General features: G+C 46.4%; 7 protein-coding genes and 1 long non-coding RNA gene across 32 annotated transcripts; 4 read left to right on the top strand and 4 right to left on the bottom strand.

Annotated features, from left to right (window-relative positions):
- Positions 1–7,762: 7,762 nt before the first annotated feature.
- Positions 7,763–26,655, bottom strand: LOC140844009 (uncharacterized). The gene is made up of 4 exons (XR_012122070.1): positions 26,543–26,655; positions 22,143–22,323; positions 10,310–13,158; positions 7,763–8,407 (listed from the first exon to the last, which is right to left on the bottom strand). It is a non-coding gene; the product is annotated as an uncharacterized lncRNA (long non-coding RNA).
- Positions 26,656–38,748: 12,093 nt separating this feature from the next.
- On the top strand, positions 38,749–44,386 carry TMEM106C (transmembrane protein 106C). Its single transcript, XM_073214874.1, is given in 12 exon segments — positions 38,749–39,337; positions 39,596–39,815; positions 40,711–40,774; positions 41,230–41,246; positions 41,249–41,385; positions 41,474–41,602; positions 41,764–41,775; positions 42,052–42,088; positions 42,091–42,100; positions 42,542–42,595; positions 43,381–43,387; positions 43,686–44,386. Coding segments are annotated over 11 exon segments (744 nt in total). The 5' UTR covers positions 38,749–39,337; positions 39,596–39,631; the 3' UTR covers positions 43,779–44,386.
- Positions 44,387–46,868: 2,482 nt separating this feature from the next.
- COL2A1 (collagen type II alpha 1 chain) lies at positions 46,869–77,496 on the bottom strand. 2 transcript variants are annotated; one of them, XM_017652717.3, is made up of 54 exons: positions 77,073–77,496; positions 72,836–73,045; positions 71,362–71,378; positions 71,125–71,157; positions 70,990–71,022; positions 70,839–70,892; positions 70,589–70,690; positions 69,553–69,630; positions 68,880–68,924; positions 68,727–68,780; positions 68,298–68,351; positions 67,507–67,560; positions 67,079–67,132; positions 66,899–66,952; positions 66,567–66,611; positions 65,991–66,044; positions 63,436–63,480; positions 62,918–62,971; positions 61,335–61,433; positions 61,007–61,051; positions 60,815–60,913; positions 60,604–60,657; positions 60,139–60,246; positions 59,729–59,782; positions 59,549–59,647; positions 59,385–59,438; positions 58,882–58,980; positions 58,469–58,522; positions 58,055–58,108; positions 57,686–57,739; positions 57,428–57,481; positions 57,149–57,193; positions 56,896–56,994; positions 56,570–56,677; positions 56,227–56,280; positions 55,869–55,922; positions 55,458–55,511; positions 55,029–55,082; positions 54,631–54,738; positions 53,994–54,047; positions 53,487–53,540; positions 52,580–52,741; positions 52,251–52,358; positions 51,906–52,013; positions 51,510–51,563; positions 51,247–51,354; positions 50,973–51,026; positions 50,711–50,818; positions 50,348–50,401; positions 49,808–49,915; positions 49,174–49,462; positions 48,549–48,736; positions 47,981–48,223; positions 46,869–47,448 (listed from the first exon to the last, which is right to left on the bottom strand). In XM_017652717.3, exons 1-54 carry the CDS (start codon positions 77,155–77,157, stop codon positions 47,302–47,304), a joined length of 4,467 nt encoding a protein of 1,488 aa, XP_017508206.2. In that variant the 5' UTR covers positions 77,158–77,496; the 3' UTR covers positions 46,869–47,301. The 2 variants fall into 2 exon arrangements, with proteins under 2 accessions (XP_017508206.2, XP_073070974.1); XM_073214873.1 differs by lacking the exon at positions 72,836–73,045.
- Positions 77,497–109,720: 32,224 nt separating this feature from the next.
- SENP1 (SUMO specific peptidase 1) lies at positions 109,721–173,593 on the bottom strand. 12 transcript variants are annotated; one of them, XM_073214866.1, is made up of 20 exons: positions 173,254–173,339; positions 169,560–169,625; positions 168,460–168,519; positions 163,418–163,465; positions 161,893–162,023; positions 160,763–160,847; positions 154,890–155,046; positions 151,020–151,191; positions 148,599–148,702; positions 148,230–148,516; positions 147,048–147,102; positions 143,239–143,277; positions 142,307–142,391; positions 141,915–142,070; positions 140,931–141,062; positions 118,191–118,394; positions 117,282–117,361; positions 116,246–116,330; positions 115,600–115,695; positions 109,722–114,691 (listed from the first exon to the last, which is right to left on the bottom strand). In XM_073214866.1, exons 4-20 carry the CDS (start codon positions 163,419–163,421, stop codon positions 114,629–114,631), a joined length of 1,935 nt encoding a protein of 644 aa, XP_073070967.1. In that variant the 5' UTR covers positions 163,422–163,465; positions 168,460–168,519; positions 169,560–169,625; positions 173,254–173,339; the 3' UTR covers positions 109,722–114,628. The 12 variants fall into 12 exon arrangements, with proteins under 12 accessions (XP_036865182.1, XP_073070971.1, XP_036865180.1 ...); XM_037009255.2 differs by lacking the exon at positions 168,460–168,519 and having other exon boundaries at positions 172,688–173,593; XM_037009268.2 differs by lacking the exon at positions 168,460–168,519 and having other exon boundaries at positions 173,254–173,341.
- A 936-nt stretch (positions 173,594–174,529) lies between these two features.
- On the top strand, positions 174,530–211,576 carry PFKM (phosphofructokinase, muscle). 3 transcript variants are annotated; one of them, XM_017669881.2, is made up of 24 exons: positions 174,530–174,620; positions 175,241–175,363; positions 191,672–191,764; positions 197,829–197,902; positions 198,637–198,714; positions 200,094–200,283; positions 200,693–200,858; positions 201,607–201,651; positions 202,095–202,203; positions 202,318–202,413; positions 202,649–202,741; positions 203,356–203,481; positions 204,622–204,686; positions 205,135–205,198; positions 205,930–206,079; positions 206,491–206,561; positions 206,955–207,042; positions 207,118–207,270; positions 207,733–207,897; positions 208,887–208,948; positions 209,174–209,285; positions 210,540–210,639; positions 210,718–210,823; positions 211,048–211,576. In XM_017669881.2, the coding sequence occupies exons 1-24, from the start codon at positions 174,539–174,541 to the stop codon at positions 211,190–211,192; spliced, it is 2,556 nt and encodes an 851-aa protein (XP_017525370.2). In that variant the 5' UTR covers positions 174,530–174,538; the 3' UTR covers positions 211,193–211,576. The 3 variants fall into 3 exon arrangements, with proteins under 3 accessions (XP_017525370.2, XP_017525371.2, XP_017525372.2); XM_017669882.3 differs by lacking the exons at positions 174,530–174,620; positions 175,241–175,363 and adding an exon at positions 188,369–188,588; XM_017669883.3 differs by lacking the exons at positions 174,530–174,620; positions 175,241–175,363 and adding an exon at positions 191,525–191,554.
- A 1,035-nt stretch (positions 211,577–212,611) lies between these two features.
- On the bottom strand, positions 212,612–220,529 carry ASB8 (ankyrin repeat and SOCS box containing 8). Of its 4 annotated transcripts, none has more exons than XM_017669885.3 (4): positions 220,390–220,529; positions 217,770–217,929; positions 216,270–216,374; positions 212,612–214,482 (listed from the first exon to the last, which is right to left on the bottom strand). In XM_017669885.3, exons 2-4 carry the CDS (start codon positions 217,896–217,898, stop codon positions 213,850–213,852), a joined length of 867 nt encoding a protein of 288 aa, XP_017525374.1. In that variant the 5' UTR covers positions 217,899–217,929; positions 220,390–220,529; the 3' UTR covers positions 212,612–213,849. The 4 variants fall into 4 exon arrangements, with proteins under 4 accessions (XP_017525374.1, XP_017525373.1, XP_036865232.1 ...); XM_017669884.3 differs by having other exon boundaries at positions 217,770–217,933; positions 220,390–220,525; XM_037009337.2 differs by lacking the exon at positions 220,390–220,529 and adding an exon at positions 219,475–220,366 and having other exon boundaries at positions 217,770–217,933.
- Positions 220,530–221,087: 558 nt separating this feature from the next.
- CCDC184 (coiled-coil domain containing 184) lies at positions 221,088–278,367 on the top strand. 8 transcript variants are annotated; one of them, XM_073214871.1, is made up of 5 exons: positions 221,088–221,220; positions 223,436–223,534; positions 226,642–226,744; positions 244,754–244,832; positions 245,297–247,681. In XM_073214871.1, the coding sequence occupies exons 4-5, from the start codon at positions 244,771–244,773 to the stop codon at positions 246,453–246,455; spliced, it is 1,221 nt and encodes a 406-aa protein (XP_073070972.1). In that variant the 5' UTR covers positions 221,088–221,220; positions 223,436–223,534; positions 226,642–226,744; positions 244,754–244,770; the 3' UTR covers positions 246,456–247,681. The 8 variants fall into 8 exon arrangements, 5 of the variants coding, with proteins under 5 accessions (XP_073070972.1, XP_036865209.1, XP_036865204.1 ...); XM_037009314.2 differs by having other exon boundaries at positions 221,169–222,440; XM_037009309.2 differs by having other exon boundaries at positions 221,169–222,717.
- On the top strand, positions 268,763–271,397 carry OR10AD1 (olfactory receptor family 10 subfamily AD member 1). Its single transcript, XM_073214165.1, is given in 6 exon segments — positions 268,763–269,093; positions 269,096–269,366; positions 269,369–269,419; positions 269,422–269,665; positions 269,667–269,932; positions 269,935–271,397. Coding segments are annotated over 6 exon segments (1,083 nt in total). The 5' UTR covers positions 268,763–268,886; the 3' UTR covers positions 269,979–271,397.
- Positions 278,368–285,114: the final 6,747 nt, after the last annotated feature.

The raw sequence follows: 285,114 nt of genomic DNA, 5'->3' as shown, positions 1-285,114 counted from the left end.
AAAAGTCGCCGTAGAAAATTTGGGCCAAAAGCTGCCCTGTTTCCTGGCTGTGTACTGGGCAGTGCTCTAGATGCTGGAGGAGAGATGAAAAAGACATGGCGCCTCCCTTACAGCCCACTGTCCAGTGGGAGATTATAAATAAATAGTTGTTACGACGTAATGTTCTATAATAGAGATGCTCACAAAGCCAGGGGCACTCCAGCTTCCCCCAGCAGGTGGTGGCTCCCTTTAGGCCGGGGAGGAAACCATGGCTCAGAGGGACAAGCTGGACGGTTGGGAAGTTGAGGCACAGAGAGGTTAAGTGGTTTGCCCAACTTTACACAGCTGTTCAGTGAGGTACTGGGGCCCAACAAGGCTGCTGTGCAGTAGCTTCTGAAACATTTCGGTCCAGTTACGCTAGGCTGTATGATAACCGGCTCCTCTCCGACTCCCAACTATTGGATCAAGAAAAATGGACAGAGGTGAAACGAAGGAGAACCCTTCAAATAAAGTTTGTTAAGCACCAAAACAGTTCTTTAAGGGAATATCTTGGGAACTTTCTAGGAAGGACACAAACTGTTTGATTGAACTTGGGAATCAGATGAAAGGAAGTACCCCTTTGGGGACCCTGCCAGTGATGGATAGAATCTCTGCTTGTAATGAAAGAAAAAGAATCCCACCGAGGAAACTAGCAGTGACTCTCATGGGAAGAAAGGTATGAGAGGACATCTCTAGCAACCAACATTTTAGGACATTGAGAAGTCTCATGAGCCTCTGGAAGAGGTTGGTCATTTAGAAGTCACTTTTGTAATAATTGACCAGACAGGTGAACCTGGCATTCTTGAAAATAAGCCTTATCAGACAGTGATAGATGACTGCTACGTATTCCATCTTAGCTGACTGTTAGTCTCTTTTCTCAGCTCTTCATTTGATCTTCATCATGACCTTGTGAGGTAGTCAGAGTAGCAATACTCCCCATTTTACAATGACCACCTGGGGAGTGGCAGAGCCACTCTGGTGGCTTCAGTGTGCATATTCCGCTGTTTGTGCTGCCTCTTTAATTCATACACACACACACACATCCATGGGCTTTTCACCTGTTGGAACACCATCCCGAGAATCCAGGCTTGGAGACCTCAGAATCTTTGGGCTCAGCAGATTTGCAGGACCACAGATGTCATCATAGTCTTTAGCATGCTGTCTTCGGTCCCGTCACTGTGTCCCTAACCCAAGTTCTTCTATCTTCCTCCAGTTCCTGAACTGCTCTCTTTCATCTGTCTCTCTAGACCCTGTCCTTTCAGGTCCTGTGTGTCACATCAGGTCTCTTCCAACATCTCCAGGCCAAAATGACTGTCAGTTCTCTTGTATTTGTAGCATGTATTGTCTGTATTGCACGATTTATCACCATCCAAGAAGGAGCCATCTTGTTATATAGCAAAGATGGACTTTTTCACTTTACCTTTATTCTTAGAAGTGTTATTTTGTGAAAGTAGAAAACCAGAGTACATGAGATTCATTTCTCCCAGTTTCACTGTAATCACTAATTGTCTCCTTATCCTGCTTCTCCCAAGCCAGGGACTAGGAAGGGAGATCACTTGCTTTTCTCTTGATATTGATGACAGGCAGCATTCCTGCACTACAAAATTAATTGCTTTAAATGATTCCTCCTTGACTGCTATTTGACACATCTACCAGAACTTTCACAGAAAACACTAGTTTTCTTTCTTTTCCCCCAAGTTAACATTTCTGATATTCTCTTCTCTCCCTGGGAGTGGTGGTGGTCCTTATAGGATGTCGACATTGTGTTTTTCTGTTTTGCATTCACCTCTCAAAAATTACATGGGAATATCTACTAGGCACTGGCTATGTACAAGATCCCATGCCGTAGGGCTATAAACTCAGCGGCCTGCAAAGAAACAAGAGCCCTTCCAAGTGGGACCTGCCTGGGAGGAAAGATGCCAAGGTGCCAGGCTGAGGCCGCCCTGTGCACTTCATTTCACAGATCTGGGGATAGGGGCAGAGCCTGGCCTCTCGGCCTCTCCAGCAGGCTCAGGATGCCTGTGGTGGCCTGTGTGGGGCTGCAGCCTATCCTCAGCTCCCTTCTTTCCTTCTTACATTTCTTCCTTCTTCCTGTCTTTTGGGAGACTAGCCTGGCTTACGCAGGGCCCTCTCAGAACCCCACAGTGGTTCCATGGTGGCTCCAGGGCTTTCGAGGACTCTGCCTCCACAAGGCCACATGGTCAGGGGCAGATCGTGGAGGCAGCACGTATCCACACAGTGTTTGCCTTTGTAGCCTTACCCAACTGTTGTCTTACCATGCTCTTTTATTTTCCAGCTTTCGGGGCGTCTTTCAGCTTCAGGAAGCTTTCATGGCCATCTCAAAACTCCTGATTTCTCCAGAACACGACAGCTCTGGAGGGGCTGAGTGCAGTGCCATGAGAAGCAAATGTCCCCAGTCTCAGTCTGCCCTAGAAAGAGCAGGGTGCAGGTGGTTAGGCAATCCAAATCTGTCTGGCTCCAGGGCTCCATCCCTGGGGCTTTTGGCACTTGTCTTTCCCACCTGCTCCCACATCCTCAAGCCCTAGGCTGCCAGCCTGCTGGCCTGCAGACAGTGTCTGCTGGCATGGTAAAGCAGAGCCTGGAGGCCAGACAAAGGAAGATGGAGACTTCCACCTGAACCTCCAAGCAGAGGCAACTCCAGAGCAGTCCCAGACTCCCAGCTATTTGCTGGGCTCCTATCCAAACCCCAGCAGATAATGATAACTCTTCAAGCCCTAACCCCAACCAGAGGAATCAATGGAGTAAACTAGAGGCTCAGGGTCCTTTCCTATCTATGTTTGTCTGGCTGTAACTTTGCAACACCTACAGTCGCTCTAGTAGGAATTTTTATTTTACTCCTCTGGGAAAGAGTGTCCTGTGGGAGAGCCTAGTGAGGGAGGTAAGTGGAGGCTCTGCAGCATAGGAGGAGGTGCCCTGGGGGCAGGTGAAAGTGTAGTAAGTGTCCATTGCTGCCGAAGGGGTCAGTAGGGAAAAGCTGACTCTTCTTGAAAGAAGCCCCCCCTTCCCCGGAGAGAAGTCTCCAGGGAAGGAGATGAGGCAATGATCTGTTCATCATGCCAGTGAGCCCCACAGCCTCATCCTGGGCAGGCCTTCCTCTGTCTCCAGAAAAATGGGAAGGACATTCCGTAAGCAGCCCAGGAATACATTAAACAACTCTCCCCTGGGGCCCCAACTCCAGAAAGATGTGGCTATTGAGAACTCTTCTCTTTTGCCTTTGGCCTCTGGCCTGGGACAAGCACTACCCGTTGCATGGATGCCTCTTTGTTACACTGCCTCATTGTCCTATGCCATTAAAGATGTTGCCATTGTTAAAACTGTTGTTTCTGGTATTTACCTCCACTTTCAGTAGGGTTTACTCTGGATTAAATTATAGTGGAGTCGTGTTGCTTTGTATAGTCCACATGTCCTACAGCCTGGAAGTGGTCTCTAAATGTTTTTGGTCGTAAAAACCTATTGGCAAAAATAAAGTTGCCATTTCCGTATATGAATATAGTTTTTAAAGTTCTTTCATCACTCAGATCTCAAGTCACATTACATGTTAGGGTGAGATTCATCAACATTTACTGACTCCCCTGATACTCCTTCACACTCACATACCTCATCCAACACGCCTGCCATGTGACTGATGGGAGGACCAGTGAGGTGCTGCTGTCAATCTGTATATTAAACATATTAAAGGTTAATTTTTAGAAGATAAAAAAGGAAGCCTTTAAGACTGTCCTGTACTCAACCATGTAGCACACCTTCCCTTGGAGACCTCTGCTCTAGAGAACAGAGACTAGGATTCAGGCCCAGAGGGTTCAGCAAGTTCAGGTGACCCCTCCAAGTTTATGATTGGTTGAGCTGCAAAACAGGGACTAAAAGCTGAGGCTACTGCCTTGAAATCCTGGTTGTGCGCTTTACATCATCCTGTGCCGCCTCTTCCCTCTACTACACAGAGAAATGGAAGGACACTGTGTAGTGTGAGAGAGCATCTCTGGAAGGCTGTGACGCTAAATTCTGTGATCCACTTGGCTTATTTAAGCAGTGCCTGAGGCAAGATTCAGGTAAAATTCATAATGTTCTGTGTCTGGGACCACAGGCCCCCAGCCACCTTATATCAGAGAGGCAAATAGCACAGGCTCTCCCTGCAGTGGCTACCAGCAAGCGGGTGCTGGCCACTTGTGGGTAATTTGGAGGAGGAGAGTAGCCCTTACATACTCAGGTTGGCCACCTAATGATCTTCCTTCTACCCACATTCTCAAGGAATGTTGTTGCTCAGTTGGGGTTCCTGGAACCTGGAAATGAGGGGTGCCCAGCTTGACTGACCTCTGAGAGGCAGCTTCCAAGCCCAGAAAGAACGCAGTGAAGAGGCCCAGACCATCGGGGGTCTCCTTTCCTACTTTACAGGCCTCACCTCAGTGGGACGCGTTACCTCTAACCCTCCTCCTCCCTACCCATCTCCTCTGTCCAGACAAGCCAAGTACTCTGTAGAGCTTTCTTCCCTGCCATCCCTCAGCTCCCCAGTTTACCTCACATACGTCTGTACCTTATTCAGCACCAAGCTGCTCATCTCTCAAGAGGTGGAGAGTTTAGGACCCTCCAGAGCTGATGGTCAGTGAGTCTGTGACTTGGACCTGCCCAGGTAGGAGAAGAATATCCCAGTTGCCAACACTGCCCACATTGTCCCTGCCTTTCCCTCCAGTGAAACCTGAAACATGGGTGAGGATGGGTTGAAAGAGAACATTTAAGCAAATAGTTCAGGTGCCCAGTCATGAAAACAGCTACTGGGTCCTCACAGGGGTGAGATGGAGGCTCTGAGTAGGATGCAGAACCCGCAGCAGTGAATTACAGCAGCTGAGTCTGTGTTCTGTGAATCTGAAGTTGTTTGGTATCCCAGTTCTCTGTCCTCTGTTTCTCTTCCCAGGAAACTTATGCTTGATCTTGACAGGAATTAGAAGCTGAATCCCAAAGGCAAACATCAAAAACTCCACTGGTGCTTCAAGGAGATGATGGAAGTAAGTCAACCACTCCTGCCATCCTGTGCTGGAACTCTAGAAAGGCACGCATCTCACATCACCTTCCCTTCCCCCATCTCCTTTCTCCATCCCATAAGCTTAAACTTTGGACTGGTCTGTTGTGACAGTGCAATCTGGCCTGATAGACTGATTTGGTGCCTACTTCCTTGTCAAGGCCTGAACGTGAGGAGACACAATTTCTTCTTTGTGATCAGTAATAGTCTCCCTTCTAATCATTCGTTATCTTACTAGCATTAGACTATCCGTTGACATTCGATCTGCAATAATTAAGGATTTATTGCCATGTTTCTTTCTCTCAAGCAGCACACACCCTTTAAGTAGAGACATTTGAGGACAAGCATTGTTGGAACAGAACTGATGAAGAACTGTGTCTGTCAAGGTTGGTTGCCTTCATCTCAGTCCCAGCCTTGAAGGAGGTGTTTCATTCCTAACAGTGCAATGGATCGGGTACCTTGAATGGCCTTCTCAATTGAAATGGCAATTTTAACAACAACAATTTTAATTAAACAACATTTAATCTTAAATGTGTCACCAAGCTGGTACAAAACAAATCTGCAGAACTCAGAATAAAGTGGAAGTAGGAACACAGGTTGATAAGCAAGGACCAAAGCTGGTCTTCACCCCGAGAGTGTCTTTAGAGCCCTGGGGACCTTGAGCTTTCACCTGATGGCTTTGCAGGGCATGGGGACCCATGAGAGATACAGCCAAGGGATTACCCTATATAAAGTTGGGCCCTTTCTAAGTGTAAGGAGAATGAGAAATAAACCTCCACATAGAAGGGGACAGCAAGGAAACTGGCCTGGGAATTCTGAAGTCCCCTCAGAATTCACAACCAGAAGCCAGTGCTTATCTGGGTTTACAGTCCAAATTCATATGTTATCCAAAAAGTCAAGCAGAAAACATAAAGTGGTCCTTGTTTGGTACTGCTCAGATAAAACTGGCTGAATCAAATGTAAGTCCTCTCTGCAGGAACTCATCCTCACCCCAGTACTCAAAGACTTGCCAGAGGTGAAATTTCAAGGAAAACTACAGCTAACAGTCACAAAACACATGTAAATAAAGCACATTGAGTGAGAATCAGCAGAAATAGACCCATAAAGGCTTCAAATGTTTAAATTTTTAATCTTAATTCTTTATAACTAAGTTTAATAGGTTTAAATAAAAGAGAAGCTAAAAAAATGTGAGAAGGGAATAAGAGCCTCTAAGTAACTAATTAGTCTTGGAAGAGAACCAAAAACAATTTCTAGAAATAAAAAAATGGTAAGTGTTGAATCTTAAAACTCACTGGATAGAGTAAATAACCAGAGACATGCCTGAGGAAGCTAGAAGCTAGAGATGAAAAAGTCATCTGGAATGTAGATAGGAAATATAAAGACATGGCGAATATGAAAGATTAAGAGACATAAAGGGGAAAGAAAATTGAATTGTGCCTAATTATAGAGTTCTAGAGTAAAATAGAACAACCAAGAAGAGATAATAATTCAAAGTGACAATGGCTTTTTCCAGATCTGTGGAGAACTTCTGGAAGCCCAGTGAAGGTCAATGAAAGTCCAGGGAAAGGAAATCCCTGGGCAAAATGCCTCTAAAAACCGAAATCAGTCAAAGGGAGAAATAAAGTTTAAAATCCATTTATTGCTTACAAACTGCAGTCCGGGGCCTTCTCTCTTTCTAGCTCCAGCAGAAGCAAAACCAGCCCCCCACCTCTAGGGTACAGATAAGCCCTCCTTGCCCAGGTAATTACCCACTGATATGGAGATGAACTTCTTTCTCTCCACCCCTGAGGAAAGAGGCAAATGCACTAAAGCCATACTTCTTTCCACCTCTGAACGCCTATTGATATGCAGCTGTACTAAAGCCAGGTGAGATATTCTGGAAATGTTACGATTTTACCCACAGTGAAGAAGATAAATAAAAAGAAATTCATATCTAGGAACATCATAGGAAACTGAAAAAAACAAAGAAAAACCAAAAAAAAAAGAGGAGACTGTGAAAACTGCCAAGGAGAAAGGTCACCTACAAAGGCATGATGATTAATTAGACTTGAGGCTGACTTCTGAACAGTAAAAATGGGACCAGCGGACGAGATAGATCATTATTTTCAAGGTGCTGAAAGACAGTGACTGTGGGCCTAGAATTTCATATCCAGTGTAACTATCTTTCAATCATGAGGGAAACAAATGTATTTCCCAATAAAACTGAGAGCATTTACAACCAACAGATCCTCACTGAAAGAATTCTCAAGGATTTATTTAAGCAGCAGATAAATGATCTTAGATTGGCCATCTGACATACAGGAGGGAATGGTGAATAAAGAGATTGGTAAATACCTAGGTAAATCCTAACAAACACTAACTGTTTAAATGGTCCTTATAATGCTTAATTTATGTGTGATGGCTGGAACTGAAACAGTGGGTAATAAAACATCTAGGCTGGGTAGGGGGTGATTACAGTCAAAATGTTTGAAGATCTTTGTACTGTTCAGGAGAAAGAAGCAGAAATTGATTAATTATAGACTTTATTAAGATAAGAATGAATGTAAAAATTAACAAGGATAACCAATAAAAATAGATGTACAATGGAAAACTTCAAACAAGAGGAATAGAAGAAGTCAAGATAGGTATATTTAAAGAAATGGATACAAAAATCAAGACAAAGCACTTAACAAGGTAGTAGCAATAAATCAAAATATGTAAATAGCCACAATAAATTATAATTAAATAAACGTCCCAGTAAAGGATACAAAGGTTGATTGGATTTTAAAAATTCAGTTATATGCTATTAAGAGTCAATTAATCAGGAAGCTAAAATAATTCTAAATTTGTATGCATTAATAACATAGCCTCAAAAATAAGAACAAAATGACAGGACAATAAGAAAACAATAAATCCCCTATCAAAGTGGGAGATTTTAATATAGCTCTCAAGAAGGGATGGATTAAAGAAAAAAGAAATCAGTGAGGATAGAGAAGACACTTAACAAACATTATCTAATAGTCACTGAAAGAACATTGTACACATCAATTAGATAATAAATATTGTTTTCAAGCACTACATAGAATGTCTATATAAATTGGCCACCTTAGACCATAAATCTGGTCTCAACAACTTTAAAGGATGACTTTCATCAGACTGTATTCTTTGACCATAACTGAAATAAAATAGAAATAATATCAGATAGGACAGGCTAGATCATGCTGTGGTACTAACATCGAAACGTAACTAGCTTGACATATTACGTTTTGCTCAGGGTACAGAATGTCCTCCAGAACATCTGCCTGCTGTGTGCGGCTCAGTGTTCCTGACCACTCTGCTCTGGCGACCCCTGCATCTCAACGTGAGATTCTCCAGTTCCTGAGGAAAGAGAGAGAGTGGGGGGATTGCATGCTGCTTTCTTACGTGCTGCTGCTCACATTTCTTTGACCAAAGCGAGTCACTGGGCTGTGCTTAAGGTCAGGGGTGGGTGAAGTGTGATCCTCCCATAGGTCCAGAAGGGAGGGAAACTGGAGATACTGATGGAACACAGTAATCACTAACAAAAGGTTCATGAAAAAATGCTCCCAACTGGGTATTTTATAGTACATTTCTGAAGAATAAAGTATAATGTAAAGAGAAAATACTTAGAACTTAATAACAATACTATGTATCTAAACTTCTAGATGCAACTAAAATAGTGCTTAGAGGGAAATATATAATATTAACATTTACTTAGCACGTACTATGTGGCAGCCATTGTCTTATGTGTGCTACATATTTACTCATGTAATTCTCAAAACAGCCTGTGAGGCAGGTATAAATGAGTGAACTGAAACATAGAGAAGTGAAATGAAGTCTCACAGGAAGCAAGTGGCAGAGCCAGGAATCAGACTCAGCCAGTCTGGCTTCAGAGTCCATGTGTTATAGTGGCAAATGCCTACATTAGAAAAATTTTAAAGTTCAGAATTACTGTTCTAAGCATCTTATTTACCAAGTAAGTAGAAGGAAGCAAAAAGACCCCTAAAGAAAGATAAGAAAAGAAAAAATAGAGTAGAAATTAAATTGAAAAGAAAACATAAGTGAGAAAAGATCAACAAAGTCAAAAGTCAGTTCTTTGAAACAACCATATAGACAAATCTTCAGCAAGATTAATCAAGACAAAGAGAAAGAAGGTGCAGAGAATATTAGGAGTCAAAAGGGGGTCTAACTAGATGCTGTAGAAATTAAACAGTTGAGAAAACCTTATAAACACCTTTATGCCAATAAATTTGACTTTCTAGAAGAAACGGATAAATCCCAAATTACTTTCTTTTTACCTGAATATTGTTATTTGCTTTGCAAGCTAAGTTCTTACTCATGGTAAAAGTATTTCTTGTTAACTTTCCTAGTCTCTGAAACAGTCTTTTCCCCAAACTTCTTATGTACCTGCTGTTGCCTCTGCCGCCTTGGCATCAGTTAGATTCCAGGAAGCTGACCTGACATGTCCCCAGGCAGAGGCAGGGCCTGTGGTTCTCAAGCGACTGGAACATTCTACAGTAGTTCGCAGTCATTCCCAGTAATTCCTTGCAGTGCCACATTCTTCTGCTTGTCTTGAGGTTCTTTCTGATTTCTGAATTTCCCTTTTACAGGTTCATCCACTTTTTCATTCCTCAAGGAGAATAAGGAATAACTAGCCTTTATCTTTAACTCTATGATAATAGCTCAAAACTCCCTATCCCTCTTGCTCTCCTCTTTTCTGCAAAGAAGATTGTAATTTATTTGTTCTTCCCTCCTCTCTATTTGTCACTCAGTCCTACTGATTTCATAACTTTTTAGGTTGTAATTAAAAAGCCTGCATTCAAGAAGCATTGGCATTAAAATAGTTAAAACTTACAAAAACAATAATTTACATAAATAACCTTTTATAAACTTTTAAAATAACCTTTGACAACCAGGGCATGTTTTATCATTAAAGTACAAACCAAAAGAGGAAAGAAAAGAAAATGGTCTCACATTTGTTAATTAGAGCTTTATCCCATTAGGATGAATTCCTGCTAGGACATCACACCTCCAAAAGGACGCAGGCATTCTGAGAGGGATAATGCTTTGGGCCAGGTTTTGCAAACTATGATCCACAGAATCTAGTTCTATGGGACGTTAGTAGATATTTCTACACCAAAAAATTTCTTTTAAAAAGCTTTATGATCAAAGAAGGTTGGGAAATACTGGTTAAGGTCAGCACCTTGCTGTAGATGACAAGATCCTGAACGAGCTGCCCACATCCCACCTCCCAGAGCTCACCTTGCAGTGTGCCTTGTTTCTCGTCCAGGTGCACCTGCCTCCCATTGGCCAGCCCCCAAAAATGCCACAGCTCCCTCCAGCTTGAGCGCTTCTGCATCTGCTAGGCCCTCTGCCAAGGTGCTCTCCCCACGTCTCCACGAAGCTGGCTTCTTCTGGCCCTTCAGGCCCTGGTTTATGTGTCATGTCCTCAGAGAGGGTCTTCCCAGATTGTGTCCCCCTACAACCACCATCTCGTTGCTTTTCACAACAGTCTTTAACAGTTCCACTTGTACGTTAACTGCTCCCCTGATTAATGTGAAAGGCTATATCTGTCCTATTACTCATGTAGCTCTGAGGCCTAGAACAACACCTGGTGCACTGTAGAAATTCAATGGAATGGTGTAAGTAGATTTCTTAGACACTGGACTTCTCAGAGACTTTCATGAATGAATCTGTTGGAACTCTTCAAGTAGGAGACATAGAGGGCTGGGTTTTCCAAACCTAAGTGCTCCCTGGAGCTTCTAGTAGAAAGCTTTCTCATTGTTCACACTTTTAGAGACACTGCTTGAAGTTTTTGTTTTAACTGAAGTATAACTGACATAATACTATGTTAGTTTCAGGTATACAACATAGTGATTCAACAAGTGTCGTTACCACCTGTCACCATGCAAAGTTCTTACAACATTACTGATGATATGCCCTATGGGGTACTGTTCATCCCATGCCTTACCTATTTATTTTATACTTTGTGGTGTATATCTACCTCTTTATCTCTCTTCTCTCTTCCTTAGGTTTTATAAAAGACTTTATACCTAACTGAATTTTAGATTCTGTCTGAGAACTAGTTCAGAGGATTGGAGCATCAAGATGATTCATGGAGCTATAAATAGAATGAAGGTGTATAGAAAATGGGACTGAGGATGAAAAAGATACCAGAGGTAATAAATGGAGACCTTTGCCCCAGGTTGACTCCAGCATCTAGACCATCATCTTGGAAAGGTCCGGCTCAGTGCAGTGTTGGACTCCCTTGCTTCTGCTGAAGCTTTATTTATAAACCAAAAGGTTGCAAAAAACACAGGGTTACACACACACAGCATGCCAACTTCAATAAATGCTCCAAATTACACTCTAACAGGTACATTAAAATGTAACTAGCAAGGATGTTATTTTGTAATGAGTAAGGATTCCTGCCTCTCCAACATTAACATTGTTCCTCATTTGAACGTCTTAGTAATTGCCTTCCTGCTGCTTCTCAAGGGCTAAAGGGCAGACTGAGAAAACGCCAAGGAGATGGTTTTGTCACTTTCCATCTTCTAGGGAGAAAATATTGGAATGTCCTTGAAAGTGTCTTTCTGAACTTCTTGACTGCTTTCATCTGGGTCAGACAGTGAGCTGGGAAATGTGTTGGGGAAGAAGAGAGGAAGCTGCTCTCTGGGAGAATCAAAATAACAGCTCATCTTTGTCTTGGATGAACTGTAAACAGGTTCAGTACTTTAATTTGCTAGAAAAATGGTTTTGCTAAATGCTTCAAAATTGGCTTAGTAGTTCAGAGGAGAGAAAATTATCTTTAAGGAAATTAGACCCCAATTAAATCATGTACTAGCTGTAGAAGTATGATTGAGCTTAAAATGCAGGCATCATAACTTCCTTTTCTGGAAGGAGTTATAAGAAAATGCCAACAGGGACAACCTTTGGAGAGAAGAACTTGGTCGGGGGCGAGGGATGTGTCCGGGGAGATTTCTACTCTCCGTCTTTCTGTTCCACTTGGGTTTTTTACCATAGACATGTATTACATTTATTATTTTTTTAATGCCAATGCATGAAAAGGATGCATTTCCTTGATGGGGTCGCCTCTTTCCACCCTGGCACCTGGGTCTGGGGCGGGAAGAAGAGGAAGCTGTAAACATGTGAGCAGAACAGTAAGGACCACTGGGAAAGCACGCAGGAGGGCTCGGGGCCTGGCTGAGCTGGGCGTTCGGAGCTGGCCTGCCTTACCTGAGGTGGGCTGCAAGCCATGCCTCATTACTAACAAAAGAGAAGGGCTGTATTAATGGAATCACTGCCTCCACCCCTCACTTGGTGGGGATACAAGCAAGAAATCTGGTAATCTGTCATTGAAATGTATGGGTTTCCACTCTCTTGCCTGTTTCCTATCTGTCTGAACTGGGAAAATGCCCTCACCTCTCAGACTTGTCCTCTGTGGACTGTCCTCTTGGTCCCTGTCCTATAAGAGTGAGAATAATCCCTGGGCTTATACAGTTTAGGGCAAACTTCTTGAATTGGTTCTTTTGATGAATAGATCATGCACTTTGCTAGGGAACCAAAGTATAAGATATTAATTCCTGCCCTCTGGGGGTAGTAAACAAGTATTGAGTCTGAAACTTTTCCAAATTGAGTCTGAAGAAGAAGGAAGAGAAAGAAGAAAAGGAAAAGGAGGAGGAAGAAGAGGAAGCTTACAAAGAACAATGTAGTAGCCCTGAAATGTTTTACTTCTTTATGGAAATGTGATCCTTAAAGCCCGGTGACCTTGCAGGCACTTGTCAGTATGTCCTTACAGTCTCTACCTAGTCCTTCTTTCCTTCCTTCCTGTCTTTCAACAAATATGTACTGAGCACCTCCTAAGCGGTCGGCATTGGTCCAACAGAACATACAAAGATGAGCAAGATGTGCGTCCTCTTCTCAAACCGCTCATTAGTATGATGTGATAAGAAGTTGAAGGAGGGTCACTGCAGTGAGTCGGGAGAGCGGCTTGCTGAGAGTGAAGAGACCAGGAATGCTCTGCAGACGCAGTGACATCTGCACTCATGCGAGAAGTTGTGTTGAGCAGAATTTGAAGATGTCCCCGTGGCCTTCACCTCCTGGCGTTACTCCTGTGAATGTGTGGCAGAAGGGAAATTACCCATGTGAGCCTAATCTAATCACATGAGTTCTTTCAAAGCAGAGGCTTTTATCTAGCTGGTGGTGGAAGAATAAGAGGGGTCTGAAGCTTGAGAAGGGGTGATAGGCCATTGTGCTTCAAAGATGGAGGACCCACAGGAGAAGGAAGGTGGGTGGCCTGAGGAGCTGAGAGAGACCCCCCACCGCTGACAGGGACATTGGTCCTGCAGCCACAGGAAAACGATTGCTGCCAAAAGGCTGGATTACCCAGGAAGGAGATTCCCCCCAGGAACCTCCAGATAAAAGCCTGCCCTGGCCAGCAACTTGATTTTGGCATCGTAAGACCCTAAACAGAAAACCCAGGGAAGCCACCTGGTCTTCTGACCTACGTAACAGTGAGATCATAACTGGGTGTTGTTTGAAGCCACTCTATCTGTGATACTTATTACACAGCAACAGACATCTGCAAAGGAAGGGTTTTCTATTCAGAGGGAAAAGCATGAGCACACGATGTTAGAGAGCTCAGACACCTGGCGGGGAGCAAGGAGCTTGGAAACCTGGGGTACGTGAGTGCACGACAAGTAGCATGGGAAGCCCGCAAAGCTGAGCCTGAGCCAGACTGGAGAGTCACTGCATTTTATGCTTGCCAAGGAGTTCAGGCTTTATTCTTGAGCATCACGTTCTGCCTTCTCTTTCCTCCCAGCAGCCGCATCATTTTCTGCCCAGTGCTGAGGTAGAGGGCTCTGCTGATTTTCAAGTTTGTCCTTACATTAGTATCTGTTTTCACTAACTAAAAGAAATCCAAGGAGGATTTTCACTTTTATGACAAAAAGGCAAAAAGCAAGAATAGTGCTCTAAGTTTGTTTTGCAGCAAGCTGTGGAAGAGGCAGCGGCACCCCAAGAGGAAAGAGCGGGACCACCGGGCTCCCCCCTGCCCCCAGCACCAAGCTGCCGGAGCTCTGCGCTTCATTTCGACTTACTGTGATTCCACTAGCAAAATGTGTCATAAAGCATCAGAAAAGCCTAAGAAGGGGTATTTTGGGGGTCTGGGAATGATCAGAATTTTTTCCATATGAATTAATGTTAATTGTTTCTTCGTTTTATGCCATTTCAGCTTCCTTTTCATTGGAACATTCTGATTTCAGATAGCAAGGGAAACCTGCATTTTTCTTACTTGACTAATGTCTGGAATGTCCACAGTTTTTATGCTTCTGTCTTCCCTTTCTCCTGTTTAATAACCACCTGCTCTTTACTCTCAGCCCCTTCAGGTAGGAGGATGCTCAAGGGCCCTGCCTGACAATGTGATGGGAAGAAGATACAGCTGTGTGGTCACCGCCTTGACAACATCCTTCTGCCCAAGCCACCAACAGCTGCCAGCAGGCCCTTATGAAGGATCAGCCTCTGGGGGCACAGCACAGAGCAGAGAAGAATGGAGATGGATCAGGGAGAGGTTGGAGTGAGGAGCAGAGAGCAGCCAGTGCTAAGGGAACTAGGACGCTCATGGCCTTGCCCTAACGTCGACCTCACCCTGACCTGGGTGATGTATGCACTCAGTCATGACCACGTGAACCTGGGCCCCTCACTGCAGCTATCCTCTTGTTGATAGGGCCCAGAGGAGGAAAGGGGGGAAGATCTTATAACCACTAAGCTCACCTCTTGTCCTCCCGTGCATGCACCCCCCATGAGTGCAGTCACCTCCCATAACAGGAGAAGGTCTGGGGGAATGAACATAGGGGTATCAGATGTCACCGTGGGAGCTCCTAGCCCAAGGACATTAGGGGCTTCCCAGAGACCGCAGCCTAAACGATTTAGGGTCTACATACTCAAGAGTGGTGGGAAACCATGCTTAGAGCTGTGGGCTGGACCCACGACTATTTCTTCCAGGGCTGCAACGCTGTGTTTTGGAGGGAGAGGGGCGAAAAAGAGACTGCACGGGGGAAGGATGTGGTTAAGTTCTTTAAGAGCACAGCTTGTTATCTTCTGGGTCAAGAAAATTATAGGGTATTGATAAATTTACTAGAACAGCAAGAATCACACTAATTTTTTCAGCTTTAAATAAGGACATTCTTTTCCCAAAATATCCTCCTTGGGCTTAGAATGATCCTAGAAAAGTTTCTGACCAACTAGAAACTTAAAATTAATTCTGGTGAAGAGCCGGTCAGCACATTAGGACAGATGGAGACTTTGAGACACCCGAATCCCACCCTACATGCCACCAGGCTTCCTTGCCCACTTTGGACGACCCCCTGCTCCCTTCAACATTCGGCTCAGCTCGCCTCTGGCCTGCCCCCACCGCTGCTCCCTCCCCCAGGCTCACCGAGGCAAGCTTCTCTGCCCCTGTGGGCTGCAAGCACCAGGTGAGCTATTGTGGGGAGCGCAAGGCAGACTGAAGCCCAGATGAGGGGCCAGGGAAGGCATCAGGCACAATGGCAGCGTCTCTCCCTCCCTGTGTGGCCTGGCTTACAGCTCTGCGTCCAGACACCAGGCCCTTTCCCTCAACCTCAAGCAGCTGGTCAGGGCAATTCTTCCCAGGGACACAGCCTGTTTACCCTACCCCATGGCCTAAACTCCCTCTTGAGCCCAGAGAAAGCCCCCACAGCAGAGGTCTAGCCCCAAATGTGCACAATCAGGCCCTCTTCCCTGAGTCCCCAGACACAGGGAAAGGAGACCAAGAACGGGGTGGGAGACCTGGGTCACTGTGGCCAGTGGGGAGGGTGGAAGCTGGGCCCAGGGCCACACTGCCCTGTGGCATCTGCAGCTTGCCTGTGACCGCAGGCGAGACAAACACACACACAGGCGTCACAGCACCAGCCTACCAGGCCCTCTGTGGCTCTCTAGGGACTCCGGAGCCCATGAGCTTGGCAGGAAGCTCTCACCAGACTCTATGTCCATGATGTGCAGGCTGGAAACATGGGGCTGAGGGCTGGGGGCTGGGGGCTGGGGGCTGGGCAGGGATGGCAGCCATCATCAGATTCTCCCTGGTTTGATGTCCAAAGACAAACTAAGGGTCAGACGTGAGTTGGTCTTTATTAGCTTCACTATAAGCAAGAGAAACCCAGTGCCAGCAAGTGACCCAGTGTTAGGGTTTCTGAGCACCCTCAGCAACTCCACCTCCACCCTAACCCGCGACTTAGACCCACAGGCTCCCCGGCGGCACGTGCCGCCTTCTGGAGGCCCCAGACAGGGGTGCTTCCCATCAGCAAGCTACCTTGCAATTTCCTGAATGTGCTTTGTTAGGCTTGCCCCCCCCCAACCCTCCCCCCACACACCCTAGCTCAATTACACACCTCACCTGCCATGGTGGTAATCAGTAATCGAGCCAATTATGCTAACTGCCATGCAGGGAGGAAGGGACCCACCCACACACCACTGCTGAGATGCTTTCTTCCAGAGCTCTGAGTGGGGCAGCCCGGGTGCTCTGGGAACTTGGTGTACCCTCTGCTCCCTGTGGCTCCCCTCCCCACCCCACCAGAGGAGGTAGGGCTCAAGGCAAGTGAAGGGTTGGCAGAGAGGGCTTCCCCGGCTCCAAGATGCTATAAACACTGGGTCTGTCTCAGCCAAGTGCCACACAGTGGTGATACCTGCACGGAGTCCACAGAAAGATGGGGGCTTGTGTTGAGCCACTGAGACACACACTAACCTACCCTGGGGACTGCTGCCCCAGCTCAGTGTTCTTGCAGCCCTGCTCCCAGGGCCAAGAATGCTGTCTTTATCAAGTTCTGTCCATCCTGATGCTACATGGCTTGGTTATATCCGGGCCTGCTTGAGGATGAACCAAAGTGAAGGAAGTTACCATGTGGACATAGGCCCCCCCCCCCCGTGCCTGCTGTAGGTGAGAGGCCAAAGAGCGCACCAGGATCAGCCCATGTGGAAGCTTTGATCTTTGAGCTTAATCAGCAGAAGGTGTTGTATAGATATGCCCGCCCACACAGGTTCCGCCTTTCATCTCATTCTAGAGTACTGAAAGCTTGGGTGATTTAGAAATTGTTCCAGTGTATCATTTTGGATCATTGATTTGTGTGAATGTATGTTTTTGAAGGGGTTGTTTGGTTCCTAAGCATAGGTTGTAGTTTCTGAGAACCCTCTTGCTACCCAGAAAACCTGACCCTTCCGTTGTTTCCCCCAGAAGGAGAGCTCTCAGGCACCCCCAGCAGGGTCTCTGATGAGCTGGTCTTCAGAGCTTACCCGTTCACTGAAGGCTGTAGTGGCCATGGCCCTGATACTCACAGCGTCCCCTTCATCACGCCCACCCCCAGGGTCTGGGATCCCCATCTCCTTAGGTCCCTCACCTCACCTGGCACCTAATCTCTAAGAAAACCCCCGTTTGCTGGGCTAGAAAATAGTGCGGCACATGAAAAGGTTACGTGCTCTTTGCTCACAAGGTCTCTTGGCCTCCCTGGACTTGGGCACACGGGACCCCCTGCAGATGCCTGATGTGCCGCATTCGCCCTTGCCTCCTACCTTTCGGGGCTTTCCCCAGACCACAGACACACAACCTCCACAGTCTGTAATATCTAAGCTACTAGGGTGGGACTTTCAGAAATGATGTCACCTCCCCACTCAAGCTCAGCTTAGCCTTTTGAGGTCTAACCTGCGGTTGGATGGGGAGAGAACCTGGGCGCTCCAAGCCCAGCTGTGTTGTGAGCAGGAAACGTGGGACTCTCAACTGAGTAAATATGAGAACTTCCCCCACACCTACTCCCAAACATCAGAGCAAAGTTCTCCCTAGCCAGTTTCTGCTGGAGCCAGCAAAGGAATCTGTGGGCACACTTGCATGTGGTGTGTGTGTGTGCGCATGCAAATACATGCCTGTGCATGCAAGGAGAGAAGGCTGTGGAGGGAACTACTGGATAGGAGCAAGCGGAGGGAGGCACAGGGAGAGGAAGACTGAGGAAGGTCCAGGTCCAGGAGGACAGAGCCCAGGAGAGCAGAAGGCTTGGCGTGATCTTGTAGGTGCCCGTGGGGCTCACTGTGCTGAGACTGTTTGTATGTCCCTCCTGCTTGCTGAAGGAAATGGACACCCTAAGTAAACTACCCTTCTGTGGATTGGTGAGCCAAGCAGTGGGCGGCAGAGATTCACAGGGCAGATCCAGGGCTAATAGGTGCAGGTAGCAATGAGAATTCCTGTGCCTAAAATGGGAAATAATGGTAAAATAAGAGCAGGTAAGGTAAGCTCCAGGGCCAGGCCTCAGGACAACTGTGAGAGGAATTTATTCATTTTCCTGGGAATGGCAATGTCATCCTCAGTTCCTCTGCATACCTCCTGCTTAAAACCCAGGGATACTAAAAAAGTATGCATGTATAATACTAATAGATATAGTGTATCAGCTAAAGGACAGAAACTCTCAGATTGGATATTTAAAAGTAAGTCTATATTTTGTTCATGATTCATAACAACACTAAAATGTTGAAAGTGAAGTGATAGAAAAAGAAAGTTGGTGCAGCAATATTTATATCAGCAATAATGATATTATTAAAAATGACCATCAAATAAACTTTAAAGCAAGAAAAAAACACAAACATTACAGTGATAAAGGATCAATACTAGAAGACACTATCCAGGAAGACAGAGCAATGACTAAATGTTCATGCACTTAGAAAACGGTCTTGAAACACATGAAGCAAAACTGATAGGATTATGAAGAGAAATGAACAAAGCCACAGTTAGAGTGGAGATTTCCACTGATTTTTTTTTCAGAAACTCAAAGCTTAAGAAGTCAAAAATTGAATAGGAACGTAATCATAAACCATTAAAATAGGACTTACTACTAAGTCTTGATCTAAAGGACATATAAAATCTTGCACTCCAAAACTGGAAAATACACATTCTTTTCAAGAACAAGTGATAAAATTTTTACAAAAATAGACCACAAAGTATTAGAAAAGACCAAAAAATATTTTTAGATGTCCTGTGACTACATGAAGTAAAATTAAAATTCAATGAAAAATATTTTTATTTGGCAAACTTTCAGTGCTCTCCCAAATAATTTATACGTCAAAGAAAAATTATAGTTACGAAAACTGTAAACAAATAATAATGACAACAACACACAGAAAAATTTGTGGATACACTGAAGAAGTCTATATTGAAAACATATAGTTTAAGGTACACTGATAATAAAATAACAATGAATGTTAATTAGCTACGTTATATTCAATTTAAAAAACCAAGCAGACATTCAAAGAAATTAGAAACAGAAATAAAAGCAAAAATTAATGCACCAGGACACAAACTCAAAAGCTGGTTTCTGAGAAGATGATTAAACCTGACATATTTACAAAGAAAAAGAAAATAGCAATATTTGTCTTGGAAGAAAAAAAGAAAGGAAGGAAGGAGGGAGAAGGAAAGGGGCAGAAGCAAAACAAAACAGGTTTAGTGCAACTAAAAGTAGTGCAGATAAGTTAACTGCTTAAGGGTATGTCAACACCTCCCTGTTTCCAGCCGGCCTCACAGGGCCGGTGTCTTAGTTATCTTTGTATCTTCAAAGTCTGGCAGCCTGGTACATGATAGATATTCAGTGGGTCTGTTGCACAAAGTCAAATCCACTTCTGAGCAGGTAGTGCCTGGCCCCGGAATTAGTGCAGAGTCCATGAACAGTTCTCAGCAGAGTATGGTATGTCATTATTTGTTCCTAATGTTAAATAAAGCTCTGATGTTTAGGGACACTGTGTTTTGAAAAAATAATAATCAGAGCAAATCAAGGTTAGCCTCCTCCCTTATTATTCGTTACTATCCTTCTCCCTTATTTGGATGTGATTGGCCTAAATATGAGACAAAAGGGTGGAGTTATAGCTGGGGTTGGGGGAAGGAGGGCAGGAGAGCTACACACTGCCCAGGGCATCCGGGGGAGACTGAGTCCCACTTGTGGGCACCCACTGCTAAGATCCTGGGGGACGGGAGCTGGTTGGTGATGACAGCTGTGCCCAGGCGTCTGTGGGGCTCAGTAACCTGGATCTGCTGGGGTTTCACATTAATCTACGACATTGAAGGAGCTGGTCTCAGCTTCCACAAACACCCAAGTAGGGAAAGAGCATCAGGAACATGCATGTCAAGGCTGGACTGTTTCTGGTTGGAAATGGAAAAAGGCAAAGCATACAGAAGCAGGACACTGAAGTCCAGGACTTCAGAGCTAGTAAGAGGCCTCCTAAACCCTTCCCCAAATGCTACCCTGCCCAGGCACTGAAACTGAACTATTTCCGTGTGATTTCTAACCATCTTTGTCCCCTGAAGAACTGCCACCCCTCGGCTTTATCAGCCATTGCTACCTATGTAAGTTTGAGTGCCAGATGCCTTCCTGATGTGAGGTTTGATGGGGCAGTTGGTGGAGTGAGCCAAGGGCAGGAGGGCAGGAAGCACTGGCTGCCTGCAGGAAAAACAGGGAGTTAAAACTGCCTAGTGCAGAGTTCCACCCAGGGCCAGCCCTGAGTGGGTGGTGCACTAAAGGGAAAGCCCACAAACTGGGATCTGGATGCCCCAGCACAGTTGGAAACCGTGGGGCCTCTCTGGATCACGGCCAGGAGCACAAGCTGACCAACAATCAGAGGGTGAAGGGAGACACACAGGACATCCGTCCGCCGGGAACAGCTTCCAGGGAACAGCCTCACATGAGTGCGGGGGATAAAGGCAAGGATGCAGGCAGCTATCACTCCAATCAGCAGCACCTGAGAGCCTTTGGCGGTAAAGTTGGGCAGCCCCAAACAATAATAACAGACATTTTTCCAGTACTTTACAACGTAGATAGGGCTTTCAAATGTGTTATCTCCTGTAGCCTCACAACATCCTCTGGGAGTATGTGTTTATGTTGCAAAAGAGGAATCTGAGGCTCAGCAAAGATAAGAAACTGTGGACAGACCTGGAACTTCTCACTCCAGACCCTGTATGTCTTATGCCTTTGCTTCTGGAAGTGTGGTCCACAGCATTGGCCCCTGCCGGGAGCTTGTTAGAAATAGGAATTTCAAACCCAGATACAGTGAGTCAGAATCTGCATTTTAACAAGATCCCCAAGAAATTCACATTAAAATCTAAGTAGTACTATTTCCACCATATCGGACCATTCCTCACATATGTCTGATGATCTACTCGCCTTACACACTCCTGGTGCATGTCAGTATTTCAGAGTCAGAAGGAACATCTCAGAAGCACGTGTACCTGCTCCGTCGCAGTGAGATGATGGCACTAACGACTGTGTAAAAGATAAAAGACGGTCCCTAGCAAAATGAGGAGGACCCAGATCTCTCTTGATTCAAAAGGCTTCTATTATACCTGCCCTCTATTTCTTTGTTTTTTAATTTCCATTTTTCATGTTTTTTATTTGGGGTTCTGTTTTAAAAGCAGGCTTTCTTTGCCCATTAGGTGCACCTTAGGCAAATAGTAAACATCATGGTATTTTTCGAGCACACACCGATAAAGATAGAAAACAATAACAAGCATAGAAGCAACACTGGCATTTTCTTTGTTTAGGGTGTCCCACTTTTTCAGTGTTTTGTACTCATGGTTCAGTCACATGGTAGGTTACTAGAGAAAACCAGCCTGGTATGAAAGATGGGTCCTGGATAATCTGGGATGATCCTCAGGCTAGTTGCAAATATATATTAGATGTAATAACACATGGAGAGATACACTTAGTAACAATGTGTGGAGAGACATCTATGTGTGTAAGGGTGCAGGCCGCCCTAAAACTTGTGTCTGCCCAGCACAAGCACAGGACTTTGGCAATTTTCTAGTTAATTGCTAAGTGTAGATGGCCAAACCAGATAATTCAGGCCAGTGGTAGATTTTTGCATCTAAATATTCTGGTTTGGCTGTCTTCTTTTATAAAGTTAGCCTCATACTTCCAAATCACTGCCTCATTCACACTTTATCACAAGGAAAGAAGTGCTCATGCAAGTGTGAGCACACTTACTTTAATATGAGCATTTATATGTGACTCAGCTTGGGTCATTCTGTTCGAGATGAGAAAATAACTCAAACATTTACCCCACAGGTGGCAGGAAATCCAAGGAACTTCCCAATATCTCTAGCAGTGTTTGCGGTGGGAATGGAGTTGGCTTTATGTCTTCTACACATATACCTGTCCCGGAGCCCCTGCATCACTTCCAGCTGTAAGTCCCTGCTTTTGTGGAATTTTCTTGCCTCCTGTGAACATTTCCATTCTCACCTGCATTGAATCAAACATCTAAGTCAGTCCATTTTCCATGATTCCTCCACAACACTAATAGAGGTCAGTGGATGCAGTAGATCTGCCCTGTAGATGTGAATGTGACTGAGGGGCAGTTCTTGCCACACAATAGATTCTATCATAGTTTTGATTACTAGAGTCTTTGTCCTCCAAAGTCCTCCAGCTATTTCCTGTCCCCACATTTCAACCACGGGGAATTGTCTTCCACCTGGGCTCAGGTCTCCCACCATGCTCCTTCCTCAACCAAACCCCTTCTAAGCTCACAGCCCTCACCCACAAATTTTCTGTTTCAGTCCAAGCCCATCCCATTCAAGGACGGCCTTCCACAACCCAAATGGCCCATATGCCAATTGTCCAATAGAGGACCCAAGGATGACTGTGGACCTCCCTGGACAGCTGGACGGCACCCAGGGCTACTGTGTGTGTGAATGTACGTGCACGGGTGAGAGAACGTGTGTGTGCAGGTGTGTGTATGACTGAGCGTGTGCTCGCATACATAGGAGGCAGACCTAGGAATTAGACCAAATGTGATTAGGAAATATGTGGACTGTAGTGTTCCCAATGTTGGGAAATCCCACATGTCAGTCAGTCCCATGAATCCCTTCAAGGAGAAGAACTCATCCCTCCTGGAGGGTCTCCAAGCAAGGAATGTGAGCCCAGCTGTAGCCCCAGAGTTAGAGGGGATGGAGTCCCTCAGTGTAGGAAGGGGTGCGTGGGCTGGCATTTCAGCAGCCACTTTTCTCACACTGCTTTAGTTCCCTGGGGCTCAGAAGCACATGGGGACTGGGTCACTAGACAACATTTGTCTAATGTCACTGGGGGCAGCTGGTGAATCCCAGATGCCAGGGGATGTGTGCTGGTGGCCGGCCCTACCCTGCAGGCAGCTCCTGGTCTGGGTGTAAAGAAGCTGTTGGGATGTTGATGATGGCCCCTTGTTGCAGGCAGGCATAGTCTACAAGAACCCTCCACTGGATCATGGCTGCCTGCTCCACCAGCCCCGGCTCGGACTGCTGAGACCTTCTAAGACGGATGAGTTCTTCTCCAAAAAATCAGAAAACCAAGTTTGTGTGTGTGTGTCCAGCTCCATTGTTCACTTGCTGTGTGGCTTTGCTGCATCACAGAATTACCTGTCTATGAATTACCTTGTGGGGATGGTGAGAGTATTAAATAAGATAAAGCAAGGAAGACCCAGCCCTGTATCTAGGGAGTGGGTGGTGGTGCTGGCTTTCCTTTAGGGTCCAGATCATGCTGTCCAGTGATAGGGACAAGTCCTACCACTCCTTGGGCTCCCACTACCTAGCCCAGCATCCTGCATGCCCTAGGGTATCCAGTAAGGCTTGCTGATACAAACAAAAGCTGGAGACCAGTGAGAAGGTCACAGAGAAGGAAGGTCTTACAGGTTCTGCCTGTGGCCTTAGAAGCACAAGGACCTGGATCCCCATAGCCACCTAGGACCAGCCCCCCCAGTGCCCCTGCATCTCAGTAGTCAGTGTCTCAGAGTTTCCTCATCACGTCACCCTGTGGTGCTGCACACCAGTGGACAGCCGAGCTCGGCTCTTGCCTGATTAGGTGTCCGGCAGACCCCACTGGCTCTGCATATGTCCCACAGCCCCATCAGGCTCTGACCCCACTTCCCCTGTCCCCATCACCTGGTTGCCAAATAAAACACAGGATGCCAAATAAAATTTTAATTTCAGGCAAACTTGTACTGAAAAATGATTTGTTGTTTATCTGAAATTTGAATTTAACTGGGTGTCCTGCATTTCTATTTGCTAAATCTGGCAACCCTTCCCAGGGTCTCCTCCTACTGACAGGCCCCCCCTTCCTCCACCCTTTTTTCCAGCCCCCCAGAACCTAACTGACCTTAGTAGCTGAGGCCAATCATTCAGCAATCTCTCACTGCATGTGGACCAAGCACTAAGCTCTCTACTAAGCACTGGGGTACAGTGGTAAAAACGCCATTGTCTCTCCTCACAGCACTTACCTAATAAAATGAACAACAAAAGTACAAGCAAGTGAACAAATACAAGAAATGATTCCAGTGTATGAACATAAACTAGATAGAGAGTAAAGGAGGAGGGCTGGTGCGGGCAGGGCACAGCCTCTCTTAGGAGACGACACGCAGGCTGCCCCAAAGGCTGAGAGAGGGGCTGGCTGTGGGGGCAGATTCTAGGCCCTGGGGAGAAAGAACTCTGACCACTGGGAAGTGAAAAAGGACCCAAGTGCCTGGCCAGTGGGAAGGGCATAAGATGAATCTGGGGAGGTCAGAAAAGTCCAGTCACTTAAGGCCCTACAGGCCATGGCGGCCTTCTGAGCACACACATACAGGCACATTGAGGCTTGTGGCAAACGGGTGCAACCATCCAAATGAGGATTCTCAATGCTTCACCTAGATGGAGATGGCAGAGGCTCCAGCTGGAGCAGACAGACCAGCCACAAGACCACCACAGAGTTCAGGCAAGAGGGGGTGGTAGCTCAGAACAAAACGGGTGGTAGTGGCAGTTGAGAGAAATAGAATTAGAAGCACACTTTAGAAGTGGGATTTGCTGACTTGCTGATCAGCCAGGGATGAAAGGTGGGGAGGTGTCGAGGACCACGTCACTGGCAGCCAGGAAGGTGGAGCTACAGGCAAGACTGGGTACGGAGGTGAGGGTACAGGGCTCTCACTGGACAGGCCATGGCCGAAACATTGCCTGAGAAACCTCAAATAGAAACGCCAAGTGAGAACTGCTCCTGGAAGTCAGCTCAAGGAGGAGAGATAGGCAGAGCCAGAAACTTGGGCTCGCCCCCCACGGGTGGTGTCCACAGCCCTGAGGGCACAGAGGCAGAGGCCCAGCATCAGGTTCAGGGCACCGGCATTAAGGTCACTTTGGAGAACACGCCGGAGGCCTGAGGAGGAGCCTCCCATGGGGCAGGGAGAAAACCAGTAGGGACTGTGTAGTGAAACCCAGAGAGGGGAGGGCATCAGGGTGGGGGCCAGCTGAGTTCAAGCTGCTGAGACAGGGGATTAATGAGGCTGAGAAGTCGTCACTGGGTTTGGCAAATTTCACACCAACAGGTGTGGTGAAGTGGATGGTGGGGTAGAGGCAGCAGGCATCCCCCACTCCTGGGAGGAGCACAGCTGTGAAACGGCAGAGCTATGCAGCTGTGCCGAAGGGTCATGGTCTCAGAGATAGAACATGTTCATGTGTGATGGGAATGTTCCAGAAGGAAGCCAGAGGTTGGTTCCAGAAGGTGCCAAGGAGAGAGGGGCAAACCCTCCGTCAGTTGCCCCTGCCTCCCCCAGTAGAGATGAGGGTGACCCTGCTCTCGGACCTGGGCCCAGGCACCATGCCCTCCCCAGCTGGATGAAGGGCAAGCGCCAAGTCCTGGGGTCAGAGGAAGCCTTCAGGGGAGGGCTTGCCTTGCTCTGGAAATAGAAAACTGACACTGGTAACTGAGTAACCCCCGGAGGTGGGGCAAAGGCTGGCAGAGTCTGAAGGAACAGAAATAACCTGTCCCGCTTGGGCAGCGAGGCGGATCGGATGTGGGGGCGGGGAGGCCTGACGTGTGGCCCCTCAGCCCCCAGCACCCTTCCCCAGCCTGCAGGGGCAAGCACCGTTCTTCTCCGGCTTGTTTTGGCCCTGCCAGGAGCTACAGTTCCTGGCAGACAGAGCACTGTTCAATAAAGGTCATGCACTCAGCACCCAGGCCCGCGAGCTGCTTCTCTCTGCCCCATAGCCACTGCCTGCTCTGGACTCCAGGCATGCACACTTCCCAGACAGACAGACAGACAGGGCAAAGCCCCCCTGAGCCCCAGGCAGGCAGGGAAAGACCTGCACACATTCCAGAGAGGCTGCTCTACCTCAGCCCCACTGGCCTGTCTCTGGCCACTCCAGATGGCCAAGTCTTAGCCCACCATCCACCCCTTCAGGAGGCAGGCCTTAACCATGCCAGCGTCTCTCAGCTGCCCCTGTGCTGGGGTCTACGAGCTTGTGCCACACATAGCTGCATGCCAGCTGGGTTAGCCCCTCAGAGGGGCGCTGACCTCATCACAGGACCTGCCAACTGATTGCATGATGGGCTCGGTTTGAGTGCAGAAGCTGCTGGATGAAGATATGGGCCATCTCCTTTTTGGCTTCAACACCCCTGTTTTCTGTAACCTTAGGGCAAGGGCTCCACGTCTCTCTCTGTATCACCTCTCACTCCCCAGGCTCACCTGTAAGATTGTAGGAAGCAAGAGTCACATCTCATCCTCAGACAACGCTGGGAGATGGCGTGAGACCGAGGGGTGAAACCCAGCTCTGGTTCCGCCCCAGGCCTGCACCCTGCCCCACAGCACACCTTCTCGGAGGAGACCAGGGCTTTGGGGACAGAAAGTGCTGAGCTCCAGAGAAGGGGGTTGGGCCCCTCTCTCCTGAGGAGGAAGGGAAGGTGAGGATCACTGACCTGAGAAGTCTCCAGGAATTCTGGCCACTGTTGGGGGAGGGGAAGGATAGCAGAGGCAGGCAAGGTTCAGGGGGACGGAAGCAGCCTGGCAAAGGTGCTTCCTTACCACAACGTCTGATTGGATCCCTGCTAAACAGCCCCACTGGACCTGTGCTGAGGAATGAGCAGGGCTGGGAACGGCTTGCTGCCAGGACATTAAAGGAATCAGAGGTGTTCACAGCAAGGGAACCACAGCCCTGGACAACTGGGGGGAGGGTTCCAGGCCAGGGGAGAAGTTGACCGGGAAGGACACCAAGGCAGCGCCCGTCCAGACCCCCTCTTCCTCCTGGCACCAAGTGCAGCCTGTTCACAGGCAAACTGTGAGTGTGAGTGAGACAGAAGTGGCTGTGTTTGATCCTGGAAGCACCAAGTTCTGTGTCCCCACCGCCCCTGCCCCTCTGCCCCCAACACCTCCCTCCCAAGTTGATGGGAACAAAGTGGCCACAAGTTCCCAGTTGTAAAAATCAGGGAGGAGCAATCAAGAACAAAGATCAAGGCTTTGGATTTTCCACGACACTTGTGCAGGGGTGGGGGCACCATGCCTGTCTGGCACAGTTCCCACCACCATGCCCTCTGGGAAGCAGGAAGCTGCCATCTGCACATGAGGCAGTGCCAGCCTCACCGCCAGCATGGCGTTCTCTCTTGGGGCCGCCTTGGCAGGAGGAGAGATCACCATTGTGCAGGCGGCTGACTGCATGGAGCCTCCTAATCTCTGGGTGCCTTAAACCCCAGTTTCTCCCAGCTCTCTGAGATCAGACAGTCTCAAAGGCCAGGAGGCTCGCCCAGCAGCCTGGCACAGAGGTCAAGGGTCAGGAGCAGAAGGGGAAGGAGACCAGAGACAGAGGGACAGAGACAGGAAAGGAGGAGTGGGGGATCCGCTTGCAGGAGGTCAAAGGGCAGCTGGGACTGGGCTGCCTCCCGTGCCCTGGCATCTCACCCCCTCCACTTCTGGGCAACAGGGGGATCTAGGACACAGAGGGGACAGAAGGGCTCACCCAGTGAAGCACGTGATGGCCTGGCTGTCCAGTGGAGTAAAGAAAAGGGAAACAAATCCATAGCATACTGTGAAAATGACCAAGGTACAGTGCGTGAAAAAAGGAGGTGAAAAACAATATGTAGATTCTGATATTCTTTTGCTAAAAATAATTAAACCTAAAACTGCTACATTTGGGTATGTGTATCTAAATAACTGTGCATTTGAATGTGCTTAGAAAGGAGTACAGAAGGCTAAAAGCCAAATTGTTAAAAGAACTTATGTCTGGGATCATTTGGATTAGAATTAGAGAAGTGGAGAGGCCTTTTTATTTTAATTTTTTATAATAAACATGTTTCATAATAGGCATAATTTTGTAATCAAAGGAAAAAAGATGAGTGTGAGGGAGATGGCTCAGGACGATCCAAGTGCACAGAGAATTGGGCACACACAGGCATGACAGGCATGTGCACACACACACACACCATGCACACCTGGCCCACCAAGGAGGGCACAACCAGTAAACCTGGCAAGAGTTGGGCACACACCTGGCTCAGGCCCAGCCCCACAGTCCCAACTCCCTGGGCACGTGTTAGGCATGGCCGGAAGCTCTCTAGCCATCATCCCATCCCAGATCAGCTGCAGCTCTTCTTGCCTCCCAGCCTCCAATTGCTCTCCTCTGGACCGCGGTTGTTTCCTGCCAAGTACTCATACGCAGGATGAGAGAGGCAGGAGAATCAACAGAGGGCAGGGGAGCACCGGCCTGGCCATGCAGATAGCCCCCCTCTTCTTTGGGGCACTGGGGCATTGGTCTCCCACACCAGGGTTGCCCCAAGTTTGCCCCAGGGTTTCCTGTGGACTCTGGCGTGACTAAGGAATCACCCTGAGCATCCGTCAGTCCAAATATGATCCTGTTTCTGCTGCTTACTGATTGAGTGGCCTTGCACTAGTTATTCAACTGTTCTAAGCCTCAGTTTCCTCATCTGTTAAGTGGGAAAAATGAGGCTATTGTGAAACTCCAAGATAATATTATCTAAGAGACTAAGCACTTTGGAAGACAGACAAGGAAACGATGATCACAAATGCCAGTACACTGGCTCCCCCCAGGGTAGAGGGACGGAGCTGTGATCAGGAAGGACACAGGGACATCTGGCATGCTGACCATTCCAGTTCTTGAGCTGAGCTCTGGAAACATGGGTGTATGATACAATATTATTCATTAAACTGTACATTTAAAATATGTATGTTGTTTCACAATAAGAAAAAAAAGCTTGGAAAGTTTCATGTTAAGTATAAACATGAAATAATATTAGGAAATACAAATTCCTACCTCATACAAATTCCCATTCTCTGAGAAGCTTTGGACTCTAAATTTTACAGGAGTCTGAGTTAGCTGGGTGGCAAGGGTCAGCTAAACAAGTAGAGGTTTCAGTTGTAATTCTCTACTAGGCCCATGTTGTTCTCTGTGCCAGGGAGGCCTTAGACAGCTGTCAATCTACTCAAACCGGAGCATGCCCTTCCCTGAGGCCCCTCCCCTGGAGATGCTGAGAACTGCGGGCACCGCTTCCCACCCAGACCTTCTGGCTGGTGTGATCCTCAGGCCTGCAAAGCTCCCTGAGCCCAACACCTCCTGTCCGCATCCACCGACTGCCTCTGTCTCTCAGGAGCAAGGCCCCTTCTGTGGCCTTCAGGCCCATGATGTCCCTGCCGCACTGCCCTCCGAGCCTGTCCTCCCACTGCTGGCTCCGCCAGACTGCCAGGGACTCTGCCGCCCACAACTCCCAGGGCCCCATGGCCCGGTCTGCATGAGGGCATCACCTCTTCCTGGGTTTGGAGTCCAGTGCAGGAGTCCTTGGGAGAACCAGCTGTGGAGGGCACCTAGTACTAGGCCCCAGCACCACCCTCACAAGGCTGCCCTCAGGGCTGAGCCCACCCTACCATCAGAGGCCACAGGCATTTTCGGTTGACTGGTGACTGTCAACTCCCACATCTGACTTGAGCCCCGTTTCTTTCTGACTTGGCTTCTGTTAGACTAAGATTCAGTTTCTCTCCTGCCCCTGATTTTCTGTGGCTCTCTGTCTCTGCAATCCTTCTCAGCCAGCAAAGGAACAGCACTAACCTTCCCTCTGCTCATGGGGGGCCCGTGGGCCTCTGACCCACTCCAGAGGTGTCCCCAGCACAGGCCCCACCCCAGCGGGGGAGGTGACTGAGGCAAGATTTTTGAGAAGAGCCTGAAGCCCTCAGTGGCAGTAGAGCTGAAAGGGAGGGGGAAGACGATGAAACCTGGAGTACAGGAGGGTGGCACTTCCTCTCAGGAAGCACAGGATGTTGTCACCAGTGAGGAGCACCTGGGGGCGGGCGCTGTGTGCATAGTCACACAAGAGCTGAGATGGGAGCTGACCTACGGAGGAAAGCAGGTCTGGGGTGAGGTAAGGTAGGCTCTGCCGGTGTGCTCTCCTCCGCACCGCACCGCAGTCCTGCCCGCTGCAGAACTCACTCTTTCCCCTCTGTTTTCCTTGCACCTTCAGAATTCATGGGGACATAAAGTGAAAGCCAGTGCAAGAGGGGCTTCTGAGGGGCAGAGGGTGCTCCGCCTCAGCCTGGGAGGCTGCCAGAGTGTCCCCTCCCCACCCCAGCCACCTGCCGGCCTCCCAGTCCAGGCAGTGATCCGGAGACCAAGCTCCAGGCCGTTCAGACAAGCTTCCTTTCACACACGTATTCATTATTCCTTCCCCACCCCCAACCCCTTCCCTACCAGCTGCTTAAAATATTTTTCAAACAGAAGAATCCAGCCACAGCTGGAAACCAACCCCAAAGTTAGTCCAGAACGTGGGAGCTGCCAGGGAAAATTGCCGGGCCAGGCAGGGCTGTGGGAGGAAGGGCCTCAGCCACGGAGACAGCCCTGCTCTGCAGGGGCCCAGGAGGGACAGGAGACAAGGGGAGAGGGCACTTGGATCCTGTTGTCCTTCCACAAACAATAGGCGAGGACTTGCTGTGACCAGGCCTTGTGCTGGGACCATGGGGGACACAGATTGCCTTAAATGAAGAGACAGACACTCGGCTCCAGGAGCCACAGGCTCAACAAGGAGATGAGGCAGACAGGAACATTCTGATGCTAGCGGCACACACTCACAGAGGGTCCCTCTGTCCGAGGTCCTGGCCTTCACTTTACATGCCTTAACTCACAGAAAGCCCCATCAGCCCCATAAGAAAGGTGCTGTTGCTACCTCATCTTACAGAGGGAGAAACTGAGGCACACAGAAATTAAATTTTCATATCATCCAACTGGTAAATGGTGGAGTCAGGCTGTGGGCCCAGGGAGTCCAGAATCCATGCTCTCAGCTTCTATGCTGTGCCACTTTTTTTTTTTTGAGAGGGCATCTCTCATATTTATTGATCAAATGGTTGTTAACAACAATAAAGTTCAGTATAGGGGGGTCAATGCTCAATGTACAATCATTAATCCATCTCAAGCCTAACTCTCGTCAGTCTCCAATCTTCTGAAGCATAATGAACAAGTTCTTACATGGTGAACGAATTCTTACATAGTGAATAAATTCTTACATGGTGAACAGTACAAGGGCATTCATCACAGAAACTTTCGGTTTTGATCACGCATTATGAACTATAAACAATCAGGTCAAATATTATGCTGTGCCACTTTTATGCCATCATGCAAGCAGCAAGGCAAAACCCTCAGAATAAGTATAAACAAATTAACAGAGTATTCAAAGAGAGAGATGGTCCTTGGCAGATGGCCAAATCAAGGAGGGCTTCATGGAGGAAGCAACATAAGCACTGTTTCTGAAACAACAGTGGAGCTTTTGAGCTTATGCTCAGTGGCAGGACAGAGATATTTGCAGAGAAAGCTGAGGCAGAAGCAGAGGCAGAAACAGGACCAAGAGGCCCAGCTCCCATTGTGTGTTCCCACCACTCATGCAGTTGTCCTCGCAGCAGCCTAGTGCCCAGAGGGAAGGCTGTGCAACCAGCCCAGGCCCAGCCACGACGGACAGAGATTCAGCATCAGGCGTCATCCCTCCAGCACCCTCGGCAGCTTCTCGCCTCCATCTGACACCTCCCTACAAGCTCAGTTCTCTCATTCTTACTGTTGGGACTGGTTTCCTTACAAATCTGTTCACAAGGATGGGTGAAAGACAAAAGCCATAACACTCTAAAAGCTCTCTGTACCACAAATGTTTGGTGGCATCTAATTTAGACAAAAATCTCCAGCCATCTTGGTTGGGAAGGATGGCCCAGGAGGACGGCCACACCACGCTGTGGCCTAATGACCCCAGGGAGAGGCTTCCCTGGGCCTACTGACAGACTGTCATCATGTAGTGACTGCCGTTTACTGAACGCTTACTACCTGACAGGCGCTAGTCTAAGGTGCTCCTGGAATAACTAATTCCATCATTTGACAATGTTACATATGAGGAAACTGAAGCATAGAAGGGGTTACGAATGGTGTCCAAGTTCACACAGGTAGGTGAAGGGCTAAGTCAGGATTCCCAAGCAGGCAGCCTGACTCCAGCAGCTACCAGAAGGACATGGGTGCAGGGCTTCTGTCAGGGGCTCCTGAGGGCAGGGACTGGACAACTGGGTTCACCTTGACTGGCATGGAGTGTAGTGTGGAGACAAGGCTGTGAGTTCTAAGGAGTTGCTAGTACCCAGGCATTTCTGCAAACTACCTCCCCACAGGCCCATGATGTGAGGGCTCTGAGCCCTTCCGCATCTCTGGACCAATTCCCGTCCCATCATAGGCTGCAGCTGTGAGCACCTACCTGTCCCAGGTGGGCCTCACTGGGAGCTGGCGCCTTCCTGTCCTACCAGGCCAAGCCAGGCCTGGGCAGTCCAGGCCACTCCAGTCCCAGCTGCCTCCCACAACCCTCTGCGAAGGGGAGCTGCCCCAGACCTCTGCAGGCCCTAAGGCTGAGCCCCTGGGAGAGGAGGACTTCCCTCCCGAGGCCCTGACTCCCAGGCCGCTTGCGCCCCCTGGCGGTGGGGAAGGAGCTGTGCCCAGGCCCGCGCTGCCCTGAGTCCGGCCTCCCTCCCTGTCACCCCGCTGCCCTCTCTCCTCTTGCCTCTAGCCATTCATCCTGACTACACACCCACGAGCACATGTCACAACATGGGGACAAAGACTACGTCCGTGACCGCGACGCTGTTCTTGCCCCAAGGGCTCCCTGTTCACTCACTCAAGAGAAACTCCTCTTTGCCAGGCTAAGCTCTCGGCCCCAGGGATACCACCCCCGCTCTCAGGGAGTCGGCCCGGCTCACAGGCAATCACACAAAGCGGCGATAGGCGTGAGGACAGCCGCAGTGACAAAGGGGGAGCGGGCGCAGGGGCGGCAGGACGCGGGGCTTCCGGGCCCCGGGGCTGGGCTCCACGGCTGTGCAGGCCCGCTCTGCGCGCACGGGACCGGTGCGCAGCGGGTGGGGCAGAGCGCAGGGAACCGCTGCGCACAGAGGGCAGGAGGAGTGCGTACCCGAAGCACCGGTGGCTGGGCTCCGGGAGTGTGGGTGGCAGGAAGACAGCAGGAGCCTGTGAGGGCTACCGGAGGTTTGAGAACAGTATGACATGACCACATTTGCACTTTAGAAAAGGAACTGGAGACTGGACTGCTAGACTGGTGGAGTGCCGATGAAGGGCAGGAAGCGCCAGTAGCTAAGAGGTGCTGTGGACTTTATTCCAGCCAGGGACTCTGGGCAGGCCATGCTACTTCCCGGAGCCACAGGATGCCTCACATTGGGTGGGGGTGTTGATACGCAGCCCGCAGGGTTAAGAGGACTAAATGAGATAATGTGCAGGAAGTGCTGCTACAGTGCCTGACACATCAGAGGCACTCAGTAAGTGGTCATCTTTTTAAAGCCAGAAAGCCTACTTAGCAGGTGTTGCCATTGTGCAGGCAAAAGCTTTGGAGGGCCTGGCTTCAGCCTCTGACTGTGGGTGGAGAGAAGACACCAAGAGCAATCTCAGCCCACTTTGGGGATGCCGTAGAGTTTGGATTGTTTTCCTAAAACCCTCCTGGGGTTCCTCTCTGCCTTGTCTTCAGGCTCTGCCCTGTGCCTCTCTTGCTCTGTCACCCTCCCACAGTTCTTTTTTTGCCTGCTGTGTACAGGGTGCTTCTTGTTTGGTGCTCGACACTCATCCATTTGCCTCGCTAGGTCTTGGGCAAGGGCTGCTTGGGGTAGAGGCTTTGCTGGCTGAGGCATCACGTCCTGAGCAGCAGCAGACAGTTTAATGGCAGTTTCCGGTGACAATTGGATGTGGTTCTGTTTGGCCCCCAGGTTTGTCCCAATGGTGGCACAGGGCGTGAGAAAGGCAGTGCCAGGGGAAGCTGACCAGGAAGGTGGCTGACTGCTACCTGGGTTTCATCAAACACTTTGGAGTGAAAATCCAGCAAGGCCACCCCTAGCCTGCTCCTCAGGCAGGCTCCCCAAATTCCTCAGCCTGGGCAGCTTCCTCCCACACCTGCCCCATGGTGGCAGCTCCTAACACAATTCAGGAGGTGATTCAGAACTTCTAGGTGGGGGTTCTTAGGGGCAGCAATTCCTGGAGGGGATGGAGGGCTATAGGTTTCCATTACACACGTGTGGCACACTGATGCAGCTCAGAGCACGCACTCGCCTGAGGCTGCCAGCAGTGGAGGGACTTCTGGCAATCATTAAGTACCAAGGTCCCCACAACCATCACATCCACCCTGGAGACAGCTGTTCACTATGTTCAGGGGCCAGGAATTAGTCTCCTTCATCTCCAAGTCCCTCTACAAGAGAGTCTGGGTCAAGTGTTCATTTAAAAATGTTAGTTTGTGTTTCGGTTTTCCCTGTATTTCTGTCCCCCCTTGCAAGGAGATGACAGCCCTTTGGGTTTCTTTGATTTCTGTGCGGTAAAAACATTTAACAGATTGCTTTAAGACAGCCCCCTGATGTGTCTTCCATTGGTGGCTCAGCTCACTGGAGAGACCACACAGGCATTCCTGAGGTGCCACTGAGGAAAGGAGACCAGGAGAGCAGGCAGAGGTGGAACCTGTGCCAGGTGAGGAAGGGGGCTGAGGGGGTGGGCCTGCTAGTAGGGCTGTGAGGATGTGAGCCCTGTGCCTGGCATCACCCTGGGGAATGGCTGCACTCAGCCCTGGGCACCCATTCTGCCAGCCTGGGTGAATATTCCTGGGTGCCAGGAAAGCAGTGATCTCATGATCTCACCCAAATCAGGGGCCTGTGGAGAGTTAGACAGGGAGGAGAGTGTGGCACGGTGGGCTGAGCCTAAGAGGCTCTTCCTTCTCCAGCTTCCAGGCTCTCAGAAGCCGGTTTCTTGGGCTCTTGGGTGACTCTGGGGAAGCGCAAGGCAGGCAGCTTCAGTAACCATGGAGCCTGCATCCTACTGGCCAGTCAGGGTGGGGCTGGGCTGGAGGTAGGTTGGTTTCCTTTAAAAAAAAAATAGGACAACCTTTGTCCTCCTGGATTTATGTAGGAAGAGTCATACCTCTTACTGCAGTCAGCACACAGTACACTTGATTGGCTGCTCCAGGGTACATCCTCAAGCCAGGTGAACAGGAGTCCCACAATCAGCCTTTTCTATGCCCCTCAGTGAAGGCATTGAGGAGGCTTGGCCTTGCAGACCACCTTGACTGACTATGGCTTCAGAAGACCCCTTTACCTGGTTGTGGTGGATTGTCAGTTCCTTGAACCCACAAGCCCCCGAATCCCTCTGTCTCCCCATCACAGTAGTCTGAGTGGAGCTCCCTGCTGCCAGCTGCCGAGGGTGTAGCGTATAGGTGCAGCCCTTCACCTAGATCCCTTTTGTATATAAGCACCTTCTGTCCCACTCCTCTTTCTAGAACAGGTCTGTAAACTTTCTTCCTGTGACCCTTCTCCATAACAAATAAAAAGAGGCAGTCCTTGGGAGCAGAAAATCATGCCCCAGTTCTGACCTTACTGCCATGGCCAGGGTCAACAGCTTCCCGTGTTTCGGTGTGAAATGGGAATGACAGCGCCTTCACCTCACAGGACGTACAGGTGATGGCAAAATGATCTCTTGCTCTAAGAGATTCTTAAATGCAAGGGACCATCTTCTACCCTTCCCTTTAAAGAACTGAACCTGGAGCCTCAGAGGGTGGGACTGTTTCCTCCTTATCTGGACAACACACGGGTCAGAGCTTGCACACTGAGATCTCTGATTCACGTTGGAATAAACGCAAAGCCATGAAATTAAAAGGTCTGTCTGCCCCTTAAGTCCACCTGTGAACCACAGTGGCTGCAGCAGTGGGTATAAGATCTGGCTCGGCCTCTAACTCCCCAAGCTCTAGCAAGTCTCTCAGTCTCTTTGGAAAGTATATGGAACAAGGAAACAACAGTTTTGGTTCTGGGACTGATTCTTTTACTCGGTATCATTTATCTTTAAGCAAGTTTTCCCAACTGAGGAATAAATAAAGGGGGCGGGATGAAGACACACTTCCCACTCTAAATCCTCGGTCTCCTGTCATTGCAGAGAGAGGGTGACACAGTCCTACACACACCCCTGTACAATCCTGTCCCTGTGCAGAGCCCGGCAGAGCTGGTCCCTGACCTCCCTCTGTCCCTTAGGGCCTTTCAAGACAGCAGCCCTTCAGGCCCCTACCTCCCTCAGCCTCAGGGACCAGGGGAACACAGCACAGAGGCTGGGAGTACAGGGGTCCCCTACTGGAACCCCCTCTGCCCTGGACCACCCAGAGAGTCTCAGTGAACTCATGCCTGCAGTGACCTCACTGCTCACAACCAGGATGGTGAGACCCACCCCGCAGCCAGCACAGGTGAGAAGTGATGGGTGTCTCCTCAGGAATGTGCTGCCCAATTAAAACTGCCTCCCAGACAGCCCAGGTGGATGCCGGGACTGCTCCCCCAGGCAGTGCTGGCCAGCCTTCAGGCTTTGATCGGCAGCCATTTATGAGGGCTTCACGGCACCAAGCGTCCATCTGGGTGCTGGGGACACTGGAGAGCACGGCATGTTTCAGACACACTTTCAGAAGTGCATTGTCAGAAAGCCTCCAAGGTTCTGCAGGCGCTCTTTACGTCCCCACCAACCCAAAGCCCTGCTTTTCTCTCCACAGTCCCAGCCCTCAGCCGGTTCCTTTTCTCTCCAAAGCATCCACAGTGCTCAATCTTCCTCTGGCTGCCTTTTCCTGTTAGGCTGGTATGAATCAGGCCATTGCCTTCCCACCTTCCCGGATTCTAGGACAGCCTGGACAACCCTCTATGTGTCCACCTGTAGTGTGGATAATAAGGCTTATCTGTCCTTGGCAGGATTCTGGCAAAGTGAGCAACATGCATGAGACTGAAGGACGGGTTCACTCGCCAGACTGCCCAGGTGAAGTCCCTGTCAGAGCGGATCCTCAGACACAATAGCCAGATTTGGAAGATAAGCCTCAGGCGCCTGGCAAGGTACCTCCCTGTGTCTCAGGGTTTCTGCCTTAAGAGCAGATATTAGAAGATAGAAACCTGGGTGTGGCCTGCATGGTGTGTTGTAGATAAAGCAGTCAGAGAATGTTTATGTCAAAATTCAGGCTTTCCCCTTAACTGGTTCTGTGTCTGTATCTTTTAGGATTGCATCCACTATGAAGACACCCCCCCCAAAAAAAACCTCCACAATTTTGGGGGGTGGTTATTTTTCTCATGCAATGAGAAGTCATAAGATTGGCAGTCCAGAGCCTGAATGTGGTTCCATATGCCACCAGGGACCCAGGCTCCTTTATTCTTCTCTGCAGCCTTACTTAGCAGGCACTTATTGCCTCACGGTCCTAAGATAGCTGCCCCATCTCCAACATTAAGTCTAAATTCCAAACAGGAAGAAGGTCAAAGGAACAGCTGAAGTCTCTGTACCTTTTTAAGGAGCTTTCCTGGAAGTCCCTCACAACCTCTGCTTACATCTCATTGACTCAAATTATGTCACATGGCCAGAAAGGCTGGGAAATATGTTTTTAATTGAATATACTGCTGCCCCCAACAAAATTAGATTTCCATAAACAAGAAATATAAACTGGATTAGAACTTGAAAGAGAGAGAGGTGAAGACCAAATTTCAGGGAGGAGTATAGGCAGAGGTAGATAAAGAGGTGCATAGCCCGTTGTTACTTCTGACAAAGATTCTTTGCCTGACCAAACTTTAGTTGGCTCCTGAACCTTCTCCCAGGTCCCTCTGTGCCCTTATTAAAAAATCCAGTTTTGGCGAGAATTGCCCTAAGTCAATTTAGCAAGAACCCTCCCTATCTGATTGGGGTCCTTGATCTCCACACCCAGGTGATATCCAAGCACCTGGGCCTGTCTTCAGCCAAAATCCTGTTAGGCTGGTTTAGCCAGCATTCTCCTTACCCCAGTTTCCTCTTTGTCCTTTTCCATCCACTGCCCTCCCACCCTGCTCCTACTTGCCTCTGCTGCGTTTGGAATTGAGCCCAATCCAATCTCTCGCCCCCACTGCACGGCTCCACTGCAGCAGCCCCCACACTCAACTGCTACGGCACTCTTCAGTAAAGTCCGCTTCATCAGCAAGTCATTCGGTATTTTTTAACACTTACTCTAAAGGAAGGCTCCGTGGGCTGACTGTGGCCAGCAGGTGGGCAGGTGGCTAGATGGCAGCAGGACATCTGCCTTCGGATGGCAGAGGCCTCAGAGGTCAGCAGCCTCATTCCCGCTGCCAAGAGGAACCTCATTCACCCAGTTCTCAATCTGTCCTCTCCCCCCGTTATCTTAAGTAAGTTCACCTGCCTAACGTCTGCTCTCGCTTCCTTCCTCTGCAGGCTAAACTCAGCCTGGCAGCCCGTGCAAGGAACCCCGTCCTCGAAAGCGTCCTCTAATCCCTGCGCGGGCTCTGAGTGCGGGTGACCGGCGGAGGGACCTAAGGCGGGAGGAGCGCAGGTGTGCGTCTTCTGCTGCTTCCTACCATCGTCAGCTCTACACCGGCCGTGTTCAAAGGACAGTTGAGAATGACTGTGGCCCCCGGCAGCTCCTTCCTCCCGGCCCCACAGAGACTTTCAGCTCCGGAATGTGACGTGAGCCTTTCCCAGCGTCTCTGGGCAACGGCGGACAGCAGCCTGTTTCTCGGCCCCTCCCGCCGGAGGCCGTGCAGATCGCGGCCCGCCAGACCCTCTTCCGGTCGCGCTCAGTCGGCGCCGACCGCCAGCCGCGAGGAGCGCCCGCGCCCACGCACGCAGGCACCGCCCCCCAGCGCCTTCCTTTCGGCGCGTGCGCACCGAGTGCTTGCCGCTCGGCGCAGCGAAGAGGCAGATAACATCACCTGAAGCGAGCCGGTGGCGGCGTTGCGTCCGAGAGGGGAATTTCCTGGAAGCCCGCGCCCTGCAGTTCCGGGGCCTCGGCGTTGTTTCTCGCCTGGGGAGTCAGGGGGACTCGGAGCGTCGCTTTTTGCCAGGGGGCGTGACCTGAGCACGCCTCCCGGGCTGCGGATGGAGCGGGTTGGGAATCTTTAAGGCCTGTTACTGATTCGGCGCCCGGTGTTGGTCCAGGAAGGCTTGTCCGAGGACAGCTCAGGCCAGATAGTGGACAGGAAGTGGCGACGCAGGGCCAGGTGGGAGCCGGGGGTCCCAGACACCTGGCGCTGAGGAGCTGGGCAGGCGGGCGGATGCGCGGGTTCCTGGGCTGTATGGAGGAGGTGGGAGCGCCTGGGGAGCACTGCTACAAAATGACAGCCCTCCTGGAAATTGTGCAGATGTTTGGGATCACACTGAGGACGGAAATTTAGTCATTTTTGTGTTTTCACTTTTCTCATCGAAAAACGCAGTTTCTTCTCACTGTGGCCACTAACATGGACTCACTTGCCTCTTAGCATTCTAGGACACGATGCGGGTGGCACATCCCGACCATGGAGTCCCAGCATTCCACCTCTGCTCCTACCCCTTCCTTCAAGAGGAAGAAAGAAGAAGACAGGGAGGACTGGCTGGCTGACCTGGAGCAGGAAGAAGCCGTTGTTCAGTTCCCGTACATGGAGTTCACTCGTAAAGATAGCATCACCTGTCCCTGCCAAGCGACAGGCTACATTCTGACCGGTGAGAATTTTTGGTGATCATGAGAAGGATAATTCCCCAACCAGAATCACAGAGTACCTGCAGGGCTTCTGTCCGATCTCCCAGACAGCTTTTCTTCTGGGCATGTGTACCATGGTCCCAGACTGGGCCCTGAAGAGGAGCCAGCTCAGCTGATGCATAAACTTGGGCAGGGTTCTCAACTTCTCTCGGTCTCCTTATATTTGAAAGCCTTTATTTTCTTCATTTCCACTCTTTCGTTCTTTGTTTCCTTGGTTTGGAACATTCTCTTTGCTGGGTATTGTGGGGTTTGTTGACAGGCCCTTTTCTCTATTGCTCTCACTCAGTCTGGCACAGCTTTGCGGGGAACCATTTTGGGGAACTTATTTTCATGGAAGTAGGTAGTGAATCATTGACAGCCTAAGATCTGGAAGATATGTCAAGTGGGGAGAGGAAAATCAATGCTCAGGAGTGGCGCCTGGGTTAGATCATCTGTCACTAAGCTGGCCCTCTGGAAGGTCTGAGCAGTTTAGATGGAGAGTCACAGAAATTTACAGCTCATACAAACATCTGTGCCAAAGCCTTTCTATTGCAGATGAGAGGCAGTGGCCTGGAGAGGTGATGACTTCCCCAAGGCCATTCAGCAGCTCAAGGCCATACATTAGGGCAGACAAGCGCCTAGATTTCTCACCTTCCATGTCACACTCAGGGATCACATTGGCAGTGCTAATAGGTGTTTTGTAATTTGTGGCACTCTCAATACATGTACTTCTTGTTAATTAGACCCAAAGTGCAAAGTTGGTATCTTAGAAATGTATAATTTCAGACAAGTATATGCTGTGGCTAATCTTTGATGTGAAGGAACTACTGCCAACACATGAATTTATTTTACCAAACTCGCTGTTTGGTTCTTTTCTAGAACAAGTAAATGAGTTGGCAGCTTTCATCTCCCACAGCGATCAGAGATTGCAGCCTCAGAGAGTGTGAGTTACCTGTCTCTCTCCTATTAATACCTACATCTAACCCTAGTCCCTCTTAATATGTGTGAGTGCCAGTTAACTTTTTGAAAATTTTTATAAGTTCTGGTAAATTCCCTGTTTCCTTTAATACTGTTTGCTCAAGCAGAAAAGTTCTGCCCCCATCACTGTCTGGGGAAGGAAACTGGAAACTAGAAATATTCTGAGGGCCAGGTGAAGGAATTGAATTTGAAGGAATTGGAGAAGAAGTAAGGAAATGTTTCTGCCCACCCACCCCCTCTCTTCCCTTTCCAGATTGCAAACAGCATTCAGTGGGTTTTAAAAGGCTTCCCCTCCCCTCTGGGGTTCCTGGCATTTTGTACTTTCCTTCCCCTCTTACCTCATTCCTGGTTTTGCATTTAATCTTGACTGGATGTTGATAGCTGACCGCCTGGGTGGGTCATGTGCTGTGTCATTTGCAGTAAGCAGTATGTCCTCCTGTCCTGCTGTGTCTCCCGGCATCTGGTTTGGTGGTCTTCTTCCTTTTCCCACTTTCGGTCCTGGTGGGTGATGATGGTATCAAAGTGGTGAAAGTCACATTTAATAAGCAGGACTCCCTTTTAATCCTCACAATCACAGTAAGTCTTAAGCCTCCCTTCCTGGTGTGCCCCTGCATGCCTTGGGCCTGAGACACTTACGCCCATTTCCTCACTTGCACGGATGCAGGCCACCCTGAAAATAAGGAACTCCAACTTCTACCCTGTTGCAGTGACCAGCCTGTCCAGCCAGGTTCAGTACATGAGCACAGTGGTTGGTGCCTATGTGGCAGCTAACATCTCCCTCATTCCACCCGGAGTGAGCAACTGGTATGCTGTTCTTTTGGCCCCTTGCCCCATAGGCCTAAGGGAAGAGCAGGGCTGTGGGAATGCTTTAGTCTCATTACCTTCCTTTTCTTTTCCTAATTTCCACTTGTAGGAATTGGTTAATGAGGAAGATCTGACAAGCTCTGTAATTAGGAAAAGCAGCTAGCATTGAAGTATTAGGTAAACAAAAGAATTTGTAAGAGAAGACAATTTGCTACAAATCAAGAAGAGGTAGTTTTATAGCCTGAGGTCCATTGGCCTCTCAAAAGGGAAGAGGTTAGAAGCATTTGTTAAAGGCTGATGATCTTTATTGGGGACAATCTTGGGGAAATATTTTGCATGTGACAGAAGAATGCTCCCAGGTCTTTGGATTGCGAATAACAGAACTATTCTGTGTTAAGTCTGCTTGGCCACAGACTAACTTTGGTCTCTTGTTTTCAGGTGACTTTTACTGTGAAGGCTGAGATGGGTGGACCATTTTTTATGTGTAGTGAGGACAGTGTTCTCTCTGTGTGTCTCTACTGGATGATAGGGACTTAGACTTGTACTCAGTTGCTTGCAGCTGGTCCTGCCTTAAGTCCCAGTCTTTTGCCTGTGGGTTCCCCAGCTTGGGCTGGCTTGAGGCTTATTTGGAGGTTGTATTGTTTGAAATGCAACTGAAGTGCTGGAATTTCCAAAAGAGAACAGTAAGCTACTAGAAACATTTCCAAGCTCCAGTACTAACAGTGGGTTGGAAAAAAACAAAAGGTATCATGCAGGTGGCTGGAAGGACACTGTGGGTCTGGGAATGCGCAAGCCCTGAGGGTGAGTGAGGATGAGGAAGTGCCGGCAAAGGGCTGGCTGCTCCCCAGTTTGACAATATAATTCAGCACTCTTCTGTTGAATCTCTTTTTTTAACCAAACTGGTGTTTCCATATTTGCTGTTTGGTAGCTTCTTCTGTATGTCACCCAGTATCCTGGTGCACAACGTAATGATCTTCATGCGGTGCATCACTCTTCCCCTGTCCCTGTGGCCTTTGTGTTTGAGCCTGACTCAGCCACATGAGCTCTCCATCTGGGCTCGGGAGATCCTGTGACCACCCAGGACAGAGGCCTCCAACCGAAGAGGGGACACCTGATGCCTGCACAGGCACGGTCACAGTAGACCTCTAGTGTCCTACAGACGCCAGGTCCAAATCCGCTTTACAGACCACCAGATTCACAGTAGTAAAATGTCTCTCCGTGAAGTGGGGTCTAGTTTGGTGATCCCTTTAGACTCCTGGTGAGACTAATAAAGGACAGAAAAGCAATTTTTAAGGTGTAAGTACTGGGCATTCAGCCAGACTTACTGTCTGTCCACCCAGATTACCACATGTCACAGACCTGTAAGGTTATTCCTAGAACCACGACTGTTCGCAAACTCTGCTGCAGACATTTGAAGTATGAGGGCTAGAGCAGGGTTTCTCGGCCTTGGCACTGTTGCCATTTTGGGTGAGTCAGGCCTTTGTTGTGGGGGCTGTTCTGTGCACTGCGGGATGCTCAACAGCACCCCTGCCCTCACCCCTCTTGATTCCAGTAACCCCACCTACTCCTACCCTCAATTGTAACAACCCTGAATGTCTCCAGACATTGCCAAAAGTCTCCCATGGGGTGGCATTGTCCCCAGTTGAGAAGGTCCCCTCATGGCACAGCATCTCTGTGGATGTGGAAAGATCCTCTGGCCTCTTGGTTATGTAACCATGAAGATAAGCCGCTGGGACCAGTGGATAAGCTTGAGTAGTCAGGTTTCAGAACCTCAGCTGAGGTCATCCCAGCTCCTTCCCCAGCACTGGCGGCCTTGGGAAGCCCTAACAGCAATAGGTGGTGGCAGGGGGTTTGTATTAATTTTGGTCCCCATTCCCATAGCTTGATTTTCAATGTTTGCTTAATGATTTTTGCACTCTGAATCTTCATACCAAGGATAAATTTCATGACTGTTTGGCTGATATTGACCATGGATATTGTTACCTGAGCTTATAAGAAATTTGGGCTAATTTTCTTATTTCATCTCAAAAACAGAATTAATTCTTCTTGATTTCTTTTCCTTAGAACTTCAGTTGAAGATACCTTACGTTGGCTGCATGACCCAGAGTTCCTTGGAGACAAACCATTATGTGGACTGTGATGGAGCCAATTCCACAGCTGTTTAAAAGCTACTCTGGGTTCTTCCACAGCAGCACCTGTATGAAGAGACACATCTGTTCCCAGGGCCTGAGCTCCATACCTACCCCAGAGAGTAGACGTAGAGAGAAATTGGCTCTGTCAGTTCCCAGCAAACATGCTCCCATGGCTTGGAAGAAAACTCTGTAGCACTTTTCTCAATTATGTTTCTCAGAAGCAGCATAATCCCTGCCTAGTGCCTAACCTATGCCCAGCAAATAGCAGGCACTCAAAGAAGGTGTGAATTTAGTACTGACCTTTTTCAGCTGTTCTCAGGGCCTTATAAACTGAAATCACACCATGTTCTAGGTGATCAGACTGTGACGTGATGTGGAGGGAGGCCTATCAACGCAGCTGCACAGAAGAGGCAGCAGGGAGAGGTGTTCGAATGCATAACAAGAAGGCACAGACCTCAACGTGACGTTTCTCATCTGCTCCCAAATGCGCAGGAATTTTAAAAAACAAAAACAACCCTTTTCCCTGTAGAAAGTTAATGGTTGTTTTTACCAAAAGTCTATGTAGGTGTTGATTTACCCTTCATCCATTGGCTGGAACATGGATCTGGAATTTGGTAGAAAATAAACCTGATGTTGACTTATCTGTGTCTCCTCTGACTGCCTGGACCCCAGAGTAACAGAGTAGTCGCCAGCTCAGTGGGTCCGCACAGGATGGGAAGGGAAGAGAAGGTGCCCTGGTTGTTTTGCGCCCTGGACCTCCTGTCACAGGAAGCGGCCTCTGGGGTGACAGGCTGCCCTGTTGTGCTTACAGAGGGCAGTGTTGGAAGAGTAGAGTAGAGACGCCTGAGAGGTGAGAAGCCACTTCCCCCACCCACTGGCGGCAGTGCTGATCTAGAGGACCTGATTTGAGGCTGAAAGTTTCTTGAACCCTGCGCACTCCATCAGCCACCAGGAGTGGGCTAAAGCCCCACGATGATGGGGAATCTAGTTGGGAAGCTTGAGTGGTCAGGCTTCAGAACTCAGCTGAGGTCGTCCCAGCTCCTTGCCCAGCACTAGTGGCTTCGGGAAGCCCTAACAGCAATTGGTGGCAGGGGTCTGTATTTGTTTTGGCCCCATTTCCATAGCTTGATGTTCAATGTTTGCTTAATGACTTCTGCAGTCTGAATTCAAGGGAAAATTTCAAGACTTTGGCTGATACTGACAGTGACTGAGTAACCTGAAAGTGGAGCTGCTTGCCCTACTGGGTCCTTTAACGCTGCGTGTACACGGCAGGGACACCTGCTGTGTGCCGATGATAGATGTCACCACTTGTGAGGAAGCAGATGTACAGTTTCTGAGAATGTTGCCAAAACACATGAAGATCTTCACATCGCTGTGTTTTATCTTCAGTTTTCCCATTTTCCAAGTAGTCTCTCATATTTTCCATGTAACTTTGAAAAAGCTGTTTTGGTACTTAAGGTTTGAATCATTTTTGTGACCATGTGCCTTAGTGGCATTTCTTGTTCTTGATATTACCCTTAAATCCAGCTATCATATTAAAATAAAGCACTTACAGTTTTTAAATATACGGAACATAAATAGGCATGAGAATAATGCTATGAATTCTTTATATTCTTGGCATCCCAAACTATACTTTAGGATGTCCTGCATAGTTTTATCCCACTGTCAATCCTTAAAGGCATAGGATTTACTCAGCAACACCAGAATTTCTGATGCATTTTGTCCAGAGTCATAGCTAGAAGTTTAAAATGCTATCATAAGCTTTTGATATTTGCCTGCCCCATAGAGGCCACCGTTTACCTTCATGTCTATTCTGCTACCCTAGTTTCCCCAAAGCAGGATACCCAAGATCTCTGGGTCAGCTGTCCTTCCTAGGGATTCTAGCTCCAAATGCGAGACAAATTATTTAAAAGAATCAGCCTATTTGTAAAGACTGTGCATGAATCTAATTGCCCAAATATTTTCTCTGAGCAAAGTAATCCTTACTCTCTGCCTTTTTAAGTAAGATTCTTCATCCCCTCCACTCAACTCCTAACTTTCTCTGTGTTGCTTTGCTTGTGTAGAAGAGGAGACTATTTCAGAAGTTCTGTGATTTGCACAGGATCCAGGAACTTGAGTAAGTCTCCTAGTTGAAGCTTGGACACTTCTGTAGAGGTGAAGAAGAGAGGAAAATTGATCTGGCCAAGCCTCCAAGCGAGGTGGGCCACTCCATCCTGCTGTCAGGAATTCACCTGAGGTTATTCTCACTGGAGAGACTTCCCACCTTCCCTGGGGCACCAGGGATCACAGGAGTTGGTAATGAACCTGGCCATTCCCACCTTCCCCTTGAGGCCAGGTTGGGACAAAGGAGCCTTGGCAAGCGAAACAGCACTGGTGCGGGCAGGCACAGGTCTTTCTGCTCCCTGGGCCTCTGCCTTGAGCCCTTCCTTCTTGATCTCTCCTTGGCTCTCTGCGCAGCAGTTGTCTATTTCTGGGTCTCACTAGGAACTCAGGAAGGGGATGGGCAGCCCAGGATCACCTTAACATCCTGGTATAAATGGGGAGTCTGTGTTAGCTTTAAGTGCAGACCCAGGAAGTGAATAATGGGTCAGAGAGAAGGGGCAGGAAAGGAATAAGAGGTGGGGTTAAGCAGTCAACACTTCCACCTCTTCTTGAGCTAGAAATCTTGGAGACACAATGAACTAGATCACCAAGATTGTCCGACTGTGCACTTACCACAGGACCCCACAGACCCGTTCTCCTCCCTCTGCCCCATCTTCCCCACCCTGCCTTGAAGCAGCTCCCATCTCCCAAGTGGCAGCCTGCACATTGTCCATCCCCAAGCCCCAAGTGCATCTCCCACACACTAGTGTGCCCTGGGGCGTGTTCTGTGTTCACTCCCAACAGGGCCGTTCCTCTCTCCTGCCTCCCTTCCGAACCCTTGGGCTGTGGTGCCAGGTCACTCCTGGGGTTCCACGCACGGCCAAGGTTTGTGACAAGGGGCAAGTTTGTGTTTATAAGAGGTTGCTAAACAGGGCAGTGTGGCTTCAGTGTCTTCCAGAAGGCCTAAGGACGGCCACTTGGTTGTGCCCATGGAATCGGGATTAATGGAAAATAAAGAACACAGCACAGGTTGTCGATATGTACTTTCCAATAATTTTTTTGTTTTTAATATCAGTTGATGTTTTAAAAAATACAGAGGTGTTTGACACCGAATAGCACCATTGTATGGGACACACACGTTCCTATGCCCAGCTCCTGAAGGGGCTCTTCTTGCTGGGCTCGGGGGCAGTCACTCGGGGGCGTTTGACTCACACCAGTTAGTTTCCTGCCTCTGCTTTGACCCAAAGGTCTTATAGGAAGACAATAAATAAATAGAACACCGAGATTTTATTTTGCAGTCTGCCCGGTTCAGGTCTCTTGGAAAGAGAGGGAAGAAAAGTCCAAACTGTGAGTGGGATATATGGACATCAGGTTGGGTCAGCCATTCAGTGCAGAGTCCTAGAGTGACTGGGGTTGGAAAGCACTTAGGTCCTTTGGGTTTGCAAATGGATGGTGTTGTTTCAGGTTTGGGTTTTTACAAGAAGCAGGCAGGCCCTATGTCCACACCAAATTCCTGCTCAGGCCCTCCTATGTCCATAGGTGCGATGTCAATGATGGGGAGACGTGAGGTCTTCTGTGACCGGTATTCGATCATAGTCTTGCCCCACTTACCGGTGTGTTTCTAGGGGAGAAAGAGAGGAGACCTTTATTCAGTGGATGACTTGCAATCCAGGGTCAGCTGCTCAAGACCCCAAAACTGAGCATCATACAACACAAAGTGAAAAATACACTTGAGGGTCCCCAGGCCTCCTCTGGGCTTTCCAAAGCCTGTCCGCCTCAGCTCCTGTCTTTTGTGGCCAGGCCTCCTCTACCCTGCCCTTCTCCTCCTTCCCTGCTCCCCACAATGAGCTCCCCACTTGGGAGCCTCCGCTCGCAGGCAGGCCCATACCCATCACATGAGCACTGCTGCAGGAGCACTAGACACTGGGCAGGGTCCCATGTCCCTGAGCCCAGGGGCAGAGAAGATGATGTGCACCTCAGCCTCTCCTGTCACTCTGCCTGTCTTCCCCACGTAACCCTCACACTCACACCTCTGAGGGTCCCATCACTTTAAGACCATGACACCTGCTGTGGACCAACCCTCTGCTACTCCAGCCTGAGCCCCAGGTCCCAGGCACTGCCATCCCCCTGGCAGCTCCAGCTGGCTGACTCACCGTGCAGCCATCCTTCAGCACAGTATACGTGAACCTGCTGTTGCCCTCAGCCCGAATCTCCACATCGTTGGAGCCCTGGATGAGCAGGGCCTTCCTGAGGTTGCCAGCTGTTTCGTCCAGGTAGGCAATGCTGTTCTTGCAGTGGTAGGTGATGTTCTGGGAGCCCTCGGTGGACAGCAAGCGGAGGAAGGTCATCTGGATGTTGGCAGTGTTGGGGGCCAGACTGTCATCTCCATAGCTGAACTGTTAGGGCAGAGAGCAGGGTGTGAGGCCCGGGGGTGGCATTCAGTGGGAATCAGGGGCTGCCAACTGTCTGGAATGCAGAGAAGCTGATGGGGGCCAGAGATGCAGGTCACTGGAAGGATGATTTTGCTTCCGGGGCACAAAGCAAGACTTCAAGCCTCTTCCTCCACCTCTAGATGGGAAAAAGTACTATTCCTCCTTTTTCTTTCCTCTTAAGCTCCAAAGAAAACTGGTGAGAATGCGGGCAAGATGCTAAAGACTTCCAGGGAGAATGAAGAGAAAGATTTTGAGGCTCCACCTCTGCCTAGAGCAGACAGGAACTCACGTGGAAGCCACCATTGATGGTCTCTCCAAACCAGATGTGTCTCTTGTCCTTGGTCTTGCTGCTCCACCAGTTCTTCTTGGGCACATTCGCCGGGTTGGGGTGGACACAGGTCTCGCCCGTCTCCATGTTGCAGAACACCTTCATGGCGTCCAAGGTGCAGCCCTGGTTGGGGTCGATCCAGTAATCTCCTGCAGGTGGGAGAGGTTACAGCCGTCAGGGCACAGACATACTCCGGACGGAGAACCAGGCCTGCCTGGGAGAGAATGAAAGGCCTGGGGGATGCCTGAGGGGTGCAGTGTGTGAGGGCCTCATGTGGCCCCAGGGAGGAGAGATGAAGGGATCCCAAGCTAAGGAGATGGGGGTGAGAAAAGTCAGTGCTAGGCAGGGGTGCCAGCGAAGGGCAGGAGCGGCTCCTGCCTGGCAGATGGACGCCACCTTGAAATCACTTCCGCCATGTGGCCATACAGCACAGGAGCCAGAGCTGCAGTTTCTCTGCTGTGAGGAGAGCAGCCCTCCACCAGAACCTTCTAGGCCTGATCTGCTCTGCCCTAAGAGGTGTCTCCTTCCCTTAGAGGGTGGGCTGACTTCCTACTCTCCGGGGCAGGGGTCCTGCCCTCCAGCTCACCGCTCTTCCATCCGGGGTGGCAGAGTTTCAGGTCCCGGCAGGTGCGAGCAGGATTCTTGCGGGAGCCCTCCGGGCTGCGGATGCTCTCAATCTGGTTGTTGAGGGACTTGAGAGTGGCGTCCACCTCGACATCGTGCTGTCTCAGGCCGCCAGCCGCCTCATCAGCCCGCATATACTGCAGGGGGTCGGGGCCCTTCTCTCTCTGGCCTAGGCCAGCAAAGGCGGACATGTCGATGCCAGGGCCAGGGGGACCTGGAGGGCCAGGGGGGCCAGGATTTCCAGGAGGACCCTGTAGCCAGAAACAGAGGAATCAGCCAGGAACTGTGGAGAGATGCACTTCCTGTGTCCATCCCCACCTTCTAGAATGTGCTAGAGTGTCTTCTTCCCAGTCCCCTGGGCAGGAGAGGGTAAGAGGGCCAGCACCAAGAAAACCATAGCACTGTCCCATTAGCACCTCTCCTCTGCTTCCCAACACCAGTCAGGGACCCTCTGACCCCTGAGGGAGATTCCAGAATAAAAGATGCCATCACCATTAGCTGCAGGCTATGCCCCCAAAGGACCCTTGGCACCTGAGAGCTCAGGCCTCACAGATGCCGGGAGCCCCAGGCAGCAGGGAAGGGGCCAGGACACTCACAGCCGGACCAGTTTCGCCTGAACGTCCACGGGGCCCGGGAGGTCCAATGGGACCAGGGATTCCATTAGCACCATCTTTGCCAGAGGGACCGACGGGGCCGGGAGGACCCTGCAGCCAGGAGAGAGGATGGCAATGAAAGAAGAGCCATGGCCAGGGGGCGGGGCCTGGGAGCCGCTGGGGCTGCTCCAGGACGTCCTGCCAGCACTCTCTGCTCTGCTCCCAGTGCTTTGCATTTCTGTCATCGAGCCCAGACTGGTCTCTCTATGGCCAAGAACCATTGGGAAGGCTTCCTGACTCCTACCATCCTGCACCCCTCTTTGTACAGTCACATTCCAAGGGAGCTGACAGTTGAGAGCAGCTCTCGTGTTCGTTCTGCCTGTGATCTCAGGTGCCCTTCTGCCCCCACTCACCCCGAGCCAGGCTGCTGAGTGAGAACCCTTGAACCCAGGGCTTCCCTAGAAGCTGGCTTCCCACCCCACGAGAACACCTGGCTGGCACCCTGGGCCCAGCCCTGAGGAAGGCTCACTCCGTCTCACTTACTCTAGGACCAGAAGGACCAGCAGGACCAGAAGCACCTTGGTCTCCAGAAGGACCCTGTGCAGAAGGAAGAGGCAGAGGTCAGAGGTCAGCACAGACAGGGTCCCTTCTTCCAGGATGGGGAGCCTTCTTGAGGGTCCATCTATCTGTGTATTTACCTATGTACCTACCCACCCTCCTAACTATCAGGAGTTGGAGAAGCAGATTCAGGTCCCTCCCGCATTCCCTTTCCACTTGCTCCTCCTCCAACCCAAGGAAGTCCTGAAAATCCCCTAGGTGACCCCAAAGTGTCTTAGTGGCATGAGAGGCACAAGTGGGCTCTGAACAGTGGGGGCCCCGGGGAGCCAGGCACAGACAGCAACTCACAGGGGGGCCAGGCAGACCCTGCAGACCAGTGAAGCCGCGGTGTCCTTTCAGTCCCCTCTCACCAGCCTCTCCAGCTTCCCCTTTGTCACCTCGGGGGCCTTGAGGGCCCTGGGAATGAGACAGACACAGTTTGGGGCGGGTTGGGCTGGGGTAGGAGCCCTCTGCTGGCCTCAGGGGAGCCAACGAGTCCCAGGATCTGCAGGGCCCCTCTCACCCCCCAAGCCTGCTGCTGGGCACCCACCCAGAACTTTGAGATACTCACTGCAATTCCCCGGGCTCCAGCTGGTCCTGAGGGACCCATGGGGCCTTGTGCACCCTATGAGGCAGAGAACAGGGGCCGTGTCAGAGCAGAGCCAGGGATGGCCCTCCTCTGCCTCTGCCCCAGGCTGGCCACGGCGGCTGCTGCTCCCACAGCCAGGAAAGCCTGCGCTCGGCACACCTCCAGGGCCTGAGGAGGAGGGGAGGTCAGGGGAGAGCCCCCCGCTCACTCAGCCACCCTCCTGCACTGCCGCTCTGACTGAGTGAAGGAGACTCACAGCCTCTCCTCGGTCTCCCTGCTTGCCAGTTGGGCCAGCGGGGCCAGGAGAGCCGGGGGGCCCGGGAGCTCCGGGAGCCCCCAGGGCACCAGTCTCGCCACGATCACCCTGTCAGGAGAGAGGACTCAGGATCAGAGAAGAACGTTCCAGACAGGCAAGGAGAGATGATTCTTCCAGACTGACAGAGGACTCAGACCCAGCCTCGCCCCCGACAAGATACCCTCGTCCCTGCCCACTGCACGTAGGGGCATGCGGATGCTCACCTTGACTCCAGCTGCGCCATCTCTGCCAGGGGGGCCATCAGCGCCAGGGCTTCCCTGGGCAAAGGGAGACAAGAGGCCATCAGAGCTGCCACTGCCTGTTGCCCACGGCTCGCCCGCCCTGTCCTCAGAAGCCCCAGGCTCGCTCCTTCCTCTGGACCAAGGTTTTAGAGCCAGAGCTTTCCCACCCAGCTTCCTGCTGCCCTCGTCCCTGTGCACCCTGCTCTTGGCCTCTGCACCCTTCTCTCTCCCATCGCGACCTTCCCATGGCACCCAGGCACTGAGGCTGATCAAGCCCACCACACTCTCATCTCCTTCTCTGGGCACTGGGACATGGCCTGGTGGCCCTGCACTCCTCTCCCTAGTAAGAGCCACCCCACGGCGGGTCCCACCACTCACCTCTCGTCCAGATTCACCAGCAGGACCGGTCAGGCCAGGAGGACCCACGGGGCCAGGGGGACCTCGGTCTCCAGATGAACCAGGAGCTCCCTGCTTGCCAGGCTCGCCCTGGAGGGACGACAGGGACGATGAGTGTGCACTCGAGGTGGCCCCCGCCAGGGCCCTGCTGCACCTCTTCAGGAAAAGGGCTGACCAAGGGGACAGCCCCAGGGGGCTGAGTGGGCAGGAGCCTCAGGAGGGGTCCTGCTTCTGCAGAGGCCAGGCCAGCACAATGGGAGCACTGAGGCACCTCTGGCAGGAGCAGGCAGGGCCCGGCCCCTAGAAGAGGTGGCATCTCTCACTCACTGATGGGCCGGGCAAGCCGGGGAATCCTCTCTCACCACGTTGCCCAGGCAGACCAACGATGCCCCTCTGACCAGCCAGACCCTGGGGACCCGGAGGACCGTCGGGACCCTGAGATGGAAGAGGTGGGAGATAAGCATGAGAGGGATGACGGTAGCCCAGTGGCCCACACCGCCCGGAGTCACCCTGCAGGGACCAGTGCCCTTCCTGCCCATGCATGCTTCTCTCTGCAGCATCCTTGCCCCAGGTCCGGCAGCCCCGCAGCCCCCGCACCCACCCACGTGGGCTCTGTGAGATCGAAAGCCTCTCAGAGCTCAACCCCAGGGACTCACAGAGGGACCATCATCTCCAGGCTCTCCCTTCTCGCCAGGGGGTCCAGCAGGACCTTGGAGGCCAGGGTCACCCGCTCGGCCAGCAGGGCCACTGTCTCCCCGAGCACCTTTGGGACCATCTTTTCCAGAAGGACCAGGGGGACCGGGGGGCCCAGGGTTTCCCTAGAAAGAACAAATGAAAAAGTGACAACTCAGCAACCCCTTCCCCATCCAGGCTGCCAAAGCCCCTGTGGCCCAGGGACAGCAGTTTCCCCCTGGGGGCTTCTTCCCCACCAAGGGCAGCTTGACTGCCCGCTCCCACCCCCAGTCTGCCTCTCCCATCCTCTGCCATGTGAGAGCTCTGGGCAGCCGGCCTGGCTTTTCCAGCCCATGCACACTTTGCTTTCACTGATCCAGCTGGAATCCCTCCTGCCTCCTTCCCTCCCGTCTCCCTCCCACTGGTCCTCAAGGAAGAGCTCAAACCTGCCTGTTCTGACCCCTCAAGCCTCTGCACTTGGTGATGTTGCTAAGCAACTTTGATCATCTCTCCTCCCTCCAGAGCAAATCCCTTTAGGGTGGGACGCATGACTTGCACAAGGTTGGTGCTCTAGAAATGTGTCCCTCGTGAAGGAAGCCATGCCAACTCTGTCCTGCCCACCGACCAGAAATCTGAGGGCTTGAGCCCAAGCCAGCAAGGAAGACTGCCTTTGCCTACAGGAGGGTCGCAGCCCCTGCTCCCAGCCATCTACACAGAGAACAGGTCCTTAGGTCAACTAACTACCCATCCCAGGGTAGGAGTGGGCACCAAGGGGCAAAGGCCAGCTTGGGCTCTCTGGAGCCCTGTTGAGGCCTGGGCCAGACTCTTGGGCCCCTGCCTGTGCCTCCCACACCAGGACTGAGGTAGGAACCAGCCAGAGATGTCACTTACATTGGAGCCTGGGGGTCCGACACGGCCAGCAGCTCCAGGGAACCCGGTGGCTCCCTATGTAAGGAGAAAAGAGCCTCTGAGTATCTCGGCCTCAGAGTTCCAAGAATCAAAGGTCCAGAGGCTGGTGTGGAAGGGGTAGAGGGGAGCTAGAGACGGAGAGGGCCCTGTGGGGTCTGGCCGTCATCAGAAGCTGCAGCTTCTCTGCCCTCAGCTCCTGCCGTGAGCTTTCAGAGCCTCAGCATGCTGAGCAGAGTGCCAGGCCTAGGGCCCAGAGCTGCCGGGATCGCTGTACACCCACAGAGAGGAGCACCCTCCTCCCACCTGGCTGTAGGATGGGCTCAGGCGGTGGGTAAGAGCCAAGCTGACAAACAAGGCATTGGGGTGAATCCCAGACCACACAGTGACCAGGCCTCCTGTGCGAGGCTGGGAGGGGGGCGTCAGAGAAGCTGCCCCCCCACAGTACCCTCCACCCCTCCTGGGGACAGTGGGAATGGGAGCCTCACTCACCGGGGGACCTTGAGCACCTCGCGCTCCTTTAGGACCAGTCACACCAGTAGGACCCTGGGGAGAAAGGAGGGAAACAGGCTTGGTTGCTAGCGGGTGGGCTTCTGGGCCAAGAGCCTGTCTGAACCCCAGTAAGAGACTCCCAAGGGTTAGATTTTCGAAGATGCATCTTTCGTGGCACTAAAATCCCAGCCTGGAGAAGCCATCACAGGCAGGCACCCAGGCCAACAGGACACTCGCATTCTAGATCTCAGGGAGAAACCTGCCAGGCAGCCATGGAACCAGTCCAAGGTACCCCTGCCCCTCTCCAAGAGACTGGCTGCTTGCCCTGGGGTGTCTGTCCTCAGGGAGACACAGCCTGCACTCTGTGTCCGACCCCCAGCCCCCAGCACACCACGCACTCCAGACTGTGAAGGCCAGCCTAGCTGTTTGGGCCTTTATCCCTGGGTACAAATCCCTCCTCCCTGCAGCCTCTCCCTCCTGGGCAGCGGCAGGCCCCAGTCTGCTAGGCAGAGGACCCACACCCAGGTGCAGCAGCCCCGGGCTTCCTGGCTATCCTCTGCCTGTCCAGACCCCTCACCCTGCACCCAGCCATCCCCACCCCATGGGAACAGGTCCTGGGGGAGCTTGGTGCACCCACCTGGGGCCCAGGAGAACCAGAGGGGCCCTGAGGGCCGGGAGCGCCGGCGTCACCCTTCTGGCCAGCCTCTCCTTGCTCACCCTTGGCACCTGGTTGGCCATCAGCACCCTGTCCGGGGAAGGGAGAAGCAGGTGAGTGAGGGACAAGCCAAATAACTCAAGGTTCTTTTAAGAGGGCAGAGGCTCTTGAGTGTGTGCATGTGTCTGCCCTGGGCCTGACTGCTGGGTCTAAGAATTGTTAGGTGGGTGTGGAAACCTGGAATGAGAGAAGGGAGAGGCCATTTCTCTCATCTTTAAAGTCTGGAAGGCTGTCCCCGAAGGTTGGAAGGTGCCCTCAGGTGCCAGGTATCTGCTGGCCTGAGCAGAGAGGGTGGGGGATGGGTGGACAGGGCTACTCACGGGAGGACCTGCGAATCCTGCGGGCCCGGAGGGTCCAGTCTCTCCACGCTCGCCCTGTGAGAAAAAGCCCAGGAGAGGTAAGGCCCAGGCCTGCCTGCCTCTGCCCCTCTGGCCTGACCCTCGCCCAGTGACCCCAGAGAGGTGTCCCAAGGTTGCCCATGGAGCTCCATAGGAGATGAAGGGAAGCAGGCCAGAAAGCCTTTCTTGGCCAGAGGATCTGGTTGTCCACAGGTCCCTAACCCTGACCCCGACCCTGGCCACATCATGGGGGTGAGATGCCTCCTCCCTTCCTTTCTCATCTCTTCTCCCACCCCCAGACCCAAAGGGCAGGCAGAGAGCCAGTGCCAGGGCCTGCAGGGCCAGGCTGAGCAGCAAAGCAGCTCGCATGCTCCCAGGGATCTGGGGAAGGAGTGGGGGGCAGATACTCACTGGGGCGCCACGAGCACCAGCAGTTCCTGCAGGTCCAGGAGGCCCGACTTCTCCCTAAGGTGGGGAAGGGAGGCAAGAGCCATGAATGGGGTGAGGTGTGTGGGCCTCCGAGAACAAAGTGCGTTCAGGAAGCCCTGACAGCAGATGGGAGCTCCGGGCACCCCAGGGGCCGGCCTTCCCCTTGCTGCCCCAGTCCACACCTGCACCTTCACCCCCGCCCCCAGCCGCTCCTCTGACAGGGCACACAGTCAGTGACTTTGCTTCACCCTGCAGCCCCCAGTGGGTGTGTGTGGGGGGGGTGACAATTCTTGAGCCAGGAGGAGGAACAACAGGAATAATAACTTTATCAGGAAGTGAGGAGGAGGCTGGGTGGGGGAGGTGAGGCAGAGAGGAAAGGAAGCCACGACTTACCTTCTCGCCATTGGCACCGGCTGGGCCAGGAGGACCAATGGGCCCAGTCAGACCCTGAGGAAGGAGAAGGTGGAGGTGAGGGAGGCAGGGAGAGCTGGCTGGGGGTCTGGGGACCCCGCACCCGGTGTGCCTTGGCCCCTGGAACCCTCCCATGAGCCCCAGAACTCCCTCTCACCCTGGGACCCCCAGTTCTGACAGGGAAGTCCCTGAGGTCGCTCAGCCGGAACAGCAGAGACAGGACCAGGGCCACACTCACACATTGCCCCTCTCTCCCCAGAGCGCAGGGCTGGAGACCCACGGGTCCCCCCATCGGCCCCCATCCCAATCCCCACAGAGCCTGCAGCCGGCATTCACTTACTCGCCCGCCATCCTTCCCTGGCGCTCCCTCAGGGCCTTTCTCACCAATATCACCCTGTGGGATAGAGGAAACGGGCCACCTCAGGGGGCCACCCCAAGACCCCATTTGCCAAGCTCAGCCTCACCCTGGCCGGGGCTCCAGGCAGAGCTCAGACCCCAGCCGAGCAGTTTTTACTGTGGTCTCAGGGCGTGACAAGGAGTAATGGAAGATGGAGGTAAACCTCACTAAAGACAGAGAGCTTTGCAGGGGCTCTCCAAGTTCCTCAAGAGGGTAACTGGGACCCTCAGCCCCGGGGGCTGCAGGGAGGCGTGCCTGTGGGGGAGGCTGTCCACCTGGTACTTACCCTGTCGCCCTTGGGCCCTGCGATACCAGCTGCTCCCCTCTCACCAGGCATCCCCTGCAGACCTGGGGGGCCCTGAGCCCCAGGGGGGCCAGCTGGGCCAGACGCACCCTGCAGGGAGGAAGGGTGTCCGTGTGGGCAGGTATGTCCGGAGACCGCAGACCTTCCTTTCCTTTTCTTGCTGCTGTCTCCCTCTGCCCAGACCTCCTTCCTGTCTTCCGCTCCTCCTGTCCTCATCGCCCCTAGGCCCCTGTGCTTCCCCTTCCTCCCTCAGCAGGGCCTCCTGGGCCAGCTCAGGGGCACCTGCTGGCAGCACCAGCCTCACTTACTTTGGGACCGTCAGTGCCAGGAGTGCCAGGGAGGCCGCGGGCACCCTGGAGGCCTTGGGAGCCTGGAGACCCACGTTCGCCTGGGAACCCTCGTTCACCCTGCGGCAGACACACCAGGAGGAGATCAGGCAAGAGGCAGGGTGGGGAGGTGGGGGAACAGTGGGGCCCCAGGCCCCAGGCAGGCTGTGCCGGGAGGCACAGAGAGAGGGACAGCTCTGTGGAGACCACCAGGAACGGCCAACAGGACACTCACCCTGGGGCCCACGAGGCCAGGGGTGCCAGCTTCACCCGGAATGCCCTGGAGAACAAAAGACATGTGAGAGAGTGGAGGCTTTGACATCCTGGAGCCCTGCCTGAGCGCCTCCCACGGGGGCCTGAGCGCACACTCATCCGTGCAGACGGGACGTGGGTCCCAGACACTCCCCGGGCTCACAGGGCCCAGCCCCTCAGGCCCTCCTGCCTTTGCCTCATGGGGGTGAGAAGAGATCCTCCCATCTAAACATGTCACAGGTTCAAAGAGCCCCATACTCACCTGGTCACCTGGTTTTCCACCTTCACCTGGGGGACCAGGAGGGCCAGGAAGTCCCTAAAAGTCAAAGCAACATTTTTAGCAAAGGAGTGGGTTGGCTACCCCACCCTACAGAGAGGCCTGGCACAGGGCAAGAGCTGGGGGAGCAGGGAGGCCTCATCCCCTCCCCCTGAGAGGGGAAGGCCTCTGCCCACACAGCCCACAGACACCCCAGCCCTGGATGTGGAGAGGACTGAAGAGGAAGCCCAGTCCAGCGCCTACCTGGAACCCAGACGGCCCAGGAGCGCCCTGCTCGCCTCGTTCACCAGCAGGTCCCTGCAGAGGGAGATAGCATGAGAGGAGCCAGCTCTCCAGAGAACCCAAGAGCCTCAGCTAGAGGGGCCCGGGGGCGGCCAGCAGGAGGGCAGGACGACAAGCACGGGGGGCCTGCCTCGTCACTCTCCCACCAGTGACCTGCACCCCTGGCAGCCCGGGTGGGGCCCGCACTGCCCCCTGGGACACCCTGCCTCTGCCCAGGGTAGGTCTGGTGTCCCGCGGCCTCCAGGTCCACATCCGTCAGCTCTGTGACTGGGTGGGCTTGGGGTCCCCTGCCCCCACAGGGCCACCTGGACAGGCTGTGCAGGTACTCACCACAGGTCCTGGGGGGCCTGCTCCACCTGTCTCACCATCTTTGCCAGGCAGACCCTACAGGGAAGAGGAAATGGTAATGTAATGGTACGTCTCTTCAGTTCTGCAGACCCCGGCACTGGGCAGGTGCACTTAGCGGCCCAGAGTCCCCAGACCCCCCCAGTTCCCCACCTGAAGTCCATCATCACCCCTCCCTCCCCCGGGCCCCTCCTCTTCCTCAGTCTTTCTCAGCCTGGGAGCCTTTCCCATCTCCCTGGGCTGCTGAGAACAGCAACCATAAGTCGTCCATGTGGACTCTCAGAGGGCCCGGTGCAGCATGGGCTCAGCCACAGAAATCCACATGCTAAGAAACCTGTCATCAGGACATCTGTCCACACAGCGTCCGCCAAAGCACAGGCAGTGGAGAGGTGTACTCACTCTCAGGCCAGGTGCGCCAGGCAGCCCCTTCTCACCAGCTTTGCCAGGCTCACCCTGGAGGAGAGGGCAAGACTGTGAGTCCACCGGTCTGGGTGGGGGTCAGGGTAAAGCAGGCTGGGAGACCAGGGCTTGGGACCACAGCCTCGAGGGCAGCAGAGGCTGAAGCAGCACTTTCTCTTGTGCTCAGCCCCATGGGACAGTGTCACGGCTGGGATGTCCCAAGGCTCTAGGGGGCCCTGGGCTCCCCAGATCACATGCTGTCCTGCAGGACATGGAGGCCTGGGCTGCCCAGGACACCACGGGTCCTACTCATCACCACCCTCGGGTTAACTCTATTTAAGAGTCGGCCTTTCCCCTGGGGTGGGGAGTAGGTACCCCATGTGGAAGGAGATTGGAGTGTGGTCACTACTTACACTGGCACCTTTGGGGCCAGGGAAACCCATGACACCAGGCTGCCCACGAGCGCCCTGAGCACCTGGAGGTCCAGGGCGACCATCTTCACCAGGAGCTCCCTGAGAGAGAGGACAACATCCTTAGCATGTAGACACTCTGACCAAGTTTGTCTAGCCAATCCCTACTAAGCGCCTGTGTAGCAGGCAGAGGGCTAGGCACCAGCCAGAAACACAGCATCACAGACCCAGCAGCCCACGCCATGCACATCAACCCCACCAGCCACTGGGCACTGCCTCACTTAGAAGCCTGTCCCTGACAAGGCTTTGTCTTCCCCCAGGGACATGCACAGGCTGTGGCATCTTCAGAGCTCACTGCCATAGCACATGACACACCTGGCCCCAGTACTACCATCTGCCCCCTCCCCAATTCACAAAATTCACAGGCTGCCCCTGTCTCTCTTCCCACCTGCCTCCCCAAGAATGTCCCCCCAACCTGTTCCAACAACCCCAGATGATAGACTTACAGAAGGACCAACTTTGCCTTGAGGACCAGCATCACCAGGACGACCAGTGAGACCCTTTGTTCAGGAAAGAGAAGATGGGGGTCAGGGCAGGGCCCAGGACCTCCCAACCCCACAGGTGGGTCTGCTCAGTTGCAAGCTGAGTGCGAAGTAGCTCCGCCACTTACCCGGGCTCCAGGAAGGCCAGGCTCTCCGGGACGTCCAGGGTCACCATTGGCTCCCTTGGGACCGGCAAGGCCACTGGGCCCTCGCTCTCCAGGGGCTCCCTACACAAGAGGAGGCAGGGAGTCTGTGGGAGGCCATTTGACCAGCGGTGCAGGGATCCCAGCCTCTCTGCCCTGACTCACCTTGGGACCTGCCAGACCATCCTGACCTGGGAAACCACGGTTGCCAGGAGCACCCTAGGGAGGGGTGGGGAGGAAAGGCAGTGTGTCAGAAGGGCCCACAGCCAGGCCCCAGTGGCCCTCCCACCCACGCACAGTCTCTGCGCAGCAGGGTCTGTGGCCTGCACAAGGCTGCGAGGCTGACTTCCTGGGCCCGTCCCCACCTTCCTGGGAAAGAGCTCAGACCGTGTCACGCCATCCCGGGGTTAGGAGACACAGGTAAGGAGCAGGGATCCCTATCCCCACAGTGGTGGGCAGGGAAAAGAGGTTGATATCCAGGAGACATCAGGACTTGCCAGGAACACAGAGCCACAAAGAGTCGACTTCCATCTCTAGGTCACACCCTGGTGAAAGTGGATTCCTAACCCACTTACTCTTTCTCCAGGGGGACCAACGGGTCCGGCGCCACCAGGCTCTCCACGGGCACCTCTCTTGCCTTCTTCGCCAGCAGGGCCAGGGGCTCCTTGGGAGCCAGCAGGTCCCTGAGAACCAGCAGAAAAGAGAACCAGGGTGAGTCTTCATCTGATCCTGGAGCAAGCGACCTTGGCTAAATGCTTCAAGGCTGGGGGGCTTGGGGAGCAGAGGCATGAAGAATCTGCTGTGGCAGAGCAGAGGTGGCTCAGAGGGAAGGGAATGGGTGTGAAGGTCAAACTGGTCAAGCCTAAGGTGGGAGCTGAAGTACATCGGCTTCTCAACCCTGTCATATGCTCTTCCTCCAGGTGCGACCTGAGAGGCCCCAGAGTCGGGATGGGGCTGCAGAGGAGGTGGGCAGTGGGCCGCATGATGGGCCAGAGCCCGCAGGCAGCCTGGCAAGACCAGCACTGGTGGTGGGTACTCACAGGCTCTCCCTTGGGGCCTTGTTCACCTTTGAAGCCGGCAATCCCAGGCTCTCCCTTGACAAAAGAGAGAGGCAGGTTCTCACACTGGGTGCCATTTGCAGACCCTGCTCCCACCTCCAGAAACCCTCAAAGGCATTGCAAAAGGACAGTCATGTGAGTGCAGGAGGGAAGGATTGTGGCAGGACCCCAGGGGGTTTGCTCCGGGTCTTACCGTCTGACCTTTTGGGCCCAAAGGACCAGTTGCACCTTGAGGGCCAGGTGGACCACGGGGCCCTGGGAAGCCAGGAGCACCAGCAATGCCAGGAGCACCCTGTCAGCAAGAGCAGAAGACAGGGACATCAGGAGAACGGGCAAGAAGGGACTGGGCTCACCTGGGGGAGCCGGAGCCCACAGCAGCACTCACAGCGGATCCTTTGGCTCCGGGAATCCCGTCCGTTCCGGGGTTGCCCTGAAAGAGGAGAGGTGTCCTTGTAAAACAGACAGCTCAGCATGAGTCCCGGCCTCCTCCCACCCTCAGCTCTGGAGCTGGGCCAGCAGCTGTCCCCCCAGGCAGGTTGTCCCACGGATGTCTCAAGGGGAGGATGGGGACAGAGGGACAAGTGTTTCCAGGGTTTGCAGGGGCAGGAGTCAGGCCAGATGAAGGTTTGGTGACTCCCTCAGAGCCAAGCACAGCCAGGAGTGCTGGGGTCCCAGACCCCCAGGCCTTAAGGCCAAAGAGCAGCTGGACTTACAGAGGCACCAGCCGGTCCAGGAGACCCAGGAGTACCAGGTTCACCACGAGGACCCTGACCGCCTTCAGGACCGCGAGCACCAGTGGGGCCAGCTTCACCCTGGGAAGACACAGGGGGCAACGGACCAAGGAGAAGATGGGGACACAGACCTCTCGTGGGTCAGCAACAGCTCAGGCCGACTGTAAGCATTCCCCCAGAAGCTGAGTCATGCACAGTACACTCAGGCCACCTGAGTGTACTTACCAACTGGATGACTTCCTCCCTGCCACCCCCACATCCACTCTCCATCTCCCTCTCTACTGTAAACCACCCTGAGCAAACCACTTGCACTGTGGGATGCTCCAGCCCCGGGCATCACATGGGGCCTGTCTGCACTCATCAGCAAGCCTATGCTGTGGGATCCCGCCAGCCCAGCATCCTGGGATGATGGACAGATGACTGAGATGGCAGACACGGCTGCCTCCCCTTCTCCACCTATTTTTCTCTTTCACTGAGGAAATAGGGACCCTCCGACATCTGAGCAGGCACCACTCTGCATGCCTGTGTCTGGCGTGTGAGCACTGCCGCCCCCGCGCCAGCCCAGGCCCATCTGTCAGCCAGAAAGCCAGGCCAAAGGCAAGCTGGGGGAGACGCCCACGCCTCTGTCCCTGCTCTGACTGCGGTCCCATCATCCTCAGCCTCCGGCAGCAGCCCCACTGCCCCTCTATCCTCAAACTGGCCTCGGCTTTTACTGTCATTTTTTCCTGAAAGTTACAACTGGCTGAGAGCTGGGTCTGGATGGCAGAGTCCCAGGGGAGGACTTGCTGACCTGGAGGGAGGGCAGAGCCTCCTCAGGTTTCTTCTCAGAGCAGTCTCACTTCACTTTGTAATTATTATTTTCCAAAGGTCAGGCCCCCTCACCTTCCGGCAGTCCCTCTTCACAATGGGCCTCCTTCACCAGCCCCTGGGGCCTCAGACACTGTCTGGTTGCCATGGAAACCCCCAGGAGGGGAGCGGCAACCTGATGCCAGTGACCACAGGGAGGCTCCTTGTTCATCTCCTGGCGGCAACAGGAGAAATTTTCCAGGGATGCATGCACTGGAATCCCTTCTGGGCCACGAGGGGCCTTTCCCTGAACTGGTTGGCCTCCCACTGGCCTCTGTTAATCCTCGGAAGAACTCTATTAACACAGCTTGGAAGGGCCAAGCCCCCCACGTGAAGCCAGGGAGAGAGGGAAGCGTGGAACCAGCTCCTCGCCCTCTTCCTTCCAACTCTCCTGGGTCAAGAGTCTCCTGAGCTTTGCCTTCTTTTCTCCAGCTCCTGGTCTTCTGCTCCCTCCCAAGTCCCCAGTGTCTCCCCATCTTTTTCTACCTTTCCCTACCCTGATACTGTAACTGTACCTCCTGGTTTTTATCATGCCATCTTATTTTTCCTTTCAGCTGGTGATACTGCAAAATACCTGCCTCTTCCATGCTTCCATGGAGAGCAGCATGGATGGTTGGGGGTGGCACACCTCACATGGGAAGGGGGACCTCCAGGGAGCAATCAGCCAGCAAAGGTTATAGGGGAAGGGGGCCTCCCGACTGGACCAGCAGGGCACATACCTTGGCACCAGGAGCACCAGGGAAGCCGGGACCGCCAGCAGGACCCACAGGACCCTAGAGGAAGGAAGGGATCCAGGGGTGAGCATCATTTCTGGGTAGACTTTCTCCAGCCTCCAGAGTGAGCCACCTCTGCACCTCACACTCCTTCCCACCTTTGTGCTGATCTCACTCGGCATCCGTTGTGGCTGAAGGCCCTGGATGAAAACTGCCCTACTGTCAGTGTCTCTGAGCCTGGCTCCGCAAGGCAAAGCAAGTGTCTGACTGTATACATGGTGAGAAGCAGATGATTCTCCTCTCTATCTCTCCCTCCCCAAAACACTTCCAGGAGGGTGGCTGAGAAAAATGAACCATTGCTTCAAAGCTTCTTATCACCATGCTCCTGGAATACTGAAATATTATTCCTCCTCCTTTCTAGTATAAGTCAGCACACGGCTGTGGTTACACTGTGCAACACTGCAGACTCCATGGAGGGACTGAATGGGACGCAGGTAAACCTGCTGAGGATGACGTGAACTCACCGGAGGCCCTGCAGGGCCGGATTGACCGTCATTGCCCCGGGCACCCTGTGAGGAGAAGGAGGCAGCCATTGTAAAGCACATCCAGCCCCTCCCTGCCCACAGCACCCCCCCCCACACACACACAGAAAATGGGTTCCCTAGGGCTGAGTGTGAGCTGGCAAGGTGTGAGCTGAGGGACAGCTGGGGGAAGGGAGTGGCCTTCAGACCCCACACAGTGGCTCCATGAGCAGGTACTCAGGGGCAGCAGTGGGCTTGTTCTCAGCCTAAGCACAGGTTGGGTACTTTCCCAGCTATTCTGTTTCTTAATTTCCATTTAGAGCCCAGATATCCTCAGCTTCAAGGCTGAGTTATCATTTAAGAACTCGGTGAGTTGGGCCAGAGGAAAATGACACAGAGGCAGCACGTGACTCGGCGCCCCGGCCTGCGTGCAGCAGGAGTGCTTTCAGGGTGTGGTCACCCTCCTTGGTGAGAGCCTGGTCAAGGCCTCCCCTTGGCTTACTCCAGGGTGTCTCTGTACTCTGCCCCCCACTCCACCCCAAACAAATTAGAACAAAGATGCCCACAGGATGTCTGCCACATGCCCAGGAAGAGGCTCAGTGATGGGGACAGGTCACCAGCACGGCCCAGGGACCACATCTGAGTTTGCACCTCAGAGACTCCTTCACACAGGAAGGCAAGGCTCCCAGGTCTGTCTTTATAGGACTTGCCCTTGGAGGGTTTTTCCTGGGTTTGTGCCAAGCATCCTCCAGTTTCTCTCTCAAGGACCCTCAGGCTGCTGGGAACCTTTATGCAAACTCAGGAACCGTTAGGCCAGGCTGAGCTGGGCCCAGCACCCGAGGGCAGGCCAGAAGGCGACCTTCCGCTGCTGAGCCCTGCCTGCCTGCCCAGCCTCTTTCGGCTGAAGGAAAGGATGCTTTAGGGGGGAGGTCATATTTTAAAGAGGATTCCAATCTTCTTCCCGGCTATGGCCTGTTTCTCCCGACAGATGCTCCAGGTTGGCATAAACAGGAAAGCGAGAGAAGACTTAGCAGAAAAAACATCAGAGGGAACATAAAGCCTCAGCACTGGCCAGAGCCCCTTCTGGGCTGGCCTGTCTGTCTGGGAAGCTCTGGAGCAGCCTTCCCCCCAGGCACTGGCTGGAGGAGAGGCCCAGACACAGGCCTAGGTGAAGGGCAGCTGCAGAAAGGCCAGTGCTGGGCTGGCACCTGCAGCCCTGCTTGCAGCACAGCTGGCGAGAGGGCAGAGGCCAGCCCACGGTGAGCACGTGACTGCAGTAGGGCCAGCCCAGCCCAGGCCCCGGCCCAGCCTGGACACCAGGCCTATACTTGAAAAACCATGTGACGTTGTCGACCTTTTAGGCCAAGCTCTTTGCACACCCTGCCAGCCTGACTACTGTGGGGGCAGGAACCAGCAAGAAGCCACGAGAAACAGGCCTGCCGTGCCCAGGAAGGAGGGAGAACAGGGGTGCCCCTCACAGGGCACCAGGATCCATTAGGCTAGGCCCAGCTGGGCCCAGCACCTGAGAGCTCCAAGCCTGGCCAAAAAGCCACAGGCCAGGTCCTGATAATCTGCAGAAATAGTGTTTCCTGGCAGGCCCAGTGCTCTAATCCCCACACACAAAGTGACCCTGGGACAAGGCACTTCAGTGGCTCTGTTCAGGCTGCTTGTTATTTCATGGGTCTGTTTCTGAGGGAAACTTCTGCCAAGCAGATACATTGTCTGAAAAACAGCACAACGGAGAGAGGTGGATTTACTCTTGCAAGGGCCTGTGAGGAGGGGCCCTGGGGCTCGTCTGGTGAGGCATGAAACGGGCAGAAAGCGTGATCTCCCTGGAACACACTCTCATCACACCACCCTCCCGTGCGAGTGCCGGCAAGGGCTTGCTACTGCTAAGCAGCTAGAGCTAAACACCTGCCCCTCCACTGGCTGCAGGTTGGTCCCCTCGCCCTCAGCGTCCCACGAGCTGGAGGCTGCAAAGCCTTAGCTGGCCTTCCAGAGCCTTGGTTTCTTTTTGTGCAGAATGGGGAGAACAACAGAATCTACCTCCCAGGGTTTGAGGGAAGACTGGATGAGGCGAAGCGCATCAGGAGTCACACAGGAGGTGCCCATGAAGGGGCACAGTATATACCCATCTCCCTAGCAAGAGCAATGTCAAGTGTGACAGCCCATGAGTTGATGCTAGATTGTCACACTTCTCTAGGGCATCATCTGAGCAGCCAAAAGACCAAAACACAGCCCAGTACCATAGCGAATTTAGGTCTGTCCCTCCATTCAAGCTGGACTGACCGGGGAGTAGGTGGGGCTGCCGAGGCGGCTACCTGAGTAATCCAAGCTGATTAAAGAGAGAGTTCTAACCCTCCCACCACCTGCCCGCCTCCTTCAGACCCCAACTGGGAAACTGATGGGCACATCAGAGTGCCGCTTCATGGGTGATGACACTCTCTACACTTCACTGGGTGGTTCTGATGGTCAAGCAAACTAACTTTCTATTGAAGTGCCTTGCAAACTCTAAAGCACTGGACAAGTGGCGGCTCCTGGCCTTGTCAATCACTCACCGCAGCGCCAGCAGGGCCAGTGCGTCCTCTCTCACCAGGCAGGCCACGGGGACCCTGGAACACACACCAGGAGGGCACATGCACAGTTGGCTCAGCGACACTGTGCTGTCACCCTGACCCGCCGTCCCCTCCAGGCCCCCAAGGGGAGGGAGCCTGCATGCACCAGGGGCAAGGGGTGGGTGCCCTGACCCCTGGCCAGCACTCCTGAAACCACACCAAGGCTTATTCTGCCTGGGTGGGACACCAGGTGCTCCTGTTGTTACCTACTGGAGCCTTGTTACACATCTTGTTTCTTGCAATAGAGGAGCTCCCAAAATGTTCAGAATAAACAGAATTTTCAAAAATCAAAGCACACTTTAAGTGTGGTAGCAGGGTTATTTCAGGGAAATGTTGGTAAAATCTTGACCAAATAATCTATTTGATGCATTTCACTTTTTGCTCCTAATCAGATCAAATCTACAAAACTGTCTACTTTGCACCCAGGAAGCAGTGGTAATTATAGCTGAGCCCTCTGCCAGGCAGCAGGTGTGTCTGAAGTGTCTGGAGGCACTCCTGGGGGGCGATGTTCATACTCACCATGGGGCCTGGAGAGCCATTCTCACCTGGAGAACCACTCTCACCCTGGAAAAAAGACACAGAGGTCAGAGAAGGGGACCCCACTGCCAGCCACCAGGAAACTCCCAGGGAAGACACTGAAGGCTCAGGCTATCTCAGCACTGACACCCGCAGACTGCAGTCCCCAGCTCTCCAGGCCCGGTGTTCATCCACCAGGACACGGGACTGGGTGTCCCCAGGCAAAACTGTCCTGATGTGCTAACTCCACCAAGCTCATAGCATCTCCTTCTGGAAAGAAAGGCTTCTCTCTGTCCCCCTCCATCCCCCATTGCTGCGCGCCTCTTGGCCCTTACCTTTACACCTGGGGCGCCAGCCTCTCCCTTAGCACCATCCAGACCGGGGTAACCCTAGGGAACAAGAGAACACATTCAATCACTCTTCTGCGGGGCCCAAATAGGAAGACTTATGCCCCCAAATGCTTTCTCTTCCCTGGGCAATTCCTTCCTTCCAACACCATCACTCACGATACTTACTCTGTGACCCTTGACACCAGGAAGGCCTGGGGTTCCCGGGAAGCCGCGAGCACCCTGCAGTCCAAAGAGGAGATGTTTAGGGCACCCAGTAGAAGCAGTAAAGGCTACCCTGTGCTGCTAAAGAAATTGGAGAGCCAGCTCCCCTGGGCCCTGGAGCAGTCAGAAGCTGGCCCTCAGACAGCTCTCAGCAAATCTCAGAATGCCCCTTAACATGCCTCAAGCGGGTAGAAAAATAACTGCCTAGCCTGCCACAAGTTAGGGTCAGAAAGGTCATTGTCAGCATGGAGGCAGGATCTAAGGAGGGCCTGCTGGAGTTTTGTTTTAGAAGTGAGCTAACTGAAATAGGTGAGCTAGGTGGGACGCCACTGCGTTGTGTTGAAGGAGGGAGATTCTGGGAAGGAGGTTTGAGGCTGGGAAAAAGGCTTTACCTGAGGGCCAGGAGCGCCTCTTTCACCAGATTTTCCAGGCTTTCCAGCTTCACCCTGAAGGGAGAGAGATGTGCCTCAGCTTCCTCAGGAGATATGCCACTGCACACACATCAGAGCAGCAGCACACCTCCAGCCGGCCATCTGTGCCTTTGGCCCCCTGCTTACTCATCCTCCTCCCCTCCTTCTGGTTCCACACTTCCCTCAATGCCTTTCCTGGGTCACGATGTGTCCTTTTGGAAAGCCGTCCAGGGCATGGGCAGGCTCGGCCAGCTCCCTGGGTGGACTTCCCTTCACTCCTAGCTCTGCCATCTGGGCTCTCACTCCTAGAGAGACTTTACTGGCTAATGCCATTCATAAGGGGAGCTCAGTGCCAGCTCTTGTCTCTGTACTCCGTTTGCATCCTCTGCAGACATGCTGACTCAGGCTGGGACCTCTCCCGACTCATTCGCGGCCAAGATGATGTCGGGCTATTGAGTCCTCCTGCTTTTGTTTTCCCTCCTCAATGGCTGGTTCCCCTTGTGCTTTCCCTCTTCTGCCTCTCATTTCTCAATTTCCCTTCCTGGAGCTCATGATATTTTAATTATTTCCCTTCCCAGTGGGTCCAAAGCAGTCCCCAGGGCACTTGCGAGCTAAGCATCAAGTGGGAGTGTAGACGGTAGACAAGGTCTGAGCCTCCTGCTGACCACTGTGGGCCAGGCCCAGGGCACTCCCCCGGCTCCGCCCGAGCCCACGCCCTCTCCAGGCCCTTTCACACGAGGCAGCCACGCCTTTGGCATCTCAGGCACACTCACATCATCGCCAGGTTTTCCAGGAGGGCCAGGAGGACCACGAGGACCCAGGGGACCCTGCCAGACAAAGTGAGAGAGTTTGAGGGGAGGTTAGAGGGGGAGGACACCAAAGCAGTGGACCACACTTTGGGACTATAACTTTTGGAAGCTCTGTGATGAGAGAGTAAAGGTTCAGAGCGGATATAGTGGGAGGCGGTAGCCAGCACGGGCCCGGGCGACCCAGAGAGGACCCTGCTAAGATGCGGTCCCTGGCGCCATTTGCTGCCTGTAGTCAGGTCGCATCCCATGGCTTAGCCACATCCGTATTTCCTCTGGGACCCTCCACTGTGGGAAAGTGCTGGGCGGACCCAGGGAGGTGATAGCATGGGGGGCCTGAGTCCTACACCATCAGAGGCTCCCCAGGAGGAGGGCAGGGCCCATGCAGGGACTCACAGAGACACCAGGTTCCCCTGGTTCACCAGGATTGCCTTGAAATCCTTGAGGGCCCTAAAAAGTAAAATGAGAACGCCATGAACCCCCACGGACTGACGCCAGAGATCTTGAGGTCATCTGTGCTGCCACAGAGAGGAAAGACCCACTACTTACCGGAGCACCAGCAGGGCCTGGAGGTCCTCGAGGTCCCATGGGGCCCTGGATTGGAACAGAAAAGGAGGACATTTACTGGAAATGCCTCACCAGTGGCCTTCAATGTGCCACCTTCCCCCAGCCACCGGCCCAGATGAAGGACAAGGAGTGATTCTGTGGACAGGGGCCTACAGTGGTGGCTCCCTTTCAATTCCCACTTCCCATGAAATGATCTACTTTTATTTACAGGTACCACTGGACAGAGAAGCTGGCCTTGCTTTATCCTGGACAGCAGCCATGTTTACTAAAGTCTGAGTTTCATTTAGCATGTGCCAAGTCGGAGCCGCAGAGCTGAGACTTCCTGCAGGAAGTCTTGTGGATGCTGGGGAACAGTGGCTGCCATCTGCATTCTTCAGTTCTCATTCCAAGAGCAATAGCAGCTCGCCTTCTAACAGATCAGCCTATATGCACCTCTCCACCCTCATTCTTCTCAGTCACTCCAGAGCATCATTAAAACTGGCATCCATTGCCATTAAAAGACTAATGCTTTGGGCTAACTAAATGGGAGGTTACGTAACTGGTGGGGAGAGCTGTTCTAAGCAGTTATTCGTAAAGTGAGATTGTCAGATTCTCTGGCTCTGCTAAGGGCCACCTCCTGCCACTGTGGCTCCAAAGAACTGGCGTCTGTTCTCACCATTGGTCCTTGCATCACCCCCATCTGGGCGCCACCAGCCTTCTCATCAAATCCTCCAGCCATCTGGGCAGCAAAGTTCTGCAAATAAACCCAGCAATATTAGAAGCTTGAGAGGTCCCAGATTTCTTCCTCTTGGCTAGGTAAACTGTATCTGGAGAAAAAAAATTCTATTTTAGATGAGCTCTAATTGTTGGAGACTAACCTAGCATTGATCAGCATGACAGAAGATTCCTGAAAACTAGTTCTGGGAATGTGTCACTAGACAACGGTATCATGTCATTTCCCCGGAAGAAGAAGTGCTATTTGGAAAAGTATTGGTTATTTGCACTTCATTTTATAAAGTTATTCTTAAAATTCTATAATATTAAATTCACTACTTAACATATATTGAGAAATATGACTCAAATATCAGTTTCAAAGTTTTTTTCCCCCAGGATTTAATGCCCAACAAAAGACTAAAGTCAGAAGCCTTGAACTATTTCAGTAAGTCTGTGAGCCATTTAAGTTTAAGAACTCAATAAATAGCAAACATCAAGATGGCAAACCTGCAAAAACTGGACAATAATGTAATTTGTTGACTGGTTTGATTCCAGAAATGACTTTAACCACACACCTTCCCTCAGCGGCGCACTTTCAGGAGAATGAATGGCTGCTCGGGATGTACTTGGCAAGGAGAAAGATTAAATGTCTTCCAAGGACCCTCTTCTTCCAGGGAATTATAGGTGCCTAGTCATCCTCTCCCTCAAGCCTCAGACCCACTCCCAAGCATCAACCACACCGTACAGATGCCAGGAAGCCAGGTAACTGAAGATTCTCTTTGCAGAAACCCAGTAAGTGAGAAAAGTCATCCCTCAGTGCCACAGTCTCATGCCTGATATGTGGTCCCGCTGATCACAGGCCTGGGGGAGAAGCCCGTGGGTGGGCTATGTACACACTGCTGGCTGCCCTGGGAGCCTGCCAGGTAAGTGTGAATAGCGATTTAGAAGCCACATTTCTGGAGGGACAGCCTGAAGGAAGGGGACATAAGGATACTTACTCCACCAAGGCCAGGGGGGCCTGGGGGGCCAGGAGGACCAGGGGGGCCAGGATTTCCAGGGGTTCCAGGCTCGCCATCTCTGCCACGAGGTCCAGGGGCACCCTTGGCAGAAAGAGAAAATGGTACCAATGTGAAGCAGTGTTTATGCAAGAGCCACCTGCCCATGGCTGCCCTTGAGGAAGTGGCTGGGCACACGGGGGCTGGAGGACCTGGGGAGCCCACAAGGGCCAGGCAGCCTCTTTCAACTCACTTTTTCACCTTTGTCACCACGATCACCTCTAGGTCCCTGTTCACCTGCAGGTCCCTGGAGGTGAAGAAAATGTTGAGATGACAGCAAGGCCAGGGGCCAACAGATGAGTAACTCAAGGAAAGATGGAAAAAGAGGTTTCTCCCTTTCTTACCTGTGGCCCAGGAGGTCCCTTGGGTCCTACAACCTGTGAGAGAGAGACCCACAGGGTGGCAAGTTAGAGAGGCCCAGGGAAATGACCCAGGTAGCCCAGTAGATGCATCATGGCATGAGAATGATCTGTACTTACATCCTTGATGTCTCCGGGTTCTCCTTTCTGTCCCTGAAACATGACACACTCTCAGCACTGGGCCCAGCAAGCCCACCAAGCCCGGAGCACAAAACCCTGCCCAGCAGCCCCGTATCGAGGTGCTCTCTTAACAACCTCTGATGATGTCTAAAAAATCACAGGTGGGATGAACACAACATTGATTCTGAAGAAGCAAATAAAAAGGCAAGAGCAAAAGCAAAAACAAAGAGCTCTCACCTTTGGTCCTGGTTGCCCTGCAGGTTGAAAAAAAATAGAAGAGGAAAGCTTCATTAAATGGTAAGTACAAGTTCTTGTCACTCACTCTTTAGGATTAAACCAAAATAAAGGACACCACCGGGGAAGGAGGTGGCTTCCCATCCCTCTGTTGAGGGGTTAGGGTCATGAGGATCCTGGGATTGCTGAGGTCCCATGAGATACAGAGATGACCCAGACTTTGCTATTCAAAAAGCAGTTATTCAGCATGCAAGAGAATGAAGCAGGGGCAGACGAAGAGGGAATGAAGAGCACAAGATCCAATCAGCCACCCAGAACAAAAGCAGCAGAAGCTGGCAGGAGGTTCAGTTTTTTCTTTCCCCACAGCGTAGGAAGCCCTTCCCACGGCTCCCTCCCTGTACCCTCAGAAGAAGAGTTAGGTAGTTACAAAAGTCTTACATTCGAGCTGGGGCTCCTTGAAGCAAGCACAAAAACAAAGCAGGGCACAGGAGTTATTGAGGGCACTGCAGCCAGTGCTGTCCCAAGCCAACCACCCACGCCTCCTTGTAGCAGGGGAACAGTAAAGGCAATCAGTGCTTCACTCACACAGACCCCCTCAGAAAAGGTCTGAGGGTCTGGACCATAAGAGCAGCTTTCCAGGGTTGGTGAAGTGTTAAGAAAAAGCAACTTCTCACTGGCCTTCCAACTGTCTTCTCTTCTTGAGCAGGAGGGGGACAGTGAGGGCTGCCCAAGAGACCCAGACATGCATCCCTACCTCCCCTACGGAGACAGGGCATGTGTTTGCATGCTTGGGATGGGTCACCTACATACATATCATCTCCCAGCACTGGTTCTAGCTTGGAGTTAATAACAACCCACCACAGTGCGGGCACATGGGGCTCCATCCCAGCCCTACACCACCCTTCACCAGCGGGTCTCCCAGAGCCCAGCTCCTCCTCCTATTAACTTGCTGCTTAACTGGTGGTCAATTCCAAGAGAGGTAAAATAAAAAGGAAACTGCCACCAATTTCAGAGAGGGAGCCTGCCCTCTCTGTTTCCCTGCTAGCCAGCAGAGGTTTCTCCATGCTGAAGACCATGTGTTTGGAGGTCTTCTAAGGAAGGAGAAGACAAGGTATGGGTGATAGAGGAGGAATTACTCTGTGGTTTGGCTTGGCCAGATGGAGCGTTTGATCTCTTGTGGCTCTAGCAATTTGCAGAGATGATTCTGGATATGACACTTTTGTGAAATCATGCCTGTCCTACCCTGTCTTGGATGCACAGGTTTGGGGGTGTCAGGTGGGAAAGGACTCCTCCAGTGTCTCAGGCTCACTCAGCTTCACCCTGCAAGTGAGAAGTGGCTTTTTCTGTCAGCCTCAGCCACTGGGGACCCATGGATAACCAGCCCCTCCACTTTGCAGAGATGAACAGCATCCATGGGAGGGCATTTGCGGCACCTGCAAGTAATTTATTTATGTGGAACAGGAAATAAATAAATTACCACCACTGGCAGTGGCGAGGTCAGTTGAGCAGACAGGGCAGCACTCTCCGAAGGGGGTCTCGGGGCTGAGGCAGTCTTTCATCTCTTCACAGATTATGTCATCGCACAGGACAGTCCCAGTGTCACAGACACAGATCCGGCAGGGCTCGGGCTTCCACACATCCTTATCATTATACCTCTGCCCATCCTGCACGCAGCTGCCAGCCTTTTCTGCACCAAGGGTGGGGCCGGGGAAGCAGAGAGTGAAGGGAAGGAGGGGATGGGGAGCCAGAAGGGAAAAAGAGAAAGAGGCTGTAGTCAGCTCGACATAATTCAAAGGCCAAAGAATGTGGGCCTGGCCACCAGAACATAGAGAACTTGAAACTTATTTTTCTAAGACATCATTCATTCGTCCATGTACTCAACAAATATTTACTGTATGCCTTGCACTATGCTGTCTACTCACCAGTGAAAAATATTGGCCCAGCAATGACAATGAGGAGGGCTACTGTATGGTATTCTGTCCCACATCTGGCATGGGGGAGACCCACTGATGGGGGCAGGGCAAGGGCAAGTTAGGTGGCAGCAAGAGATGCAGCTCTGAGTGGGCACCCAGGGACTGCAAAGATGGAGGAGAGGGGAAAATGGACACCCCACCCCCACCCCTAGCACAGGAACAAAGCCCTTCTTTTTCTGCCTTCCTCTAGGAATTACGGGATTTGCTAAATACAACTGACAGCTAAAAATTCAGAAGGTATGTAGAAAATGCTACCCACAAAAATTAGAATCTATGAACAGCCAGGCTCCAAAGTGTGTTGATGTGTGGTAGGAGTTGATAAAAGGAGGAGCTATTAGAATTAGCATCTTGTCCCATTGTTGAAACCACATTGGGATTAGGTTTAGGACCGATTTGAAGAGGAGGATAAACCCATTCGAACATACACTTAGGACCCAAAGCTAATAAAATGCGTTGGGAGGCAAGCAGGGCCAAAGGGCCCCCAGGGCTGACCTCTAGCTGTAGTCCCTGGAGAGATCCTGCCTCCCTCTGAAGAGAGCGCACCAACTGTGGGGTGGAGAGGAGGAGAGCAGGGGCTTTGAATGCCTGACCTGGGCTAAGATTAGCCAGTCCAGGCCTGGCCTCCTCCAAATGCAGGCCAAGACCTGCTGGGACTAGTCCCCCTCCACAGCGTCCTGTGGTCTAGGATTCACCCTGCACGTGGACACTGCTGACAAGAGCGCCCGGACAGCCAGAGCGCCAGGGCCGCAGAGCCCGCACCACGTGCTAGGGAGCGCCCAGCGCTGTTTTTCTCATCAAAATCCCCAAAGCAATGGCAGCCGCAAGAGATAAATAATAGTAAAGAGTCACAAACCAGGTCGGCGGAGAAAGAAACAGGCTTGCCCCCTGCCCTTTAAGGAGACTGAAAAATCTGAAGATAAACCTTTCTTTTTTCTTTTCCACTAGAAGAAATCCACTCAGCCTTTAGGCAGGATTATCACTGGGAAGGTAGGAGTTTCCCAGGGTTCGTGCAGAAGCTGCTGGTACCCACCCACAGCTAATACAGGAATTGCGGAAGGCGGTGGGGAAGCAGAAAGAGCAGAAGTTAGTGGTCTCCGGTCGGGACTAAAGAGGCGCGCACCTGAGCCCAGGAGGGCCCAGTATCGACAGAGAGGAAAACGCTGGGAGAGGGGGCTGCACCCGAATGCGGATCGGATTTCCCCTAGAGGGGCGGCCGGGGGATGGGCGGGCTTCGGGGCGGAGCCAGGCCAAGCCGAGAGAGAGAGCCGCTGGGTGTCTCTTTGTGGTTGAGGCTATGGACACGGCTCGCTTCACAGACACGGGCGAGTGAAAAGTGGGATTAAATGACTGCCCCAGAAAGGAACCAGCACCGAAACCGGATCCCTTAGGTGTGGACGGAGCAGCCCAGCACCACCATAATTGCTGTTCCAAACGGCTGCGGATAGCATCCCGGCGCGCCCGATCCGGTTCCCCTCATTACCGCAGCGCCGTATAAGTGATTCTTTGTAGCAGACCAATTAAAAAGTTATTTCTTTCGGGGAACTGTTTTGCTTCGCCGCATCTTTGCGCAGGATTGGAGCCCGGGAGGTGGCGGCGGGCGGGCACAGGGAGCCACTGTGGGAGAGGGGGTCGGGGAGTCCAGGGGAGCCCACCGGACCTCGCCTCTCATGAATGGGGCTTTTCTCGAGAGCACACAGAGCCCGATTCACAGGTCTCCGCAAGGAACCCGTTTAAATAAATACGGGCAGCGTTTCAGCCCCATCTGGAAGCCATCGCTGCCAATCCCCCAACGCAAACAAGCCTCACAAAGGAGGATTGAGGTCTCTCGGCTGAGCGGAGGGGCACCTTTGCAGGCGAAGGCTGAGTAATGCAGATGTGGGTCAGAGACGCCGCGGCCAGTAAGTTTCTTCAAATTCGTGGAAAGATGGGAAGGAGGGGCGTGCCCCAGCTCCAGGTTCCTGCCATTCCTGACGTCCACGCGGACTGCGCTTTCTCCACGTCACATCTTTGGGTCCACTGACCCGGGGGAGGGGATTACGGAGCTGCCAAGCGCCAGCGCGCAAAGTCGTCGGCTCCAAAGCACTTCCCCGGGGAAGAAAAGAAGTACTGGGAGATTTGGTACCAAGAACCTGGAATTCACTCCCTCCAGGGAAAGTGCGGCCGGCGGGGAGAGCGCTCTGCCACCTAAGTGAGCGCCTCCAGTATCAGATGGAGAATTTGGGGGGATTTAGAGTCACCCAGGTAATTCCATTACGCGCTGAGGCAGAGGTCAGTCAAGAAGACAGCTTTGTGGGTGTGCACCAGCAACTTTAGAACAAAAATATAGAGCCGGGGCCAGTTAAAGACACACCGTGTTCCAACAAGTGCCTGGAAGCTCTCTGCCAGTTTAGCGCACCAACCCACCGCGGGGCCAGAATCTGCGACTCCGCCGCGGGGCCGGCTCCAGGCCTGTCCTGCCCTGCTCGGCCACTCAAAAACGGGAAGGGCCCGGGCCCACAGCCTTCCAGACAGTCTCTGGAGACATTATGGAGGTTGGCGAGCCCTCATACAGCCTCGTCGGCAGAGGGACTTTGATTCTCCCCTCCAGAAAAAAAAAGTTTCCCCTGAGATTGATTTACAGTCTGTAACATACAAAGACAGGCCTGGAATCCCAGCCGTGGGAAACGTGCCCAAACACGTGGGGTGGCGGAGCTCTCTCTACCTAACACACTTTCCAGGCTTCGTTTGTCCTGAATATAATCCCAGACGGTAGGACTTCACCGAAGAGGCGATGGAAAGGTGCGGTCCGAACCGCCTCTGGACAAGACTGGGAACTGTCATCTCTATATTCAGCTGAAATTGTTATGACCTCGACCAGTCGTACCCTCCTCCCCGCTGCAGACAGCCACACACAGACACAGCCCGCAGCCTGGCTTGGTGAGCTCCACGGACTTAGAAAGGGACTCAGTGCAGTGCCTCGGAGGGGGCTGGGGGTAAGACCGCAGGGAGGGGGTGCTATTCTCCAGGGTGTTTGCATAGCAGTCTCTTTGGAATGTTATCGCCTTTCAGATGGCCTCTCCGACGGAAAGTTTCCGTACCCTTTAGAGGCAGGGGGAAGGCCAAGATGTGGAGGAGGGCTGCACCTTGCTCCAGGGCCAGCCGGGAGGAGGAGGGAAACCGCGGGAGGCTCTGAGGTCTCAGAGGGCTCTCGGAAGCCTTTCTTTGTGGCCTCGGATTTCAGCACACCAGTTTCAGAGCATCTCCTTTGTCTAGCTCCCCTTTGAGCCCTCTGGCCACCAACCCTTGGGCACGACTGTGAAGTCAACCCCTTGGAGCTTGCTCACTCCTTCGCTCGTGCTCTTCTTTCCTACTTCTCCTAAGATCGAGGAGCCCCGTTCTCATTTGCTGCTTCGACAAGCAGAGGTGTGTGCGTGTGCGCCTAATTATCAAAGCTGGTGGAAAAGAGCTTTCTTAAATCTGTGCACAAACCTCTCAGCCCACACTTCCCATGGTTAATAGTCCTGCGTAACTTGAGGACCTGCAAAAGCCTCCAGCCGCGCGACCCGCCCGGGGACGCTGGGGCGCGGCGCCAGACTTGCCGAACTCCGCGGGCTGAGCGCCGCGCATCCTGAGCCCAGAGCTCGGCGCGCCGTGCTCTCGGGAGTCGGCTAACCCGGCCCGGAGGGCTCCAGAGCAGGAGGGGCCGGCGAGGAGGGCGTGGAGGCACGGAAGGGCGGCAGGCAAGGGCGGCGGGCGACTTACGGACATCTTGGCCGTGACACCGAAGCGCAGCGGCAACGAGCAGCGTCAGCAGCACCAGCGTTCGGGGCGCCCCGGGGCGGGTCATGGCTCAGCGCGGGGCCTGCGGAGCCGGCCGAGCGCAGCGCAGCGAGGCGGCAGGAGCACGGCGTGGTCCGGGTCTCACCGCGCCCTCATGCAGGAGGCCCTCGCAGCAGGAGAGGGGCAGGGGACCCGCAGCCCACGGCGCTCTGCGTCTTCTCCCCGCCGCGGCGCCCGTTATATGCGCCCGGCCGCTCTCGAGGCTGGCGAACGCGCCCAAACCGCGGCCGCCCCCGGCCCCCCGCGGGGCTGTAACCTGAGACCCCGCCCTCGGAGCCGTCCTGGCCGCGCCAGAGCCCGCACCTGCCGGGGTCGGACCCGTCCCTGCTGGCGTTGCCGCCCGCCCCTCACCCCTAGGGTCCGAGTGGCCTGATCGGGCGGGGCTCGGCGCCTGTCCTCCCGGCTGCCCCCTCCGATCGCAGGAGCTGCGGGCTGCCCCCTCCGACCGCAGGCGGGAAGGGGGGCCTCCGGCCCTCCCCTCGGAGTCCTGCCCGGATTGGAGGGGCGGGGGGTGTTTGCAGAGGCACAGGCCGGGAGCCCTAGACTGTGGACGGAAAAGACTCGGGAGGGTGGAGGGAAAGGGGGAGAAAGGAGTAGTGGGGGAGGGAGAGGAGGGCACTGCGTCCGGGACCTCGTAGGGGGGCTTCACAGGGAGAGCCCGCGAAGGTACCTGGAGTTCCAAATCTTGGACACTTGCAGCTAAGCCAGGTTTGGGGGGCTGTCCCGACCTGTCTTCTAGCCCTTTCCGGGGACACCTGTGCTCCAGGCTCCTGCTTGGTTTTTGGAACGACAGTCCCCAAGCCCCTCCCCCATCCAGCACTGCGATGAAAGAGCCTCCTCTGAGCCCTGCAGACGTTGGCTGGAGCAATCGCTGGGAAAGGGGCCTGTGTGTTACTGCACAGAGGGAGACCTGTGCGAAGATGAGGGAGGCAGGGCAGGCCCTGGGAAGGGGGTCCGAGGAGCCACCGAGGACACAAGAGACGAGACTAAACCGCGCTGCTGCCGAGGTGGGGACAGTCTAGTTCCAGGCCCAGACGTCGTGTCTGCTCTTCCTGGCTGGGCTCCGGGAGTCTCCGGGGGAGTGGGCACCGCTGGCCCCGGCTGAGCAGTTCTGGCAAGGGATGGTGGGTCACTGCTGCAGCCCTGTCCAGAGAGGGAGGAGACCGCTCCAGCTGGATGGAGTTCTGTGAGCCAGAGGAGAAGCCAGAATTTCCTAGCTGGCTTCCTGGCCCTCGCTTCCCACCTCACCTCACCTTTCCCGTGAGAGCCCTCTAGCACCTTTGCCCAACTGCTGTCTTCTCCCTGGGGCTCAGCTGTGCTCTTCTCCTGGCTCCTGTTGTCTACACTGATACCAGGGAGAAAAAGTCCCAAACAGAACCTCTTCCTCTTGAACAGATAGTTTTCTGACCCTGAGGACTGTAAGATCCCTCAAAGAACTTTAGGCAAAATGCACACTCTCATGAAACTCAGATTTCAGGGTCTGACTTAACCAGAAGTCCCTCCCCAACAGTGGGATTTCTGCAGTGCTTTCCTCCTGGACTCTAATTAATATAGTTTAGATATTGTATTTCCACCACCCAGACCTCAGGCTTCCACAGGGGCTTCAAGTTCTCCTCCCTCACCCCACTTCCTCATGCTTTGAAGCTCCCTGGAGTGGAGCCCGACGTATTGGGTAGAGTTAACTTCCATGCAAGCTCCATGGCTGGAAAGAGAAAGGATTTCCATTGTTTAAAGACATGCCTCCACTTTTGGCCAGTCTGGATGGAGGTAGGTGAAGGATTAAACCACCGGTTCCAACTTCTCTACCTGCCATGAGCCTTCCTTAGCTCTTCCCCTCCTCCTGTTCAAGGCTTTGCATTAAGTTCTGAGCCTTTCACCATCCCCAGCCTCTGCCAGGAGAAAGCTGACTTCATGTCCGCAGTCCCATGCCCTCCTGGAGAAATGGTTCTGTTTTCTCCACCTGAAAGGTAGAATAACCAAATCCCACACATTTCTCAAGACTGCCTAGGTTAAAGCTCCTCTGAGAAGCCTTCTCTGATATCTCTAGGATGTAATGTCTCCCTGCTTTCCTGAATCCCTCTGTCATCTATAGCCTGGATCCACAACTACACTTTAAGCTACACACGTTTTTTTGTGTGGTTTGCATTTCCCCCACCTCTGATATTCATTGTTCTTATCTTATAAATAAGCCTGGAAGCTCCTTGGTGACAAGAATAGTGCCTGGCACAATGTTAGCACATAGGAGGGTTTAGGTAAACCCTTGTAGAATAATGCATTTAGATGCTAAACATGATTGATTTTATGATAAAACAATACACAGGCACCTACAAAGCTAGGCATTCATAGAACTGACCTTAAATACCAGTGGTCATAAAAATTCAACAACAAAAAAAAGTTTTGTGCAAACACTAAAATATATGAAAAAATGGAGCCCTATTTCAAAGCGATCTAGTTCATGGGTGCAAAGTGCTACATACAAACATGAGTTACTAAGTTGCTCTTGATTTCATCCTCTAACTCTGTGATTCCTCTTAGCTAGTGAACTGTGTATGCATGTAAGAGCTCTGGATTCTTTCCAGTAATCATAGTTCATCTGTGAATACAAAGCTTAATTCTCTACTCCCCACAGCAGGGGAGAAAGGTTTTTCATCAGAGATGGGAATTGACAAAAGCAAAATAAAATTTAAAATTTAAATTGAGAAAGAAAGTCTGAAGTCAACTAAACACCAATATTAGTATTTTACCCATCCATGAATCCAAACAACTACAATTTGAAAACCTCTAATTTGTGACTCAGGCTGAACCATATGTGGCAAAAGAAAAAAAGTGAATTAGTGATCACTCACCCATCAGTCTCACTGTCGAGAACATAGCCAGGAAACTTAAAAGAAGGGCAGATAAGACTGTGAGCCTGGAGAGAAGCACCACTTTGAATTCTGAGTAGCAGAATTTGTTATGTACTAAAGCTTATGCGTTTTATGTATAGGAGATTCCTCTTACTCTCTGTCTCTAATTAATATAGTTTAGATATTGTATTAACAGGTAGTGTCATCTGACCTCGCCAATTAGATGCAGAAAAATAGAAGTAAGATAGGAAAGCTGCTGTTGGATGAAAACACAGTAAGAACAGCAAGAAGGGATAATAAAAGAGGAGACAGAAAAGCAATATGAACCCAACACAGTGGATAGAAACATGGAGTCCCAGGCCGGCAGGGTGGGGTCAATAGCTCTGTAGTCCTCAGCGCTTCTAGGCAGCGTCCTGATTACAGCATCTGCTGTGGTCCCTGCAGTTCATAATGATAAAGTCACATGTCCAATAAAAGGTTAGTTTTTTGTTTAATATGGTATTTTTAAGAAGCAGACTAATATGTATTAAATTTTAGAAAGGTTTCCATTAAACACAATGAAAATAAATGTTTGTTCACTTAATGAGAAAAATCTCATATTCTAGCAGTGTTGGGTAGATGAGGAAGTACTACAAGTTCTAGAATGTAGACCTGGAATCAAAGGGCTGCTGTTTTCCCCACCTGGTGGAAGAAGGGCATCCGAGGCTGAGGATGAAGGTTCCACATGGCCTTCATTATGCACTTTAAGGTCAGCGTGCCTAACAGTAGGAAGAACAGTTAGGAACTAAACATACTCAATCAGTGTATCTAACCCAAATCAGACCAATTGAGTGAGACAGAGGGATTACACCAGTCATTTTGTGCTGTGTAGATAAAACAACTGTTTCACCATTTTTCCCTCTTTTGGGGAAATACTAAATTTAGACCTTTGTAGACACAGCCTTACTGGGAAAGATATTTGTAGGTAGACTGCAAAGAAAAGATCTCTTTCACTCTCTCTACACAAATCCCTTTTAAAAACAGTGATAAAGTGAGGAAGGACTCATATTCCAAAGAGGTAAACCCACCCCAAATATAGCAGGTGGTGAATTCATGCACTTCACCAAGCCTTCAGCCTCACTTCACACAGCCCGCTGCAGTGGAGGGAGAGCAGGTCCAGCTACCTTAGGGACAGTCAGCTTCTGTTGGTTGGGCTCAGTTCAGACATCTTTTCAAGAGGTGTTTATGTTTTCCCTTGGCATTTTGGGGGCAGGGTAACAGGATCAGGACTGTCCAGAAGAGGGTTTCCAGATTTATGGTGTACATTCCATTCGGTAGGAGAGCATCAATGTGTTACTATGTATTCTCAAATGCAAACAGCATGAAGAATCCCACCCAGTCTCATCCATCCTGTCCTAGTGCCAGGTAAATTCCCTTCAGCACTCTTACTCAGCTCCCATTTCTGGATGAAATGGGGAGAGAGGATGAAGAGGCCATCTTTGAATCTGTAAGGGAAGCAAGAAAAAAATGACTGAAAAATGCTTCAAAGAAGGTGCCCTCCTCCCTTCTAAACAAACGAATGAATGAACCAGAAAGAACAGCATTCTGGAAGCCATAGAACAAGCTAGGGAAGGTTACCTAGGAGAAGTGAGTGTCCAAGGATGGGTGGAGTTCTGAAATGCAGAGGTAGAGAGAGAGGGCAGGATGGCTCCTACAAGAAAGCAAAGAAGGCAGGTGAACCAGCAGACATGGCAGGGGGCCCAGAACAATGTGCACTCAGCCACGGGGGTCACTGGGAATAAGACAAGGCCCTAGGGACGAAATCCAGGCCAGAAGCGGAGGACTCCATGAATGCCATTAGTTGTCACTGAGTCTGGCTCAGAATGCCTTTCTTACCTCATTTTTCCTCTCTTCTACGTTATCTCCTACTAGATAGTACTTCAGAGAAGAAGAAAAAGATGTCTGGGTTTTCTAAAGGCTTACCTTTTGAAGAAATGGCTGTACTTTTATACAGAAATGATCTTTCTATTTCATTTTGTTTCCTTTGTTTTGTTTTATTTGTTTGTTTACAACATCCTTTCATGCAAATCCTGCATTTTCCTGAAGTGCATGGCTTTCTGGCTTTAAGGAACATGTATCTTTCTCATCAGCTCTTGAAGGTTCTAGAGTGAAGAGAAAGACATAAATGCCTTAAGGCAGAGATGTGTGAGCATGCCCGGCAGAGATTCCATGTGAAGCCACTGGTTCCTCAGCAGATGTTTGTCCAGCCACAGCTGTCTTCAAAAGCCAGAGAGCATTTGCTCTGGGTGCTCATCATTCAATAGCATAGTGTAGTGGCTCTGGAGGATGCCCCCTGAGGGGCCAAGACCCCTTCAGACATGTGAAAGTGGGTGACTTCTATGTCCCATTTCCCTCCTTTGAACTCTTTGCACTTACATAAAGCCAGTACCATGGAGTTGTGCCATTATTCATTCATTCATTCATTCATCCATCCATCCATTCATCTATCCCTCACACTTATAGAGAAATCCTACATGAATCTATTCACATACCTCTCCTTGAGAGCAGGGCCATAGGGTCTTTACATTTAGAGTCTGTCTAGCAGGGGGCTGTCCTCTCATTAAGTGTTCTAAATTCTTGCTCTTGGAAGTGTGGTCCATGGGCTAGCAGCATCAATCTATCCTGGGAGCTTTCTGGAAAAACAGAATCCTAAATCAGAATTGGTATTTCACCAAGATGTCCAGTTAACTTGTGCGCCCATTCAGGTTGGAGAAGTGCTGATGTGAATATTGGCTAATAGGTAGTTGTGACAGCCTTGGCTACAGAGCGAGTGTGATGTGCAGCCACAGACGGCTGGGATCACATGTGCCTGTCATCACAGGCATGGTAAGGGGGGTCTGAGGAAAGGGTGGCAGAACAGAGAAGGGAGTTGAGGGAGAGGGACAGACCGAGGGCTGTAGAGGAGGGGACAGAGACACAACTTTGAAATGCCTGCTGTAGGGGATGTGTGTTAACTCTCGAAAGCCATCTCCTTCTGAAGTAGGTGGGAGGTCCCTTTTCCTATGTCCCATTTCTCCAATAGGAAATGGGATCGGTGCTAGGAAGCCACTGACCAATTCTAGACCTTGAGGCCTGATTTCCATGGAAAGAGTGCCAGCACAGAGCCTGGAAAAGAGTGGAGGCTGACGTCTTACATCTTTCCCAGCATCCCCTCAGCCCTGCCTCTCAGGAACCCATGAGCTCTTCCTGGGTGGGAAGGATCATGGAGAGCAAGGAGCTAGACTGGGATGCCTCTGGGCCCAGCAGGGAACATACCCCTCAGAGAAAGCTGGGGCCCTAGAAACCAAGTTTATTCTGCCCCCATGGGCGGGTGGGCCAGACCTCTGTGAAGTCCCTGAGAAGCCCAAGGGGATGTGTGGTGCCCTTCCCCACACTGCAGCCCCAGTGAGGGCTCCTGTCTGCCACCAGAAGCGCCTGTCCAGGCTCTGCACACCCACACCCCACTCCAGCCTGCAGGCAGCCCCTCAGCTGACACCCACTCACTGCTCCAACACTCCCCAGACTTCTGGGCTCACCCTTGGAGTCCTCCTGGACTGTCTCCTCTCACCCCAGCTTCCTTCCTGCCCTGTCCCCTCCCATCCCTCAGCAGCTCCCCTGTGCTGAGCACCAGCCATGCCCCAGGTGCTCGCTAGGTGGTGTGGGGACAAAGAGAAAAATCTGTTCCACAAGGATCCTGTCCTCAAGGAGATTACTACGTGAGGGGAGATATTCATGTAGAAAGCCAAGCGACAAGGACAGCAGTGGTAACGTACTGTACTGTGTTGTGAAGCAGCACGAGGCAGCCACTGCTGTACAGGGAAGCGCTCGGTTCCGGCCTGTAACTGAGGATGGCTCTTCCTGACACAGCCTTGGGAAGGGAAGGCAGCCCGTCACGCCTGTCCCAAGGTGGTACTAATGTCACTAAATGTTAGGACCTCCAGCAATCCCTCACCTCTGTCTCCCGTTGTAAGTTTCTTCCTCTGGCAGCTTATTTAAGATATCAGCGATGCCCCCACAATGACTTCTGCTCCTTGTCCTTTGGGGACCCAGCCCTGGAATCCTCAGCCAGTGGGCAACAGCTCCCTTCTCCCGGGAGCAGGAGTAAAGGATCCCACTCATGCCCGTCCCCTCCCAGGCCGGCCTGTCACAATGCTCGTCTAGTTTCACCCTCAAAGTGCCTGGTAATGCACACATCCTCACTATCTTCTTGGGCAAATAGAAAAAGATATGAGGGTTGCCTTCAATTTGCCTGGGTTAGACACGGCAGCTGCACTTCCTAGCTCTGTCCCCTTGGGTGAGTTACCTGGCTTCTCTGAACCTCATCCATAAAACCGGAGTAACAACAATTTGCTCAGGATAAATGAAGTGAGGGCAAGTGAAGGGATGTGGAGCCTCATCAGAGTGCCTTACAGGGGAGGGCAGGGTCTGTCCTCAGCAGGGCTCTCCTTGATCTCCAGCCTACTTGTTTACCTTTGACCCACCTGCCTCCCAGGCCATAAAGAACATCTCATTTCTCTGTTTTCAATTTAGTTGAGTCCCATTAACATTCTTGTCTTACCAGTTATGTTTTCATGAGTTTGATAGAAGAACCTAGAATCGTTGACGAATATCCTGGAATCTGAGGTGTAGAGTTGAAGATATTCTAATTCTTTTAAAATCAGTAACACAAACTCGGGGGTCACCAGTTTTCAATATTACCTGGAAAGGAAGCTTGGCTGTGGGCATACACAGACCTGATATTCGAGCATGGTTTTTCCTTAAGAAGGAGAATGGAACCTTTTAAGGTTATCATGAGAGCTGGGCAGACTAGGAAAGCAATTGACCTCAACACTTACCAGCTTAAACAAAAAGACAGGTTTGATATAACTGTGGAAAGATCAAGATTTGGGGGGAACTGCCTGCAAAGTGCTTTGATCAGGTTTGGTGAGAAGCTCCAGAGGCTCTACCTCACAGGCATGACTGGGAGAAGGTGGTTCTTTTCAGGTCAGAACAGCATTGACATAACATGAGTGAAAAAGATACTTGATTATTATCTAGGTGTTTGTCCCTTTAAATCTTGCTTGGGATTGTGTGACTTTATTTCGATGCTAGTTCTTCTGATTCTCTGTGATCTTTATACTTAACTGTATCAACAGAGAGTTCTTGTTTGCCAAGGAAGATACATTTAAACAGAAAACTGCATGTACTGTGTTATCCAGCCTGTCCACGGATGAGACAGAGCTTCCACCTGGCAGCAGAGCATGGAATTGCAGGCAAAGCCCCAGGGTTGCTGGCCCGAGGGCTGATTTGGCAAATGGAACCAAACAGTGCATATCTCAACACTCTCCTCTTCTGTGAGGGTTGTAGATACTCAACATTCTATTTGTGAATTTGGTTAATGTTTATGCTCAGTGATATTACACTCCTAATATTTATTAAATGAGAGCGCTTAGCAGATGTTGGATTCCCCTAATACTAATGCCTGAGTGTCTGTCCATTTGGGTGGGTTTGTCCTTGACGTTAGACTAAAGGGCAGGGGTTGCCTTTGTCCAGCACAGATTCACAATGGAGGTAACACTGAATGCTGATAACTCTGGGATAGTTTTCTAGCTGAGAACTGGCAAGTAACATGGCCAGTGCTGGGGTAGGAGAGAGGTAAAGAGCTTTGGAGAAATGTTGGCTGGTAGAAGCTCATGAAGTTATCAAGAACAGACTTCTCACCTTGGCGCCTTGGGCTGAATGGCTCACAGACACGTAGGTGGTGTGTCTACAGACCCACAAAAGGAGTTCCTATTCTCTTCTTTCCCAGCTGGGAACATATCCTGTGGTTATGGTTGTCCCAGAAGGAGAGTGTGCAAGGTGAATCCAGCAGTAGGATGTGGTGGGTGGGAGTGAGTTAAGTTTATTTAATTATAATGGGTTTTAATTATAATTAAACAGCTATATTAGCTAGTAGCTACCATCCTGAACCATACAGCAGGTCCTGGCTACTCAGAATGTAGCATCATGTCACCTGGGAGCTTGTCAGAAATACAGAATTTCAGGCCTTACTGCAGAGCTACTGAATCAGAACCTTCATTTTAATAAGCCCCTGAAGTCATCTGTTTGCACAATGAGTTTGAGAAGCACTAGGCTAAGGCAGTGTTCCCAATTCTCCATATTAGAATCATGTGCATATTGGGGAGCTTTTAAAACTCCCAGTGATGTGAGTGCATGCCAGACAAAGTAAACCAGAACGTCTGAGGGGTTGAATCGAGGCATCAGTGTTTTGTTTTGTTTTTTATTAAGGTATGACTGATACACACTCTTATGAAGGTTTCACATGAAAAATAATGTGGTTACTACATTCACCCATATTATTGAGTCCCCCTCACACCCCATTGCAGCCACTGTCCATCAGTGTAGTAAGATGCCACAGAATCACTACTTATCTCCTCTGTGCTACTCTGTTTTCCCCGTGCCCCCCCAGCCATGTGTGCCAATCATAATACTCCACAATCCCCTTCTCCCTCCCTCACCCCCACTCTCCCCTAACCCTCCTGTTTGGTAACCGCCAGTCCCTTCTTGGGGTTCTGTGAGTCTGCTGATGTTTTATTCCTTCAGTTTTGCTTCATTCTTATACTCCACAGACGAGGGGAATCATTTGGTACTTGTCCTTCTCTGCCTGGCTTATTTCACTGAGCATAATACCCTCTAGCTCCATCCATGTTGTTGCAAATGGTAGGATTTGTTTTCTTCTTGTGGCTGAATAATATTCCATTGTGTATATGTACCACATCTTCTTTATCCATTCATCTACTGATGGACTCTTAGGTTGCTTCCATATCTTGGCTATTGTAAATAGTGCTGCAATAAACATAGGGGTGCATATGTCTTTTTCAAACTGGGCTGCTGCATTCTTGGGGCAAATTCCTAGGAGTGGAATTCCTGGGTCAAATGGTTTTTCTATGGAGTTTTTTGAGGAACCTCCATATTGCTTTCCACAATGGTTGAACTAGCTTACATTCCCACCAGCAGTGTAGGAGGGTTCCCCTTTCTCCACATCCTCTCCAGCATTTGTTGCTTCTTGTCTTTTGGATGTTGGCCATCCTAACTGGTGTGAGGTGATATTTTGTTGTGGTTTTAATTTGCATTTCCCTGATGATTAACGATGTGGTGCATCTTTTCATGTGCCTGCTGGCCATCTGAATTTCTTCTTTGGAGAATTGTCTGTTCATGTCCTCCACCCATTTTTTAATTGTGTTATTTGCTTTTTGGATGTGGAGGCATGTTAGTTCTTTATACATTTTGAATGTTAACTCCTTGTTGGATATGTCATTTACGAACATATTCTCCCACACTGTAGGAGAGGCATCAGTGTTTTTTAAGCCTCCAGGGGATCCCACATACACCCAAGGTTGAGAACAGCTTCTCCAGGGCCATGCAGCCAGCCTGTGTCACGTGGCCCATGAGTCCCTGTGAGGGCCAGCAACTCACTTCTCAGCCTCTAAATTCCCTTGTTGGGCCAGGCTGAGAGGTCAGAGGGGGTTATTCATCCTCAGCAATGTAAGAACTGGCCAGGACTTACGTGTGTTTCCAACGCCTAAGTGAGATATTCATTAGTTTTTGACAAAACCCGTCCAAATGCCACACCACCAAAGGATACTGAGCCGGCCAGATGACTGAAGGCTGGGAAGAGCTGATTCACTTCCTCGCCCTGGGACCTGGATAACCCTGGCATCCCAGAGCAGCCCCATGAAGGGCGCTATTCTTCCCATCCAGGGTGGAGGCCACTGGTTTTTCCGATGCCACTTGCCTCCAGCTGCCACTCACTGAGGCACAGCAAGTGTCTGAGGGTCACTGGGGTCAAAGAGAAAAGGTGGGTTTTCCTGAAGAGCTGAACTCTCTCATCCTGTTGATCCAAACAGGACCTGAGAGGCCCTGGCCACTTTCTAGAGATGAATGACATTTGCCGGATGAGTCTTCATCTCCTCCGTGATGGAGGTTCTGGAAAAGCACATCGAAATCAGTTTCTCTGAGGAAACTGGGTCCCACAGCCACACCACCGGCCCACAGAATGGAGCTGCAGCCCCTGTGTGGGGCGTCAGTTTCCAGTCTCCCTGAGGAATATCACCCTTGACTTGGGGGTAAGAAGATACAAGCACTTTAAACATGACACCCCCAAGTACATGATCATTGGCTCATATGTGTTGACATGTCCATAGAATTTCTTAGGCTGTGAATCTACAGCTCTTCTGATACCTTCAATGCTGACTTTAGGAGACCTGGTTAATACAAGGTGCCCTCAGGAAGATCACAAGAGAGCAAGCCATAATGCTCTGCTTTGCCCGTCTCAGGGCAAGGAAGGCACAAGGGCCGGCAACAGGAGTACCCCAGGACAGCCAGAGTGAGAGCCCGGGCTGCACTCCCCTCCAACTCCCCAGCCGCACCCACCTGCACGCTAGCACACGTCCAGCAAACACGCAGACACCCTTAGAGACCTTTGTCAGCCATCAGGCCCCTGGGCCACAGGTTATTCCTGAATGAGGTTCTCTGTGGATGTGAGAGCCCAGCTTGGATATGAGCCTATGGGGGAAATCAGGAAAGAGGCCTGGGAAGATTTCCTCCCCTGTATGGCTACGTAGGTGAGGTTACGTCCAGTCGAAACATAGAGAAAGGAGAAAAAAAAGTTGTCTCCTCCAGCTTTCCCAAGTCTATGCTCTTCCATTGTTTCTGTGAAGACACCCTGTTGTTCACCTGCAATGTTGTAGCAGCTGTCCAATTAGCACTTTGCTAAATGCTCCCTAATTCTTCAGTGGTACTTCTCACACCAGAAAGCATCAGGACCCAGCAGGCTACTGGAGGTCAAACGGCCCAACCCTCTGGACTTTGAGATGGGGCAAATGAGGCCTAGGGAGCAGTGTTGTGAGTCATTTTGGAGCCTAAAGCTGAAGAAATCAGTAATACTGATCTCATTTTTATTTAAAATTTTGACGTTTTGTTCATCAATTTTGCACTAATTTTTATTTTTAAACCAAAATACTCTTTATCTTAATTACTGCATTTTTTGGCACCCCTTAAATTTTATACTGGAGGAGAGTGCCTAGCTTGCCTGGCCCTAGGCCTGGCCCTGGCAGGAAGGGCCAAGACTTGCCCAGGTGACACTGGTTTTGACCAGAGGCAAAGGAGAACCTGGGCTTTACTGCTACGTCCACCTCCTCCTTCTCTGTTGGCATCAGGTGAAAAGCCGTATCTCTCCAAATAAGTGGAGAGCTCCAGCGGGCAGGGAGCTCATACCCTTACATGGTTATCACCCAGCCAGAGAAGCAACACCTGAAAATTCAAGAAACTGCAAATTCATTTCCTAAATGAGGGATTGCTGTTGATAGTATCAAAACACTGATACCACAGAGAGGTGAAAAGAGATACAGGGACACGTGCCAAAAGGAGAATCAGTTCCCCAGCCTGATCGTCTTTCACTTGCACTGCTTTGGTACAAAAATGAAGTCTCCCTTCCGGCCCCTTACTTCCCCTCCCAGAAGGGATCAGCACTGATTACTAGTTCTCAGGTCTCCTTCCAGAGAGATTCCAAGAATACCCAAGCAACTGGGTTAAAATCTCCCCCTCCATTCCAAATGGCAAAAATCCTTCCTCCCCAGTCTTAGCACAAATGGAAACACTCCATACACTGGTCTACACAGGACTTCATTTTTTGTATCTTGGTGATGATTCCATATCAACACATTAAAATCACCCTCATTACTTTAATGGCTACTTAGTATTCCATTGTATGCATATTAATTACATTTAATTAACAAGCCCCCTTTTGGTGGCCATTTCAATTATTTCTAGTCTTTTGCTGAAATAATGCTGTAATAATATTTGTATATATGTCATTTTACACATGCACACATTTATCTGTAAGTTGATGCTCTGGAAGCAGAATGGCTGGGTCAAAACGAATGTGCATCAAGAAGTTTGACAGGTATTCTTGAATTCCCTTCAACGCTGCACATGCCATTCCCACCACAATGTATGAGAAGGCCTGTTTGAGCAAACCTTTGCGAAATACTGCTGCACGGTGGGTTTGCAAAGGAGAACTCACCACAACAGCACCTCCATTTGGTGATTAACTCTCCCGGTCTCTGCCCCATCTGAAAAGTGAAAAATGGTGTCAACTTGGTTTTGATTTGTATTTCTCTTGCTGAGTTTTGATTTGTATTTGTATTTCTCTTGCTGAGTAAGTCTGGATTTTTTTTCCTAGGAGCTCTCTGTTCATATGCATTGTCCACTTTTCTATCATTTTGCATTTTGTATTGTATTTGATTTGTATGAGCGCTTTGTACATAACATTAGATCCTGTCTCTGGTAAGAGTTGAAAGTATTGCTTTGTGGTTTGACATTTTTGTCTTTTTGACTTTGCCTGTGGGGATTTTTTTTTCTTGCCATGCAAAACTGATTATATTTTTATAGTCAAATGTATATTTTCTGGTTTCTGGTTTCATTCATAGATTTAAACTTTTTCTCATCGTTTCTTTGAGTCCTTTTGGAGTTTTTTACATTTTAAACTTTTGATTCACATGCAATTTATTTCATTTTAAGGCGTGATATGAATCTGACTGTATCTCCCCACCCAGCCAAGTGTCAACCCAGTTATTCCAGGACATTTAAGGAGAGGACAATCTTTCCTCACTGGCTGAAATGCCATTTTTACAATGCTGTCAAATCCAGGCTTTGTGTGTGCCCCTCAGCTGTGCCTCTGGGGCCCCCTGGCTTGCACGACCGTTCATCAGCACGCTCTCTCCGTTTCTTTAGGTGCCCCTTGGACTGACCACAGGCCTCTGGGTCTGTGACACTGGAGTGGGGTGGGGCAGGCGTGGGGGCATAGCAAAAAGGTTGGATATTAACGTCAGAAAGCGTCTACGCTCTCCTCAAAGAACCCCACATCTAGTCGCTTTGCTCCCATATCTCCTTCCAAAAGTAAAACAAGAGGAGAAGAAAGAAGTTGTTTTCCTCGTTAAAAGATGTGATTATTTGTCCAGCTGGGAGGGAACCCCCTTTCCTTGAGCACTCTGTGGCTCCTCTCTCAGGGTGCCTTCCCTTCTAACCTCAGGAGCCTGGGAAGGTCGGGTAGCAGCGGCTTTGCTCACCCCTGGCTTCCCTCTGAGGCTCTCTACGCCCAGAGCCCCTGTGGAACACTTGACAGACGAGTGTAAATCGAGCTGGTCCTTATCTCAGAGGCATTACAGCAGATCCTAAACAAACGCACTGACCGCCCCTGGGGACCTGACTAATGCCGGCCAATAACCCCCAGGAGAGACCGCGCGCTGGCGCCTCCTCCCCTCACTGCCCTGCGGGGGGCGACCGCTCCGCCCAGCCTGCCGGCGCGTCCCCACCTTCCGCTCTGCAGGCTAGACAGGGAGGATCTGCAAGGCAGCCGCCCGGCCTTTGGCTTCTTTTGTCTTTACCAACGACAACCCGGCACAGCCCCACGAGCTCAATAAAGAGCTGTTGCAAATAAACCAAGAAAGTAAATGTCTTGCGAAGGAGCCGCTAGCGCTCCCAAGTACGGAGAGCACAGTTTTCCTTGGGAGGGAGGGCGTCCTACATGCCAGAGGCTTTACACTCAAAGTCCCTGGATGTGTCCGGGGATTCCCTGAACCCCTGCAGTGATTTCCAAAATGTATACGTAGGCTGGGGGCATTTTTCCTAAGCCTCCTAATTCCCCTAAGGTACTAGAGGAGGGGCCTTGATGTCCAGCGGAGTCCAATATTAAAAAAGTTAGAAATATGGATATCTGTGCGTGAAATGACATGATGTCTGGATTTCCTTCTAAACGTTCCAATAGTGGGGCAGGAAGTGGGTTGAGGCAGGCGCAGATATAGATGAAACAAGATTGGCCATGAATTGATCATTGTTAAAACTATTGATAGCTACTTGGGAGTTTCTTATATTATTCTTTCATGAGAGAAAGAAAGGATAGAAGAAAGGGGGGAGGGAAGAAAGGAGGGAGGGAAGGAAGAGGGAGGGCATGGGGGAAGGAGGAGGGAGGGAAGGAAGCCCTTGTGCCCACTCCATGAGAGACCCCAGCACGAGTGCACAGCTGCCATCTCGCACTTCTAGCCTCTGCTTCCTTGATGAGTGTTTGAAAGCCTGGAAAAACGCGTGGGTGCAGAAGCAGGTCCCGTCACCCTGGCCTCCACCCTCTATCCTCAGTGTCTCTCAGAGAGGGGCCCAGAACCCCTGAGGCTGTTCCAGTCCATGGGGAGCCTCCCTGTTCAGCCGCCCACGGCACCCTGCAGGCTTCATGGGGGCAGGAGCCGGCGTCAAGACTCTGGGCTTCTCCGCCTGCCTCAGGAGGATGGGGTTCCGGTGCCTGAGTGAGGCCATGCAGAAGGGGCTGCAGCTGCCCCGCTGGCATGTGCTTAAAGTAAGAAATTCACAGATCGCGAGCTCCCAGAGCAGACCTCAGCCCGGATGGCTGCACCCCTGTCCTCCCTCCTCCGCTGGTTGGCCGGTTCGCCAAGCGGGAGGCCTTGAAAACCATCTTGTTTGAATTGTGAAAGCACCAATGTTTGCAGTGTTTGCCCAGCAGAGAAGGAGCATATTTTCTGCCTTCCAAATGCAAACTCAGAAGATGCTTCACAGATTTTTCTTCAGACTTTCCACAGGAAACATAAATAAGGAAGAAAAATGACTTCAGGTGCCGAGACCTGGACAGGAATTTCAGCCCTGAAGGAATTGCTGTGACAAGCTCACCTCAGTAATGCAGTGGGGTGCCCAGGCTGCCTGCCCTCCCCAGAGGCCCAGGGAGGAGCTGGGCCAGCTCTCAGGCCTGCTCTGGCCCGGCCCACCCCCTGTCCAGTGGCTGGCCGCTGAGTGGGATCATCCGCTGTGGAGATTCTGTAGCTAATGTTCTTTTATCTTTCTTGATTGAGTTAGAGCCAAACCTGGCTGCTCCAGCTTCAGAGACCCAGAAACCCTGTGAGCCGGGTGCTCAGTCAGCGTGCAGTGTGGACACAGTGTCCCATGACACCCAAGGCTCGTCTGCCCGCTGTTCCGCCCTCGCCCCCGTTGTGGAGGGAGAATCATCCCCCTGGGCTGTGGCCTCTGCCCTTGGGGGGCCGACCACGTGCATGGGAGAGGTCAGAAGGCAGGGCCTGAGAGCATGCTGTTAAAATCGGGATCACAAGACCAATAGAAACCTGGTGGTACCCTGAACCAACAGCACCGCTTAGTCACACAGGGCTGACGTTAGCTTATCTTGCAGGACTCACGGGCCGTTTCTGGTTTATACCTCCAGAAATCATAGGCAGAACTTGAACTGTTTCCCAAGGTTGAAGGAAGGTAACTGCTGACCTATTCCTTATCATTTAAGAACTTTCTAATATTACAAATCCCTGGGAAGAATGGACAGTCACTGCCTCCTCTCTATCTAAGCTGCTTTACAACAGTACTCCGGAGAGCCTCCCTCCACATTTTGGTTTGACTGCTCCTGGTTTGTGAACTGTATTTGGTGAGTGCACGATAAACTTCTACTAATTCTACCTCAGTGATTCGTTGGTTTTATTTCTGAACTTCTGACAGCACATGTGGGTCAGTTGGTCCAGGGCTATGGACTTTTTCTTCACAGAGGATGTACCTCTTGTTCATGGATTATAACTTCCAGCTATTCCTTCTGCATTGAGATTTTTAAAAAATTATGTATTTCCAGATCAACTGGGCCCTCCAAAAGGCTCCAGACCCAAGGAAAGTAGGGTTGCAGTCCATCTGGCTAGTCCTGTAGTAGGTGGGGTGCTTCAAGGCCACCATTTCGGTCTTTGACAGCGGGAAAACTTTCTTCTTTATGTTTCCCTCTCCTATAACATTCTATCTTTAGATAAACCCAGCAAGGCCATTGAGCATGCACAATTAAAAAAATATTACCAATTCATGTGGCCCTGTGATAATTCGACCAAATGAAGCAAGGACACCATTGGAAGGTTCTTGTTGGAAGTTCATGCTTCCATATAGAACCTGGCTTCGATGTACCAAATGCAGGGAAAGACCATAGAAACCATTTCCTTTTCAGCTGAGATTCATCCTATTTATCTGAAACTAGAGGCAATAATCCACATAACTTTCAATGGCTAAAAAGGTTTCTTAGCAATCCATTAACCAGTCCCATCTCAGAAAGGTCAACTGACCTGCCAGCCAGCCTGCTGTACCATTGAGTGGTCCCACTTCTGACAGGGTGGCCTTGGGGGCAGATTGTGTCCCTGGTGATGCTTCTGAAGGACAGGCACCTACTGAGGCTGGTTCTGAGAAGAGACGTGGAAGATGAAAGGGAAGATGGTATGCTGAGGAGGGGAACGTGTAACGCAGAAGCTACAGGCGCAGGGGGCTCACAGTGCAGGCTTGAGGGGCAAACAGAGGGCCACTAGACTCTGCCACCTCGCAGCTGTGAGCCTGGTGTGCTTATGTTTCCTGACGTGTGAAAGTGCCACAATACCAGCCCTGCCTTATAACGTGACCATGAGGCTTCAATAAAACAAAATGTAGAAAGACCTTGGTACAGTGCTGGACTCACATCAGCGCCCAGCAAACGGGAGCTGTTCCAACTATATCGGTACAGGAAGAGGGGGCCCCATGGGAGGGGTGCGGCGGCCGGACACTGCAGACAGCAACTCCCTACCCCTGCTCCACCTCTGGGTGCTGGGGACAACATATCTCCCAGTCTAAACAGATGGTGCAGATGTTTATTAAAAAACCATCCATAAAAGTTACTGAAAACCTTCCATTTGCAGATGGTCTCCTCACACTGCCCAGCTCTCTACAAGGCCTCATTCACTTCCCAGGCAGCTCCCTCGGCTGCTCCCAGCCCCTTGGTGTCCGGCCCACCAGCAGCTCCCGCTGGGCCTGGTGCACTGAGGCCCCCCTGGGCCCCTGCTGGGCCTCCTCCTGCCTCTAGCTCTCAGTGCTTTCTGACTTGCTTTTTCCACATGCGAAGCCTTTGAATGAGGTTACTTCAGCGGGGGAGGGAGCAAGGAAGTATTTCCTAAGTGCAGAGGCTCCTGGGTGATTCTAGGTGGAATGGAGATTAACATTCTTCATCTTAATATTTACATCTTTACTTTTAAAACGTATTTATTTTACTGTGCATTGGAGGAAAAGGTAGAATATCACTCCCATGACCCAGAGTCTTCAGTTCATGAAGGCTTGAGTAAAGCAAAAAGAGACTAGGAGGACCGACTTAAGCAAACTGTTAAATCAGTAACAATCCCGTGGTCCTCAGATCCGACAAGTTGGGACACGGGGAACACAGCGCTCACCTACAGTTCCCTGGACAGGGCCGGAAGCATGCGGCTTTGATCGAGACAGGCCGATGCTGCCCCAGGCCGGCTGAGGGGCTCCACGTCCAGAGAGCCGCGGTGACACGTCACATCCCCTGGATCATGGTTCTGCCCCTCGTCTGTTCACCCTGACCGACCGGCTGTCCTCAAGCTACTACCGTATCTCAGACTGCTCAGAAGCCCTCTATGGCTCCACTGCCCACAGGACAGAGGCCAGACCCTCAGCTGGTGCTCAAGGCCCTTCTCAATCATTTCTCAGTCCCAGCCCCAGGCCCAGCACTTGTGCCTGGATGGCTGCATCCTCCCTTTGAACCCCCTCTGCCCACTGCTCTGCTGCTGTGAGCTGCCCACCCACCTCCTCCTCAGCCTCCTCACAGCCCCCAGACCCCACCCTGCAGGGTGGACACTGGTAGAGTGAGAGCTCAAGATACGGCTCTGGGTTCGGATTCTAGTTCGATGGCTCAGCAGCTGTGTGTCCCCAAGCCAGCTACTTACCCTCTCTGCTCCCTGCTTTAATGAGGGGATAATGGGAGCAACATCTGCTCCTCCCAGGTTTGCTGGGAGGACTGGGGGAGATGGTGTGCCCGGCACAGCGAGCAGCCTGCAGTGGCCGTGCCATCCGAGCTCGGAGTTTAGTTCTCATCAAGAGCAGCCTTTGGGCGCTTGTTTTCCAGGGGCAGGTGTTTCATAGACATTTGCCGACTGGTTGTGGATGTCCTGTGACATTTTCTACACCCTTCTCTTGATCGGAGGCTGTGTGGAGCCAGGAGCAGCATTTCCTCTGCAGCCTAGAGCGTGGTTCCTGGGCCGTCCCCGCCTCTCCCTTCTGGGCCCAGCCACCTTGGGTCCCCAGAGCTGTTTGGGAGCTGCCACTTCTGCATGGGCTGCCCAGGACTGGGAGGCTGGGGCCACACACAAAGCCTCCCCAGCACAGACGGCATGTCTGAAGCCCAACTGCACACACCAGCTGGGGTCTCGTGTGCCGGCGCTGTCCTGGGGTGCCTGCAAGCCCCAGGCCCTGCCCCGGGTCCTAGTCCCTCAGCCCTTGCTCAGGCTGGTTAGAGAGACAGCCCCAGGGCCTGAGCCTGAGGATGGATTCTCCCTGGACCACCTGGTCGCCGCCCTGGGGAAGGCCTGAAGCAGGCAGCAGGCATTCCCTCCCCCTCCCAGTGTCCACCTTCTCTGAAAGAAATGCTGTGTTTCCTTGGCCCCCTGCCACCACGTCCACTTGTGCCCGCAAAGCCCGGTCCCCAGGCTCCAGTCCAGCAATTCCTCTGAAAGCCGACTCCAGCCACACATGGCTTTGTGAGAAAACCTCATTAGTAGAGACAGAAAGGCACGAGGCAGCTCAGAGCAGCATTCCAGGCGATGGCCAAGGGAGCCGCAGGAGGGAAAGGCCATCAAACCACACTGAGGTCAGCTCCCTAGCTGAAGGAAGATGACACACTGGGAGCTGGGGGAGGGGCGGGCAGGGGGCAGGGGAACTGCAGGGGTGCCTGTTCCAGGCTGGGGTGGGAAGGCCCTGCCAGCTTCTCCTGGCTGATGCTAACTTCCAGAGGTGGGGTCTGAGTGGCCTGCGCCACGTGAGCTCCCGAGGGCGGAGGCCTCAGGGGCCCCTGAGCCTCGGCTGGACTCGGGGTCTGCTCGTGCAGGCGCTCAGCAACGTGGCTGGGCTGGTGAATATGCAGCCTGTCCCCAGGGCAGCAAGAGCCAGGACTTCCCCGAGTGCTCGCTGTGTGTCAGTAGCAGTGCTGAACATGGCTGTCTGTAAGCTCTTGGGATGTGACGACTTAAGTAATATCAGCTCCATCTGAGATAAGGGGGCACAGATACCAGGCTGTGTGACGTGGGGGCTCCACTGACTCTTCAAAAATGCACTGAAACGCTACCTGCTGATACTTGGAACTTCTAAAGCAAGTGCACATTCCTTCATTCCAAAATTAGTCATAAAAAGGCTGAATGAGTATGGGGCCGAGGCCACACGTTGCTGCCCACTTGTCCTGAAGGCTGGGTAGTGTGGGTGGCTGGCACCCGGGATTCCCTGGCCCTGGGGCTGAAGAAGCCCTGATCAGGGGACAGACTGCTGAGGGAGGCCAAGGAGGTGGCCAGTCTGGGTGGACTCCCAAGCTGCTCCGGGGGGCTCTGTTTGTCTCTGCTGGGCAGGGCCACGCAGGGACCATGTAGCCTTGTCATGCACAACAGGGAATGTGCAAGATTTATGATGCCTTTTTCAGCGGAGGCTTCCTCATAAAGGAGCTTTGAGGAGTGAACCGAGTTATGAAAGGCCTTCCTTTCTGGGGATCTGTTAGCAGAGCATAGCTGCCCAGCTGACCTTAAGGACTAGGAAGCCTTTGTGCCACCCCCAGGTCTGGAACAGTGGGGACTAAGGACCAGGAAAACTGGACATGGATTTGTGCCTTGTGCCCCCATCCCTGCTCAGGGTTCTGGTTCTCTACACCCTCTTAGCTGAACCCACCCCTAGCCATCTCTGAGTTCCTGATCCCAGATGCCCTTGACTTCCAAGACCTAGCTTCCCTTGGAGGAAGAGAGCTTCGCTTGACTTCACTGAGCTGTAGTTTTTTCTCTGCAATATGAGCATAACAATACCCACCTCAAGTTCTTAGAGTTTACAGCCCAAACTGCCACCAGGCTGCCCCTCCTAGGGAAGGCCTCACTGGGTCTTCCTTATCCTTGTCTCTCTAGCACTAACACTGAGCACATAGCCGTGGACACAATTTGTCCAATGGAATTCTGTGGATTCAGTGATGAGGAATGAGTGAAATGTGTCAGAGCTCCCAGCACAGTCCCTGGCCCTTGGCAGGCACTTAGAACGTTTGGGTTAAACCTGAATTTGAACTTGACCCTCCTGCAGAGGCAAAGCCTGGGCCCCAACTGTGAGATGGGGCCCTGGGATACAGTCCTCTGCTCCCAGACCCCGGGGGGCCAGAGCAGGGGACATTGGCTGGCCCTACTCCCAGCGTCCCTCCCCCAGCTGGGGCCTGGCCCCTCCCAGACCAGCAGCCCCTTGCAGCACCTCTGGGGTAGTGGGCATCCCTTTGTCAGCACAGCCAGGCCGGCCCTCTCCAGGGAAGAGGCTGAGGGGTGTGAAGGACTGGTGTGTGTGACTTTGTTTATTTTCTCTGAAGGATCCTGCCTGAGCCCTGCTATAAAAATAACTTGCCTGGAAACCTCATCTCTGAGGGGGAGAAAGAGGCTTTTGTATTCAGAGAAGTGGCTCCAGTGGCCTCCCTGTACCTCCACCTCAGCCCCACACATGAAGGAGGCACTGGTTAAGGTGATGAGGGGCCAGGGCCCAAGCGGGAGGGTACAGGGTGGCTGCCCATGGGGCTGTGGGGAGGGGCCGAGGAGGGGGTGGGAGCCACGGGGCAGCATCTGCCTGCCTGCTTGACCCAGAACGGCACAGGTGAAGAACTGTTGGGGAGAGAGGGAGAGATACAGGAGAAATGAACAGAGATGAAAACCAATCCAGGTACACTGGCTATCAAGAGGGACACAAAGAGGCCAGGAGACAGAGAAAAATCAAGTCCAACAGAGAGGAGAGCCATGTGAAGAAGACTTAAGTCCAAGGAGAAAGAAAACAGAGACACTCACCCAGTGAGATACGGAGCACAAGGAGTCAGGACGCTGCAGCTGAGTTTGCAGACATAGCTAAGGATCTGGTCTGCTTCTTGGGACCCCCACCGTGTCCCCCAATGAGGAGCCAGAGCTGGGTGCGGACTTGCTCCCTTGCTGGCTCTGGCACAAAGACACAGGCCTGCTGGGTTTCTAAGGCATCCTTCCCAGGAGCGGAGTCCAAAGGCAGGAGGCGAACTTGCAGCAGTGGGCCACTAGCACTGGGTTCAGGAGGTCTGGGTCAAGTCCCAGCTCTGCCAATTTTTAGCTGGTGGTCTTGTACACACCACTTAAAATCTTCCAGCCTGGTTCCCTTACCTGCAAACTATAAATAAAAAGCCTCCCCCCTCCCCACGCCTCCCAGGGACATTGGGTAGATCCGTAGAAGGGTATACAAATGGACTCTAAGGTGTACAGCGCAGCAAGACAACAAGAAGGGGCGACAGCAAGAAGCCCACTGGAGTGGGCTGCCGTAGACCTGGACGTCATCTGAGTCTTGACTGGCACCACGCAACACCCCCTGAAAGCTGCAGGAGAGGCTCTCTCTGCTGTAGCAAGAAGCCCACAGCACCAGCCATTTGAAAAAGAGTAGATTCCAATATTAACCATGAAAGTGAAATCCTTTGCTGTAAGAAATCTGTAGTTTTTCATCACTAAGACTTGGAATTGACCCATATAGGATCAGAGGTTGGTAGGACACATGCTGTTGAAGATACCTCTGAAAGTTTTTTTCCAGGAGGAAAGGTTTGTTCTAGAAGGTTTACCTCTCCTGGGCTAATTTCTGGACCAGCAGAGGATGACCTATTATCTCCCCTGGCACTTGGAGCTGATGTTGAATGACACAGATCGAAGGGGAGAACAGAGCTGTGGTCCAGACAGCCTCAAAGCAACTTTTGGAGGCAGATATTAAAATGTGGGGAAGCTAATCAGGGAGCTCTGCTCCAGGGACACAGAGCAGGGCAGCGCAGCTATTCACTGAAACTAGGGGAGGGCTAGGGATCGCTAGAAAGCTTGATCGAAAGCAGGTGTTGGCACTGCAGGGCCTAAAGCATCCCCCGTGTCCTGAGGCTGCACGGAGGCCTGAGAGATAAGGAAACGGGGCTTAGCACTGCAGCAACGTGGCTGCTGTGGAAATCAAAGGCTTGGCAATGCTTCCGAGATGATACCTCAAACCAGCCTTTAGCAACGTTTGAAAGGGATCGTGACACTAATAACAACCATAATTAATAGCAATGATTAGCACTTAGTGTGTCTCAGCACTGCCCTGGACCCTTGGCATGTACTGCTGCATTTAGCCCTTGCCAGTGCCCGAGGAAGGCCTGGTGGCTCCTGCCCCCAGTATCCGTCACCCCACCCCCACCCCACTGCGTAGCAGACCTGCAGCTTGGGCAGGCCGACCCCAGTGCCAGTTCCTGGTGGGTCTGGGCCGGTCCTGGTAATCCCATTACCCATCACCCATCCCAGAAGAACTCCTTCAGGTTGGTCCAAAGAAAGTGGAGGCCAGAGCTTGATTTCATGATGAGAGGAGAACAGACCTCACTTTCCTCTTCATGTTAGACTGTGACACGTGCAGGTGAGAGGCCTGGAGCCACTGGTAGCCTTTTAGGATCACCAGCAAGGCTGAACCAGCATTGCAGGGAGGCAAAGCCATAGAGAATAAGCTGAAGCTCTGATCAAACTATTTCTGAAACCCTCATGACCTTAGGATTTTCAGGTATGTGGGTTGATATGTTTAAGATGTTTAAGTTAGATTTTTTTTTTTATAAATTGCAACCGAAAATATCCAAATTGATGTAGAATATGAGGCCAAGGAAGTTAAGTAACTTGTCCAGTCAAGTAAGATACATAATAACTGAAAGGGCTGGGATTCAAAAGAAGGCAGTGTGAACCCAGACCTACACTCTTATAAGCATCAACACAACCCACAGCGGCTGCCTGCTGACAGCACACCAGCTCATTGCTGAGCAACTTTTCATGCCACCTCCCTGCATCCTCAGAGGGGCCTGTGGGGGCGGGAACTGCTCTTCCCCCAGCCTTTGCAGATGAGGGCCCTGGGGCTTGACTGACCAAGTACTGTGCTCACTATCACGCAGCTCTTAAGGAGTAGAGTGCGACGTGGACCCAGGTCTCTGTGATCAGGATGCTGGGCCTTCCCCTTAACCCTGGGGCCAGAGGTTGCCGAGAACGAACCAGGACAGCTGCTCTGCTGCCTGTGAGGGTGGCTTATTCCCCACTGTTCCCCCAGGTCGGCTCTCCCTTTGGAGGCTGCAATCAAGGGAAGCGGGAGGCTGATTTTAGCCCAGTATCAGGAAGAACATTCTTTATTGTTTTGGCAATGGAATGAACTGCCTGGGAGAGACCCAGGGTCTCCATGGCTGAGAGGCCAGCAGGCCAGGGCTTCAGGTGACAGCTGGTGCATGCATGAGGCAGATGAGGGCCTGGAAGGCTATGCTCCTTAAAGCCTTCCCCTCCTGGTGTCTGAGTTTCCCCAGACATACAGCAGTTGGGGTAGGACCAGGTGAGGGCTGAGGGCTCTTCCAGCACTAACGTTCTCAGTTCTGGAATATTCCCAGAGGCAGGACTCCAGGCCCCAGGGTCTGGCCGAGAGAACAGAGACATGGCTGTTTGGCCAGGTCGGTAGAACAGTCGGGCTTAGTGAGCTGTGGGTCCCTGAAACAGAAACAGCCAAACGGCACAAGCAGAGAAGATAAATTCATCTGTGGGGTGGGTGAGAGTAGCTGAAGAAAATTCAGAGCTTGAGGGACGTCCAAGGAGAGCCAGTTTTCAAGTAGTGGGCTGCGACGGCTGCCCAAGAGACAGACAGAGCCCACTGGGCCACGTCCTGCCCCAGCCACAAGGGAGATGGTGAGCTTGGAGACGAAGGTCCCTGTCGCACCACAGGGACAAAGGACCAGACCTGGTCAGGGCTCCCTAAAGTGGGCTCACTTCCCCCAGAGGCCTGATGGGTTGTGTTTGTAATTAGGAAAATAGATTTTCCTTGATTAAACGTAAACCATTGTTCACATAACTAAAGGGTGCTTATTCAGCAATATAGAGACCACCTTTACCAAGTTCTGAGACCAGGCCTAGGGCCTCCCTCCCTGGATATCTGTGGGTTAGACTAGAGGCCGAGAGGTGGATAAGATGCCATCACAAAGCTTCTGGTGGCCTCCCTGGACATGGCCTCCACCCTTGGCTCTAATGTTACCTAATGTTGATCATTGACTATTTTCAGTGTGCTTTGACCTCTGCGATGCCATTTGACCTTCATTACAATCTACTTAAGTAAACGGTTGGAAAATAGTTTGCCAAGGTAGAGGGGAGAAAGTGGTGGTTCAGAGAAGGTAAGCCTAAGGTCCCTCAGGCAGCAAATGATGGCTCTGGGGCTTGAACCTAAGCCCCTTGGCCCAGACCCTATGCCCTTTCCAGGGCACACTACCCCCACTTCGGGAGCCATGGAGGGCTAACTTTCCCAGGCTGCTTTTCCTCTTGTTTCAGGATAGCGCAGATGCCTTGGGGCTGGCTTAGAACCTTTGCAAGTGCCAACTTTGGGAAGAGTGATAGTAACACAGCAGCAGTTCTAATGGTAAAGGACATGTAAGGAAGTCCAAAAAAGTTTTGACTTTTACCATGCTGACTACTTTTATGCTTAGAAGAAATAAAAATTGGAGATTAAATTATTAATTGTCAGTTTGGTGTCTCTGCCCTACTGGTGTCCTTAAGTTGTTTCTAGTCCACCACTGGACCATTCCTCCTGGAGACCTTCCACCAGCACAGACCCCTGGGCCCCTAGGCCACACTGCTCTGCACTGAGAGGAGGGCTCTGGAGCTGTCTGTGAAAATGCACCAGGCTGCCAGGGTAGGAAGATGCCTGTGCTGGACAGGAGGTGACTACCTAGTGGAGTCCAGGGGCCCCTGAAGGAAGTACTCCAGGCGTGGGCCCCAGGTGAGCAAGAGAAACAAAGCCTGTTTGGGAACAACCTCACACTGTCCCTTGCAAAGGGGGCAAAGAAATGAGGCCACAGAAAGAGAGGCTCCCTCAGGGCTCTAAGTCATATTCTTCCTGGGCTTGGGAACTTCAATAATGACTCCAGAATTACCCTCAGGAAGGTGGTGGGGCCCAAATCCAGAAGGGCTAGGGCAAAAAAGAGTAAGAAGAATGGAGTCTTTGCAGGGTCCAGCAAGGGGACTAGGCAAGGAGGAGGAGAATCCCTGGCACCCATCCCCAGTGGAGCTCACCCCTGCCTCCAGACAGCCTTAGGGGCTAGGGTTCCCTCCTGCATGCTCTGGTTACTTCTAGACTCCAGTCTGGGGATGAGGGGCTGGAATTGAGTTCAGGCGTACCCATCAAGAATCCAACTGGCATATTTTTGCATCTTTTCTGCTCTCTTTGATCCTGCAGAGGCAAAGGGGGGATGGGAAGCATTAGGGGAAAAAGAGGATAGGGAAGCAGCATCAAGAAGTGATTGGGGGAGTTCTGGGCCCTTTAACAGCAAATTGATAAGAATCTGCATACTCTTTTAAGTAATGTAAAAATACACAGCTAATAAATCTTTGATTCTCTGCCTCCAAAGAAGTGACATGTGTCTGGGGAATAGCCACTCACTCTCTGGCACAGTCCTTCCTCCCTCCCCCACCCCCCTAGAGGTCTCGCCCCTGGTCCCTGAGTCACCCACATTTTTAGGGACCTTGTGGCATGAATGGGGTCTGGCTGTTATCTGGCTGAGGGTGGAAGGAACAGGAGACCCCTATGTGCTGGCAGAGTCACCAGGACCCTGGGATGGAGGGTTCCTTGTAGAAGTCAGGGCAGTGAACAAAGAGGCCTTGAGCCAGGTCTTGGCAAAAGTCCTAAAGAGCCAGTGGCTTCGGCCCAGCTTCCTTGCCGCCCTCACACCCCCAAGGACCGGCTCAGGCAGGCAGCTGGCTCCGAAAGGGGACTCCTTCTGCAGCAGTGTGGCACTCACTGAAACGCCACCAGGGACATGGCCATCCTCTCGATGCCCTCTCATCTCTTCTGTTTGAAGAGTAAGGACTTTGGAGACAGACAGACCTGCTTTGAGTGTTAGTTTCTACCACTTATCAGTCAAGTAATCCCGAGCAACTGATAAGCTCCCTAAGCTTCAGTCTCCTCATCTGTAAAATGGGAATGATGATATTTACTTCATTGGTGGGTCACGTGATGCCTGGCATCCAGTGAGCACTCAGCAGGCCCAGCACCATAGTCACTACTCCTTGTGCCTCCCCCATCCTCCTCGCTTTCCAGCCCCTCGACCCCTGCGGGGCTTGGCTGTCCAGTCTGTCCTTCTCCCACCACAGGGGTCCGTCAGCTAAGAGCCTCTGCCAAGCCTGAGCTGGGCTCTTCACGGAGGTGATGATGGGAAGTGTGGCTCTGCAAGCTGGGTCAGGTAAAGGGGAGAGTCCAAAGGGAAGGCCTCGGCCCTCGGTGTAAGTGAGGCTGACACTTACCTTAGATGCCTGAGTGGATTTTCAGTGGACACACTTGAATCTCAAATATAGACTCAGAGTATGAGAAGCTGGCTGAACTTCTGAAACCACTTTCTAGCAAAATGTAGAATCCTACCTGTCTTGCATATCATCTCAGGTTTATGTATGGACCTCAGGTTTACCTCTACTCACCTCACCGTTCAGAGACTGAAGCCCAGAGGGATTGACTTGCCTGAGGACCCACAGCTTGCAGGTGGCATAGCTGAGACTGGGACCCCAACCTGAACAACCTTTGCTTCCCCCTTCCCTGGGAGGAACCACCTCCATCCTGCTCTTCAGATGAGAAGGTGCTCACTTCCTCTCCTGGGCACAGGCACAGGAGGCGCTGCGTGCTCATGGGGTGCTGAGGTGCTTGTTCAAGGGTTAACTCAAGAGGTCCAGGGTTGAGCAAAAGGGACTGAGAATGGTCAAAGCCAGAGCACAGGCTAAAAGCCCAGAGCGCCCCGCACATGGTGGTGAGAGGCAGTGGGGCTGGAGTGGGGCTGTGTGCGCTCAGGGGCAAGGGTACCTGTGCAGAGGCGCACGTCTCTCACGTGTGTATTGGCACCACAGGGCGGCAACCACAGGCCAGCCTGGGCGAGGGGCCGCAGTGTCCTGCTATGAATGGACCTCTGTTTCTAAGGCTGTGTGAGCCTGTGTGTGTGTAGGTCCCTTCAGCCATGTGGGGAAAGGGGAGGAGAGGCGCAGAGAAGCCCAAACCACTTGGAGTCCTGATTTTAGAATGAAGTAGAAGACACATAAGAAGTTACACAGACTCAAAAACGCATATGTTAATGGAGTACACACACCCACACACACTCTGTGGTGCCTGTCATAACCTTTTCTAAATCCAATTGTCAACCTCCTGCTACCCATCTGGGGTTGGGGGAAGGACCTTTGGTTAATGTCCCCAGAATTCTAGATTGATGACCCTATTTACCTTCGTGGCTGTGTGTGTTTTACACCGTGTGTCCGTCTTCTCGTCTGTGAGTCTGGGTGTGGCCTCTCCTGCCCCAGCCTCACCCGCAGCTCCTGAGCCCTCACACATGCAACCCGGCCAGCAGGCCTCACTCAGCCACTGTGCTTGTGATGGACAGGCCTGGCTCAAGTCCCATCCTGAGCCCCGTGTTCCCACTCCCCCTCCTAGTCCTCTCTGGGCTCCTGTTGCCCTTGGCTGTGGCTTGTTTAATGGAGCAACTCCTGTCTGGGAGCAACCCAGAGCTCAGGACACAGGGACACACTTGTCCAAACTTGCTATTTTTTCACCGAAAGAGCCAAAGCACAGTGATGGGCTCGGTGGCCTGGCCGGGTGCCTTCCTCGCCCTCCACCCACCAGCCTGAGCCCCATGCCCCTGGCCCCAGTCCTCACAACTGGCGGTGTCTGGCTCAGGACTTCAAGTTCCTGGGAGGCCTCTTCAGTTGGACTCTGTGCCCCGTGTGAGGGGAGGAGGGAGAGCTGGGTTCTGAGGCAGTAGCTGAGGCTGAGAGCTACACTGGGGACCAAAAATAGGCCCACAGAGATCAAGGACCATACCACATTCATTCCTCTGTTCCTAGCGCCTGGCACAGAGTATGTCCCAAAAGAGTGAGTGAGTGAGTGGCTGGGTAGATGGATAAGCAGATAGATAGGTGGATGGGTAGATGGATAAATAAATGAATGAACACTCTTAGATGCAAGCAGACATTCTGATAAAAACCTCATCTGATTCTTTGGTCCAAAGAGAGCAAAAAAGGAAGGAGAGGCCAAGGTCTAGAAGGTGCAGCATCTTAATCCTGAATCTAAAGGAAACCTCAGCCCAGATCCTTTATAGCATGTCTGGGGTTGAATGAAATTGGTCCTTTCTCCATCCTCATGTCCATAGACAAGGCACTCTGCTGCTAGTAGAAAAGCGGCTGGCAAAGTAGCAATGAGTCTGGGAGGAAGTGGGTGGGAAAAGATGAGGCTCAGGCTGTTGGTGGTGCCTGGAAGCGGGACCGGGAGACAAAATGCTTTAGGCTGGGACTAGAGCAAAGTGCTATATGCTTGGATCAGGAGATGGAGGACATTTCCAGCACCTACCACAGGGATCTGGGATATAGTAGGCACTGAATAATATTAGCTGAATGAATGAATGAATGAATGAATGAACAGATAAAACATTCCTTCATCCTCTTCTCTCTGGCTAACGTGCCCAAATCCTCGTCCAAGGGATATATAGGATTCTTAAGGGCTCTGGACCACTGGGACCTCTATTTGGAGGTAGAATGAAGCAGGGTCGGGGACGATGTGTGTGTCTTTGCACTCCCACCCAAGCTCTGGTCTCCACCCTCACTACCCACAGTCCTCCTCCCGTGCCCTTATCCCCCTGCCGGTCACCATTTGCTGTGGCAGTGATCCAGACGCTAGCAGCACCAGCACAGAGCAACATAAAGCTACCGTGTGTGCACCTGCGCCATGCCTGTGATGGCCTAAAGCTCTGGCAAAAGGCCTCCTCACCCCCCAGGCACAGGATGGTGTACGGGGCTGGGGATCTGGGGGGTGGGCGCTGATCCCCTGGTGTGGAGAGGGCCTGGTGGGCAAAACAGGCAGCCCCACACCACCACCGCTAGAGCTGTGGGGCTCAGAGACCCCGCTCAGGAGTCCTGCCCCCCAGGCCAAGCCCCACAGACCCCTGAGCTGAGATCTACGGAAGGAAACGCCCAGTCCTCAGGGTCCTGCTGCTGGGACATGCGCCCTAAGTCTGATCACTATTCCCTGCGGCGGTGGACGAGTCCAAGGAGAAGCCTTCCCTTCAAGCGCATCCGTGGTCAAAGCTGCCCTCTGACTTAAAGCGAGATAGCTGGGGTTTCGAGGCCCAAAGAGGCTTGCCTCTGGTCTGAGCTGAGCCTGTTTCCCAAGCAGACACAGAACTGTTGGCTCAGGCAGGCAAAGAAAGGCCTTGAGAGCCAAGGGGAAACAATTATTAGTAATTACCATCAAGAGAGGCCCCCAGGGAGGGGCAAGGGTGGGAGAGGAAGCTGAAACTGGCAGACTGCTTTTGGGGGAGAAATTGGAGAGAGGGTGTGTTGTTTTTCTCCACTGAGAGAGCAGGACCTGTCCTGCCATGGTTGCCAGCCTGAACTAAGTTCCTCCTGTACAGGGGCTGTGTGTGAAGGTGGGGAGTGGGGGGCAGTACGGAGGGCACGGGGGCATGCATTCCTGAGATTCTCGGACCAGCTGGAGTGCTGGGGGTTAACTCCACACCGAGGGGACAGAGCACGAGGCACAGCAGGGAAAGGTGACACAGAACATCGCAGGACACCAGCAACGCCTGCACACGTCCCTACACACGCCCTCGACTCCGGAGACCTTGTGGGATGGGGGGAATTTGCTTGGTGCTTCCCTCCTCACCGCCCTGATCCTCAGCCTTCCCTCTCCAGGTTAGAACAGAGGCCTCAAAGGACAAACTCTGCTGATGCCTAGAGTTGGGGGACAAGTGTGGGAGGGGAAAATACAGACAGTGGGGGAAAGGGTTGTCTTAGGAGGGTGAAGGGGATTCACCAGCTCCCTTTCTCAAGAAGCCAAGAGGAAGTGAATGAGAGGAATTCCCCTTGACCCTGCAAACCAAGGTGGAGGGACAGATGAGGACTTCAATCCTGCTCATGAGAGCAAAGAGGGAGGACCGGATTTTGCAGACCCCATGGAAGAGTCTCCTCTCTGGCTTCATGCGAGGAGAGCTGCCACAATGTCCAGGTCAAGCACGTGCCCTGCTGAGAAACAGCGCTGCCTGCATGGAGGCAGCAGATCACAGGGCTTTGAAGGGCTTCAGAGACACATGCTCTTGGCGTGGAGCCTGTTTCTATTATTGACTGTGTGAGACCGGGCAACTTGTTCAATCTCTACACTCCTCATATTCTCACCTGAGAAATGGGGATAATGATAGTACTTATATTAGGTACTTGTGAGAATGAAATGAGTTAATGCACATGAGGTACTGGCACTGGCTGGGACCAGGCTCCAACATGCTCACTCTTATCATCAACCAGACACGAGGTGAACCCCTGAGTCGGGTGGAGGCCATCCAAACGGAAGGGCAGCCTGGTCAGAGAGGCAGAATAATGGTCATCCATACACTCCTTCAACAGGTCTCTCCTTCACCTGTTCCAAGCAACAGGGACACAGAGTGAACAGGATAGACATTTTAGAGAGAGTCAGACCAGACAAATGACTGAATAGTCAGATATTGAATGCTGAACAGCGGAGGTATGGGAGCTAGGGCAGGTAAGAACTGGGGTGTGGTCTGACCCTGCAGCAGAGCCCGAAGTGAGGGCACAGTCAGGACACCTGGGGAACAGCCCTCAGACCAGGCAGCAGGAGGCAGCAAGCAGGGTGTGTGAGACGTGAGACGGACGCAAGCGTGGCTGGTCAAACACCAAGGGGCCTGGGGGCCGACTGCAGGGGAGCTGCTGGAGACAGGCAGCAGCCACACAGGGCCTCAGGCGCGAATCACTGGCGGGTGATGGGCTGGTGGGAACCAGGGCACAGGAGCAAGGCAGAACACCATCCTAGGGCTCAGAGAGGGTGCCTGGGCCACAGGTTCCTAAGGAACCCCAGCCCTGTCCCCCTGCCCTTAGAACTTTCTGCTGTGCCCAAGACCACAGGACACGTCCAGTGTGGGTGGGGCCAGAGGCCAAGCCTGGTTCACCTGGGCCTGACCCTCACTTGAGGGGGTCTGCCTGTGTGCTGACAGGAGGGCGGATGCAGGCCATCATCAGTTCAGGAGTCATGCCTGAAGGTGCTCCTTTTCACCCCAAATGTTTTCAAATGGCTGCCTACAAACATGTTAGAACTCAGTAACGTCTTGGAGACTATAAGGGGCTCTCCTAACTCAACACAGATAAAACTGTTTCACCAACATAGATTTTTTTAGAAGTTGATAATTTCTTATGTCTTAGTCTTTGGCCTGTGAGCCTCGCAGGTAGAGCAGCGGCTTGCTAGGAGGCAGGGGTGTGGGAGAGGGCCGAGGAGACAAGGGGCGCTGCTAGGGTGGACTGAGTCCTGACTGGTGTGTTTGGCCCAGGAGGGCTCTCTGGCCAGCTCCACGGACATGTCTGGTTTTAAAAAGTGCCAGGAAGCCACAGATTTGCATGTTATTTGTGCTCCAGGCTTCAATTCCAGTATGTGGAATGAAATGAGTGAATGAACAGTATTCACTCCTGGTTAAGGGGTGGACTCAGGAATCCAGACCACACCAAGGATCCAATCACTGGTCCAGCTTGGATCAGGAGACACAGACACAGAGACAGAACCATCAGAGAGACAGAGAGACAGTCTTAGAAAGACAAATACCATCAAGTCCTTTTTAGCAGGTAGTTTCCTGTCAAAGCAAGAAAGCAAAATCCACAGTTTATTTCAGATAAACCAACTTTTAAAAACTAGGGAGGGAGTCACACATAGATAGGCAGATAAAGGTGACATCATCCCTAACTCATCTCCATCTCTGCCCCTCCATCATCCACAGAGTGTCAGACTAGACCAGGTACCTATGAGTGGGCCTTCTTGATAAGGCCCTTTGCTTGGTGTCTGCCTGGCCTCCTAAATTAGTTAGATTGTAAGGTCCTCAGGGACATGTGGTCACACCATCTCCTCACTCACTCCACCTTCCAAGGCCCCCAAACCCAATGCTTAAGCACATGCTTATTAAACATGTGGCATGAGGCCCCCCAGGAGATATCAAATGAGGAAATGCCCTCCAGAGACTTAGCTCTGGCTAACAAACAGCCATAGGCAGCGCGTAAAACAGTTCACTTAAAGGACAAGGCAGACAGCAAGGGACCTACAGTCTCAGTCTGAGGGACGTATAGTATCCCTAGAAACAGAAAAAGATGGGGAAAAACCACATGTAATAGAAAGATGTGTAGAAAGAATTGCTTTGATTTGCCCCTCGTGATGGAGACTGAGACCTGTGAAGAGCATGCTCAGCTGCCGAGGAAGGGGTTTCTGTTGAGAGCAGAGGGCGCACTGAGCTAGAGAACAGGGAGGAATTGTTTGGGGCCGCACAGAGGAGCTGGTCGCTGCGGGGAGCCTGCATCAGTGGCCCTTTCCCCACCCCCTGCACATCTGTCTTTCTAAATACCTGTTCAATCAAGTTGCTCCAGGCTAGAGAAGCAATTTGCACTCCTAGTTTAATAGCACCAAAACCATTCACTGCCCTCAGTGGCAATATGTCTTAGTCTCTTCCTGATGTAAAAGGCAGATTACAATACAAATACTACATGGTGACTTGGTGATTTATAAGGATGCAGATATCCAGGTAAGATTCTAAGAAAATGTAATCATGGAAGGCTTCAAGGAGATGGAACTTGTGTATGTGCTTGTAGGCACTTGTGAAAGGAATAAACTGGTACACCAAACGAGGCGTACCCAGCAGACTAAGGACTTCGGGCTCTGCGTGTGCCTCTCTCCCAGCACTATGTCCTGTGAAGGGTGGAAGGGCAGTCTCCAGAGGTCAAGTAGTTGATGGCTACTCCTCCGCTCAGGATGGGGAAAGTCAGCAGATAGGATCCGTCCCATAAGAGTAAAGCCTCTCCTCTGCACCTTAACTCTAAAACCAAGCCAGTGTTACACTGGCTTTAGACTTTCAATCCCTACCTTGATCAATTTTTATTCCAAGCAACATGATGGCCCTCAGGAACAGTTCAGAATCTTAGACTTTGACAAGACCCTGGACAGGTGGTTGAACTACTCACAATCGGCTCTCCCTTCCTTAGCCCTCACTGGCCGGGGAGGCATCCTGCACTATCGTTTCTCCAGCGTTGCTCTTCTGGTTCAAAGTCTCGTTTCTCTTTTCTTTCCCATGGGGGATGCATGCGTAAGTCCCCCCTATCTGACTGAGTGGCCATCATGACCCCATGTATGCTTGTCCCTCCCCACCTCCAAAGCTGGGAATGCAGTCATGGGCTCCTAACAGGCAGATGTTAGCATTCAGCACAGGTGAAATAAGGCTGTGGGCTATGAGGGTAGAGGCCGGCCCGAGTCTTACTTGTCCCTTCCAAAGTTTTAGGGTGGATTTGAAGTTGTGGGTCGATTGTTCCTGGCAGAGAAACATGGCACCTTTCCCAGGAGCTCAGCATGCAACATGTTCTAAGTCAATGATGGGGCCTGACGGCCTCAGGCCTCCTTTTCCGGCCCTCTTCAGTATGTGGAACCCCAGGGTAAGAGAGTCACACTCCACTTCACTCTGGCCCATCCAGGGGGAGCAAGGGAGAAGACAGAAATCAAGGGACAGCCGTCTCCTTTACTTGGGCAAGACGTATTTGTGAATCAGAGGGATGGCACAGGACCAAAGGCTAAAACATAAGACCTTGGGGCTTTTAAGTGAACCCTCTTCCCTACCCCCTACCCAGTAAAGACTTTTATGAGCCCCATAAAACCAGGTGGGGATGGACACCCTATGGGATGGGGCTGTTGGTGGGGCTTGTCCTGGTCCCTGCGTCTACCCCCGGACACGAACACCTGGGCTAGCATCGCCAGGACCAGTGGACAGAAAGTACCAGCACAGCGTCTGAAGAGGAGGGAAGCTGACACCACAGAGCACGAAGCACCTCATACACAGAGGAGTCAGTGTACACAGGCACAGGTCTGACAAGGGAAAAGCACTCACATTCCACCCTGAACAGGAGCCACAGTGGCTCTCAGGGGATGAATGGGGTGGACCGGCCTCTGTGCCTCAGACCATATACTCTCAAATGGGCATGAACAGTCCATCTGGCTTTCTCTGTACAAGGGTCCAGGAGTGATCTCTGGGGCTGTCTGTTGAAGGCTATCTAGCATCTAGAGTATATCATCCCTCAAGTGTTCCTTTTTTAGGACAGGTAGGTGATTATGATGATAAAGAGCACTGAGCACAGGAACAGGGGAAGACAGGAGATGAGGAAAGTAACAGGCTTGAGTTTACAGCAGGTGAAAAAGGACATGCCAGCATGCCCTTGTCCATGGGAGGCAGTCTTCTTTTCTTTTTCTTCCTGGTCACCCAAGCCCAACTTTAAATGAAGGAGAAAAGAGGTTTCCAGATGATAGTCCTGCTCTTGTTAACTAGCTTGCTGTAAAGAGTGGTCCGCTATGTAAATCTGTTGGGTTCCCACTGAGCCAACCTGGGCCACAACTTAGGTCTTGGCTTGCCTGGCCCACCCATGAAGAGTGGTCTCAGGATCACTAGCTTCCCTTTTCCAAACTGCACTGGTCAGAAAGTGGGGCCAGGTTCAGACAGGCTCAACATCCCTTATAAGGTTTTCCAAGTGCTTTTGTCGTGTGCTTCATTCCCTGCTGTACGTGGCGATAAACACTTGCTGCTCTGTCTGTAGAGAAAGTCTGTGAGGAAGGGAAGACAGATGGTATCTAAAAATGGATAAACAATAAACAGAGAACTATCTTGTTCTGAATCCCCCAGACAACAGTGAGAGCACCTGAAACAGCCAGGCCTTTCGATTCCTAGACCAAATCTATACCACACTGCCGCCTTTCAAGCTGTCACTTAAATATATTAAGGGCCAAGAATCAGCATTCAGGAGCCCTACAATGAGCCTGTATGCCTTAGCTTTCTAAAGGAGAGCATGAAAGGTCCCAGCAACTCATATATAGAAAGCTATTTATTTTCTATGGAAAACACAAACATACACACACACACACACAAAAAAAAAAAAAAAAAAAAGAAAGAAAGAAAGAAAGAAAGAAAGAAGAAAAAGAAAAGAAACAATAGTCTTCCCCCAAAAGGCAGGCAGGCAGTCATGAAAACGACAGGACATTTAGTTGCTGAAGTGGAAATAGTAACATTCAGTTGACAATGGAATAGTTAAAAAAAATAGTTTTCTTTTCAAATTGTAACCTGTGGTAAAACATAGAAAAATGTACTAAACAAGCTTGGTATAAAACAGAGTAAATTTTTCAAATAAGCCCAGGGAGAAAGCACAATGTTGGAAAGGATGGGGCACAAGGGGAGAGGAAAAAAGATTTCATACAAAACTACCTGTTACTATACAGAAAAAGGTATAAAATGTTCCTATTTTGGTGCTTCAGTACAAAATAACACTGGCACTGGACCATGTCACTACCTGGCCTGGGGGGCACCGAGGGTAGGAGGCTACAAAGAATGACAGGAACAGTGGCTTTTAATCTAAGTTGACCGTACAGATTCCACCCGTTTTCTAATTGAAAATCTCGCCTCCCTCTGTAACCATTACCCCTAAGCCAAAGTTCATCCAGCCCTCAAAATATTGTTAGAAGTCCACAAACACCCTACACAGGGGCTGGGAGCTGGGCGTGCTGGAGCTAAATGTGGAAAATGGAAATAAATGTACAGGCTAAAATGGTGAACATATTCAGCCTTTAAAAAAAAGCACATCCCTGTGAAATATATATATTAAATTCTCTGTGGTTAGAAACACATCTGAACTAGCCACAGGTCAAGCTAGATCCGCATTCATCAATGCTGGAATTCTATGCTGAAGACTGCGGGCCTTCTTCTTGGGCAGGAGGTGGCAGCAATGAAAGTGGTGCCTGTCGCTCTGCTGCACCTCCCCCTAGGTGGGCCTCCCCCACAGCACGTACTGTAAGCACATGCAAACCCCTGCTTTTAAGGAAAGGACTGCTCGGGGCATTGGGGTCCACCCAGGGCTCGGGTGATGTGCTTCAGGGTGGGAGGAAGCTACACATGATAGAACAGCCTTGCATGGAAGCAGACGGATTTCACAGAGGGGCATATAAATAGGAAAAGGCCTGGAGTAGGGACTTACACAGGTGCCTCGAAGTCCAGTATACAGGCACCCTCCTGATGACACATCTTGAAAGTCCTGTGTGTATATGTGTGCGTGCATGTGCTGGTGGTTTTCATCCCCACCCTTTGCCCACGCCCCTTCCTCTCAGTAAGGCCTAGCAACAAGAGCTCACAGAAGACCAAGACTCTCAGCCCCCAACAAGAACTGAGTGAGGCAGGAGTCCTTTGAAAACAAGAGGGCAGAGCTGAAGACATGAAAAACAGTCTCTCTTCAGCTTAGGGATGTCCCTCACCCCTTTCACAGCACCAAAGTTTCTTTGCAAAAATAGTATCTGAGATACAAAAGGAAAGGCAGGTGTGCTTGTGAACGCGTGTCACCGGGCCTGGTCCTGAACCGAGGGCTGCACAAGACAGAGGGCGAGAGCGGCTGTTCTGAGCTGGTCCCCATGGTCAGTGGCTGCCGACTGAGACAGTCCTCACAGAAGCCTCCGGTGGAGGATCTCCCAGACCATCCGCTTCCGGAAATATGGCATGTGTTGCTGCGGGGACATGAAGACATCCTTAACTTCCGTTTCTTTAATCCAGGCCCAACCCTTTCCTTCTGGAGGTTTCAGCTAGTCGCAGTTGCATTTCTGCTCTTTGAATGGTTCATTCCTGATTAGGTGTGACTTTTTTCTTTCCACTGCTATCTCTATTGCTATTTTCCACTGGTACAGCCTAAGGCTTACTGGGCATTGCCAGGAGTCCCCAGGCTAGACCCAAATGACTCCAAAGTTTTCAGAATGGTGTCTGTCAAGTCCTCTGTGTTGAACTTTTAAGAAGGTATGAAATCTGAGGCCTGAAAATAAAACACTCACTTTTCAGGGGAAGAGTTGCGGGAACTACAAGAGTCAGCTCCACCCAAGGGCTACGGCAGAAAATCTGGTAAAGCCGTTCATTTAAACAGAAGTAAGTAAAGAGTTAAGTGGAGGATGCAGAATAAACATAAGCTCTAGTCTCAATCTACTTTGGTCTCTGGACAAAAGTGACAGACCACATGGACAGAAATAAATCACAAATTAAGAGAAGACTGACCAGCTGCACCAAGTGAAGGGTAGGAAGGAGGGTGGCAGACAAGCTACACTAGGCAGTCAGGGTGTGACCTGCCCCACAGCCTCACTGCTGGCCAAATAAAGGGCACTGAAGAAACCTGGCTCTGGCCCCAGGCTCTGTCTCCTACAGGGTCTGAGGCAGGTGGGGGAGATGAGCAGAGAAGGCGGCTCTGCTGCTGACCAGGACTCTGTGACTGCAACAGGTGATGTATGGTGACTGAGGATGTGGCCTATCACGGTCCTTTTTCTCGTGATGTGGCCCGGCTAGTAACCACCAGTATTAGGAGCCACGTGGAGAAGCATCTATCAGCAGCCTGAACAGGGGGTGGCCATGGCCCCATGAAGGCCTGGCTCACCTGTGTGAAGCTGATGGGTCTGTCTTTGGTAATGCAGTCAGCATATTTGCAGGCAAACATGCCACAGTCACTTCCATTCATCTGCTGTGGGATTTCCTGAAGGACCAAAAACAGCAAAAGGGTGACATCTTTCCAAGCTTCCTTCCTCCTTATTAGATTTATACATAAGAACCAAAGGATATAAATTTAACAGGTTTCCCTGAGTTTTGAAGAGATGACCCTCTCCCACCCCCACTCAGAACAACTCAGACAAGAAAATAGAGCATCCCAGTCAGGCCTGTGTCCTTCATATTTATTATATAGCGGACTACCTTAAACTTCCATGACACATAAAGATGTAAAACCTGGTCCCTCCACAAGGGCCAATCAGCAAACATTTCCCACAGGAGTGAAAAGCTTAGCAAATAGCTGGACATTTAGAAAACCTACTTCTCCATAAGAAATACACTCCTAGTTTTCCCAGAGAGTTTATTCCACCTTCTCAGAGAAACCAAACAGCCAAGCTGAAGTCTGGCTAGACACTATGACAGAAGGTCCCTGGGAATCAGGCAGTAAAACCCTTACCTCCCCTCCCCTCCCCTTCCCTTCCCTTCCTTTCCCAAATATCCGAACCTCAGGATGTCCATCTCCCTAAGAAGAAAAGTACCTGGCTTCTCTTGCTGAAGAGCTGCCAGCCATTGGTGTCAAACTCTTTTCTTTTCTTGTCAATGCTTTCTTGCTTCAAGTATTGCCTAAAGGAATTAGGAGAATGAGATGAGCTGTGGGGAACACTGATGGCACCTACCATCCTAACAGTGGGGCTGACAATCTTCGGGAAGAATTTTCAGCTGCACCTCTGGAGAAACAGTATACAGTGCTGGAGGCGGGGGGATCTCTGGAGTGCCAGGCTACCTTTGGGGCTCCCACAATTCATGCCCACCCTGTCACCATAAGAGAAGCAGGACCTCTACCTCTGAATACCCAGCCTCCTTCTACCTACTGTTCCTCCCAAGGATCAGTTTTGACTCTTTCCCTTGGTTTATATATTCTTTTAGAACTCAGTCTAATGGAAGAATGTTTCTCTAGCAATATGAAGATACTTGATTCTAGCAATATGAAGATTTTTAGTCTTGATTCTCTCTTCTCTGAAAATTCAATCTAAATCAACAATCTGTTGAGTGCACACCTCATACAGAGCACTCTTCTTAACTGCTCACCATCCTGGAACCTACCTCCTCCTGGCCACCAGAGCGGTACAGTGAGGAACAGGTGTTTTGGAAAGGGAAACAGGTGCAGCATAAAGAGCCCTGCATTCTGGCTCCCCACTGAGCCGCTAACTAGTAGGACCTAAGCAAACCACAGCCACTTGGTGGGGCGTGGCTTCTTTATCTGAAGAATCAGAAGGTTGGATTAGATGATTTCTATGTGGTTCATCTATCTATCTAATCAATCTCTCTCTCTCTCTATCTATCTATCCATTTATCTATCTATGCTATATTTTAGTGCCCTGGGACAGTAATTGTCCCCATTAGAGCATATTTTTGGTATTATAAAACTTGCTTAAATATATAATATCCCTTCTTACTATGAAGACTTCCTTTATTAATCACTTCATTGACAGTATCAAAGAACTGAATTCAATAGCTGGAAAAACACAACACATACCCAACACCAAACTCTTCTGTTCTCAACTCCTTACTTACAAAAGGATCCTGCAGGCCTCATTGTTTATCCCACCCATAGAGTCATAATAGGTAATATTCTTCTTTCTGAAGTCCACAACCTGGGAATAGAAAATCTGTGTGTTTATAAAGTAAAGAAAACGGGTTTCTCAGCTTTTCCCTTCCCTGGAACTTGGAACTTTTTGCCAGATTTCCAATGAGATCATGAAAAGTTTGACTGATGCTTAATCCACAGAAGAAAGAGCAACAGGAGACTATTTACATAGAACTATTGTGGGGGCCGAGTAACGGGTGGTCCCATTTACTGCCCTGACACCTTTTCCTAGTATTCGGGCTCTCCATCTGCAACATGGGCAACACTGAAGACATAATGTGCTCTATACAGAATGTTAGCTGAGCGAGATGATTTCCACACAGTTCCAGAAAGATGGTAACAGATCCTGGGTCTTGTTTCTTTACCTGGAGAATTTCCTTTGGCTTTATACTTTTCAAATGTAATTCAAAATAGATTGTGAAATAATTCTTATACTTTTGTTAATACATTAAGCTACTATATCCATGTTCTTAGCACCATTAAAAAAATACTAAACTACCAAGTATGCAAAGCCAAGTCACAATTAGGCAGAAATAATCATTGCAGAATCTGAATTGGCAGCATCATTAAAAGGTCACTTTCTCCCCATGCCTGGCCTTGACACTGCTTAGACCTTATAACTTCCTTTTAAATATTTCCAGCAAAGGAAATTTCAGTTTGGAAATTCCAAAGTACAGTTATCTCCCACTCTTGACAGCAAGTTCATTAATCTATCCAGTTTTCAGCGAACTAAGTATTACTCTATCATCCAGTGTGAATGTAGGACCACTGCTCACTACTATCTGTAAAATAGATCACGTATTTTAAATTGTATCAAAAACAAGAGAAGTACTCACAGCAAGACACCAGTGCACTCCTAGGTGAATGGGCACCAAAAGAATGTCAACAGAAAATACATCCACTTTCTTTGTCCAACGTTTCACTGCCTGATAACCAGCCGTTTTTAACTTAGTGAAAAAAAAGGTATTAAACGCATGCACACTTGGCAATCCTTTCTCTTTACTTCGCTCCATCAACATATTCATATAGAAATTGATGATCTGTGGGAAGAAATCATATGTATTAAAATAGACACTCAGGCCTTTCAAAATTGGTGCCGTATAAAGGAAAAGCAGGTGTTCCATCACAAAGCATGTTGTTATTTCCTAATCAATTAAGATTTCAGTATGTATGGTGACTAAGGATGTGGCCTATCACGGTCCTTTTTCTCGTGATGTGGCCCAGCTAGTAACCACCAGTATTAGGAGCCACATGGAGAAGTGTCTATCAACAGCCTGAACAGGGGGTGGCTGTGGCCCCATGAAGGCCTGGCTCACCTGTGTGAAGCTGATGGGTCTGTCTCAGCTCCATATCTCATACCAAATTCTGACTAGAAGGGAGGAGGGATGGAACGGTTATAAATAGTGAAAATAGAAAACGTGATGCACATGCATACATTACATGTGTATGTACATACATACATGCATAATGTACACACATAAACATACGTGTACACAAATATACACACACACAATGGAGCTTGAGGTACATATGGGCAGATGCTGGCCAGACTTGGAGAAGACTGAGGATTAAGTAAAAAACTGAAGAAAGAGGAGGAAATGATGCTCGAAGGTGAGCCTTAGAGAAGGGAAAGGAAGGAGAGCAAACAGTTTAACAGGCACATCAACAGCTACTTTCATGAGAGCTGTGTGAGCATTTAAATAAATCCTGAGCTCAGTTAAGAGTCCAGTGTTAGTAAAGCTAAGATCTGTAGTCCAATCTTACATAGGGGTCACCTGGCATTGCACAAAGACAGAAAATGCTGACCATGGCTAAAGACTGCCTTTCAACCTCACCCTGCAGAGGCAAACTGTTTCAGTGTCAAGGAGAGCTGAGTGACAGGCTAGGCCCCCAACAGCTTCAGAGACCCGACGGCAGGCAGCAGAGTGGCCTCTGGAGAGGCACACAGGGACGTGGCACAGAGGCCACACTGCATGGGACCTGAAAGCAGAGTCACAAACATGGAGAGGCAAGGGCTCCCCAGGAGTCGCTGTGGTTAGCTGCCTCTGCTCTGCTGATTCCACTGGCACCTTCAGTATCAAGTATGAGTGAGAGGAATCAAAGTGCTTGGTGTGGGACTTATGGGACTCTCCCTGTTCACGAAACAATGTGCTCTCTAACAGTGACGATGTCATCTATGTTCCGTTTGGTCTGGGACTCCTTGGTACTGAAGCTTTAAAGTTACGGCACACTTACTTATGTGGCCAGTGGAGGCCAGGCCAGTGTTTGTCAACTACAAGGAATGAATGGGCTAACTGATCCAAAGCTTGGAAATATGACTAAGAAAACAGGCACATTTTTCAGAATGCTTTTTGGGGAATGGGAAAATGCCCCCGTCCTTTGACAAATATTTACCCACTAGGATGCCAGAGCAATGAGCTACTGCCCAAGAGCAGGCAACTACATGGGCAGGCAGCAGGGAAGACGGCCAGGAACGCTGGAGCGCGTCTGGACTAGAGAAAGGGCCTTTGGATGGGAAACCACACTCGCAGAGGCAGAGCTCTGAGGGAGGTGGGGAAAGGGCAGGACTGAAGAAAGGCACTGTTCTGCGGCCCAGCAGGCCCAAAGGACTTGGGCTGTGGCTAGTTTTTCTGCCTAGTGTGATGCCCAATAGATAACCAGAGCACAGTTATTTCAATGATGGATTGACACAATTAGGATTATAGATTTCTCAAACCTAGGTTTTTAATCTAGCTGCCCATGGATAATGGTGCTAAAAGATGCCTGTGAAGGCAGCCAGGAATGCAGGAGGACCTGCCATGGAAGCACAGATTCCTAGGCTACAAACCACATTCTCTGTGACAGAAAATCAGCAAGAAGTGATCAAGTCCTCTGGGATTCTTCTGTTCATCCCACAGTATAAGCCATGTTATGAAGCTAGAGCCTTCAATTCAAGGAATAAAGTGAACAGGCTGATGACCTCCCTGCCAGTCCTATAAGCCAAACCTTCCACAGGGCAGACAAGTTATATAGGCAGTAAGGACTCAACGAGAGGTGGAAGGAACCAGGCAAAGAGACAAGGACAGCCAAGCACACAAAGTCCTGCAGACACATCTCCTCCAGATACCGTATGTAAGATCTGGGATCATTACCCTGAAGTAAAAAAGCATGACGTCGATGGGGGACAGGCTACACAGGGCTATCCTGTTCTTCAGGAGGAAAGAGTTCCAGAAACAATGAAGTCTGCTGCTCTTACACAGCCTGAGTGTTTGGTTTATTATTTTATTTTGAGTAGACTATATAGAGTGGACTATAAAGCTAAAGCCCAACCCAGCTGTAGGAAGAGACCTGGCAACCAAGATATCACATTGTTTCCTTAGAGAATCCCTCCTCCACTGATTTGGCCAAGGTTTCTCCGCTGAGAGGGAAACAGGCTCCTCCAAAGTCAGTTTGTTAATTAGCTCTAAGGAAGGATCTGGGCTCTTTTTCATTTCCTCTGTATGCCAGCAGCAGGGAGATTGGTGGCCTCAGTGTTCCCGCCCATTAACTAAGGATGTGTAATCTAACATTTGAGGCAGAATTTAGATCCAAGTCTCTGCAGTTTTTCAGCTATTACTCTGTCCACATGACGAAAACTGCCATAGTTCAGCCAAGACAAAATATCAAAAAAAGCAAGCTAGGAGTTAGAGAAGAAAAATAATCCTGCATGTCACCTCACAGAGAGCTGAAGATGAAGGAAAAGAAATGAGAGAAGGGATCACAGTGTTTAGATGAAAGAGAAGCAGTGAGGTCAGAGCATCTTCTTGTTTTCTGGGAAGACAAGGGTTCCCCCTCCCATGGTGAGAGCCTTTCTGCACACAGCGCTGTCAGCTGCAGAAGCCCTGGAGCTCCCTTTGAGTTCCCTAGGCACTAAGCACAGAAAATCAGCTCTGTGCCTATGGCCTGTCTTGCTGGCCCCCCAGCACCTCAACACTGCCAGCACTGTCTGCCTGTCACTTGTCAGGGGCCTATGCTCGCCTCTGTCTACTGCCTCCACAGCCTCAGCTGTGAGTGCCTGCTTGTCTATGCAGTCCTGTTTGGGGATGGGATGGTTGTTTACAGTATCTTGTTCCTTTGTGATTTTACTTCAAGAGTTGCCAGGCTGAAGTTGAAAAAAGGTTCTCTTTAAAAGAAAACCCTACAATGCTTTCAAACTAAGGACTCAGTCCTTTCCCTGTATTTACCACAATGACATAAATGACCACTGCTATTTGTATCTCCTTCGTGCCCAGTAAACCAGCCAAACCATTGTTTTCTTATGCATTAAGAAGTAAAATATTTTATTAACAGTAAAAAGTCTTGATTTTTAAGCCTTCCCAATTTTACATTCTGAGCCCTTCTAGTTGGCATAGGAAAATTATGTTCTAAAAGTCCTGGGCATTATAGTACTTCTGAGCAGAGACCAAGACAACTTTAAGGGGAAAACCGTCATTTTTAGATTTTCACCTGGAACTCCCCATTCTGATTTTTATAAAAGTGTACCCTTGTCAATGACGGAGTCCAAAAGACTAAGCAAGCAGCAGCAATTGCACATTATGAGTCAGAGGATCAGTCACCACAAACCTGACCTAACAGTATGACAGAAACCAGGAGGGAAGACCTCAGGTAAGCTCTGTGTATTGCACCCCTCACTATGAACATGGATCCAGAATTTTTATCACATGCAAGTTCAAGTAACAAGTTAACAGAATTACTGCTCAAGCTTTAAAGAAAGGCAGGCAGGACACACCTATTTTTAGAGTGATGACAAAGGTAATTACTATTTTCCCTGTGACCTTAGATAAATTCCTAGTTTATCAAAAGGGCTAGATCTGCTAAAAAACACTTTAAGGAAGTAAACTATAATGGTGTAGAATCTACCAATGAGCCATGTTAGAAACACTAAAACTTCTATTCTGATTTTATTCCATATTTTATATCACAGCTTATGGTAGGACAATGGAATGTGCCTAATTAATTTACCTAATTTTGCCTAGTTTTTTCCCTTCTTATGCAAGGAAAACCTGTTCCCTGTGCTAGGTTTGTCTAGTTGGGCTTATGCTTTGCAAGCTGTTTCCTCTCTTTACGGAGCATCACTTAAATTCAACTGCTCTTTGGAAAAAATCAGACAGCTGTGGCCACTACCAATTCCCCATTTCAGTCCGAGATCTGTTATGAAAGTCAGAATGCCAGAGAAAGAGTTCTGTACTGTGATTACAGATCCTACTTTTGGATCTTGTTATATCTCTTAAACATCTTTCTTTCTTTTCCAGCATCAAATTCTGTCTATACTCAGGGCGACTGTGATGCTGAATGGCTGAAAGACACCACTTTCTTTTCGGAGATGAGGCTTCTGACACGAGTCACCAGGCTGCTTGGCAGGCTGTGTCATCAGTGCAGCTACAGTCTGCTGTGTGGATTCTCCCTCCATTCTTCCCACACTCCTACCCTCTCCACATTTGTTGTGAGTCTTCTCCTCAGTTTTTCCGTAGCCAGTAAAGTCAGAAATACAGTATTCCAACAGTCAAATGCTTTTGCATTTTGAAAAAAACTGGCAGGAATTAACATGGGTTTACAAAACAGAACCAGAGAAAAAACATGACTGCTTGCTATTTTTTCAATTCATTCATGTATATTAGAGCAAAACCATGTGCCCCAGCCCATGTGGAGACACAGGAGAAAGTGGCATTTCCTAGATCTACTTTCCTTCCAGGATCCTATCCATCTTTCACTTTTAACCTATGTTTTCACATTAAAACAGGTTTCTTGTAGACTGATTTTTTTATCCAACCTGACAGTCTTCACCTTTGAACTGGATGTTTAATCTGTACTGGCCAATATGGTAGCCCTGGCCAAAGGTGGCTACTGGCAGCTGAACTACGGCTAATCCAAACTGTGCAGCAAGCATAAATGTGCTGTAAATATAAAATGCACACCACATTTTAAAGAGGAGTACAGAGTACACAGTACAGAACTCTTTCTCTGGCATTCTGACTTTTATAACAGATCTCGGACTGAAATGGGGAACTGGTAGTGGCCATAGCTGTCTGATTGATAACAAAGAGCAGTTGAATTTAAGTGACGCTCAGTAAAGAGAGGAAACAGCTTACAAAGCATTAAGCCCAACTAGACAAACCTAGCACAAGGAACAGGTTTTCCTTGCATAAGAAGGGAAAAAACGAATAATATTTTAGTTTATTACATGCCAAAATGACACATTTCGGATTAAAATATATTATTAAAATTACTTTTACCCAATCTACATTTTTAATTTAGAATCATGTTTGTGGCTCACATTATATTTCTACTGGACCTGCAGGGTTAGATCATTTACATTCAATGTGATCATTGATATGGCTGGGTTTAAATCTAACCATCATGTTCTTTTGTTCAATTTGTCCCATCTGTTTTTTGGATCTTTTTTCTTCTTTTCCTGCCTTCTTTTGGATTGACTATTTTTTAATTCCATTTTACCTCCATTATTGGCTTATTAACTATATATCGCTTTGGGTTCTTTTTAGTGGTTGCTTGAGAATTTACCTGCCTTTAACTTATCATAGTCTATCCTCATGTAACATTTATTATTTCATGTATTGTGTAATAATCTTACGTGCTTCCATTCCCCTTTTGTTATGATTGTCATATATTTTACTTGTACATGTTATAAAACCCAGACTATGTTGTTTTATTTCTCCTTTAACTAGCCAATCATTTTCACAGATATTAAAAAATGAGAGCTCTTCATTCCTTGTGTAAACTGAAATTCCCATCTCATATTATTTTTCTTCTGCCTAAAAAATATCCTATAATAGTTCTCATAGTAAAGGCCTGCTGGTGATGAATTCTCCCAGCCTTTGTTTTTCTGAAAAAGCATAGCCTTATTTTTTCTGAGAGAGTATTTGCTGGATGCGGAACATGGGTTGACGACTCTACCCACTTTGGTACTTTAAAGATTGTCTTCTAGGCGGAGCCAGGATGGCGGCATGAGTAGAGCAGCGGAAATCTCCTCCCAAAACCACATATATCTATGAAAATATAACAAAGACAACTCTTCCTAAAATAGAGACCAGAGGACACAGGACAACATCCAGACCACATCCACACCTGTGAGAACCCAGCGCCTCGCAAAGGGGGTAAGATACAAGCCCTGGTCTGGCGGGTCCCGAGCGCCCCTCCCCCCAGCTCCTGGCGGGAGGAGAGAGGTCTGAGCAGGAGGGAGAAGGAGCCCAGGACTGCTGAACACCCAGCCCCAGCCATCTGGACCAGAGCGCAGACACAGTGCATGTGCGGGGCCCTGGATACTAAGGAAACAGGGCAGCAAGAACGGTGAGCGGGTACCGGAGGCCGGTGCCAGAGGACAAAAGTAAAGTGAGCGGCAATCTTTTTTTCTTTTTTTCTTTTTTTTTTTTGTTGTTTTGTTGCGGTGAGTGCTTTTCGGAAGTCGTAAAGGGACAGGGACCCCAATACTAGGGAAACAGGGCAGCAAGACCGGCAAGCGTGTATCGGAGACCGGTGCCAGAGAACAAAAGAAACGCAAGCAGCCACCTTTTTTTCTTTTTCCTTTCTTTCTTTTTTCTTGTTGTTTTGTTATGGCAAGCGCTTTTTGGAAGTCTTAAAGGGATAGGGACCCCAATACTAGGGAAACAGGGCAGCAAGTCCGCTGAGCGGGTGCCTGAGGCTGGCGCTGGAGAATAAAGAAAAACGAGCGGCCATTTTTTTTTTTTTTTTTGGTGATCGTTGTTTTGTTTTGGCGGGTGCTTTTTGGAAGTTTTAAAGGGGCAGGGTGGGACACTCAGTCCAGAGGTAGGGAATCCCTGGATCTCTGGGTACTCTAATCCCCTGGGCTTCAGGGAGCACAGAGGGCCTTACAGAGATAAATAGCCTCCTGGTCGCTCTGCCTCCAAGGCAACTCCACCACTTTGGAGCAGCAGCCTGAGCCAGGCCACGCCCACATCAACAGCGGAGATAAACTACATAGCAGCTGGGCAGGAAGCAGAAGCCCTGTCTGCTCACAGCTACCTAGCATAAGCCACTAGAGGTCGCTATTCTCCCAGGAGAGGAAGGCCACAAACCAACAAGAAGGGAAGTTCTTCCAGGTGTCACTAGTCCCAGCTCTGCAAACTATTCCTATCACCATGAAAAGACAAAATTACAGGCAAACCAAGATCACAGAGACACCAGAGAAGGAGACAGACCTAGCCAGTCTTCCTCACAAAGAATTCAAAATAAAAATCATAAACATGCTGACAGAGATGCAGAGAAATATGCAAGAGAAATGGGATGAAGTCCGGAGGGAGATCACAGATGCCAGAAAGGAGATCACAGAAATGAAACAAACTCTGGAAGGATTTATAAGCAGAATGGATAAGATGCAAGAGGCCATTGATGGAACTGAAACCAGAAAACAGGAACGCATAGAAGCTGACATAGAGAGAGATAAAAGGATTTCCAGGAATGAAACAATATTAAGAGAACTGTGTGACCAATCCAAAAGGAACAATATTATAGGGGTACCAGAAGAAGAAGAGAGAGGAAAAGGGATGGAAAGTATCTTGGAAGAAATAATTGCTGAAAACTTCCCCAAACTGGGGGAGGAACTAATCGAACAGACCATGGAAATACACAGAACCCCCAACAGAAAGGATCCAAGGAGGACAACACCAAGACACATAACAATTAAAATGGCAAAGATCAAGGACAAGGAGTTTTAAAGGCAGCTAGAGAGAAAAAGGTCACCTATAAAGGAAAACCCATCAGGCTAACATCAGACTTCTCGACAGAAACCCTACAGGCCAGAAGAGAATGGCATGATATATTTAATGCAACGAAACAGAAGGGCCTTGAACCAAGGATACTGTATCCAGCACGACTATCATTTAAATATGATGGTGGGATTAGACAATTCCCAGACAAGCAAAAGCTGAGGGAATTTGCTTCCTACAAATCACCTCTACAGGGCATCTTACAGGGACTGCTCTAGATGGGAGCACTCCTAGAAAGAGCACAGAACAAAACACCCAACATATGAAGAATGGAGGAGGAGGAATAAGAAAGGAGAGAAGAAAAGAATCTCCACACAGTGTATATAACAGCTCAATAAGTGAGCTAACTTAGGTGGTAAGATACTAAAGAGGCTAACCTTGAACCTTTGGTAACCACGAATTTAAAGCCTGCAATGGCAATAAGTACGTATCTTTCAATAGTCACCCTAAATGTAAATGGACTGAATGCACCAATTAAAAGACACAGAGTAATAGAATGGATAAAAAAGCAAGACCCATCTATATGCTGCTTACAAGAAACTCACCTCAAACCCAAAGACATGTACAGACTAAAAGTCAAGGGATGGAAAAACATATTTCAGGCAAACAACAGCGAGAAGAAAGCAGGGGTTGCAGTACTAATATCAGACAAAATAGACTTCAAAACAAAGAAAGTAACAAGAGATAAAGAGGGACACTAGATAATGATAAAGGGCTCAGTCCAACAAGAGGATATAACCATTCTAAATATATATGCACCCAACACAGGAGCACCAGCATATGTGAAACAAATACTTACAGAACTAAAGGGGGAAATAGACTGCAATGCATTCATTTTAGGAGACTTGAACACACCACTCACCCCAAAAGATAGATCCACTGGGCAGAAAATAAGTAAGGACACGGAAGCACTGAACAACACAGTAGAGCAGATGGACCTAATAGACATCTATAGAACTCTACATCCAAAAGCAACAGGATATACATTCTTCTCAAGTGCACATGGAACATTCTCCAGAATAGACCACATACTAGCCCACAGAAAGAGCCTCAGCAAAATCCAAAATACTGAAATTCTACCAACCAATTTTTCAGACCACAAAGGTATAAAAGTAGAAATAAATTCTACAAAGAAAACAAAAAGGCTCACAAACACATGGAGGCTTAACAACATGCTCCTAAATAATCAATGGATCAATGAACAAATTAAAATAGAGATCAAGGAATATAGAGAAACAAATGACAACAACAACACAAAGCCCCAACTTCTGTGGGACGAAGCGAAAGCAGTCCTAAGAGGAAAGTATATAGCAATCCAGGCACACTTGAAGAAGGAAGAACAATCCCAAATGAATAGTCTAACATCACAATTATCGAAATTGGAAAAAGAAGAACAAATGAGGACTAAAGTCAGCAGAAGGAGGGACATAATAAAGATCAGAGAAGAAATAAATAAAATTGAGAAGAATAAAACAAGAGCAAAAATCAATGAAACCAAGAGCTGGTTCTTTGAGAAAATAAACAAAATAGATAAGCCTCTAGCCAAACTTATTAAGAGAAAAAGAGAATCAACACAAATCAACATAATCAGAAATGAGAATGGAAAAATCACGACAGACTCCACAGAAATACAAAGAATTATTAAAGACTACTATGAAAACCTATATGCCAACAAACTGGAAAACATAGAAGAAATGGACAACTTCCTAGAAAAATACAACCTTCCAAGACTGACCAAGGAAGAAACACAAAAGTTAAACAAACCAATTACGAGCAAAGAAATTGAAACGGTAATCAAAAAACTACCCAAGAACAAAGCACCCGGGCCAGACGGATTTACCTTGGAATTTTATCAGACACACAGAGAAGACATAATACCCATTCTCCTTAAAGTTTTCCAAAAAATAGAAGAGGAGGGAATACTCTCAAACTCATTCTATGAAGCCAACATCACCCTAATACCAAAACCAGGCAAAGACCCCACCAAAAAAGAAAATTACAGACCAATATCCCTGATGAATGTAGATGCAAAAATACTTAATAAAATATTAGCAAACCAAATTCAAAAGTATATCAAAAGGATCATACACCATGACCAAGTGGGATTCATCCCAGGGATGCAAGGATGGTACAACATTCGAAAATCCATCAACATCATCCACCACATCAACAAAAAGAAGGACAAAAACCACATGATCATCTCCATAGATGGTGAAAAAGCATTTGACAAAATTCAACATCCATTCATGATAAAAACACTTGGCAAAATGGGAATAGAGGGCAAGTTCCTCAACATAATAAAGGCCATATATCATAAACCCACAGCCAACATTATACTGAACAGCGAGAAGGTGAAAGCTTTTCCTCTGAGATAGGGAACTAGACAGGGATGCCCACTCTCCCCACTGTTATTTAACATAGTACTGGAGGTCCTAGCCACGGCAATCAGACAAAACAAAGAAATACAAGGAATCCAGATTGGTAAAGAAGTTAAACTGTCACTATTTGCAGATGACATGATATTGTACATAAAAAACCCTAAAGACTCCACCCCAAAACTACTAGAACTGATATCAGAATACAGCAAAGTTGCAGGATACAAAATTAATACACAGAAATCTCTTGCTTTCCTATACACTAACAATGAACCAATAGAAAGAGAAATCAGGAAAACAATTCCATTCACAATTACATCAAAAAGAATAAAATACCTAGGAATAAATCTAACCAAAGAAGTGAATGACCTATATTCTGAAAACTACAAGTCACTCTTAAGAGAAATTAAAGGGGACACTAACAAATGGTAACTCATTCCATGCTCGTGGATAGGAAGAATCAATATTATCAAAATGGCCATCCTGCCCAAAACAATATACAGATTTGATGCAATCCCTATCAAACTACCAGCAACATTCTTCAATGAACTGGAACAAATAATTCAAAAATTCATATGGAAACACCAAAGACCCCGAATAGCCAAAGCAATCCTGAGAAAGAAGAATAAAGTAGGGGGGATCTCACTCCCCAACTTCAAGCTCTACTATAAAGCCATAGTAATCAAGACAATTTGGTACTGGCACAAGAACAGAGCCACAGACCAGTGGAACAGAACAGAGACTACAGACATTAACCCAAACATATATGGTCAATTAATATTTGATAAAGGAGCCATGGACATACAATGGCAAAATGACAGTCTCTTCACCAGATGGTGCTGGCAAAACTGGACAGCTGCTTGTAGGAGAATGAAACTGGACCATTGTCTAACCCCATATACAAAAGTAAATTCAAAATGGATCAAAGACCTGAATGTAAGGCATGAAACCATTAAACTTGTGGAAAAAAACATAGGCAAAAACCTCTTGGACATAAACATGAGTGACCACTTCTTGAACATATCTCCCTGGGCAAGGAAAACAACAGCAAAAATGAACAAGTGGGACTATATTAAGGTAAAAAGCTTCTGTACAGCAAAGGACACCATCAATAGAACAAAAAGGTATCCTACAGTATGGGAGAACATATTCATAAATGACAGATCCTTTAAGGGGTTGACATCTAAAATATATAAAGAACTTATGCACCTCAACAAACAAAAAGCAAATAATCCAATTAAAAAATGGTCAGAGGAGCTGAACAGACAGTTCTCCAAAGAAGAAATCCAGATGGCTAACAGACAGATGAAAAGATGCTCCACATCGCTAGTCATCAGAGAAATGCAAATTAAAACTACAATGAGGTATCACCTCACACCAGTAAGGATGGCTGCCATCCAAAAGACAAACAACAACAAATGTTGGCGAGGCTGTGGAGAAAGGGGAACCCTCCTACACTGCTGGTGGGAATGTAAATTAGTTCAACCATTGTGGAAAGCAGTATGGAGGTTCCTCAAAATGCTCAAAACAGACTTACCATTTGACCCAGGAATTCCACTCCTAGGAATTTACCCTAAGAACGCAGCAATCAAGTTTGAGAAAGAGAGATGCACCGCTGTTTATCATAGCACTATTTACAATAGCCAAGAATTGGAAGCAACCTAAATGTCCATTGGTAGATGAATGGATAAAGAAGATGTGGTACATACACACAATGGAATACTACTCAGCCATAAGAAGAGGGCAAATCCTACCATTTGCAGCAACATGGATGGACCTGGAGGGTATTATGCTCAGTGAAATAAGCCAAGTGGAGAAAGAGAAATACCAAATGATTTCACTCATCTGTGGAGTATAAGAACAAAGGAAAAACTGAAGGAACAAAACAGCAGCGGAATCACAGAACCCAAGAATGGAATAACAGGTACCAAAGGGAAAGGGACTGGGGAGGATGGGTGGGTAGGGAGGGATAAGGGGGGGAGAAGAAGAGGGGTATTAAGATTAGCATGCATGGGGGGTTGGGAGAAAGGGGAGGGCTGTACAAGACAGAGAAGACAAGTAATGATTCTACAACATTTTGCTATGCTGATGGACAGTGACTGTAAAGGGGTTTATAGAGGGGACCTGGTATAGGGGAGAGCCTAGTAAACATAATATTCTTCATGTAAGTGTAGATTAAAGATAACAAAAAAAAAAGAAAGAGAAGGGGGATTACTCCCTGATAGGATAAAACTAACTGTACATCAACGATTAATGCATGCTTTAAATATCCTTAATTTTGATCACTTAAAGGGTGTCAGATGATCGGCTATGGATGTACACTTTTCTGATAATATTCCTTTCTCTACACAATGGTATAAAGGGCATATCAAAGTGTGGGCAAAGGGTCTGTTCGTGTTTATACAGAGGATCAAAGCCTAATTTGGCTACCCAGAAAATGAAGTAAGATACAATATGAAGAAGAACTTCCAACTTCAGCACTCTCTGGAAGAGACATACCAGCAGATGATCATCAAAAAACCTCAACAAAGATCCAGGCGATGCTGCAGTTGTAGCTGCATTCATCCCACCGGTTCCTGGACTTGCCATTGGAATGAAGGAGATATTTAAGCTGGCCAGTGCTTTCAGTAAAACAACAAATTTGACTGGATCTATACTGTTGGTACTCAACCAAGAATTAGGAGAAGTGCAAGTTGTAGCGCTCCAAAATCTTACAACTACAGACTATCTACTGTTAAAAGAACATATGGGATGTGAACAGTTCTCAGGAATGAGTTGTTTTAATTTGTCTGATTTCTCTCAGACTGTTCAAGTACAGTTGGACAATATCCATTATATCATAGACAAATTTTCACAAATGCCTAGGGTGCCTAATTGGTTTTCTTGGCTTCACTGGAGATAGCTGGTAATTATAGATCTGCTTTGGTTATGTTACTGTATTCCTATTATGTTAATGTGTGTGCGCAATTTAATTAGTAGTTTAAAACCTATACATGCTTAAGTTACTCTACAAGAAGATATGTCAAAGAAATAATCAATCTTCCCATGTTTTCTTCCATCTGCTACCTCTATAGCTTTTCTTCTTCCTTCCTAATTACAACCCTTAAATAGAATTCGTGCCTCATATCAAATTCACCGAGTATCATAACTCTTCCAAGTGGTAAAGATACCTCAAGACAAATGCTGGGCATAGAAGCCACAGGGCATAAATCTGCAAAGAAGTAAAAAGCTAACCTTTTCAAACAATATGGCTTCTCTCTCACTTACCAACTTTACGTTTCCCTGTATGGCCCCGGAAGATGACTGGTTAGCCAGAGACGGGTAAGATTCCTCAAGGGAGGTACAACCTAAGACAGGCACAGTCGCAGGGGGGCCATCAGGTGAGAAATTGGGGATCAACAGAGGGGAGGCTTAGAACCTCACCCCCCGCCCCCCCCCCCCGGTTTAGAGAGAAATCTTCTGCATCTGTGGATGTATAATTGCCCTTGTCTAGCTTGGATTAACACATAGTCTACAGGCACACACCTGATCATCTACATTTGCTCTCTTACAACACTAAACTATGTTTTCTACCTTTATCTTGCATCTACCTACCAGTTCAGCATTTTATTAAAAAAAAAAAATAATAATAAAGGGAGAAATGTGGGATTCACATATAAATCAAGTATAAAAATCAAATGAATATTCATACTTGACCTGATTGTTTATAGTTCATAATGCGTGATCAAAACCGAAAGTTTCTGTGATGAATGCCCTTGTACTGTTCACCATGTAAGAACTTATTCACTATGTAAGAATTTGTTCACCATGTAAGAACTTGTTCGTTATGCTTCAGAATATTGGAGACTGACGAGAATTAGGCTGGGGGTGGATTAATGATTGTGCATTGAGCATTGACTCCCCTATACAGAATTTTATTGTTGTTAACAACCATTTGATCAATAAATATGAGAGATGCCGTCTCAAAAAAAAAATTTTTTTAAAAGAGGGGAGTTGTTTATTTAAAAAAAAAAAGATTGTCTTCTAGCCTCTGTAGTTTCTGACAGATCTTTGTGCCTCTGTATATGTGTCCCTTTTCCTCTGGTTGCCTTTACTATTTTTCTCCTTATCACTGGTTTTCAGGAATTTGATTATTATACATTTTAGTGTGTATTTCTTCTACTTGGGGCATGCTTAATTTCTTAGATCCGTCTACATAAATTTCTAAATTTGGAAAGTATTCCACCTTTATCTCTTCAAACACTCCATCTGACACCACTCACAATGCCCCTTTCCTTCTGGGGCTCCGACCATATGCTGCCTGCTTGATACTGTCCCACAACTCACTGATGCTCATTTTTCTTCAGCCTTTTCCTGCATTTTATTTGGATGGTTCCCACTGCTTTATCTTCAAGTTCACTAATTTTTTTCTTCTGTAGTATCTAACTTACTGTTAGGCCTATCTCATGTATTTTTTTTTTCAGGTAAGCTATTTATTTATTTATTTATTTATTTATTTATTTACATTTACCTTGACTTTTTTAAATATCATTAATGTACAATTACTTGAACATTATGGTTACTAGACTCCCCTCATTATCAAGTCCCCCCAACATATCCCATTACAGTAACTGTCCATCAGCATAGTACGATGCTATAGAATCATTATTTGTCTTCTCTGTATATACTGCCTTTCCCGTGTCCCACCCCCCACTACATTATGTGTGCTAATCATAAGGCCCCTTTTTCCCCTTATCCCTTCTTTCTCACCCATCCTTCCCAATCCCTTTCCCTTTGGTAACTGTTAGTCCATTCTTGGGTTCTGTGAGTCTGCTGCTGTTTTGTTCCTTCAGTTTTTCTTTGTTCTTATACTCCACAGATGAGTGAAATCATTTGATACTTGTCTTTCTCTGCCTGGCTTATTTCACTGAGCATAATACCCTCTAGTTTCATCCATGTTGTTGCAAATGGTAGGATTTGTTTTCTTCTATGGCTGAATAATATTCCATTGTATATATGTACCACATCTTCTTTATCCATTCATCTACTGATGGACACTTAGGTTGCTTCCATTTCTTGGCTATTGTAAATAGTGCTGCGATAAACATAGGGTGCATATGTCTTTTTCAAACTGGGCTCCTCCATTCTTAGGGTAAATTCCTAGAAGTGGAATTCCTGGGTCAAATGGTACTTCTATTTTGAGTTTTTTGAGGAACCTCCATACTGCTTTCCACAATGGCTGAACTGATTGACATTCCCACCAGCAGTGTAGAAGGGTTCCCCTTTCTCCACAACCTTGCCAACATTTGTTGTTGTTTGTCTTTTGGATGGTGGTGATCCTTACTGGTGTGAGGTGATATCTCATTGTGGTTTTAATTTGCATTTCTCTGATGACTAGCAATGTGGAGCATCTTTTCATCTGTCTGTTGGCCATCTGGATTTCTTCTTTGGAGAACTGTTCAGCTCCTCTGACCATTTTTTATTTGGATTATTTGCTTTTTGTTTGTTGAGGTGCATAAGCTCTTTATATATTTTGGATGTCAACCCCTTAAGGGATATGTCATTTATGAATATGTTCTCCCATACTGTAGGATACCTTTTTGTTCTATTGATGGTGTCCTTTGCTGTACAGAAGCTTTTTAGCTTGATATAGTCTCACTTGTTCATTTTTGCCTTTGTTTCCTTTGCCCGGGGAGATATGTTTATGTCCAAGAGATTTTTGCCTATATTTTTTTCTAAGAGTTTTATGGCTTCATGACTTACATTCAGGTCTTTGATCCATTTTGAATTTACTTTTGTGTATGGGGTTAGACAATGATCCAGTTTCATTCTCTTACATGTAGCTGTCCAGTTTTACCAACACCAGCTGTTGAAGAGGCTGTCATTTCCCCATTGTATATCTATGGCTCCTTTATCGTACATTAATTGACCATATATGTTTGGGTTAATATCTGGAGTCTCTATTCTGTTCCACTGGTCTGTGGCTCTGTTCTTGTGCCAGTACCAAATTGTCTTGATTACTGTGGCTTTGTAGTAGAGCTTGAAGTTGGGAAGCGAGATCCCCCCCACTTTGTTTTTCCTTCTCAGGATTGCTTTGGCTATTTGGGGTCTTTAGTGGTTCTGTATGAATTTAGAACTACTTGTTCCAGTTCACTGAAGAATGCTGTTGCTATTTTGATAGGGATTGCATAGAATCTGTAGATTGCTTTAGGCAGGATGGCCATTTTGACAATATGAATTCTTCCTAGTCAGAGCATGTGATGAGTTTCCATTTGTTAGTGTCCTCTTTAATTTCTCTTAAGAGTGTCTTATAGTTTTCAGGGTATAGGTCTTTCACTTCCTTAGTTAGGTTTACTCCTAGGTATTTTATTCTTTTTGATGCAATTGTGAATGGAATTGTTTTCCTGATTTCTCTTTCTATTGGTTCATTGTTAGTGTATAGGAAAGCAAGAGATTTCTGTGTATTAATTTTGTATCCTGCAACTTTGCTGAATTCAGATATTAGGTTCTAGTAGTTTTGGAGTGGAGTCTTTAAGGTTTTTTATGTATAGTATCATGTCATCTGCAAATAGTGACAGTTTGACTTCTTTACCAATTTGGATTGCTTGTATTTCTTTGTTTTATCTGATTGCCATGGCTAGGACCTTCAGTACTATGTTGAATAACAGTGGGGAGAGTGGGCATCCTGCCTTGTTCCCGATCTTAAAGGAAAAGCTTTAAGCTTTTTGCTGTGAAGTATGATGTTGGCTGTGGGTTTGTCATATATGGCCTTTATTATGTTGAGGTACTTGCCCTCTATACCCATTTTGTTGAGAGTTTTTATCATGAATGGATGTTGAATTTTGTCAAATGCATTTTCAGCATCTATGGAGATCATCATGTGGTTTTGTCCTTCTTTTTGTTGATGTGGTGGATGATGTTGATGGATTTTCAAATGTTTTACCATCCTTGCATTCCTGAGATGAATCCCACATGGTGTATGATCCTCTTGATGTATTTTTGAATTCGTTTGCTAATATTTTGTTGAGTGTTTTTGCATCTATGTTCATCAGGGATATTGGTCTGTAATTTTCTTTTTTGGTGGGGTCTTTGCCTGGTTTTGCTATAAGAGTGATGCTGGCTTCATGAAATGAGTTTGGAAGTATTCTTTCCTCTTCTATTTTTTGGAAAACTTAAAGTAGAATGGGTATTAGGGCTTATCTGTATGTCTGATAAAATTCCGCGGTAAATCCATCTGGCCTTGGGAGTTTTGCTCTTGGGTAGATTTTGATTACCGATTCAATTTCGTTGCTGGTAATTGGTCTGTTTAGATTTTGTTTCTTCCTTGGTCAGTCTTGGAAGGTTGTATTTTTCTAGGAAGTTGTCCATTTCTTCTAGGTTTTCCAGCTTGTTAGCATATAGATTCTCATAGTATTCTCTAATGATTCTTTGTATTTCTGTGGGGTCTGTCGTGATTTTTCCTTTCTCGTTTCTGATTCTGTTGATGTGTGTAGATTCTCTTTTTCTCTTAATAAGTCTGGCTAGGGGTTTATCTATTTTGTTTATTTTCTCAAAGAACCAGCTCTTGCTTTCATTGATTTTTTTCTATTGTTTTATTCTTCTCAATTTTACTTATTTCTTCTCTGATCTTTATTATGTCCCTCCTTCACTGACTTTGGGCCTCATTTGTTCTTCTTTTTCCAATTTCAATAATTGTGACTTTAGACTATTCGTTTGGGGTTGTTCTTCCTTCTTCAAGTGTGCCTGGATTGCTATATACTTTCCTCTTAGAACTGCCTTCGCTTCATCCCACAGAAGTTGGGGCTTTGTGCTTTTGTTGTCATTTGTCTCCATATATTGCTTGATCTCTATTTTAATTTGGTCATTGATCCACTGATTATTTAGGAGTGCATTGTTAACCCTCCATGTGTTAGTGAGTCTTTTTATTTTCTTTGTACAATTTATTTCTAGTTTTATACCTTTTTTGTCTGAGAAGTTGGTTGGTAGAATTTCAATCTTTCTGAATTTACTGAGGCTCTTTGTGGCCTAGTATGTGGTCTATTCTGGAAAGTGTTCTATGTGCACTTGAGAAGAATGTGTATCCTGCTGCTTTTGGGTGTAGAGTTCTGTAGATGTCTATTAGGTCCATCTGTTCTAGTATGTTGTTCAGTGCCTCTGTGTCCTTACTTATTTTCTGTCTGGTGGATCTGTCCTTTGGAGTGAGTGGTGTGTTGAAGTCTCCTAAAATGAATGCATTGCATTCTATTTTCTCCTTTAATTCTGTTAGTATTTGTTTCATATATATTGGTGCTCCTGTACTGGGTGCATATATATTTATAATGGTTATATCCTCTTGCTGGACTCACCCCTTTATCATTATGTAATGTCCTTCTTTATCTCTTGTTACTTTCTTTGTTTTGAAGTCTATTTTGTGTGATACTAGTACTGCAACACCTGCTTTTTTTCTCCGTATTGTTTGCATGAAATATCTTTTTCCATCCCTTGACTTTTAGTCTGTGTATGTCTTTGGGTTTGAGGCGAGTCTCTTGCTTTTTTATCCATTCTATTACTCTGTGTCTTTTGATTGGTGCATTCAGTTCATTTACATTTAGGGTGACTATTGAAAGATATGTACTTATTGCCATTGCAGGCTTTAGATTTGTGGTTACCAAATGTTCACGGGTAGCTTCTTTACTATCTAACTGTCTAACTTAACTTGCTTATTAAGCTATTATAAACACAATCTGATGATTCTTTATTTCTCTGCCTTCTTATTCCTCCTCCTCCATTCTTTATATGTTAGGTGTCTTATTCTGTACTCTTTTGTGGTTCTTTTGACTGCTTTTGGGAGTTGATTTTTATTTTTTGCCTTTAGTTAGTATTTAGTTGGTCTGCTTTCTTTGGTGTGATTTTATTTTCTCTGGTGACATCTATTTAAGCCTTAGGAGTACTTCCATCTAGAGCAGTTCCTTTAAAATATCCTGTAGAGGTGGTTTGTGGGAGGCAAATTCCCTCAACTTTTGCCTTTCTGGGAATTGTTTAATCTCTCCTTCATATTTAAATTATAATTGTGCTGGATACAGTATTCTTGGTTCTAGGCCTTTCCGTTTCATTGCATATATCATGCCATTCTCTTCTGGCCTGTAAGGTTTCTGTTGAGAAGTCTGATGATAGCCTGATGTGTTTTCCTTTGTAGGTGTCCTTTTTTCTCTCTCTGGCTGCCTTTAATACTCTGTCCTTGTCCTTGATCTTTGCCATTTTAATTATTATGTGTCTTGGTGTTGTCCTCCTTGGGTCCTTTGTGTTGGGAGTTCTGTGGGCTTCTGTGGTCTGAGAGACTATTTCCTCCCCCAGTTTGGGGACGTTTTCAGCAATTATTTCTTCAAAGACACTTTCTATCCCTTTTTCTCTGTCTTCTTCTTCTGGTACCCCTATAATGTGAATATTGTTCCGTTTGGATTGGTCACACAGTTCTCTTAATATTCTTTCATTCCTGGAGATCCTTTTATCTCTCTCTGCCTCCGTTTCTCTGTGTTCCTGTTCTCTAGTTGCTATTCCTTTAACGGCCTCTTGCACCTCATCCAGTCTACTCTTAAGTCCTTCCAGAGATTGTTTTATTTCTGTATTTTCCCTCCTAACTTGATCCTTTAGCTCTTGCATATTTCTCTGCAGGTCCATCAGCATGGTTATGACCTTTATTTTGATTGGTTAAATGTATCTCCCCAGGCTCCCTGTAAGGAGTTGCCTGGGTAATTCTGGACTGGATCAAATTCTTCTGCCTTTTCATAGCAATAGAGGTAGTCATAGGCAGTTGGCACATGTGTCAGCTGGTAGAACAACGACCCTTCCTGCGCCTTGCCCTTCTCCGCTCCCTGTGCCAGTTACCCGCACACGGGGAGCAGCTTCCAGTTTTATTTCCTGAGCCGCTGCAGGCGGGGCAGCCCAGAGCCCTGTGGGGAGGGGCAGGTGCGCTGGGTGTGCTCTCCTGCGAGAACAGCAATCCTTCGCGCCTTGTCCCGGCTTCCTCTGTGTCGGGCAGCTGCACATCGGTGGGGCCTCTGAGTCTGGCCGGGGTGGCTGCAGAGGAGGCTCTGGGCAGTTGCTGTGGGTGCGGCTGCTCCCAGGCCTCTCCCATGCTATAGCAGGGCCATGCCAGACGGGGAATGGACGGGAGGCTGTTCATCACCATGAGGGGCTTCAGAGCTGCGCTACCGCCCAGGGGGTTAGGGCATCCAAAGTTCCCTGTGATTCCCAGCTGCTGGGCCGAGTGTGCCGGGATGCTTCCGTCTAGCTGTGAGGCCCCTGTCCCTTTAAGACTTCCAGAAAGCGCTCGCTTTTCTTTTGTCCCAGGGGCACCGGCTGCGGGGAACCGCTCACAGATTTTACTGTTTTGTTTCCCTAATGTCCAGCACACCACACGCTGTGTGTCTGTGCTCCCAGTATAGATGATTAGGGCTGGGTATCTAGCAGCCCTGGGCTCCCACTCCTTCCCTGCTCTGACTCCTCTCCTCCTGCCAGGGAGCAGGGGTGAGGGGCGTGCTTGGGTCCCGCTGGGCTGCGGCTTGTATCTTACCCCCTTCATGAGGTGCTAAGTTCTCGTAGATGTAGATGTAGCCTGGCTGTTGTAGAGTATCTTCTGGTCTCTCTTCTAGGAATAGTTGCATTTGTTGTATTTTCAAAAATATATATGGTTTTGGGAGGAGATTTCTGCTGCCCTACTCACACTGCCATCTTGGCTCCTCCCTCTCAATCTACTTTTGCAACTAATTCTCCTCCTCTCTTTAACCCTGATCTCCTTCCCTTAATTAGGTATTTCTATTAATAACTAATCACCAGACCCAGCATAGAAATCCACATCTATAATGTTTCTTCACTTATCAGCCTTCCAGCACCCTTTTTTATTCTTTACAAGGCAGCCAGTTCTCACATTCCATTTTTGAGAAGTTTCATTTTCTTATAGCAAAAATTTCAATCCTTTCAATCATTAGTCTTTTAAAGCTATCCAGAATTCAGCTATTCATTTATATATAAATCTATTCATGAAAGTGTGTCTGAAGCCTATTATGTGAACAGGAACTATGTCCTACTCTTCTTTTAGGAAAGAGACTAGAGAAAAGGTAGCCTAATGGCTTTCTGTACACATCCCAAATATGGGACTTCTGGATTTAATTTTCCTTATAAACTAAATCTGATCCTTTTCACTTCCAGGATCTGATATTCTTTGTCTATAAAATGGTAAGAATAATGTGTCAGTCACCTTATTTTGGAGAAAGTTTTAATGCAGCCTATAAAACTGACAGGAGATGCACAAAGAGAAATAGTTACTACTGAAAATATATCTCTTTGAGGGAACAACAACAAGATTGAAGAGAAGAAAATTATTGCAAAAGAAGACTGAGAGTTCACAATTGAGAAAGAGAAGTAAGTATTTTTAAATGAGTATGAATACTTAAGGACATCTACCAATTTTCCATCAGAGTGTTCGCTTCTCAAGGGCAATAACTTTAAAAGCCTGAAACATATGGTTTTTGAAAATGGTGCTTTTTAAAACAGTTCTCATCACCATCACGGACATCAGAACTGGCACCTGACTTCAAGGTTAATCTGATGTTGAACTCAGAAGACAGGCACTCCCTGCAAAGTTACAGGAGGTGTGGTGGAGGTCAAGGAGACAAGGAATCTTTCCTTCCCCTCATCTCTTCTCAATAATGTAATTTCCATTAACTTTGCTTGCTTAAAAATCCAGCCTCTGGTGGGCTAGGGAAGATATGTCCTGATGAATGCTGCCTCCATGAGGGATCTCTCTCACTGAGGTAACTGCTGCAGTAAACAGCAAGCATTCAGCTCACATCCTACTCATTGGTGCCCCCTAGAAGGCTTTGCATAATTTACCACAAATGGGCTACAATCCCTGTAGAATAATGGACCCCTTTGCATTTAGCAGGGGGAGGCCATTTATGGCAAGAAACCACAGATTAATCTCCAATCCAATCAAAGACATGTGATTGGTAGACACTTTAAATGTCAGCTATTTTAGAAAGCTTAGTACTCATAACCCAGGTGACCTAGAACATGCAGAGCTAGGAAGGGAAGTGGAAATCCCAAGCACCCCCTCATGCTGCAACAACGGCAGCTAATTAATATTCACTTACATATGAACTGCAGGGTAGGTGCCTTAAAGAAAATGAGAACACCACTAAGTGAATGTGCGCTCCCTCAGTATCCAAATCTTCCATACATTAAAAGGTAAATAGCAGTTCTTAGACTTTAAGGTACATAAAAATGACCTGAGATGTTTGTTTAAAATCCCACTGGGCACCAGGCTGCTTCATACTTATTTAGGAGAATGGAGGGGGCCGTGAGCGCTGGTTCTGAAGCAGGTCATCCGAGGACCACACTTTGATAAACAGTGAGGTAGTGACTTGATTTAGTTTCCACTGAATGCTCACTACCTATATGAACATTAAAGTGGGTGTAAGGTTACCTCATCATTGAGCCAGTTCAGGTGGTTTAGAGTCTGAATATCTTTGCGAGTAATGGTCAAGCGGAATGCTTCACTCAGAACTTCATCCTGGTTCCCACTGCGAAATACATTCTTAATTTCTTTCTCCATTTCCTGGGGAACCAAGCATACAAGAGTTCAGACACACCTGATTTCTCACCAAGCCTCATACAGTCCCCACACTATATTTATCACTAATCAACTGTTTATTTTGAACAATTTTGTTTCTAGTCCTTTCCCTGATTCCATCTTGTTGTCCTCTTTTTCAGCACATTTCAGACCCTGGCTTCATATTACTCTTAAAGTCTGAAATAACCTTCTATCAAATTTTCTAAGTCCATGGGAAGACCTAGTTATATTTTATATCTTTGGTCTAAACGAGTTATATTTATATCTTTGGTCTCTTTCCTGAGAAGTAGAATCTGTCCCAAAAGGTAGTAAGGGAATAAAGGTAGTATTGTTTAGATACATTATCATAGAAATTTTTTGTTTTATTTTTTTACTGTAAAATATGGGCTCTAACACAGCTATAATAAATGGATAGTATTCACCAGCTATATGACAGTTTTGAAACAGAAGAATGGACTAAGGAACAGATTATTTTAAAATGTACATAGATTTTTATATATTTTCCAAATTTTTATCGAGTTTTTATTACTTAAAAAAATAGCCTCAGTATACTACTGCTGTTCATGTGCATTAAGTAGAAATGCACAGGAAATGAAACACAAATTTATTAAATTCTTGTTCACTGAAGTCGCTAAAAGCCACCCATTAGTCTTTCCTCAATTTTCAATAATCCTTTAAAGATAAAGTCAAGATTGGTGTGTAGAACAAATGAAAGTAGGTGTATGCAACACAATTTAAATACCAGGTGTTCTATTACTTTTACATTTGAGATTTATCCAAAGCAGTCTTTCTAAATACAATATTTGCTCGTTCAAGAACTTATAGTATGTCATTTACCTCTGTGATTTCCGGAAATTCATCTTCACTGTTAGTTAATTCACGACTTTTTTTTTCTGTTTGCTGGGAGATAGTGACAGGGACCTCCTTTTCAAGAGGTACGCGAAGATGCAGTTCTACTGAGTCATGGACAGTATGTTCCTGTTCCTGTAATCTCTGAAGGACAGAACTTCAAAGTAAGCAAGATAAGAAATCTACTCTCTGTCTTTGTACACTGAGCATTAGCTGGAGAGACTAAGAGCACATACTCCCTATCCTACAGCGCTATGCCACCACACAATCTTGCAATTACAACAGTGTTGATCCCAAATCCAGATAACTGTCAAAATTAGTTTCAACTTGTATGTGCTCTTTATTTATAATCTTATCCTTTCTTTCTTTCTTTTTTTTACCTGGTTTTGAAGCTGTAATGCCAATGCTTTCTGCTCTTCAATCTGGCGCAATCTTTCCCGGGCTCGAGAATCATAAACACTAGTTCTAGGAAATGAAAAGGAATGTGACACAAACACAGGCCAGTCTCTTTACATCAGGCACAATGTTGATACACAATGAACATTAAATATAAAACCCTCATATACAAAGTCTAAAATCCTTACACTAACCCACTACTAGAGTTATATTTTAAGACAGAGTAAAATCATATGGTGTTAGTGAAATTATCCTAGTACTTTTACTGAAATGATGAATATTTTTACTTTGTTGCTAAACATGAACAAGTGACTTTCGTGGATATTTATAAATGTGTATTTCTATTTGTTAACATGCTTCTAAGATTATGAAGAAAGCAAATCTTCATTTTAAAAATTCAGAAATGAGACTGAATCCCAAATGAGAAAATAATGCAAGATATCATTGAGGTTTTAACTCAAATATTATATAATCACCCAAAGGAAGAAATATGGGTTATTTTTATCCATATAAAATGAGACCAGGGGGATAACTCAAAGTGAGTTCTTGAAACTGGAGACCAGAAGTTTTCAGTAGTTGTGCAAACTCCAGAAAGGAGAATTACTCAATAAACTAGTTTTATTAACGTAAAAGTAAGAGTGTTTATTTTCCTTTCTACATAATAGTTAACTTTGAAATACTTTTCCAATTCAACTTAGCTTCAACAATAAATTCAATAAACTGAGCATAGAGATGTCCCAACCCCAAAAGAAATTTAAAAATCCAACAACTTAAAAGTTGTTTTTGTAAATAGATATAAATTGGGAATTTTTACTGACTAAAAATAGGTAGGGTGATTGGCTAATTGTTTGATTTCTTCTAGCTGAAAAAGGAAGTGTTGGAGAAGAAAAAAATGGTACCAGAAATAAAAACTTACAATTCTTTGATCCAAAGCTCTGCCTGGAAAAAAGCAGGACTATGGGTAGAAAAAGAAAAATGTGATAAATGAGCAGGAGGCTTATAAGAAAATGTAAATATTTCACCTACAAAACCCATGACTTAAATAATTAATAATAATGCTTTATAAGAATATAATAAATACAAGGTCCCTAATTGCATAACTGTAACTGTGAACCAAAGGAATATAAAGATGAGTCATTTGCATACATTTTTGTTAAAAAGATAACCCAAAGGTCAGCAGAGAGATTAGTTTCAGCACTTGCATGAGACAAACATGATGTGAAAGAGGACATTACTGGTGAAAATAATATTTTAAGCTAGAAGAGTCCTCTTTCCACCTGGTTCAGATTGACATTTATCATTGATTTAATCAAATCTTATTGGTTCTTAGACTTGTCAGTCTACTTGACTCAAAATATTATTTGATTAAATCATTATCAGTACTGAAAACCCACCCACAGAATAGTATCAAATGGGTAATAAGTTGATGAACCAAGATGGAGAATCAGCAATATGACTTTGTTCCAAAGATGAGACCTATTCTATTCCTGCGGCTCACTGTGGCCCAAGGGGATGATGATGCTTCAGAGTCACAGGCATAGTGTCTGTCCCAGAGCCCCTGGCTCTTCTCAAACTCTCATCTCCTTGCCAAGCCCTCACTGATGCACTTCTCACAGAAGCAAACAGAAGAAGATGGAGCTCCTTCCAATGAAAATGTCTAGATTCATAGAACAAGTAACTAAAGAGTCAGCCTGGGGGGTCAGAGCCCTGGATCTCCTGATGCTGTCCCCAGTGAGCTCTGTGACTTGGAGCAAAGCTACTTTACTTCCACTTAGTCTCTAGACATAAGACGTGGAGAGCAGAGTCCCTTCAGTTTTAAGCCTCTACAATCTGTCCTAGTGAAGGTAGCAACACAGGCTCCAAGGATATCCCTGGCTCCTCAGCCTAACTTTTGGGAATTGTTATCCCAGTTATCCTCAGGCTGGGGTTTAGCAATGAAAATGCTATTCTACTGCTTCTCCCATATCATTGAGGTTAGTAGTGGGGAGAACATAAAGGGAGGAGGCCTATCCCCTTGGCACAGTGAACACCTAAAGTAATAACCGAGAGAGAAAGCCCAGAGATCAGTGGTAGCACTGTGAGGGCCCACTTAGGCTGTGATACTAAAGACAAATGAATGTAAGAACACATTTATTGCACAATACAAAGAGGTGGCGAGAAGTACCCAGAATCTAACAGTAGTGGAGCATGCTATCCAACTTTGTCTGTATCCCTGACTGGGGTATAAACTTGATGAGGACAGAAATTTTTGTCTTTTGTACTTACTACTGTGTCTTCTGCATTAAGAACAGTGCTTGACACATAGCAGGCACTCAGTATTTAGTGAATAAATGAATAATGTAAGGAGTAAGCACTTCTCTTCAAGAGATCAAGGGATCTGCTGGCTTAGGAAAGTAAAATGTGAGGGAAAAGTAAAATCTCTTTGCTCTTCAAAGAGACTATGCGTTGTTTCTCACAGAAGTGAAACACATAGTAATAGTAATTAATTACAACTATTCATGACCGCCTAGCCTATTCATACTGCCCTATGGGTAAAACTCTGCTCTACGTGTTTTACATGTTAGTTAAGCCTCACGATAATCCTCATATTAATTAAACCCCAGTATCATATGTAATAAGAAATCATTACTCATAAATGTACAGAAAAGGAAATTGAGGTTCAGAAGGATAATCTGTCTTTGAAGAGCCAGGATTAGAAACTATGTCTCTAATCAAATTCCAGTCTGTGCTGCTATTGTAAAGTGCCTTTTAATAAGCCAAAGCATTAAACCAAATGGAGATGAGTACTTGGGCTATTCAAGAGAGTATTTCAGGCTTTCTAGGAAATTCATTTATTTAACAAAGACTTATTTCCCAAGTACCCACCATGTCCCAAGCAGTATGAATGGCATCAGGTGATAAGTGCAAAGGTATTAGTGATGAACACGGTGCAGGGATAGACGTTCTAGAGAAGACTAATGCTAACGGGAGAAGTCAGAGAAATGTCCTGAGAGAAAAATAACATCTGAGTCAGATTTTGAAAAGCAAAATAAGAGTTTAACAAGTGGACAAGGAAAGAAAGGGGATTCCTGGCAAAAGAATCAAAATATATGGTGGCACAGAGGCATGACAACAGCATGGCATATTCTGGGAAATTAGGACAGAAATAGGACTGAGAGGCAGTGGAGGGAGATTAAGCTTTGGGACAGTAGGCCCCAACTTCGAAAAGCAGCATTATTCAATCAGCCATTACCCGACAGACCATTTCTCCTTCCATCTCATTCTTTAGTCATCATTAGGAGAAATTCTCATAAAGGAAAGGCTTAGTAATAAAGAACCATTAAATAACTGAAAGTGCTCTTTACATGAGATATACTTTTTCCCAGAAAAGAATCTGAAATACAATTTTATATACTACATTTGAATCACTTTTGTAAGTGCTTTCTCTGTAAGTTAATCTTCACAACTCCACAGTAAGGTATTTATACTGGCATTTTATTGACAAGGAAATTGAGGTTCAGAAGAGTAACCCATCTGAAGTTATTTGAAGCCTAGAAAAGTCAAGAAGCTAGGTATGACTCAAAAAGAAAAAAAAAGTATAAAGAATAAAGAATCTAAACTGTAAGTCTCCTAGAGAAACTATAACAAAGAGAGATTTTTAAAAAGTATCTGAAGTTTAGAACATGTAGAAGAGTGGAAGATACAGGAACTGAGATGAAAAAGAACATTTTATTATCCCTAATCTTCTCAATGGAAAACCGATACCATTATTACTCTAGCAATTGAACTGTAAGGCCATATGGCAAAGACAGAGCAATGTAAGTAGTGCAGAGAAAGAAGTACTTGATGTGTACAGAGATGTCAAGTTTCATCCAGAAGATCACATCTGAATTGAGACTTAGAAGGCAAGAGACTACTACCAGATAGACAGGTTGAGGTAGGGGCTATACACCAGGCAGAAGGAACACTGACTGTGAAGGTGAATGCACACCATGATTGAACCACACAGACCTGTGACCGGGTCCCATATGGCTCTTCCTCTTACCTCCAATCATGTCTCTCTTCAAATGTCACCTTCTCAGAGGCTTGCCATGACCACCACCCTAGATAAACAGAGTCCCTCCCAACCCCAGCTTATATATTTATCCTGCTTATTTTTCTTCACAGCACTTGTCACCACCAGGCATAGATGTTTTTGTTTGTTAATGTGTGTCTCCCATCCCTCTCCTTACACCCTTTACAACCAGAATGGAAGCTCCTTGGAGCCGGACTTCATTTTGTTCCCTGCTGATGTCCCCAGAATCTGGCGGGCTCTTGGCACACAGCAGGCTGCAGGTAACACTTGTGAAAGGACAGAATGTGTGACAGGAAGCGGGGCTCTTGGAGGAAGGTCTCTTAAACTATCAAGGAACTTGGGCTTGATTCTATGTCTCATAAACCGTCCTTGGGAGAGATTAATGAACGATCCGACCACATTTCAGAAAGATCACCCTGGCTGCTGAATGGAAGATGGATGAAAGAACAATGGAAAGAAGGACTAGAGACCACGGTGGAAGATGGAATGAGGGACAAACGGAGGTCTGAGGAAGGAGGACCGATGACAGGGTCACTGAAGGGATTCTACAACACAGGGGACAGGTCTGACTTGAGGCGGTTCGTTTTCACACTGTGTAGCTCTGAGTGAAGGAATTGTGATCAAGGAGAGGGAAAACAGTAAGTTAAGACTGTCCTTTTTCCAAAGATTACCTGGGAGTTGGAGTTTGGGAATCTTTCACTTTGAGTAAAATCACAGAGTCTGATCCTAAACAAAGAAACACAAAAGCATATCGTTAGTAAAAAAATCCACAGTTAGACATTCTAGCTGTCTGCAGTTTAAGTTCTCACAGTTTGTTATATCCCATTGCCATAAAAATAACATAGCATAAGGATAAAGGTAAGATGGAAGAGAGAGAGGCAGGTCCGTCTTCACAGAGCTAGAAACAGGGCTTTGTAAAGAGCCTGCCCTACAAATACAGCAGTCACCCTAGAATACAGGTATATATGCCCTTCAGCATCTACTCCTGGGCTGTACTCGCCTCCTATGCTTCCTCTTCTGTTTCTGGGGAATAAGAACTCGTAAAGATTTTTCAGAAGTCTTTAGTTCCTGAACTACCATGAGATTGAAGAGGTGAAAGAAGGGACAGGAGGAGGGGTGAGGGAGGAGGCAGTACAAAGCAGACAGAGAGACAAACAGCCACAGCAGAGCCTAAGAAGTATAGATTCTACCATTCTATCATTTATTGTCTGTGTTGATAAAGGCAGGAATCCTGTCCTTCAAAGCACTATGATTAGAACTTCATTTAGAATATTTATTAAACACTATAAAAGAAAGTGATTGAACAGTTCAATGTAGTGTATTTATTCCAGTTTAGCTGTATCTAAGCATCTGCCATATGGTGTATATTTCTGAGGGTAAAGGCTTTTTTAAATGACATTCTCAGTAAATCACCTCACAAAATTTAATTCAAGTTTTTATGAATATGTGTAGTTACATAATGATGCCACCAAAAATTTTAATCCACAAGTAAATATTTAAGAAAGTGAGGAATAGGAAAAGAAAATTATCAAACCACCTCTGTTTCTCTGTACTAGAAACAGAGAAATTACTGAAGTAATTGGGCTGAATGTATCTGACTCTAGACTCTGCTTAAGAAATTAATCTTTTAAATAAAATATTATATGAAATCACTTGGATCTCCATGTAAGAAAAAAGTAAATTACTTTAGGTTCAATTTATTCATGGCATAGATGACTAAATTGTATATATTTAAGGTGTCTTAAATGTTGGTCAAGGTGCATATGTATTACAACCCTGCCTTTAATTCACAGAACCATAAACAGCTGACTGGCCATCAGACTGAAGACAGAGCTACGCCACACCATTTTTACCTTCAGAGTGCGTATTTGAAACTGATAAGTTATCTGGCTGATGTGGAAGTGTTTGATGATGCTGAGCTTGGTGGAGGGGATCAGAATCTCTGGGTCCAAAGGCCACGACATCTGGAGCATAAGAAGACAAGGAGCACACACTGTGGGACAGCTGGTCCTGGGTAGTCAAGATGCTGGCAGATCCAGATGACGAAGTATCAGACCCAACAATTGGAGCTGCACAAGAGGTGCCATTTTTAAACAGTGGGTCTTCCAAAGGATTCTTATTGGAACTAAGACATCGAGACCTAGCAAGAGGAGGTTACAGTTTCAATATCAAATGACAAAATGTAGAATTAAATTCATTTGAAATATGTTCCTGTGACTTACAGATGTAAAGGAAAATGTGTAGTGGGTTTGGCTACAGAAAACTGCTTCCCTGTGACCATCTGTAGCAGTTGTCTATAAATCTCTCTTTCTTCTTCTTGGACCGTCTACAAAAGAAAAAAAAATCTTAAACACATCCAGTGAGCCAAGTGTTTCTCAAAGTAGCATCTAGACTCCCAGAAGCTCTGCCAAAGCTCAGGCAGACTCCTCAAGATAATTAAAAATTATGATTCATTAGGGATATTTTAGAAAATTATAAAGTACATATAAAAGGAGTTGAGTGATAGTATATATCAGATAGTATATTTTGGAAAATTATGAGGAATATATGTAAATAATAATGCAAAGAAGCCAGATTCTAGATATGAAACCAGAAGGCCAGTTGGTGATCACTTTTGAGTCAACTAAGAGAGTCCCAGAAATAAAACATCTGAGGACCTCTTAATTAGGATTCCAACAAACCCTGTGATTCCTGATACCTATTAGAAAGCCTCAAGAGAGTAACTAGAATAGTCAAGATCAGGGTAGGATAGCTTGCTGACAGTCATCTACTCTAGCCAATTTTTAAGAGTGTAAGTATTTTCCAGAGATGGCTTTCATCTCTAACATTTATTTACTTTTTTTCTTACATTCCAATACTGAATTTAGAGAAAAGCACATATTCCATAACATGCACTCACTCATTCCTTTACTGACTTAAAACACCTATCCTACTCCAGTCCTTCGAGATACTGCACTGAATAAAATCAAGTTCCTTTCCTTGTGAAACTTCACTGTAGTTAAAAGCGACTGGCAACTAGTCAGGTAGTTATGAAGAAAATTAAAGATAAGGGAATAGCAGGAACAGGGAAGACCTCTGTAAGAAGGTGATATTTCAACAAAAACCTAAATCAAGGGAGGAAATACATCAAAGACATTTATGAAAGAGCATTTCAAGTAGAGAACAGCAAATGCAAAGGTTCTGAGACAGGACTGTGCTTGATTTCATGTGCTCAGGCCACTCCGGGAATGGATTATAGGAGGACAGGTAACTGTGGTAATGCATCTGCGCTACACAGAAGCCCAGAAGCAATGGGCGGCACTCACTACATAACATGCCCCAATCCTTTTGAAAAATCTTAACATACAGTTTAATACAACCACCAATCTTCACAAAATAATCTTAACACTTTGTGCCATGGCTAACAGCATCTGGCACTGTGACATTTCAATATCCATTAGCATTTTATTCAATTACAAATGTTTGTTAAAAGCAGAATGAATTAAGCAATTATCTATGCAAAATAAATAGACACTAAGTTTTCTCTTCTTTACCATGGTTTACTACAGCTTGAATTTCAGTTACAGTCAGTATGAAGTTACTGATCTAACAAGATGCATCTTAAACTGTGAGGCATGACAACTCCTTATGAGAAAGAGCTATCCTTAAATTTGAATAGTTGAGCCATAAGAAAAGGTAAAACTAGTTGAGCATTTGTTGGAAAGAGAAACCCCCCAAAAAAACAAATTTGCAGTGTTCTATATGAAGAAAATAAACCCCATTCTTTTATCCTCTACATATTACTGTTGTATTCAGATGATGGTGGTCCTTTTTTTCCAGTGTTTGTGACGCAACTGTCTACAGTACTTGGCAGGCACTTTGGTGAGAGCACAAAAATTACAATGGTTAGAAAAAGACAATTACCTCGTATAAATTAATATTAATTACATGTGGAAAGCACACTGGAAACTCTAATGCTATGTAAATGCAATGTCATTATTCAATTGAGTCTCCACAGCAACCCCAGTCCAAAAGTGACTGGATCATAATAGATATTTAATTGAACAGGTATAGGCACGTTTCCTACTGTATCAATTATATGCTATATTATATTTACAGATTTGATTTTTTTTTCCTTTAGGTTTACTAAATGAATATAACAGTGTCAACAGAGTATCTTTGTTTTGGGGACAGTCTATAATCTCAAAGATCTTACTTGTAATGAGAAAGGATGTAAATTATTTGGCTGGCTTCTTGATTTTTCTTTTACACTGAAGAAAAATCATCCTAATAGAAGGGCAGGTATTTTATCGAATTCAGCAAGGTTAACAGTTTTGTTTCCTGAAACAAGGGTTTAGGAAGAATCCAAAAAAAGAGAAAAGAGAGATAATTTGATATATGAGAAACCATTCAGATGATACTGAAGATTAAGTCTGCTGTCCAAGAGAAATAGAAGATGGTTAAGAAAAATAACTAAGTCCTGGTAAAATATCTCTTTAATTTCTTTAGAATAGACGATAGCACTCAAAAAGAGTAATTAAAGGAAAAACACAGAAAAGGTAAGTAAATGGAATAGTTAATAAACACTGAAATTGGAGGGAATAAATGGCTTAATATGAGAAAGGTTCCAACCTTGAATAGCTTCTGTTAAAGGTTTTCCTTACCTCTTCTGCTGTACTAACATGTCGCCGCTGAGTTTTCTTGGGGCTCAAAAGATTTCGACGGCATGAACCACTCCAAGATGGACTTGGAACAGGCTTAACAGGAAAAGATTTTTCATATGCAGACACATGGCAGTGATGGTTTGACTTCCCTGTAAAAGTGTTTGATAATCCACTAAAAAAAAGAGTGTGTGTGTAAGAAAAGATAAGAACAGTAAGAAATCTATCCTAGTAATTATTTTTACTTTCAAGAAATAACAAAAACAAAAAATTAACAGGTAGAGAAATAGATACACCATTTGAGGGAAACCCAAGAAACTATACACAGGTTGCTGCAGCAGTTTCTGCCACCTAAGAAGTCTTACATTACCAAATTATATAACTATCAAACACCTAAAATCGCATTTCTCAGCTTTACAATCTGCAATGTTCCTTTGGGAAGGAACCACAGACCTGAGTGATATGACAGAAAGCATGTCAAATGAGACTCCTTCAGAAAACCTGGGTTCCTATTTACTCCCTACAGCCCCTCCGTTAAATCCTTGGAGGGAATTATTTTAAGGTTAAATATGCAAAGATGGATAAAGCTGAAGCCTCTCAACTAAGCTTTTAAACTGAATTTGAAAATATCCTAAAAAACCAACAGAGGGCTCCCATCCTTCATTAAAAACAAGCAGAAGCCTTTTTAAGTAAGCTGCATCATGCTCTGAGAAGACTTCTCCTGGCCTCATTATTTTTCTCTGAAGGAGAGATTTGTTTTGTTTCTTTATACTATTTGTGCCCCAAATACTGGGATCTGGCAGGTTTGTGAACTCAAAACCTAGTCTTATCTCTGGGGTTAGGTTAATAATTTAAAGTTTTTCCATGTGACCATTTTCATTTGTTATTACCTGCAGGTTTGAGGTATCTGCTCTCAGCATAATGAATTTTCTTTCTTTCTTTTTTTGCTGAGGATGCAGAATAGAGATACAGAGCTGACTAAACTGAACTTTAATGATCAACCTTTTAAATCAGTAGATGTGGTCTGGATCCAAATGATATCAGACTAGGTCTTAAGAAAATCACAAAGCACATACATTCCCTCTTTAACTCTCAAACACTAATGGTCTTACGTGTGTAAGAGTGGGGGAAGAGGAAGAACTAAGAACCTCAGGAACAAGCTTATTTTCTTAAGACGGATGGATACAGCTAGACAAAGATGACAGGGGCAGTATAATTTGGTAAAGATACACTGAATTCCCCAAAATATCTTTTGTATTTATGCTTCCTAGATTGTGTGTGTATGTGTGTGTGTGTGTGTGTGTATGTGTATGTGTTCTTTAAGACTCTTTCTCCTAAAGAAACAGTATGAGGGCATATTGTAATGCCAGAAAACAAGGGCGTTACCAACAATTAACAAGATTGGCTAGATACAGAAGTAAGCTGGAAGGAGCTTCCACTGGCCAAAGTTGTAAGGATGTGAGCATTCAAAGAATAATGATTTTGCAGTGGATTGAAACACATTGCATCTATAATAATGACACCAAAAAAAGAATAGAAAAATTATTTTGAACCACATGAAGTGGCTATTAAGAAGAAACAAAACTAACTTTGAAAAATGAAAAATGAAAAAAAAGATCTAATCATATATCCTGCCTTCCTAGTAGGAAATATATCAGAATAACCGAACAGCCATGACTAATGAAGGAATAAGACACTCCTTTATAGCAGAGTGCCAATAGTAAGTGCAGAAGAAATTATTAAACTAAAAAATATTATTTAATTAACTCTATGAAAATCGTTATCAGGTAAAAGGGTGCCAAAAAGCACAAATTTCCAGTTATAAAATAAGTAAGTCATAGGGATATAATATGATTATAGTTAATGGTGACTATAGTTAATACTGTTCGTATATTTGAAAGTTGCTAAAAGAATAGACCTTAAAAGTTCTCATTACAATAAAAAAACTTCTTTGTAACTCTATGGTGATGGATGGTAACTACAATTGTAGTGATCATTTCCCAATACATACAAATAGTGAATCATTATGTTGCATACCTGAAACTAATATAATGTTATCTGTTAATTATGCCTTAATTTAAAAAACACCAGGAAAGGATTATCAATTGATATTAATAATCATTAGGCTGATGTGAAAATCATCATTCATATAATGCCAGAGTAACATCATTTACATTACATTCTAGTCACGAGAGGAAAAATACCGAACTGTACAATTAAGGACCAGATTGTTAATCCCTAATCCAATCATCAATCTGGTATCACTAACGATAGGAGAACTAGATGTTGGAGGTTACGTATGGGATGAACACAGCATCAACATTTACTCACATCAAAAACACAGTTTACAAGAAAACAGAGAGAAGACAAAAGAATGATACTATGTGGAAGAAACCTGTCAAATCCAACAAATGGAACATTATGCAGAAAAAAGTCATGTCATTAAAAAAAGGAGCTGTTCTAGATTGTAAGAGACGAGAGTGATAACTACCAGATACAAGCCTATACTGGATATTGGTTTGAACAAACTCGCTGCAAAGGATAATTTTGGAAAAACTAGGAAAATTTAATTATAACTTAGTGTACAAGATAAAATTTACTTAAAGGAAAAGAGGAAATGACTGAAAAAGCAGACTAAAAAGAGTATGCACAGTGTGAACTCATTTTTGGAAAAGAAAATGTGTGTAAATGTAGAGAAAAATAACCTGGAAGGGGATATATACATATACAGAGATTTATATTACAGAGGTTATCTCTGACTGCCTAGAATGTGCTGTTTTTTTCCTGCTTATCTATATTTTCTAATTTTTTACAAAGCACATGTATAGTTTCTGTAATAATGTTATTTAAAAGAATAACAATATGGCATTATTGAACAAAAACAGCAACTTGTCAAATGATGCACATGGAATCTCTTTATGAAGATGGAGTAACAGTATACATTCCACAGTATACCTAGCAGATCTATTATGCTGTACATGAGTAAGAGAGTGCAAGAGAGAACACCTCGGGAAAAGATCTGGAAGGAAACACACTGAGGGAGGGGAGTAAGACTGTGGATAGTGGTCAAGGGTTCTTTAGCTTCATTGGCAATGTTTTAATTTTTGCAATGTGAATATGTTAATGATTCTTGCATAGTTTTAAAAAACACTAAGAAGTGCAGAAATAATCCCCAGAAGTACACATGTTTGCAGAGTCCATGTCCTGATCACCATAAAATAAGACCATCTGATGCATTCAGACACATTGGAAAGCTTAGCCTTGACTAAGGAGGAAATTAAATGATCCAACATTCACTAAACCCATCACCAGAGCAAAATTTAAGAAGTCATAAATATATTTAAACAAATACATTACTAATGCAATAAGTGCCAGAGGGAAAAGTTTCTAAACCAAACTTCATTTGCCTTTAATAATCAGTACAAGCTCAGTGAGGAAATAGGGCTAAGAGGGGTAAAGCTCTGCATGCCTTGTGCTCTAGCCAAGCAGCTTAGGTTGGGCTGATAAGGCCACGAGGGGCAGGGCTGCTCTGGTGGTCGGGCTTCTGCTCGTGGCACATCCCGTTTCTTCACTACTGAAGTTGCAGAGATGGACTGATTTTCACTTTCAGATTCACAATAGTCATACTAATACCAAAGGGCTCCAATATATTCATACCCACCAAGACTTCCCTCAAAACCCCAATAATATTAGGCTTTCAGCAAATTCACCACCAAGTAGAAGTTGAAAGTTTAAAATGGATCTGTTCATCTCTATGGGTTAAAGTTCAAAAATGGTGTTACTCTTTTAAAATGTCAGTGTAACAACTGTTTCATAGCCAGCTTCTCTTATATCAGAGGAAGGGCTTGTGAACTAAGCAGCCAGAATACCTACCTTGAGGTCTTTCGGATTTCGAGGTAAAGACTTCGACTGTTTCTTGATTTTTGTAAAGTTGAACCTGATGCTGGAGTGGAATTTCTCCACTGGCCATTTGCACTCTGGCCAAATGTTCTTAAGTCTCCCAAGCCAAAACTGTCTGAGGAAGGTTTGTCTAAAAGAATAAAAGTTTGACTAAATCAAACAATACCTACAGTGTTTCTCCATATGACTTCAACCATGTCCAACATTGTATTCTGAAGTAACGTGGCATATCACCATGTCTCTCATGGAAGAAAGATCCCAGTCTCAACTGCCAGTACAGTCTGCAGTAAGGGAACTTCTACAAACTATAATCGACTCAGCCATACTAACCTGAAAATTGATGAAGGAGCTGAATCCTGCCACAGCCATGTGCCTTATCTGCATCAATGTGACTCCGTGGTGTCCACCAAAAGTCAACATTTTACCCCAACTATATCTTGCAAGCACTCCCAGGCCTGGGCCTGAAAGAAGGTAGGCCAGACCAGTAAGAAAGCAGGTGGAGGGCCAAGGAGAATTGTAATTCAAATGAACAACAGTTATTGCTTAATAAGCAGCTGGTGTCACCTTCCTGTTTTTAATTATTATTTTCACAACTCAAGGGCTCTAAGAGCAGAAATAACCTAATTGCTGCTTATTCTGGCTGGCTTATGGCAGGAATGACCTATTATATACATCTGGTTCTGGTATGATAACTTCAGTCACTTAATGGCCATAATCACCAGGCATATCAGTTTTTGCTACTGCAATCAGACTGAGGAGTATTTATTGATGATTTGACTTTTCTGACTCGAGGCTTACAAGCTGGGGTAATAAAACCTCTTGAGGTTTCAGCTGGGAGTAGAACAACTTCTAAACCCTTCTCTCCCTGTCAGCATGACTAGACAATTTAAAACAGTGCCTTCAAAGTAACTTCAGATGTTAGGCTCTGGAACTCTGAGGAGCACCAGTGGAAAAAAGAGAATGATAATTCTCTACTTCCTGAGTTTTTGTCTATTGCCAACATCATTTTGAAAATCTTCTTTCAAAGCACATTACTATAAAACTTTGAACAATATTATGTTTATTTAAAATATTTAATGTAGCTTTTGATACTCTACCCAAAACATAAGGCAGCTGACAAAAATGTTAAGTTTTGTATTGTGTAGCTTTTTTTCTTTTTATCTTGATCAGGATTATCAAAATTTAGGGTAAATAAGATAGAAAAAAAGCAGTCAAGAAGTGGTACTAGTACCAGTTTATATTCACCAGTGGATAAACCTAACAAATTTACTTTCAAAATGAGTAACTTTTCCCCTTTGTAATCAGTATCTATACTTAGCACCTATTAAGGACAGAGACATGAGGCTGATGAAAAAAAAGTCTCATTAAAAGACCAGAAAACTATTATCTTTAAATGCAAAGTACTAACAGTAGAAATCTAACTCTCATACTTTTTTGCTAAAATTTGATTAGGCAATGGTCTAACTAGTGATGTCTACTTGAGGAGGAAGTCTACCAAAAAATGCAAATTACCCTGTCAGGTGTGAAACGTTAGACCAAGAATAAGCCAAAGTAGACCCCTGAATGGCATCTGACAGAAGCCTCAGGTTTAAAATGCAAGGGAAAAGCACAGAACCCGGCAGTCTGTTTAGCCAGAAAAAGGTGGTTCCATCCCCCCACTCAATGAAATCACTGAATAGTCCTCATGGGTTGATATGGATCAAGCAAAGCTAGAGAGGGACCAACACGGAGCTGCAAACACTCTTTTATTAGTGACATTTAACCCGGTATTGTCGTCATTAAGAGAGCAGACTGCAAATGCCGTTAATAAGATTACCTATTATGTGTATGTATACACACACAAAACTATAAGGAAATATACCAAAAATTTAGTTTTGGTTGTTTTCCAGTGACACAATGATGGGCATTTTTCTACTTTCCTCTATAAATTTTCTACAAGGACAAGCAATACTTTCAAGGACATAACTAAATAAACTTTCGTATTTTTAAAAAGTGTCTCAGGCAATCTTATGACAGTACCTACCAGTTGCTCATAGTAACTTTCAGGTTTACTTAGTTACTATAAATGGCAGAATGCTTTAGATCATCTTACCTATTAATGTCAGTTTGGCAATCTAACATATTTGCCAAAGAAAAGATACTGATGATTCTAAGCATGAGCAAAATCATGTCTTTTCATCTTACTCTACTTTTCTTTGTTGAGGGTTGAAATGTTTGATTTTCTTATCAACTATGCTCTTAATAAAAATAAAGAGATCTTAAAGATTGACCAGCACTGTAAAGTCAAAGTATTACATTTTCTCTGCTTTCTAAGCATTAAAAAAAAATTGTTTTTAGTAGTATAATCTCAAATGGATTAAGAAGTGGATTTTCTAAAAGCTTGATATAGAGAGGTAGGCCCAGAACAGCAGTAAAGGGAAGGGAAGGTCAAGACCCTTGATTCTAAAGTTTGGTGCTTTCCTGCGTTTTCATCTTTGTGGAGGCAGGACAGCAACAGGGTCAGAATGAGAAGGCTACTTCAGAGAACCTGGGGACCCATGTTTAAACCAATCAAGCAATAAAGCTCAAGGGGACTGACCACAGATATCAATGTGAGGATTATCAGAAAAGAATAGACCAAAAGGAGACAACAAAAACAGAATTCTGCAGGACTCACCATGAATTGGAACTGGTGTGGAAAAGGGACACAGTCACAAAAGCACACAGTGAAAAGGAGATTAAGATTACAGGCTTTAGTATAAGAAAACAGTATACAGACCATTGGCATTCACAGATTTAAAATTCTGATGGTTAGGAAACAGCCTTGAAGGTCTGTGATATGCCCTAAATTTGTTTGGTCAGATTAGATGAAATGAGGTAGTGGCACAAATCTGAATCCTGTGCTTCAGAGATTTAGAATGTATTTAGAGAATGAATGTAATAGCTCAGCATCTCCATTTTGATATGGCTTTATTGTTCACTGTTATTATTTTCTATTCATTATCATGTAAACAGTAAATGTTATAAAGTAATTTCTTTTCTTTCTCTAAAAAAACAGACTTTAAGTGAGGGAGAAAACTTTAGTGTAAGACTCTGATATGGGGACCAATCTGTGGTATGAGGACAAACAGGAAAAATATAAGTCTCAAGAATCACGTAACCAAGTAGAAAACCAGGAATATGATCAATATCACCACAGTCAAGAATATGAGGATTTGAGATGCTCTCAAATATATCCTTTGTGAATATCAAGGACCTACTTTAAAGGAAATATAAAGGAAAAAAACTATGTAGACAAATGCTTTTAAGTCATTTATTTATAACAGCTGAAAATGTGAAGGCCTAAACCACAGGGAAAATGATGAAACGAATGAAGGCACAGACTCATCATCCTGAATCACAGCCCCACAAGTCCAGGTGTATTTCTGAATTCATTAATATTTGGAATTTTAGGAAGATAACCTGGCATATACTTTGTAATTCTTCCAAGTATATGTATCTTATAATCAAATATAATGACATGTTTGCAGCTAAATGTGTAAGTATTCATATTTACAGATATAAACAAGAGACAGAATATAAATAGCTTCATGTCTGGTCATGTAGGTTTGCCAAGGAATGACTTCAGGTCAAGTTTTGATGCCAAATAAATTATGAAAAAATTTCTGGTTTCCAGAGCTTTTTGGGTTTTGGAATTGCACATAAAGGACTGTGAATATGCATATCAGTTCAATGGATTATTAGAAATCAAGAGAAAAAGGTAAATATGAAGAATAACACATAAACAGATAGAAAAGTAGAAATAAAAATATAGGCTAAAATAAGCTTATATGTGTCAAATCATACAATGTGTACAATGTATACACACAGATAAAAATCAGAAAAGGCCACAGAGTTAGGGAGGAGTTAAGTTATGGTAAGGAGATTTTGAGTATAATTTTCTAAATACAATTGTTTATTACTAAACAATTATTTTAAACTAAAAGCAAATAATCCATCCAATGGTAAATCAGCATATGCAATGACAAGCAAACACAGCTTGATTCAAATGGAAATATTAATAATTTATTTCATTATCTACTCAACTGTCCTTCCCCTAGGATTAATAATGAGCTATCAAACCAGGTTTCAGGCTTTCTGCTCATGAGAAAGGCCTTTCCAATAATAATGATGGCAGTTACTTTCTGAGCAAATTAACTGATTTTTCTGTACAAATTATGCACATACTATGTGGAGACCATTTCCCACCCTAGGAGAGAAAATCCATTGCCCAGGGAAAAGTACCACCCACCTAAATGACATTTAAATATAATATAAATCTAAAAGAGCATCATACTAACGTCTTTTTAGGGGAAGAGATCTCATCTTGCTGACAAAGGATCCTGAGGAAGCCAAATAACAACAATAATTATTATTTGCATCTCATATTTATTATCTAATTAATCCTCATAAAAATGCCACTGGGGCGGGTTCCATAGTATTACTAATATTCCCATAGTTGTGATTAGGTACGGGACTGAAATACAAGGAGTGAAGACATGGAAAGACCACTGTAATCTTTCTGGGGGATCTGCCAGGAGGCTCACCAATAAAAACTCTTGATTCCCCAAGACAGAGCCAGAAGGTCACTGCAGGTCCTAATTTTAGGAAGGCGGCAGATGTAATCAGGTAGGCCAGGGGTTAGGAAAAGCCTCAAGAATGCTGACTTCTGTCATGGATCACAAGTTGTATAGGCAAGCCCTTGAATATGCAAGCATGGCTGTGGCAGGTGCTAGATAGGAACATGTACTTAACATTTCCTGCCCTGATGAGGGACAAGCTTGGTAGAAATGTTTTCAGGATTCATGATTTCAAGGAGATGAGAAATAGGCTAGCTTTGTATATTAAATCAGTAGAAAATAAATATCCATCACATACATATCTTTAAAAAAAAAATGAAAAACAAAGCTGATTGCTTTTTGCAGTGGCATAATGAGCAAGTAGGAGAATGGATTCCAAACAAAATTTTCCATTAAAAAATACTTGGTTGATAAGACAGGCACAGTCACAGGGGGGCCATCAGGTGAGAATTTGGGGATCAACAGAGGTGAGGCTCAGAACCTCACCCCCCCTGCTTTGAGAGAAATCTTCTGCATCCGTGGATGTCTTGCTGCCCTTGTCTAGCCTGGATTAATACTTAGTCCATAGGCACACACCTGATCATCTGATCATCTACATTTGCCCTCTTACAGCACTAAACTATGTTTTCTACCTTTATCTTGCATCTACCTACCACTTCAGCATTTTATTAAAAATAAAAATAATAATAATAATAGAGGGAGAAATGTGGGATCAACATATAAATCAAGTACAAAAATCAAATGAATATTCATATTTGACCTGATTGTTTATAGGTCATAATGCGTGATCAAAACCGAAAGTTTCTGTGATGAATGCCCTTGTACTGTTCACCATGTAAGAATTTATTCACTATGTAAGAATTCGTTCACCATGTAAGAACTTGTTCGTTATGCTTCAGAAGATTGGAGACTGACGAGAATTAGGCTTGAGATGGATTAATGATTGTACATTGAGCATTGACCCCCCTATACTGAATTTTATTGTTGTTAACAACCATTTGATCAATAAATATGAGAGACGCTCTCTCAAAAAAAAAAAAAATACTTGGTTGAGACTATATCAGTGAAATATTGTAATGACACCCCCCCAACACACATACATACACACTGCTTGTTAAAACAATGTTTTCGTGGAGAAAATATTTTTTGCTCTTGATGTTTTTGCTTTCAAAGATGGTAAACACAAATGATTTGCAAGGAAGAAATCTGAAAGGTATAAATGCCTTGACTCCAAGTAATATGGCATACCTGAATAATAATTTGGGTTATAAGATGCACTTCTCATAGAACATGTAAAAGATCGATCCAAATTTTCTTGCCTTGAAGGTAAAATCTAAAACAGAGCAGAATATTTTTTTTAAATAATATTTTTGACAATAAAATGAAATATAAATTTCTATTAGGAAAAATTCTATTAAGATTATGACATATTTCAGAACTCAATTACATATATATCACAAACAAATTAAACTACATACTAATAAGAAAACACATAAACAATCTGAAAAAATGAGGCTTCAAGGGGAGAAATGGGCAAAATATCTGTTAGATAACTTAAAGCATGGCTCATTAGAAGGTAAATACACATTTAGTGTATCTGAAAGCCAACGTCATATATCAAGATCAACCTAGTTTTGATTCTTTTGATAACTTTACAGAGATGTTCTTAATCAAGGATGGTGCTATACCCCAGTACAAATGTGGAAATGTAATTACATATATTCAGTTGTCAAAATAATTACTGGGGCAGATGCTACAGGTATTTAGTGCCCAGGAGCCAAAGATGCTCTGCTATGCTCAGGACAGATTCAGACATCAAAGAACTGTCTCATCCAGATTATTAATGGCTTTCCTACTGAGAAAGACTGCTTTATTAATAATTCTCCTCAAACCTTAATGGGCATACAAATGAGCTGGAGATTAAATGTAGATTCTGATTCAGTAGGCGGGGTGAGGCCTGATGTTCTGCATTTCTAACAAGGTCCCAGATGCTGCTGGTGCTGATGGTTCTTTGAGAAACTAAGCTTTTGCCACAGAGAAATCTCAGAGCTGCTGTGTATTTATACATTTTTCCCCATTTATGATAGCAATTTAAAAACACTGTTTTAAAAGAACACTGATCTGTGTTTCAATAATTGTATTATTCAGAGGAATAACAGTTCTCTAAGGTACTGTTCTCAAAGAACTCATAAATAGTTTGATTCTTATTTTACATCAAACATAATTCAAAACGCTAGAACTACTGATCTTATAAAGTATATATACATATATATATATATATATATGCTTAAACTTTTTGAATGTGGCATTTAAATTACATCAGATGAAAACTTAAGCCTAATTAATTAATTAATTAAGAGGAAAAAATTATTCCTAACCTGATGGTCAGAAAATGAAAGCTGGTCCTCTGGAAAACCTGTCTGTGACAGGAGATGGGTTTTGAAAATGGAATTGTGGTTCACGAATGTTAGTTCTCCAGCATCCATCCTCATCCTATCAGCAATATCATCTGGAGAAAAAGTCCAGATTAGTTTAAGTCACATAATTCTTCAGTAACTATTTTCCTATGAACCAATCTTTTCACCTAATAAAACTGATTCCCAAAGAACAACTCTATAGTCAAATAAAACCTCCTCTAACCATTGGCAAGAAACCTGAGAATATCTTTGTCCAAAAAAAGGCTCATGTGCAGAAACTGGCTCATTTGGAATTGACTGACATCTACCAAATAGCTCAAACCTTGTATAAAGAGAGCTTAATTCAGAGTTTTAAAATAACGAATTTTTCCAAAGAAATTTTTTAATACGTTAACCATAAAAAATTTTTTAAATATAAATAGGGAAAAATTTTAACATTCAAAAATAAACACTGTCAATATACCTGTTTTATTACCTCTGTTTTAGCTCTGAAAGGTGATTAATCCACCTGAAAATTTTTTTCTGTAATAAGTATAAGGCTCTGAACAGATTGTCAACTCAACTATTGTATACTGTAGCAGAACCTTACTTTATAACTACTTTTGAGATTTTGTTACTGTAAGAGCTAGGCTAGAAACAAATGAGGTAAGGGAACTCAGTGATTTACACTGGTGTGAGCAATGAGAGGAAAAGGAAACAAACGTCCAGGAGAGAGAAGGGCAAGACTAAGGAAAAGAAAGAGCAGCAGAGAGAAGACCAATGTGGACTTAAGAGTACATGGAATGTTTTAAGATATAACTCTTTAGATTTTTCGACCTATTCCTAAATTGGCTACTAGTTCTGACCTTATATTGATCCCTTTTATAGATGCAAAGAACTACAAATAGTAGAAAATGTTCATCATAATTACTTATCAATGTCACTAGCTAAATGAAATTTAAAACTTACCTTAATCAAGTTAGTCATCGTACAGAAGGTGGTATAACATAGCACTAAAGAAAAAGACTCTGGAAGCGGGCTGCCCGAGTTTAAATCCTGGCCCTGCCAGTTACAGCTGTACGATCCTAGGCAAGTTTCTTGACCTCTGTGTCTCAGGTTCCTTGCTGATATAATGGGGACAATAATAGTATCTACCCTGTACTAAGTGCCCTTGCAAGGCCGTTCTAAAAGATTAAATGAATTAATATATTTGAAGTACTTAGAATAGGGCCTGGCACAAAGTAAATGTCTGCTTGTGTGCATCTGGCTTTTTCAATACAGTGAATGAGAAGATCCTTCCAAAAGATGCTATAAACAGTGTCCCAACCAAAAGAAAATTTTTTGTTTGGTATATACAATCACATAATTAGTGTCAGATCTCCATTAAAATTATTATTAAGCACAAAGATACAAATACTGTAAATGTTAGAAAACCCACTCGTTCACTCCAGCTTAACTAGTCTGAGTAACTAAAAAGACTGAACAACTACCTCATAGTCAGTCTTACCCATGTCAGGTCTTTTCACATCACTGACTTTAGCAAAGATACAAAGTCCTATAAGAGAAGACAGAAAATAGAAATGTTACATACTGACACATCTCCTTCATATAATTATAGAACAGGAAGTCACTCAGAAGTGACATGTGTTCTTAGTGGAGAAAAAGTTAAGGAGGTAAGGAGAGCTGACTTGATGGGAAGAAAATGGGAGCTAGAACTAGCCTGAGGCAGTTCCAAACATTTCTGTAACCTGTGCTATACTAACCAGCAATTAACAGACTACCATAGAATCACAGAATATTACAGCAAGAAGTAAGCTGGAAAAGCCAACCCTTTGGAGATAAATTTGCATATGGTCATAAAGTTAGTGACTGCACTGAAATGACAACCTAGAAATTCTTCTAAATTCATTGCTCTATTACCTCAGCTAAACCATTTTATAAACAAGTGATTGATCCTGTAAGACCCACCTTATAAACAAGTGGTGGTCCTATTAAGTCTTCTCTTCCACACATTTTACTCAGTGGCCAAATATAAAGCTTCTTATATTCTGAGAACAATTGAGGAATATTTCCCATTTATACTAAGTACTTTCTCCTCCTTCACTAACGAAACTGCTACAAACCAAAGCCCCTTTCCTACATGAAACTGCTTTCTCTTCTGATGTATCTAATTTTCCCAGGAAAAGGAAGTTAAAGACCTAACTGCTTGCAACTAGATTAATAAATATTCGCTTGGCACACATGCTTCTTGGCTGATTTCCAAGAGCAGGGAACTAGCAATGGTAATAGTCACTCATATATACTCACAATCTTGTCACCATATTTTTTTAAAGATTAAGCATTTCATCTACCTAACAATATCAAGGCTTCAATCTACTAAGGAGACTGGATAACAATAGGTATTCTTTACAGTCACAGTAACGAAGTACACACACAAGGAAGGCAGGCTTGAACTTTTCTTGGTGTAACTATAGACTAAGCAGAATAATCATCTGATCACCCAGCCTTGCTAGGGAGGATTCCCAAAGAATTCAAGCCTTATATTTAGGCTTCAAACATGTTTCTAGATGCTCAGCTTAACAAAAGGCTTCCATCCAGAAAGTCTCCAGGTATTCTTTTCCTTCTTTTTTAATAAAGCAGAATTCCCTGGGTCCCAGATTAAGGGGAAAAAAATCCCATCAATAAGATAGTGGTGGCTTTTTCACATTTCACTCTTTCAGGCCATTTCATAATTGTCATCACTAGCCTTTTTGTTGTAGTAGAACGCAAATTTAAAAGCCTGGAGCCTGAAACAAAAATCCCATGTTAATTTCATTTGCATTCCTGAAACAGATGTGAATAGAGAAGCAAGCAAGAAATCAAAGAATTTTAGAAGTTATATCCAGAGTGGTTCAGTGACTGGCCTGAAATCATACAGATGGGACAAAGGGAAGACAAAAATACAGTATACTACTTCCAAGCAAGTGTACTTTCAACAAATGTCAGGGAACTGCACATCCTTTAACATATCCTCATTCAAGGACTGATACACTTTAGCAAGATAAATGTAACCCCTAGCTAAGTCTGAGGAATCCACACTCTTTTATAGTTTTAATAACTAAGCTCCACATTTACATTTTAATATAAACACATCTAGCTCCTTCAGTGTGCTCTCTTTGTGCCACTTTGCAATTACATTAGAAGGGATATTTTACAGCCCAAGATTCAACAGGAAATAAATGCTGGGTCTGGAACCTCTGATGCCAAAAATTCTTATGCTTGCAAGAATTTGGTTTTTAAAATAACTACCCTAACAACTCATTTCTGAGTTCACATTGGTCCTTTCATTACTGAAAAAACATAACCTGAGCACAAGATAATAGGAAATCTGAAAAAAAAAAAAAGATGGCAAAGTCCTGACAGTAACAGAACGTAATAAGTATGGTAAAACATGTATAAGCTTACATACAGGCAAAGAGGTAATTATAAAAGAAACTGTTTAGAGCTATGATGAAGTTACTAAAAGGTACATATTGAGGAAAGGCATTCTACAATTAGCTTTATCCAGGACCAAGATGTGGTTAGAACAATCTATGAAAATGATCATGTGAGTCACTCTACTCTGAACTCTGGAAAGTTACGTATATGACAGTTTATACTATATCATCATGTATTTGTTTTTGTTTTTCATATTTCTACATATAACCTCTCCCAAACAGACTCTAGCACCTTAAGCACCTCAACACCCTAACACCTTAAAATTCTAAGTATTCAACTTCTTTCACGCACAAACATTTACTGTGCACCAATTACATTCAGGGTATTGGGGATACAAATATGAATAAGAAGGGTCTCTGCAGCTGAGAAGCCATCTACTGTGAGAAGCCAGTCCATAAATGGACACAGCAAAATAATGAAGCTAATGCATTTGGTAGGAGGTGTGGGAGTCAGGTAAGGAAAAGCAAAGACTTTCAAAGCAGTAGTCAAAAGTTACATCACCTTAGTTTGAAGTAGCAGAACCTGTTGCTAATCCATTTGTTCCTTCTATATTTAATTCATCAGATGGTTGATATGACAACCCTCTTTGCAATCAGGATAATTAACGGGTCAGGTAAATATGAATTAGGGAAAAATGAATGAAACTTCTCAAGATATAAACTGTGAAATAAAATGCAGTCTTTATGGTCCCCCTGGAGGTCACACAGGCATAGAGAGCTATGCAAGCTGTAGAGGCCCTGAGGTAGCCATGACAACTCATGCTGGGCTGTGAAGATGGCATACAGCCATTCTCACCTGTGTCAGCGAGACTGTCACAGCCCCTGACACAAACCGGAGAAGGGAAATAGCTCTGAATGTTCAAAGAGGACAAAACTGAATGGGAGTCTGGTTCTCATGTCTTTGCTAGAATCCTTTAGGAGAGGAAGTAACAATCCTAACCCTTGCCGCCTCTCACGCATACAGGGCACCCACATGTGCATGGTCTGTTCTTTTAAGACACTACCTAAAGGTATCCTTGACACACTGCTTGATGTACTGCTTAGTGTCACCTCTTTCCTGCACATATCCCCTGCTGTAAAAGGCATATAAGCTGTCTCCAGATGAAGAGCTACAGAACCACTCAGAACTTTCTGACTGCTAACCTCCCTGGTTATAATCCTAAATTTGAGTCTATAAAAACTTTACCTTTCTTAATACCATAGCTGTGCTGATTTCAGTCAACAATTCCTGGCAACTACGAAGGGACCCAGAACAGGCAGCCTACACTCACCTGGAACAATGTGAGGACTTGGCACCTTGGTGCCAGGAGGGGCCCCCAGAGCCCCAGCTGTGGCAGGGTGAGTCTTTTCCTGGGTCTCAGGGCTCCCATTTTTGGTTGACAGTCCCCATGTTTACTCAGTAGTTGTTGGCACCCTCTTTGACAAGTGGTGTTTCCTCCATAATAAAAGATGGAGAAGAGAATTTCAAATAATAATGAGCGCCTCAGATGCAAGACACTAGGAAGAATTAAAGGAGCTCTCTCTCTGAAATGGCCAAGATGGGGCACTTGCAGTGTGCCCAAACTATATTCTTGCATAAGCAATTAGAGAAAGCCAGCTACGAGATTAAACAACCTGATAGGGATGCATATCTTGATTGGTATTTAGAAGTATTCAAAAGGGGGGAATAATCTTTAAATTTTAAGAAGGCAATTGTGCCAACTTCCAGCACTAAAAACTATGGTTCCAGAAGCTGTGACTAGCAAAAATGGCAAAATTTTACTAAGCTTGTTTTGTGTCCTGAGAACTTGGCTTAATAACCATCAGGTTAGAGACCCTATGGCTGAACAGAAATGTGGGTTAAACTACCATCTGCAGCTAGGGTCCTACTAAACTGTTGCCACACCTCAGGGGAATTATAACCTAAAATAACTATGGCCACTAAGGGGAATATTCCAATTAGGTAAAACCATATAAGCAGAGTACCTAAAAGCAAGTCTTCAAAATTTCAGAGTAGCTCCATTAAAAGTTTCACTCTAACAGGCTAATGAGAAATTAAAGATATGATGTACCTAAAACAAAAATGGTTAGACTGACTGCTCCCCTCCATCCTCCTTTGAGTACTCATTCCTAGTGATCCACTCTAAAAACTACACGGCCCAACAACCCTCCACCAAGTTAATGGCCGTGCAGACACTCCCAAGTGCCCCTCCCAGAGTTGATGGAACTGGGGATGCATGCATTTATCAAATCAAGACCAACCCAGTAGCTTCTCCCTAGCCCGGGAGGGATGTGGAAGGGGTGGGGGTAGGCAAATGCTGAAGGCTTTGGTGACTGTAGATAAGCTGGGAGAACTATGTTACTTGAGCAGCGAAGGGAGGCTAATAGATACTGACGCCTACAGAAAGGACTCTGAAAAACTGGCAGAAGCCTTGCAAAGGGTGAAAATTTTGACTAGAAGCAGCTCTTCTGAATCTCTGTAATGTGCAGTCAAGAAGGGGAAATAAAATTTCACGTTGCCTCTTCCTTTCCAAAACCAGACCTATTGGTTATTGACTGTTTTTCTCCCAGTAATAGCTGCCTCTGCTTGTTCTGCTTGCCCTGTTTTACCAGCAGGTACTAGGCATGGCTTTCTGCCTGCCTGGGACACACAAGTTGTTGGACCTCTCTTTCAGCTACTGTTGGAATGGCTCTAGAAACTGGGCAAGTAATAGCTTTTGTACCCTCTTCTGGGGACTCCTCCTACAGCCAAGGGGTGTTATTCAATACTGCCAGAAATATTTACTGTTTGTCTGGCTGAAAACTGATACAACATTAAAAAAATTTTTAAATAGCTCTGTCATAACTTGGCCAGATTGGAAGCTGATATTTAGAACCTGATAGGAATTTTTGTTTTTAAAGGTCTTCTTTCCTAAAATTAGAACTATATACCCTGGGGGAAATAAACAAATTGAGAACAATGTAGTTGAATAAATGGATCAATCTATGTCATTATTTACAACTTAGGTCTTTGAGGGTTTGAGAACTGTCCTAATTTTATAGATCTTTGCAAAATGGGAAATACAAGTCTAGACACAGGTCAAAGCTCACCTACCTTTATTAGTCCCCAAACCTTACTGGGAACTCTTATCTACATCATCCTCAATTCCTAAAACTAAAGGAAAAAGAAGAAGAAAAAGAGGCATTTTAAAAATACAAATGGCTATATAAGTGCCCTTGCCCAAAATCTAGCCCATAGCTTCTATAACATTACTTGTCAAAACAAATATAAAGGCTAACTTAAGTTTGTTGGTTTAATAAAATAGATATATCTTTAGAATTCCCAGCATTAAATATACCTTTATTCCACCTAGGTTTACTAAGAGTAAGTTCATGTTATCTGTTACAAAATTTATCAAGAAAAATGACTAATGCCTTATGAAGTTTCTTGTAGGTAATCTAAACATGATTATTAACAATAAGAAAGTTAAGTAGATATGTTTTTTTAGGTGAACTTTTAGTGGTAATTATGTGTTATGGTATAAGTGGCTAAAAATAGCTTGAGATTTTTAATTATCTGAAACCTTAAATTATCATTTCCAAGTAAGATGAAACAATGAGACATTAATCACTGAATATAGGTTTATCTGTTTTTGGTCTCCTTATTACAGAGAAACTAAAGATAAATTTGGGTCTGTTAATAAACATGTTTTATGCTCTACTGATAGACCACACTCTGAAGAAACACTTTTCCAGAAATTATGAAAATGTATTCATAAATTTGTTAGTCTAAAGAGTGCTGATATAACAGTTTACAACTGCCTACTAATAGTGGTTACTGAAAATTAAGGTTTCTAAAAGTTAAGGATTCTAATTAATATATGTGGTTAAAGCTACTAGAAATAATAATGCAAACATCTCTGTATGCAAGAAAAATTAGATGTGTACTTTTTGGTAAAAGAAGGTATGAGGAATGGAAAGACATTTTTATTGAGGAAAAAGAAAGCAATTTTGTCCTAAAGAGAAGCTGGCTATTTAAAGAGGGAAAACATAGGACAAATCAGGATGTAAAAAGAAAGCTGTAAAAGGCTTGTACAAAAGAAATCTTAAACAACAACAAAAAAGAAACTTTAATATATGATCAAGCTGGATAAGAATGAGTAAATTTGTTATAAGGATTTTAAAAATAAGCTTTAATATCGATAATGTACTTACATAAAATTGGAGCTTTATTCTTTCATCTGCTAAAAGGACAAAATTTTCTTAAACGAGTGGTCTCATCTAAGTAAGAAAAAATAAACAAAGTTTCTTTGCCTTTAATGAAATCTGCCTGGAAGACAAAGACTCTAAGTCCTAGGAAGTTGAATGAAGGGCATTGAAACAGGCCTGTTTTTCCTTCCAGCTCTCCACCCTGTGCTCTACATTATCTTTATCAAGTCTTTGAACACTATGAAAAATTACAAAGTCTTCCCTATTAAAGGAGACAAGTCTTGCTAGCAACTATGTAACCTTTCTACTTGCCTATGAAATCTTTGTCACTTTGGTTAAATAAATAATTCAATATTGTTTCACAATGACCTGTGATCCTATTTGACCAAATGTTTTAAAACCTTCTTGATAAATTCCTGGAGATCTGACATATCTTCCAGATCAAATAATGTTATCATTTGTAATTATTTTACCTTCAGTCATAAAAAATTAAGACTCACACTAAAGGGACTGAACCCGAGTTTCAGGGAAATGCCCTAGCTGACTTTCATGCTAAGGCAGCAATAACAGAGTAAGTAAAGGTTATGACATATATGAGGTCCACTCTGCTTCTGCAAAAACTGGCCTCTCATAGCCAGACTTATGACATGTCCTTGTAACATGGCAAAGGTATGCTCCTGAATTGGAGAAATTAAAGGGGGCTAATAATGGTTGTAAAATCAACAGACAGACAGGACTGTGGGAAACCCAAAATGGCTGCCTGTTCTTCCCAGCTCCCTGGCAAATCCTGTTTTACCTCCCAGCTCTCCATCCTTTGAACACCTGCAGGCGGACTTCATTCAAATGGCACAGATTATCAATATATTCTTATGATTGTACATGTTTTCTGGGTGGGTTGAAGACTTCCCCTGCCACATGGTTAATGCCTTCACAGACTACCCTATTCTTTCTAACCCAATTTCTTTCTAACAAAGAAATTGTTAGAAAATGCATTTCCCATTTGGGGTATACCTTCTGTAATCTGTAATCCCCAGGGCACCCACTCTACAGGGCAATCATATGAGCCTAATGAAACCCTTCCAAACATCTTCGCCTCAAACTTAAAATCTCTGTACTGAACTCCTCTGACCTAAGGTGCTGCCTCTGGCCCTGCTGACTATTCACAGTACCCCTCTTTGGAAACATAAACTCACTCCATAGGAGATAATAACTGATAGAACAGTGTGTATTGGAATACAGCCTTTCCTATCCCTTGTCTCAAGCTTCAGCCTATCACAAACAGGTTAAAGAAGCTTCCCAGATTCCAAATCAGAGGACTCTAATGATCACAGTTGAGAGTCTTACGATGGGGTAGTCTGAGAACATCATCAGAGGAAAACAATTCTTGAGCCCCGTTGGAGAGGACCTTACCAAGTGCTCCTGACCATGACATTGCTACAAAACTTCTAGAAGCACTGAGCCTTGGACATACACTGAAGATAGCTCCAGCTGACAGCTGGTCTTGCACAACAACAGAAGACCTCTGGATCAGGGTAACAGGGAAGAGATGCGGACATTGATGTATATACTGCTTCTACTCAAGACAAGAAATCAAGACTTCATACTTAAACTAGATATAAAATCCTTTCTTCTCTTTCTTGCCTTTACTCTGATATTGGCCTGAAAGATACTGCCCTCATTTCTATCTCCCAGGCCACTGATAAGGGGCATAACCTCTGGAATTCAAACAACCTCTTATTTCAGGCTAGCAAAATATGCCAATATTTGTTCAGACTATACTAGATGGTTTTCTTGCCTTTTAAATTCTTCTACACATATTGATATCATTAAAATGACACCCACTACTGTAACCTGAATTACTTTCCCTTGTAGAATTGGGCACTATGCTGGATGCCAGAGGAGACAAAGGCAGGAAAAAGTTGGAATCATGTAAGCTAGAAAGTCAGAAATGATTCAGAAGGAATGTTTTTTGATAAATAAGGAAGTTAGACCAGAAGAAAACTGCCGACTCAACAAACATCATCCCTGACATCAACATATGGTTGTGATGTGCAACTGAAGGTTGGTATTATAATGGGGAATATGTGAAATAAAATGCAGTCTTTATGGTCCCCCATGGCGGTCACACAGGCATAGAGAGCTATGCAAGCTGTAGAGGCCCTGAGGTAGCCATGACAACTCATGCTGGGCTGTGAAGATGGCATACAGCCATTCTCACCTGTGTCAGCGAGACTGTCACAGCCCCTGACACAAACCGGAGAAGGGAAACAGCTCTGAATATTCAGAGGACAAAACTGAATGGGAGTCTGGTTCTCATGTCTTTGCTAGAATCCTTTAGGAGAGGAAGTAACAATCCTAACCCTTGCCACCTCTCATGCATACAGGGCACCCACATGTGCATGGTCTGTTCTTTTAAGACACTACCTAAAGGCATCCTTGACACACTGCTTCATGTACTGCTTAGTGTCACCTCTTTCCTGCACATATCCCCTGCTGTAAAAGGCATATAAGCTGTCTCCAGATGAAGAGTTACAGAACCACTCAGAACTTTCTGACTGACTAACCTCCCTGGTTATAATCCTAAATTTGAGTCTACATAAACTCTTTCTTAATACCATAGCTGTGTCGATTTCATTCAACAAAACTATTGAGGCTTCCAAAATGGGATTCGAGGGCAAAAAGGGAATTTCTAAACTGGAAGAAGTTCAAGGGATCGTGCTTAAAGAGATACTTAAGGCAGTGTAATATCTCTCAGCATGAATTAACGCAAATTATAAAAGTAATGACTTAGGAAATGATGCAATCTATCGCTTCCAGAACATTTACTTAGAACAAGAACCCCAAGTCAGATAGTTGGTAGAAGGCTCTATATAAATTTTGTAGGAATCATCACCACCCCAGTTAAGTGCACCAAACCTTAAGTGAAATGACTTTAACAAGGCTGAGTCGAAAGTGATAGAGGAGTAAGTTATTGCCAACAAGATAGTGGTAATACTGCTTAGGCACCGATAAACAGAAATCACCAAGCTCAAGAGAAACTGGGCATGTATTCAGAGACATCACGTTAGCGTGCACCGAGAAAGAGACGGTGAGCCAGGTAAGCAAACTGTGGCCGGTAAGGGGATTTTCATGACCTGGGCAGAAGGGTCCAGCCGTTTCTTTCTGGTGGTGGCACTAGCGATGTATCACATGTCAGGGAAATACCACCGAGTGAGAGAGTTGGAGAAATGTTTACGTGAGACGCAGAAGCAGCCGAGAAATACCAGTCATTCTCAAAGGAAGCGGGAGGTGAAGCAGGTGCAACAGGAAGCCGAGCTTCCCGGCGAAAACAGCTTTCCCCGGAGAGAAGACCCCGCGCTGGCGGGAAAGCCCCGAAATCCCAAACGGCTTTCCCCACAAGGAGCACCGAACGCCGAGGCGGGCCTGCGAGGGGCCAGGGAGCTGCCTCTCCCCGCCCGGGAGGAGGGGGACTGAGTGACGGCCTCGGGAGGCCCGACTCCCGGCGCCCGGCCGGACGGCGGCCGGCGGACCGCAGGGGGAGGGGAGGTGGTCCCAGGGGGCGGGGCAGAGGGAGAGCGCCGTCCCCACGGCCGTTCCCGCGCCCGCCCAGCCTGGCCCAGGCCCGGCCCGGCCCGGCGCTGCCTCCTGGCCCAGGCTCCCTCCATCCTCACCCCTCCCCCAGCTTCCCGCCGCCACTCACCGAACCGGAACCGGCTGCTAAGCGAAGGGGTTTCCGGCCGGGCGCGGAACGCAAAACTCGGGAACCGCCGCGAACCGGAACCGCCTCCACAACACCGGAAGAGCCGCCGGGCCGCCGCGGAGGCCGGGAGCAGGGGGGTTGCGGGGGGTGGGGGCAGGGCGGAAGGTCAAAGAGCAGAGTTGAGGACCTACGGAACGCCTGCGCAGTGTGGTGAGGCCCGAGAAGCCAAGGAAGCGTCTAAGGCTGTAGTCAAAATTTTCCTTTTCCCCTTTCATTTTGGGCCATTTTCGTTTTCGTTTTCGGAATACTGTTAGCGCGCCTTTCGTCCTTCGCTTTTCTTTGTTCCCTCGAGCCCCTTACCCGCCGCCTTCTGGTTCCGCTTGGCCATTTCTGCTTGGTCTCTGGTTTCTATGGCATCCGTTAGCGGTGGCCGAAGATCTGCGGAAACTGGAGAGCTAAATCTTTCTCAAGTTATATCGTGTATTTTTTAGAATCATAGAACGTTAGTGCTTGTAGAGGTTATTGGAGATATTTTAGTCTAACATTTACCAAAGTTTTAAAGTGCGTGGCACACCTGGGGCTAGGAAACAAGTTTCTGAACTTGCTGCCCTGTGCTCTCTGAGCCACATCGTGCTTGACTGGACATTTGGGGAAGGAAGAAAAAGTTTAGAATTGGCTTAAATTGGACTCTGGACACATAGAACCTTATAGAACTCGGGAAGAGTTTGAAACGCGGGCAGAGGTGTGGGGAAAGCTATGGGGTGGGGAAGGGGGCTCCACCAGAGATCTACCTTTCTGAGTAAAAATATGAACGGACCCAGGAGTGTGCTTTCTGAAGAACTAAATGGCCCTGGTGGTGTTACTGGGCTGGAATTGTTTACTCTGTAATCTGTGCCATACTTTTTGAGAAGAAATGTTTGTCATTAAAACTTTGTACCACGCCTCTCAACTTGGTGGGCCTCTGACACAGGCCCTGTCTAGAAGGCTCGAAGAAACGCTCCTGCACTCTACAGCGAGGACAGCCACATTCTGGGCTCAGACTTTGACAAGGAAATCCTCTGTAGGCTCCTGGGAAAGGAGATGCTTTCTGAGTTCAGGGGATCTTGCCCTGTCAAATGCATAAAAGTAGATCATTTCTATCACTTCATATGCTGAAATTTTATACTGTCAGGTACTAAGGCCTAGTATTGAGCATGTCTGGTCCGTGTCAGTTTTGTCCATGTTAATCATTCCACTGATCTGTTTCATTTGGATTAAACTCTGTCTCTATTTTTAGGAGACAGCCATGCATAAAGAGGAATTACATCTGGAATTTTCCATGTGTATGATTCAGTCTCGCCAATTAGTCGGGACTCCTCAGACAACAGGTACCATTGTCTCCTGATCCTAGTCCAGTGACAGAATGGCTTCTCTTACAGGGAGTCTGTGTAAAGGAAATGAGATTTATTAGTGTAAATGCAGGCTTAAGGGGTCAACTGACTTTGTTTATTCCATCCCCACTATGATAAAATATTTGTCATTCAATAATGTCTTTTTTTGTACAAGTATCAGGTGAGATTTTGGCCTAATATGTGGCGATAGGCCCAGGTGGACAAGGAGAATTTGGGAGTTGAAGGAGAATAAGATATATAGCACATTGTATAGTTGATTATTTCAACCTTTCTGTGCTCATCTGTGGAAGTCTCTGTTGCCATTGTAGGCAATATTCTTAAAACCTGTAAGATAGTGTTCCAAAGAAAAATGTCTTTCTCGTCCACCTGGGTCTCAAAGTATCTAGTTACATTTTTGCTTTCCCCCGCTTTATGTCAAAGGAGTAGAATCTTTTGAGGTAAGATAGTTGAGAAGAATCCCACTTCTCTGATTTTTCACTGGATTTATGGAAAAAGCCCCTGGGCAGCAGAAAGTCATAGAGAAAATGAGAGAGAATAAGGAACACTCCCATTCCTGAAACCCACCTTGATGCTAATCTAGAGATATTGCTTCTTAGTTGGGGAAGCTTCAGCATCCAGCATGCTCATACAAAAGCCACCACCTAACACAGAAACCTTGAAGAGTCTAGATACTGTGAATGATCCAGACACCGTGGGAGGCATACCTGTTTTCCAGAATGGTGAGGCATTTTGTTAAATGGGGGAGTAATGCAGAAAGGTGTATTGGAAAAGTTAATGTGCAGCATTATAGATGAGGATAGACCTACCAAATGTGAAATGTGAGTTAAGACTTAAGGGAAAAAGTACGTGTGTGTGTGTGTGTGTGTGTGTGTGAGAGAGAGAGAGAAGGAGAGAGAGAGAGAGAGAAAGATAGACTTTGAGAGAGAGTAGGAGATCATCTGGGAAAACTGTAGGAAAAGGGACAGTTCTATGAAAAATAACTTGATTTAGTTAATAGTAAGTCATTGGCCCTCATAACTGTAAGTTACCAATTGATTTATCCTATTATCAGCAACCTTGATATGTAAAAATATGAAACTTAAATGGATTAAGGAGTAATTATATTACAGAGTGATTCCAAATATTTTAAAAACTATTGCCTTAGGAATCCCATTTAATAACAAATGCATCTTTTGTATTTAAAGTAGTGTTCAATTCATAAGTTATATGAAACTCAGAAACACATCTCTGTTTTTTCTCAAATTAAATACATCTATATTGGAGTCAGTTCACTATAAACATTTATTGAGTTCCTACTATGTGCCCAATAAATACTAAGAATGATAGAGACATTAAAATAAATAAATGTATGTATATATGACATAACTTGTCATTGTTCCAGTAGTTCACGGTTTGGAAATGCCTTAGAGATTATCTAGTCCAACTCCTTATATTTTCAGAAGGAATTCAGGTCTAAAAAGGTTTTCCATAAGAAGTTAACAAATTTGTTAGAGTAATTGTGCCCAGCACCTATGAAATATTTAGCAATATTTATTCAATAATTTCTAAGCAGTTACTTTTTGAAGTCACTGTGCTAGACTGAGTAGATGAGAAAATGACCTAGATACCTCCCCTGTCAATCAGGAGCTGATAATCAAGAAGGGGAATGGTATGAGACAGAGTGTAGGTTAAGAGCTTGATAATTTTGGTTCCAAATGTTGAATTTCAAAAGAGGGTGCCATAGAGATTCAGGAAAAGGAGGGGCTGGCTGGCTGCTTAGGCATAGCTTCACTGAGCTCCAACATGTTGGCCGGGCACCACGGTCCAGGATCCGGTTCTAAGGTTCAAAATGGCATAAACTCTAACTTAATTCAGTATCATTATTGTACCCAGAGTCACCAGAAAATGGTTTATATAGAATTTATTAAACCATTGGCACAGTATATATATCTATATATTATGGCAACTGTGTGTGGCCCATGTCCCTTTAATCAGACTTTGCCCAAGCATAAAAAGCTGCTAGGTGTAAGAAAAAAGCCCAGCGGATGGGCTTGTCCTACAGTTTCTTGAATTCATATAGATTATTTCCTGCTTGCCTTCATTTTCCTTGCTTTTCCCACTCTCATTTTTCTCTGTACCTAATACTCACCTCAGACCCCCTTTGCTATGGTGACCCACTTGGACCTGCTTCTGTGGTTTGAACTCGGCATTATTTCATGGATAAAATTCTGATGTTCAACTTCTTCCTTTAAGCATTGAGGCCTCAGGTAAGAGCTACTACACTTAACCCTTCCAGCTTGCCCACTAGAGATGAAGAATCAAGTATGTTCCTAATTAGCCATATTGGGATCTCCATTCCTCGTTTATCTACCTTTCTCCCTACCTTTCCTCATTTCCTTCCTCCCTCCACTTCTTCCTTCCACCTTACCTTCTTCTTTTTGTTCCTGCCTAGAAAATTTGTTGAGCACATACTATGTCAGGTACTGTACTTGGCACTGGGAATAAAGTGAAACAAAACAGGTACATAGCCCACCCTCATGAAGTTTGCATGTGAAAGTAAGACAGTAATCACATACACATGGCTAGATAATTAGACTGGTACTAGTACAATGAAGGAAAATAATACCATGTAATCAGAGTGTTAAATGGGAGACCTAATCTAGCCTGAGAAGTCAGAAAAATCCTTTCTCAGGGAGATTTGAGAGATGAGTATGCATGAGCTAGACCAAGTGGGAAGAAAAGCTTTCTGCAAAGAGGGGCAGTAGCCTCTGAAATGAGGAAGAATTTGGTTCATTGGAAGAGTAGAGAAGCCAGCACAACTTGAGTGAGGAGAAGGATAGCTCAAGAGTGAACTATAGAAATAGTATAAGGGCCATGACTTCTAGGTTTTAGCACTCCTGAGCTATGGGAGACCACTGATGAGTGACAGGATCATGTGTGTGTTTTCAAAAGATCATTTTGGGCTGAGGATGGAGTGGAGGGGGTGAGAGTGGCTCCCTGTTGTGGTGGGATGGATAATGCCACTGCCTTGCTCCGTCCCTCGCATCTGGGCAATGCAGCCCTGTCGGGCACAGCGAGGGACGCATGCTATCAAATAGCATGGTTGGCAGAGATGAGCCCAGAGCTACTGATGCCAGAACACTCCAAAGCCCCGGCCTAATGTCCTCCAGCTGCTGCCAGCCCAAAAAATACATAAAGACTCCCCACAGGATGTTCCGCCCCTTGCTCTAGTGAGATATATATGGAGTTGTTGTGTTCTGGTCCTCAAGAAAAACCAGAACATTTTGTTTCTAGTCTCAGACCTGGCAGAAAGCTGCTGCAGCTGCTATTTTTTGCAACTTCCTGCCTTTCAGTATAGACAGCTCTGCTTGTCATGAGGACACAGGCTGTGGATGTGTGTGTGTGTTTCTGGCATAGAGAGGATCAATTCCCAACATAAGGAAACCATTTGGCCCTGCATTGGGACATAGCAAGGGCTGTCACCTAGGCTCCCAGCCTTTGTAAGAAAAGGTTACATGGGTGGTTATGCAGACCAGAATGCAAGGTTACCCCACACTGTGAGTGCAACTGATATGTGAAGGTGATGCTCCCCACAGCCCAAGTTCCCTTCAAACAGTGTCCTTGTTTTCTGTAACAGAGACTAGAGTCTCCATCAGCAGATGCAGTGTTATAGTGATCCAAGAGCCTGCACTCTAGGTGAAGGGAAATCAGTGGGAATTCTGTTTCTGTTGGGACTACATCCATCACAGCCTAGTCACCATTCATCACTGACTTCCAGGACCAGCTCCAGAGAACATGAGTTTTACTACAGCTGAAACTCACTGAGCTCTCGTAACATCACCTGAGTCGGGAAGGTCACCGAGTGGGAAAACAGCCTTAGGGATGCTCATCTTTCCGTCAGACATACAAGGGTACCAGTGGACTTGTGGAACACTTTTCTCATTTTCCACTGATTAGTAGAGATGATCTCATATATGCTCTTGGGCCACCCTACTCTGGGTGGCCCCTATTAAGCCACATCTCAGTTAACCCAGGGAAATGTATTTTAGAACCTAAAGATATATTTTTTGGACCATGTACTTACTAAACAGCTAAGCCTTCCACATTACCCTTGATTAAGTGTTAGCAGATCTGAAGTGGAAGAGCCCTGGGATTGTCTTATGTAATGATTATTTGTCTTCTCTGCTCTGATTTCCCTAAGAGCTTACTTCTTTAGGGAAAGGAAAAGTTTATGTGATCAAGCTTGAGGCCTTATACCTCAGGTGAAGAGTGTCCTCCGCCCTAATTGACCCTTGGAAGTGGTGCCTTCACCCTGCAGTAAGGGTCGTCTTATTACCTGTGACCTCTTCCCTCAGCTAGAATTCTCAACAAGTTGGTCTTAATTGGCAGAACTGACTCTGTAGGAGCTGTCTGGGCCTTTGAGGCATGCAGATTTCTTCCTCAAGTGATGGTGTTCTTGGACCCCACAACTCAGAGCAATGGTTCTCAAACTTTACCATGCATCTGAATCCCTTGGAGGGCTTGTTAACCCACATTGCTGTTTCCCACCCCCAAATTTTCTGATGCAGTAGGTCCCAGGCAGGACCCAAGCACTTGCATTTCTGACAAGTATCCTGGTGATGTTGAACTGGCTGGACTGGAACCAAGAACCATTGTCTTAAGCCAGTGCCCTGTGTCAGAAACTTTAATGTTAGTGGCTAATGGAGGCTGCTGTGTCTTCATGGTCACCCTGTTCCAGCTAGAACTAAAGGTAATTTTCCAGGGGGGGGCAGTGGTTTCATGCCTATGCCCAGGGTCTGTCTGTGTGGCACTTACATTCAGAAACAGTATATTGATGAGATAATGACTAAGTGAAGTCCAAGGATTGTACAGAAGTGAGAGAGCCAGATAATCACTTGTTTTAACACAGAGAGAGACCCACACCTAAGTGGTGTTTGCATATGTTTCACAGCATCAGCCCAGCAGGTAATTGTAGCCTATTTACAGTTCCAATCTTAGTTCAAATATTGGTGAAATCTCTGGTTTGATACTCCTAACTTGTTCCTGTCTCAGAACCTTTGCATTTGCTGTGTTTCTTGCCTGAAGTCTGTTTGTCCGAATGGTAGCACGGTTTTTTCTCTCATTTGTTCAGACCTCTTTTCTTAGAATATCATCTCAGCGGGGTTCCTTACCATCGCCACTCAACTTCTTTGCCCTGCTTTGTTTCTCCTGACTGATCACTCCTTGACTAATTTGTTCATTATGTGCTTCCCTCACTAAAAGTAAGCTCCATGAGGGCAGACAGGTTTTTTTTCCCTCTAAGCCTGGATCCCCTTGAGTCTAGAACAGTGCCTAACATGTAATAGGTGCTTACTATTTGTTGACTAAATACCTGAAACCTATGGTATGCTATTTCCTGTTCTCCTAGTGAGGGTCACACCAGGATGCCTGCCATTCCTACTTCCCACCCCTAACTGCCATGGTACACACTGTCATTAACATCGTGGACATCATCTTCACCTTCTTACCACGGTGGTCTAAACGGAGATCTGCACCTCTTCCATAGTCATGACGCATGCTAGTGAGGTGCATATATTTGTGGATATGACATAAAGCATCTTTATTGCCCCCATCTATGCCAGTTTTCAGTAATCATTGTCAAAGAGCTCTTCTGTCTTCATAAACTACTCAGCTTCCTGGCAGTAATGGCTGGTTTGGAGGGTACTGTCCAAAGCTCCCCACATCTTCATTTATCTGTCTACTACTTAATAGGGACAAAGGTCAGAGCATATGATCAGGTGCTTTAAAATTACATCAGTGCTCTTCTTATCTAGCTGCTTCAGAATATTCTCTTTAAACATCATCTTATGTTTCTCTCCCCCAGAATGCCTTCTTTAATATGATTTTTGCTCCTCCTATTTTCCTGGACTTCAACACTTCAATAGCTGACTGATAGCTGGAAAGCTCTGAGAAGTCTAAGAGGACCTTCTAAGTGCTTTCCTGGACTCTGAGGATCAATGTAAAGAATATGTCTTTCATTGCCTGGTAAGGGATATGACATATAAGGTGAGCTATCATATGGCTCTCCTTTGTGCACATTAATTTTATTGGACATGCTGAAAACAGGAAGACCATCACCAGGTAGTATAAGGTAGAAGAAATAGTAGACTTTAACCACATAGCCCTCTGGGTCCAACTAACCTTCTTCTTATGGGTCCAGTCCTTCCTTTCACTCACTGCCAAGTTCCCTAAACCCTGAATTCAAGCTACCAATATCAGCAACTGAAGAAAGCTGATAATATTTTGGACAAAATCTGGGTTTCCAGAAGTACCCTATCTAATTCCTCTACTTGAGTCACTAGAATGGACATCAACCCCCTTGAGAAGCCTGTCAGGTGGCCTCAGATTCTTTTCCAGTGCAAGCCCAGGACATTTCAGCTTTCTGCTCTTGAGGAAGGGTCTGTCCCCATTAAACCATTCTAACAATGAAAACAATCTTGGAATGAGTGCAGATTCAACCACTGGCTTAGTTTGGTTGCTTCAATAATTTGCTTGTGCCGTTTCTTTGATTATCTAACTTGCTGCTTTGCTTTTGTGATTCCTGGTCATTAACTCTGCTGAGCTGTGCACTTCAGTTCTGATACTTTTCTTAGGCACCCTAGCTTGTATGGTACTGTTTAGATACCTTCTTCAACTCTCCCTTCTGTACTCACCATACTTTGTTTACCTGTGGACTTCATGCACCAACACCCTGCCCTGAGGGGTACTTCTCAGCTCCCCCATTAGAGAGATAAGGATTGGACATATGCCATATTGTCTGCTGCCCTGATCTCAAACATTTTCCTATCATCAGTCCACCGTCAAATGATACATCCAAATGTTGATTCACAAAATAAGTAAGTCATAACTAGCTAAAGTACCCCTTCCAATTTGTTAAGGTTCCTGGGAAACTGTACTTAAAATTTTAAAGTTGTTTGATAAAGAGAAAACTAGGGAAAAGTAAAATGTATGGTTTTGGAGTCCAGAATTAAAATTAAAGAAAATCCATTTGTAAAGATCTATCACTGTTTCATCATGCTATTTATCTCTCTAATGCTGGAATATTTGTATCCACCTGTATCTTTCTCTCAAACAATACTAAATAAACACTGCCAAGTTCTTACTATGCAGGTCCTATTTTTGGTTTACTCCATTTACTCTCAACTCACATATTCATAACATAAGAATTTGATACAGTATAATCATTCATTGGGTTATTGATTTCTTCAATTGTTATATCCCAGGTCCAGTGAAATGAAAATTTCCTATAAACCTTTGATAGACCCTCTAGATTTTGAGAGCGTATGATATCTCAGTACCTGCACAGTGGCTGGCACATGAGTCCTCAAATATTTGTTGAATGTGTGAATAAATTAATAATGAATAGGGGTTTCTTATGATTTTTATAAGGAAGACATTTACAACCATTTCTTAATATGTTATATTTCTTTATTAACTACTCTTCATTTTGTGTTGGTTTTTAGTAGTTTAACGCTCAGAAAATAACATCTTTAGTTTAGGGATTGCACTAAGATGACCATAGGCTAGGACTAAGTACTTCTGAGAAAATTCTTCTTTTCAGAGACTCTCACCCCCAAATGAAGGTTCCTAGGTATCTTTTGAGATAATATTTTCTTGATTTGTGCTCATACAGTTTTCCAGGAGCTCCTGACTATGATCCCTGGACAGAAAAAAAGAGAGAAATAACCAAGTGTCTTGGGATAAGGCTATGAGTAGCAGTGACATTTCCTTGCCTTCAATAACTAAGGTAGACTCATTCATGTAATGATTCACTTAGAGTACTTTCAGTGAAGATATAGGAGTTGATAGTGGGCAGAAGGGGGAAAGGATGGACTGCTTCTCACAGTTCAGGCTTCAGCCTCATGGTTGGAATTAGAAACCTCAGGATATGTGGGGAGATTTTCCAGCTTTTCCTATTCCAAATTTTAAAAATATCTTCATTGAGATATAGTTCACATATAAAGTTCATCCATTTAAAGGGAATTTGGATTTTGGACTTCTGGCTTCCCGTTCCCCATAAAAGAAGTCATCATTCCATCCTAACAACAAGTAAAAGTGAAAAGGCTGAAAAACCAACTCCTCTTGGATCCATAAGAGAGGAGAGGACACAGGGCTAGCTGCTGACCCCAGACCTGGAGAGACAGACAGGCAAACACAGTTCCTCATGGCCTATCGGGCGCAGACTTATGAGCAGAGCCAGTGGGAATCAGTGATGGGGTAAGAACACATGAACTGTAATTGACAGAGTGCTGGAGCTCAGGGCAGACAACTGGGAGTTTAAAACCCCTGGGAGAACCAGCCAGAAGGGGGCCTCCACAGTATTGTGAGCGTTACTTCCAGGAGCTCAACTTGATTCCCACAGTAAAAATTGGAGAAAAATCCCCTTGGGCTAGTGGCAGAGGAGAAAAATTTTGAAATACACTAGACACTCCTTTCTTCACAAGGCCTTCCTTCAGGAGAACCTAGTTAACCAGAGCCTAACTGATCCGAGGAAGGGAAATACCCAACCCTAGCCTACTCTAGCCATCCTGTCCCCCCTAAGTGGGAAGAAACACCTGAGAAACACTGAGTCCAGAGGCATAGGCTCAGTAAAAGACTGAAATCTAACCATACGACTATAAAATGCTTTTCTTCCTCCATACCTCACCACCACTTACTAAAGGCCCATACACAGCACTTCATTTCACCCAGTACATCATGTCTGACTACCAAGAAAAATTTACTAGGCATATAAAAAAGCAAAAAACAATGTGAAGAGACAGAGCAAAGACCAGAACCAAACATGGTAGGAATTTTGGAATTAGCAGACTGGGAACTTTAAGCACCTACAACTAATGGGCTAAGTGCTCTGATAGATTAAAATAAGCATGCAAGACAGATGAGCAATGTATACAGAGAATAGAAATCTTAAGGAAAAAAATCCTGAGATAAAGAACAGTATAACAGAAATGAAGAATATATTTGATGAGCTTAGTAAACTGGACTTGGCTGAGGAAGGACTCTGAGGCAGAGGAAATTCAATACAATCCTCAAAAAGCAAAAAAGAACAAAGACTGAAAAAGAAAACCCAGAATACTCAATGACTGTGGGATAACTATAACAGATGTAACATACACATAATGGGAATACAGAAGGAGAAGAAACAGAAAAAATACTTGAAACAATAGTGACTGAGAATTTCCCCAAATTAAGGTCAAGCAGCAAACCACAGATCCAGGAAGCTCAAAGAACACCAAAGGTCAGTGCAAAGCAGGAACAGCAACAATGGCAGCCCTACATCTAGGCATATCATTTTTCAAATTATAGAAAATCAAAGATAAAAGTCCTGAAAGAAGCTAGAGGAAAACATCTTACCTATAAAGGGACAAAGTAAGGAATTATATCTGACTTTTCAGAATCCATGCAAGAAAAGAGTGGAGTGAAATATTTAAATGAAGGAAAAAACTACCAACCTAGAATTCTTACCCTGAGAAATTATCCTTCTAAAGTGAAGGAGAAATACTTTTTCCAGACAAACACAAGTTGGGGAAATGCGTTGCCAGCAGACCTGCCTTGCAGGAACTATTACAAGAAGTTCTTTAGAGAGAAGGAAAATAATATGGGTTAGAACTTGAATCAACAAAAAGAAAGTAAGAGCATCAAAGAAGGAAAAAGTGAAGAGAAAGTAATATTTTTTTCTTATTCTTAATTGATCTAAAAGACAACAGTTCATTCAAAGTAATAGCAACAGTATATTTCATTATGTATGTGTATGTATATACCACATATATATACTTAAGTATATTTACATATAAGTGAAATGAATGACAGCTATGATACAAGGATGAGAGGAGAGAATTAGGATTATTTTGTTATTACAGGAGTCCACACCACCTGTGAAGTGGTATAGTGCTATTTGAAAGTATACTTAGGTTAGTTGTAAGTGTAAATTGCAAACTTTAGGGCCAACCACTAAAACAAGTAAAAAAGTATTACTGATATGCTAAAAAAGGAGAAAAAATGAAATCATATAATACACTCAAGTAAAACCCCAAAAGTCGGAAAAATAGTGGAAGAAAAAAAAATAGGGACAAAGAACTAGGGCATCAAACAGAAAACAATAATGAATATGGTAGATATTAATCAAACTGTCAGTAATCACTTTGAGTGTCAGTGGTCTAAATGTACTAATTAAAAGACAGGTTGTCAGAGTAGATGAAAAAGCATGACCCAACTATATATTGTCTACAAGAAACCCACTTTAAATATAAAGATACATATAGTTTAAAAGTAAATGGAGAAAGATACACTATGCTAACACTACTCAAAAGAAAGCAGTAGTAGCTATATTAATTTCAGACAGAGCAGACTTCAAAGTAAGGCAAGTTATCAGGGATAAAGAAAAGCACTACATATTTATAAAGGGGTAAATTCTCCGGGAAGATATAACAGTTTTTAATGTGTATATGCCTAACAACGTAGCATCTAACTGCATGAGACAAAACATTACAGAACTAAAAGGAGAAATAGATGAATTCACTTATCAGAACTAGAGACTTCAACACCCTCCTCTCAGAGACAGATCCAGGAGGCAGAAAATAAGTAAGGACATAGTTGAACTCTAAAACACTGTCAATCTACTGAATATAATTGACATCAGCAATTCATCTAACAACAGCAGAATACACATTTTTCTCAGCTCACTTGAAACATTCACCAAGGTATACCACATTCTAGGGCATAAAACACACCTTAACTAATTAAAAAAAAAACAGAAATGGATATTATATGATATCTGTTCTCAGACCACAGTGGAATTAAACTAGAAATCAGTAACAGAAAGACAACTGGAAAATCCCCAAACACGTGGAAATTAAATAACACACTTCTAAATAACACTTGGGTCAAAGAAGAAATCTCAAGAGAAATTTTAAAATATTTTGAACTAAATGAAACTGAAAACACAACTTATAAAAATTTGTGGGATGCAGTAGAAGCTGTGCTTTGAAGGGAATTTATAGCATTGAATGTGTATATAAGAAAAGATCTAAAATCAATAATCTAAGTTCCTACCTGAACAAATTATAGGAGAGCAAATTAAATCCAAAATAAGCATTAAAAAAATAATTATAGTGTAAGTAATAAAATTGAAAATAGGAAATCAAAAGATAAAATTAATGAAACCAAAAGCTGGTTCTTTGAAAAGATCAGTAAGATCTGTAAGCCTCTAGCCAGGCTAAGAAAAAAAAGAGAAAGAAAGGATGCAAATTATTAATATCATAAATGAAAGTGGGACATCACTACATATGCTATGGAAACTGAAAGGAGATTAAAGGGATACTATGAACAATTCTATGCCCATGAATTTGATAACTTAGATGAAATGAACCAGTTCCTTGAAAGATTCAGTCTGCCAGATCATATTAGGAGAAACAGATGGTCTGAATAGGCCTATATTAAATAAATTGAAATAAAAATTAATAACCTTCCAACAAAAGAAAGCACCAGACCCAGAGAGGTACACTGGTGAATTCCACTAAACAAGGAAGAAACTTTACCAATTCTGTACAATCTTTCAGAAGACAGAAAAGCACAGGGAATACTTTCTAACTCATTCTGTGAGGCCAGTACTACCAAAATACCAAAACCACAAGATATTACAAGAAAAAAAATTACAGATGAATATCACTTATGAACATAGATGCAAAAACCCTCAACAAAATATTATCAAATTGAATCCAAAAAAGTATAGAAAGAATTATACACCATGAACAATTTGGATTTATCCCAGGTATACAAGGCTGGTTCAACATGTGAACATCAATTAGTATAATCCATGGCATTAGTAGACCAAAATAAAAAAAACATGATCCTATCAATAGATGCAGAAAAAATATTTGACAAACTCCAACACCCATTCATGCTAAAAATTCTTGGTAAACTAGGAATATAGGGGAACTGTCTCAACTTGATAAAGACTATCTGCAAAAAACCTACAGTTAACATCACACTTAAGGATGAGAAACGTGAAGCTTTCCCACAAAGATCAGGTACAAGGCAAGGATGTTCCCTCTCACCACTCCTTTTCAGTTTCCATGTATCTATCCTCTCTCCTCTGCTCAATTTCCCCTATTAACATCTTGCATGGTGTGCTACATTTGTTACAATTGATGTATCAATACTGATATATTATTATTGGCTAAAGTCCGTAGTTTACATTAGGGTTCACTCTATTGAACAGTTTTATGAGTTTTGACAAATACATAACCCCATGTGTCCACTATTATAGCAACATATGCCTTAAAAATTTCCTGTGCTCTATTTATTCTTCTCTCTACTCCAAACCCTTGGAAACCAGTGATTTTTTTTACTGTCTTTGTAGTTTCCCCTTTCCCAGAATGTCATCTATTTGGAATCATATATAGTCTTTTCAAACTGGCTTCTTTCACTAAGCAATAGTACATTTAAGGTTTTCCCTTTTTTTTTCCTTGGCTTGTTAGGTCATTTCTTTTTATTGCTGAATAATACTCCATTGTATGTATGTACCACAGTTTGTTTATCCCTGTTGTTTAAATACTTAAAAGTGTTTTTTGCTGGATCATATAGTAAGACTATATTTACCTGCCAAACTGTCTTTTAAAGTGACTGTACCATTTTGCATTCCCAGCAACAAAGAATGAGAGTTCTTGTTGCTCCACATTCATGTCAACATTTAATATTGTCAGGTTTTTTTTTCAGCCATTCTATTAGATTGTGGTGGTATCCTGCTATTTTAATTTGCAGTTCCCTAATGACATATGATGTTGAGCAACATTTCATATACTTATTTACCATCTGTATATCTTCTTTGGTGAAGTATTGGTTCAGATCCTTTGCCCATTTTTAAAATTGGGTTATTTTCTTTTTATTAATGAGTTGCAAGGATTATTTATATATTCTAGATACTGGTCCCTTATCAGATATATGATTTGCAAGTATTTTTTGCCCTTCTATGAGTTGGCTTTTCACTTTTCTGATAGTAACATGGCAGCACAAAAGTTAATTTTGTGTATTCCAGTGGTCTTATCGCCTAGTCACTTGCATTTATTGTTGCAGCCAGAATGTGCGGGGGCAGAAACAAAAGTAAGCAAAAGGAAGGGCAGTACAAACGGCCAGGAGAAGAGAGATGACTGGAGAGGCACTGAATCAAAGGCACTGGGAGGGAGTAAAGAGGATCTAAGTAAAGGATGCAGCTCTTGCCCTGGGGTACCTAACCCACGTTCCCAGGGTGGCTCCTATTTGCTTTGTAGCCAGATATGTTTACTCGTTCTCAGATGCCTCTTAGTGCAAACTTGACGGGGGCTATATCGCTGCAGGGGTCTTGCCTCTTGGTATTCCCATTCCTGATAGCTTTTCTGTATTTTCTGAGAAAGGTACACACACGAAAAAGCAGTGTTTGAGGTCCCTCTGTAGCACATACCCGTGGTAAGTGTTCTTTAAGGGCAGGGAATCTGTTTCATTGATCTTTTTATCTTTCAGCACCTACCACGAAATCTGGCACACAAACAGCTAATAAATGTTCAAAGAGTGATAGAGTGGGACACAATGGATAGGGCCCGAAGGGAAGGTTTATTATTAGTTGCCGCGTATGTTTGACGGCAAGGAGTCTCAGGCAATCTGGGCGGGGAAAAAGTTGCCTCAGCTGACAAGGGAAGCAACTAAATAAACCCTAGCTGCCACTCAGCACAGGGGCTGCGAGCCGCGGGGTGCGCGTACGGGGACGTGGGCCGAGACACAGTCGCGTTGTGCGCCCCGACCGCCGGGCGGGCGCAGGCGGAGCCTCTGGGAGTCCTCCGCCCTCCCGGCCCGGCTGCCTCCACCTGGCTCCGCCCCAGTCGCCAGGCTCCCATCCCCCTCGCCCAAGGACGCCTGCGAGGAAGCCGAGGCTAGCAGAACGGAGCCTGAAAGGCAAGAGGGCCCTTGGGTGCAGGCCCGGGGCAGGGGGTGCGGCGGGGGGCCTAGAACCAAGTGGGAAAGATGGTGCCGGGACCAGGTGGGAGGTGAACCGAGAGGAGACGGGAAAAGCGGTGTTGTGGCATTAGAAGCCGGAGCCGCGGGGGGATGGGCAGGCGGGCGTGAGGAGCCCCAGCCCCGGGCCCAGCAGCCTGGGCTTGCACGCTCTGCCCGGTTCCTGGGAACCAGGGGTGCGTGAGTGCTGCTCGGACCTTCTTGCCCTTGGCTGCCCGACTCCCAGCCTGGCACTCACCCGGTTCAAATCAGTGCACCTGTGATGCTGCCTGTCTGTATTTCTCCCTCCCGAGTGCTTATCCACACACGTGATTTTATGTAGATTTTTACCATGTCTGTTTATTTCTACGTGTGCGTCACTGGATCTATAGAGAATGCTTATATATGAATCTGCGTGCAGCCGTGTCCTGTTATCTCAAAGATGTAGGATCAGAATCTGCACTGGGTTTTGCAGGTCAGCATTCCTAACCTTCCCCTTGTTATGGTGAATTCTCTCGCTCACTAACCTCCAGGGGTGGAAGATCCCCTATATGGGTTTCTATCAGTACTGAGCTTCCAGAGTGAGCGAGGAGAAAAACTCAGGGGAAGAGAGATCAGCATACTCATATGTTTTATCCTTTCCTTTCCAAATTTTTCCCCTCCTATTTGCACCAGCCACGTAAGTCTTACTTTTTTTTAGAAAAGAAGAAATTTGGACATGAAAACCCTAGCGAAATTGGGGAGCATTTCTCTCCATGTGTGTTTATATTCATCTCGCTATTTGTCACTACATGTGTTCTTAAGACCCATCTGTAAGTGTTAGAAGTAGAGAGAATATGGAGCTAGATCTGTGTCCAGGCATATTTAAAAATTTTCATATATTTATGTGCATATTGTGTTGTCCATCAATGCACTCATCCTTTCAACAAGTATATACTAAACTCCTCTTATGTGCATAGTCTTCACTAGGCTTTGGTAGTCTGGTGGGGAGAGAGTTTTTAAAAATGAACATGATAGCTCCCTGAAGGAGTTTTCATTCTAGGGAGGAAAAATGACTTTAGCAACCATCCAATTCAGGAGTCTGCAAACTTTTTCTGTAAAGGGCCAAAGAGTAAATATTGCAGGCTTCACAGGCTATTGGTCTCTGTCACACTGATCTACTCTGCTGTCGTCGCACAGAGGCAGCTGTAGATAGTAAATGAAAGAATGAGAGTGGCATGGAAACTGAAATTTGAATTTCATTTAATTTTCACGTGTCATGTAATTGTTTTTTCAACCATTCAAAAATGTAAAAACCTTTCTGAATTTGCTGCCATGAAAAAACACAAGAAGGGCTGGATATAGCCCATGAGTTTTAATTTGCTGACTCCCAACCTAGTACAACCTTCTTTTCAATATATAAGAAGTAATGAAACTACCACATAAAGTAGTAATTAAATGCTAAATGAGTGATCCAGTTCCCAACAATCTGTGATTAGAGGAGGTCCAAAAGAAGCTCTCCTTGACCTGTGCTGTCAGTGAGGGCTTGGTGGATTTAATAGCAGTGTGACTAGTACTGTTTTAAATAATGGAGTGGGATATTGATCGGTGGAAAAAGCCTGGACAAGGGATGTAGTATGGCCAGGCGCAGAAGTGGGGAGGAGCAAAGTAGGGTTCAGGGCATGATGGAGCAGAGAATTTGGGGAAGCAAGGGCTGAAATGTTAAGGCAAGGGCTAGATCATAGAGCTGCTGAGTGCCATCCCAAGAGGTTTGGGTGTCATCTGTCAGCCCTGATTACATGTAGTATGTCTTTGAATCTGTGTCTCTTAATAAAACACTTTGTGTGTTTGTGTATGCAGGTCCTCACGAGTGTATCAGTCATGCATTTTATTGGCATGTGTGTAGTTTCGTGTCTATCACCTACTCCAATTTCCTCATATTTACAGCAGACACATGAGCTGTGCCTAAAGGTCATCAGCTCCTGATCACGTGAACGAATCTTCTCTTCTCTGAGGCCTCAGAGACCTTCCCATGGAGGTTTATTTTATGTCTTTGACAGAGTGGAGAAGGCAAACACAAGCAGCGGGAGACCAGCTGTTGCAGTAGGTGATGCAGGGGAAAGAGGCAGTGAGGATAGAATAGAACAGAAGGGTGAGGGAAGATAAGAAGGATATGGTAACTGTTTTGATTCTGAGAATTAGGAGGAGATAAATTTAAAAATAACAGATTTTAATCTGGATAAGTGGAAGAGTGATGATCCCATTGGCATTCCCGTGGATTCCATATGGATACAAAAGTATGTCTCGTATGTTCTTTTAAGAGAGATAAGCCCTAAAGACAAAAACAGGAAGGTGTTTACATGTCATGTATACATATCTGTGCATTTGTGGCAACGACTTTTAGTATGTAGTGTGAGGGGCAGGCCTGAAGTTAAAGGATCGAGATGCTCAGGAGGCAGAGAGCCTGAGAGGGATAGGAAAAGCCATAGAAAGTCCCTAAGCATTTCTGAGCCTCAACCATTAATTTTCCCAAGCTCTAATGTACCTTTATAATCTTAAATTCCAGTTCCAACTTAGCCCAGTTCTATAACAACCAAGCCTAATCTTAACCATAACCTAATCTACCCTTGCTTTTCTCTTTCCACTTTGCCGATTTTCAGTGCCCCAAACCTCATCTGATTCCTGTCCTTTGCAGTGGCCCTTCCATGAATCAAAAGGGAGAAATCCAAGAGGCTGAATTACCTTTCCTCCTTTCCCATTTGTTTGGTCATCTGCCCTTCTCCTTGTCCTTAGCTTTTTCTCCAAATAGGCTCCATTTGGGGTGGGAGGGATTAACCAGGACTTCTTACAGTCTTGGACTTGATTACTGTGACATTTCAGCTTGTCACTCTGTGGGGGTGTGGCTGTCTTTGGAGGAAGTCCGAACTCCCAGGCTGTAAAGCGCAGAGGTAGCCTTGTGGGAGAGCCTGACTGAGGTGGCCCCAGCCAGTCTACCAGAGCCATTTCCTGAGCTCGGAGCACCTCGATCCAGCTGTATCTTCACTGATCATTCTCTTGAATTCTAGAGTTGATCATGGCCCATGAAGAGCACCACGCAGCCAAAACCCTGGGGATCGGCAAAGCAATCGCCGTGCTGACCTCTGGCGGCGATGCCCAAGGTAAGGGTGAAGGCACCCTCAGGAAGGGAGGGGAATGTGGCCGGCCGGGCCTCTTGAGTTTCTTGACTCCCTTAGCTGTAGACAGAACTATCCTCCGTAATTAATATCTTTCTGCTGTAGATTCACACTGGTATCCTAGGCTGTCTTAAAAATTTGTCAGTTCTGAGTCCCCAAGTGCTTTTAAATTGTATTTGCTCTAATTCTTTCCAAGTTTCTCTGAGGTTTGGGACCATTTTGGTCCTTGGGTTCCTAAAAGGCTAGTATTTTTCTCCAGCAACATTGGAAAGAAAGAGACTAAAGAGATAAAAGTAGAGAAGGTGGGAGGTGGATCCACTTCAAGTACATTGGAAGTGCTAGGGGAAGGGGAGACACGGAACTGGTATTTGGGGGGCCCTAGCTAGATCTTCAGGTGTCCACTCCAATGTCTGTGGAGCCCCTGCACTGACGAGAGTCAGGCAGCTCGCCCTTACGGTGCATCCTCCTCCCGGGCGCAGTTCTGCTTATTTCTCTGTTTCCTTCAGCCTTTCCTCCCCTCCACTCTATTAGCCCTTGAACAAAGAGGAACAGCCGTGGTTAATGAGTACAGACCCATGGGTGGGGGGGCTGGGGAGCAGAAAGCAAAGCCAGAGGGAGCCCGTCTCTGGGCCGAGTCCCAGAGACCTGGGAGTCAGAGCCATCAGGGCTGTGGAAGACCAAGGGGAGGGGAGAGGACTAGGAGCTGTTTGTCTCACTTTTTCTCTCCCTTGATGATCTTGTGTATTCTAATTTATAATATGTTGAGGACAGGCAGGATCTCTTTGAAAGGAATTTGTGATAAGGAAAAGAGAGAAAGTGATCTCAGCCTCCCCTCCCTTCTCCGAGGCTGCCCTAGACGGGGTGTTCAGCACCCACACTGTACAGAGCCCTGGTTTGTCTGTTATGATGAAGTCATTTCCTCTGGGAACTTATAGTTATGTGAGGAGGGATATCATATGTTACTAGAATTCTTACTTAAGGCACATGAATAACAATATCAAGTGTGCTTCACTGAGTAGATTCCACTTACATAATGAAGCGATAGGCTTTGGTGGGATTAACCAGGGAGAACGTCTTGGAGAAGATAGATTTCAAGAAAGTGAACTCTTCACTCAAATAAAATGCTTAAAACAGTGCCAGGTATACAGTAAATACTCAAATATATTGTTAAACAAAAAGTGAATAGTTGAGCATCTGCTGTATGCCAAGCAGGATGGTGGAGACACAGGGAGAAAGGCATATACACTGTCTCTGCTCTTGGATCCTTCTTATTAGTATGTTAGTGAAGCTACACTTTGATTATATTTTTAAGCTACTATTTATTTAATTATTACTGTCATACATATTAGGAACAGAAGAATGCTAGAATGAGGAAACTGGAGAAGGAGGGCACAGAGGCCTGAGTTTAGGAACAGTGGTCAGATTAGGAATGCAGAGCCCCACTTGAGTGTGGAGACTTATGACCTGGGTCCCTTTTCTCTTCTCCCCTGGAAACAGTCCCATGCCAATACTGAGTTCTTCAGTGCTCCGAATGTTGATCCTAAAACCTTGGTAGGATGGCCTGTGGAATTGGATTGCCAAATTAGGAAGCTAGAGCCTGCTAAAAAATCCAAGTGAGGCACACACAGTTACGAAATTATGAAAAAGAAATGCTCTTTGGAGAGGGAAAGAGGTTAAAAAACAAGAATAGATACGTAGGATTTAACTTGAGTCTCCGAGCAACAGGGCCCTTCCAGCTTCTGATCCAGAGCAGAGAGACCCTCTTAGAGATGCTCATCACCATGGAGGCAGGGGCTTTTGATAAGCTGACTTCTGGAGGACCCAGCTGGACCAAGGCCTATGGGATTATGTAGCAGGTACAGTGTACTCAGGGAAATACCCCACTGCAAGTCCACATAACACCACAAGTGTCTGTCAGCAGGGACAGGTGGTAGAGGGTGAAGCTCTAGGGAGGCAGGGAAGCAAAACAGAAAACTCGAAGTAGAACTGAGAGGTTCCAACTGAAGGACCAGCTCAAATACAGAAGCAGCCTGCCCATAGATAAGTTTCATGATCCCCAGTTCTCCCAGGGACAGAACACAGCAATGTTTTTTCTCTGTGGACTACCTGGAAAGTGAGGTTGGGCTCTGTAAAATCTATGCAGGCCACAGCTCTGTCCTTCCCTGAGCAAAGCTAATGACCTTGTAGAGAGTGGCCAGGAGTCAGACATCCTGAGCTCAGAAGTTAGGCTGATTAGATACCAAATTCCAGTTCTCTTTCCAGCCCAGTAATGACCCCAGTCCCCTCCAACCATACCACATTTGGTTTTATGAAATTGGCATATCCTGCTGGAAAGAACCTGAGTCACCTGCTCTAGCCCCCTGCCTTCAGACAGGCAGTCCATTCTGAATGCGTATTTGTCTTGTTTTCAAAGGTTTGGAGGAACAGGGATCCTATTACTTCTCTGGATTGTTGTTCTAGGATTTATAATTTTTTTAATACATAGCCATCAGAAAGTAGAATTCACATCTAACATTTATTCTTCATGTTGGAATTACATAATTTTTTTCTTATTCAAAGTGTAGTTAAAGTAGAAATAAACTTTTCAGCATCTGCTTTCAAAAAGTTAGTGACCAAGTCATTTATTAGATTATTCTATTCATCTCAGGGACACATCACCCATAGCTTTTCTCCCCAAGCCTCTTCCCTGCAGGCTGTAACTGGAGACACCAAACTGCGTGCTTCTGATGTTCCCCAGAGCTCCTCCCGGCTATACCCAGAACACCCTTGGATGGTGCCTGTAATCTTATGCTTCATCTTGTTTCTAATGAGTCAGGCAGCTACTCATAGAGGGTTATTTAGGGCAACATGCAACAGCCAAGGAGAGCCTCGCCAGGAGGGGCCTGGAGACAGGATAGGCCAATGATGTTGCAAGCAGAGTCCAAAGAATTACTGGGACTGCCTAGTATAAACCATCTAGCCCTCTCATTCTGTGATTTCTAGGGAAGTAGGGGTTTGAGGTACAAATACAGGGTATAAATGGGGTCCTAAATTTGATGTCTAGGAAAACAGGTACCCAGTTTAGAGGCAGGACAATGACTCTGGAGGTAGGTAGTGGGGAGATAGGAAGGCAGAGGGAAGACAGAAGAGAAAAAGTCTTTTCTTGTGGAGTTTTCTCCTGCCCAGTGGATTTGGGCATTTCCTGCTTACTCTCTCTTGGTTGCTTTATACTTAAACCTTTTAAGTCACCTTTCCTAAGTCTTTTCTCCTCTATCCTTACTCAGCTCTGAAGCAGAAAACAGCATTCCAGCCTATACATGATTTTTCCTTATTTAAGATTACAAATTCATACTCCTTAACTCCAAGTATCCAACAGAGAATTCCACAGACCTTGTGAAAGTCTAGAAAGTAAACAAACAATAGTTTTATATTTGTTCTGAGTGAATCATATCTGATTCTTTCCTAAAGAGTTGATGGCTTTGCATTGACTCTGACCTTGTTCTTTTCATACACAGGCTTCCCCTAAGCTTCTGAGAAGTATGAAGATGTTTGAGGGTATAAACTTAGACTTCTAGACTTAATGGGGCTTTGCCTTAGTGATGTCATAGGGAAGCTTTGACATCAGTGCTCACCAATGAGCTCATTAGTCAAGCCCTACCTTCCAGCCTTGATCTTAGATCAGAAGCATTTGACACTTCCCACTTCTTGAAATGGTCCACTTTGGCTTCCAAGACATCTCTAAGTCCTAGCTCACTTTGGCTTCCAAGACATCTCTAAGTCCTAGCTCCCTTTTTGTCTTTCTTGTTGCCCCTTATTAGTTTCCTTCATGGAGCCCCTCTTCCCCTGCCCATCCCTCCAGTGTTGGCTCCATTCCTTGCCCTTTTCCCTTCTGATTCTACATGTTTTCTTAAGACAATGTCTTCAAGGTCCACATGGAAATCCCACAAGGACTTCAAACTCAACGTATCCATATGTGAATGTGTATCTCCACCCCTGCCTTCCGAAATCAAAACCTGCCTCTGCTTAGTCAGTGGCGCCCCAGCTTCAGCCTTTGCCTCAGGCATTTCTTCCTTCCTCTCTAGCACCTTGAGATCTAATCACCTTGCTGAGCAGATTAAGTCCTAGTGTTTCTGTTTCCTGATGTCTCCAGTCCAGCATCTCTGTTTTGTCCCCAGCGCCACTCTCCCAGCCTAGACCCTCCTCATTTTTGTCTAGCCTGCCATCTATTCCTAGCGTCACCTCTTTCAGTCTGGCCTCCTCATTGCTGCCTCAGTGATCCTTCTGATATGCAGACATCATCATGTCCCTCCACTCTCAAAAATCTTCAAAGATTCTCCATTATCTGCAACTTTTTTTTTTTCAAGTCACCCCACTGAGAATCAGATGAAAGCTGTGGCCTCCCAAAAGCAACACCCATGTCCAGAAAGCTTCTTACGCAGTCCCATGGGGTTCACGGGTCCCTGAAACCATCCCCAACAGAGCCCCACTGACCCTGGCCTACAGATGGAAGCTGAGCTTCCCCATGTGGCACACAGGTGCCTGCCCACTTGTGTAGCTTCATGTCTCATGACTTCCTATGGTACATTTTATTCTTTATAACACTAAATGACCCTCACCTTTTACGCTGCCTGCCTGCCTAGAATACTCTCCTCCAAATTGTCCATGTGACAAGAATGCTGTATCTTCTGTGTAATTTATGACCTTCCCTGACCACCTCCTGGCAGGGATGCTCTTTCTTACTTTGGACAAATCTCCTTCATTAGAATTGTATTGTAACCATATTGTAATTCTTCACAAGTCTTGAGGCCCATCACCAAATCCTTCTCTGTATTCCCGACCATATCACTCACAGCTATGCCCAGAACATGGTAGGCATCCAGGAAACATCTGCTTCAAGCTGAATGTAGCTGTGGAATACTAGCCTTTGTCAGGCTGAAAGCCAAACCCACCCCCAGACAGACTCCTGGGCTTTCTGATTCTCTTCCGTTCAGATGATGTGAATCATGCGGGAGCTGGTGGTGGTTTTTAGTCTGATGCTAAACTGCTTGCAAATTACTGGCTTCTCAGTGCTCACTGGTGGCAGATATTTCTCTGGGCAGGGCTAAGGACCACATGAACAGATTTTTAGATTGCTGGGGTATCCGAGGGAGGGTAGCTAAAGTGGTTCACAAGAAGTTGATCCATCATGGTTCTGAGATTACTTGGGCATCACCATGAGCCAAGCCCCACATACATCAGTAGGTAGGATTACCAGGATCAAAACCAGGAACGACCTCCATCGCTTGTCAGTGAAACGATGCTTAGCACAACCTCAGTAGCGTTGTTTCTGATACGGAGGTGTTCACCATTCCCACCAGGTGCATGTGGGGACAGGTTGACCCCTCAGCAGTTCTGGGTGAGGTAGTTCTTGTCATTGAATAGCTGCAAGGAGAGGATAGTGCTTACCTGGGCAAAGGGGGAAACGTTCTTTCCCCCATTTTAGTTCTAATTGTTTCTCCCAGTAGGAACAGAATAATTTACAGCACAATTTTTAAGTTACTCATACACATCTTACATACAGGGCCACAGGAGGAGGTCAGACAGGAGAAAGCAGTGAGAGTGTAGAGTCTGCTCTGGTTCTGCCTGTACTCTCCTCTGGTAGGCTGGGAGCTGGAGACTCTCCCCTGTGTGGTGTACTGTGGAGCATCACCAACCCAGATGACCCTGAAAAGCTGTGACGTGTGGAGGCCGGGGGAATCCACCACGCAGTAGTGAACATACTTGTGGGCAGAGGCCAAGCATTTAGCAGTGTCTAACCCCCCAGTAGACGTTCATGATGATTATTCCCCAGATTGCCCTGGCAAGAAAAGGTCTCAGGAAAGACAGGATTTGGGGGAGGGGAACTGAGCAGGTGTCCAGAGCTCCATTAACACAGGACGCAGTAATACAGTCTTTTGGGGAGGCCAGAAGATGGTGAGGAGCAATATAGGTCCAGAGAAAAGCCTGAGAGAAGGACTGCCGCATATCCTGGAGCCTGGGGCTGCTTTCCTCAGTACTGGCCTCTCCCTTGCTTGTCCCCTTCTCCTTGCAGGCATGAATGCTGCCGTCAGGGCCGTGGTTCGAGTTGGCATCTTCACTGGTGCCCGTGTCTTCTTTGTCCATGAGGTTGGTTCCCTGCTTTGCTCTCCATCATTCGTTCTGTTTTCTCCTCCCCCCTCCCCACCTTCTCTTTGCTTACCTTGCCTTGCTGTATCTAGCTTGTCCTGGCTCCCGATCGCCGCCAGTCATCCCTCCCCACTCTCATGTCCCGTAGTGATGGTGGGACCCAGGGTATGCAGACCAGGTCCTTGTGGTGCCTGTTCAGTTCAGAGGAAGAAGGAACTTTCTCTTCCCTTCCCCTCCCCTAAAAAGAGAGAGAAGCTGGAGAGAGATGCGTGCCCAGGACTGAGCCTCAGGAGGGAAGAGCCTGTCTTTCTGAGGCTCACTCCCCTCGGCTCCCCTCTCTCCATCCCCTCTCCTTCTCTGTCCACACTTCTTTCTGTGTAGTTTTTCTGCCTCCTCTTAAATTTTATAGGCTTATCTTTTCAAGTCACACTTTTTCCCCCTTTCTCCCTACAATGTCCCCTGGGACAAGCAAAAAATCAGAGAAATTAAGATTAAATATTAGGAAGGACATCCTGATGATTCAAGAACAAGACCAATGAGAAGAGAGTATTGAAAATTTTGACATCTCCTTCCTTGAACTGACTGTTAAATATGATGACCTCATGAGCACCCGGGAACCAGCAATGGGGGGAGTGGCTAGATTCTCAGAGGACTTCTTCCCAGGACCCTGACTTAATTCTGGGAGTTCAAGGAGAAGCCAGGCAGAGGCTGAACGGGTATAATGCACCTCACAGGGTTATCAAGGCCTGGTCGACGGTGGAGATCACATCAGGGAAGCCACCTGGGAGAGTGTTTCGATGATGCTTCAGCTGGTATGTTCTGGAGGAGCCCTGCCCATATTCATCCTGTCCTTGTCTCACCCCATCTGGTTTGGGCTCAGGGTTTCCCAAATTCCCTGCCACGTGGTTTGATATGAAGAGATTCTGTGACAAGAAAGGGGCTATGATTGCCCTTTACCCTTTGCATTTGAAAACATCACCCTGGTTTCCTGGGGTGTTATGTAGGTGGAGATGTGATCATAGGATAGTTTGCTCTTTATAGAAAGGTAATACTTGAGGAGCTGGCAGGGAAGCAGGCCCTGCTCTGGGGTCACAGGGAAGGTCTGTGGCTGAAAATAGCCTCATCAGAGGGCTGGAGCCACAGCCACAAGTAGAGCTGAAGGCTGCCAGTCCTCATGTGATGGGGGGGCCAGCTGAGGCCAGACGGTCAAGAGAGGGAGGGACCAAGAGGGCCTTTTAGAGTTTCAAAAGAAAAAAAAAAGAATCCTGATTATATCCACAACCCTTTTTGCTACTTTTTCTGAGTTATTATATACATTTTCTGCTTTACTGAAAAATGTACAAATTACATTCATATCCCTACTTTTTTATCTCAGTCTCCTAAAAATCCCTGGGAAGTAATTGAATGTGCAGTGCACAGTGAGGGTTCTCTGCAGGCAGTGGTGCCTGACATGAAGTGTTCTGGGAATGGGCTAGAATTCTCCATCAATACTCCCTAAGTTAGAGATGCCAGGAGCTTAAAAGATTTGTGAAAACTCTGAGTATGCTTAACTTTCTCAGGATATCATAAGCTTCTGGGAATTTAAGGCTGTCTACACTCAGCTGCTTTTCCTGTCAATACCTGGGTATTGTGGCGCCTTCCACTAGCACCACCGATCCCAGGAAGAAAAGGGGAGAGGATTGGCGGTGCTTGGCTACAATTAGAAATCATAGTGTGTCAGAGAGGGAAAATAATACTACCCAGCACATTGGCATGAACTAATAATGTTTGGACACAATCCAGGAATGTCAGGCCACCAGGGAGAATTTCCAAAGACTGAAGTCTCTGCTACTTCTTATACTTATAAGAGGTGAAAGATGAAGATTATGCCAAAGGCCAGCAGGCATGTATATATTCCTTTGTTTTCCTTAAAGGTAATCACTTTGGTGACAAGGCCTTCAGTGGACTGGGTTGATCTTAGCAGTCTTCTAAGAGGTATTAGCAGAGTGTAGGAATAACCCTAAGACATCTCAGCCAGCGTCACTTACCTTTCCTTTAGAGGGGACAGATGATTCTTAAGGATGGCAGGGAATTTCCTGGAGAACCACATGTCATGACACCGTCACTGTGTTGGAATAGGGTCTTACTTAGCACGTCAAGCCCAAATTTGGCTGTGTCATCTGGGCCGGTGACTTCTACCTCTTCCCCATAGGGAGGCACAGTGATTGGAAGCGCCCGATGCAAGGACTTTCAGGAGCGAGAGGGGCGACTCCAAGCTGCCCACAACCTGGTGAAGCGCGGGATCACCCACCTGTGTGTCATCGGGGGCGATGGCAGCCTCACGGGGGCCGACACCTTCCGCTCTGAGTGGGGCGACTTGCTGAGTGACCTCCAGAAAGCGGGTGAGACATTGTTCTCGTCAGTACTGTTTGTCCATGAGTGCGTGCGCGCACACACACACACACACACACACACACACACACACACACACACACCACACACACACACCACACACACCACACACGCACACACACACACCACACACACACCACACACCACACACACACCACACACCACACACACACACCGCGCGCACACACACACACACACACACACACACACACACACACACACACACCTGTCCTCCCCCTGGACAAGATCGTTGCTCAGACAAAATAGGCAGTCTTGCCTCCCTTTTTCTGCTATTGCTCACATTCCCATGGGCTGCAGTCGCCTCTGTCCCCCAGTCGCCTGCTCTGTAGGCGTGCCAGATACCTCACCAGAGGCTCTTGGTTTGCTTTCCATTGCCAGGTAAGATCACAGCTGAGGAAGCCTCGAAGTCCAGCTACCTGAACATCGTGGGCCTGGTTGGCTCAATCGACAATGACTTCTGTGGCACTGATATGACCATTGGCACTGACTCTGCTCTGCACCGGATCATAGAGATTGTAGATGCCATCACCACTACGGCTCAGAGGTATGGGCGCCTGTGGGGTGGCAGCCCAGAAGCAGGGCGGCTGAGCCAGCCTGCAGGACGAGGGCCTAGAGAAGAGGAAGTGTCTGAGCTGTGGAGATGATCGTGACCAGCTTTCTGGGGCTAGGCAGCTGTTTTTAACTAAGAATCATCCCTACAGCATTGAAGCTGCACTGCTTTCTAAATGCTGTAAGACTTACCTCTTGCCACTGTCTAGCCCACTGTCCAAACATGTAGCTCTGAGGACTTGAATACCTGTGGGGTCTCCAAATGATCATGTATCCGGACTGAGACAAATCCAGGGGGTCCAAAACCTGAGTCACCCTTTCAAGCTGTGTCATGGAGATGGTAGAGGCATTGCCACCCCTGCCCAGGGGTCAGGGGACTCCGAGGAAGCAGGGTGGGAGAATAGGAGAATGGAAGGGTAATAATTTACCCCTGGGTCACCCTAGAGGATTCTAGGTGAGTTGAGCCCTCTCTCCTGCACTTCCTTCCTTGCTATCCATCCCTCCCAAGACCCCATCCCTCCCTGGAATAGAGCCTTAGGACTGACACCTTGTACCCCTGTGTTTGAGCTACCTTGTGGCTGAAGTATTCCCTGAGGCCCTCCTGGTCCCTCGGGAAATCTGCCCGCAGGCCTGCAAGTATAAGTGCAGCTCCCTGAGAGGGTCCTTGGCCTAGCTATGGGGGGCAGCTTGATGCTACTGTAGGGATGCTTAGACTGTGTAAGTCCTGTGTTTGTCTCTTACAGCCACCAGAGGACGTTTGTGTTAGAAGTGATGGGCCGGCACTGTGGGTGAGATTCCATCTTGACTCGTGTATTCCATGGACCCAGCAGTAGCTCTCTCCTCTTCCCTGGGGGCCCAGAGATTTCTGCCCGTGGGAGCAAGCCATGGTGTAGATTAGATGCTTCTCTAGGTGTGGCCCCCTTTCCCTGTCTGCAGTCCCCGTCCCTTACATACCCAATATGCGTGTGTGTATACGAGCACAGGTGCCCCCGCGGTGTGGCAGAACAGACAGTGCTCTGACAGGAGCCACTGGGTGGGGGAGCACACATGGAGGTGCTCTTCAGGGACAGAATCTCAATGAGATGCTGTCTTAGGGATGCTCACCCTCACCCCAAGAATGAAACAGGGTCCTCAGACCTTTCACCAGCTGTGGGGACGAGGTGAACTGCTGGGTACAGGAGGCAATCTGGGGAGTGCGGCTCCTAGCCTGGTCTTCCGGCTCTCATCTCAGGTACCTGGCTCTCGTCACCTCTCTCTCCTGTGGGGCTGACTGGGTTTTTATTCCTGAATGTCCACCAGATGATGGCTGGGAGGACCATCTTTGCCGCCGGCTTAGTGAGGTACTGACACTTTATTTTGCCGTTAAGAAAAATCCGTCACCTAATTCCACTGATGATTTTGTCCCATCCCTCTGTTTCAGTCGCCTGACCATCTTTGTCTTTGTTCTCGATCAGACAAGGACCCGTGGTTCTCGTCTCAACATCATCATCGTGGCCGAGGGCGCAATTGACAAGAATGGGAGACCGATCACCTCAGAAGACATCAAGAATGTTAGTATGAGAGCGAGCAGACAGGCCTTGGCACCCCTGCGGCCCCACTCCCTAGTGATTTCGGGGTCCCTCTGAGCCCCTCCTGCACACCTCTTCCCAGGTTTCCTGCCCTCTGCTTTCCTCCCACCAGGAACATTGTCAGAAGAGGCTAATTCATCCATGGTTCATTTAAGTCTTTGCTTGTCTTCTCTCCCTGACTCTGTATCCCTCTCTTTGTCCCTCTTGGTCTTTTCAGTTGGTAGTGGCACGTCTGGGATATGACACCCGTGTCACTGTCTTAGGGCACGTGCAGCGGGGTGGGACACCATCGGCCTTTGACCGGATCCTGGTAAGTATAGGCCTCTGTGGCCCTCATGTCTTAGAAGCACCAGCTTCTTGTCCTTCCCCAGCAGAAGTGCCCTTCACTAGGACGGGGCTGAAGCCATTGGTCCTGCTTCCCCGTCACCAGCCTCTCACTGCAGTGGCGCTGGGCCCAGTCGCATGTCCTCAGGAGTTCTCTTCAGCTGCAGAAATCATGGGAGCCTGTATGCTCCCCAACTGAGGACGTCTAATACCTTAGAGCTCTCCGATAGTAAAGCTTTGAGCATTACTGAAATTATTAAGATCTAATCTCAGACATTCAGTTTGAACCCTCTTATACTGTTTTCATTGGAAGAGAGAGGCAATATCCTTCCTTGTTTTTCCAGTAAGAAGGGAATATTAAGCCTCAGTATTCCCTTGATTACTATAGTGGACATATTTCTCTGGAACCAAGTAGAATCCTTGGGTTTACAATGGCAAGAGGATGAAGAGTCATTAAGCTTTAGGTGAGATCTGGGTAGCAAGATAGAACCTAGTGAGTCCGTGAGCGTGGAGCCGAGCCCTGTGCTTCGGAAAGGGCCCTGGCTCTGCAGGCTGAGGCCAGGTGGCGAGGCCTGAACCTGCGCCCTGGGCCCCTTGCAGGGCAGCAGGATGGGTGTGGAAGCAGTGATGGCACTTCTGGAAGGGACCCCAGACACACCAGCCTGTGTGGTGAGCCTCTCTGGTAACCAAGCTGTGCGCCTGCCCCTCATGGAGTGCGTCCAGGTGGTAAGTACCCAACCTGAATGCCTTGCTGCCAGCCCCCAGCCCCGTCTCTGAACGGGAGCTTGTGGGGGAGGGGCGGCTTCTAAGGCCAAGAGGATGGGAGCCAGTGGAAAGGCAGGGCGGTGCAGGAGACATGGGGAAGAGTGCAGCAGGCTGTGCAGAGGAGCTGTGGCCTCTCTAAGCCTCCGTTTCCCTGGCTGTAAAACGTTCCTAAAGATGATGAGAGACTCTGCATCCTACCTGGTGATGAGACCCAGTATCTCAGGCTGTTCAACCTCAGGCCCTTCCTCATACGCTTATTGGAAGACAAGTGCAATCTCTCTCCAAACTTTACTAAAATCAAGGGAATATTGTTAAGGTCTGTCTGGACAGCTTATGTCTATGATTTCTATCTTCAGCATGTTCCTCTGACCAACATGAGGTTACTAATACTCACCCTGAAGGTTATGATAGGGATTGAAGGGAAAGGGGTTGATGCAGGACCTGAAAACGTTCAGTGCTTGGAAAGTGGTGTCTCTTACTACAGAGGAGTCACTCCTTTGATACCACAGAGCAAACATTGTGGCTGGGAGCTGAGGTGTCCTGCCCGATTCTTGGGGCTGGCGTGAATGTTTAGGGCTGGCCCTTCATCTCCTGGCCCACTTCACTCTGAGACGTGGGAGTCCTGCCAACCTACCACCCAGACAAGCCCCAGCCTTGCTTGGAACTCTGTCTCTGAAAGCCTGAAAGCTAAAGCACTGGCTCGCAGAGCAGGAATGAGTAGTTAGGAAGCACATGGAAGGGATTAGCCTTTCTTCCTAACTGGGTTTTCTGTAGGATCTTCTTGATTTACTTAGTTTAGAGACTTTGAACCTGGGGCTCTGGGTGTGAAGGGAGAAAGATGCTATTTATCTGTAAGCGCCCCACACTGCCCATATTCTAATACATAAGGCCCTGAATCATTTCCTTTTGTTGCTCATTACTCAGAAGAGTGAGGAAAACCAAAGATCCTGTGAAAGTGTTGGGGGGGCAGAGAAAAGGTGGGGTGCAGGGTGCGTAAGGTCTAGCAGCAGGCCCAGAGACAGGCAGTCTTCCTGTGGGACAGCAGTCCAGCCATGCAGAACCCTGCCCTGGAGTCCTGACAGTGCCGTGCCCTTCCCGCAGACCAAAGACGTGACCATGGCCATGAATGAGAAGAAATTTGATGAAGCCATGAAGCTGAGAGGCAGGTGAGGAAGTGACTGGGAGCTTACAGAAAGCAGAACCTGGAATGTGGCCTGCAATCAGTAGCATCATGCCCAAAATAGGAGCTTCTGCTTCTTCCTTTTCTTAGTTTCTTTGCAAGTTTCTCCCTAAGAGAATTGCTTTGAGAGGTGCTCTCCCCGGGATTGGCCTTTTATAATCTGCTTCTTCTATACATGGATTACAGCTTGGTTATAAGTTTCCATAGGTGAGGGGCAGTGTCCCGTGTGGGTGCAGTGCCTGGGAGAAGAGTGCCCATGGAGAGTTTGGTGAACCCCCCGCCCAGTCCCTGTAATGCCCCAGTGACATCCTTAGAGGTCTGTGCTGTACAATTTCACCCGGGGAGCAACGCTTCAGACCAGGTTGGATCCTTTTGGTTGAGGCCATGGGGGCGGCCTGAAGACACCTCTCTGTCTCCCTTTGTGCTTTATACAGAAGCTTCATGAACAACTGGGAGGTATACAAGCTTCTGGCTCACGTCAGACCCCCAGTGTCTAAGGTACTGGTATTGCTGTCTCCCCTTGACCCTGTCCATCTGCCTTTAGGAAGTGCTGCCTCCAGTCCATATAACCTGCGGCCTTGCCAATTTCTTTCCACTGTAATCTTCAGTGCTGAGCCCCTGACCCTGTTGAGGTCATTTTCTCTCAGCCATCCCCGACACCAGCCCCATGTTTTTGGAGTGCCCTGAATGGCCCTAAGCTGAGACCTGTGTCCATTCAGGGCTGACAAGATAGGCTGCAAGGTTGGGGAAGGGAAGGGCGTACTATTTTCTCAGGGAAAACCTGGGAATAACCACTTCTGAGTGTATTTAAGCCTCCACCTCTTCCACTGGAAGAGTGGTTCTCAATGTTAGTTTGTATCAGAGATCCTGGGTTACAAAACATGCATATTTCCTTCAGATCTAAGATGGGGACCAGGAATGTGCAGATTTAACAGGCTACCTAGGTGGACTCTGAGGCAGGTGGTCCAAGGATCACACTTTGGGAACTGCTACTCTGGAAGGCCTCCTACTTGGCATGTAATGATGTTGGGGTCAGGGACGCAGTATTCAGCTATGGTAAAGAGTCTCGCCTCCATGGCGTGCAGGAACAAGCTGGGCCACAGGTCCCGGGAGATGGGGCACGTTGGCAGAGGCAGATGTCATCCTGCAACCATAAGGGCCTCGGAGGTCAGCCTGCCTTACTGACCTGTCCCCTCCTTGCCCTGCTCCCTGTCTGCTTCCCTCTCCAGAGTGGCTTACACACAGTGGCTGTGATGAACGTGGGGGCACCTGCCGCTGGTATGAATGCTGCCGTCCGCTCCACTGTGAGGATTGGTCTCATCCAGGGCAACCGAGTGCTGGTTGTGCACGATGGCTTTGAGGGGCTGGCCAAGGGTCAGGTACGGGGCTGCAAGGCAGGAGGGCACATACTCTGGGGCCAAGGAGCAGCCACGCGGAGGGGAAGTGGAGCAGGGCAGCTGTCTGTTCTCTTTCCTTTGTCTCTCACTACCTTTCTCTCCACTCTGTCTGAGTTGAAGTAGATATTTAATTTTAGGTCAGTGTGAACAGGCAGGAGACACCGAAGGGAACCCTTCTTAGCAACATGTCTTTTAAAATTCTCTGTCCAAAAGTGCAGTGTCAGGCTTTAGTAGGTGCTTAATATTTGTGAATGAGCAATAAGGGTAGAAGACATTGCGAGGTGGGAAAAAGCCAGTGCCTGGTGTTCCTCTTCCAATTGGGGGTGTCAGGTGGGGCGAGAGCTCACGAAGTGGTGTCAGTCCACAGTGCGGCCCTGTCACCCTTCCCTGCAGATTGAGGAAGCTGGCTGGAGCTATGTTGGGGGCTGGACTGGCCAAGGTGGTTCTAAGCTTGGGACTAAAAGGTAAGTGGCATTACAGGAGCATTTCTTCCTAGTCACCTCTGAGGTGTCCCTTGGGATGTGGGTACTAGTTCTCTAGGCCAGGTCTGCTTGGACATCGCTGCTGTCTAGGCCCTCTGCCACCCAGCTCACAGTTGCTTCCATGAGGGCCGACATGCCCATCCAAACATCTGTCAGCAGCTCTGGCAACTTAGAGCCCCAGGGTGTATCTTTGTACAGGGTGAGGGGTGGGGTAGGGAAGGGATGCAGGTCAAGAGAGTCTAAATATGGCTCCTTGTAATTCTAGCTTTTCTCTCCCTGAATTTTGCTCTCTCTCCCTTTTCTCTCCCTCAATTTTGCTGTCTCTTCCCCCAATTCCATTACCTCACCCTCCACTCCCCACCCCCAATCGACTAGGACTCTACCCAAAAAGAGCTTCGAACAGATCAGTGCCAACATCACGAAGTTCAACATTCAGGGCCTCGTCATCATCGGGGGCTTTGAGGTGCGCACCCCTGCTGCTTCTCTTCCCCTCCCACCTTTCCCTTTCCCTCACTCCGCCCTGCTGCTCTCTTCTCAGGCCTACACAGGGGGCCTGGAGCTGATGGAGGGCAGGAAGCAGTTCGATGAGCTCTGCATCCCATTTGTGGTCATCCCCGCCACGGTCTCCAACAACGTGCCTGGCTCTGACTTCAGCGTGGGGGCCGACACGGCACTCAACACCATCTGCACGGTGAGGCCACTGCGTCCCGTGCCGGCCACCGGGTCTCTGCTCCCTGGGCTGAGCCTGCTCCTCAGCAGTGAGCTACTCTTCCTGTATCAACCTGGTGACAGTGTTTGAAAAATGCTCCTTCAAGCCCAGGTTTTCACACAGATTTTACACATGATGATTCTCACGTGCTGAGTGCCCCAGCCTAGAAGGCACCAGTGTTCTGCATACTTCTCTTCTCTTCCTGAGGTCACACAGCCTAACTTCCCTCTGAGCCACAGAAAGGGTTACATATAACTTCCTTCCCAGGAGAGGAGTCCGTAGTGTGGGGGCAAAGGTGCCCACCATCCCTGAAGGCAGGGTCTTGAGGCGAAGGGGACCTGCAGGCTTGGGGAGGTGTAGTTCCAGAATTGGGGATGGCAAGGGCCAGAGAAGAGACCAGAGTCATATCCGTGTCTTTCTAACAGTGGCCCGTTGTCTCTGCAGACCTGTGACCGCATCAAGCAGTCAGCAGCTGGCACCAAGCGCCGGGTGTTTATTATCGAAACTATGGGCGGCTACTGCGGCTACCTGGCCACCATGGCGGGGCTGGCGGCTGGGGCTGATGCTGCCTACATTTTTGAGGAGCCCTTCACCATCCGAGACCTGCAGGTAGACGGCTATCCAGAGCCTGCCAGCTAGCTGTCCCCACGGCCCCCAAGTCGTGAGAGCTCAAGGCGAGGGCACAGCTGCCTGTGGAGCCCTGTGAGGGCACTGGCATGTGCACCCAAGCGGCTGTTCTGTGGGTCACACACACATGCCCATGGTTCCTGTTGGAGCATTCCTTTGGAGGGTGGCACGTTACTAAGCCCTTAAATGTGCTTTTGCATTTTATCTTCACAACAGACATGTAAGGAAGATATTATCTCCATATTACAGATAAGAAAGGTTTAGAGAAGTCAAAAATCTTTTCTACATTCATAAGTGAGTAGGTGGTTTAACAGGTTGAGAAAGTCAGAGATCTTCCTACCGCATCACCCCCACCCCCAATTTCCCTAGCTGCCAAAATGGATTCTTCTCACTGCATTTCTGAGAGGGACCCCTTTCCCCTCCAGGGTGGGGCTCTGACTCCATTTTCACAAGCACCATGTGATCCTTACTCTCTAAGATCCCAGCTCACCGGAGGCAGAGAGCCACCACATGGAAGGGCAGCAGCCGTGGGGACTCCCAGGCCCAGGACCCGCCAGTGCCCCCCTAGGAGTACAGGTGGGGGTATTTCCCCCCCTGTGCACTCGAAGACCAAGTGAAGGGCCTGGTTCCTCCCAGGGGAATTCCTCTGTACATGCAGGAAACCCATTTAGAGACCGATGCTGAGCAGAGCCAGCCTTCTGAGGGAAGGGGAACCAGAAAGCCCTGGGAAGGGACTGCGAACCGACAGTTCCCCAAGCTGTCCCTGACTCCTGCAATGCACCTGTCCCATTGGGCGTCTCCATTCACGGTCTGCACTCAGCTCCTTGAAGGGATCAGGCACAGTCAGGCCCAGGATTATGAACTCTCTCCCCTCCTTCCCTGGAAAGGCCTGGCGAGAAGGAAGAGATCCATGTGCCCACCCGACCTCATCCACTTCCAGCTGGGCTTAGGATTTACTTTTTTATTTTCAGGCCAACGTTGAACATCTGGTGCAAAAGATGAAAACAACTGTGAAAAGGGGCTTGGTGTTAAGGTAGCTCATCCAGTTTGTTCCTGAGTGAAGAGAAAAGGTCAGGTTTGGCCCCAGCCCCGAGAGTAGATCCATGGTTGGGACAACCTGAGGAATCTGCGGGTGTTCAGGGAGAGAACCTGAACCACGGGGGAGATAAGCAGGGAAACAGCAGCCTGCACAGGCAGAAAGGGGTGGCGGGAGTGGGGTGACAGTGCAGGTCACCGGTGCCTGGTCTCTACCCGGCAGGAATGAGAAGTGCAATGAGAACTATACCACTGACTTCATTTTCAACCTGTACTCTGAGGAGGGCAAGGGCGTCTTTGACAGCAGGAAGAACGTGCTTGGCCACATGCAGCAGGTAGGGAAAGACACCTGTCGTGCCCCAGCCCCAAACATCCACCGAGTCTCCCCTTGGCCTCTGATCTGCTGAAGGCTGTCAGTGCCTCCTGAGGGCATGAGCCTGCCATCTGTTACAGGGATTTTCTGTTTTCAGAGTCAAAACATCTTTACCCTAGAAATGGCCTTAGAGATGATGTGGTTCATCCATCTTCATTTGGGACAGGGTTTCCAACCTCTGCACCATTGCTATTCAGGGCTGGATAGTTCTGTCACAGGGGCTGTTCTGTGCATTGTGGAATGGCTTAGCAGCATCCCTGGACTCCACCCACTAGATGCCAGTAGCACCCCCTCCCAAGTGGTAGCAACTAAAAAATGTCAGCAGATATTGCCAAATGTCCCCTGAGGAACAAAGTTGTCTCCAGTTGAGAACCACCAATTCATTCAGATAAAGGAAATGAGGCCCAGAGAGGAGAAAGAATTTTCTTGGGGCCACTCATCAAGCTTGGGCACGAGGCAGAAAGCCTAGCCCAGTGCCCACCAACCACTCTGTGCTGCCCTTTGTAGGGAACCCGTGGAGTGCAAACAAGAACTTGTGTTGGGCTCCATCTCCGCCAGCTACAGTTACAAGGGGAAAGGAGTTCTTTTCTACCCCCCAACAATGAGTCCCCACCCAGGGTGGGCATGGTACCTGGTGGTATTAGGCCTCTCCATCCCAAATGGCTCCAGCTGATCCCTCTTGAGCATCGACCTTTGACCTTTCTCTACCCACAAATGAATTCCCAACATCTCAGTTTGAATGAGCTTCCTCACCCCTGTAGGAGTTGGGCCCCATTGGATGAAGATGAAGACCTGTTTCATGGCTTTCCTTCCTTCCCACCTTCCCACCTACTTTGCTTAGTTCATAGAAAAGGTACATATTTTTCTGAGGTGCCGCTAAGGTCATCCAAATGGTCACAAGGAACACTTAGTGCGATCAGTGACAGTGACTGACTGAAGCCGCCAGGCTGCCAGAGGGGCAGGGAAGTGTGGCCAAGCAACAAGTAAGCCTAGAAGTAAATGAACAGGATCTAGTGGCTGTGGAGCAATTGTGAGACTATAATCATTTCCTGTAACTCATTAGCTACTCTTACACCTGACAAATGGCCACATATTTCTGGACTCCTGTTCCTGGCTGTAAACTCAGGGCCTTTTTTTCTCCTTTTTCCCTATGTATTCAGATATCTCTCCCACTTCATTAGAGTCCTTCCTGTACTTTTTATGATTCTCTTTCCAGGGTGGGAGCCCAACTCCATTTGACAGGAATTTTGCCACTAAGATGGGCGCCAAGGCTATGAACTGGATGTCAGGGAAAATCAAAGAGAGTTACCGTAATGGTAGGTGGGCTAAGAGGTCAGTCCCTCGATAGAGGCTGGTCCCCCGGGATAGAGCTGACTGAACATCCCTTACTGCAGGGCGGATCTTTGCCAACACCCCAGACTCGGGCTGCGTTCTAGGGATGCGTAAGAGGGCCCTGGTGTTTCAACCAGTGACGGAGCTGAAGGACCAGACGGATTTTGAGTGAGTCCACCTGCTCCGTGGAGTGGTTCCCTCCCTGGCAGTTTCAGCATCTGCTCTTTCCAGCTTGCTCACAGGTGTAGGAGTGACACCACTCATGTCACCTTCCCATCTGATGCCCATGCCCTAAAATCCAACCTTTTTTGCTCAGTGTCTCACTGAGCCTTTGCTGGAAATTGACTGGGGTGCCCACAGATTCGGTCATCATGTGCCTCATTCCTCTGCAGGCACCGCATCCCTAAGGAACAGTGGTGGCTGAAGCTGAGGCCCATCCTCAAAATCCTGGCCAAGTACGAGATTGACTTGGACACCTCTGAGCACGCTCACCTGGAGCACATCAGCCGGAAGAGGTCTGGAGAGGCTGCCATCTAAGCCTCTCTGGAGTGAGGGGCATGGAGTGTCTGGTCGTGGTCTTTTCACCCAGACAGATCCAAGTCCATGTACTCAAAGTGTTTTAGCTCACATTTCACTAGGTTTCCTTTTCTTCGGTAACTGCAGCCATAGTCACCTTTGGCCAGGGGCTGGAGCAGGGGCGGTGAGTGGGGCTGCTTCTAGGGGGTTATCATGGTTTCTGCCTATTTCACCTGTTGCACAGGCTGCGCTGCTCCGGTGCCACTGCTAAACTTCAGTGACTCGGAACTTTCCTAAAAATAGGCTTTATTTATTCCTTTGTGACAATAGAGCCTTGGTCCCTCTGCTGCTTTTACTACAGTGACAAACACTAACTACACTAATAAATGCCAACTCGTCACTGTGCACGTGGTTTTCATGTTACCGTCTTCACATGTGGAATGTGGTACTGTCAGCCCTACACACCAGACTCTGCTGCAACAGACATCTGGGAAAATGCAGCCCATGTGATCACCCATGTATTTCTACCTTCTGGATTGCTTTTCTGCAGCACCTCTAGGCTCTGGATATAGGGTCCTAGGACCCAGCACACTGGTTCTGACCCTCATCCCACACCAGTCCCTCCTGTGCCCTCTGCAGCCAGCAGAACACTCCTGTCTCCCTTACATATAAAGTTGTGTTCCACCTCTTGGTCATATACCCATTAACCAGGGTTGCTTTTTTCCAGCTGTTCAGTGCTCTCTCCTCTTCCTTTGACATCCCAGGGTTCTTCCTTCCTTCTCAGCTTTTCCCTTGTACTCCTTCCTGGATGAAAACCAGATTCCACTGTGGGGAAACAGGTACATTTTGAAAGCCTGGGAAACAGTCACTCAGTCATGGCCCTGGTTCGGTGAGTTAGTTGAAAAGCTGCTTTGGAAAGTTGTCAGTTCTTATGCAGTTGATTGGTTCCGTTCCATAACAGCAGCTGCCTCCTCATTAGCAAGTACCTGTGTGATACAGGTGGTCTTTTGCCCAAACTGACAGGATGGCGCCCTGTCAATGCCAGGTCTCATTAGCTTCCAATAACCAGATCCCATCTTTCAGCACAGGCATATGTATTCCTCCCAACACAAAGTTTCCTCACTTGATGTAGCAGGAAAGAGGCTCAAGGCTTTACCAGGGATAGAGGAAGGGATTATTTTAGTATATCACTTTTGCTGGCTGTCCGAAGTATTACCTCTATGCCTGAAAAGGGTTCTATTCAATAGTGACTGGAAAGGCTTGGTAGAGTCCAGCATTAAAGCAGCCTTTAAGGGGAAGATTAACAATAAATATCAAGCACCATGATCACGGAATCATCAAAACAGCCTATGGGGAGGGGTGATGACAGCCCCATTTCAGAGATGACACTAGGGCTCAGGGTGGTTAAACAATATAAAAAGTAGCAACAGTAGAAATTGCCAGACTTGCTTGGAGAACTGTTTATTTCTTTTTGTTTTTAAGAGAGCAAGAAAACAACAGCAAAAGGGCAAAGCCGACATGCTTTTCCTAGTTAGCTGTGTCAGCAGAGCCCGTTCATTTTGATCGCGGAGTTCCCAATCAGTTTTTTTAAAAAGGGTTTTCAAATTTGCATAGGGCATCTAAGATCAGTAACAACTTGATTTAGTTTAGGTAGGAACATAAGCAAAAAGGGTACTGTTGAGCCAGTGCTGTTCACCAAGTCATCTTTTATAGGTAGGTGGGTCATCTCAAAAGTAGCTCTTATACTGACCCCACTGCCCTGCTCCCCCAACTCCAACAGTGTCTAGTGTCCATCTGGGAAAAGCAAAGTTTCCCAAACAACTGAAAGAAAAATAACTCCAAACTGAGCAGCACGAACTTCCTAGGGGAATAGAGACCCTCAGGAAAGGGCAGCCAGCCCTTCTCTTCCCCTCCTAGAGCAAACACCTCTGTCCAAGGTGCAGGGAATGCTGAGCTCATTAGAGAGAGAGAACCGCACTGAAAGAAGTTCTTAGGACATTTAGTTCCTACTGCTTGGAACCTGCTATTATGTGCGAAGCAGCAAGGCCGCCTTTCTGACAACACGGCTGAGCTGCTGTAACCCTCCAGCACACCTGTGGGAAAGGGGCAAAGGCTGCTGTTCCCTTTGGTGGCAAGAACGGGCCGTCCCTTCTGAGTGCCCCATGGCAGAGCCCTAGGAGTCTCATCCAGCCCAGCTCAAGGTCTGCACACCGTCCGAGCCTGTAGTATGTTCATCTTTGGGCCACAGTAGTAAGCTGGGATTTCCTTAAGCCTCTTTATAGATCAGTAAGATGCTTCTAGAGGGATTCTCCCAAAATGTTAATCATGGCTCCAAAGGAAAACCAAACAAACATCCTTTAATACTCTTCATCTTCCTAGAGAAATGTAGTTGCACTATGGACCTTTTCTCTAAAGGGCAGGGAGGGGCTCTTCTTTTGCAGGGTACAGTAATGAAAGCCAATTAAGCAATAAACAGAAAACAAAAGTGAGTGATTTGTTTTTGTTTGGTGGTTTGGTTTGGGGAGGGAGGGTGCCGTAGAGGTTACTGTGTGACATGTTGCCTCAAAACATAAACCACAACAGGGACAACTGCTTCTGTTCTCCGAGGCAGAGATGGCACTGCAGGCAGAAAGCTCACCCAGAGCCTCCTACCTGAAGGTGCAAGTGTCTCCTCCAGGCTATTCCACAAGTAACAGGTATCCCTTCAGAGAAGCTGGTAGTGGAAGGCCCTTCACGGCATCTGGCAGATACTGGAGTCCCAGGCTACGGCGCACAGCATAGCGAGAGAGTGTTTTTAGAGTTCCTGGGGCTGAGCATAGAACAGTCAGCTTTTCACATAGCTGCTGGTCTCTGGCCACTTCTCGTGGCATGGTGCCATTTTTCCTTAATTCAAAGTGTCCAACAGCTCTGTGGAGGAGCTCAAAGCAAGAATCCTCTTTCTCGGTCCCAAGTCCCCTGACCAGCAGAGCCACCAGGCGGGAGATGGGTGTCTGACCTTTTAGGTTGATGACTCTGACCTCTGCCCCATAATCAAGAAGGATGCTGATGCTCTCCAGATTGCCTTTCATGGCAGCCCAGCTGAGCGGGGTGTCATTGTTGTAATCCAGGGCATTGACAGAAGCCCCACTCTCTAGGAGGGCCCGAACACACTCAGCATTGTTCTTAAAGGCTGCCCAGTGCAGTGGGGTGTCTCGGTTGCCATCCAGGGCATTGGGGTTTGCACCATACTCCAATAGGACTTCTACACAAGCCTCATCTTTCTCAGCTGCATAGTGGAGGGCTGTTCGGTTGTAACCATCCAGGGCATTCACCTGTGAAGAAGGAGGAACTATAATTACAGTAGGTAAACTACTGACAAGAGGACAGGTAGGCAAAGAAGCTTGCATGTGCTTATCCACTACCTTGGCTATGAACATAAGGGTCAATAAGCAATTCCCAGAGAGAGTCTCGGTAATCAAGACAGAAACATAACAGGAGCTTAGGCGCAAATAGGAAAAGAACTGGCCCCAAACAACCAATACTCCATTACAGGCATTGGTTAGCTGGCTTGCATTACTTAGGTTTTTGCTGCTATGTTCTTATTTACTTTTCACTAGACTCTCTACCACAGAGTCAGGGTCAAAGAAAGAGAGGTGAAGTCTAAGTCCTTGTACCTATTTTGGAAGACATTTACTGGAAACCAACTTCAGCCAGATTAAGGGCCTTATTTTAGTTACCCCGGCTCATGTCATCCTGGGGCTGGTGGCAACCAGACTGAAAACAACGAGGCCACAGCCCTGCCGCCCACTTAGCTTTGCTGTATTCTTTAAGTGCATGGAGAAGCCCCTCGCAAAAACATGCAGTGGGGTCCCAGGAGAACCTGGATGGGAGCATGTGGAGGAAAAAGCACAAATCTTCTAATGCTGAAAAAGCAGCTAGCTTGCTAAAAATCAGCATCACTATAATTTCTGAAGGCTACAAAGATTCAAAACCCAAATTTCCCCCCATAAAATGCAATAAAGGAAAACATTTTATCAAGTTAACTTTCTATTTGGCTAAAAACTGTCTTTTTTCCAGGATATTTTCACTTTCAGCATTGACAGCTACTGGCTTTCATTTCAGGGTCACACAGCAACAGGATGGGATAATGACACATGGAGAACAACAAGGCTGTGTGGTGATAAGGATCTTGGGGCTGCCCCCAGGCTGCCTGCCCAGGCAGTCTGGGGCCAGTACATCCGCTTTACCGCATGTCTGATTCAAGTTTGCACCTCAGCATTTGCACCTTCACAGCTGCTCACAAATAGTCAAAACAAATAATTTATTTAACAAGCATTTACTTAGTAATTACTACATGCCTGTGTGCTGAACACTTCACAACCTTACAAAGAATATATCATTACCACCCCCATTTTACAGATGGGGAAACTGAGGCAAAGAAAGGTTAAGTAATTTGTTCAAAATGACACAGCTGAAAGTGAGAGAGCTGGAATTCAAGTACATGAAATCTGGCTCCACAGTCTATTTTTTTAATCACTTATTATACTATGCTGCTTCTTGCTAATGCCAACATAATTAATCTACGTTTTTATCTTAAGATACTCACTTTAGAAAGAAGACAGGAACAAGATACACTAAAATGGAAAATAAAACAGTGGGTAGATATAGCACAAGTAGCCCAATCCTGAGACAGGGATTGCCTAATAATATTTATCTCCCACTGACCATGTTATTAGGTGGTATTAGAAGTATGTGTCTGAGAGCAGGTCTCTTATAATTTAGATTTAATCAGAGTAAATGAGCCTCTGACCTTACAGCTCCTGAAGTCAACAGGCAGCAAGAGGACTAACTGGAACTATGCAGAACAGAGGTTGGCTGGGAGAGAGGAAATAAAATTCCCTTTTCCTGACGTTGGACAGCTTAAGGGTGAAAGACAAAGGAATGGAATCCTTACAATCATTTCATGTATTTACCATTATATTTTGCTTTTACTATTGGCTATGCCAATGTTACCATGAGCTAGAAAGCATAAGAGATGGGAAAAGAGACAAGGAATTTAAAGAAAATGTGAAGCTGAAGTTTTAGGGAATCATTAATGTGACAGTGTTAAAAACATTACCTCAGCCCCTTTTTCCAGGAGTAACTCCACACAATCAGCATCCGACACCATGCAGGCACAGTGCAGGGGTTTCAGTGTGCCATGGGTGCAGTTCACATCCGCTCCCTGCGGGCGGAGGAAACGCCAATCAGTGTACAGACAAGACTCAGGACGGAAGGGAGTTCTAACTCTGGCTGTACTGTAAACATGCAATTGGACCCTGTTCTATTCCGATTAAACAATAATTTGGGTATTATACTGCTCAATATCCAAACCAAGAGAACACACTGAAGATGAATGAAAGGAACTGTCAATTCCTTAGATCAAGTTATTAGGTTTATCCACAAGGTGGCCTGCCAGATGGTCATTTGGACATCACTAAGGACATAACCTTTTGGTAGAAGCAGTGGTAACCTTATTATCAGGCAGTAAAGCTGGAAAGGCAGTATACCTATGGCCATGATGCTCTGAAAAGACCAGGATGATGAATCCGTCAGACTGAAACCAAGGAACTGTCATGCTCTTTTTGCCTCACTACTAGTGAGGTCATTTTAACATTACCTTTTTGTTTTTAAACCTCTCCAAAGCAGCCTTTTAGTGTCAGCATTCCCTGCCATCTAGTCCCTGCTTGTATGTCTATTTCAAGTCTGATAAAGGAGGTGCAGATTCCGCAGTCAGTCTACTGCATGGCTCCGCAGTAGAGCTAGACTTGGAACGTGACAAAGTTTCTACTGCTGGGTCTTTTGATACCACTTCTGCTGAGAACAAGCTAATGCTAATGATGTATGACTTTTTCTGTGCACAACTCTGAAGCAGCTAGAGCACCAGGCTGTCGATAAAGATGCTAAAATTGTTTAAAAGAATGTATAGAAGTAACTATTTGGATGCATTTTCCAGCAATCAAAAAATTACCCTATAACTTTTCCTCAACAGGAATAATATACAGAGAAAGGTATCAAAGACCTAGGAACCTAGTCATAAGACAGAAATACTGAAAGCAGTGGTTAGATACCAGTTAAGGTGTTTCTTAAGTCAAAAGCCACCATGCATTTTAAGGGTTGATACTCTCTACAGAACAAGAAGTGGTAGCTGTTGTGAAGACAGAAGACAAGTGGTAGCTCTCCATGTAATTACTATAAACGACAAGGATTTGAAAACCACTTCTGCTTTGCTTGCCTCCTTCCCCTCTATAGTACATGTGTGGAAGACTTTGAGCTTGCTGGATCCCATAAGTGCCATATCCAGACAGAAATTTTATAAAAAACATGAGACTAGGATTATCTAGAACATACTGCCTGAAATAAAGGTATCAGATGCACAAAGTGAAAGGGAGGAAGGAAGAGAAGCAAAACACAGGGAAGATACATTTTAGTGCTCAAGTTAATATATTTAAGAAGACTGTAACAACTCCTTGTGATCTTGTGCTGAGTCAAAGCTTCAAATCTGTAATAATCTATTAGGATTCCCAGGAACTTTCCTGCTTCTCTCCCAAAAGACTCTCATCAATAACAGCACACTCACCCCTCTGATGAGATCCTCTACGTTGTCATGCGGGAAGGAACGAATGGCAGCGATTGTTCGGATTAAGCGCTCTGACAGAGAGTATTTGCTCTGAATGCTCTGCATAATATACCACATACTGGAACTCATCAAGGCTCAGAGTACGTTCACATGCTCCAAACTGCCTGAAACAAAGAAGTTTAAGGCATTCACAATATCACTGAGCATACCTGTCCTTAGGATTAGGAGTCCTCTGAGGCCTTCCCAATAATAAAAGCAGACTTCAAAGACATTAATGATTACATTTTCTTAAGCATAAAGTAGTAGATTATAATAATTGCTTAGGGAGCTGGTTAAACCTGGATGCAAATGCTCTGACTCTCAGTTCTGTTCTCTGACCTAGTCTAGCATGGGATTTCCCCAAGAAGCCCCAAGGCCCCCATGGAGCTCTGTGTGGTTTACAAACAAGATTAGGCAAGGAAGGGGAATTCTGAAAGGCTAAAGATGCCAAAAAACCTTTTTTCCTTCTCTGGATTTTGTGGTCATTGGTATCAGCACCACTTTGGTTATTTGTTGCATTTGGCCTCACAGCATGGTTGTATTCAAACTGCTGCACCATCTATACTTGTAATCAGTTGGAAGGCAAGGTCCTTGTCTTCTTTTTTTTGCCCAGGGAAGACCAGCCACAGAATTTTACAAAAAAAAAAATTGGTGACTGGCTTATTAAAGTGTATAGAAGTGATCATTATCTGCCCAAAAAGAGGGAAAAGGCTCTGGAGCAAATACACCTGTTAATAAAGACATGGTGTCTGTGAAACGCTTTAAAATGTCTTCAGCAAAGGAAAAAAAAAAAGGGAAATATTTGAAGTAATATTCTAAAATAAGGAAAGCAAAACTATAATTACTCTGGCATCATCTATATAAAATTAGAAAAAAATTCAAAGTTCAGTGACATATGCTTGCAGCTGTAGGAAAACCAGAAGATTTAAGAGAAATGAATTTTAAAATTTAATAATTGGCTGTTCATGACAACTGAGAGATAGACTGGAGTAAATGTATGCTGGAACCACGACATGATAAAGAGTTCTGGGATGGATGAAGCAAATAATGCAACATACTTAAATCCAACTATGATGAAAATTTTGGCTGTATAAGAGCCATCTACTAGTTGGGGACCCTACAAAATTATAGCAAACAACGTGGAGCATTTCTACGAAAAAGCATATATTAAAAAATGTAGAGAAAATATAGCATACAGCATCAGCTCTCTAGGTGAGAGAATCCCTGTTCTTATTAAACTATACTTTTTAAACTTGGAGGTAAATACAGTAGTATTTTCAATAGTGCTTGGCATATGGCAGGTTCTCCATAAATACTTGAGCTAATATAAAACTTATTAGTTTGGATCCTAAAAAAATGCAAGACTTGATATAATTAAACACATTACACATATGATGATTACTAAGGGAAAAATCCTAAAATTATTTTGGTCTTTTCATACTATGTACTTTTTGCTTTGGTTTTGTGAAGGAGTATCCCCTTATACACTATGTAATATCCTATAAACTCTTAATAGTTCAATCTTGCTAATCAGTAGCTATTTTTGTCTAAGGTATATAAAGTACTAATGAACAGAATGAAGTTTAAAATTCAATTCAAAGGTATCGATGATTAAAATTGGGTATTTTCTCCCCTACTTCAATTCATTATGAATGAATAAGCTTACACATTTGTTTACATGTGTCTCTGAAATTTGCTGGACAGTTTAGCTTGCATATGTTTTAGTCTCTCCAATAGCCACTAAACTCAGAAACAAGGGTTTGTATCTCACACTTCTTTGCTGCAAAGAAAAAGGAAAAAGAAGACAGGTGCATTTGAGTCGGCGATTCCAAGAATGGGGGCAGAAGACAAGCGCATCTAAAGTGTAGGGCTTAGACTGTAGTGGTTCTATTAACCATTTCTGAGCCAGTCTGAAGGAACTAAAACCTGCAGTCATTTTCGGGGCGCTCTTGGACTCTAGGCTAATAACTCCTAACTCAGCATATGACTAGTGGTTCTCGGCTGCCGCCTCTAAGCTGGTGAAGAGAGAAGCTTGGCGGCAGACTGACCACATTCACTGTCAAGAAGGGTCAAGGAAATCTAAACTCGGCCTCTCTCTGGACAGCAGCCCCGTGCGGTTTGCCCCAAGCGGCCTCTTTCCTCTGCTGGAGCTGAAAGCCCTCTCTCCCTCCCTCGCTGTCGCTTCCGATCCAAAGAAAACAAGAGGTTTCACTGCGAAGCAAGGAGCAGAGTGAGGAAGCGGCGACAGTCCCCAGCCCCGCCGCGCCTGCCGGTCGGACTCGCCGAGCTCCATCCCGCCGAGGGGCCAAGGGCAAGGGCATCGAGCGAGAACGTGTGCCGGCGCTCTCTGCTTGGTCTTCCTAAAGACCGCAGCAACCCCGAAGGCCTCCCGGGGCCGGCCCCGCACGGCGGTCGCTCAGTGCGCGCTTGGAGAGCCCCGAGTCCGACCGACTCCCTCCCGGACCTCCCCGGGCCCGGAGCTACGTCTCAGCCTGAGGGAAGCGGAGGAAGCACTGCTGGGCGTGGTGGCCCGGGCGAGGGTGCCCGGGGCAGGTGTACCCGCCGCGAGGGCCGCACTCACCGGGCCGCGGGGCTGAGCGGGGCGGAGACAGCAGCTGTCAACGCGTGACCCGGAAACAGAAATTGTGTCCCGCGGCCCGCGGCGTGCGGGCTGTGAGGCGCGGCTAGGCCAGCGCCTGCGCGCCGGTCGGCGTCCGCAGGGGGCTGCGCCTGCGCAGACCTGGGAAGCCGTCCCCGTTCGACGGGCCGCTGAGGCGGTTGCTCGCTCCTCACCCAGAGGCCCTGCGCACAGGCGCAGCGTGGCCCTCTCGGCCTCGGCCTCGAAGAAAGCTCAGGGCGGGGCTGCCGGCCGTCCCGGGGCCTCGCTGCCGGATCCGTCCATTCCCTCTGCTGCGCGGCCGCGCGCCTCGTGCCCGCCGCTCCCAGACTCGCTGCATTAATCCGCTGCTCGGGAGGCTGCGCTTGTAGTAACTGAAGTTCCTTGGCAGAGAAAAGAGCCTTAGAGCATTGGTCATTGTATTGGAACGTCCCTGTGTTCCTCTGGCGCCTCCTGGGTGCTGTGCACCCTCCCTCCACGGAGCTGTGCCAAGGATGAAAACGACCGCCCCAAAGGTGTGACCCAGTTGCGGGCGCCTGAGAAAGGAGTTAATGCTGATAGCCCTTCCCGCCCAGTCATGCCGACACCTCCGAGTGACGGGCTTTGCAAGCAAAGCGTGAACACGGCGAAGCAAGAGGTACACAGCTCATGGAAAGGGCAGAGTGGCGCACACAGGCCGACCGTTCGAGCAGAGATCCACCCAGCAGCCTATTTGACCAAGTGCCCGGTACCTGCTTCCCGAAGCTTGGCCTAAGCAACAAAGCCTGACGGGTGTGAGAGCCCAGCACCGCCCAGGTAGTTCACACCCATCAGCGAGGGGAAAACGTGCTATGAAGCAAGCCTCCTCCGCGGTCCAAACCCAAAGGATTTGTGCTATGCAGGACTGTGTCTCTTACCTCCTGCCACTCTGCTAGGGTGAGATTGTCCAATTTTTCAAAAGAACTGAAATCCAAGTTTTTTCTACAAAAGTGAATCCTCCCAAACTGCAAATATTGTCCACATTAAAATAAACAAACAACCAAACCAGTCGTTTTTAAAATCAGGCAACTTTCAGCCTGCAGGCCACCAGTCCCAGCCTCTGGATTAAAGGCTGCTTTGCTCATAGGCGGCTCTGTGGAAGGGGGTTTCAGGGCAGACCTTGGATTGGGAGGGAGTCTGGGGAGTTGATCTGAAGCTACATATCAACTACACTGTGTTTCATTCAAGATTTACTTGAAGGAATCTGAATAAAATTATGTGGATGCTAGGGTTCGCCCACCTGCAAAGCTACCCTGTAGCATTCCATGAAACTCAGCAAATGGAAACAGTTTGATTCTGTGCCCACTGCCATTGCTTCTAAACCAGAATGTTAGGGCGTCAAGAACGTTTGAACCTCCAAACACAAAGGCAAGAGATAACTTGTGTTGGTGCTGATCCAAAATGGTGGGGGCCAGGGGTGGAGAGGGATTTGTTCTGTGAACGTAAGTCCTTTCTGTAGAGGTCCGAGCCCCGGCCGAGGTCGGACCCCAGCCCTTCTAAGATGACGCTCACATCCGGTAATGGCACATTCCACGCATCCGCTCTGCCGAGTAGGAGAATCCCCCTCCCAGACCTTATAAGTAGTTCCCTGCTCGTGCACACTGCATGATTTCTGCCCTGTCACCAATAGAGTTAAAGGTCACGCATGCTCTCCCCTTTGATTGGTCTAGGAAACATATATAGTGGTAGTAGTAGGGAAAAAGAGAAGCCAGCAGAACCAGAAGCCAGCGAGCCATCCTGTAGAGACGAGAGGAATGAAATTAGAGAGAAACTAAAAGAGCTCTAACTCATACTTGCCTGCGTGCAAGCTGCAATCTTTCTGTAACACCACCTGTGAGAAGAAGAAATTAAAGCTGATTGAAACCGAACCAGGTCTCCTGTGATCGCATCGACTGGACCCACGGGAAGCGGGCACGATACTTTCTGGCAGCTGGCAGAGAAGATCATAGGAAAAACAAAGCCACCTACACATCTTGTCCAGACCTAACTTCGTTTAGGTCAGAACCTCTCAAACACCCATGCCTGGGTCTAGAACTGTGTGACTCATTAATAGCCCAGTGGTATATTCTCCCCTGAGGATCTCCCCTTGGATCTTACTTGGCTGGGGAATTAATGAGATAAGACTCAGAGACACAGTAAATTCCATCCCACGACGCTGTCGGTCCAGGCTGCTAAGTCACCCGCTCTCTAGATCGAGTAAGGTGGTGGTCTGCTTGGAGCCACCCATAGCTTCCTCAAAGTGGAGCATAAGCCTCACAGCTGACCTGTTGAGGGGTTGGTAACTGCTTCTCTGGATTTCATCTTAAGTCTAGCTCTAGTGGGTCCACTGCTCTGTCTCAGAGAATCCTCTGAACAAAAGGAGGAGGTCCCCCCCCTGTACACAGCAGAAATGATAGAGGCCAAGGAGCAGTAGATGAAAGCACTGCCCCTGCAGGGCGGCAGCTCCCTTCTATGAGGCTCCATGCCTTGGCTGCTCAGTGTCATGTGCCCGGTTCTGAGACTGATAGTTCCTTCATTCCACTTCTTTGGGCACCAGTTTTCTCATTTGTAAAATGAGGGAACTGGCTGGAATAATCTTTAAATATCCTTCTATTTCTATAAATTCTGAATCTACCTAATTCCTAAGCAAAAATTTCAACTTCCAAAATTTTTACTCCCTAGTCCAAATAAGAACAGCTTTATGGCTATTAGAATACTACCATATCGTGGGACCTGTGAAGGATTAATTAGAAGATGGCAAAGTCTACACAGCTTCTGTTTCCTTTTTGCTTCTGGTGCCTCCTTCCTAGAGCAGGGTAAATACAGTGCTGACTCCTAGCTTCAGTTTTTAAATGTTATCTATATTATAAAAATGGTCAAGCTTACCAAAACACTAGAATAGTATGATTATATCCTATTATGATATCCTTATATCCATCACCTATATTTAACAAATCAACATTTTGCCAATTATTTTTAATCTAATTTTTTGTTTCTTTATCATTTTGTACAGCCTTAGGGTTTTGAAGTGAAGAACTCGGATACTATCCACAGTTCCTGCAGCTTTGAAGGGCCTTTTTTCAGAAAAAAAAAAGCCTTGATTTGATATCCCGTAAGTATTTTTAAAACCTGAATTATCTCATGTTTATATGTCCATTTCTTCCTTTCTTGAAAAGGGACTGTCTTGCCAATGGGTTTCAGCCCCGGGCAAGTTCGCTATGGAGTCAGTGTGACCAAAGAAAATGACAGCAAAGAAATTGGGGGTGAAAGGGTTATACCCAACTTTATTCTCACAGTGGCAGGTCAGTCACTAGAATCCCGTTCACTCAGCAAGTCTGCATGCAGCAAGCCGGTCTCTGCCTCTGGGCCCCTCTGTCCGCACAGTCGTCCCGCACAGCTGTCCTCTGGGCCTCTGTCCTTGGGGCTGCCACCCTCCAGCCTCTGCTCTCCTGCAGCCTTGCAGCCCTGCCACCGTGTCACGCCCAGTGCACCGGGCGAAGCTCTTTTTATAGAGTCAACAGCCATGTATTGCCCACAGGTGTTCAGTGAGCTAGTCAACTACGGCCAGGTGAGAATCCTGGCCACAGGAACTCTCATTTTTATCCATAAGGATGAATATTTTTTCTGTGTTGTCTCTTCTCTCAAAATTTCCTGGTTGGCAAATGCTAAAGTATAAAAATTGGGACATTCCCAACATCTTTGTAAGAATGATTAGTCTCTCAGAGTGATAAAACAAGCCATCCATTAAATTATTTCAGTGTCTCTGAGGATCTGCTGCACAAGCAGAGGAGTTTTCAGACTGGCTCATTTATACATTCATCAAACATTTACCGGAAACCTGCTTCACTGCATGCTCTGCTCAGCAGTGCAAGGAAGACAGACGTGGAGAGATACATTTCCCTATTGTTAAGGGTCAGAGACAGATTTTTCAAGTAATTGCAATAAAGATAATTACATCAACAGTTTTCACATGCAAGTCAATGTTGAAGAACAATTGTGCTGGGTGAGATCCAGAGAGCATAGAGAGGGAGGGTCTGTGAAGAGGATCCTCGGGGGAAATATGCTTGTGTTGTTGAGTGCCCATTCCCTTCCCACCCAGACGGAGAAGCTGTGCTGGGGCTTCAACCTCCTCACGCCTAAAGAGTCACTTCCGTGGGACCAGAGAGTTATTAAAACACAGAGAACCGCACTTACTTTTGCCCAAAGATTAAAGAAGGCAATAGTGCAAGGCAGAGATGGGGGGCATTGGGATCTGCCAGCATTCCCAGATTAGGCAGGCATGACAGATGTGTAATGTGTCTCTGGGACAGATCTTGGCCATTTAGTAGACAGTCAGCATGGGGTTGCCTTTGGCCTATCCAAAAGGGCTGTCTGGAGGTGTGGAAGGACCTAGTGGCCCAAAGCTAGAGATGAATACAGTAATCCTAGAACCCACAGAGATTGTTGCCAGCAAACCCCTGCATCTGTTTTGCAAAGGGACTCAAGTGAGAGGTCTCTGATGAGGCTTTACAAAGAACCTGTAAAAGTACCATACAGAAAGAAGTCAGCTGCTGCCACCTGCCAGACCCAGGTAGTACAGCGCCATCTATTAAAACAAAACTGACCCATCTCTTGGCTGTCCTGCCTCCTCCCACTTTCACACAGCAGGTCCAATAGCAGTTACCTATGGGGGAGGAGATAAATTGAGGCGAAAATTGAAGGCAGGAAGCTACCAGCCATAGGAGGCCTTATGTGGGGAGGAGGAGAAGGAGAAGTCTTAGACTGGTACCTTAGAATGAACTCTGATTTGATTACTGTCTTGAACTGGAAACATTTTGATTACTAAATCAAGACTATTTTTTGACTTAAAATGACTCTTTATTAAAAGATTGCCAATTATCAAATAATGAACCAAAAAGCCAGGGAGTCTGCCCAATTTTCCAGTCAGGGACAGGAGATTATCCCTTCCCAATAAATATTTTTAAAAGATGGTAAAGGCCAAAAGATAAAGTGATATTTGATAAGATCCCATGAATCTTGCATTAAACATCCCAGTTCCATCTCTATACAATTCAGTTTGTTGTTTCTGATCTTCATGTGTTGATTACAAGTGATTCCCTGAGTTGTTTTTACTTTTTAAAAACATGTTGTGTCTCTCCTCAGAGTTTTAGGTCATCATTTCTTCTTCTCTCCCCTGCAAGTTCCAGTTCTGCTCTCAAGAAGTACTCATTAGATGTTGTTGATTGACAGTACAACTAGTGTACCTATTTTCAGACCTTGGCACAAACATGAACTAGAAATTGGATAATGATGTTTTGCTTGTTAAGATTGCTGCTGTCACTGTTCAGCATGTATTAGTGTCCAGTCTCCTTGGGCAGATGCCATCGAGCTGTCCCAGATTATAGGCTGGGTGTCTTTCTCTTTGAACCTGTGGCTTCCTAATGGCCACAGGCTTTTGTACAGCTTCTTTTTGGAGTGAAAAACTTCCTACACCTGTGGGCTCCAAACCTTTTCTTGATTTCAAGTGTGATCCTCTAGGGTGTGAGTGCGCTGGAGGAGAGAGATTCTGCCTTCTACTTAAGTAACAGGAAACCTTTCACAACAGTTCCCTGGCTTCTGGCCAGGACTCATCGTTGCTCTTCTGTCTAAAAAGGCCTCATCCTTCTTCAGGGGCTGCTTGGCTAATGGTGGCAACAAAACTTTCCTGACATCCTTCCTAGAGAAAGGTGACTTAAAGAAGTGAGTCAGTCATTCCAAATAAACTCTTCTACAACCACCAAAGAAAAAGAAAAGAAGTAAAAGGAAGTTTCAAATCCCCTAGGAGGAAGGAGAGAGGGAATCTGTCAAAATTAACAAGTAGGGTGAAAAAAAATAAGATCCAGGTCAGACTAATTGGAGAAAAATAGCTTTCCTTCACATATACCATAGTGTATTTCTCTTTACTTTGAATTTTTTGTTTTTAGTGTTATAGCTTATAGCATATTTCTTATTTTAGAAACAGTGTTGCAGCATGCAAACACCTCAGGGACCAAGTTTCCAGTTCTGATAGTAGCTCTAATACTTGACCTGTCTAAGCAAGTTACCTATCTACATCTAGTTCACTCATATGTGAAAAAGATGAGAAGACCCACCCCAGTGGTTTTCACAAAACTTGGAGCACATTTGTGAAGAGCAGTTTTGTAGACGATATAAATGCTGGTTCTTATCTATGTCATCTTTGTAATATTTTGTTTGTTCAAGGAGGTCACCTAATGTGCTGCTGCTCTTAGCACCTGGGAGGCGGAGACTTAGACTTCCTGCACTCACCCCCTGCCCTGGGAGCACAGCCCTGGACACACAGCAGGTAATGGATAAATGCACACTGAACTGAACTAAAATAAACTCACCTCCCAAAGACAAGAGTAGCGGAATGCCTCTGTGAACTGGTCCCTGATCCTGAGAAAGAAGTCAGAGACACATTTAAAAGGAAAATTGAAAAGGAGCTTTGGAAATAGATCAAAGAAAGAAAAGTTCAGAGAAATATAATGTAAGCCTCATGAAACTTCTCATATACTTAAACTTTCTGCTAGAGAAAGTTATTCAGCAGAAGAGAGAACAGTGCTGGTATGCAGCAGGGGTCATCTCCCAAGATGTGTCCTTAGGCTTAAACAAGGGCTTCTTTCAGAAATTGCTCAGAGGTAGACATGCTTGCAGTATGCAAGCTCTACTCTTGTTCTTTCTCTTTTTAACTTGCCCCACGATTCAGGGGAATTTGTGAATCACTGTTTCAAAAAAATTTTTATCATTAAATTTTATTAATACTACCACTTTATTAATTTTTGGTCTTACAAGTTACTAGTATTTTCCACTATCAGAATAATTTTTAAACATTTTGAGACTTTGTAGAGAAAGATTGCTTGAGGAATTTTGTAAAATATTACAGGAAAAATGCAAATAAAAATGTTAGTGATAATACTTAAATTACATATGCATGATACTATCTTTCCAGGAATGTGGGCAGTTATAGCTAAATTACCTAGCAATCCAAAACTAGAGGAGACAAACTCTAGCAGGAGAGACTTTATGATTGTTCCAGTGACAGTTAACAGAGGAAATGACCACTTGCTGGGTACCATTGGGTGGTCCAGACCTATCTGGAGAGTCATACTAGCAAGGGTATGACTGGATTCTCTGAATCAATTTCAGAGGTTTGAGAACCAAGTTATGGTTAATCTCAAAATTTTATGCTCCTCTACAGCCTTGCTATTTTTAATAAGAGTGTGTCTCCCCCTGGAGGGAAAATAGGGAATTTGTTCCTTTAGGTTTCTTACTCAGCAAGTTCAGTAATTAGTTCTTGGTGCGTTCATTCATGATTCATCCATTCATCCAATAAATATTTATTAAACCCTATCACTATGCTGTTCGTCATGAGAGAAACTAAAGGCTCAGCTGAGAATAAAATCAAGACGGTTCCTACCTCCAGGGAAATTACAGTTTAGTGTGAGAAATAAACATCGAAGAATCACCATCATGTCTCAATAATCACAGTAGTTATAAGTTCTATAAAGGAAAAGTGTAGAGGGTTAATATAGCCCTTAAACAGAGGGCCTCAGTAAGACTGGGAGGTCAAGGGAGACTTTTCTGAGCACAGACCTGGACGATGAATGGATAGAACCAGATCAAAGCTGCGGATGAGGTGCAGGGAGTGGGCCTTCCAGCAAATGGACAAGAATATTCAAAGACTCCAAGGGGGGAAGAACTTAGAAGTTGGAAGAAGAATAAGAGGCCAGATGATAAGGAGGCAAAAGGCATCAGTTGAGGCTGGAAAGATAGGGATGCTCCAAATCAGGCAGGGTCTTAGAAGACATGTTAAGGATTCTGAGCGTAATCCCCCCAAAACAGGAAACTGTTGATAGGTTTTATGTAAGTGACATAACTACATCATGTTTTTGAAAGATCGCTCTGACTTCCTGATGAAGAATTACAGAAGTATTTTAGAAGGCAAGGGTTAAAGTAGGTAAAATAGCAGTTACATAATGTAGGCAAGAAACAGTCGGGGTTTGGACAAGGATAGTGGCCTTCTGGAGGGAGAGAAGTAGGGGAATTTGAAGTATTTTAAGTCAGAATTGGTAGAATTTGGTGACTGATTACAATTTGAAGATGAGGGAGTGCAGTTTGCCAAGAAGACTCCTGGATTTTTGCTGTATGCTCCTGGATTAATTGAGGAGACATTTATAAAGACAGGAACTGGAGAAGAAACTCTGTGTGTGTGTGTCTGTGTGGTGGGATCTGATCAAAGATCAGTTCATCAAATATTTTCTGACATTCCTATTATATGTCAGGCTCCATGTTTGGCCCCCGACACTGGAAATTAAAAAGTGGCAGTAAAACAGGATCCCTGTCCCCAAGAATCTTCTGGCTAATGGAGGATAATGAGACCATTAATGGATTATTTCAATATAATATAGCTACACTACAGTGAATAATGTCCAGTAGGATCCCAGAAAAGAGGCACCTTAGCACAACCTGGGGGGTTCACAGAAGGCTTTTTAGAGGACATTATAACTGAACAAAGCTTTTTAGGATTAGAAGGAGTAAATAAGATAAAGAAAGGTGGACTTATTTTTTTTCCACAGGAAAAAGAAGGAATAGCTTATTTAGACCAGTCATTCCATTGAAAACAATTAAAATACAGAATATAAGAAAATTTTAAATCTCCCTAGAAGTACCCAAGATGATTTCAAATGGGATTCTTTAAATATCTATAATCTCAGTTCTATTCCAAAGCACAGAAAAAAGCAACTTCAAAAATCCTTAAATAAATAAAATGTTGAAACAAAAAATCTGATCCTGTATAAAAGGGAAAACTACAGACCAATCTCATTTATGCATATAATGCAAAAATCCTAAATAAAATATTAGCAAATGGAATCAAACAGCATGATATGTCATGACCAAGTGGAAACTGTTTCAGGAATGCAAAGCTGATTCAATGTTGGGTAATACATTAATGTATTTAAATAACGTTATTATATGTAAGGAGAAAGGCCTTGCAATCATCTCTGCAGATGCTGGGAGAACATTTGAGAAAATTCAAGATTTATCCCTAATCAAAACAAATTTCAGAAGAGGACTAGAAGAGTATTTTCTTAACTTGATAAAGCATCTTGCTTACCACATCTTACTATTTTCATGAGAAAACACTGAAGGCATTCCTGCTAATATCTGGAACAACATCAAGGATGTCCATTATTCTTCCAATGTCTAACGTGGTGGTGTAGGTTTGCCACAGCACTACTACAGAGGAAGCAAGTAGATGTGTGAGAACTGCAGATAGTGTGATGTGATGGTGTGCCTAGAAAATGAAAGCAAACCAGTGCAGGCTACTGCAAGCAGGAAGAGGATTCAGCAAGGGAGCAGGAGTAAAAGCAAGTTAGAGAAGCCAGTAGGCTTCAAAATCCAAGGAGGAACCAGTTACAAGATAAGATGGTAAGATAAGAAGAGAACATTAGCATCTCATCTGTAATAGCAACCATAATTACAAAACTCCTACGAATACAGTTAATAAGAAATATGTAGAAACCTATGAGGAAAACTTTATAAATCTCCCCCCAAACACAAAAATTTGCTCACACAAATTAAAGACATACCTTAAGTGAATTTCTAAGCTTAATATAATTCCAATAAAAATTCCAACAAGTTTTTGTTTGTTATTTAGTTAGACAAATTGACTCTCAAGTTCATATTGAAGAGATAAACAAGAACATTCAGGAAAACCCTGAAAAGAACTGAGAAGAAAAAATACCAAATATTTAAAATATTATAAATCCTTCATAATTAAAGTCATGTAGAATTGATACATGAACAGACAGACACATTAATGGAACATAATAGGAATTCTAGGCAGCAATCTAATATGTGAAGAAATTTAGTATATGATAAAGATATGGCAAAACAACGGAAAAAGTGGACTTTACATAAATGCTGTTGAGACAACTGGGTACCATTTGGAAAAAAGGTAAAATTGGATCCATAGTTTATATTGCATACCAACATAAACTCTACATGGATCAGTTAACTAAACACAAAAAACCGGAAAATTTATGGTTATTGTATCTATTATTATATTATAGAAGAAAATATGGATGGACTTCTGAATTATCACCCATGGGTGTAGTGGGGAAAGCATTTCTATGACTCAAAATCTAGAACCAATAAAATATATAAATTCTGTTACATAATTCTTTTTTTTAAGCTGCATGGTACAAATACTGGAAGGCCAAAAACAAATGATTCACTGGACAAAATACTTGCTATTTATACCATGGGAAAAAGTGAATCTTCTTACTGAAGAGCTCCTAGAAATAAAAAGACATAAATCCAGTGTAAAAAAAGCACAAGACATGAATGGACAGTTTAAAAATTCATGCAGGTGGCCCTTAAAGTAGCAAAACCTACTACACTCATTCAGAAAAGAAAAGCAAGTAACATAATATTTAGATCGCATTTTTTACTCTGTTAGCAAAAATCCAAAAGTTTGAGAGTGTACTTCGTTGCCAGAGCTCTGGGGAAAGAGACACTAATATCTGTGTAGAATGATACATCCCTGAAGGAGGGGAATTTGGCACTCTTCAGCAAAATTACAAATAGGTGCAGTCACTCTTTATATTCTGGGAATCTATGCTAAAAGTACATCTACACAAATGTGAAATGATATATGCTCATTATTCATTGTGGCATTATTTTTAATGGCGGAAGACTAGAAATAACTTGGATACTACTAAGATGGAGGAGTTGAGAAGTTAAGTGAATTATGGTACACAGTGGGGCACTACGGATATAAACAGAATAGGGAATATTTCTGTTCATTGCTATAGAATGATCATCACAGTGTGTGAAGCAAGGTACAGATTGTGTGTATGGTAGCCACTTTTTGTACAAAATGAAACATTGAAGGAAAATCGAGAAGCAAATAAAAATAGTTACTTATAAGGGGGTAGGGAGGGGAAACTCAGATCAGGGGATAGGAATGGAACATATTCCTTTAGTATACTTTTCTATGTAGTTTGGACTTTAGAATCATGTAATTATTTTACATATTCAAAAAGTAAATTAAACCAAAAAAAAAAAAAGGAAAAGAGAGCAATCTTTAAAATTTAAAACAAATGAAATAAACCTAAATGTGTATGATATCGGTAACATAACCGGTAACATAACATAAAATAAAAGAAGATTTATTTCAAATGACTTTTGGGTATAGGACTTTGTCTTGTCTTAGTGGGACATATTCTAAGAACAAAACAAACTGCAAAGAACCCTTAAACTTCATTCTGTAGAATGGACAACTTTCTAGAAAAATACAACCTTCCAAAGCTGACCAAGGAAGAAACAGAAAATCTGAACAGACCAATTACCAGCAACAAAATTGAACTGGTAATCAAAAAACTAAGAACAAAATGCCTAGACCAGATGGCTTCACTGCTGAATTTTATCAAACTTTTAGTGAAGACCTAATACCCATCCTCCTTAAACTTTTCTAAAGAGTAGAAGAAGAGGAAATACTTCCAAACTCATTCTATGAGGCCAGCATCACTCCAATACCCAAACCAGGCAAAGAAACCACAAAAAAAGAAAATTACAGACCAATATCCCTGATGAACATAGATGTAAAAATACTCAACAAAATATTAGCAAACTGAATTCAAAAATACATCAAAAAGATCATCCATCATGATCAAGTAGGATTTATTCCAGGGATGCAAGGATGGTACAACATTCAAAAATCCATCAACATCATCCATCACATCAACAAAAAGAAGGACAAAAACCACATGATCATCTCCATAGATGCTGAAAAAACATTTGACAAAATTCAACATCCATTCATGATAAAAATGTTCAACAAAATGGGTATAGAGGGCAAGTACCTCAACATAATAAAGGCCATATATGACAGACCCACAGCCAACATCACACTTAACAGCAAGAAGCTGAAAGCTTTTCCTTTCAGATCGGGAACAAGACAAGGATGCCCACTTTCCCCACTTCTATTCAACATAGTACTGGAGGTCCTAGCCATGGCAATCTTACAACACAAAGAAATAAAAGGCATCCAGACTGGCAAGGAACAAGTTGAACTGTCCCTGTTGGCAGATGACATGATATTGTATATAAAAAGCCCTAAAGAATCCACTCTAAAACTACTAGCTCTAATATCTGAATTCAGCAAAGGTGCAGGATACAAAATTAATACATAGAAATCTGTGGCATTTCTATACAGTAACAATGAACTAGCAGAGAGAGAAATCAGGAAAACAATTCCATTCACAATTGCATCAAAAAGAATAAAATATCTAGGAATAAACCTAACCAAGGAAGTGAAAGACCTATAGTCTGAAAACTACAAGACACTCATGAGAGAAATTAAAGAAGATACCAATAAATGGAAATACATGCCATGCTCATGAATAGGAAGAATTAATATTGTCAAAATGGCCATCCTGCCTAAAGCAATCTATAGATTCAATGCAATTCCTATCAAAATACCAACAGCATTCTTCAATGAACTAGAGAAAATTGTTCTAAAATTCATATGGAACCACAAAAAACCCAGAATAGCCAAAGCAATTCTGAGAAGGAAGAATAAAGCTGGGGGGATTATGCTCCCCAACTTCAAGCTCTACTACAAAGCCACAGTAATCAAGACAATTTGGTACTGGCACAAGAACCAGACCCATAGACCAATGGAACAGACTAGAGAGCCCTGATATAAATCCAATCATATATGGTCAATTAATATATGATAAAGGAGCCATGGACATACAATGGGAAAATGACAACCTCTTCAACAACAGATGTTGGCAAAACTAGACAGTTACATGCAAGAGAATGAAACTGGATTATTGTTTAACCCAATACACAAAAGTAAACTAGAAATGGATTAAAGACCTGAATGTAAGTCATAAAACCATAAAACTCTTAGAAGACAACATAGGCAAACATCTCCTGAATATAAGCATGAGCAACTTCTTCCTAAACACATCATCTCCAGCAAGAGAAACAAAAGCACAAATGAACTCATGGGACTACATCAAACTAAAAAGCTTCTGTATGGCAAAAGACACCATCAACAGAACAAATAGGTATCCTACAGTATGGGAGAATATATTTGTAAATGACATATCCAACAAAGGGTTAACATCCAAAATATATAAAGAACTTACAGGCCTCAACACCCAAAAAGCAAATAACCCAATTAACAAATGGGCAGAGGATATGAAGAGACAGTTCTCCAAAGAAGAAATTCAGATGGCCAACAGACACATGAAAAGATGCTCCACATCACTAATCATCAGGGAAATGCAAATTAAAACCACAATGAGATATCACCTCACACCAGTAAGGATGGCCAGCATCAAAAAGTCTAAGAACAACAAATACTGGCGAGGATGCAGAGAAAAGGGAGCCCTCCTACCCTGCTGGTGGGAATGTAAGCTAGTTCAACCATTGTGGAAAGCAATATGGAGGTTCCTTAAAAAAATAAAAGTAGAAATACCATTTGACCCAGGAATCCCACTCCTTGGAATTTACCCAAAGAATACAACTTCTCAGATTCAAAAAGACATATGCACCCCTATGTTTATTGCAGCACTTTTTACAATAGCCAAGATATGAAAGCAACCTAAGTGTCCATCAGTAGATGAATGGATAAAAAAGAGGTGGTACATATACACAATGGAATACTATTCAGCCATAAGAAAGAAACAAATCCTACCATTTGCAACAAAATGGATGGACCTGGAGGACATTATGCTCAGTGAAATAAGCCAGGGGGAGAAAGACAAGTGCCAAATGATTTCCCTCATTCGTGGAGTATAACAATGAAGCAAAACTGAAGGAACAAAACAGCAGCAGACTCAGACATTCCAAGAATGAACTACTGGTTACCAAAGGGGAGGGTTGTGGGAGGGTGGGTGGGGAAGGAGGGAGAAGGGGATTGAGGGGTATTATGTTTAGTACACATGGTGTGGGGGATCACAGGGAGAACAGTGTAGCACAGAGAAGGCACATAGTGGATCTGTGGCATCTTGCTGCACTGATGGACAGTGACTGCATTGGGGTATGGGTGGGGACTTGATAATACGGGTAAATGTAGTAACCACATTGTTTTTTCATGTAAGAGTGTATATCAATCATACCTTAATAAAAAATTAAAAAAGAAAAACAACAAAAAAACTTCATTCTGTAATTTTACTATTAGTACACTGATTTTATGAAAGTGTTCTATGCAGAGCATAAAACAAATAACTTCAGTGTAAAAGTAATAAAAATATAAAATCAGGCAAGTTTAAAAATGTAGTGTTTTAATTAAATTTAAATTAAATCTGCAAGTCACAGGTATTCTGAGGAAGGCAATAATCTCACTGAAGAATATTAATGAGCCAAATAATTTGAAGCTGTGGATGACTCTCTGAGTAGGGAAACACAGAAGACTTCAGTGAGCCTCAGACAACCTCTGTGAAGCTGATGACATATAGTACTAGATACTGAATATGTTGATCTTAACCCTGAACATTACACAGTTACAAAGGGCCAGATGCTTGGAAGACAGGGAATATCATCATCGATGAAAACTATTTCAAGTCACAATGAAAAGGCCTTTATATATTTTGGCTTTTGGTCAAGGGAAATGTGAAGAGAATTATTACATACAGATGGCTAGAAGACCTCTGTATACATAAAAAAGGACATTTTTCAGGTTTATATGTGGACTACATGCAAGCATTGCTATCCATTTGAGGGCAAGATCGCCTTTACAAGATACCTGTTTGGAAAAAAATGGGGGACACACATTACAGAATTTTACTGGTGGGTTTGATGGAATTTTGAGTCCAAGAAGACTTAGAACTTGTATTTTCTCCAATTAAAAGAATTAAGTCTCTTACCTAAAGTGCTATCATCCTCTGAGCACCCTGATTTTCAACTAGCCATATTTCAAGTAGTCAATATCCATATGTAGCCAGTGGTTACCATCCAGACAGTGCGGACAGAGAACAATTCTATCATCGTGGAAAGTTCTGTTGGAAGGAACTGTTCTAGAGCAATAACAGCAGCAAAACAAAAGAAAAAAAGGGAAGATGAAGAGCTAAAAAGCCAAAAATGGAGGTAAAAAGGAATCATTTTAAAATTATTATTCTAATTATTCTAAACACTGGAATGGAAATAAGAAAAAAGAAACAACAGATGGGACAAATAGAAAACATGTCAAAGATGATGGAAATCCAATCTTACTAATACTTGTAATAAATGTGACTCTAAATTGTAACAAAATTTAAATGTGTTTCATGAGTATCCCAGTTAGAAGATAGAGATGGTCAGGCTGGATGAAAAGGAAGACCCAAGTACATTGTGTCTATAGGAAACCCATTTGAAATATAAAGGCACAGATATGACAAAGGGAAAAAAATGGAGAAGATATACCATACAAATATTTTTTTAAAAAGCTGAAATGGTTTCATTAATATCAGACTAAGTAAATACTAGAGCAATGAATACTACCAGTAATGAAGAAAGGAATAAAATGGTCAATTCAGGAAAAGAACATGGCAATACTAAACTGTTAAACATCTAATAAATGAGCTTCCAAATATAGGAAGCAAAGTTGAACAGAAACAAGAAATAGATAAATCCACAAATACAGTTTAAATACAAATAATAATTTTATTAATATTAAATATAATTGCACTTAATGCTTTAGAAAAAAGACAGAGCCTGCTAAAATGGATAAAAATAAAAATATCCAAAATCTGACTATATGCTATTTAGTGGAAATATACTTACAACTTCAGGAAAAAGAGGTTGATAATAGAGGAATGGAAAAAGGATATATCATGCACCCCAGTTAAAAAAAAAGCTGGTGCAGCTATAGTTAAAATTGGCTTTAAGGAAAAAAGCATTGTTAGTGAACAAGAAAACCACCTAATAATGAAAGTAATTTAATCTACTGGCAAAATATAACAGTTTAAAAATGCAAATCACACTTACAACACAGCACTAGAATATGTAAAGCAAAAATGACCAAATACAAAGAAAATCATCAGAAGGATAAATTCACAAACCTAGTGGAAGCTTAGAATAACCTTTTCTCAAGTAATTTGTAATATAAACAAACAAAACTCACTTAGGATAGAGAAATTTTTATAAAGTTTATAAATTAATTTTAAAATTTGTACTAATGGATATGTCTAGACCTTGCATCTGACAAATGCAAAACACATAATCTTTCATGATGCACACATGTAACAACTGTGAACAAAATGTGTCTATTAGGTAACATTCTATAAATTTTGGAATCTTGATATTCAGCAGGAAGTGTTTTCCAATAATGGGTTTAAGCTACTAATCAATAATGAAAAGACAACCAGAAAATTCTCTTGTTTGCAAATAAAGACATCAATTTATTCAACAAATATTTAATGCATGCTTACTATGAGCTGGGCACTGTTCTAATCAGTTGGGATTACATCACAGAAAAATTAATAATTAAAAGTCTGACAATACCAAGTGTTGGAAAGAACATGGAGTAATGAGAGCCCTTTCCCTGTTGGAGTGTAAATCATCACAACCACTTTTGAAAACAACCTGGTATTTTCTAGCAGAGCTGAAGATAAGCATGTCCTATGATTCAGCAAGCACGCCTGTAGGCATAAACTTCATAAAAACATTGTTCTGTGCACCAGGAGACAGGTTAGTAATAGCCTAGGCTTGAAAGCCACTGACATGTCTATCAAGAGTGGAATGCACAGCAGAATGTAGACAGATTCAAACAACGGGTGTAGCAGACACGTGAACAAAACACTGATAATATTTACAAATTAATGTGAAAAAGAAGCAAAATACAAAATGATCTACTGTGCAATTCCAATCATATAAAGTTCAAAAGAAAAATAAATTCATTGTTATTCCTACCATATAACGTTCAAAAATTGACAAAATTATACTACTTGTTTGGGAATGTATAAATATGTGATAAACTATAAAGAAAAGCAAGAAAATCATGACGATGACACTCAGATAGTGGTTACCTATAGGAGGGAGACCTGACTCCTTGCAGCTGTGGGGGCCTTTGGGGAAGGGAGGGGAGACAGTGGCCATACTGATTCTTGACTGGGATAGTGATTTTATATCTATTGCCTTTATTCACTAAATTGTACGTGTATGCTTATTTATGTGTATGCATTGGTGTTAATAAAGGTCCAGAAGAAAGGAAAGAAAAGAAAAGGTGGGAAGGGCATTTTAGACATAGAGAACAGCATGAATAAAGGTATGGAAGCAGGAAGTGTGCTGGGGAGTGTGGGAACTACAGGTAGATCTGTGTGTCTGGAAAGTAAACAGCGAGGCAGAAGGTAGAAAAAAATGAGGCTGGAAGCTATGGGAAGCCTTGGAACATTTTAAGCTGGGTTGTAAAAAGTTAAATTTGACTTTTAGGCAGATTTGCTAACTGTTGTGAGGAGATGGCTGCCCAAGGAGAAAAAGAATAGAAGGGGCAGAGGAAAGGCTGAGAGAGACATCTACCCTCCTCCAGGCGGGAGGTAACAGAGGCCGGAGGCGTGGTGCTGCTTGGGGAAATGGAGCAGAGAAGTACTGTGTTTGAGAGTACAGTAATCTTCCTATTTGAAAGACACACAATCACTTCAGGACTCTTTCCACTTTGAGTTTGTGGTTAAAATATGGGCAGTGGGGTGCCAAAATATCACACAGCTGGCCACAAAGGTAAATAAATCTATTTCTAAGTAGCTAACTCCCACAAGCAAGACCGCCCTGGTTTTCAGGTCCTCCCGGAAAGGAGCTTCCGACGCCTCATCTCACACACCCGCCATCCGCAAGAAGTCCTTTAGGAAGCCTGGCTGAAAGGCTCCATCCCGCCTCCGGCCCTCACAGTGGGGTGGGGGCGGCGCTGCTCTCTGGGCGCTGTGCGGGTCTGAGTCGACAATCTAGGCTTTCTTTCTGGCTTCTTCCTCTTCTGTCTCTGTCGATTACTTCCTTTCTTACATTAGACCTTAGACTCAAATTACATCCCTGGCATTATCTCCATGCTCCATCTCCAATTCTTTAGAACCTTTCTCCATAATCATTCTTTTCTATGAAGAAAATGTTCCTCGAAACACTAATAAATGTCCACAAGTAGGAAGCAGAGGGGCCTTACGTCCCATAGACCTCATTAAAATTTAAACACCAGCGACTCAATTTTCTCATAATGTGAAATTGTGGGCAGTTTAGTATCAGTCACACCCTGGAGGTGTCTTATGTGGTACTCATTGTTTTCCTGAGCAGCAGAAGCTACCACTGCCAGCGGTCAGAGGAAGTTGATTTTTAATAATAATAGAAGCAATTAGAAGCAGGTGTGTGATGGTGATGGAAAAGCTGGGATGAATAGATTGGATATGTGACTCAGGAACACCCTCTGAGGGGAACTGAGTCCTAGTTTAACACATTTGATCTGGGCAATCACCAGAGCTTCACATGAAATTGTCCCCTGCTCCTTAGAGCCCTGGACAACACTGCTGAGCATACCAAGGGCTCACTGAAACTGTCCCGCTAAGGCTGTTCAGAGACTAACCTCAATTCCTGGAATATGGTTTTTCTGAACCATGTTTGATGTGTGGTTTTCATTTGGTTTTACAATCTGAGAAAGACTGATCTTTGTATCTATCTCCTTTGTTATATATTTGACCAATGTGGAGAATTTTCATTTGTTTTTGTTTGGCTTTGGAACAGAAGTAGGGGAGGCAAAGCGAGGAACAGAAAGGCCTCATTCTTATCACGGTAAAATATACCCTGAGCTATCATTACCCTCATTACTAATCTAGCAGTTCAGGAACTCAAATGGAGCAGAAATACTAGTTTTAAAGTACAGTAACCTTTCTGTTCATGATATCCCAATCTTATTAACAGCAAAAGGGAGCCTTTTTTCAGCCTGTCTGTAGCAGAGTAAGAGTACGTCAGGAGTTCTTCTTGATCGACAGGAAGGGGATACAGGCTTGGCGTCATCCCGTTCTCAAACAACCTGCAGGGAAGGGGAAAGCATGCAGTCCTTTGCTCTTGAGTTATGACCGAAACGTGTCCTCAGTGTCTTTGAGACTTTGATGGGGCAGTGGTAGAACATGCCGTTGGGGTTTCAGGTTGGTAGATAGGTGGTAAGTCTCAGTTCAAAGCTGCAAGCACTTTTCTGTTTTGCAAGAGGAGGAGATGCCCATGTCTTATTGTAAGTATCCCTTAGTTCAAAAAAAGCCTCTAAGAGGGCCATTTAACTGTGCGGACACAGGCCATAGATCACCACAGTTGAAAGCTAAGCAGCTGAACTACTCTCTAAGATAAGGCAGAGCTGGGACTCTGCAGGCCACATGGCCTCAAGGAAGACGTTTCTTTTTCTAGGTATGGATTCAGGCTTCATTCATCTGTTCAACAAATATTGAGCACTTACCACATGCCAGGCACTATCCAAGGTGCTGGAGACACAGCAGTAAACAAACCCAAACCTCTGCCCTAAGGGCTCCTACATCCCAAACAAACAAGCAAGTGAACACAGTGTAACAGATGGTGCCTGCGGTGGAGAAAAATAAAGCAAAGGACTGGAGACCTTGCACTTGAAAACAAAAGAAGCAGCTTTGTGCCTATGCACTGTGAGTGTGTAGCTGACCAGAGGAGATGGAATTGTTCTAATACAAAACTTCTTAAAACAGGTTATTCCAGGTTGGGAGGAAAAGCTGGGGACAGGGCCCTTCTCACTTCCGCTGTGGTGCTTTGAAGATGTGGTTGACATTCAGGGCACCCTGTCCGAAACACCACAAGAGGACTGGTACAGTCCCCGTCTGGGTGTTGAATAGAGCCATGGAGCACCCTCAAGTGGCTGCTAAACTGCAGGGCCTTGCTGGTCTGGACTACTATCTTATGGCAAAAGTAAAGCAGCAGAAACCACTTTTGATATTATTTTTAGGGACTCTGAGAGGTGTACAGAGAGCAAACTGAATGTATTAATAAGAGTGGGACCTACAGAATTTTGAATGAATTGTCTATGATAGAAAACCACAGAATTCCTCAAGATAAGACAGGTGAGAAGAAGCCTAGAGGTTGATATAAGTCTTTATTGAGGAACATTAAATTTCTCAAAACTACTTTAAATGGAAGGGAAGTCTGTGGCAGACATACTACAGTCCATACCCTACCCAGATACTTGGACATAATTTCCTCCAAATTGACTGGAGCTCTGGTAATTTGTAAAGAAAAATTGCCCCGTGGCATCAGAAACTGTGTTTTCACATGGTGCAATGTTATCAATGCCTGATAAAGATTCTGACTTGGGGCCAAACCAGGTCCTGAGCTGTTTTCACTTTCTTGGGCCAGAAAATATACAGAGAGGAGGGAGGTGCATGAGGCCCTGCACCAGGAGTCGTGGGTGCCTCCGGAGCTCTGCCTGCCTGGATCTGCAGCCCGCTAGCCAGCCACACTTGGGCTGGTACTAGTCAGGTCAGAGTGGCACTGGATAAATGACTGAACACACGCTGAGAAGGGAAAAAAGCCAGACAAGTCTTGACACAAGAGGACCTGCTGCACTCAGGAAGGGGAGAGAGGGTGAACACCAGTAAGCAGGTCTACTTGGTTGACATGTTCTTTTCTGTGGAAATCCAGATTGCATGAGGAGCTGGAAGATCCCCCTGGAGTTCTTGCTTGAGCAAAGTTAGTAATGGAAGGGAAAAAAAATGGGCAATGGCCTTTAGGACCCCTAAAAATAGTTTGAGGGCACAGAGCAAGCAACAGCAAGTCCAGCTCAGCTCAGGCCCTAAGTGAGGGTGTGTGTGTGTGTGTGTGTGTGTGTGTGTGTGTGTGTGTGTGTGTGAGGGTGTGTGTGTGTGTGTGTGTGTGTGTGTGTGTGTGTGTGTGTGTGTGTGTGTGTGTGTGTGTGTGTGTGTGTGTGTGTGTGTGTGTGTGTGTGTGTGTGCAAGCAACAGCAAGTCCAGCTCAGCTCAGGCCCTAAGTGAGGGTGTGTGTGTGTGTGTGTGTGTGTGTGTGTGTGTGTGTGTGTGTGTGTGTGTGTGTGTGTGTGTGTGTGTGTGTGTGTGTGTGTGTGTGTGTGTGTGCAAGCAACAGCAAGTCCAGCTCAGCTCAGGCCCTAAGTGAGGGTGTGTGTGTGTGTGTGTGTGTGTGTGTGTGTGTGTGTGTGTGTGTGTGTGTGTGTGTGTGTGTCCTCACGGCCACGTCTGTGGCAGGAGAGACTCTTGAGTCTGTGGGCAGTTGGACTCCCTTTCCAGTCAGAAGTTTGTAAGGGTCCTTGCACATTACCATGCCCATTTCTCCTTACAAGCACAGAGTGGTTGAGCACAGCAGGGTAGCTGTAACACTGGGCAAACAACCCTCTCATGCTGAGAAAATTTAGTCTATGTGACAGACAAAATCCACAAGATGAGGATTCTTTCTTTCTTGTCCTCCAGGAAGGAGACCCCTCTCATTGACAGCTGGGTTCCTGGTCCTGTGCAGATTAGGGGATGAGGGACAGAAGAAAAGAGCAAAGACAAGGACAAGGAGTTCCTTTTTGCAGGAGAGAAAAAAAAAAAACATCCAAGAAGTGAAGGGAGCAGAGGAGTGAAAAGTCAGAGCCAGCTTGAGAGAAAGGTTGGAGGTGTTTGGGGAGAAAGGAGAGAGAATAGCAGCAGCTCTGCCATGATGTGCAAGATGAACAGAGAAGGAGTGGGAGAAAAGTTTAAGATACTTTGCTCTGTGCTAAGACTGTTAACCCCACGAGAGTTTTCCCAGAGACTACAACAAAAATCTAAATTGCTTTTTAAATCTTTGTGGCTATTGGCTGTGTTTCTTTTGAATGTGGTATCTTGCTGAGATGGGCACAAGGCAACTCAGCTCCATGGAAGTTACATTTGGGGAGTGCTGTTGCGGTATTGGACCTACGGTGCAGCAGCCAGCTCTACCTTGATTTTGACCACTACTCCACATCTGAGTCAAGCAAGCATCCTCATCATGACTGTTGACTTTATAAGTGCAAAAAGTACACCAGCCATGTAAGATAGAGACTGGAGATAAACTAGACACCAGAGAGAGGAAAATGGCAGAGACTACCAAGGACCACAATTTTAGGAAGGGTGTGATGCTTGGAAATGGGTGCATCTTAGGGGGACCTACACCTGTGCAGTTTGGAGTCTCTTCTCCCCATTGGCTGATGAAACGGGATGAAGGAAAGAAGAGCTAAGGTGGTTCCCAGAGGGTAAGAGAAAGGCAGGAAGCAGAAGAGGTGTGGGAGTTATTTTTTCTTGCAGTATGGCATACTTGCTATGTGCCAATACTCTCGTGGTATGGCCAGAGCAGATTTTAGCCCCCTTTCTCTTGGGGCATGGACCCCTCACAGCCCCTAGGGTGCTGGTGTGCAGAGGGCCCAGCCCTGTAGCCCTGTAGCCCAGACTAAGACTATGCTGCACTCTCTGCATCTGTCTCTCTTATTTTTCTGAGACTAGACCCTTATCTTCTTTTCCCTTGTCTCATTTTCACACAGAATTGCTAAAATGATCAGGTCTGAATCTGATGCACCAGTTGTCTCCTTCCTATATTTCTGAGTCCTGCTACCAGTCTACTCCCTCAGTTTCCACCTACCCTTGGCCCTCAAATGTCTGACCTGTAATTTGGATGGGCCACATCCCTGATCCCGGCATCTGTTCCCCATCTTCTTTTGTGCTTCTCTAATAACTCCCCCTCCCTCTAGACTCAGACCCCTATACCATCAGCAGATTTCATGCCAGCACTTCTGGGCAGCACGATGTAACCTTCTGTGGAAAGCCTTGGTATATGTGGTATCCTCAACTATATATAGTGGCAAAGGGCCTTGTGTGCTGGCATAACCCAGCTCCTACTGTCTGGGGGCTGTGTTTAATGTAAGGTTAAGGCTAAGATGCAAGGCCCTATACTGGGGCAGGGTCAGTCCTTGTAGGTAGAAGGTAGGGCCTCAGGAGTGAGGAAACTGGCAACATGAAATCGTCCATGTGAAGTTGGGTTAAGAGATGTGAAGTAAAAGGCTCAGGCGACAAGCCCTGAAAGTTGTACCTTTTCTGGCCAATGCAGAGCTGTCCGGGGATGGAACAGAAGGTTGAACTTGTAAGCCCCGAGAACATGCTTGCTGTAGTATGGTCAGAAATTCATGCTGTGTAAGCTTGGCTGTTTTTTTTTTAATGTCTTGTCTGTTTCTAGTTTTCCTATAGTACTTTTGGTAAGGTCTTTTTGTAAAACCAGCTCATTTCATCTGTGCTTAGGGAAAAGCATTTCTGTCTTCTGAACTTCAGGAGTGACCTATGGGGAGCATGGCTGAGGGAGGAGTGAGAGCCGAGGTGAAAGCACCGCACAGTTATGGAAGGAAGGAGGGAGCAAGCAAGTAGGATTGAGTCATTTGTTTTCTAAGATATAATGCTATAGGGTTTTTAATTTGTTCATACATTTGTTTTGGGAAGTCACATTTTTTATGGCTGCAGAGTACTTGGTTATATCAACACTGTCTTAAATATTCTGCTGGTTAGAAAATTTCCTCACTAATTTCTATTTTAATAGCAGTAAGACAGGCATAGGAGTGTCTTACTGTGCCTCCCCCACCCACAACCAGTTTCTCTGCCTCAGCCCCACTCTTCATCACTAGAGTATGAAGCCAGAGAAATTCCAAGATAATTCATTTGCTTCACTGAACCCCTAGTAAACAAAACACCCATACCCAGCTCTTCCCCATCTTGAAGTGGCAGTTTGCTTCTCTTCCCTGGGTTTTCTCCTCATGAACTTCTTTTTTGGTTTCTGACCTCTTGGCTTCTCCAATCTACGAAGGTTGTTATTGTTTGCTTCCCAATCCAAGGTCATCTGTCGTTACATTAAATTCAATTTTTCTTCCTTCTCATCCCCTGCTACTGCAGCCCTCAAGCAGGGAAAGGAGGGGTCACAGAGGTTGAGACACTCAGTGTCCGTCTGTACGTTGGCACTGGGCCTGCGGAGGGGGGACTGGCCGCGCAGTTTCCCGGTCCACCCCTCCCACACATTGCCAACAGTTCACCCTTTCATCTGTGAGCTGATGCACAGTGCTGTTGAGTTAGCAGCAGTATTAGAGATTGTCCAGTCCATCCCCCAACACATCAGGAAAATGACTTTAGTCAAGGTCTTTGAATGAATAGGTAGGTGGCAGAAACAAAATCTAATTCAGGTCTCCTAAAATCTACGACGGTGTGGACCGCGGGGGTTGTGGGTGGGGGAATAGGACGTAAAGCCTCGCTTCTTTTTAAAGTTGTCATTCAGCAAATGTACCAGGCATTTCCTTCCTGCTTGCCCGGCACTATTTTAGGTGCTGGGAATTCCGTGATGGAGGGCGCAGAGGAGATGGAAATCTTTGCCCTTAGGAAGCTTTCCTTCCCAAAACTTAGGTACGTGGCCTCACCGTCCTGGGAAAACTCCCCGTGCCCTGTTAGGACCAGCGGGGTCTCAGCCGGGAGGGAGTCCCTTCCTTTGTCAGCTCCCGTGCTGTCTACAGCGAAAGGCTGACAGGCCGCAGGAGCCGACGCGAGGCGGAGCCCGCCGAGCCCCTCCAGCCCGCGCGCCGCCGACGCCGGCGGGCCAGCTCCAGAGCGCTGCGCCCCGCCCCATCTGCGACCGCGAGAGGCGGCCGCATCGGTCCGCTTCCCGGCGCCCGGCTGCAGGACGCGGCAGCGAGCCCCGGCCCACCGCGCTCTCCGGAGGGCGGCTGCCGGCGGGAAACGCCCGCCACGCAGTGGCGCGCAGGGTCCGGTGCCGGGACTGGCGGAGGGCTGCCCTCTCCCGGGCCGGGGGTTTGCGCAGCGGACCCTCGCTCACGCTTCCCTGTTAAACACCGCAACCATCCTCTCCGCAGCCTCAGCGGAGCCGCCGCAGCATCCCGCCCAGCCGCCCCACCCGCGAGCCCGACGCCTAGGCCCCACTGCAGCTTCCCACGCGGCCTCTCCTCTCTTCCTCACTTCCTGGTTGCCATGGAGACATACGTCATCTACGTGTGCACGTCGCCTTGGAAACGGGGGCATCCGCGGCTGAGAGGCCCGCCCCTGCCGCCCCAGGCACGCTCGCGGGCGCTGCCGGTCAATGGCTGGGGGGAGTCCCGGTCCGAACCCGCTGCCGGCCGCGGCTTCGATCCGGGCTCCTTCCTCCGAGAGCGCTTCTGTGAACAGGGTGCCGGCGCGCACTGCTGCCCGCGGGGCCCGGGGAGCGGCGCGGACCCGGGCGCGATTGCGGACGTGAGGCGGGGCAGGCGCTTCTGCCCCCGGCGAGCCGAGAGACGCCGGCCGGGACTCTCGCCGGGTCCTCGGCCCGCCGGCTGGTCCCGGCCTTCCTTGATCCCGACCGCGCCCTCCGCCGAGGACTCGCCTCCTCTCGTCGGCTCCCTCCCCTCCCGGCCCCTTCCTCACCCGGAGGCCGGGCTGGACCCGACCCGCTGCTGCCATTCAATGGAGGACGGTTTGCTGGAGATCATGACCAAGGACGGCAGCGACATGCCGGCACCTCTGGAAGTGTCCACCGTGCCGGCCGTGGGGGACGTGCTTTCCGGCGAGTACAACGGCGGGATGAAGGAACTGATGGAGCACCTGAAGGCCCAGCTGCAGGCCCTGTTTGAGGACGTGAGGGCCATGCGGGGGGCCCTGGATGAGCAGGCCTCCCATATCCAGGTGCTCTCCGACGACGTGTGCGCCAACCAGCGGGCCATCGTCTCCATGTGCCAGATTATGACCACCGCGCCCCGCCAGGGAGGCCTGGGCGTGGTCGCCGGCAAGGGGAGCCTCCCAGGCGCCCCCCGAGAGCCCGAAACGCCTTCTCCCGGGATCGGGGACAGCGGTTTGCTGGGTCGCGATCCTGAGGACGACCAAGAGGAGAAGGCGATGCCCTGCTCTGCCACACCTACTAGTCACTGCGAGCGCCCGGAGAGCCCCTGCGCTCTCCTGGCGGGGGACGGGCCACTTGTGGAGCCTCTGGATCTGCCCGACATCACTCTGCTGCAGCTGGAGGGCGAGGCCTCTCTGTGAGGGGACTCCGAAGGGGCACGACTGTCCCGGGCTGGCATTGGGTTTCCAAGCGCATGACGCGAGGGACTGGAACGGCGCGGTGCAGCATGCTGCGCTCAGACCGCTGCGCCCGTGGGTCAGGCAGAGAGATTCCCTGGAGGAAGGACTTACCGGATGAAGGACTTTGGGAGCATCACGAATTCTTTCTGCCTAACCAAGGGAGATGTAGCAAACTGCGGAAAGGTGAGGTTCCGGGGAGAGGATCCACCCATCTCTGGACCGCCGTCCATCCCCTACCCAGCCCATTTTGCCCTCCCCAGGCAGCAAGAGAACTCCTGACTTGTGTAAATAAAATTCTGCTTTTTCTATTCTGACAAAGGACTAACCTAGGACTATGGCAAATACTCTTTAACGATTTACCTAGAAATTAAGGAATTTGGGGGTATTCTGTTCTGGCAACAGGAAATTTACCCTTCTGCTGAAATCCAAGATATTGAGCGCTCTGCAGAAGCCTCTCCCCCTCACAGATCTCTGCGGCTGCTGATTGGTAAAGGAAGCTTGAGGAGGGAACTCCAGCCCTAGAAATCTGTGTGAATGGGGGTTCCAAGGGCCCCTGGACTGGGAGGAGCTGGCTGTGAATGTGCATGAAGACGTAATAGCTCAGCCACTAGGATTTTGCATGCAGAGCGGATTCTGCCTTGTCATCCCTTCATCTGGGATTGCTTTATCCACTCGCTGGGGCTTAGAGAACAAAGAGCCCAGTTCACAGGCAGAGACTTGGGGGATGCTCAGCCGCCGCCCTCCAGATATAGGGGATACCTGAGGGACTCTTGGGGGCCGCAGCCAAAAACTCTCTCCTCGCTACACCTGCTTAACTTCAGTTCCTTTTCCTGTCGAAATGTCCCTACCTGCTGCCTCTCGGTGTTGCCTCCATAACGTCTTGTGTATGTTATGTGTGCCAATTTGTGTAGTAGTGTGTGAGCCCTGAGGGGCAGGGCTTGTGGCTCTGGTGTTAGGTTTAGGGGGCTTCAGATCCTTCTGAGAGTTCCAGGCTATCATGGCGCTTTCCCCTCTCCTTTCCTCTTATCCCCCACAACCAGGGCATGGAGCATGTGACTGTCCTGAGGTTCCTAAATGATATGCCTCCCTCCCAACTCAAGTGGTGACTTTGTGTGCCCTTCCTCTTTCTCTGTGTACTCCTTCTTAATGCTTTCCTTGGTGTTAATAAAGAGGTGTCATCTCCCCTCCTTGCTGAGTGGTACTAGTGGATGGCAGGGTGGGGCTTCTGGGCCCGCTGCATGGACCAGAGCTTAGTGGCAACTGCAGGGACCATGCCTTCCCTCCTCTCCCCTTGCCTGCAGCTCTAATGAGTCGACCATCCGTGTCCTGGTTGGGACATGCACTGCCAGTTCTACCCATTTCTTTCCCAGCTGTTCTGGACCTGGACCTCAAGCTGGACTGGTGAAGTAGAGGGTAGCGCTGTGACACCCAAACTAACAAGGGTTTTTAGTAGCTACAACTCCAGATGTGCAAGAGACTTCTTTTCAGGGAAGCACACAGATGATTCCCAAATCTAAGTCCTGGAATGGCAGGCATGACACCTGTTCCAAGGGAGGGCTTGAGAGGGGGCACTGTTCAGGAGGGATTGCCTGGGATCTCTGGGAGCAGAGTGACACATCACAAAGAAACCACAGTAACTGCCTCAGGGCCCTGGTGGAGAATGCTGGTAAGGAGTTCCCCATGGAGCTCAGACTGACAGCAGCTCTACTCTGCTCCCCAGCACAGGAGATTTCCTGAGACCACCCCAAATGGATTTGGGAAAAGAATGAGTTGGGGTGCTGTGTGCATGCAGCCAGGAGCTGGAAAAAGCACCAGAGTCACAGATCTGGGCTTGAATCACAGTCCAGCACTGCCTGAGGCTTGATTTACTGCTTGAGACCTAGTTTCTGCATGTGTTAAATGGGGACAAGAAGTAGTCGGGGAGAAAAATATCTAAGACCCATAGGACATCTTGTGCAAAGGTTTTTTTTCTTACAGTTCTCTTGTGATGGGGGCAGGGGAGGGGTGGTGGTGGTTGTGGTGACTGACACCGCTGGGAAAACAGAACTTGGAAGATTAGGAGCTTTCTTTTTATATAGTCCTTCCCTATTTAAAGAACTCTTATCCCTCAGGATAGTCAAGTCAACGGGGATGATGAGATTCCCAAGATGACATAAATGTCATACAGCTTTTCTTGATGTGGGAGCAAAAACATTTTTATCATAAATGTCATGCAGCTATGGGCCTAAAAGGCCTTGGGGGCCAGCCCTGTGCATCTAGGATGACCAGAGGAAGCCTTGGGTGTGCAGTGGTTGGTGAATGTGTTCTGGGGCCCCAGAGAGGGCAGCAATGGTATATTAACGGGGAAATGCCCCTGAGGGCTGGGTAATAGGCTCCTGTGCCAGTTCCAGCATTCAGCACCAGTAACAACAGCTGTCAGTAGGCGCAGATGGGGTGCCAGACACTGTACCCAATTTTACCTCCCAACAATTGTATGAAGTAGGAACTATTATTTTCACCTAACAGTTTCACAGGCTTGAAGATTTGCTCAAGGTCACACAGCTAGTACTTGGCAGAGTCAGGACTTAGACCCTGACTTCTGACTTAAAGAGCCTTAGATCGGATCCCCTCTGCTAACTGCTCTATTGTTTGGGTCTTCAGAGAAGGAGATCCCTTTGTCCCTGATCAAAAGTCTAAGAGTTCTGAAAGAGAAACGTTGTTAGATTTAGTCACTTTTCATCTTCTCAACTTGAACAGGAAATTGCAGTTCAGTTTTGCTTAGTGACCTTTCTCAGAGGCCAGTTGATGGTAATACAATAGTGGCACAAAGAAGATGGCCTTCCGGACCTGCTCCTTGAAAGGAAGAAGCCAGTGCTCCCGGACAGTCCCTGATACGCCTCGTTTCTTATGTCTCTTTCCTATTACCTTTAACTCAGATTCTTCAGTCTGACATGAATCCAATTGACAAGATGGTCTGGTTGACAGAAAGGTCTGGTTGAGCCCTTTTACCCTTGACTGCATTTCAGTTCTCCTTCTTATGCTCACTGTCCTAAATGTGTCATAAGTTTCTCAGCCTAGTCCCTCCTACAAATTCTCCAGCTATTGCTCCCACATCAAGAAAGCTCCAACTGCCCCAGAAGGAGCACTTGCGCTAGCATCTCACAGGGGGCCGACACAGCCTCTTCCTCCCACCCAGCTCCGCTCTTCTGTTTCTCCTTTCGGATGCTCGTGAGAAGTGAGTTTCAGATGAGATTCCTAACCTGGGACTCATGACAAGGTCACTGCTGAACTTCAGGGGGCCATGGCCCCATGAAATTAAAATGCAGAATCATGCAAATTCTCCAGAGAGAGGCTCCATTATTTCAACTTAATATTTAAAGGTAGGAATTAGGTTAAAAAAAAATCAATGACACTTTTTAACTTGCAAACTACCAAAGAAGAAATGACTGTGCTTGAGCTGGGGCTGTATGGAGTGGGCAATACACCCTTGCCTTCAGGGGCCTCCAGAGTATTTCCTACACTGAACTGAAATCTTCACATAAATCTGATTAATCAAAAAATTCAAATTACATTGAGAACCTCTGGAATGTGCTAAAAATCCTGTTTCCCATTACTTCCAAGTATTCTAGTACTTGGAGTTTGCCGGAGCACGGCTGGTATGTAGAGGTGAGAGGGTTCCCTCCACAAGTCTGGGCTGCACTTTATGTAACACAACACTGCGTGTGACTTACCCAGCTCTCGGTTTCCTGCAGGCTTGTCTCTCATCAGAGGTAGCTCTTAATCTCAAAGTGAAATACATATACCTTCATAGAATAAGCAACTTTAGCCTGGTACATCTAACATTTTTTTCTAGAGAAATAGTTATTTCTCTAAGAGATGCAACTGAGCTCCGACATAAATATGGAGTTTCATGTAGCCTCCGCACCAGCACGGGGTATTGTCCCCCCTTCATGTATGTAATGCAAAGGCCCACCTAGAAGTTTCCTCACAACTAAGGAGCAGTTCTTTCTCAAATATATTTAAGTTTATACTTAACTAAACAAATTCTCATGTTTAGTCCCCAGGAAAACTGCTTACATCTTTGAAAAGAGTTTTCCTAAGCATCTCACCCCATCTACATGCCTAGTAGAAATTCAGTCAAGATACTCTGTAAAAAATGATAAATACAAAAGGAGTATTCTTGAATCTTTTATTCCAGCTGCCCTCCTGCACCCCCCTTTTCTAGATTGTCACCAGAAAGTGAATTCCCTCATAGAAACACAGCCTTTCTGCTTGGAAGCACTGTAACTAACACAGGAAGGCTGCTTTGTATGCTGTAATGCTGTAATGGTGCCACCTGGCGAGGATTTGGGACATTACAAGGGGACCCTCAGGGTGAATTGATGGCTTTCAGTTCAGCAATTCCTGCTAGACTCTTAGTAAGGGCCTAGCCCTCAGCCAAATAGCCGGTGACGAGACAGAAGGGGAAGCTGAGCAAATAGCAAATAGAATGTACCTGAAGAATATAAACACTAATTGCAATAAACTCCTAACTGGTCTCCCCTAGCCTCTCACACATCTAAAATCCTGAAAATTAATATTCCTAAACCACAGCTCTGAACATTCATTTTCCTCAGAGATCTACATCATGTCCCCATTACATGTAAATGAAGAATAAAATCCAGTGGTTGGGGGGGAGTCTGGTCCTCCCCAGTAAGGCCCTGGCATACTTTTTACCCATGCATTTCATTTCCAGGTACTTTTTCTAGCCACCATCCCATCATTTGGAAGCCCAAATCATCTAGTCAGCTGGAAATGATTCCCAAGGGTACCCCAGCTCTGTGGATATGTGAGCTGGGTGAGAACCCCCAACAGCCCATTTATCTTAGTCATTCTTCCCAAGTGCAGTCAGGTGAGAACCTCTCCTCCAGAAAAGGGACTTCTGCAGCCTGGGTCACCCGCACCAGCTTCCATGGGCGTCCAGCAAAGCTGCTTTTTCCTCTCCCTCTCTTATGCTACCTTTAAGTGGGAAATCCCCAGAAATCGTATGCAAAAACTTTTCATTATAAATTTGTGCTTTTATTTCTAGGAATTGGGTTCATAGCATTCACTGAATTCTTAAAGGGGCCTATAAAGACAAAAAGGTTAGCAAACCCTATAGTTAGAATATGCTATTCACCATTCCCCAGAAATGCCTGTTTTCTTACATCTCATTCCTTGCTCATTCTCTTTACTCTTCACACTTCATTCCATCTCTGCAAGTTGGAATCCTACCAGTTCTTCAAGGCCCTTCTCAAAGGCCACTTCTTTCATGAAGCCTTTCCTAATGTGATCTTGTTTTCCTTTAAAGGTCCAAATCTTTTTGTTTATATTTCTTTTGAGGACAACTACTATTTTTTCCTTGCTTCTGTTATTCTTTATGTTCTTGTTATTCCCCCTCACCGATTATGAATATCTTGAGAGCTGGAACTGCTTCCTCATTTTTATAGTCTCTGAAATACGTTATTTTAGTGACTGTAAGCCATCATCTATTGTGTGGCACATCATTATTTTAGGCACTATTAAGAAAGAAAAAATACTGTCAATTAAATAATCACTATGCTTTCTTATCAATTATATTTTAAATTTTTACTCAAAGAGCTCATTTAGACTTATTTAGAAACAGAACATTTTTATATGACTACAATGTACACAAATATAGCTGAAAGTCATTATAGTATTCCTACACAATTCCTTCACACTGAATCTAACGTTTCTCAGTTAGTTTTTGACTCAAAGTTGTTGATGTTATGTTACCAAGTTTTTATGTTTTTGGGGTCATTTTGAGTGTTAGTGAAGCAGCATTTCTTAAAAAGAGAGCTTCACTGCTGTCTGTGGGAATTTCTTCCAGGCCACACACCTCATTCTGCAAGTTCTGCAATGGGGACTTTTTTGACCTTGCCAGAAAATGTTCAACAAAGATGTTCATTCAGACAACAACTAGGACTAATATTTCCTTAAATTGTCCTTAAATAGTTAATTGACTGAAACTTCAAGGGATTGTAGATTTCTAGGCATGCCACCTAGAATAACAACAAGGCCCAGGCATGTGCAAGAATGATAACTATGTTCTGACTTTGCCGCTCAGCCAACAGTAATTATCAGCTGACGTTGATGATCAAGTACAAGGCATACCCCCTTCAGAGACATTAAAATGTTAAGGAAAAGTGTGTCTGGAGTCGATGAAATCAGTAGTAAAGGACCTTTCTCCTAATAGGCAGAAAATAAGTGTTTCATTGAGTCTTAAATCTATAAATGAAAAACTTTCATGATTTTAGAGCTGGAAAAAAATAACCATCTCTTAGAATCTTCAAAAATGTTATTGTTGAAAAAACCTTAGTGATGATCATATAACCATTTTATATATAACTCAGATGTCTGAAGAGATTACCAGGCCTCTTAGAATCTGATCAAAGTTGGCCCAAATTCAAATTCCAAAATCTGGGAATTCCATAGCATTCTACAAAATTTTTGCAATGCTCTGTGGCTTATTTTGCTTTTGCTTCCCTCTGCATGCACACCCCTGAGTCCATGCAACCTGCCTCAGTTTGACTCCTTATCAACTCTGACACATATAGCAGCCTTTTCAGTGGCTTCAATAAGAAATAAACCCTCCTAGACATTTAAAGATATATACTATAGAGTTGAGTGAAAAAAAAAAAAGAGGGAGAGAGATCATAAAGAAAGTTCCCACTGGGGAGTTCATGCCTTTCCCAGGCTCCTCCGCCTTATCCTTCCTGTGCTCTCCTCTTGCCTGCTCCATATAACAAACAAATTCTCTTATTTTGAGAAAAACAGTTTCTCTCATGTTTAGTCCCCTGGGTGGGGAAAATTTACCTTATTTCTACTGCAAGTACTTTATGAAAAATATAGTCTCCTTCTAAGAGGATTTATAGTGAATAAATGTTTTACCATTGCATATAACTAACAAAATAAACGGATGACATACCCAAGGCTGCATAGTTAATGACAACAGAGAACTAGAACCCTGTTTGTCTGAATTATAAATCAGTGTTGTACTTTTTCCCATTAAGTTGTACTGCAACTTACTCTGCTGTAAGTGGTTACAATATGCTATAGGAAGCTTATAGTGCTTGGACTTTGCGAATAAAAATGGGAAGTCAAAGTTCCTTGAGCAGGTGAATCAAGTTTGACGCAAGGAGGGAATCCGAGAAGGGAACCGTGACTAAGTCAATCTGCTGGCAGGCATTCACCGATTGATTGCCTGTTATGTATGTGTCATGGAAGGGGGCAGGCACAGGGGCAGACTCCGGGAAGTCATGGTCCCTGCCCTTAAGGTGCTCACAGTCTAATGATGAGCAAATGATATATTCTTGAATTGAGACAGAGTGCTTCTCAGAAGATTGAAGGGAAAATCTGTTTTCTGTGAGCACTGTCAGCTGAATTAAGAGCACTTCAGTGTGCTGTGGGCTAGGGGTGGGGATGAGAAGAGAAAATGGAGAGGACAAAAGTAAAAAAAAAAATGAGGAGAAAACCTACAAGATATCATTCTAGAGCGAACATCTATTATGACATTGGAAGGAAAGCAGTAGCGGAGGAGGCATTCCCTGAACAAGGTAAGTAGAAAGGGGTTGGGAAAAAAAGTACATGCGGCCTCTACACTGGTACCAAAGTATAGGTAATATACAAATAGAACTTAAGATTTTATACAATGAGAAAAATAAAAGCTCACCGATATAAAGACACTTGGTAGGATGGGACTCATGCTTGGAATATGGCAGTGAAAAAGGGTACAGTACATTGTTTCTAAGAAAACAGAACTGGGTTCTGATGTGCAACTGGAAGGATTACCAGTCATATTACACACTGTACACTTTTGGGGAACCTGCTTCTGGGACAGAAGCAGCTTCTTTGCTGTGATCTACAGAAAGTCAGCCCTTGCCCTCAGCATTTACAGGATTCAGAAAGGAAAGGAGGGGAAAAAAGGGCAGGGAGGGAAGGAAGGAAAGAGACGAAAGGAAGTGGGAATAAAATAGGAGCAAATGATAAAAGGAAAGTCAGAGTAGCATGAGGGGAATGTCAATTTAATGTAATATAATCCTTCATATGGAAGATTGAATGGCAGAGCAGAGATGCAATTCTGGATCAAATTCTGACCCACAAAGATGGAATTGATTAGTGAAATGGGAGTGAAGGAAATCTTCAGAGAAAGTAACTATGCCATTTTTGTTCCTCTTGATAGCCAAGGAGATACGGTGGTGTGTCCAGGGCTATGGGAAGCCTGACTAAATACAGTTAAAAGATATGATTTTCATAGCCTGAGACTCCATGGGACTCCATGGAGGGGAAAAGTTTAAGGAAGATGGGATTTTCTTAAGAATGTAGTTCAGTCAATGCAATTACTTGGTAGTCCAATGAAGAGGAATGGATAGAATGACTATAGGGACCTCACTAATGAGCTTGGATTTAGAGATGGCAGGCAGAGAGTAGGCATAACAAAGAGAATAGTCCACATTCTTCAACACTTTTGAAAGCACAAACCATAGGCAAAAACTGAGGAATCTGATTGTTAAACAATGAAAGATTTATATTCTATAAAGGGCACAATGGACAAAGTTAGCAGGCAGATGGCAAAATGAAGGAAATACTTGCTTTGTCTAAGACTGATGGAGATATATTACTCCATCAGTATATATATCATCAGAATATAAATGGAATTCCTGCAAATGAACAGGGAAAACACAGCAACCCAACAGAAAAAAGATGCAAAATGTATCAATAGGCAATTTACAGAATAGGAAAAAGCTAACATGCATGTGAAAATTTTATCAAAATCATTAGTAATCAAATGCAAATTAAACTAATGAGATATCTGTTCATACCTCTCAAACCATCAAAAATTAGAAACCTAGGTAATTACAAATGAAGCCATGGATGTGGAAATATAGAATCTTGCAGTGCTGCAAGACTGGTTCTATCACTTCTGGAAAGCAATCTGGCATGACTTGGACCCATTAAGTAGATGCATACCCTGTACACCATAAATTCTTCTCCTAAGTAATATAAAACAAATTCTTTACAAGTCCAGAAGAGGACAAAAATGGGAATGTTCATTACAGGGTTATTTGTAGTGGCATGGTGTTGGGGACAATGTGGATGTTCATTACTGGAGGAGTGGAAAGGTACAATATGGTGAGTGCACATCATAGAATGCTAGGCATTGATGTGAAGAAACAGATTAAATATTAGCATCCAGCAATGAGGATGGAGATGAAAAACAGTGCTTAGTGAAAAAAGTAAGACACAGAATGAAACCTATAACTTAATAGCTTTGTAGTAATAACTATTTTCCATATACACATTTAAATAGGAATATGTACATTAAGCACATTGGAAAGTTGCCTATTGTGTGGAGGGGATGAGAGTTGAGATAAAGGGTGTTAAGACAGATTAAAGAAATAAAGACATAAAACAAAAGAGCCTTTCCTTGCAAGGCCCAAGATGGTGTATCATAAACTGAAGAGTATGATTAACTGAGTCCTTTGTGGAACAAAAACTGTAAAACAAAACATAGCAAAACACAAACACAAATATATTAGCACCTGTAATACTAGTAAAGGAGCTTCTGGAAGAGGAAAAGCTGAAACGAGGAGGAAAAACTTGCAAAAATATTGACAGTGAAATGGGCCTGTTATTCCCAAAAAGAAATACAAGAAACAGGTAAGTCTGATGCTCAGGGCACACAGGGTGCTTGCTGTTTACAGCTGGAAGGGAGAAAGTAATATTTTTGGAGGTATACTTTATTTCATTTAATCCTCAAACCCACATTAAAGTAGATACTATCTTATTTAAGATGTTTTGGTTGCAAGAAAAAGAAACCCATCTGTAATAGTATTGAAGAAAAAAGGAATTTATGATAATGCAAGGTTATCTCACAAAATTCAAGTGCAAAAATGCAGTTGGTCTCCAAGGCTGACCAAAACCCAGGCAGCCATTATCTCAGGTTCTTTCTCTGGAGACATGGTCTTTTTTTCTTTTTTCGTATATTAATATACCCTTACATGAGCAACATTGTAGTTACTAGATTCCCCCCATTATCAAGTCCCCACCACATACCCCATTACAGTCACTGTCCATCAGCATAGTAAGATGCTATAGAGTCACTAATTGTCTTCTCTGTGCTATACTGCCTTCCCCGTGGCCCCACCCTCTACATTATGTGTGCTAATCATATTGCCCCTTTTCCCCCTTATCCCTCCCTTCCCAACCATTCTCCCCAGTCCCTTTCCCTTTGGTAACTGTCAGTCTATTCTTGGGTTATGTGAGTCTGCTGCTGTTTTGTTCCTTCAGGTTTTTCTTTGCTCTTATACTCCACATGTGAGTGAAATCATTCGATACTTGTCTTTCTCCGCCTGGCTTATTTCACTGAGCATAATACCCTCTAGTTCCGTCCATGTTGTTGAAAATGGTAGGATTTGTTTCCTTCTTATGGTTGAATAATACTCCATTATGTATATGTACCACATCTTCTTTATCCATTCATCTACTGATGGACATTTAGGTTGCTTCCAATTCTTGGCTATTGTAAATAGTGCTGCGATAAACATAGGGGTGCATCTGTCTTTTTCAAACTGGGCTGCTGCATTCTTAGGGTAAAATTCCTTGAAGTGGAATTCCTGGGTCAAATGGTATTTCTATTTTGAGTTTTTTGAGGAATCTCCATACTGCTTTCCACAATGGTTGAACTAATTTACATTCCCACCAGCAGTGTAGGAGGGTTCCCCTTTCTCCACAGCCTCGCCAACATTTGTTGTTGTTTGTCTTTTGGATGGCAGCCATCCTTACTGGTGTGAGGTGATACCTCATTGTAGTTTTAATTTGCATTTATCTGATAATTAGCGATGTGGAGCATCTTTTCATGTGTCTGTTGGCCATCTGTATTTCATTTTTGGAGAACTGTCTGTTCAGTTCCTCTGCCCATTTTTTAATTGGGTTATTTGTTTTTTGTTTCTTGAGGTGTGTGAGCTCTTTATATATTTTGGACGTCAAGCCTTTATAGGATCTGTCATTTACAAATATATTCTCCCATACTGTAGGGTACCTTTTTGTTCTATTGATGGTGTCTTTTGCTGTACAGAAGCTTTTCAGCTTGATATATTCCCACTTGTTCATTTTTGCTGTTGTTTTCCTTGCCCGGGGAGATATGTTCAAGAAGAGGTCACTCATGTTTATGTCTAAGAGGTTTTTGCCTATGTTTTTTTCCAAGAGTTTAATGGTTTCATGACTTACATTCAGGTCTTTGATCCATTTTGAGTTTACTTTTGTGTATGGGTTTATACGATCCAGTTTCATTCTCTTACACGTAGCTGTCCAGTTTTGCCAACACCAGCTTGAAATGATTTCTTTAATCCCCAAAATAAGGGATTAAAGATTGCAGAGAAGAAACCAGGTTTCAAGCTGTGTACAATTCAAATTATGAGAAGTACATTTTATTTAAAGCATACCTGCAAGATGATAGCCAAGCCTTGTAGCGGTGGGAAGCTTTCTGAAAGGAGAATCTACAGGAGTCAAACAAGGCTAGCAAGTTCATTTACTACTTGGGTGAATCACCCCATTCCTAAAACCAACACACTCTACAGAATAAATGAACAATACAGTGGCACATTATATTTCTTTCCTGTGGCCCTAGCATGCTGGAAAGCAACAGAAACTCTGTGGTTACTGTTGAATATATTTAGTACTGCTCATCTTCAGTAATACGACAGGAATCAGAGTCTTACTTTATAATGACACATTTTTCCCACCAGTGTCAGCTGTAATAGCACACTTTGTTGATTGTGCTCCTGCGGTCATGGAATGGAGGCCTGTCTCCCTTAACTCACCAGCACTGGGCTTTGAGAATTCCATGTGTTTATCAGCAGAGCTTTTCCCTCTCAGGATCTACCAGACATCACTGTGACTCAGTTTCTTTTCTTTATAACCAAAACTCTGTAATTTCTATGTTTACAATTTTATGTCCATGTATGTGATGATATTACTACTAATAATTGTTAGGGACTTTGAGGGGACCCAGTAAACAGCACTGTTCTTCCCATCTGGTTCTGAATCAACTGAGAAATAAGACAGGGTCTGCAGATGAAGGCTAAAATATCACCTTTTTATTAGCAGCAAAGCAGACATTTGAGCAATTGAACTTCCTGTTGCAGAAGCACAGAGTTAGACACACAGACAGACGTATTTCCCCATAACTGGCAGCACTCTATAACCACAGAGCCTCCCCAGGCAAGGGCAGAGCCTGTGCTGGGGAAGGCCACTCACTCTCAAGGGTAAGACAAGAGGAGAGGATAGAACACATGTGCTCAGTATCTCCTTCTAAAATCACCAGTCAGGTAAGCCCCTCCGCCTCCTGTGAGATGGTGTGAATGAGGGAGAAGAGAAAGGTCAGGACTGTTATGTTATTACAGTTCCACCCAGGTGAAGGACACATCAGGAACGTGGAAGGCGGTACCTTCCCTAGCCTACGCCACCCTTAGCAGCACCCAGCACTGCCTTCCCTTACCAGTTAGGTCTGTGGTTAACCGGCATATTCTATATTAAGACAGTCCTACTTCCACCTTCCTGTGGCTGCTTCTCCAATGCAAACCACTCCCTGTTGAGAGGCTCTTGGAACATTTAAAACATTCTGTTTTGCTTGAAAATGGTTCTAAAATGGATCAAAACAGTAAAGTCACCCACTCTGAAGTCAGTCTAGAGCCACAGCTGAAAATTGATTACCCTATTCTTTGCCAAACTGTGTTCAGCTACACTGTCCAACACAGCTTAACAGAGATTCTTCTATGAGATTAAATTGCATCATCAAATTACAATAATGAATTGGAGGTTCAAACGCCATGATATGTGTGAACTATTTGTAAACTATCAGTAATTTAAATGAGATTACAGACCCTCAACTCTTGAAATAAGAAACCTGAGGAGTCATGGGTAGTTCTTTCTCTCATCTCTATACATTTGGCAGAAGAAAATCCCATGATCCTCTTCTGGTTTAACAAGGAAATCTCACAAGTATATACACCTTTCAGAAAACAGAGAGCTATCAATTTAAATATTTCCACAGCCATAACTGAGACCACCATTACCTGAGGACGGAAGAAATCGCGCGTTTTTCCCCTTTTTTTTCTCTCTTTTTGCCGAGTGCTTTTTGGAAGCCTTGAAGGGACAGGGACCCCGGTGCTAGGGAGGCAGGGCGGCGGGACTGGTGAGCGGGTGCGTGGGACCAGTGCCTGAGGACAAAGAATATTGAGCGTTCCTTCTCTGCGGGACCGGTGGGTGGGTGCTTTTTGGAAGCCTTGAAAGGACAGGGACCCTGGTGCTAGGGAGACAGGGCAGCAGGACCAGTGAGCGGGTGCCTGGGACCGGCACCTGAGGACAAAAAAAAAAAAAAAAAAAAAAAAATCGCTTGTTTTTTCCTTTTTTTTCCTTTTTTTTTTTCTCTTTGTTTCTGTTCCCTCTCTCATTGTTGCTGCTGTTGTTTTGGTTTGGAGAGTGCTTTTTGGAAATCTTAAAGGGGCAGGACAGGTCACTTAGACCAGAAGCAGGGAATCTGGGGATCTCTGGGCACTCTAACCCCCTGGGCAGCAGGGAGCACAGAGGCCCCTTACGGAGATAAATAGTCTCCTGGCTGCTCCCCCTCCAACGGGGCTCCACCATTTTGGAGGAACAGCCCCAGCCAGGCCAAGCCCACAGCAACAGCGGAGATAAACCCCAAAGCAACTGGGCAGGAAGCAGAAGCCCTGTCTGCGCACAGCTGCCCAGCACAAGCCACTAGAGGTCGCTATTCTCCCAGGAAAAGGCTACAAACCAACAAGAAGGGAAGCTCTTCCAGCGGTCACTTGTACCAGCTCTGCAAACTATCTCTATCACCATGAAAAGGCAAAACTACAGGCAGACAAAGATCACAGAGACAACACCTGAGAAGGAGACAGACCTAACTAGTCTTCCTGAAAAAGAATTCAAAATAAAAATCATGAACATGCTGACAGAGATGCAGAAAAAAATGCAAGAGCAATGGGATGAGATGCAGAGAAAAATGCAAGAGCAGTGGGATGAAGTCCGGAAGGAGATCACAGATGTCAGGAAAGAGATCACAGAAGTGAAACAATCCCTGGAGATGTGGTACATATACACAATGGAATACTACTCAGCCATAAGAAGTGGAAAAATCCAACCATTTGCAGCAACATGGATGGAGCTGGAGAGTATTATGCTCAGTGAAATAAGCCAAGCGGAGAAAGAGAAATACCAAATGATTTCACTCATCTGAGGAGTATAGGAACAAAGGAAAAACTGAAGGAACAAAACAGCAGCAGAATTACAGAACCCAAAAATGGACTAACAGGTACCAAAGGGAAAGGAACTGGGGAGGATGGGTGGGCAGGGAGGGATAAGGGGGGGGAAGAAAAAGGGGGGTATTAAGATTAGCATGCATGGGGGGGAGGGAGAAAGGGGAGGGTGGGCTGCACAACACAAAGAGGACAAGTAGTGACTCTACCACATTTTGCTAAGCTGATGGACAGTAACCGTAATGTGGTTGTTAGGGGGGACCTGATATAGGGGAGAGCATAGTAAACATAGTATTCTTCAGGTAAGTGTAGAATAAAAATTTAAAAAAAAAAAAGAAAGAAAGAAAGAAAAGGGGGATTACTCCTTAAAAGGATAAAACTATTGGTAAATCAAAGATCAACGCATGCTTTAAATATCCTTAATGTTGATCACTTAAAGGGTGTCAGATGATCAGGTATGGAGGTACTCTTTTCTGATAATATTCCTTTCTCTTAATTAAAAAAAAAAAAAGAAAGCAGTTACTGTGTGCTGACCTCCAATGAGTTCTGCACAGTGGTATAGAGGGCATGTCAAAGTGTGGGCAAAGGGTCTGTTTGTTTCTACGCAGAAGATCAAGGCCTAGCTTGGATACCCAGAAAATGAACTAAGATACGATATGAGGAAGAGCTTCCGGCATCAGCACTCTCTGGAGGACTCGTGCCAGGGGATGATCATCAAAAAGCCTCCACAGGGATCCGGACGATGCTGCGGTTGTGGCTGCATCCAGCCCACCGTCTCCTGGACTTGCCATAAGAAGGAGGAGGGAGATGTCTAGGCTGGCATGTGCATACAGTGAGACAACGAATTTGACTGGATCTGTACTGTTGGAACTCAACCAGGAGTTGGGAGGGGTGCAAGTTGTAGCACCCCAAAATCTCATGACTATAGACTATCTATGGTTAAAAGAACATATGGGATGTGAACAGATCCCAGAAATGGGCTGCTTTAATTTGTCTGATGGTTCAAGTACAGTTGGACAATATCCATCATATCATAGATAAATTTTCACAAATGCCTAGGGTGCCTAAATGGTTTTCTTGGCTTCACTGGAGATGGCTGGTAATTATAGATTTGCTTTGTTTATGTCACCGTATTCCTATTATGTTAATGTGTGTGCAAATTAGTTAGTAGTTTAAAACCTATACATACTTAAGGTACTATACAAGAAGATATGTCAAAGAAATAATCAATCCTCCCAAGTTTCCTTCATATGCTACATCTATAGCTTTTCTTCTTCCTTCCTAATTACAAACCTTAAATAGAATTCGTGCCTCATATCGAATTTACCGAGTATCATAATTCCTCCAGGTGGTAAAGATACCTCGAGACAAGTGCTGGGCATAGAAGCCACAGGGCATAAATCTGCAAAGAAGTAAAAAGCTAACCTTTGCAAACAATATGGCTTCTCTCTCACTTACCAACTTTACATTTCCCTGTATGGCCCCGGAAGATGACTGGTTAGCCAGAGACGGGTAAGATTCCTCAAGGGAGGAACAACCTAAGACAGGCACAGTCACAGGGGGGCCATCAGGTGAGAATTTGGGGATCAACAGAGGTGAGGCTCAGAACCTCACCCCCCCTGCTTTGAGAGAAATCTTCTGCATCCGTGGATGTCTTGCTGCCCTTGTCTAGCCTGGATTAATACTTAGTCCATAGGCACACACCTGATCATCTGATCATCTATATTTGCCTTCTTACAGCACTAAACTATGTTTTCTACCTTTATCTTGCATCTACCTACCACTTCAGCATTTTATTAAAAATAAAAAAAAAATAATAATAGGAGAAATGTGGGATCAACATATAAATCAAGTACAAAAATCAAATGAATATTCATATTTGACCTGATGGTTTATAGGTCATATTGCATGATCAAAACCGAAAGTTTCTGTGATGAATGCCCTTGTACTGTTCACCATGTAAGAATTTATTCACTCTGTAAGAATTCGTTCACCATGTAAGAACTTGTTCGTTATGCTTCAGAAGATTGGAGACTGACGAGAATTAGGCTTGAGATGGATTAATGATTGTACATTGAGCATTGACCCCCCTATACTGAATTTTATTGTTGTTAACAACCATTTGATCAATAAATATGAGAGATGCCCTCTCAAAAAAAAAAAAATACATTAAAAAAAAATGACATTTTAAAGGTTTAGGATTAGTTTTACAGCACATAGCAATAATTTTTGATGTCCAATCTTAGAAAATTCTTTGTCAGAAGAATATTTGCAAGCATATATTTATGCTGTAGAATAATATGATCTTATCTGCAACTAAAAGAGAATGAAGTTTTCTGTTTTCTTCACTAACAGTGAAGAGGGCCTATGATTTCCAACTCAAGGTGCTAAAATTCAATTAGTTCGTACTGAAACAAAATTTAAAATCCTGAAAAGGTCAAATCATACACTATGAAAAAGTGGGGACAAAAGAAGATTGTTAGCCAATGGAATATGTGATGTGTAAGAATTCAAACCTGTTCTATGAAGTGCAGCACACACATAACCTAGTAATGATACTTAAGTAAACATTCATCACCTATGGTCCAGATGCCAAAGAACTAAGTTCATCAGACACAGCTTCTCTTTCAGAGTGGTGCACCGGATCAGGCCACCCCCCTGGACCGGTGCATCATCAAACAGCAGGAGACTGTCTCTTATTTGCCACAGTGATTCAGTGACAAACATCATTACCAGTTGAGACACAGAATGAGGTAGCATGTAATTTTCAGGATATTGACCTATTTATTTACACAACCGCTTGATTGGTTTAAGCCCCAATGGTAGTTAACAAGGCACCAGGTGCCAGGTTTCACAGAATATTCTTTCTGGCACAAAGAGCCACAAATAAGCTTATACTCCTTAGGTCCTAGTGATTCCTTAGGTTGAATTCAGTTCCTTCTTGGATAAGTCTCGGGCTTGTTTGGAATGTAGCTCACTGATTTCTCTTCCGGACCCTGACCCCAGCCCCAACATGTCTACTGGGCCCAGGATTCCAAGCCGCATCTTGTATTAAACAGTGCTCTCTGACCCTCCCTGCCCTCTCTGGGCCGTAAGAGGAGGATTTCCAAGGACGCGGTTTAGGGGAGCATCCCAAAGCAGACTTTGGGAATGCCATGCTCCCAGCTGCTGCCCTGACCCATCAGGAAACCACCTAGAGGGAGTCCAGACCTGAGAGGAGCTAAAGGTGGCAGTAGGGGGCTAAGTACCTTCTAAAAGCAAGATAGGCAACTCGAGATATTTAAAGACAGGGAGAAGAAAGGGGAGTTCAATCAGAGGTGGCCGAATGGCAGACACCCATCACTGAAGAGGAGAACGGAGAGGGAGAAGAAATAATTGAGGAGAGGAGTTAAGTGGAAAGACTAACGGACAGGGAAGGGTGAGAGTGTACAGAGGAGGGAGTGGGAGAAGAGAAACAAAAGACGAGTACAGGCAGAACTGAAAGTTAAAAAGGAATATACCACATCCATTCATGATAAAAACTCCCAGCAAAATGGGAATAGAGGGCAAGTACCTCAACATAATAAAGGCCATTTATGATAAACCCACAGCCAACATTATACTGAACAGCGAGAAGCTGAAAGCTTTTCCTCTGAGATAGGGAACTACACAGGGATGCCCACTCTCCCCACTGTTATTTAACATAGTACTGGAGGTCCTAGCCATGGCAATCAGACAAAACAAAGAAATACAAGGAATCCAGATTGGTAAAGAAGAAGTTAAACTGTCACTATTTGCAGATGACATGATATTGTACATAAAAAACCCTAAAGACTCCACTCCAAAACTACTAGAACTGATATCGGAATACAGCAAAGTTGCAGGATACAAAATTAACACACAGAAAACTGTGGCTTTCCTATACACTAACAATGAACCAACAAAAAGAGAAATCAGGAAAACAACTCCATTCACAATTGCATCAAAAAGAATAAAATACCTAGGAATAAACCTAACCAAAGAAGTGAAAGACTTATACTCTGAAAATTGCAAGTCACTCTTAAGAGAAATTAAAGGGGACACTAACAAATGGAAATTCATCCCATGCTCGTGGCTAGGAAGAATTAATATCGTCAAAATGGCCATCCTGCCCAAAGCAATATACAGATTTGATGCAATCCCTATCAAACTACCAGCAACATTCTTCAATGAACTGGAACAAATAATTCCAAAATTCATATGGAAACACCAAAGACCCCGAATAGCCAAAGCAATCCTGAAAAAGAAAAATAAAGTAGGGGGGATCTCACTCCCCAACTTCAAGCTCTACTATAAAGCCATAGTAATCAAGGCAATTTGGTACTGGCACAAGAACAGAGCCACAGACCAGTGGAACAGACTAGAGACTCCAGACATTAACCCAGACATATATGGTCAATTAATATTTGATAAAGGAGCCATGGACATACAATGGTGAAATGACAGTCTCTTCAACAGATGGTGCTGGCAAAACTAGACAGCTACATGTAGGAGAATGAAACTGGACCATTGTCTAACCCCATACACAAAAGTAAACTCAAAATGGATCAAAGACCTGAATGTAAGTCATGAAACCATTAAACTCTTGGAAAAAAACATAGGCAAAAACCTCTTAGACATAAACATGAGTGACCTCTTCTTGAACATATCTCCCTGGGCAAGGAATACAACAGCAAAAATGAACAAGTGGGAATATATCAAGCTGAAAAGCTTCTGTACAGCGAAAGACACCATCAATAGAACAAAAAGGAACCCTACAGTATGGGAGAATATATTTGTAAATGACAGATCCAATAAAGGCTTGACGTCCAAAATATATAAAGAGCTCATACACCTCAACAAACAAAAAACAAAAAACCCAATTAAAAAATGGGCAGAGGCCTCTTACAGCACTAAACTATGTTTTCTACCTTTATCTTGCACCTACCACTCCAGCATTTTATTAAAAATAAAAATAATAATAATAATAAAGGGAGAAATATGGGATCCACATATAAATCAAGTATAAAAATCAAACGAATATTCATATTTGACCTGATTGTTTATAGTTCATAATGCGTGATCAAAACTGAAAGTTTCTGTGATGAATGTCCTTGTACTGTTCACCATGTAAGAATTTATTCACTATGTAAGAATTCGTTCACCATGTAAGAACTTGTTCGTTATGCTTCAGAAGATTGGAGACTGACAAGAATTAGACTTGAGGTGGATTAATGATTGTGCATTGAGCATTGACCCCCCTATACAGAATTTTATTGTTGTTAACAACCATTTGATCAATAAATATGAGAGATGCCCTCTCAAAAAAAAAATGGGCAGAGGAACTGAACAGACAGTTCTCCAAAAATGAAATACAGATGGCCAACAGACACATGAAAAGATGCTCCACATCGCTAATTATCAGATAAATGCAAATTAAAACTACAATGAGGTATCACCTCACACCAGTAAGGATGGCTGCCATCCAAAAGACAAACAACAACAAATGTTGGCGAGGCTGTGGAGAAAGGGGAACCCTCCTACACTGCTGGTGGGAATGTAAATTAGTTCAACCATTGTGGAAAGCAGTATGGAGGTTCATCAAAATGCTCAAAACAGACTTACCATTTGACCCAGGAATTCCACTCCTAGGAATTTACCCTAAGAATGCAGCAATCAAGTTTGAGAAAGACAGATGCACCCCTATGTTTATCGCAGCACTATTTACAATAGCCAAGAATTGGAAGCAACCTAAATGTCCATCAGTAGATGAAAGGATAAAGAAGATGTGGTACATATACACAATGGAATATTACTCAGCCATAAGAAGAGGGCAAATCCTACCATTTGCAGCAACATGGATGGAGCTGGAGGGTGTTATGCTCAGTGAAATAAGCCAGGCGGAGAAAGAGAAATACCAAATGATTTCACTCATCTGTGGAGTATAAGAACAAATGGAAAAACTGAAGGAACAAATCAGCAGTGGAATCACAGAACCCAAGAATGGACTAACAGGTACCAAAGGGAAAGGGACTGGGGAGGATGGGTGGGTAGGGAGGGATAAGGGGAGGGAAGAAGAAGGGGGGTATTAAGATTAGCATGCATAATGGGGGTGGTGGGAGAAAGGGGAGGGCTGTACAACACAGAGAAGACAAGTAGTGATTCTACAACATTTTGCTATGCTGATGGACAGTGACTGTAAAGGGGTTTGTAGGGGGGACCTGGTATAGGGGAGAGCCTAGTAAACATAATATTCTTCATGTAAGTGTAGATTAATGATAATAAAAAAAAAGAAAGAAAGAAAAGGGGGATTACTCCCTGATAGGGTAAAACTAACTGTAAATCAATGATTAATGCATGCTTTAAATATCCTTAATTTTGATCACTTAAAGGGTGTCAGATGATCAGCTATGGAGGTCCATTTTTCTGATAATATTCCTTTCTCTTAAAAAAAAATGCAGTCCCTGTGTGGTGACCTCCAGTGAGTTCTACACAATGGTATAAAGGGCATATCAAAGTGTGGGCAAAGGGTCTGTTTGTGTTTATACAGAGGATCAAAGCCTAATTTGGCTACCCAGAAAATGAACTAAGATACGATATGAAGAAGAACTTCCAACATCAGCACTCTCTGGAAGAGTCATACCAGAAGATGATCATCAAAAAACCTCAACAAAGATCCAGTCGCTGCTACAGCTGTAGCTGCATTCATCCCACCAGTTCCTGGACTTGCCATGGGAATGAAGAAGGAGATATCTAAGCTGGCCTGTGCATACAGTAAAACAACAAATTTGACTGGATCTATACTGTTGGAACTCAACCAAGAATTAGGAGAAGTGCAAGTTGTAGTGCTCCAAAATCTTACAACTACAGACTATCTACTGTTAAAAGAACATATGGGATGTGAACAGTTCCCAGGAATGGGTTGTTTTAATTTGTCTGATTTCTCTCAGACTGTTCAAGTACAGTTGGACAATATCCATCATATCATAGATAAATTTTCACAAATGCCTAGGATGCCTAACTGATTTTCTTGGTTTCACTGGAGATGGCTGGTAATTATAGGTCTGCTTTGGTTATGTAACTGTATTCCTATTATGTAAACATGTGTGCGCAATTTAATTACTAGCTTAAAACCTATACATGCTTAAGTTACTCTACAAGAAAATATGTCAAAGAAATAATCAATCTTCCCATATTTTCTTCCACCTGCTACTTCTATAGCTTTTCTTCTTCCTTCCTAATTACAACCCTTAAATAGAATTCATGCCTCATATCGAATTTACCGAGTATCATAATTCCTCCAAGTGGTAAAGATACCTCAAGACAAATGCTGGGCATAGAAGCCACAGGGCATAAATCTGCAAAGAAGTAAAAAGCTAACCTTTTCAAACAATATGGTCTCTCTCTCACTTACCAACTTTACATTTCCCTGTATGGCCCTGGAAGATGACTGGTTAGCCAGAGACGGGTAAGATTCCTCAAGGGAGGAACAACCTAAGACAGGCACAGTCACAGGGGGGCCATCGGGTGAGAAATTGGGGATCAACAGAGGTGAGGCTTAGAACCTCACCCCCCCTGTTTTGAGAGAAATCTTCTGCATCCGTGCATGTTTTGATGCCCTTGTCTAGCTTGGATTAACACATAGTCTACAGGCACACACCTGATCATCTACATTTGCTCTCTTACAACACTAAACTATGTTTTCTACCTTTTTCTTGCATCTACCTACCACTTCAGCATTTTATTAAAAATAATAATAATAATAATAATAACAATAATAATAAGGGAGAAATGTGGGATCCACATATAAATCAAGTATAAAAATCAAACAAATATTCATATTTGACCTGATTGTTTATAGTTCATAATGCGTGATCAAAACTGAAAGTTTCCGTGATGACTGCCTTTGTACTGTTCACCATGTAAGAACTTATTCACTACGTAAGAATTTGTTCACCATGTAAGAACTTGTTCGTTATGCTTCAGAAGATTGGAGACTGATGAAAATTAGGCTTGGGGTGGATTAATGATTGTGCATTGAGCACTGACTCCCCTATACAGAATTTTATTGTTGTTAACAACCATTTGATCAATAAATATGAGAGATGCCCTCTCAAAAAAAAAAAAGGAATATACCAACCATCTGGAAGCATCATCCACCACTCATTCATCTTGTTCTTCCGGAGCTGGGTTTCGGGCCCTGCTGAGTGCCTTGTGTTACCTGTGCTGCTCCTGTCCTCCGTCTGCAAGCAGGTCCAAGACAGCGTGTCTGAGGAGTGGGAGCACAGTGGCAGAGTTTATCCTCCTGTTAACTCTGAGCAGAGCTCTCCTTCCACTCAGGAATCGCTCTTTGCCCTCTTCCTGGCCCTCTACAGCCTTGCCATGGCCATGAATGGCCTCATCATCCTCATCACCTGGACAGACACCAGGCTCAACAGCCCCATGTACTTCTTCCTTGGCCACCTGTCCTTCCTGGACGTCTGCTTCATCACCACCACCACCATCCCGCAGAGGCTGATCCACCTGGTGTCCGGGAACCACACTCTCTCCTTTGCCTCCTGCTGGACCCAGATGTATCTGGCTTCAGGGTAGGTGTGGCCGGGTGCATCCTCTTGGCTTTTATGGCCTATGATCCTATGTTGCGGTCTGCCACCCCCTGAGCTATGCCCAGATCATGAGCTGGCAGGTCTGTATGAAGCTGGTGAGTACTGCCCGGTTATTTGGGCTGACCAATGGCATCTTGCTTGATCACATGACATTTCATGGTCCATTCTGTAAGGACAACCACATAGAAAACTTTTTCTGTGAGGCCCCCATAGTGATTGCTCTCTCCTGAGGGGGCCCCCAGCTCAGCCTGAGAATGATCTTTGCCGAGGGGCCTGCTTGGCCCCGTGGTGCTCGTTGTCATCTCCTGTGCCCGCATCCCGGCCCCTGTCCTCGGAAGAGCCTCCTCCTCAGGTCGGGAAAAGACCTTCTCTGCCTGTGCCTCCCATCTGACTGTGGTCACCTTCTTGTACACCTTGGCCATGTTGTCCTACATGAATCCCCACAGCACACACGGCCCTGACAAAGACAAGCCTTTCTGCCCCCTCTCCACCATCATCACGCCCATGTGCAACCCTGTCATCTACAGCTTTTGGAACAGAAAATGAAGGGGGCCATGGTGAGGGCCCTTTGGAGGACCAGCTAGGACCAGGCAGATTCTGTCTAGTGGGAGGACTACTGGAGGGAAGCTGCCTCACCTGGCTTAGTCATCCCCTAGCCCTTACAAGTGGGAAACTCACTAATTGATAAGCTTCGGAAAAGAATATTCCTGGCTTCATTTCTACCAGCATCAGTCCTGGAAGATCCTATTGAGGTTTAATTCTCATCTATGTGACTTCGCTTCCAGCACAGACTGAGCCTCCCAATCTTCCCTTACTAATACATTCATGATTGGAGCGGCGAGTGTAATGGAATGAAGAAGTTTCTCTAAAACTTGGGGAAAGGCAGTATGCTCCTCAAAGGGAAAGACAGTGAAGAAGATGACCAGCCCATTCTTTGCAGAGCATTTTTTTCCAGGGCAAAGTCAATTACCAGGAACCCCCCTGGCTTTGAAAAAGGAGCAGTCTGGGAGGCATAAGGGAAGCAAAAGGATGTGTAGACGTTACAAGAAAAGCAATGGGTGGGAGAAATATACTGTCAAGTATATACCATCCTACACAGTGGCCTCGAAATACTCTAAGAAAGATCCCCCAAAACACGAAATGATACTAGGATTGCATCACTTCTCAAAGGTAGCAAGAGGCAGAGCCGAATGCCAGTATGTGTGGATTACTAATGCAGAGGAGAGAGGGCAGGGGCAAGGGAAGGCAATGTCGGGAGAGCACCACGGCCCTAGAATGTGAACGGGAGTGGGAGCTTTAGAACAAAATCTCCTAGTTCTGGAAAACTTCATGTGACATATATAAGAAAATAAAAAGGGCAGGTTAACTTACTGAACATTTATTTGCTCCTGCTTGAAAATTTTGTCACTAGCCTGGATGTGTTTTGTGCAATTTAAGTATACCTCTTATTTTTCATGAACACTATTTCCTATCTCTTGTTTAACCAACAATATACTACATTTTCTGAGACCCTTTACTCATATCTCTGTCTTCTTTCTCCTCTATTTCAGTCTCATCATCTAAAGTCAAGAATAAGGGTTCACTGGGGGGATGATTTTCTTCCCTGTGGATATTTGTCAGCAGCTTAAGACATACTTGGTTGTCACAACTAGAGAGGCATGTATGGTACTGGCATCTAGGTAGGTAGAGACCAGGGATGCTGCAGTACATCCTACAATACCCAGAAGAGCAGCCTGCTGCCCAATGAAGAAGTATGCAGCTCAGGATGTCAGTAGGGCCTAGGTTGGGCTACCTTGATCTAGAGATGACATATTAAATGGGCAGAACCAGGAACGATTAGAGGTACTGCTATGGGAAGAAAAGAGACAGGGGGAAACCAAGAAGAATTTAGAATAGAGAATTCTTTCTGCAAAGCCATTTTCTGGTTGACTGTGGGCAGGATTTCACTGGCACTGCCATGGCAACAATCAATGTAAGGAGTTCTGATAAAACCTTCTCTAAAACCTCTGTGTTTGTCTCCTTCTGAGCCTACCTCTGCTCTTCCAGTTTCCTCACATTATAAGATTTATCCGAATAATGCCTTTGTATCTACCAACCTAGCATGGGCTCCTATTTAAATTCTGACCTTATCTTTTCTTACTTCAAACCAAACTACTCCCACCCAGCAGTCATCCTTCCCTTGTTCCCCCCAGTCTGGCACCCTGCACAGCTCAGTCCTGTGCCTCATCACCTCAGCTCACTTGCGGTGGGACTCCTACGAATACCATCTAGTGCAACCTGTGGACCCATGTGTCCTCTTACAGGAACGCTCCCCATAATCTCAACATTTTCTCTCCTTTGCCTCACCAATCTCCTTTTCTCAGGGCTTGTATTCCCCCAACCATATGCTCCACTCATCCTAATTGGTCTGCTTTACAATTCAGGTATGCTGGATATTTTCTTTTGCCCCTCTAGAACCAAGTACAAACCTTCTCCCTCTGATCTGTAGACAGATTTTTGTTGACTGCATCAAGATTCTTCATTGCCCTCTGTGGTCTGCTTGGGTTCAGCTAATAAGAGTTACATGATATGATAGAGGAAGTCAGGAGGAGAGTCAATGTGGATGTTTATTTTCCTGGCTCCTTCCCTGCTGTCCCAGAGGCCCAGTTGGGTGGCCTTTTCCTACAGCTCTTTCCTTGCCCTTATATGGTGGCGCCTGCTCTCTTTTTCCTGAGAACCCATGGTGCTTCACCATCCCTCTCTGATTTTCTGTACTCCTGTCCCCATCATGGAAGGTACCCTCATTGGTCCTATTTAAGTGTGTCGACTATTTTCTCCCAGCACATTGGCTGACTTAGTAACAGGTACCAGGCACATATTACCAAACACAAATGGAAAATTTCTCAAAATAGGCCATATACTATTAAATAAAGCAAATTTCAAAACATTTCAATGATACAGAATCATTCAGACCAAGTTCTCTGCTCATAATGTAGTTAAGTTAGAACTCAGTATCCAAAAGTTAACAGGAAAGAAATTCATTTGCTTGGAAATTTCGAACCATGATTCTAAGTAAGCTATTTAATTATTCTAACCAAACAAAGAATGAATTTAAGTCTACCACATGAAATGAGTAATGGGCTTGGAAGTTGTTATGCCCACCCTCACCAATAAGAAAGAAAATAGGGTGAACAAAGTGAGAATCAACAACACTTCTTAGGCCCACCAGAGAATTGATATCACAGGGCAGTTTGCAGCCCCAAAACCTGGGAGGCAGCTGAGCACAGATGATCACAGTTTTCTGAGGTAGAAGCTGGAGCCAGAGCCTGGTAAGAACACTTAAAGAGAAACTGACCAGTTACTGGACACTGAACATGGCTAGATTCAGAGATGAAACTCCTGGGTGCCTGCCCCTTACAGGGTCCCTCATAGTTTCATGAGGTTTACTTTTAGCATCCCCACCAGATTCTCATAATGCAGATCAGAAAAACATCCTCTTGCGCTTCTAGAAAAGGTAGGGAAATGGAAATGTAACCATTCAGAAATAAACCAAGTGAGCTCCTTTCCCCTTAACAGCCTATCCTCAAGGAAAACTATTTTATGAGAACCTCACCAAGATGGAGATGGACTCGAGAAATAAAAAAGCTGGGAAGCACTTGCGAAGGTCACAGTGCAGGAACACAAACTCACTAGAAGACTGAGACCTAATCATACGACTGTGGAATGCTCCCCCTCCCCCACATCGTCATGACATCAGTAGAGGTGGAGGATTTCAAGGATTATAACTGAAAGAACTGCCACCCTCAGTGCCTGAGAATTTTACAAAACCAAAAGAAAACAATAGTCCCCAAGTTAAAGAGGACTTAGCATTCCCCCAAATATAATATCTGTAAAAGAAAAACACACATGGGAACACAAATAAAATTTCTGAAAATGAAAGACAAAGAAACGTAACAGTCACCTGAATGAAAAGACAGGTTCCCTTTTAGAGAACCCTTCTCATTTTGACAGCTGTTTTCTTAACAATGAAAGTCAAAATATAAAATTTATCTCATATAAAACTCCATGATAGCAGACTAGAGAGGAGTTGGAATTCAGAGAGAGATGATACTCCAGCTGGCCTGGCAGAAAGCAAATAACCACACTGTGAACTGCCTGTGGGTGCCATGTGGCAAGGAGCTGTGGGCAGACTCTAAGAGCTGAAAGCAATACCACAGTGATGACTAGCAAGGAGACAGGTACTTCAGGGCTACGACTGCAAAGAAATAGATTTTTCCAGTAACCAGTGAGCTTGGAAGAGGCCCCTGAGCCTCAGATGAAAATTTCAGCCCAGTTGACACATTGATTTCAATCTGGAGAGACCCTGAGCAGAAGACCTGGCTAACCATACCCAGACTCTTGACCCAAGGAAATTGTAGGATCATAAATCTGTTTTACTTAAGTCACTGAATGTGTGGTAATTTATTCCACAGCAAGACAAAACTAAAACGTTTTTAAAATTGTAAGAGAGTTCTATGGCAAAATGTATGACATTAAATCTGCTAACACAGATGAATGGAAAATTACTACAAAATACTATTATCCAGAACTGAGTGAAGAAAGAATATAAAACATCATACCTATAATCATCTAATTAAATCCACAGTTAAAAAAATATTTCTATAAATAAACAGCCAGACATGTGACTTAAGGCAAATACTATGAATAAAAGAAATGAATTCTAATTTTAGATATATTAGAAAAAGAGGCAAACACTTTGATTTTTTTAAACAATACCATTCATACCAAACTTGAAAAAGACTAAATAAAATGTGATACCAAAACTTGAGAGAGACAAACTAAACTAATCTCACTCAGAAACACAATTTAAAAATTCCTCCTACAGAATTGTCTTTTACAGTGTTATAAAGATGTAACTTGTGTCATGAAAAAAAATCTAATAAGTCCCAATAATTCAAAGTTGATTTAATATCAGAAAATGAGTTAATATAAATCCCTACATTAACAGATGGATGAAGAAAAACAAATGACCTTCTCAACAGATTCAGAAGAGCATCTATTTTATTGAAAATTCACACCTACATAAAGGAAAAAGAACACACCTCTCAGCAGACCAGGAATAGAAATGAAGTGAAGCTATCAAAGTGAATATACATCAGAACTCTATAGGAAACATCATCCGTAATAGTAAAACATTAAAATTACCTTAAGTCATAAGCAAGCCTAGGTTAACTATTATCCCTACCTTTATTCAAGATTGTACTAAAGATCCTTGACAGTACAATTAAGCAAAATGATTAGATAAATGGTATAAGAATTGAAAATGAAAAAATTATAGTTACAGATAATATGATTATCTTAGAGAACTGAAAGAATGTGAAGATAATTTATTAAAAGTAGTAGAATTTAATGAGGTTAGTGAATACAAAATCAATTTACAAGAATCAAATTATATTTGCATATGCCAGCAAACAAAGCAGAAAGCTAAATTCTGAAGATTTCATTTGAAATAGTATCCAAAATATAAAGTACATAGGACACAGTGATATATGATTTCACATCAGTAGAATGGCTTTTATCAGCAGGTCAAGAAATAACAAGTGTTGGTGAGGATATGGAGAAAGGGGAGCCAGCCCTCTACTCTGTGGGTGGGAATGTAAATTTGTCCAGCCAATGTGGAAAACAGTATGGAGGTTCCTCAAAAAACCTAAAAATTGAAATGCCATACAACCCAGCAATTCCACATCAGGGAATTTACATGAAGAAAAAAATCACTAATTTGAAAAGATACGTGCACACCTATGTTTATTGCCAAATTTTTTACAATAGCCAAGATGTGGAATCAATCCAAATGCTCATTGATAGATGAACAGATAAATATGTGGGACATATACAAAATTGACATACACCAAGTAATAAGAGTACAGGACAGGATGGTTTCACAGGTGAATTCTACCAAACATTGAAAGAAGAGCTAAAATATTGCCATTTGCAACCACATGGGTAGACATACAGGATTTCGTGCTAAGTGAAATAAATCAGAGAATGGCAAATACCATATGGTTTCCCTTCTATGTGCAATATAAAAAACAAACCAAACAAACAAAAATAGACCCATGATTCAGAGGCTAGCAATGGGGATCCACCATTATTGGCAGAGAGGCACAGGGAGGCTAGCAGTGGGAGTCTGCAATGGCTGGCAGATGGGCAGAAAGGTGGGCCCTGCCCACAACCCACCAACAGGAACTGCAGCTTGGCTGAAACAGAGAACCAGGCTCTGGTGGGCAGAGGGTCTTGAGCTTCTGGGCACCATAGGATGCACACTTCACAAATCCACTAGCTTCAGGACCAGGACGCATGGCTGAAGGAAGAAACGGACATAGCCAAACAAAAGGATAAGACAGAAGAATACATTCCAAACAAAAGAACAAGACAAACACCAGCTCCACCTCACCCTGCAGCCTGCACTGCAGCACCTGCAGCAGCTGGAGGGGGCCGAAGGTGGGTGCCTGTCCATGTCCTCATCCTGCCCATAGTCTGGGCACCTAGAGCATCGCCTATGCCCACACTGAACCGTTCCCTGCCCACCAGCTGGGCCTGTGCGTGGTGCTCCCCATGCATCAGCTGGGTGGCTCTTTTGTTTCTTGCAACATGGGGTGTGGACACTTGGCTCATGTGTCCTCCTAGATGTTATGATGGACAGGCGTGGTGGTGACCGCACTCCTGCAGCTGTCCTGGAGCCTGATTCAAAGATGGGCTTTGTGGAAGAATTTCCCAAGAGCCAAAAGGAGAGCAGAGGGATTTGACAGCAATGTGAGAGTGACATCACCCTCCTGGGTGGCTTTGCATGCACAAGTGTGTATTGTGTGCATGCCTGTGCAAGTGTATGTGTGTACATGTGCATCTCTGTGTGTGTCCATGTGCATTATGTGCATGTGTGTTCACGTCTGTGTGTGCATGTGTATATGTACATGCATGCCTGTGTGAATGTGTGTTCATGTCTTTGTGCATGTGTGTGCATGCCTGATCGTGTGGGCTGCTAAGGGGTCTCTCACACCTGAGAGCCCTGGGAGGTGCAGCAGGTGTAATACACCAGCTTCCGGGTGGAGGGCAGCCTGTCTGGCTGGATCTCAGATTTTTTTCCCTGGACAAAGAGACAAGACGTAAATTTACAAGAAAACCATACGACAAGTGAAGAGGAGTGTTTTAAACATCAGCATAACCCAGACTTGGAACTGCCATTGTTTCCATCATGCAAATCTAACTTCTGTGAGCAGGCAGGCTTTTAGGGGGGCCCGCTGCTCTGTACTCAATAATGAGAAGGCTACCCCTGGGGTCTGTGATGGCTGTGGGGAGCACCAGTCCAGGACAGGATGAAAAGGGCTACACTATCCCCGACCTTCCACCCTGAGTCCAGGCCCAGGTGACCGTGTGCAGCCAGGATGACAGCAGAGATGCCTGGAAGCCTGCAGCCGTAGCAGAGTGGTTCTGTGGCTTACTCCTCATTCCCCTCTACTTTCTCCACACAGGAGCCGAATGTTGCCTGGAACAGAGACTCAGAACGCCCCGTCAGGGCAGGAGAGCACTTCCCAGGGGCAGGGCCGCCTCCCACTGAAGGAGCCAGGCCCCAGGCAGGGGTGCGGGGCATGCTGTCGGGCTGTGCATGTGCCTTGTGGAGGACAAGGCGCCCAGGAAATGCCCTGAGGAGCAGCGTTAGTCTCCCAGCCTCATCAAACACACACGAGAAATGCCAGCTTCCCTACACGGGACCAGGGGAATTCATAGAGCAGCTGGGGAGCACAGTTCACGTCCTGCAGAGCAGCAGAGAGGGGCCGAGCCAGGGGTCAGAGGCAAGGCCCCAGGTCCAGCCCTTTATGAGGAGGGGGTGCTCCAGGGGCTTCACCCCACCTGAGAGATGTGCATTCCCTTGAGGGTCAGCCCCAGGGTGACAGTTGGTCTGTCTTCCTTCTTATCCTAAAAAGGACACCAACGTCAGAGCCCTCAACAGCCTGTGCCTGGGCAGGATGGGCCTTGTCATGGGTAAGCAGGGTGTAGTCAAGCTCACTGTGGCCATGCATCAGACTGAGGCATGGTCCCCAGGCCACAGGCCAACTGTGGACACACATCCTCCCTGTCCTGGGGTCAGTGTCCTGGCCCCCCTTCGGACTCCCTTCCCTTGGGCAGAAGCGGCTCTGAGGCAGCCTGGACTCACTTCCCCACTCGCAGCCACCTGGGCTTGACTTTGTACAGCCTGAAGAAGTGGACAGGGACATCCTCGAGCTGTCAGGCCTCTCTGATGAAGTGTAGTATGGCCTCCTTGGGGCTCTGGCCCCGCTGCTCGCGGTGCATGGTGGGACCATGCCTGAGGATGTAGGTGTTGCCCCTCTTAGTGATGATCTGAGGGGGAATCACAGGCCTGTCGGGCTCTGCCTGCTCCCCCATCCTCCTGCCCTGTCCTGGCCCTCAGCCTGTCCTCACTGGGCAGGGGGAAGGCTCTCTGCCATCCAGAGCAGGAAGCCTTGGTGGCCTTACCCACTGTGGGAAGTAGGCCTGCGGCTCTAAGTACCTCCTGACATGGGCCAGTTCCCGCTGGTTGCCCAGGTCAGCCTGCAGCCCGTAGGCAGCCAGCAGGAAGTAGGCCTCTTCCTGGTAGGTGCACTCAGACCTCAGCACCTTCTCCCTCAGGTGGCAGTAGTCCAGGTTCCTGGCTGTCCTGTCCCTGGAAGGCAGTTGGCAGGCTTCTGAGAGGCTGGCTCTGCCCCACTGGCCTGGCCACCACCCCGGCCCTCCTGTCACCCTGCCCTAGGTCCTGGGCCTCTCCAGGTCCCAGGAGGCCCATCCCTGTCACATGGGCCACTTTCCAGGGTGGCGGATGAACCTGCTGCCATAACATGTCAGCTCTCTGCATGCTAGACCCAGGCCTGTTCCCTTAGCAGGGGTGGCCTTCACCAACCCTGGGCCAGCTGCTGCCAGGGCTCCAGGGACAGGTCCGTGCAGGACTGCTTGGATTCACGGGAACTGGGCAGGCCCAGAGTTGAAGCTCATTCCCAGATGGGGTGTTTTCTGTTCATTCTCAGCAGAGGCGGCCCTGGCTCTGGGAGAGCAGCTTAGATTTTCTAATTCTATGGACCATGGCTGGTCCCAGAGCCAGCATAGCTCCCCTCCATCACCCCAGCCCTTCCATTCTCCTCTCCATGACCACTCCAGACCCTTCCACAGCCACACTCTCATAGTCAGACCCTTCCAGAGCCATACCCTCAATCCAGAATCTTCTACAGCCACATCCTCAATCCAGACCCTTCCATGGCCACACCCTCATAATCAGATCTTCCCACACATTTTCAGTCTGGAAACTTTCACAGTCACACCCCCCACTCTCCAGAATCTTACACACAAGCTAGCACATGCTTTCCTCCCCACCTCTCTGCCTCAGAATGTTTGTTGGGGCCACTGGCACCAGCTCAGGTGATACCTGGGGATGCAGGCCCTGCTCACGTGCCCCTGGTCTGGGATAAACAGGCCCCTGGGCTTTCGGGGGTCCACCAACCTACGGGCTCTGGGGCAGATCTCTCAGGAGAGTAGCTCCTGTACCTCTGGAGGAGCCTGCTGGGGTCCTGCCCTGGGAACCTCTCCTGCCCAGGCCAGTGCCCAGCACAGAGCCCCACACAGGGGGACAGCCATCTCAAAGAAGGCATCTTCACATCCTCCAGCACCTGCCAGGGAAGAATCCCATCTGGAGACCCAGGTCCCCATGTGCCAGAGAGAGCTTGTCTTTACAGCGTGTAGAGTATGGCTCCCACCTGCAACACAGCAGCCAAGTCCTTTCCGCCTCTTGGTTCACTGTGGTGGATGCCCACCATTCCAGGGAACGTCCTTAATGTCAGCAGCAATTACCTTAAGAACCTTTCGTTTTCCACATAGTACTGCACCCTGAGGAAGGTCATAAAGGCTGTGCCGGGCCTCCCGAGTCCCTGTGGGTAGGGGTGGAAAGAAGGAAGGCCATGCGAATGGCCCAGCTGGGCCCAGGTGGCACTGTCACCACGGATAGGCCTCCGAAGGCTTTAAGCTCAAGCTCAGGTCTCAGCCAGGGTAGGTCAGTTTGATCTTACATTCCTAAAAGGGAAACCCAGTGGAGCATCTGTTGCATCCCCAAGCTTTTGCCTAGACCCACACCCAACGCCAACTTCAGGAGCAGCGAGAAAATTGAGGGCAGCAGGTGCACCAGCTGGGCCGCAGGCCATGGATGGTCACTGTGCACAGGGAGCACCCTGGTGCCCGCACCCGACCCAGGGGAGTGGACACTCGCTCAAGGGAGTCTGGGGCAGCCCTCACCGGGCAGTCTAACTTACTTTACACATGCCTCTATTCCAGTCCTTTGAGAAGTACTTGCTGAGCTCTTGCTCCAAATCCACGAACATGTATTCGTTATCTGAAAAGAGGAGTCTCGCTGGAGTGATCCCTGTGGTCTGGGATAAACAGGCCCTGGGGGCATGGTGGAGTGCGCTTCTATGGAGTGGCTGCTGGCTGCTTCCTGGGCTGGCACTCCAAGCACAGCCCTCAATGTCCAGGGGTCAAATGTTGCTGGCTACACAGATGGTTTCCAAGTGCAGGAATATTGGATATCGAAGGTGATATGTGCTTCAGGAAAGCACCAGGTGCCCACATGGACTTACTCCTCTACCTGGGGACCCCTGGCCCAGCTTTGGAATAAGTCCTATACAAATAAAAATGCCTATGAATCTGGAAACGAATTTGCCAACTTCAAGTTGACAATCCATGTTAACTTGGCTCTGCCAGGAAGGGGACCACACGAGGGGCTTCCTTCCACATTATGCATTTCTGTACTTTTGGAATATCACAACCCTGTGTTTCCTGTATACACTGGGAAAAAAAGCAATTATCTTAGAGAGGAACATAAACCTGAGAGTGCCTCCAGGCAGTTACACTCAAGGCTTGGGGCGGGGACAGGCCGTGGGTCATAACAAACACACCCCTTGGTGAGGGAGGCTGTAAACGCAAGGCTGTGGTGGTGGTGGGGGGTAGGGGGGTTCACTGTGTCTTCCCCCAATTCTGCTGTGAAGCTAAAACTGCTTTAAAAAAAATAAACACTTAAAAAAAATCCTAGTGTGTTAAAACCTATACATGCTTATGTTACTCTCCAAGAAGATATGTCAAAGAAATAATCAATCTTCCCATGTTTTCTTCTGTCTGCTACTTCTATAGCTTTTCTTCTTCCTTCTTAATTACAACCCTTAAGTAGAATTCGTGCCTCATAACGAAATTACCAAGTATCATAATTCTTCCAAGTGGTAAAGATACCTCAAGACAAATGCTGGGCATAGAAGCCACAGGGCATAAATCTGCAAAGAAGTAAAAAGCTAACCTTTTCAAACAATATTGCTTCTCTCTCACTTACCAACTTTACATTTCCCTGTATGGCCCTGGAAGATGACTGGTTAGCCAGAGACAGGTAAGATTCCTCAAGGGAGGAACAACCTAAGACAGGCACAGTCGCAGGAGGGCCATCAGGTGAGAAACTGGGGATCAACAGAGGGGAGGCTCAGAACCTCACCCCCCCTGTTTTGAGAGAAATCTTCTGCATCCGTGGATGTTTTGCTGCCCTTGTCTAGCCTGGATTAATACTTAGTCCATAGGCACATACCTGATCATCTACATTTGCCCTCTTACAGCACTAAACTATGTTTTCTACCTTTATCTTGCATCTACCTACCACTTCAGCATTTAATAATAACAATAATAATAAGGGAGAAATGTGGGATTCACATATAAATCAAGTATAAAAATCAAACGAATATTCATATTTGACCTGATTGTTTATAGTTCATAATGCGTGATCAAAACTGAAAGTTTCTGTGATGACTGCCCTTGCACTGTTCACCATGTAAAAACTTATTCACTATGTAAGAACTTGTTCACCATGTAAGAACTTGTTTGTTATGCTTCAGAAGATTGGAGACTGATGAAAATTAGGCTTGGGGTGGATTAATGATTGTGCATTGAATCCCCTATACAGAATTTTATTGTTGTTAACAACCATTTGATCAATAAATATGAGAGATGCCCTCTCAAAAAAAAATAAATAAATAAACAGCTGTAAAAAAAAAAAAAATCCTGGTGTCCCCTCCAAGTCCAAGGTGTGAGGGTTCTGGGCAGACCCTGAATCTGCAGCTCAGTTGTCCCAAAATCCCAACGTGCTTTCAGATGCCTTCAGCTCATTGAGACCACAGTGCTAAAGACATTGGGTGTCCCCATAGTTTTAAAAATAATTCATGTAGGACGCAGGTGTGGTTACTTCCCATCTATTAGGAGCGGGGCAAGGCCACAAAGGCCCACAGAGGCTCCTCTTTATGTCCAGGGAGCCCCTGACCCTGCAGCTAAGAGCGAGGACCTTGGGGACAGTGGAGGCCTCACAGAGCCCCTGCCAGGTGTCCACATGTCCTCTCCCTTCCAGAAGGGAGCGCTCAGCCATCCATCCAGTCTGCGTGGCCCCCAGGAATGTGGCTGCTCCAGACGTAATGAAACGGGCTCAGGCCCTGTAACCCTGGGCCTGTGGGACCCTCCCTGTGTCCTGGGAGCAGATGTCTGCAGAGATGCCTGGACCAGGGCCGGGAGCCCTGGGCAGTTGCCCTGAACTGACCCTGCTGCTCCCAGCAGGTGGGGGTCTGCCGAGCCTCTCAGGCCTGCTTTGTCCCGGGTGGGGGCCTGTGGAGGGTCTACAAGGGGTCCCTCTGAGGGGACTTCTGGAAGCCCCCTGCTGGGTTCCTGGGAGGACAGAGGTGCTTCTCACTGAAGACTCCCATTTTGTACCATTTGAGACCTACCCAGCTGTGTCCCGTGGTTCCAAAAAGTCACGAGGCAAATACAGGTTGAATAACGGAATGAATTCTTCTCCAGTGGCCAAGACAAGGCTAGAAAGGAGGGCTGGAGAGGAAATGGAGAGGCTGGGGGCCAGAGTGGCACGCAGGTCCCCCACTGGGGTGGCCTTCCCAATGGGAGGGGCCGCTGCACCCAGGGACCTGCTCCGTCCACATGGCCTTGTGGGACTGAATCGTGCTCAGTGTGCCCAGCACACTAGTCCTACAAAGCAGATATAGGGGTGTGAGATGTCATTCTAACAGTGGCTAGCCCGGCCACGCAGGCAGGGGGGTGGGCCACGGCCACAGAGCTGAATCACGTCCATTATAAAGGATGTGCCTCTGGTGAACGCACCACTAACACTTCAATCAGAGGTCACAACCTCATGCAAGGTGCGGCACCTTCTGTATAAGGTACATAGAGTGCTGCAGAGCCGGGCACCTGTGGAAGAAGGCCATGTCCCTGGGGCCACCGCCTGTGGAATGTGGGGGACAGGTGGGGCAGCGGAGGCCCTGGCAAAAGGCTGTGGAGGTCAGAGGGGTGGCTGACAATGGGGTGTAAAGCAGCCAAAAATTGGGAAACCACAAATCAGGAGTATCATAGGGCAGCTGCAGTCGCAGGCATGGTGAGCCGGGGAGTGGGGATGGGGGCGTGCAGCTGTACCAGGCCTTGCAGGGGTCCCAGGCATCTCTGAAACCTGCAGACAGCAGCCATGCCTCTGCCTCGCCTGTCACGCAGGAAGACCACCCCGGAAGTGCAGAAACCTCTGGGAAGGAAAGGCATCAGTCTTTCTGAAACATTCTGGGGCAGTGGGCAGCACAGACACCTGAGCATGGCTGGTCCAATTCCCCTTGCTCAGAGTCCACTACCCCTGCCCGGGGAAGTTTGTTGTTTAGGCAAGTGGACCAAGAGTTAGCTAAGGGCTCCCCCAACCTGCCATGGTAGCTCACAGCATGCCCTGCAGACACAGGCCCCAGGGGGCAGAATGGCTGGGTCCCCGGCCTCACCCCTGGCCTGGCACAGGAGGCGCTCCCTACCAGCTGCTCTCTGAAGAGAGGAAAACTGTGCAAAACACACTTTTAGGAGTCCAATCTCACAGGTGACTTAAATGCATGCTCTCGTTTATACCACGAGATTCACATCCAGAGCACAAAAGCTCACCATGGCAGCTCCCAGGTAATGAGATGTCCCCTTAAAGCACCAAGATTGCATAGACTGACACACCGTCCCCAAGTGCTAGCATGATCTACAGATAAATCCTGGGCACCAGCAGAGAAGACACCCCTCTACGTCACTCACCTTTGGGGAGGCCCTTGGGGGCGGCCTCAGTTCCTGCTGTGCCAGGTCACCAGAGGTAGGGACACTCACCCACCTGACTTGCATTGGGTGCTTGCCCACACAGCACTGCCAGCAGCGACACCCTCTGCTGTATGCCAGGCTCCAGGGCAGGACTCAGAGCCAGCCCTTCCATCTCTACCTTGTCCCTGTGCCTACCCTGTGGTACAGATTGGGAAACCAGGGCTTGCAGAGGCTAGAAAACATGCCAGTCACACAGCTAATACAGTCTTGGTTACTGGTTCCCCACCAAGGACGCCCGAAGGCAGGGGCTGGCAAACTAGGGCCCTGGGCCAAACCCCGCCTGACACCTGTTTTTGTAAATGAAGTTTTTTCAGATCACAGCCATGCCCATCAGCTCACATGATCTCTGTTGCCACTCTCATGCTTCAAAGTCAGAAATGCTCATTATCTGGCTCTTTACAGAAAAAGTCTGGCGACCCCTGCTCTAAGCAAACACTATTTTTAAAACTGGCGTAGCAGCTACATAAGAACATATTCTCTTTCAAGAGATACATAGAGTTTTTAGGGGTGAAATAGCATGAAAACTTGGACTTAACTTTAAATAATTAACAAAATATGTAGGGTTTGATAGAGCAACTTTGGCAAAAGGTTGCCAATCATTGAATACTATTTTATCTACTTTCGTGTATGTCTGAAAGTTGCCAAAATGCATTTTCAATAAAATAAGCCCTGGGTTTCCCTCCCCTATAGGCAGGCAGGGCTCCTGGGACACTATCCAGAGAGCAGTGGAAGAACAACCATGAGCCGGAATGACCCCCTGCTTCTTCTTCTAAAATACCTGCCTCTTTGCTCCAGGGGGCCACCCTGCCACCCCTTCCACCCCTCCTAGTCCCTCTATTATTTTACTCAATAAGTATTTATTAACTGCCTACTGTGAGCCAGGCCCTGTGCTGGGCTGATAAGCTGGTCCCAGTCCTGCCCTCAAGGAACTTTGTTCTAGGGCAGAGAGACAAGCATGATATGTAATATAAAATGATAAATGACACAGTGACATGATATGATATGGTACTATGATATGGTGATAAGATACACGGTGATATGATATGGTGACATGATATCATATAACATGTGATATGATGACATATGGAGGTATGATATGGTGACAGGCTGTGAAATGGCACATAACATAAATGACGATGAGATGAGAATGAGCCACATAAAGAAGAGAGAGTCCCCTGCCCTGGGCCAATATGAAAGCTCGCACAGGGGTCTGAGCCCTCTGAGAATTAATGGAAGACAAGGAAAGGAGAGGGGTCCTGGGCAGGCAGGGTGGCCAGGACCTGCAGGACGCAGGTCTAAAGACCTGGCTTTCACCTTTAGAACACCAGGGTGGTCTGCCCATGTGTCTACCGGGCTGGGCTTGGAGCCCAGGGTTTGATCCATCACCATCTAGATGTCGCTGTGAGGGCGTTTTTAGATCAGATTAACCTTTCAAACAGCCTTGGAGTATGGCAGCTGGCCCTCCTGGGTGTGGTGGGCCACATACCAGCAGCTGAAGGTGCAAAG

This window comes from Manis javanica, chromosome 10 (genome assembly GCF_040802235.1).
Source record: "Manis javanica isolate MJ-LG chromosome 10, MJ_LKY, whole genome shotgun sequence".
NCBI lineage: Eukaryota > Metazoa > Chordata > Mammalia > Pholidota > Manidae > Manis > Manis javanica.
Note: the sequence above shows the minus strand (reverse complement) of the source record. Positions and strands in the feature narration are given on the sequence as shown.

What these genes read in the sequence shown, in the direction of transcription:
- COL2A1 (XM_017652717.3), bottom strand. Translation starts at nt 77,157, where the DNA reads ATGACCCGCCCCGGGGCGCCCCGAACGCTGGTGCTGCTGACGCTGCTC. An exon ending in CCGGCCCTGCAGGGCCTCCG is followed by an intron (nt 62,972 to 63,435) that starts GTGAGTTCACGT and finishes TCCTTCCTCTAG; the next exon opens with GGTCCTGTGGGTCCTGCTGG. An exon ending in CTGGTGAATCTGGACGAGAG is followed by an intron (nt 51,564 to 51,905) that starts GTGAGTGGTGGG and finishes CCCTTTGCCCAG; the next exon opens with GGAAGCCCTGGCGCTGATGG.
- SENP1 (XM_037009255.2), bottom strand. An exon ending in TTCAAATACGCACTCTGAAG is followed by an intron (nt 147,103 to 148,229) that starts GTAAAAATGGTG and finishes TTCTTTGTTTAG; the next exon opens with GATCAGACTCTGTGATTTTA. An exon ending in GACCCATCAGCTTCACACAG is followed by an intron (nt 114,692 to 115,599) that starts GTGAGCCAGGCC and finishes ATGTCCCCGCAG; the next exon opens with CAACACATGCCATATTTCCG.
- PFKM (XM_017669881.2), top strand. Translation starts at nt 174,539, where the DNA reads ATGCATAAAGAGGAATTACATCTGGAATTTTCCATGTGTATGATTCAG. An exon ending in TCTAAGCTTGGGACTAAAAG is followed by an intron (nt 206,562 to 206,954) that starts GTAAGTGGCATT and finishes CCAATCGACTAG; the next exon opens with GACTCTACCCAAAAAGAGCT. An exon ending in AAAAGGGGCTTGGTGTTAAG is followed by an intron (nt 208,949 to 209,173) that starts GTAGCTCATCCA and finishes TCTACCCGGCAG; the next exon opens with GAATGAGAAGTGCAATGAGA.
- ASB8 (XM_017669885.3), bottom strand. Translation starts at nt 217,898, where the DNA reads ATGAGTTCCAGTATGTGGTATATTATGCAGAGCATTCAGAGCAAATAC. An exon ending in TAGAGGATCTCATCAGAGGG is followed by an intron (nt 216,375 to 217,769) that starts GTGAGTGTGCTG and finishes CTCCGCCCGCAG; the next exon opens with GGAGCGGATGTGAACTGCAC. An exon ending in TCCTGGAAAAAGGGGCTGAG is followed by an intron (nt 214,483 to 216,269) that starts GTAATGTTTTTA and finishes CCTTCTTCACAG; the next exon opens with GTGAATGCCCTGGATGGTTA.
- CCDC184 (XM_037009297.2), top strand. Translation starts at nt 244,711, where the DNA reads ATGTACCAGGCATTTCCTTCCTGCTTGCCCGGCACTATTTTAGGTGCT. An exon ending in CTTTCCTTCCCAAAACTTAG is followed by an intron (nt 244,833 to 245,296) that starts GTACGTGGCCTC and finishes TCCTCTCCGCAG; the next exon opens with CCTCAGCGGAGCCGCCGCAG.